Source organism: Rhinatrema bivittatum, chromosome 1, assembly GCF_901001135.1.
Source record: "Rhinatrema bivittatum chromosome 1, aRhiBiv1.1, whole genome shotgun sequence".
In the NCBI taxonomy this organism is placed as follows: domain Eukaryota; kingdom Metazoa; phylum Chordata; class Amphibia; order Gymnophiona; family Rhinatrematidae; genus Rhinatrema; species Rhinatrema bivittatum.
The window spans coordinates 227,276,845-227,520,637 of NC_042615.1; the positions used below are offsets into that span (position 1 = coordinate 227,276,845).

At 45.4% G+C, this 243,793-nt stretch overlaps 2 protein-coding genes across 6 annotated transcripts; one reads left to right on the plus strand and one right to left on the minus strand.

Annotated features, from left to right (window-relative positions):
* Positions 1-33,859: 33,859 nt before the first annotated feature.
* Positions 33,860-97,160, minus strand: C1H4orf48 (chromosome 1 C4orf48 homolog). Of its 3 annotated transcripts, none has more exons than XR_003854980.1 (6): positions 97,023-97,158; positions 96,569-96,643; positions 93,082-93,231; positions 89,629-89,717; positions 51,075-51,272; positions 33,860-34,010 (listed from the first exon to the last, which is right to left on the minus strand). XR_003854980.1 is itself a non-coding variant. In XM_029592457.1 (5 exons), exons 1-5 carry the CDS (start codon positions 97,141-97,143, stop codon positions 51,201-51,203), a joined length of 507 nt encoding a protein of 168 aa, XP_029448317.1. In that variant the 5' UTR covers positions 97,144-97,158; the 3' UTR covers positions 50,440-51,200. The 3 variants fall into 3 exon arrangements, 1 of the variants encoding a protein (XP_029448317.1); XR_003854981.1 differs by lacking the exon at positions 33,860-34,010 and adding an exon at positions 73,501-73,578 and having other exon boundaries at positions 50,440-51,272; positions 97,023-97,160; XM_029592457.1 differs by lacking the exon at positions 33,860-34,010 and having other exon boundaries at positions 50,440-51,272.
* A 24,627-nt stretch (positions 97,161-121,787) lies between these two features.
* Positions 121,788-223,267, plus strand: NELFA (negative elongation factor complex member A). Of its 3 annotated transcripts, XR_003854979.1 has the most exons (12): positions 121,788-122,350; positions 131,690-131,861; positions 145,085-145,246; positions 146,017-146,106; positions 153,676-153,806; positions 161,332-161,401; positions 162,110-162,201; positions 162,439-162,547; positions 175,925-176,190; positions 194,930-195,029; positions 219,727-219,876; positions 221,713-221,850. XR_003854979.1 is itself a non-coding variant. In XM_029592433.1 (11 exons), the coding sequence occupies exons 1-11, from the start codon at positions 122,141-122,143 to the stop codon at positions 221,895-221,897; spliced, it is 1,587 nt and encodes a 528-aa protein (XP_029448293.1). In that variant the 5' UTR covers positions 121,789-122,140; the 3' UTR covers positions 221,898-223,267. The 3 variants fall into 3 exon arrangements, 2 of the variants coding, with proteins under 2 accessions (XP_029448293.1, XP_029448302.1); XM_029592433.1 differs by lacking the exon at positions 219,727-219,876 and having other exon boundaries at positions 121,789-122,350; positions 221,713-223,267; XM_029592442.1 differs by lacking the exon at positions 219,727-219,876 and having other exon boundaries at positions 121,790-122,350; positions 162,113-162,201; positions 221,713-223,267.
* The last annotated feature ends 20,526 nt before the right edge of the window (positions 223,268-243,793 follow it).

Genomic DNA, 243,793 nt, shown 5'->3' on the forward strand with positions numbered 1-243,793 from the left:
ATAATGAAAAGAGGAGATTGAACTGGTAAGTAAGGAATACAGTCTATTCATCTGGACAAAGATGTCATTGCTACAGGAAGTGATCCTGTAGCAAGGGCCTGCTCTCTAGGTGATGCACTGTCTTCTCGCACCAAGGACGAGTCTCCCAGGGCTACTGTCCAGGAGGGAAGGTTTAGGACAGCCATCATAGTTGGTGATTCAATTATTAGGAATGTAGACAGTGTTATGAATTCACTGCCATCCAGGTGTCCTGGTGTCTTGCTTTGATCCTCCGTTTCCTGATGTTCCAGGTTCCTTGATGTTCTGCTCCTGTGTCTTCGTCTTCAGCGCTCTTGAGCCTTCTGGTCCTGTAGGCCGGGGGTCCCTCGGATGATGTTGTGCCTGAGTATGGACTAGCCTTCAGGTGGACTGGTGTCCTGGGCTCCTGAGCCATCATGTCCTGCCAACCGTTGGTGGAGCTTCGGACGACATCGGCTCCGTTGTTGGAGTTCCGCTTCGACTGGATCCTTCCCTGCGCTTGTCCCGCTCCCAGCGTGGTCCGTGACCAGCCTCCTCGGGCTGTGTAGGGCGCGCAATGGGATAGGGTGGTCCGCGACTCAGTCCCGCGGGTGGGCTGAGTAGGGCGCCCTGAGAGAGAGTGCCAATGTCCTTCCGCCCAGCTTCTCGTCTCATCTGGACTTCGTCAGTTCCTCGTCTCGTCCTGGATGCCGTTGCATCACTCTTGGTATCATGTCTTGTTCCTGATGTCGCATCAACCCTGGTCAGGGATGCCGTCGCATTGACCACTGGTCCGTGATGTCTTCACATCAGCCTTGGTGTGAAGTCTTCATCTGTGATTCCGTCTGCATCAGCCTTGGTGTCAAGTCTTCGTCCGCGATGCCGTTGCATCGATCCTGGTGTCTTGTCTACATCCGCAATGCCGTTGCATCGATCCTGGTGTCATGTCTTCGTCCACGATGCCATTGCATCGAGTCTGCTGTTATGTCTTCGTGTCAAGGCCCGTCTGCCCTCGACCTCAGGCCAGGCCTGCTGCTCCATGCTGTTCCATGCAGCAGGTCCGAAAGGGCTCGGAATGGTCAGAGGACCATTCACATTCCAACATCATCTGTTGTTGGCCATGGGAGCTTGCTGGCCTGGCAGAGGGTAAGACCGTCAGTCATGGTGGAACACGCCGTCAACCCTAGGTTCGGTCCTGGATCCGTCTGGGGTCGGGCTGAGGCCCAAGGGCACACTAAAACAACCCTTCGTAACAGATAGCTGGGTGGCTGGTGGATATGAGGATCACCTGGTAATTTGCCTGCCTGGTGTGAAGGGTGGCAGACCTCACATGTCACCTAGATAGGATTTTAGATAGTGCTGGGGAGAAGCTGGCTGTCATGGTACATATGGGCGCCAATGACATAGGAAGGTGTAGGAGGAAGGTTATGGAATCCAAATTTAGGCTTTTAGATAGAAAGCTGAAATCCAGAACATCCAGGATAGCATTCTCTGAAATGTTCCCTGTTCCACACGCAGGTCCCCAGAGGCAGGCAGAACTCCAGTCTCAATGCTGTGGATGAGATGATGGTGCAGGGAAGATGGTTTCAGTTTTGTAAGGAACTGGCCATCCTTTTGAGGAAGGGGGAGTTTTTTCTGAAAGGAGAGGCTCTACCATAACCAGGGTGGAAACAGACTACTGGCACTAACCTTTAAAAAGGAGATAAGAGCAGCTTTTAAACTAGAACAAAGGGGAAGGCCAACAGTCACCCAGTAGTACATGGATCAGAGGGAGGAATCTTCAAAAGATACTAATGAAGCAGGAGAGTTAAGGCATCCCGACAGAGAGGTTCCAATAAAAGCAAAAGTAGTCCATATGCCTATAAATAAAGAACCACCTGAGTTAAAAGATTCCAAATTATCCCTGTCCACTGATAAGCAGGTTGTTAATACCAACAAAAAACATACTTTGAAATGTCTGTATGCCAATGCTAGAAGTCCAAGAGGTAAGATGGGAGAGTTCCTTCCACCTTTCTTAATGCATGGAATACATCTGGACTGCGCTTCTAAGATGGTATTTTAAACAATGTTCATGCCTGTTTTACACTCTTAACCTTTGTAGCTGCACCTTTCAGTTTTTTTCCATCTTCTTCATTTTATCAAAGGGAGCTATTTTAGCTCTAATTTTTAGTGGAACGCAGGATTTGTGAAAGAGGTAACAGTGGTGGAGCCACTTGGCGATAGTGTTCAAAACATAATCAAATTTTTATTAATGACTGGAAGAGGAACAATAAGTAAATCTACAGCTCTAGCACAAAACTTTCAAAAGGGAGACTTTGATAAAATGAAGAAGGAAGGAAGGCCAAACGCTTTCCAGCTTAGTTAATAAAGTGAAAGGCTATTTTAGCCAAAACAAATTCCTTCAAAAATTGGAAGATAGATCAGGCTGAAGAAAATAGGAAAAAGCATAAGCATTGGCAAGTTAAATGTAAGACACTGATAAGACAGGCTAAGAGAGAATTTGAAAGAAGTTGTCCATAGAGGCAAAAACTCATAATAAAAACTTTTTAAAATATATCTGAAGCAGGAAACCTGTGAAGGAGTTAGTTGTACTTTTAGATGATTGAGGGGGTTAAAGTGACATTTAGGGAAGATAAGTCCATCACAGAAAGACTAAATGAATTCTTTGCTTCAGTGTTTACTAATGAAGATGTTGGAGAGATAGAGATACCTGTTCTGCAGATGGTTTTCAAGGGTGATGATTCAGGTGAACTGACCCAAATTATGGTGAACCTGAAAGATGTAGTAGAACAGATTGACAAACTGAAGAGTAGCAAATCGCCCAGAAATCAGAGAGACAGGGAGAGATAGACTTGATAACTGTATGGGAAGTTTGAATATCAAAAGCTTTTGGAATTGAGGGTGACCCTGCCAGCTTCAGTGAGGACCTCAGGCCAGTGGTCACCTAAGAAACTTATAGAATATGCTGTTCCACATTGGTAGAGTCTCAGTCCTGTTTCTCTACTAAAGCTGTTCCTGAATTGTACAAAGAGGTCATGGTAACAGTAAGCAAGGCATTAGAAAACTCAGGAGTACAAAAAAGTGCAAACATGTGAACCAGTGGACAGATCACTGACTATGGGATTTCTTCCCCTCTATGGAAACTCTTAATAGCAGCAGCTTCATCAACTCCACTACCACTAACAGCAAGACAAGCCCAAAGTCTGGGAGAAGCCATCATTGTTGCCATGCAACTCTGTGCATTAAGAGCTTTCAGAGGATAAGCAACAAGGCAACAGATGTGCTTCACAATTTGCAAGGTATTATTGATCAGAGCTTGTACATCTGTGTCAACTCATAATGGTTCCAATGTCATAGCAGTACAGAAACACGGACACAAAGTAAATAGTCCTTGTCTTGTGCATGTAATGAAGCAGTGAAAAACCACTTTCTGTCACAATTGGCTGACATACTGAAACGCTGTCAGTGTCTACAGGCTCACAGGATCTGGTCCCACTTTCAGTGCTCTTCCAGTGTGCGCAATGCTTTGTACGAGCGGCAGGAGTGCAGTGTGAGTATAGCCATATTGTAATGCAAGGAAAGCAAACAGAAGCTGAATGCGTGTTTCATTAAATTCCGGGATCTGGAATCTTGATTTTTGGGTGAACACAGTTGTAATTATTTTTTTTTTCATTCAGATCTCTTTCAAATGCAGGTGCTCGCTCCTAACAGCAGTCTTTCACGCTGAGCCCTGCATTTGTGAGAAACCACTTATACGTACTGAAGTACTTGTGTGAACAATTCAAAGCAATAATGAACATGCTATGATACAGCCCAGGTTTTGCAGGTGGTTTCCTTATTGCCCAGGCAGTGGCATCTAATGAGAGATGCTTGTCAAGCCCCCATCCCCATCCCCAACCCCACAAACACACACACACACACACACACACATACCCATCCTCTCTGGGTTTCTGCAGCTGCTCAAGGGTAGATTCTGTGGCAGGAGGCAGAAAATTCAACAGCAAAATGTTTGAAATTCTGATGCTCATTTGCATACATTAACATTATTTAATATGTAAAACATTTAGAGGTCAATGTTCATTAAACTGCCAAGCGGCAAAGATAACCAGGTATAACTAAGCGCTTAGCCAGATAAGTTCTAACCGGCTAAGCCTAGACCTGCTATTGGACCTCCCAGAGGAGCCCTTACCTTTTATCATAATGCCTCTGTATCGCTCCATGGTGCAACCTCATCTTGAATATTGTGTGCAGTTGTGGTCACCACACATCAAAAAAATATAGCAGAATTAGAAAAGGCACAGAGAAGGGTGAACAAAATGATAAAAGGGTTGGAACAATTCCCTTATAAAGAAAGGCTAAAGAGCTTAGGACTTTTCAGCTTGAAGAAGAGACAGCTGAGGGAAGATATGACAGATATGTATAAAATAATGATGGACTGGAACGAATAAACGTTAATCAGTTGTTTACTCTTTTGAAAAGTACAAAGACCTAGGGACACACAATGAAGTTACTAGGTAATGCATTTAAAACTAAGAAGAGAAAATATTTTTTCACACAACACATAATTAAGCTCTCAAATTCTTTGCCAGAGGATGTGGTGAAAGCTATCAGTGTAGCTGCATTTTAAAAAGGTTTGGACCAGTTCCTGGAGGAAAAATCCATTAAACATTATTAAGATAGAGTTGCAGAAATCCACTGCTTATTCTTGATAAGCAGCTTGGAATTTATTTATCCCTTGGGATCCTGCCAGGTACTTGTTACCTGGATTGGCTACTGTTGGAAATAGGATACTGGGTTTGATCAACCTTTGGTCTGAACCAGTATGGCAAGTATAATGTTCTTATGTTCAGATCTCTAGGATCTTGCAATCCTGACATGGTATTTTTCTGAAATAAACTGTGAAATTGATCCTGCCACTTAGCTCCACATATTCTGTGATGCCACTGGGACAGCCTATAGAGCAGTGGCTTATCCATACTGAACCAATACTGAAGGAACTGTGTCAACCATATTAATTGCCTTCAAATCCCTCGTAGCACTATTACAAAGGGTAATCATGTCTCGCTTGGAGTTATTAGATGCATTAATTAATGCTAAACTCATGAAACATTTGTTAGATGCTTTATAAATGATATCTATGCAAACATGTATGTGAACTAACTTGATAGTGTAACACTGAATTCAAAGTACAGCAAAAAAAACTGAAAACTTTTTCTAATGAACAGGGTCAGGAAATTCAGCCTCTCAATGAACCATCAACATGGCCATATTGCAATGGAAGGTCAAACTAAGTACACCTCCTCATCACAGGACAAGAAATAATCATGCTGAAAGACATTACCAGCTGGCAGCATGGGCCACCCACAACATCTCAAAAAAGAGAATTGTTGAACTAAAAACTAGGGATGTGTATTCTTTGCTAATTTGTTTCATTTGTTTCGGCAGAACACGCATATCTCATGAATGGATAGTAGGTGCGCAAAACGAATGGTGTGCACATATGAAGTCAGCAATTGGCATACATACATACCATCCATTTTGCGCACCTACTAATCATTCGTGAGATATGTGCATACCGCCGAAACAAATGAAATGAATGGAGCAATGAATGCACATACCTATTAAAGACATCCAGTCAACTGAAAGTACGAATCAATTGCAATGAACTGATAGCACAGCCTTTAGAGGAATTAAAGATATACAACAAGCTGACACCTGTACTCCATATTACTGCCTGGATTCAGAGGTCTGTGCACAATATCTGGAGTCCAAAAGGGGTGGAATCTTAATAGTGAGGAGATTGTCAGGGATCAGCAATATTGGATACGCTTTGCCTAAGAATATGAGTTTAACAAGGAATTCAATCAACTTAAAGCAAATACTGATGTAACCAAGATCTCTAAGATTAAGGACTTAAATCCACTTTTGGATAAGCAAGGGCTAATGAGTGGCATGCAAACTTAAATCACAGGAGCAGCATCCCTGGATTCTACATCAAGACACCCTTTTACTGAGTTTCAGGAGCAGTTTTAACATAAGAAGGTAATGCACATGGGTGTACACAGTACCTTGGGTCAACTCCTGAAACATTCTGGTAGCTGGTAAGGAATATTATAGAGAAATGCCTGATCTGCCAGAGATTTATGGTGAAACCTGGAAGGGAGATACCAGGCCCTCTGCCTAAGGATCATATCATAGATAATCCACAGTTTGAAGTTTCTGGTGCTGATTTTGATAGACCATTGTATACAAGAAATAATCGCCTGGGCAATCCCCAGAGCAATTCATTAAGAGCTTGTCTCAGAAAAGACCACTGAAAACGTTTTACTGTGAGATGAGGACTGGACAAGGTACGGTATTCTGATAAAGCATAAACCTTTAAAAGAGCAGGCATGAATCTAAAAGAATTATGCAAAATTCTTAGCACTTAGGAGCTGAGAGATTTCTTCACTGCAAAGGGCATCGCTTGGAAGTTCAGCATAGAGAGAGAGGCTTGGTAAGGAGGATTCTGGGAAAGATTGGTGCATACAGTAAACACCTATTTGAGGAAGATATTGGAGAAGGCATCCTTGTCATTAAAAGAGATTTTCACAAGCCATACAATAGAGGCTGTAAGTACCCAAACATTAAATAGATCCCATGCACTAATGCCAGTAATAGCAGTAGTTATTCCCATGTTATTTTATAACATGGTGCGCATGTTATACAATTGGCGCATCCATGTGTGTGCACTGGCAAACGCGTACACAAGTGCACACACACGAGACACTTTTAAAGTTACCACTTAAGTCAACTTGATTAATAGCAGTTGATGGACTTCTCCTCCAGGAACTTATCCAAACCTTTTTTAAATCCATTTACATTAACTGCCCTAACCACATCCTCCAGCAATGAATTCCAGAGCTTAATTGTACATTGAATGAAAATGAATTTTTTTGTTTTAAATGTCAGCTACTTGCTGACTTCATGGAGTGCCCCCTGGTCCTTCTATTATTGGAAAGAGTAAATAACCGATTCACATTTACCCGTTCTAGTCCTCTCGTGATTTTATAGATCTCTATCTTATTTCCCCTCAGCCATCCCTTCTCCAAGCTGAACAGCCCTAACCTGTTTAGCCTTTCCTCATAGGGGAGCTGTTCCAACCTCTTTATCATTTTGGTTGCCCTTCTCTGTACCTTCTCCAGTTCAACTATATCTTTTTTGAGATGCGGCGACCAGAACTGCACACAGTATTCAAGGTGCGGTCTCACCATGGAGCAATACAGAGGCATTAAGACATTCTCTGTTTTATTCACCATTCCCTTCCTAATAATTCCTAACATTCTGATGGCTTATTTGACCACCGCAGCACACTGAGCCAGTGATTTCAAAGTATTGTTCACTATGACACCTAGATCTGTTTCCTGGGTGGTAGCTCCTAATATGGAACCTAACATCGTTCCTCCAGTCTTTCTCCACCCCCACCCCAGACCTCCAATATCCCCACCTGTGGATTTTCTTTTTTTCTTCTCTCTCTCCCACTGACCTCAAGGTAGCAGCAGCAGCGGCGGCAGCAGCAGTGGCATCAGTAGCAGGAAGAGAGTTTTCATTTCCCATTCCTGATTCCAAAGCCACTGCCCTGATATCCATTGGAGGGAAAAAGGGTCTGGGGGTCAAAGGGGTGGTTTAGATGCTGTATGGTTAATCAAGAGTCCATGGAGGGGAAAGAGGGTACTTAGTCGGCAGTAGGGTTTGCTCAGAATGACCCTCCCCCAAGACAGGATTAATTCAATGGGAGAAGGGGAGAACACCTCCCCTCCTTGACCGCCACAAAATCGTCTCTGAAATGGATGGTGATTTATTTTTTTTTTTTGCTGACACCAGCACATCACGTTTTTTTGTTGATGCTTTGGAAGGTATCACAACCTATACAGACTTCAGTTTCCTCTGGGTGCCTGGCACGGAGCAACTACAACTTCCATCAGCTCTGGAAATAGTTGCAAACCATTATTGAATGAGGGACGGTGAATAAAAGATGAAAGGAAAAAAATGAATTCAAAAGACCGCACTTGGTGCTTGCCAGACAGATGGGTTTAGTGCTCGAGTAATTTGAGATTAGCTTTTGATTAGCCAAGAAAGACTTTGTTGAAAAGATCTCTGGGTAACATATGAACACACACACATATCCTATTTTGTGATAAACAGTTCTGCAAGACATCAACACCCAAGAATGGCAACTTGTTATTCACCCAAACTAATTATGAGCAATTTACAGCACTTCATAACAGGGAGAAATCAATTAGCTGCCAATTCCTTGCCAGAAAAACATGCTATTTTTTAATAACCTTGGAAAATTATCTGAAACCATGGAAATTCATAAGCAGCAATAAAAAGGGTCAAAACTATTTCCAGCAGACATTTAAATATAGTCCAATATAAATTCTAATAACTGCAGTTCCTTTCTCACATTAAGAATGTCTCTATTCCTCCTTTTGTTACAAACTGGGATACTAATGCCACTTAATTCAGGGCTCACATTGCTATTTGTGCACTGAAGCTATTTAAATTCAGGGGCCTGATGTACTGAAGGTTTTCGCCCATTTTGTGTGTATCGGAATTGAGGTAAAAAAAACACGCGGCGATACATTTTTTTATTGAACTAATGCAGTACATCTGTGACTAGCTTTCAAGAACTACGCTTCCGTCATTAGGTCAGCAAACAAGGGTCCACGAAAGGGCCAGGGTCCTTAGCCGACAGTAGGATTTGTTTGGGGACACTTCTGTCTGATAGGATTCATTTGAGGGGCTCATTGACCCCGAAGGAAGTATAACTCTCGAAAGGTACATGTCTACACTTTTGTACTGAGCTAGTCCAGTTAAAAGGTATCACCTAGAACAGGGGTCAGGAACCTTTTTGGCTGAGAGAGCCATATACGCCACATATTTTAAAATGTAATTCCATGAGAGCCATACAATATGTTTAAAACTAAATATAAGTAAATGTGTGCATTTTATGTAAGATCACACTTTTAAAGTACAATAAGTCTCTGAAAATATTACACCAGGCCTTAAGACACCAATACATCTCCTATTAGGAAAACGGACCAAGTCAGGCTGCTATAGAGTCCTACACAGAAACTACACGCCAGCAGAAAACCTCACCTGAATCACGTGCTGTCCCTCACCTAACATAGAATAAAGAGACCAAAACGCATAACAAGAAGCATACAGAAAAAAATGAATTGGAAACTGCAACAAGCCAGAGTCTCTGTATGCAATGTAACAAAGGAAAAAAGAAACATCACCCATCCTTATAAAACAAATCAAGAAATATAAAATCATCAGCAGTAAAACTGTACTAACAAAAAGAACATATTTCGAAACAGCTAATGAGTGGAATATCCAATAATTAAAAACACATATAAAACATTTCCAGATACCAACAAAATATTTCAAAATAGCAGACACAAAGACCCAGTAATGAAAAATAATAAGGATACAAATTTTTTTTTGCTCTGCATACCTGGGAACGTTTGATATCCAGGTGTCCTGAGATTGTTCTGAATTAGCAGGAGGTGGGGTGGTTTGCTCTCTCAGTCACATACCAGCGCTCTCTCTCACACTGGCTCTCAATGACACACCTATACACACATGCTCTCAGTACTCACATATACACATGTTTTTTCTCACTCACTTATATAGGCTCTTAATTACACATTTACACACATGCTGTCTATCTTTTCACGCTTACACACACACACAGGCTTTCAATCACATAAATACATGCTGTCTTTTTCTCTCACACACAGACTCTCATTCACATGCTTACAAACATGTCCTCTCTTTCTCTCATTTACACACAGGCTCTCAATCACATACTCACATGCTCCCTCACCTAAATCAGCTCTCAATCACACACAGACACACATGGTCTCTCTCTCTCATTTAAACACAGGCTCTCAATCACATACTCACATGCTCCATCACCTAAACCAGCTCTCAATCACACACAGACTCACATGATCTCTCTCTTACTTATACACACAGGCTCTTAATCATACATACACATGATTTCTCTCACACACAAAGGATCTCAATCATACACACATACTCTTTCACACAAACAGGTTTTCAATCACAAACTTACACATACAGGTTCCCAATGGTAAACTTACATTCATGCTCTCTCTCTCTCTCACAGGCAGGCTCTCAATCACAGACATACTCTCTTTCACATGTACAGGCTCTTAATCATTCACATACATGCAATCTCTCACTCTCACACACACACACACACACAGGGGGGGGGGGGGGGCGAAGAGAGCACACCGGTGCCGCTGACTCCAGCTGTCCTGCCGCGTTCCGCCCGGGCTGACAGCATTTTAAGCCCGGGCGGAGGAGGACCGGGGAGCAGCTGGGTCAGTGGGAAAGTGTGGCGACTGTCTGCGAGCCAGATGCAGCCCTCAAAAGAGCCATATCTGGCTCGCGAGCGATGGGTTCCCGACCCCTGACCTAGAACTTCTTTGTTGACCCCTTATTTCCACACAGTCAAGTAACATGGCAGCCACAATACTTGTGACTTTGCGAAAACTGTTTAGTAAATAGAGCACTCAGAAATAAGAAGCATGCATTAGTTTGGTTTATCTATAATAAAATGTTAATGCTAGTAGAGTACTACATTACAGGCTTGTTCTCATCATGAGCCATATACACTGTGGACATTTTTTTTTCTGCCCAAAGTTTTAAATGCCTCAGTGAAAATGGAACATTGTAGGTATGCACAATCCATGCCGTTTGGTCTGTTTCAGCAATATCCCAAGTCAATGCTGCACACACTCCCATCAACCAAGATCTCGCATAAAGGTTTAACATTGAAAAAAAAAAAAACAAAAAACCTGCTAATGTAAAGTTGGGAGAAACATACCCAGAATTCTGAATTAAGATACAGGAACACTACCCAAACAAAGCCTTATAAAACCATTACGGAAACATACAAGCATAACAGTGCAAGAAGGCAAGAGCATACATGAAATCTGCAGGCCTTTGAATGTGGATAGTACAGGAAACTGGGGTCCCATATGCTAAACATATTCCCCATAGACACATAGAGGAAATTTTGAGTAGCCCGCCTAGCTGCATGGTGCACGCGGAGTTTTGTATATGCGTACTGGATGGCTAATTTTCAAACTACCCGTGTGGTTGAAAACTCAGTCAACTTAAATTCTGCGTGTATAAAAGACGAACGTACTTTGCACCACTTATGTGTGTGGGGCGAAACAGTGCGCCTACATCATGCATAGTACAATTTTGCACAAATTCCTGAATGTTTTTTTATTTTTTTTCAGTGGCACAATTGTCCGGACACCAGTGGCTGAAGATGAGGTGAGAATCGGACAGTGTGTACCCTTGTGTTTAACAATTCAGGAAATGACATTCAATGACAAAATACTGTAAATCTATGATGACATCAGGCTGTGGGAGGTAGTTCAGCGTGTCGGCAACCCAGAGCAGGAGCAGAGCTTTACTTTATCGGTAATAGGTGCTGGCAGTCAGGAACGGCTCAAGGTGACCTGATACTTGAGGCGAGGGATGGGATGAGATGGCCTCATCCCTACTTAAGTACCCAAAAACACTCTCCAAGAGACAGGCCCTCACCAACTCACCATACAAAAATAAATTCAGATTCTGGTGTCACTTTGGATTCAAACAGCAGCAACTACACCTAGGAAGAGACAGCACTGTACATATTACTCTAGGCCTTAGAACACCAGTACACCCTTTACTGGAAAAACAGAACAAGCTAGACACTACACACCAGTGGAATTCTTCACCTCATTCACATGCACACAAGGGGTGATTCTATAATGAGGCAGGGTGAGGCGGCCGCTTCAGGCAGCAGAATTCAGAGGTGGCAAAAAATGCCCCTCTCAGAACACCGCTGTGGCATCCGCCTCACCCTGCCTGCCCCTGCCGACCCAGGCCAGCGGCGGCAGAAAAGAGGAGAGGGTCGCTGCCGCAGGCCTGGTGGAGGAGGGAGGATGGACGAAGAAGATGCCGCTGGAGGCCAGGCCAGCGGTGTGGAGGACGGACAATGACGACGCCAGAGGCCAGGCCAGCGGTGGCTGAAGGAAGGAGGGACAGGGGCGGGGGCCGAGCAGGGGCAGAGCAAGAGGGGCCGGGAGGGGGGCAGAGAACGAGGGGGGGGGCACCATCTCGTCCCACGCCTCAGGTGGCAGCAGTGTTGCCACCCTCACTTATTTCCAGCAAGTTTGGGCTTTTTTTTATTCATTTCGCAGGTTGCTTATCATTGGGGGGTTTTTTTTCTGTCAATCGCATTTTGGGGGGATTGGTGGGTGGACTTGAGCCTAGTTATCCCTGTGATTGGCTGCTGCTGCCGATGAGGCCTGTCTACCCTCAGAGGAGCACACGGGCAGACAGGCACTGACAGCAACCGACAGCTTCTGGTAACCAAGGAAGATTTTATGCATCACAGCAGGCTTGAACTGAAGGGAATGAAGCACTTAACTAGCAACAATCAAAAAGAGGTACCTGGAGGGGGAGGAATGAGTGTGCTGAGAGGGGGAATGAGTTTGAGGGGGCAGACGTGCTAGGGGAGAGGAGAATGAGTGTGTGGGGGCCAAACGTGCTGGGGGGGGGGGGAGAATGAGTGTGTGGGAGGACATTTTTTATTTTCACTTTGCAAGAGCTACAGAGTTCAGTGGCTGAGATTGGAGTGGTGGTGCACTAGTCAAAAATACAACTGGCCTGCTTGGGAGAACGGCTACAAAGCCATTATTGAATAATGAATTGTGAGTTTAAAATTTTACTTTTCCCGCTTACTGTCTGGAACAATCTGTGTAATGTCATGTAATCCACAAAAATCTGATGGAGAGTTTAGAGGGTTAAATACTATTGTAAACCACTCTATTTCCTCCATTACACTCAGAAAAGTATTTTTTAAGTATTTTTTTTTTAAAGTATTTTCTATGTATAAATACCTTCTAATAAACATAGGGGTAGATTTTTAAAAAGTACGCCCGCACGTACTTTTGTTCGAGCACCAGGTGCAAACAAGAGTATGCCGGATTTTAATAGATACGCGCGTAGCCGTGTGTATCTTTAAAATCTGGGGTCGGTGCGCGCAAGGCTGTGCAAAATCGGCAGCCTGCGCGCGCTGATCCGCGCAGCCTGCCTCCGTTCCCTCCATCCCCCCCCCCCCCGCACCTTCCCCTCCCTAATCCACCCCCCCCAGCCCTATCTAAACCCCCCCACCACCACCTTTGTTGGAAAAGTTACGCCTGCCCAAGGCAGGCGTAACTCGCACACAGCGGCCGCGCGATTCCCCAGCCAGGGTGCAGTTTCGGAGGCCTCGGCCACGCCCCCAGGCCGAAACCACGTCCGCAGCCCCGCCCCCAGATGATGCGCCGCCACGACACGCCCCCGATATGCCCCCCCCCCCCCAGGAAAGCCCCGGGACTTATGTGTGTCCCGGGGCTTGCGGGCCCCGCCAAGCCTATTCAACATGGGCTCGGCGCACGCAGGGGGAACTTGGGGCAGGTTTTCGGGGGGTACGCGCATTTCTTACGCGCGTACCCCTTTGAAAATCTGCCCCATAGTTTTAATCTCATGTGTTTGGGGCTTTTTTTGGAAAATAGCGCTTGTCCTTTCATGAAAACCTGGCAACCCTCGGCTGCAGTTTTCCTTGAGCCGCCCCTGTGTAAAAGGCACAAGGAAAGGTTTCTCGTGACTACTCGGAGAAAAACGCCTCTATTTAACCTGCAAACCAGCGAGTGGCGGCTCATTTACAGCCCTGCCAGCAACTAATTGCAGAAAGCCAGGGCTCCGGGAGTTCAGCAAGTCCCAGCAGTCACCAATGGGAACCGGGCGCGTGCACCCTTTCGCCCGCAGCCTTTCACTAGAAGGCGGGCCTCGATTGCTCCCAAATGAGGGCAGTTCCACCTCCTTCCTTTGCTTTAAAACAAACAAACAAACAAACAAAAAAGAGTGCAACCTCAGCTGCCGAGGAAAGCGGTTCCGCGTTTCAGCAGCAGCTTTAGGTGCTGGGGAGAGGCGGGTGAAAACTTCATATGCTGGATCCATATCCAGATCGTACATTCGTGTAGACAGGTGTATGAATAACGAATAAAACTATACACACTGGCGCACATCTGCACCTTTCCCTCGAGCCATGTGGGTGAGCGCGGGGCAGCCCTCACTTCGATCTTCTCCACACTCTTACAGCGCTCCATGGCCGGAGCTGGTGGCAGCCGCCCGCCCCATTTCTCTCTGCGGGCGAGCGAGGAAACGCGAGCCAAGCCCAGGCGAGGCGGCTTTAATTCTCAGTTTCACATCGCCGCCCTCACCCTCCCTCCTTGGGAGGAAGGAGCTGGGAAACCTAATGCCATCCCCTCCCGGTTTGATGCCCCGAACTGGGCAGTTCTCAAGCTCTGCTTTGTTATGGACAGAAGCAATTTATTTTTTGAGAAAGAGGGTTTGATGAAGTTACAAATTGCGTTCCTCCAGTAACCGGTCACCAGCGCCAGAGATAAACTTCCTTGGGGGTACTTTTCGGTAGCCCAGATTCAGGCCCATACAGTAAAATCCGCGGGAGAGACGGCGCTCCGAGGCTAGCGCCCGCTCTCCCGATGCGCGCCCAGGCACCTCTCCTGGGCATGCGATTCAGTATTTAAATTAGGTCCCGCGCTAATAAGGAGTCGCTAGGGACACTAGCGCGTCCCTAGCACTTCTTGTTGGCGGAAGCGGCGGCAGCCTCCGACTTAATATCGCTATATTAAGTCGGAGGGTGTACAGAAAAACAGTTTTTTTCTGCTTTTCTGTACACTTGCCTGGTGCTGTCTGAAATTAACTCCAGCCTTTGTACTGGGGGTGACTACCTAATCGGCTCATCAACATGCATTTGCATGTGATGAGCGCTATTAGTTTCAGGGGGATTGGCTGCGTGTTTTCCACGGGCTATTACCCCATACTGGATAAGGGGTAAAAATAGCGCGTCGAAAACACGCAGCCAAATGGGGGCTAACGGTGCGCTCGGCGGTTCTGTATTGGTCTAATTGTTTGCCAAGTGCCACAGGCATATTTAGCCGATATGCATGACTGTCACTTTCCAGAGTTACCATGCATTGGGGGGGGGGGGGAGGTGACAATGCCTCTGCACAGGATGTTACAAAGGCTTTTATCGCCAGACTGGTGGCCGCAGGAGATGAGCGGATGGGGCAGCGAAAGCAGATCTGTCAGTGGGAACCCACATCATCTCTTGCTGCCGGGGGGGGGGGGGGACAGTCTCTAAAAGCAGGATGAGGTGGGGGCTGCAGTGTTTTGAAGGGGCACCTTTTGCTGCTTCAAAATTCTGCCGCCTGAAGCAACCGCCTCACCCTGCCTCGTGATAGAATCTTACACCTAATAAAATGTAGAGCGTTAAACTTTTTTCCCGTCGATAGCAGGCTGAATCAGCCATGCTGTTTTGGGCTGTCCGTCAGGCCCGGGAAGGCAGAGCTTGATAAAGCTTTACACAGAGTTCAACTTTGTATGCCTGCACGTCCGTTCCCGCGCAAGAAAAGACAGATTCTCCTCAGTCTGTTTTTTCCATGTGCGGGAACGCACGCAGAGCGCCAGATCTCCTCATCAAGATAAAATTTCTTCACAGCGTTTGGTATAAAAAAAAGAGAGAAAAAACCCAATAATGAAGAAAGGTAAAGTCCCCAGGCCTTCAGGGTTTAAACCTTGTGCCTGTGGGAAGATAATGTCGATTACCGACTAGAGATGTGAATCGTGTGATCGATCGTCTTAACGATCGATTTTGGCTGGGAGGGGGAGGGAATCGGATCGTCGCCGTTTGGGTTTTAAAAATATCGTGAAAATCGAAAACCGGCACACTAAAACATCCCTAAAACCCACCCCGACCCTTTAAAATAAATCCCCCACCCTCCCGAACCCCCCCAAAATGCCTTAAATTACCTGGGGTCCAGAGGAAGGGTCCCGCTGTGATCTTCCACTCTCGGACCTCCGGTGCTTGTAGAAATGGCGCCGGCGCTACCTTTGGTTTTTCCGTACAGAAAAACGATTCGCGGCAGGAGATCGCTCCCGGACCCCCGCTGGACCCCCAGGGACTTTTGGCCAGCTTGGGGGGGCCTCCTGACCCCCACAAGACTTGCCAAAAGTCCAGCGGGGATCCGGAACGACCTCCTGCAGTCAAATCGTGTTGTCTACGGCCGGTGCCATTTTGCGCAAAATGGCGCCGGCCATAGACAACACGATTCGACTGCAGGAGGTCGTTCCGGACCCCCGCTGGACTTTTGGCAAGTCTTGTGGGGGTCAGGAGGCCCCCCCAAGCTGGCCAAAAGTCCCTGGGGGTCCAGCGGGGGTCCGGGAGCGATCTCCTGCCGCGAATCGTTTTTCTGTACGGAAAAACCAAAGGTAGCGCCGGCGCCATTTCTACAAGCACCGGAGGTCCGAGAGTGGAAGATCACAGCGGGACCCTTCCTCTGGACCCCAGGTAATTTAAGGCATTTTGGGGGGGTTTGGGAGGGTGGGGGATTTATTTTAAAGGGTCGGGGTGGGTTTTAGGGTTTTTTTAGTGTGCCGGTTTTCCCGCCCTCCCCCTTCCCCCGATTTACAATTTTTTGATGATAAATCGGGGGAATTGTTGTTGTATCGCGGCTCTAACGATTTTTGACGATTTAAAATATATCGGACGATATTTTAAATCGTCAAAAAACGATTCACATCCCTATTACCGACGACCACTCGGCCTGTTACGTGTGTCTGGGATCAGACCACGATCTAAAAAATTGGAGATACTGCGGCCGAATGTCGCCCAGGGCAAGGCGACAAAGAGCAGAAAAAATAGAGAAACTGAGGCGAGCGAAGAGTTCCTATGCTCCCCCTTCAGAATCACATTCTTCTCCTTGACTGGAGAAAAGACAAACACCGACTCCGAAGAGGGCATCCTCACTAGGCCCTGCCTCCTCAGGCATGGGTGAGGGAGACGGTTGAAGAGAGAAGGGCCCTAAATGAGGGCATACACATAAAAAACAATCCAAACACAGTTCGACGCTACCCCGGGATACCTCCCCTTTGGTGCAGCAATCGAAGCCTGCGATTGCGTCGACACTTACTCATCAGTCGACGCAGGATATAACTTCAACGCATGCATCGACCACGCTGCGCCCTTTGACACAGACACCTTTGTCGACGCCGACGCACTCATCAACACCGACACGCACACTGACGCCGAAGTGCCCTCCAACACTGGCACATACTCCGACCTCGACGCACCCAATGAAGCCGGTGCATTTACCGACGCCGACGCCATCAAAACAGCTGCAGAGTTCAACACCTCATTATTCGACTCATTCCTCAACGCAAGGCGACACAAAATTGACGCACCCAAAACAAAGGCCCCATAAACGCAGCCGGGGGGTATCAGACTTAGCAGAGCTATCAAAAAAGAAAAAAACAAAGAACAGAAATATCTCCTACTCCTCACTCGGAGCACATTCCAAGAAAACATTCACATAGGAGGAAGCATATCTCACACTCGCATTCCTCTGGTCCCTCTCTGCATGCTGACCATTCACATGCTGACTATTCTCTGCATGCTGACCATTCACTCATCAAAGCTCTCCTACCTCAGGGAGAGTATCCACTGATAATTGGGTGAATATATCTTCTCAATCCTCTCAGTCATCATCTCAATCTTTAGAGAGGTCATCAAAGTTGTCCTCAGCTTCACATTCACAGGGCAGAGACTCAGTGTTTAGTAAACTCTCTCATAAAAAATGACCACAAGAAGTAGCTTTAACACCACCGCCTACTCAACCACATCCAAAAGGTGGGGATGACTTGCAAGCACCAACTCCCACACCAATACCATTAAACATACTTCCACCTCAAGTGCAGAGCTGGCACAACAAGCTTTGGCGCAGATTTCCACAGCGCTCACGGGTCTTTTCACATCAATGCAAACGGCATATCAACTTCCTCAACCCTCGCCATATAGCCCTACACAATTCCCTTCGGATTCGAGGGTACACTCTCCCAAAAGACCAAGAAGTACATCTCCAAGGTCACCAACTCCGACGTCTCCCTTGCCAGTACAACCAATACAACCAGGTCCTTCCTCAATTCCGCAACAGCCAATTTCCATACCATCGTCACCTACATCATCTACGGGATACCCATCAGATCCTATGGAAGGCCCACAGGAGCCTTTCTCGCCTCCTGAAGACCTTACCTATCCTAAATTTATTAGTAAGGTGGGTTCGGCTCTACAATTGGAAATTCAAGCGGGCTCTTAAAAATATTTGACCTACCTACGGAACCGACGAGCCTACCATCACATAAAGTTCTCGATACATTACTTGAAAAATCCCAGGAGACTCCTTTCAACATAGCGTCCATTTCTCGAAAGATTGACCTCAAGTATAAGATGAAGTAATCAAATTATTATTCCACCCCGCAACTGCCACATCAATCCATCATGGTGGAATCAGCTATGCAGCGGGCTAAGAGGACTAAAACTCATTCCAATAACACCCCCCCACCCCCCCGGTAAGAACCATAAGTACTTGGATGATTTTGCAAAGAAATCATTCCAATCAGCAATGTTAGGTGCTCGCATTGGACAGCACCAATTTTACATTGTTCAGTACTTATATGATAGTCTACAATAGGTAAAAACTCTGTTACCAACATCAGACACATCTTCAGTGATTCCTCAGCCTATACAAGATATGGAGGAAGGGTTACGCCATCTTCTCAGAACAGTAAATGAGTCCTTTTGTTATGGATCACCCCACCAAGGGGACAGAGTTAGCAATCTGTTAGAGATCTACTCCTCAAGAAGGGAGGAGTTAGCAATCTGTTATCGAACTAGTTCCTACGGAAGGAGGAGTCAGCAATCTGTTATAGATCTGGTCGCCAGGGAAGTGTAGTTAATAATTTGTTAGCGATTATCCCGCCAGGGAGGCAGAGTTGGCAATCTGTTGTGGATCTGCCCCCAGAGGGGAGGAGCTAACAATTTGTATTATTCCGTAGGCGGAGTTAATGATCTGTTGTGGGTTGGCTCCCACAGAGTGGCAGTCTGTTATGATACCGCTCTAGTAGTGTAAGTAATAAACACTTAATGGAAATTGGTGAATCCTTGGGCCGATGGCAGATGACAGCGCCCCCAGGAGGATATCCTGAGAGGGACCACCGGCTAGGCTGGAGTATGGAGTCAAACACAGATAGTTCTTTATTAGACAGGAAGTAGAACCACCAGAGGTGGCAGTAGTGAGCTGATGTGCCCGGCAGGGCTGAGGTCCCGCCGATACTGGAATTGCGATCTCTGAGTTGCTGAGCTGTAGAGAGAGACTATAGATAGTGGGGCGGATTTTAAAAGCCCTGCTCGCGTAAATCCGGGTGGATTTACGCGAGCAGGGCCATGCGCGCCGGCGCGCCTATTTTCCATAGGCCTGCCGGCGTGCGCAGAGCCCCGGGACTCGCGTAAGTCCCGGGGTTTTTTGTCGGGGGCGTGTCGGGGGCGGGGCCGATCGACGCGGCGTTTTGGGGGTGGGACACGGCGTTTCAGGGGCGGGCCCGGGGGCGTGGTTTCGGCCCGGGGCGGTCCGGGTGTGTGGCCGCACCCTCCAGAACCGCCCCCGGGTTGCGTCTCGGCGCACCAGCAGCCCGCTGGCGCGCGTGGATTTACGTCTCCCTCCGGGAGGCGTAAATCCGTGGACAAAGGTGGGGGGGGGGGTTTTAGATAGGGCCGGGGGGGTGGGTTAGGTAGAGGAAGGGAGGGGAAGGTGAGGGGAGGGCGAAAGAGAGTTCCCTCCGAGGCCGCTCCGATTTCGGAGCGGCCTCGGAGGGAACGGAGGCAGGCTGCGCGGCTTGGCGCACGCCGGCTGCCCAAAATCGGCAGCCTTGCGCGCTACGCGCGTATCTACTAAAATCCAGCGTACTTTTGTTTGCGACTGGTGTGCCAACAAAAGTACTCGAACGCGCATTTTTTAAAAATCTACCCCAGTGAGTAGACAGGGTATGCTGGATACATAACCAGTAGTAGATGATACACTCACAATTGTAGATATCTGTAATGGCTTCTATGCAACAGAGAGTCTTCAGTATATTCAGGAACAGGAGCCATGGGCGAGTACTGGTTCCTGTATGCCGTCTGGAATAAGAACTCACAGTATCTGTGTATGAGATGGCTTCTGGAATAGAAGAGAGTCTTTGGAGGGATTTAGGAACATAGGCCCTCGTGGAGCGAGTACCGGTTTCTATCTGTAATCTGTAATAGTAATTCACAAGATATAGGTATGCGATAGCTTCTGAGATAGAAGAGAGTCTGTAAAGGGTTTTAGGAACATGGGCTCTCGTGGAGCGAGTACCGGTACGTCACTACGGGGGGGCACCTCCGAGGTTCACGCCCTTGCCGGTACAAACTCTGGAGCGCACGCGCCCTTACGTCATCAGGAACATGGAGGATCTGCAGCGTCAGGCCAGCCCGGGGATTCCAGGGAGAAGTGGCGAGGAGAAGCCGCGGCAGCATCTGTCCGTCAGACCCGAAGGGAGTTGCCACAAAGGTAGAGAGAGTGGAGCGAGGGCGAGAATAGGCACAAACGCAACACCTTTGAGACATCCTCCCGTACCTCTGCATCAGCGATAGCAGCGCGGAGGATTGCATGGCTCTGTTCTAGTGCCATCAGGGAGGATGTGCACGATAAACTGGCCAATCTTCCTTGCACAGGGGACAACTTGTTTGGTAGCCGTTTACAGGAATCGGTTTTACAATTGAAGGAACAATCGGCAGCAGTACAATCCTGGTCAACCCTCCCACATTATCCATCAGGCGTTTTAATGCACTGCCTCGACGCCCACCATACCAACGGAAACCATTCCGTTCGTATCCACCCTATCGGCCCCCGACCTATCAGCAACCACAAAGGTCACATACTCCGCAACAACAGAACAGACGCGGAAGGGCTCGGAACCAACGTACACAGAGTCAAACAACTGCATCTACGTCTAAGACTCAATCATCTTTTTAAATATGACTGGGCCACCACCAAACATTGTAGCGGGCAGAATCACATCCTTTTTCCATGCATGGACTCAGATAACTTTGGCCCGTTGGGTGCTCAATATAGTGCAGCATGGGTATCGCCTTCATTTTTCGTCCCTTCCATCCCTGCTCTCCCTTTCCTATATGCAGGGACACAAGACAAACCAGATTCAGTTGACAAAGGAAATCAACCAATTACTCCAACAATGTGCAATACAGAGCATACCCCAGGCTTCCTGGGGCAAAGGTTTTTACTCCGCATATTTCCTTATTCCCAAGGAGACGGAAGGTTTGCGCCCTATATTGGACTTGCGCGAACTCAACAAACACCTAGTAAAAGAAAAATTCAAGATGGTCTCACTGAAATCCATCCTTCCTCTTCTCCAACCCAACGAATGGATGTGTTCACTAGACCTGAAAGATGCGTACACTCACATTCCAATGCATCCGACTTCATGGCGCTACCTATGCTTCCAATTCAATGGCAAACACTACCAATACCGAGTACTTCCATTCGGACTAGCAGCGGCACCCAGAGGGTTCACAAAATGCATGGCAGTGGTGGTGGCCCACCTCAGGAAACAAGGAATACAGGTGTTTCCATACCTGGATGACTGGCTCATAGTTGCACCCAACAAAAACACTCTGCAGATGCAAGTTCACCAAACAAGTCAATGTTTACAAACATTGGGACTGGTAGTGAATTTCAAAAAATCAAACCTTACCCCAACACAGTATCTCCAATTTATTGGAGCCCGGTTAGTCACATATCAATGCAGAGCTTTTCTGCCAAAGGACAGAAGAACAACACTCAGAACACTATTAAGGAAGCTCAAGGCCTCGAAACGGCCAACAGCACGACATTCTAACAGTCCTGGGGCATATGTCTGCAGCCACAGTCTGGGACACTCGTCTCCACATTCGCAGACTGCAATGGGGTCTAAAGAGACAATGGTCGCAGCATCGGCAACCACTGTTGCGTTCCATTTCTCTAACAAGCCAGATAACCACAGATATAGACTGGTGGTTAAGGAAACGAACGCTGACCAAGGGAGCGCTTTTCATAGCGCTACCTCACAATGCGGTTCTCACGACGGACGCTTCCCACAAGGGCTGGGGAGCTCACCTCGACCATTTAGAGACGCAAGGTCAATGGTTCATAACGGAAAGCACATACCAAATCAATCTTATGGAACTCAGAGCCATCAGAAATGTGCTCAAAACATTCCTTCCACAATTGCAAGGCAAAAGAGTCATGATTTGCACGGACAATCAAGTCGCCATGTTCTATAAAAACAAGCAAGGAGGGTCAGGTTCATGGATCCTCTGCAGGGAAGTGATCCTAATTCTGGAATGGGCAACTCTTCATTCCATTCACCTCCAGGCAACATATCTTCCAGGAATAGTCAATACCCGAGCAGACAAATTAAGTCGAATTTTCCTTCTTCACGAATGGTCATTGCACCAGCAGATTGCAGACATGATTTTCCGCCACTGGGGTACTCCATTCATAGACCTGTTCGCAACAGAGCACAATGCAAAGGTGAACAGATTTTGCTCCCTACTCCGAAGCCCTCAAAGGATAGCTCCGTATGCCTTTCTCATTCCTTGGACGGGCAACCTCATGTATGCTTTTCCGCCGATTCCTCTTCTCACTCGCATCATTCAGAAGTGCATTCAGGACAAAGCAAACCTTATCTTAATAGCACCGGCTTGGCCCAGACAACCATGGTATGCCTACCTGCTCAAATTATCAATTGACAATCCACTACGATTGGAAGACCGCAGCGATCTATCGCAAGAAGGGGGCTCCCTTCTACATCCGATGCACCAGTCTCTACACCTGACAGCATGGAGATTGAACGGTCATTACTAGAGGAAATGGGTTTCTCATACAGAGTACAAAATGTAATACTATCAGCTAGGAAACCATCCATGAGACGAAATTACCATTTCAAGTGGAAAAGATACACTACATGGTGTACAGACCACTATTTAGAACCCAGACACTGTCCGCCGGAACACCTCTTGGCCTATATGCAACGAGTCTAGCAACAGCCTCAGTAAGAGTTCATCTCAGTGCAATCGCAGCCTTACATGTACTATATAAAAGGCCAATCCATCGCCACTCATCAAATGGTTTCACATTTCATGACTGGACTCGCACATCTTCGTCCACCAGTTTCAAAACCAATTCCATGGGATTTAAATATAATATTGGAACATATTGGAACACATTGGAACATTGGAACATATTGGAACATTTGAACCATTTGAACTTATGGAAACCTCCCATATTAAATACCTTACGTGGAAGGTAGTTTTCCTAGTCGCTGTGACTTCAGCTCAAAGAGTCAGTGAACTTCAGGCCTTAGTACATTACAGTCCGTACATGGAATTCTACCACAATAAAGTGGTACTTCGTACTCACCCATCTTTTTTACCAAAGGTAGTTTCTGCATTTCATCTCAACCAGTCCATAGAACTGCCGACTTTTTCCCCAAAACCACATCGGACAGACATGGAAAGACTATTACACACATTAGACTGTAAACGAGCATTGGCCTACTACAAAAGTAACCACAAAACAGTACGGTAAGCGGTCTAGAAAAGCTACGGATGTGAAAAAAACAAAGCAAGACTGGAGCCTCGGAAAGAAGATTTATTAATTGATTATACACAGCCCGACTCTGGCCAAAGTTTCGTCTTTTATGGCTGCATCAGGGGCTCTTGATTAAAGTAAAATACAGAGTATATGTCCGGGCACCATATATGATTATGGAATGTATTCACTTGTTTAATCACTTGTATGATTTGGTGGCTACTCCTTCAAAGCTCAGTTGTAAGGAACAGCAATATTTCGCTGATCAAAAATATCAAATTGGTAAGAGCCCCTGATGCAGCCATAAAAGGTGAAACTTTGGCCAGAGTCAGGCTGTGTATAATCAATTAATAAATCTTCTTTCTGAGGCTCCGGTCTTGCTTTGTTTTTCACACTACTACAAAAGTAGAACAGTAAGTGGAACCCGCCATTCTCAGCTGTTCCTCACCTTTAACCCTAATTTTCCCGGCTTGCCGGTGTCCAAGAGAACCATTTCTAGCTGGATTGTTCATTGCATACGGTTTTGCTACGAGAAAAAGAGTCTACACCTTTCCTCATCTCCAAAGGCGCATCAAGTGAGAGCAGTTGCCACTTCACTGGCCCATCTGCAAAATGTTCCGCCACTTGATATCTGTAAGGCGGCAACTTGGTCATCTCTACATACCTTCACATCTCACTATTGCCTCAATCAACAAACAACAACAGATGCTAAGTTGGGTCGGGCAATACTCAACACCCTTACAACATAAATACATAGTGGCCAGTCCACAATCTGGGTCACGCTATCTCAAAAGTCAGAGTCATCACATACTATGCATGACCAGTAGGTTGGGACTCCCAAGACAGCATGTCTGATTCAGCCTGCTATCGACGGGAAAAAGCAAGTTTGCTTCCGTAATCAGTGTTTCCGTAGATAGCAGGATGAATCAGCCATGCGGACCCGTCCACCTCCCTGAATGGCCACCTTAACAACAAGTTCAAGTCATACGACTGCTATATATCACAGACTGAGGAGAATCTGTCTTTTCCTGCGTGGGAACGGATGCGCAGGCGCACAGAGTTGAACTCTGTGTAAAGTGTTATCAAGCTCCGCCTTCCTGGGCCTGACGAACAGCCCAAGACAGCATGGCTGATTCATCCTGATATCTACAGAAACACCGATTACAGTAAGCAAACTTGCTTTTTTTCCTTTGCAAAGAAACGAAATACCGCACTTCTGTGCCAAAAGAAAGGAAGGTCAGGTAACAAAATGCCTTGGTTTTCTCTGGGGAGTGCAGGGGGTTCTTATTGAAGGTAGGGTAAGGATGGAATTGGGGTGTTGTGGTCTGCACTGGTGCTTTTTGTTCTATAAAATTTGATGTTTTTGATGTTCGCCTCTCCCCTTTGATCAGTTCATGTAACTGGGGAGGCAGTTTGGAAAGGAAGCCTATGTGATATCTTGTGCAGAGGCATTGTCACTTCCTTCCTCCCTAGAGTTGCCAACTTTTCCACAGACCAGGACTGGACACTTCAGTACTCTGGGATGGGGGGAGGAGGAGGTGTGTTTGTGCCCCTTCATTTGCATTAATTTGCATATATTTCAGATCATCCTCCTTGATCTCATGCATTGTTTGTGGGTTTGGCCCTCAGAAAGCCATGAATAAATTAAATTACTATTGCAAAATGGTAAACCTCCCAGACAAAAACAGGATGAACTGCTAGTACACTTCAGTACTCTGGGGTGGGGGGGGGGGGAGGAGGTGTGTTTGTGCCCCTTCATTTGCATTAATTTGCATATATTTCAGATCATCCTCCTTGATCTCATGCATTGTTTGTGGGTTTGGCCCTCAGAAAGCCATGAATAAATTAAATTACTATTGCAAAATGGTAAACCTCCCAGACAAAAACAGGATGAACTGCTAGTACTCAAACAGTAACAACCTTACTCATAAAAAGGTAACACTGCAAATATTACACCCGACCTTAAAACACCAATACACTTCCTATTATGGAAAAAGAACAAACCAAGTGTAATGGTTTGTGGGTTTGTGGCCCCTTGGCCTGAGATGAGAGTGTGGACCTGTGGGGAGGACCCCCACAGGTCCACACTGTCGGGAGGCGAGGTCAGGCACAGCAGGAGCTCTGGGTGAGAATCTGTGGAGGGGTCCCGAGGAGCGGGATAAGAGACACAGCAAGGAGGAACCCCAATAGTAAACAGGCAGGCTTGAGATCCGTACCTGGGCATAGACCTTCGAAGGGGGTGGTGCTAGGCAGACTTGAGGAGCGGGACGCGTGAGACAGGACGTGCAGGAGGTGTACTGTAGAGGCTACCCCGAGGGGCGGAGCTGCGTATTGAGGGAGGTACTGATGCGATGACATAGGCTAACCCACGGAGTGGGGAAGCCCAAGTCAGGTCTCCAGGTGATGATGTAGTCAAGCCCGAGGAGTGGGAAATGCCGGCAGCACCGGTGGTTGAACAAGGGTACTGCCCCGAGGAGCGGGCAAGCACAACAGTCTCTGGTGTCAAACATAGGTACTGCCCTGAGGAGTGGGGAATCAATGACAGTCCCAAGTGTAGAACGTAGGCACTACCCTGAGGAACGGGGAAGCACGGAGATAGAACTCCCAAGTAGTGAAGGTGTTCCCAGAGGCAACCCCGGAGAGCAGGGAGCCAGCAGAATAGGACTTCTGGAAACCGCAGGGCTAGCCCGAGGAGCAGGGGAAGCCAGGAGACCAGGTCTCCGTAGAGAGCACATACAGGCCCCCGAGAAGCGGGTACTAGCCAGGGTCCAGAGTCCAAGTAGGATCCAGTAAAGTCACCACATGTCCAATGGAGACAAGAGCTTGTAGAGTAGCAATGGAACTCGTTGCCAAGTCGGCTAGCTGGGGGTGAAGGTGGAGCTTAAGAACCCTGATCCAATGACATCATCAATCAGGGACGCCCCCGAGGTTCTCGCCGTTGCAGCTTCAAAAGAGGGCCCGGTGGTGCGCGTGCATGCCTAGGAAGGCGCAGAGTCAGCGGGGAGGCGTCCTGACCGTCACAAGGAACCATGGGGTATGCGGCGCAGAGACTGGCCCCTGCCGCAAGCAGGCCCGGAGAGGGAAGAAAGACAGTGCAGGACCTGAGTAGATGCAGTCGCAGCTGTCTGCGACCAACGGTCATAACAGTACCCCTTCTCTTAAGACCCCCCCCCTCCCTCCGGGGGTTTGGGTTTGTGAGGATGCTTGGCATGGAACTGCCGAATGAGATCCTTGTCCAGGATATTGGCGGCAGGTTCCCAGATGTTCTCCTCAGGCCCAAAGCCCTGCCATGAAAGGAGATATTCCCACTTTCTTCCACGTTTTCTAATGTCCAGGATATTTCGGACTTGATATGTGATGTCTGCTTCCGAGGACAGCAGTTGAGGGTCTGGTGGTTTTTTAGAAAATCCAGAGAGAACCAAAGGCTTTAGTAGAGAAACGTGGAAAGCGTTGTGAATCTTGAGCGAGGAAGGCAGCTGGAGTCGGTAAGTAACTGGGCCCAGACGGCGGAGCACAGGAAAGGGGCCAATATACCTGGGAGCGAAGCGAGTTGAGGGCAGCTTTGTTATGGTTTAGCAGTGTTTGGGTGGATTCTTGGGTACTGTGGCAGATGCCCACGCCCACAGGGAGGAGCCCCGTGGGGAGCCACAGTACTGGGCTAGACTCAGGACGCACAAACACCGAATTAGATCTTTTATTGTACAGCTTGATGTATACCACCAGAGGTGGCAGTAGTGAGGAGATCCAGATGTAACAGTCTCGGGACCCTCGGCAGAGGGAACCCATCTCACCACGTTGGTATAGGGGAATTCCGGTGTGGGTTTCCCAGCAAGGCAATGCTGTAGATGAGACAGACTGAGAGTTAGATTACTCATTAGATGGTAGCTGTAGGTTGGCGATTCCACCAGGCAGAAGTAGATGGAACCGGCACCGAGGCAGGGAGAGCAGACCCTCGAGGAGCGAGTACCTGATCCCAGTAAGGCACCTGAAATAAAGCAGAGGGCCCCTGAGGAGCGGGTACCCAGGTTAGAGATTACCCCGAAGGGCAGAGAGAGAGTTTCCAGCAGCAGCACGGAAGCAGCAGAGTAGCTTAGACCGGACGAGTCCAATCCTTGCTAAATCAGTGAGCTAGCAAACAAGTACAGGCTATATACCTGGATGGCGTGACGTCACTTGAGGGTTCGCGCCATAGCTGAAATAAAGATGTGGGTAGCACGCGCGCACCCTAGTAGGCCCTTGGGAGGAACATGGAGGGAGGCAACGCCATAGCCTTTCTGGGGACGCCGGAGAGGGCGGCAGACGCGGCGGTAGCCATCTTCCCAAGGTAAGTGGGAGGAGCGAAGAAAAAGGTGAGGTACAAGGGGCGAAGCCATCTGACCCCGATGGTACTGAGCCATACTTTATCCCCAGGTTGGAACTGGGGCGCTTCGCGATGATGCGCGTCAAAGGCCTTCTTTGATCTCTGAGCAGCTGTTGAGTATTGAGCCACAATTGGTGCAATTCTTGGGCAGTTGTCTGTGCTGCTGGTGAGGCCACGGACATCGGGAGCAGAAGTGGTGGCAAAGGCTGGCGTCCATAGACCACCTGTAAAGGAGACAAGCCGGTGGAAGCGGACTGATGGGAGTTTAGTGCGAACTCCGCCCATGGAAAGAGGTCGGCGCAGTCATCCTGCCGCAGGCTCACATAGGCTCGCAAGAATTGCTTTAGGGTTCTATTGGTCCTCTCCGTTTGTCCATTGGCTTGAGGATGGTAAACTGAGGTGAAATCTAACAAGATCTTGAATTATTTGCAGAGATTTCCAAAAGCGAGCAGTGAATTGAACTCTATGGTCTGAGAGAATGTGCTCGGGGAGGCCGTGGAGCCGCAACACATGCCTGAAGAACAGTTTAGCAAGCTGAGGTGCAGAAGGAAGGCCGGGTAGAGACACGAAGTAGGCCATTTTAGAAAAATGGTCGACAGTGACACATATGGTGTTGTTAACATTGGAGAAGGCAAATCCACTATAAAGTCCGTTGCGATATGAGTCCAGGACTCGCTCAGAATGGGGAGTGGTTGCAAGAGTCCCCAGGGCCTTCCTTCTGGAGGCTTATGACGGGCACATGTAGGGCAGGACTCTACGTAAGCTTGTGTATCCTTTTGCATAGTAGGCCACCAATAGTACCGCTGAAGGATGGACAGAGTTCTGGACTGGCTCGGATGTCCTGAGGTCAAAGAGTTGTGAACCCATTGAAGAACCCTCCGTCGTAGCTGGCAAGGGACCACAGTCTTCCCCGGTGGTACTGGAAAGGTAGCGGACAGAATGACTTTGGCAGGGTCTATTATGTGCCGCGAGGTATCGGGTACATCCTCTGCGATGAAGGATCTGGAGAGAGCATCGGCGTGATCATTTTTATTGGCTAGGTGATAATGCAGTATGAAAATGAATTGGGTAAAAAAGAGGGACCAACTGGCCTGGCGATGGTTTAAACGCTAAGCATGATGTAAATACTCGAGATTTTTAAGATCCGTGTATACGGTGATCTGGTGTTGGGCTCCCTCAAGCAAGGGTCGCCATTCCTCAAAGGCCAGCTTGATGACCAGCAATTCTTTATCCCCAGTGGCGCAATTATGTTCCGCTGTAGAGAAGCGCCGGGAAAAAAATGAACAAGGGTGTAGTTTCTTTGGAAACTAGCATAGGTGCCGATCACTGACATACATTTGCCATGGTAATCCCAGCAGTTCTCAAAATGGCTGCCATCTGATTGTCATTGCCAGTCTGATGGGATATCGCCATCTATACCTGAATCCTTCCTTGTGAAGCACAAACGTTATCTCTCTAAATTCCATCCGTTTTCAAATGGTGACTGACTACAGGTCAGCAAAAATCGAAATGATATGCGATTCCCATGTCCAAGTAAATTGTTTACTAGCAATCGCAAAGACTTGCTCTTTAATGGTATATCAATGAAAACAAACCACTATATCTCTGGGCTTGCTCTCTACTTTGGGGCTCACAGATTCTTTGAATTATCTCAATACAGTTAATATAGTCTTCTGTTTCAGGGATCCGTCGTTATCTCAAATTACATCGATGTGCTCTATTTTCTATATCTTCAATCTTCTCAGCCAGCTCTGAATTTTCTGTCTCCAGTTTAGTACATTGAGTCTGCATTTTCTTAATCGTGTCCGCTTGGGTCTCCAATCGCACATCACAATCATCCACCCAGCGGCCAATCTCGGACATCTCCTCTCTCAGATCAGATATCAAATTTACAGTCTCTTTTTTATTTTCTTTCATTGCTTTCCAAAGGTCACTGAACCATTGCTGAAATTTGTTCCAAATTGGAGCAGACCTAATCCCCGTAGTTATACTTGCAGTCCCTGGCTCCTTCTCTCTCTCTCTGGAGGAAGCGCACACGTGGGCCTCCTCCATTTCATCTAACACCTCTGACTTGGAAGCAGTTTTCACGTAAAAAAATTGCTTAAAATCCAGGGCCTTTTTCTTAGACGACATCTTTATAGTAATAACTGTCCGATGTTGCCCTCGGATGGCCAAAATATCAGAGGATGTGGTAGATTTTAATAGGATGAAATTGAACAGGAGCAAGAGCTCAGGTCTTATGTTGCCATTTCAGCCAGTGACGTTACATCTCCCCCGTGAATTGGACTTTTAAGTATTTTTGGTTACAGTAAATTTTTGTTGAACACCCAACCAGAGTAACCAGCAAAAGCAAGAACATCCCAAGCATGAGTACTGTGAACCAAGAGAGGTCAAAGGAAATGAGAGACTATGAGCCTAAGACCCTGGAAGCTGATCCTTTTCTCTGCAGGATTGAATCCCCGTGGCCTGCAGAGAACTGTGTTTATGTGAGAAGGGAAAGAGTTAAGAGGTCCAGGAGAAGAAGTGGCCCCAGGGACAATCGTGTGCCCCGAAATTCCATGAGGTCACTGAAGAGTTACATATTTTTTTAAGCCCAGGGAACAGCATTGATCACTTCTGGTACTTCTTCCCGGGATAGGTATGCAGAGCAGACTATGTAGTGCACAGTAGGGATGTGAATTGGGTGCCCAATCGTTCCCACTATCGGGATCGTCTGGCCGCGGGAAAAAATCGTTTTCCCACATTTCCCCGGTTTTTTTTTAGTTAAAAATCATTTTTTGGGTTAGTGCGCACTAACAAAAACATTTTTTTGTTAGTGCGCACTAACATGAATTAGTGCGTACTAACTGGAGGTAGTGCACACTAACTCCCGTTCGTGCGCACTAACCCGAAAAATGATTTTTACGAAAAATTGGGGGTAAAATTGATCGTTTCCTTCTTTTAACCGATTTTTAACGATTCGTTAGAAAAACGATTCACAACCCTAGTGCACAGTCAATGGAAATGCACTGGAAAGGTATGGGGATGAGGGAGGCAGGGACAGTAGAGAAGTGGAGGCAAGCTGCAGGCACAGAAAGGAAGGGGATGAGCCAGGAGAAAGTGCCTGTGCAGTATTGGTGAGTCTTCTGACTGAAGTGGCTGGACTGAAATCTGAAAGAGGCAGCTAGCTGTGGAACTATTGTGCCACCTGGAGAGTGGGGGTGCTGAGAAGGCTTGGGAGGGGCTGCTGTAGGCTGGGGAAGGGCTGGCAGCGAGCAAGAATTTTATTTATGGACATTTGAGTTGCCTCAAGATGAATTACAAAACAAGCTTTAACTTTTAATTTTTACATAATGATGCAGCAGTGGTAAGGTAGGGGCACTCACTATGGATTGAATTTTAAAAGTGTTGCTCACACTTAAAGGCCCATATATGAGAGTATCTGGACCATGCACGAGCAATGCATACTTTAAAAGCCACAAATCATGCATGTATATATGCAGTGCAAGTAAATAAAAAAGCAGCAGAGTTAGGGCATGCCAAGGGCGTTGCAGGGCGGGTCCAAACGTTACACATGTAAATCCGTATTTTAAATCCGACAGCCTCAGTACATGGTGGCTTGTTAGCCATGTACATTTACTACTGCTCCTAATGAAGTGTAAGTCTGCAGAAATCTCTTTTTAGGCCTAATATGACAGGATGCGGGTCAACTGGGGGGCGTGCAGGCTGAAGAACCAGAGGTCTGAATGACCTCAAGATAGACTGGGCAAATTGGTGGACTAATTGGTAAAACTGGGAATGTCCTTCACGCGAGCATGTTTTACAATCCACTTACCTGCGCATGTTAAAGCCGAAAAAGTCCTAAGTAAGACGTGCGAAGTACGTTTGCTCGAGCAACTGCTTAAAATTAGGTAGGTGTATTTTAAATTATACATGTGCAACTGCGTGCATGATTTAAAATTCCAGCATGTCCGCTTGGGCGCCCATACACTTGTTTTAAAGTTACCATCCTTGTGAGCACATGAGGAGCAGCACAACAGCAGAGTGTATGTATGTCTGTATCAGAGAGAAAGAGACACTCTTGGAGACACAAAGATGTGTGTCTGAGTGTATGTGAATCTGAGAGAGAGAGAGAGAGTGCGAGTGTGTGTGTGTGTGTGCCAATAAAGTTTCCTCAATCCAAAAATCTGTATGACCGAGTGCGTGTCTGTACCCAGTGTGTCTAACACTGTGTGTACATGACCCTGGCTGGGAGTGCGGTTGCCTTATTACTTGGCAGCTTATTACTTGGCAGCTTATTACTTGACATCAGACCAGAAATCAGACATCAGAAACCAGACATCAGACCAGAATTCCAGGATATATATATTTATATATTGCTCAGCCCTGGTCTAAGGTGTGCTCTGCTTCAGCCAGGCTCCAGGTCACATGATGTACCTCTAAAGGGTCAGCTGGTGTGTTTTTGGGAAGCTGTTGAAGCACATACTGCAGGGAAAGCACATGACAGAGTCAGAGAGATTCCCTGTGGGATGGTTTTGAAAAATCCCCCAGGCTGATATTTTCCTGCAGTCGGAATAAAAGTATGACATACAGTAACATAATAATGCGTGTAATATGCTAATTCTGTGAGCCACATATCTTAGTCCAGTTAATGGATTATAAACAAAGTGCATGTGACTCTATAACAGGGTAACATCAAGCTAGGGTGAGAGAACATAGTACAAAATTTCATCTTTTGGAGACTTTCCTCACTCCAAATGACGTCAAATCTTCACCAGGGTATACTGTGCTGTTCGTACGTCTCAATGTACATGCAAAACTGGCCTCTAAATCACCATTAACACCTCACCTTGACCTATCAGGTGGCCCTCCTATAGAGATATATAAAAAGGTAAACACAGTGAGGCCCTCCCCAGAGGTGTTCTCTCTCTCTCTCTCTCTCCTCCCCGCCCCCCCCCCCCCCCCAACCCCAGAAATGGCCAAAATGTAATTCCAAAAATTTATCGCAAATTGCATTATGGCCATTTCGGACATATCGCACAGCTTAACGCCAGGGAAAAAGATGTAGTTATTTCCAGCGTTCAAAACCATGCGATCCCACCCCCTCAAAAATTAGCATTCGTGCCCTGCGCTACTATACTTTTTGCATGCGTTAATGCATTATTGCATGCATTATTGCACATGTTAACGCCATAACGCATTTTGATAAATGATCCAATTAGTTCTTTAAAAGTAGCTATAGTGATGATCCAGGAAATTAATTTAAAATGGTGATATGAAGATCTGATGAAATCTAATGATTACTCCCATAGATTCTCTACTGCATGCACCAAAGGTGGGAAATATGCTGGGGTGGGCATACTGTTTGCAAGGGATTTTATCTTTGAACTTCAGATGGTGACCCAAATGGTAGATATATCATAATACAGATAGTGGTGGAAGGGGAAAACTATACACTAGTAAATAGTTATGCTCCAAACAAGGACCAGGGAGCATTCTTTACGTCTTTGGAGGAGATTTTACTCTCTAAAGTAGCAGGCCATTTTATATTAGGCAGTGATTTTAATACCACAAGGGTACCAGCAATGGATAATTCCGCAGGGAGTAGGGCCACTTTACAAGCATATCATAATGACTTAAATTGCTAAAAGATAATAGGAATCTAATTGATATATGGCGGTCACATTTTCCCAAATCACCAAACTTTACTTTATTTTCTAACCCTTACAATTCACATTCTCGAATTGATTTTATTTTAGTGGAAAAAGGGTTAGTTAACCTAGTGGTTCAGACTGAACTATCTATTAAGTGTTCTGATCATGCCCTTTTATGGATAGATGTATTTCTCACAATATAACATAGGGAGACGATACTGGAGAGTAAATGACAATTTATTGGTTGATGAGTTGCAGTTGATGGAAGAAATTCGAGTATCTCCGCTTGAATGATTTAGAAGATATGTCCCCTGTAGTTATATGGGATTGCTTAAAGGTGGTGATTCATGGTAAATTGATATTGAGATCCTCCTACAAAAGGGAAAAAAAAAAGAGAAAATTAAAAACACACTGTGGGAAAGGATTACAACACTTGAAAAGTTACACAAACAAAATGTATCCCTGTTGGTAGTTAGCCAATTAACAAAGGCCAGAGATGAGCTGCATGTGCTTGAACTTGGTATCTTAGCACACCAGGTGGAATTAGCATGCCAAGACTATTTTGAAGGGGACAATAAAGTGGGCAAATTGCTTGTGCGTAAATTGAAAAAGGTGGGTTTTCAAAACCAAGTAGTTAAAATCAAGAATCAGGCAGGAGATATGTTGAAATTTTATGAAACAAGATAGTTATTTAAGCAACATTACCTTACCGGTGTTAACGGATGAACACCAATTGATGCTGGACAGGGAAATTTCAACCCCAGAAGTTCTTCAAGTTATTAAAAATCTAAAGTCTGGAAAGGCCCTGTGGCTTGATGGCTTTATGGCTCAATTATACAAATGCTTTGCTCTTGTTTGGTAGTTCCTTTGACCAAAATGTATAATTACCTTCAAAATGGTGGCTCTGTCCTTCAGGGAGCTAATATAGCTAGAATCTCCATAATAGCTAAGCCAGGCAGGGACCCAACCATCTGTGGATCATATAGGCCGATATTGCTAATCAATTTAGATCTAAAGATACTGCCCAAAGCAGTAGCAGATCACTGCTGTTCTTTGCTATTTTTCTGGAGCCTTTTGAGACTAAGATTAGGGCAAATTCCACGATGAGAGGTGCATCCATTGGAAATAGTTCCTACAAGTTATCTCTCTTTACGGATGACATATTGTTTACCTTCACAGATCCAGGGACCTCTCTAGAGAGGGTGGTGGCTGAGATGGGACAGTTCAGCAAGTTGTCTGGGTTCAAGATACATTTGGAAAAATCCAAAATATTGAATATTTCTGTCCCACAGGAACAGTTAGGGTTTCTCCTTCAAATGGGCCAGACACAGAATAAAATACTTGGGAGTTTATTTGGGTAAACGGATGTTTTCTATAATTTCAGTTATCCCCCATTGATACATAGCATAATGAAGGACTTGGAGAAATGGAAGGAGTATAATATATCCTGGATGGGGAAAGTAACCACCATGAAGATTAACATTTTATCCCGATTATGCCGCTTATTTCAAACTTTGCCTGTTAGAGTACCCAATAACATGTTGACATTATGGCAAAGATGACTATTTGATTTCGTCTGGTGGTGTAGGCTGCCAAGGGTGGCATGCAGAGTAGTGTATCAGCCAAGGGGGAGGATTAGGAATCCCCAAAATATTGTGGTACTATATAGCCTCTCAATTGCGTGCCATAGTGGATTGGAATAGAAAGGGAGAGATGAAATAGTGGGTGAATTTGGAACACGCTCTAGTGGATACTATGCCTTTACAAGCTATGGTGTGGTGTAACGGGTTCAGACTGTGCACACTGGTATTCTGCCCAGGGGCTCTGACCTGGGAGGGCTAATCTCACTGAGATCTACACTGGGGGCTAATCCCCTATAAACACACACAATCACTGGGATTATACCTGGGGGCTTAATCCCAGGAGCTAATTCCCAAAATACAGAGCCACACACAAATTTTGATTCAATACATCATGGTTCCAGGTACTTATGAAAGTAAGTTTATTTGAGCAATAGGAGGATAGAACAACATAAAATCAGATTACACAGAAGTAATAGTAGATAATAACATTTGCTACATAGATATAAAATGCTTATATGTTTCCAAAGGATCAGCCTGTACCATCACATCCAGTGCGCTCTCCCCCCCCCCCCTCGCTGTCTGACCTTATACACTACAAATGCTTGTGGAAAACAGTGGCGTTCTCTCCCTCTGATTTCTTATCAAATTTCAGGCACAGTTGTGTGACCTTCATTCTCTCTCTCAGGCTTTCTCATCACAGACTAGTGGAATAACTAAGTAAACAGGCTCTTGCCTGTTCATAAGCATTTCACAGTGCAAGACAGTAAATAGTTCACTCAGAGGTTGGCCTGTGGCCTTCAAACTAGTCTGTGTCTGGGTGAAAATTCTGAATCCATACGGCCTACCCGCTATATAAATCCTCAACCAAAGTGACAAAAAATATCTGGAAAGTTCTAGGGGGTTTGCTTCCTAGTATGGCCAATACTTTGAGAATTTGGTCTTTTGCCATACCAAGATAGTGGATCAAAGAGATTAGTTTTTTTAATTCCTCGCTCTATCATAATACTGCATTCGCCTCGGGATTATCTCTGAGAGCCTTTCGGAAGTGTAGAGAGTTGGGGGTAACTCAATTGGAGCATCTATGGTGGGGGGAATGAGATGTTGAGCTTTGATTTGCTGGTTGGCAAATATAATTTGCTAGCCAGCGAACAGTTCACATGTGCAAATGCGACACTTCATGGGTGCTGCGAGCATAAAGAAGAATTTTCTATTGGGAAAAACATTTTGAATGCATGTAAAATAATGCTGATAAGATTAAAGGGACTATTTCAAAACTGTATGCTAGCTTGAATCAAAGCTCCAGGAATCTCCAATCCATATGAAAGCCTGGGAGAAAGATCTTGGGCTGGCTCTTTCTGAGGAAGTGAGATCTTTTTTGCACACTGGGAGGAGCTCCATCTGTGCCCCCTTACAGAAAGTAAGCATCCAAATGGCAGATGAAATTTAATGTGGATAAGTGCAAGGTGATGCATATAGGGAAAAATAACCCATGCTATAATTACACGATGTTGGGTTCCATATTAGGTGCTACAACCCAAGAAAGAGATCTAGGTGTCATAGTGGATAACACATTGAAATCGTCGGTTCAGTGTGCTGCGGCAGTCAAAAAAGCAAACAGAATGTTGGGAATTATTAGAAAAGGAATGATGAATAAAACAGAAAATGTCATAATGCCTCTGTATCGCTCCATGGTGAGACCGCACCTTGAATACTGTGTACAATTCTGGTCGCCGCATCTCAAAAAAGATATAATTGCGATGGAGAAGGTACAGAGAAGGGCTACCAAAATGATAAGGGGAATGGAACAACTCCCCTATGAGGGAAGACTAAAGAGGTTAGGACTTTTCAGCTTGGAGAAGAGACAACTGAGGGGGGATATGATAGAGGTGTTTAAAATCATGAGAGGTCTAGAACGGGTAGATGTGAATCGGTTATTTACTCTTTCGGATAGTAGAAAGACTAGGGGACACTCCATGAAGTTAGCATGGGGCACATTTAAAACTAATCGGAGAAAGTTCTTTTTTACTCAACGCACAATTAAACTCTGGAATTTGTTGCCAGAGAATGTGGTTCGTGCAGTTAGTATAGCTGTGTTTAAAAAAGGATTGGATAAGTTCTTGGAGGAGAAGTCCATTACCTGCTATTAAGTTCACTTAGAGAATAGCCACTGCCATTAGCAATGGTTACATGGAATAGACTTAGTTTTTGGGTACTTACCAGGTTCTTATGGCCTGGATTGGCCACTGTTGGAAACAGGATGCTGGGCTTGATGGACCCTTGGTCTGACCCAGTATGGCATTTTCTTATGTTCTTCTTATGTTCTTACTGTGATGGTATTTAACACCAGAGTGGCTGCATAAAACCTTTCCATATATTGACGATAAATTTTGGAGAAAGTGTGTGGACATGGGATCGTTTTTCCATATCTGGCAGGAAACATCTTGGGAGGAGATCTTTTCTCTCATTCATTCAATTGCTGGGGTGGATAATGTTCATTCTTCTAAATATGCCTTGCTGAGTATACCGATATCTCATGCTGATAGATATACCCAGCTACTGGCGCAGCAGATATTCCTAGTGGCTCACTGCGAAATAGCTCTTTTCTGGAAGAAATTGGAAGTTCCTTCAGTTGCATTTTTTTTTTAAACATATAGATAGAATTGTTATGACTGTCGGCTGCGGGTGGCCGCAGCAGACCCAAATCACATCATGTCTGGCCCTGCTCTCCACTCCGGGTAAGCTCGCGGCGGTGGCTTGCCACTACCGCCACATTCCTTCTGGCTTCCCGGACTCCATGTGGAGGCTGGGATACCACCGACATATTCTCTGACTCTGGCTCTTCCTAGGCGCGCGCACCACCTGGCCTCCCTTTAAAGACCCTATAGCGGAAACTCCAGGGGTGTTCCTGGCTGATGACATTACAAGTCTGAGATATTTAAGCACCTCCTTTGGCCTAAGCTAACCGACTTGGCAACGAGTTCCCTGAGCTCCTGTGGTGCTTGTACCTTTCTCCGGACCTGCGGTTCCTGCCTTGGATCCTTACACTGCAACCTTGGACTCTGGCTCTGGGTACCTGCTCCTCGGGGGCCTGTTCTGCGCTTCCTTTCCAGGACTTTGTCCTGCACTGCCCCGCTCCTCTGGATAGCCTCAGCACGCCCTTGCCAGAGATCCTGTCTCTATGTTTCCCCTCTCCTCAGGGTAGCCTCAGCGTTCCTCACTGGAGTTCCTGTCTCTACGCTTCCCTGCTCCTCGGGGTGGTCCCAGCGCTACTACTCCAGAGATCCTGTCTCTACACTTTCCCGTTCCTCGGGGTAATCTCAGCGCTACTACTCCAGAGATCCTGTCTCCACGCTTCCCTGTTCCTCGGGCCTGCTCGGTGCATCTCTGCCTTGGAGATCCTTCCTCTGTTTTATCCCGTCTCCTGACCTGCCTAGCATTGCAATACTTTGGACTGTTCTCTCAGACCCTGCTCCTCGGGGTACCCTGCAGTATTACCTCCGTGCAGGTGTCTGCGATCACGTGGCTGTGATGCAGACAACTTGTCTACGCCTCCTTGCTCTTGGGCCACAGCCATGGTCCAGTTGCCGGTGTTTCCATTTTACCTCACCTCCCGACGGTGGGGCCCTGAGGGGCTCAACCCCACAGGGAGAGTCAACTCCCACCTCGGGCCAAGGGTCCACGAAACCTACAAAACCTAACAAGAATATACTGTATGTGTAAACTTACCGCTTTAAGGAGACACTTTGTTATCAAATTGAATTTAATATGGGCTCCTTACGTATCTTGGAAAGCAAAACAAGGGGAAAAGGCTGTCCTGAACAGGGTTAGTTGATCATGAATATTCCATTCACTTATACAATCCTATATTTCTTGTAAAAAGGTTATAGCTCAAGTTTATACATTCTTGTTATTGGCATTATGGAGTGATTTTTGAGCTATCATATTTTTGTAAAGATCGGTGGGCTATTGTATACTTTGTGCAGGAGTTGGCTTGGGGGAGGAGAGAATTGACAGGGCATGAATATGTGTAAAAATACCAGCTTTGTGTTAGGTTTGTTTTGAAAGATTGGTTATGTATTGTGATTGATTGACACAATAAACATTTAAATTAAAAAAAGAAAGAAAAATGGCTAAAGACACAAGGGTACAATAGTGCTTGTGTATTTTACTACTATGCAGGTTAGTCAAAATTTTCTCCAATGTGTTTTACACTTCTTCCGTTGATAAGCTGGCTGAATTAGCCATTACATGTGGGTGACATCATCTGATGGCACTGAACAGTCTCATCTCTCCTAGTTGGTAGAACTTTGAGCTCTGAGAATACATGGGAGTTCCTGTGTGGGCATTGTCTTGTGAGCCTCCTCAGTCATTTTTTGTCCGAGTACAGCATGGACATGTACTCAGTCTCTCCAGATACATTTTTTTAATCCTTTACAATTTTTGTTTCTTTGTCATTATTCTTTTTCAGTTTTCTTATTTTTAGTTGGCTTGCTGCACTGCGGCACCCAAATGGCACTTTTCAGTGCTACATAAAAAAAGAAAAAAAACACTATTGCCTTTTCAAATGGCTGGCAAAAAGAAACCCACAATGAATGGTTCCTGATCTGTTATACATACTTTGCTCTGGATATGCCTGTGGATCGGTATCCCACGTTTTCAACGCTCCAGGGCATAGAGGAACTACATGAAACTTTCAAAAACTGCAGTAAATCCTCCTTCTGCAGTGCGGTATCGTATGTCTTGTCAGGAAATGAGCTGATTAAGAGCTCCTCAAGAACTCCTCTATCAGCCCAAATGAAAGTCACAGGGTCGAGGAAAAGAATCACTCTGCATGGAGCCTGCATAAATGAAATGGAAGTCAATTTCGATGAGGCTGGATGTGTTGTGGCACCCAGAGTTCGGGATGTGTCAAGGCATCCCACGACACTCAGATGTTGAGATAGGGGATGTTCCACTAGTTCGGAGGACACATCAGTCGTTTGACCATATTGCAGGTCTAGTGAGAAATTTCCTTACCTCGTTATCTACAGAAAGGGAAAGCATAATACAGCTTATCCAGTAATCACTGCGCTGTAGCCCTCAGTTTGGGACTCCCAACATGCAATGGATAATTCAGCCTGCTTATCAATGGAAAAAGTAAGTTTGCTTACTGTAAACAGTATTTTCTGTAGATAGCAGGATGTATTAGCCTTGGAATGCCCACCCATTTCCCTAGAGAGAGTCAACTACCTAGCTAAATGTAACTATGATGTAGACTGAGGAAGTTCCTGAGGCAAAACCTGTGTGGGAACTCCCACACATGCTCAGTAGAGCTTAAAACTCTATTAGCTTGGAAAGACAAGTCCATTCAATGCTACTGGATGTCGTCACCAATATGTAATGGCTAATTCATCCTGCTAGCTATGGGAAAATACCATTTACAGTAGGCAAACTTACCTTCTGTACTCTACTCTTCAGCTATCATCTGTTTTGATTAATATATTGTCACGATCCTGGCTGCTAGACAGAGATCCTCACAGAGCCACAGCCTCTCCTGTGCTAGCCACCTCCTTGATGCTCCCATGACTCAGCAAGGCGAGCCCAATTTAGCCCTGCCTCTTCATTGAGTCACATTGGCTCTTTGCATTGGCCCAACTTGCTTTATCTTGCTACTGTGTGGCTCCATGATCTTCTTGCTACGCCTTGCCTTGTGAGCTCCCTGGCCTTCCTGCCTTGTCCTGTGGCCTGCTCACCCTTTCTGCCTTGCCTTGGGGTCTCCTTGGCCTTCTATCACTGTCCTCTGGCCTCCTTGACCTTCTAACCCTGTGTTCTGGTCTCCTCAGCCTTCTTCCTTTGGCTTGCAGCCTCCATGGTCATCTTGCCTTGCCTTGTAGCCTTCATGCCTTCTAGTATCACTTGGCTCTGATTTGTGGCCTACTTAGATCCCCTAGTCTGTGCTTCCTTGTTTTGTCTTATATATTTCGTGCTGTATTTTAGTTCCTGGTACCTGCATTTGTATGTTCCTTGCCATGTTCCTGTTCCTGGGTCCTATCCTGTCCAGTCCTTGCCCTGTCCTGTCCAGTTCTTGTATTGACCTTCCTGGTCCTCCATGTAGCTCTTGCTCCCTGTGGGCCTTCTGGCCTAGCCCTTGTCTCCCTTTACTGCCTTGCCTTCAAGCCCAGTCCTTCTCTTCAGTTCCAGTCCCTGTCTTCATCCCAGGCCTTGACTCCAGTTCCAGCTGTCATCGCCAGCTTCTGCCTGCTGCCAGGTCTTGCCTGTCTCCAATTCCAGCCTTTTCTCCAGTTCCAGTCCTTCCTAATTGTTATATGTACTATGCCAGGAAAGTCCTCCCAGCCCCAGAACCTGTGGGCTCAACCCAAGGAGGAGGGAGCTGGTCAAGCAGAAGACCTTGTCCTGCTCTGTTCTGAAGTCATGTCCACTCCTGCTGGGGTACTACCTGAATCCAGTCTGCCTGACCATGACATATATAAGGGGTTCTTTTTATAAAACTTAATATATAAGTTGCAAAAAAAAAAAAAAAAAAAAGAATTAAATGAACTTCAAAAATTAATCCTACTTAAAAGGCCATTGTTGAAGTCCACACATTAGAATAATTAAAATAAATGTTCAGCAGTTTAAGAAAGCAACACAAAAATACAAAGTTCTTCAAAGATATGTACATTATTTTTATTGGAATAATTAAAATGAAGTACAAAAAAGGATAAATTATTTTAAACTGATTGCTTTGCTTAGTCCCCCTCTACCACAAGGATCATTCCCTTAAACGTCCCTTGCAACCCTTTTAATGTAAACCTTTTCCTTGATAGTACCCAAGTGCTCAGGTTATTCACTCAATAAAACAGGCAAGGATTTCAATTAGGACCTAGAGTTTTGACCCAGATTTAAATGGAAAAAACTCCCACTCCCTTTAGAAATATTTTGACATTTGTGAGGTCACAGTGACTATTATGAACACAAAAGTAGATCCCAGCCCTTCTTTCTTTGTCTCTTCAGCCAGAAAGTCCACTTTGCTAAAACAAGACATTCTTGCGTGTCCATGAGTTTCAGATCAGTGTTACTCAGTTTAGTGGTAAAAATCACTTTGTATATGTTCAGTATTTACTGCACAATAAATATGAGTTAGGAAATTCAAGATGATTGTTTCAGGAGCTGACATCATTAGACAGCACCATTTGGATATCTGGTGATATTAGGACCCAAAACAATCATCTTGAATATTGTAGTCAATTAGATTGACTTTTATCACAGGAGAAGCCACCTTAAAAAAGACAAGTCAATCGAAATCTAATTAGTCCATGATCTTTAAATAAGAAACAAATAATGCTGACAATTCCTTTGGTAAATCCAAAACAATAAGTGCAACATTTTTTAGACTATAAAATGAGGCCTTTCCATTACCAAAACCTGATCCACAAAAAATACCCCAAAAATGCCAGTGTTCTATACTAGAAGAAAAAGTTTCTCATTATAGATCTTTACTGAGAGACTGCATACTGTACTGACGGCTAGTTTATACAGTAGAATCAAGACTTAAAACAGGCACAAATGGGCATGTCAGAAGAATATAAGGAACTACACGGCCCAGGATTTAAAACTAAATATCCGCATGAGATGAGACAGAAATGAATGAAAGCCACAGAGAACTGGAGGGGAGAAGTGTAGCTGTTGTACATGATGTTCTAACATGGAGTAGGTGTTATATCGCTGATTGCAGAATGAAAGCTTTATTAACCTCCAGAACATATACAGCATTCTGGATGCCACTATTGGAAGCCTGCATATGGACTGCACTTCATCCAGGCAAATTCTCCTTGCTTTCTCCTCTTCAGCAAGGTTTCCCCAACTCCCATTAGATCATATTAAAACAATCTTAAAGGATTTCAGAGGGTGCAGGCAGGCTTTCAGCTAACCTACATTTAGAAGCTTTAGCATTATTTTGATTTCCACAAACCATGAGAATATTTTCACATTTGGGTACATGGATTTTTTTGCCTTCCAGTTGAGCTGAACTCCTGTGTGGGAGAAACACACCAATCTTTAAATCTTCGGTGCAAATGTCATCTAACTATATCTGTTGATGTTGGACATACAATGGATGTAAATAAATAACTCATTGTACTTTCACCCCACTCATGCTATAATACAGGGGCAGAGTTAGCAAAGGTTTGCTTCAGCACACTAAATTGCTCCAGTCAACAAAATTATTTTCAATGGGAAAAGCTGGAGCAATTTTTGCACTGGAGCAAGCCTTAGATAAATCTGCTCTTTGGAGTGTTTCATAGCATGCAAGGGCTTGTAAAAAGTGGGCTCAGGGAGAATTTGTTTACACAGTGGGTCAGATGTACTGGAGAAATTACTTACCTGATAATTTTGTTTTCCTTAGTGTAGTCAGATGGACTCAGGACCACTGGGTTATGCTCCCCTGCCAGCAGATGGAGATGGAGTCAGATTTCAAAGCTGATGTCACCCTAGATATACCACTGCAGTGACCTCAGCCCTTCAGTATTCTCTTCAAAAGCCACTGAGGAGGAGTAGCCTAGTGGGCTATGAAGCAGGAGACCAGGGTTCAAGTCCCACTGTCGCTCCTTGTGACCTTGGGCAAGTCACTTATCCTCCATTGCCTCAGGTACAAACTTAGGGCCAAATATTTGTACCTATGCGCAGGTGTAGATTTGTGCACGCAACCCAGCGTAGACAAATCTACGCCCAATTTTATAACATGCGCGCACAGGCGAATGTTATAATGTAATTCACTTTGAAGTGCTGAAAAAAGTGCAAAAAGCGGAATATAAATCTAAATAAAAAAATAAATAAATATTGAAAAAAAAACTGTCTACACTAAGGAAAACGAAATTATCAAGTAAGCAATTTCTCTATTTCCTAGCATGTCGCCAGATGAACTCAGGACCAATGGGATGTACAAAAACTACTCTCGATCAGGGCAGGAGGCTGCCCATGGTCTGGTTAATGTTATGTGAGACGGCCTCGGAAGGCCTTGCATTCTGGTATGTGACACGGGTTTTAGTGTGCCCTTGGGCCTCAGCCCGACCCCAGACAGATCCAGGACCGAACCGAGGGTTGGCAACGTGTCCCAGCATGGCAGAACACGGTCTTACCCTCTGCCAGGCCTGCAAGCTCCCAGAGCCAACAACAGGATGATGTTGGTAGGGGAACGGTCCTCCGACCGTTCCAAGTCCTTTCGGACCTGCCGCTTGGATCGGCATGGAGCAGCAGGCCGGCCTGAGGATGAGGGCAGATGGAGGCCTTGACACGAAGACATGACACCAAGGTTGAAGCAACAGCATCACAGGCAAGGGTTGATGCGAAGACATGACACCAAGGATGATGCAACGGCATCAGAGACGAGACGAGGAACTTGAAGAAGTATAGACGAGACAAGAAGCTGGGAAGATAGACATTGGCACTGTCTCTCAGGGTGCCTTACTCAGCCCACCTTCACGGGCGGACCCAATGGAGTAGTCGCGGACCACCCTGTCCCACTGCGCGCCCTACACAGCCCGAGGAGGCTGGTCACGGACCACGAGGAGAGCGGGACAAGCGCAGGAGAAGATCCAGTCGAGGCGGGACTTCGACGACTAAGCCGATGTCATCCGAAGCGCCACAAAGGCTGGCAGGACAGGACGGCTCAGGAGCACAGGACATCATTCCACTGCCGGCATCTCCTAAGACGGAGAAGCATCACCTGGAGATCCACGGCCGGTAGAACAGAAGGCTCCAGAGCAAGAACAACACCAAGGAGGGCTGGAACACCAGGAAGCAAGACATTAGGAGATAAGACACCAGGACACCTGGACGGGGACCTCAGGGAACGAAGACTTGGCATGATGCAGACGAGATGAGACGAGGAGCTCCACGAAGAAGACAAGAGACCTGTCAGAGTGCTGGCAGGCAGGAGCCTCCAGGGCTGAAGACACTCCAATGCAAGGCCAAGAGCAAATGCAAACACAGCCCTTTTATAGGGCTAGGACAGGAAACAGTCACAAAGATGGGGCCCAGGGCATATCTGCCGTGGGCCCTTTAAATCCAGAAGAGAGGCGCGGCCGCGCGCCTAGAGGGAGGAAACAGGAACTGTGCAGGAGGGTGGACAGCGGTCCTGCACCGACGTCTGCGTGTAGAAGCAGGGCTGGGCCAGGAAGCAAGCCCCGACGACGACAGCGGCTCCAGCCGCTGCAGGAGGCCCCAAGGGCGGCTCCAGCCGCCAGGTGGACTCGGGGATTGCAGCCTCCAGCCCCGGGACAAGCAGGACGGCGGCGGCGGCTCCGTGCCGCGTGATGGCAAGAAGTCCGCGGCTCCGGCCGCGGTGAAGAGCAGGCAAGACGGGCAGCCTCCGGGCCGCAAAGGGAGGCAGAGTCCGCGGCTCTGGCTGCGTAGGAAGGCCCATCTTCGGCAGCAACCAGCCGCGTCAGGAAGCAGCAAGCAGCCACGGTAAGGAGCCTGCTCATGGGGGGACCCGTGGGCAGGGTTCATAACAGTTAACACCGCTCTTGCAAAGGCTGAATCCTCTCAGGCCTGTACGTCCAGGTGATAGAACCTGGAGAAGGTGTGCAAGGAGGACCACGTCACCACTCGACAGATATCGATGGGAGACAGGAGTCTACCTTCCGCCCACGAGACCTTCTGAGCCCTAGCAGAATGAGCTTTAACCTGAGAAGGTAATGGCTTTCCTGCCTCCACATAGGCTCTCGTGACCACCTCTTTAATCCAGCGAGCTTTGGTAGCCCGCGAGCTTTGGTAGCCCGCGAAGCTGGTTCGCTCCGCTTCTTTCCACCGTGAAGGACAAACAGGCCGGTTTCAGACCGGTTCTGAAACTTCCAGATACTGCACCAAAAATCTACTGACATTCAAATGACGGAGGAGGCTGTATTGTCCCACGTCCTTGTGCTTATCTAGGGATGGCAATGAAATGGACTGATTCAAATGAAACTCTGAGACTACCTTGGGCAAGAAGGATGGAACAGTACGAAACTGTAATGCTCCTGGAGTCATCTGGAGGAACGGTTCCTGACACAACAATGCCTGTAGTTCAGAGATGTGACGTGCCAAGCATATAGCCACCAGAAACACCATTTGCAATTTTAATAAATGCAAGGAAAGACTGTGCAGCGGCTGAAAGGAGGCCCTGCCAAAAATTCTAATATTCCACAAGGGAACCGGCTACCGTAGGGGTGGCCTGAGGTGCTTCATCTCTTTCAGAAAAAGGGCCATGTCCGAATGAGCCGACAGGCGGGTGCCATTCATCTCACCCCCTGAAACAGGAAAGAGCCACTACCTGGACCTTCAAGGAGTTAAGGATGAAATCTTTATTCAAGACGTCTTGTAAAAATTCCAGAATTATTGGGATTTTGAACGCCCTAGGGGGACCACTGCGTTCCTCGCACCAGGCCTCAAATACTCTCCAGACCCACACATACGCTAGGGATGTAGAGAACTTATGCACGCGGAGTAAGGTGGCAATTACTGCCACAGAATATCCTTGCTTCATCACGTGAGCTCTCCAGAGCGTAAGACAGAATCGAGTCAGATCCTAGTGAAGGACCAGTCCCTGCTATAGCAGTCCCTATGCGGTGGGAGGCACAGGGGGTTTCCACCAGGAGTCTCCGCATGTCTGCATACTACGGACGCCTGGGCCAATCTGGAGCTACTAGTGGGACTAATCCCCTGTGGTGCTCAATTCTGTGAATGACTCTGCCCAGGAGGGGCCATGGAGGGAAGGCGTATAGCAACTCTTCTTCCGGCCAGGTCTAAACGAGAGCATTGATCCCCAAGGACCACTGATCTCTTCTGCGACTGAAGAATTGGGAACCTTCGCATTGTAAGATGCAGCCAGCAGGTTGATGGATGGGAGACCCCATCAGATCAGCTGAAAGGCTTTGGCAGACAATGCCCACTCTCCTGGATCCAGACTCTCCCTGACTAGAAAGTCTGCTCTGACGTCTTTTCCTGCGATGTGGGAGGCTGAGATCATCTGTAGATATATTTCTGCCCATTCCATAAGGAGATCTATCTCCTGTGACCCTTGCTGGTTCTTGGTTCCACCTTGGCGATTGAGGTAGGCTACCGTCGTTGTGTTGTCCGACATTACATGGACCGCCTGACCCTGGAGTCTGTGGCTGAATTGTAGACATGTAGACATCAACTGCCTGGGAGCCCGGGCTCCCAGGCAGTTGATGTTTCAAAGGGCTTCTTCCTCGGTCTGACATCCTTGCGCCGTCAGTTCCTGAAAGTGAGCTCCCCAGCCCCGGAGTCTTGCATCTGTTGTGAGGACCAGCCAGTTTGAAGAGGTCAGGGGTAGACCCCTGCTCAGATGAGCTTCCTGCAGCCACCACTGGAACTGAGGGCATACTCCCATCATTAAGTGGAGGCAAATCAAATAGTCTTGAGACTACGGGTTCCAACCTGACAGTAGTGAGAATTGAAGTGGTCGCATGTATGCCCTAGCCCACGGCACAACCTCCAGGATTGCCACCATCAAACTGAGAACTTGGAGATAGCTCCACACCGTCAGGCATATTGTGCTCATCAACTGACTAACTTGGGACATCAACTTATTATCTGCGTGATCGGAAGGAAGACCTTGCCCTGCTTGGTGTCGAACCAGATTCCCAGATATTCCAAGGCCTTGAGACTGCTTTTGTCTAGGTTTACGACCCAACTGAGTTCCTGAAGCAAGGAGGTCACCCTGTTGGTCACCCAGACACTCTCTTTCATGGACTTGGCCCAGATCAACCAGTCATCCAAGTACGGGCGCACCAGGATTCCCTCTTTTCTCAATGCTGCCGCTACAACCACCATAATCTTGGAAAATGTTCTGAAGGTGGTGGCTTGGCCAAAGGCAGTGCCCAAAACCACAAAGCGTAGGAAACGGTGTTCTTGATGGACTGGAATATGTAGGTAGGCCTCAGATAGGTCCATGGAGGTTAAGAATTCTCCCAACTGTATAGCCATTATCACGGAGCATAATGTTTCCATGCGGAAATGATTCACTCGTAGATGTCAGCTGACGTTCTTGAGGTCCAGGATGGGGCGAAAGGAACCTTCCTTCTTGAGTATGATGAAATAGATGGAATAACACCCAGTATTTTCCTGGGGTGCAGATACTGGGATTATAGCCCTCAACCTGAGAAGCCTTAAAAGAGAAGTCTCTACTGCCTGCTTCATGTTCTGGGAGTGGCAAGGAGACATCATGAATATGTCCTGAGGAGTGCTGTGAAAGTCCAGCACATATCCTTCTCATATGCCCTCCAGTACCCATTTCTCTGAAGTGATCCTGACCCTCCTCTGGAAGAAGATAGACAGTCGACCCCCTATCTCTTCATTCCGAGGGAGGGTCAGCAAAATTTCCTTGGGGGGTTCAGGACAAACCTAAATCCGAGCTTGCCCCTCTCTTGGGCTTCAACTACGAATGGACTGAGACCTCCCAAAGGGCCGAGACTTCTGAAATGTCGAGTTTCTTTAGGGGCGAAAGCGTTGAAAGCCCCTAGATCGACCCCTCATAGGTGAGGGGCGCAGTATCTGCTTTCTCTTATCTTCTGGTAGCCAAGGAACTGGAGATTCGCCCCATTTACTGGCCAGCTTTTCCAATTTGCTTCCGAAAAGGAGTGATCCTTTAAAGGGCATTTTTGTAAGATTTGCCTTGGAGATTTAGTCTGCTGACCAGTTCTGCAGCCATAGTTGTCCTCAGGCCGAAGTACAGACTAGATCCGAGCCCACATCAGCTAAAAAGGCGGAGGCAGGTTCCATAACTGCTCTGGAATTCACCACCAAGTTATCCACCTCCTGAAGGAACGAATGAGCTACTAAGGCACAACAAGAAGCAATCTGTAAGGTCATTGATACTGCATCAAAGGCTTGTTGATAGACGGATGGACTCCATGAAGGGAGGAGGCCGCTCCTCCCTCCACTGGGATAGTTGTTCGCTTAGAGATGGCACAGACCAGCACATCCACTTTAGAGAAACGCAAATGCTTTCTCACTGCCGGATCCAGTGGGTATAGAGCTTCTAATGCTCATCTCCCTTTAAAATATGCTTCTGGGGCATCCTATTCCAGGTCAATCAACTCCTGGATGGCTTTCAGTATTGGAAAGTAGCAAGAGGCTTTCTGTAGGGAAATCAGAATGGGATTCTTATTTGGTTCCATCAAAGAGTCTGTCCCAGGAACTCTCAGCATCTTCAGGGTCTGGAAAACAAGAGCCAGCAATTTGCCTTATGGAAAAACCATAAAATGGTCCAATATGGTTCTAAAACAGGGAGAATTTCCCCATCTTCCAAAGAATCTGTATCCTCCTCTTCATCCGTGCCATCCGGGTCCCTGCCAGGGATATCCTTGGTGAGGCAAGGTATGCCTCGAGGTCTGCCGATAGAACTGGGAGCGGGAGGACTTACTGGCTGAGGTTCCATCCGGATAGAGGCAAGTGAGGTAGCAGATTGAGCCTGTACAAAGGCTTGAAGACCCTTAAAAATTCCACCCAAGAGAAGGCAGCTGGGTCCATGCCTAACCCAGGAGGTTCTGGGCTAGGCATGGACTCGGCTGAATTTCCCTCTCCCATGGATGACCCAGTCCCAGGGGTACTCAGATCCGGGGTACTTCCAGTTAAGACTGTGGTTAACCCATTCTCAGAATGGGAGGAGCCAGGCTTAGCAAAGTCCAGGGAGGCCAACTCTCCCTGGGCTTCCTCATGGTGCTGATATAAGTTGGAATCCAGGTCAGACTGTGAAGCCCTAATATGACAAGCAGCACAGAGAAAAAGGTGCTTATGTTTCTTGGCTGCCGGAGCCATTGGTGGTAACTGTGTGTTGTCAGCTCACGCTTAAAATTTTATGCGCACAGATTTAGGCACCTAGGCGGGACGTGGCTAGGTGCACACACAGTCCATGCACCCAGCTTTACCTGTATTCTGTGCTTAGTAGGTTGTGCGTGTATGTAGAGCACAATGTTATGCGCACAGAGCCAACGCACTGCTCGTATCAACGTTCTATAAAGGGCAATACGGCACGCACAAAGACGCGTGTAAGATGGCGCCGCCGTGGCCTACCATGCAGTATACCAAGCCTAAAGTGGGGCCTAGCCCATCAGGGGACTGCTCAACCCGCTCAGAAACCCACTTCCCCTTACCCCGATGGGATCGGGAATGACGTCGGTACGGCGCACTGAGCAAGGAGACCGGAGGAAGTCTTACTCAAACCCCTCCAAATGTCTCTGAATTGGGAGGTAAATCTTCTTCTCTTTTTTTTTTTTTTTTTTACTTACCTGGGCTCAGCACTTACCGGCTGAGTACAGATATGGTCCCCGGCTGCAGGGGTAGAGGGCTTTGGCCGTCACTTGGCTTCCTGCAACTGCTGCCTTTCAGCTGCTTAAGCAGCAAAGTCCACACCAGGAACCAGCTACCGGACCAAGGCACACCTCTGAATGATATCGGAAATCGCCTCAGGAATTCTCAACTGGGGTGGGACCTTTAGGTATCACTGCAGGAGAGCGGGGTTCAATTTTTTTCTCTAATTTAAATGTAGAATTTCTTCTTCCAAAAAGTATAGCAATCTCCATAGGGAGAGGTACGTCCACCATCTGCTGCAGATGGAGAAATACTGAAGGGCTGAGGTCACTACAAAGGGTGTGTCTAGGGTGACGTCAGCTTTAAAATCTGACTCCGTCTCCATCTGCTTGCAGGGTAGCATAATCCATTGGTCCTGAGTCCATCTGGCTACACGCTAGGAAATAAAGTGTTTCTCCTTCTTTATGTCTACAAGAAAAATGTCAAGTGCATCTGGCCCACTGTCTACAAATAAAAACCAAAACATAAGGTCACAGCTAAAGGTATGTACAAGTAAGAGTACCTTTCACCAGCTGTAAGAACCCCCCTTTCAGTACATGTTTTGGTAGGCCTGTAATATCTACTTTGTAACACCATCCGTTTGTCGAAAAGAATGTAAAACGAGTGACATCGTGCTTATTTCCACTGCTTAGCTCAGGGCATTTACTGTTGTGCAGTCACACAGAGTCCTCTTTTCCACCTGCAGGAGAAGTGTTTCTGTCTACAAAACAAAAGCGATGGCACAGAATTAGTGTCAATGTCTTAAAACTAGTTCATTGCAATTCCTTCTGAAAGGATTGTCATATTTGTTGCAGCTTATCTGACAAATTACCAGGCATATTTCTTGGAGCTGTGGTTTTATGAGTCACTGACACAAAATGGACACTACATACAAAGCATTTTCCCCCATAGACATAAAATATGGGGAAAACTCTTTAGTACATAATCAGGGTCATATTCAATAGGGTGGTTTGTGGGCAAGTTATCTGTCTAAAGTTAGCTAGATAACTTATCCCATATATTTAGCGGGATAAACATCCCGCTGAATATATTTAAGTTATTTGGCCTTGTATGGCTGTATAACTAGTTACTTAACTGGATATCTTCAAAGATCTTCCCCCCCCCCCCCCCGGACCTTTCCCCCCATCCCACTCTCTGATAGGAAAAAATCCCTACCGGGAGTGGGGTCTTAACTCACCCACTCCTGCAGGCGTCGGTGCTGCTTCTGACAGACCGCACTGGAAGTATAAACTACACTCAGTTTACGCTTCCAGTGCTAGACCAGGTGAGTTAAGACCCCACTCCCGGCAGATTGTATTTCCTATTGAGGTGTGGGATGGGGATCTGAGGGAGTGGGGGTGCACCAGGCACATGGGGACTGGGCAGAGCTGTAACCTGGCAATTTGGCACCTATGGCCAAGTAAAAAACTGCACCCTCACTCATTACACAACACATGACACCACAAGTTGGGAGACTGTTCAATGTCTGTACAGCAATCATCTATCATCCTAAGAAAACTTTATAGCCTTGCACCCCCCATCCCATCACACCCTCCTCACACACAACTAAAAATTATGCATTTATAATACAGATTTTATATGAAAAAGAACATTCAAAGCACAGTCTTCTGAGGTAAAAATATCACTTGCAATATGTATATTATATTTACATGCATTGCTGAGGTGCCACCCAGAAAACCCTAAAAAAAAAAAAAAGCAAGAGACACTTGGAATCTATATGGTATTAGGCCTACTGTAATGCATCTTAGGCATGGTCTTTACCCCCAGAGAGCCACGAGAAAAAAGAATTTCTATATCAAAACAGCACTAACTGCCAGCACTCAATTAGTAACAGCCCTGTCTGTGAAAGTTAACACTGCAAATATTACACCAGGCCTAAAATAGTAATAAACCCTCTATTAGGAAAACAGAACAATCCAAGCTGCTATAGATCCCTACATAGAAACTACACACTAACAGAATAATTCACTTCAGTCACACATGCAAAACACAGATAGACCCTTAAATATAGAATAAAGAAACCGTACAGTATAAACAGAAATGTACAGACAAAAACTGAACTGGAAAGTGCAACAAGCCATGGGTCTTCCCTCTCACTAACTCAAACAAAATTCTCATCTGGAAACAAAAGGCCTCCAGCCAACATTCCCTCTAATGTTTTGGGGGAAATGTGTGGCTGTGCCCTACTGCTGGGCACATAATGTTTGCAAGTGGGCGGCAGCAGCAGGGCTGTGGCTCCCCTTCCCTCTTGAGCTTTTTCTACTGTAGTACCGCTACTGCTGTTTGCACGAGGGACCTAAACTCTGTCTTTCTTCTTCATTCTCTACATCTTTCTCATCTCAGCTTCCATCTCTTTTCTCTTCCTTACCATCTCTTCCAGGCTTTTCTCACATCTTTCAGTTCTCACCTTCCTCGCCATTTTCCTGTCTCCTAGCCTTCCATTCATTTTGTTTCCCATCCCTCCATCTATCATCCATATAATGCCTCCATTTCCATTCTTAATCCTTGCCACCAACAATCCTCCATTTTTCTTTTCTCCAATATCTGTCCTCCTGCTTCTTTCTCCCTCTCCAGCATCGGCCCTTCTGCCTTGTTCTCCCCCAGCATCAGCCCTCCTTCCTCTTTCCCCCAGAAGCCTATCCCTCGTCTCTTCCCTCCCTTCCCCAGCATGCACTCCCTGCCTCTTCCACCCCCTTCCCTGGCATCCATCTCCTTTCCCCTCACCATCTAGTCCTCTGATTCCTCCTTCTTTCCCTTCAGCATCTGCTCTCCCTGCTTCCTTTTGCCCTCCCTCAGCATCTGCCCCCTTTCTGCCTCACCTCATCCAGCATCTGCCCCCTGGCTCCTTTTCCCCTTCCCCAAGCATCATCTTCCTTGCCTTTCATCCCCAACTCCCCCAAACCCACCCTTTCTCATCTGCCTCCTCCACCACTGCCTCTGAATCTGCTGCCACATCTGCCCATACCTCTGGCTGGGTGTACAGGCTCAATGGTGGAGTCTTGCGGTAGTTGCTGTTGTTGTTGCTGGCCACTCTTCCTCTTCTTTGCCAGTATGGCAAGCATGTTCAAAATTCCTGGGCTGGCACTTCCTGTCTGCTGATTTCGTGTATTGTGAGATCAGCAGACAGGAAGTGCCAGCTCGTGAGTTTTGGATGCACAGGGTGCTGGGACAGATGGGATAGAATAACGGCAGCTGCAAGATGGACTCCTCCTGCTGGGTCCTGCTTGGCTGCTTGAGGAATGCTGCGCGCACACACACACACACACACACACACACACATCTTTTTCCCTTCTTCCTTCTCCTACTGGTAGTTTTCTCCCTTTTCTAGGCCTCGCTGTATAGCCACTATGGGTGGAGTTCAGTCCTTTCCTCTCCCAAAGTTCAACCCAGACTCCCTTTCTCTCTCACAGCCCCTGGTTCTTACTCTGTTCAACATTTTTTATATACACCACCTCCTGCCTTACTTTGTGGCCTGTCTAGGCGTCTCCTCGCCTAGCCCCTACGGGCTTCCTCTAATACTTCTTTTGGGCCTTTATGTTCCATGTTGTCCTTGTCTTGTGTCTGTGTGTGGTTCTTTGCTCCTACTACAGGGGTTGCCTCCTCCATTACAAAAAATACGCACATAATAAAACTATATGCAAAACATAAAACTTTACTGTGGAAGGGGTACCCGCTGCTTTCATCAATATATTTCAGGATCTTGGGGTTTTTTAGACAATTCTACTTTTTCTTTTAAGCCTCACCTATGGGCTGTTATCAATCAGCAATTTTTAAATTCACAATGATTGGCTCTCTAAGGTATCTGTTACCTGTCTCTGACTTTAGATTGATTGGTCTTAACCACATTAGACTATTACAATTCCCTATATACAGGTCTTCCCAAGTACACGTCAAAAGCTCTCAGCTACTACAGAATGCGGCTGCATGTTTACTAGTACCCTGTTATGTCAGAGATCATATCAATGATCAATGAAACTGCTCTGGCAACTTCATCGGCTTCCCATCACCATACCTGGGAACTCTCAGGATTTCATCCTGAGACTCAGGGGAATTTGCATCAATTGCAGGATCTCAGGGGAAACACTACAAATCTCAGGGCCTCTATGTATACAGCCCAGCCATTCCCCTCACTCAGTAAACCTGCAGAGAACAGATGTGGGGGCGAGCCTAGAGTAGACACTGCAAGCAGCAGGTGGGGAGAAACTGGAGAGGGGCTGCAATACACACAAACCTCAGTCTGCGGCCATCCAGTGCTCCTACCATGTGACAGGGGCCGGCCAATGGCACGGATACCCTGTCACATGGTAAGGGCAAAGGGGCATCGGCGCCAATTTTTTTTTAGAACAGCTGATGCCTGGGAACGGGAAATCTCTCCCCGAGGCCCCCCTGGATCTCTCCTCTCCCCGAGGCCCCCCTGGACCACCAGGTAATTTTAAAAGGTTTTGGGGGGGGGGGGGGGTCGATTTAAAGGGTCGGGTGGGGTTTTTTTTTTAGCGGCGCGGGCCTAAAAAAAAAAAAATTAGCGATGTGAATTGGAATCCGAAACGATTCCAAATCACATATCTTAACAATCAGATTTCGCCCCCCCAGCCGAATCTGATCGTTAAGACGATCTGGCACACGATTCACATCTCTAGGCATTTGCATGTGATGAGCGCTATCGCATTCACTCCGCGTCGGACACGCGTTAAATAGTTGCTAATCCCCCTATTGCATTAGGGGGTGGATTAGCGCCTATTTAACCCTCGTCAGACTGCGGGTTATACAGTGCGCTCGGCTGAGTAACTGTATTGCATCGGCTCCTAGGTTTGGTAAGGCAGGGTTACGTAGGGCTGGGGTTTCGGTGTATGTAGGGATGGGGTCTAGGTGAGGTGCAAGCAGGGAGGAGGAGCTTTGGAAGTAAGGTGACCAAGCTCACTGAGGGCTCCTGGAGACTGGGAGGCTATACCTCAGGCATAGTCGGGCCGGTAGCAAGGAGATGGCTCGAAGCAGAGCTCATTAGAGGCCTCTACTGGCAGGGAGGACTCATAGTCAGGACATATCGGGGGCAATTTTCCATCTGTTCACTTTGGACCAATGCCCGCAGGTACTTTTTTTTTTTTTAATAACTTAATATGAACAACAAAATATACAGTCACAAAAAGAAAATTTCTTATATAATTTTAGTTTTTCTCCCCCACCCATCCCCTTCCACCCTTCATACACAACAAGCAGAATAACAACAAATATAAATAGGACATAGCAAAAACTAGCCATCAGGCATGCATATGTCTATGAAGTTTGCACACCACTATACAATTTTCTCATGCTAGGGACTCCAAACAGCCACATAAAAGTGTTTGCTGTTTTTGTTTTCAGATCTGCTGTTCTATCTTTCATAGTCATCAAATCAAACAGCTGAGATTTCCACATTTCCCATCCAGGTAGATTCGAGTCCATCCAGTGTACGAGATTACAGCCTTTTGCCTATAAACAGGCCTTATCAAAGAAATATTTATGAACCTTTCCCATATCTGCTCTCTGAGAAACATGATGTAAAAGGGCAAAACCACCATCTATAGACACCAGTTTTTTAATCATACCTGCCAAAGAATTGGTGATTGTCATCCAGAATGATTGCATCTTTGGGTATTCCCATAAACAATGGATTAAAGTGGCAGTGGGCATAGCACATTTTCTGCATTGATCAGAATTAGTTATGTTCATAGGCTTCGCTCATAAAGGTGAAATTATTACTTTATGCAAAATACGAAATTATAATTCATGTAGCATCACGGTCTCTGTATATTTATACATGATCGTAATATGGACTCCCATAATTCTTCCATCTAGGTCAGTCTTTAAATCTTTCTCCCATACCACCGCTAACATGTCTAATGTAGAGTGGGTATTTTAATTGGGTAAAAAAAGTTTATACAAGGTGGATAAAGAATATCTATGTTTGTAACACATTCGCACATAAGCATTAAAAGCAGGAGAGACGCATTACTGCCCACGCATCACTTTTGACATGTAACTGAATTTGTAAATAAAAAAACCTAATGTCTGCTGAATATTTGTGAAGGTATGTATTTGTAATGTCTTTTTATTTAAAAAAAATCACCTAAGGAAACAGCAGACTCCACAACCCTCTGCTGAGGAAAATGGCCCCTTCATGCCTGAGGGAAAATTAGGATTATCAACCAGAGGCAATAGAAAGGATATTGTAGCAGACAAGCCAAGTTTCCCCCTGAGCTCCTTCCACATGGAACTAAAAAAATCCCGCCCCGCAAGATCCATTGGAACCTCCACCCTCCAGACATAGAACATAAACTGTAAATCAATAGGAGCACAGCTGCCTCTTTCAACCAAAAGATCTACATAATTACTATTTGTTGCACTCGCTTGCGGGACAGGCCCATGAGCGGCTTCGCTCACAATCTCCGATGTTGACCCTGTGCTGTCCCAGTGGCATGGAGTGCCGCCAATGCTTACAGCACTTCGTGGCTCGAGCTGCCATCGCTCTCTCTTGATCTTCGCGGCCCCAAGCCACCATGAAACAGAGTGAGTCAGCACCGCTGAAACAGAGTGAGTCAGCACTCCGGGGAAATTCAGGGCAGTTCATTTTAGCTGGTCGAGACCTCCTCTCACCTCTCTCCCTTCTCTGTAGTCCCTATATTCAGCCTTTATCAGGCTAAATTCTAGCTGGCTAATAAGTTAGAATTTAGCCTGATAAGTCGGGGGCGTAGTCGGGGGCGTATCTGGGAGGAGTTGAGTTAGGTAGCTAAGTTGTCTGGCTAACTCTGATATCCAGACTTAGTCAGTTAACTTAGCTGGATAAGTCTGGCCAGATTAAAGAGCTGCCCTAAAGTTAGCTGGCTATAGTTAGCCGGCTAACTACTTAACAGGCCGATACAGTAAAAGTTGCGGGAGAGCGGGCGAGGGCCCGCTCTCCCGGCGCGTGCACAGGCCACTCTCCTGTGCGCTCGATTTAGTATCCAAATGAGGGCCCGCGGTAAAAAGAGGCGCTAGGGACACTAGCGCTTCCCTAGTGCCTCTTTTTTGACAGGAGCGGCGGCTGTCAGCGAGTTTGACAGCCAATGCTCAATTTTGCCAGCTTCGGTTCTCAAACCCTCTGACAGCCATGGGTTCGGAAACCGGACGCCGGCAAAATAGAGCGTCCGGTTTTCAACCTGCGAGCCGCAGGCTGATTTTAAATTTTTTTATTTTTAGTTATTTTTTTACTTTTGGGACCTCCGACTTAATATTGCCATGATATTAAGTCGGAGGGTGTACAGAAAAGTAGTTTTTACTGCTTTTCTGTACACTTTCCCTGTGCCGGCAGAAATTAACACCTACCTTTGGTTAGGCGCTAATTTCTGAAAGTAAAATGTGCGGCTTTGCTGCACATTTTACTTACTGAATTGCGCGGGAATAACTAATAGCACCCGCAACATGCATTTGCATGTTGCGGGTGCTATTAGTTTGGGGGTGGGGGGTTGGACGCAGGTTTTCGACCCCTTACTGAATAAGGGGTTAAGCTAGCGCGTCGAAAACGCGCATCCAAATGCGGGTTAACACCGGAGCGCACTGTACTGAATCGGCCTGTAAGAAGCTGGATATATTCAATTGTGCGGCTGCATTACTGAATATGCCTCCAAAGTTAGCTGGATAAGTCTGAATATAGACGTTAATATGTATTTATTTATTTAATTTTAAACTTTTATATACCGATCTTCTTGTATAGAATACAAATCAAACCGGATTACAATATGCTTTAGGGAGTTTCATTTTCAGTTTTTGTTTTATTTTTCCTGGGAATTTCAATGTTATAAAAAAAAGTCGGCAGAAAAATTGACTTTCCACTGAATTTTTTTTTTTTTTTTTTGTTATAGCATTGAAATTCCCATGAAAATAAAAGTAAAATTAAAAACGAAGGTCTCTAAAATATGCTCTGTCTGCAAAACACTGTCACAAACACACACAGGCATCTGGCCACACACAGGTTCCCCCAAACACACATACACTTACAGAGGCAGAGGCAGGCACTTGCACATACAGGATGTTATTCATCAGACAACCTGAGCAATGTCAGGTAGTGTTCGCTAATATGCTCTCTCTACGAAATCCTGTTTCTCACGCTTTCACACAGAGGAACAGGCAGGCATAGGTACGCACAAGCACACACAGCGCACAGAAACACACAGAAGCTCACGCAAATGCACAAAGGCTCGCACACACACATATGCACTTACACAGGCAAACACAGAAACAGGCACAGAAACACAAACAAACAGGCCGACACATATAAACACACACATACACAGGCAAAAGCCCTCCCCCCACACACACACACACACACTCACACATAGGCCAAGGCCCACACAAATACTCTCCCACACAGACAAAGACATCCACATAGACAGGTAGGCACACACAAAAGTTTAGTATTAAAAGTATGATGTCCAATTATGTGAATGTACAGGATTGTTCTGGGAAGGGTTGTGGTAGGGACATAATGATCATTGAGTTTAATTATCAAAATTGTAGGGGGATGCTATACGCCAGCTATTTAATTGGTGGAGGGGAGGGGGGCTGGAGGACCTAAGGAAGTGGATCCAAAACTTGGGGGCCGAGAAAAAAAAAGAGAGGGGAATGCAGGGCAAGAAGTGGGGGGAGAGGGGGATGCAGGGCATGGAGTGTAGTTGGAGAAAAAGAAGGAAATGCAAAGCGGATGCACAGGAAGTGGTGGAGGGAAATAAAAAGGGGGATGCTGGATAGGAGGGAAAAGACAAGATGGGGTTTATGCTGCTACCACTAGAAGGACAGCTGTGCCTTTGTCGCCAAAGGAGAAAGTGCAGTGCTCGAGCAGCCACTGGTAAGTTGGGGGGGGGGGGGGGGGGGGGGGAAGGGGGCATATTTCTGAAAAATCTGTCCCGAGCGCAGGAAAAACTGGTCCCAGCCCTGATTTTCAGCATACCTTCTAGCTGAATTCAAGGCAAGATGTCACAACTTTTTAGTCAGTCTGAACTAGTTTAATTTCAGTCCTGTTTTTCATTTTGGGGAATACCCAGGGCATTTTATTTTATTGGCATCCAGGATGAAAATTAAACAGATGTGAAAAACAGGGTTTCCAGTAAGTCAAAAGTATCTTTAAGCGTGAATATAACTAGTTAATTTGTACATATACAAAATAAATGTTGTATCTGTGGAGCCCTTGGGCTGTGGTGAGATTGGCTCTTCTTGAGGGAAGGAGCCCTGCAGGTTCTCACTGCCAGCAGGCGGACCCAGGTGAAACAGAGACCAGTCAGGAGCTTCACCTTTTACCAGCCCACATTCCCCTCGGGGTCAGCCTATGGCTGCCGGGGCCGAAAGGACTTAGGCGAAGGTCTCTGCTGAAGACTTAAGGATGTAGTTCAAGGGCAGGCTATGGTCAGAGGCAGGAGATGGTCAAGCCTAGCGAGAGTCCAGGCAAGGGTCGAGGCAGGCAGCGTTCAGGCCTAGCGAGAGTCCAGGCAAGGGTCGAGGCAGGCGGCGTTCAGGCCTAGCGAGAGTCCAGGCAAGGGTCGAGGCAGGCGGCGTTCAGGCCTAGCGAGAGTCCAGGCAAGGGTCGAGGCAGGCGGCGTTCAGGCCTAGCGAGAGTCCAGGCAAGGGTCGAGGCAGGCGGCGTTCAGGCCTAGCGAGGGTCCAGGCAAGGGTCGAGGCAGGCGGCGTTCAGGCCTAGCGAGGGTCCAGGCAAGGGTCGAGGCAGGCGGCGTTCAGGCCTAGCGAGGGTCCAGGCAAGGGTCGAGGCAGGCGGCGTTCAGGCCTAGCGAGGGTCCAGGCAAGGGTCGAGGCAGGCGGCGTTCAGGCCTAGCGAGGGTCCAGGCAAGGGTCGAGGCAGGCGGCGTTCAGGCCTAGCGAGGGTCCAGGCAAGGGTCGAGGCAGGCGGCGTTCAGGCCTAGCGAGGGTCCAGGCAAGGGTCGAGGCAGGCGGCGTTCAGGCCTAGCGAGGGTCCAGGCAAGGGTCGAGGCAGGCGGCGTTCAGGCCTAGCGAGGGTCCAGGCAAGGGTCGAGGCAGGCGGCGTTCAGGCCTAGCGAGGGTCCAGGCAAGGGTCGAGGCAGGCGGCGTTCAGGCCTAGCGAGGGTCCAGGCAAGGGTGGAGGCAGGCGGCGTTCAGGCCTAGCGAGGGTCCAGGCAAGGGTGGAGGCAGGCGGCGTTCAGGCCTAGCGAGGGTCCAGGCAAGGGTGGAGGCAGGCGGCGTTCAGGCCTAGCGAGGGTCCAGGCAAGGGTGGAGGCAGGCGGCGTTCAGGCCTAGCGAGGGTCCAGGCAAGGGTGGAGGCAGGCGGCGTTCAGGCCTAGCGAGGGTCCAGGCAAGGGTGGAGGCAGGCGGCGTTCAGGCCTAGCGAGGGTCCAGGCAAGGGTCGAGGCAGGCGGCGTTCAGGCCTAGCGAGGGTCCAGGCAAGGGTCGAGGCAGGCGGCGTTCAGGCCTAGCGAGAGTCCAGGCAAGGGTCGAGGCAGGCGGCGTTCAGGCCTAGCGAGGGTCCAGGCAAGGGTCGAGGCAGGCGGCGTTCAGGCCTAGCGAGGGTCCAGGCAAGGGTCGAGGCAGGCGGCGTTCAGGCCTAGCGAGGGTCCAGGCAAGGGTCGAGGCAGGCGGCGTTCAGGCCTAGCGAGGGTCCAGGCAAGGGTCGAGGCAGGCGGCGTTCAGGCCTAGCGAGGGTCCAGGCAAGGGTCGAGGCAGGCGGCGTTCAGGCCTAGCGAGGGTCCAGGCAAGGGTCGAGGCAGGCGGCGTTCAGGCCTAGCGAGGGTCCAGGCAAGGGTCGAGGCAGGCGGCGTTCAGGCCTAGCGAGGGTCCAGGCAAGGGTCGAGGCAGGCGGCGTTCAGGCCTAGCGAGGGTCCAGGCAAGGGTCGAGGCAGGCGGCGTTCAGGCCTAGCGAGGGTCCAGGCAAGGGTCGAGGCAGGCGGCGTTCAGGCCTAGCGAGGGTCCAGGCAAGGGTCGAGGCAGGCGGCGTTCAGGCCTAGCGAGGGTCCAGGCAAGGGTGGAGGCAGGCGGCGTTCAGGCCTAGCGAGGGTCCAGGCAAGGGTGGAGGCAGGCGGCGTTCAGGCCTAGCGAGGGTCCAGGCAAGGGTGGAGGCAGGCGGCGTTCAGGCCTAGCGAGGGTCCAGGCAAGGGTGGAGGCAGGCGGCGTTCAGGCCTAGCGAGGGTCCAGGCAAGGGTGGAGGCAGGCGGCGTTCAGGCCTAGCGAGGGTCCAGGCAAGGGTGGAGGCAGGCGGCGTTCAGGCCTAGCGAGGGTCCAGGCAAGGGTGGAGGCAGGCGGCGTTCAGGCCTAGCGAGGGTCCAGGCAAGGGTGGAGGCAGGCGGCGTTCAGGCCTAGCGAGGGTCCAGGCAAGGGTGGAGGCAGGCGGCGTTCAGGCCTAGCGAGGGTCCAGGCAAGGGTGGAGGCAGGCGGCGTTCAGGCCTAGCGAGGGTCCAGGCAAGGGTGGAGGCAGGCGGCGTTCAGGCCTAGCGAGGGTCCAGGCAAGGGTGGAGGCAGGCGGCGTTCAGGCCTAGCGAGGGTCCAGGCAAGGGTGGAGGCAGGCGGCGTTCAGGCCTAGCGAGGGTCCAGGCAAGGGTGGAGGCAGGCGGCGTTCAGGCCTAGCGAGGGTCCAGGCAAGGGTCGAGGCAGGCGGCGTTCAGGCCTAGCGAGGGTCCAGGCAAGGGTCGAGGCAGGCGGCGTTCAGGCCTAGCGAGGGTCCAGGCAAGGGTCGAGGCAGGCGGCGTTCAGGCCTAGCGAGGGTCCAGGCAAGGGTCGAGGCAGGCGGCGTTCAGGCCTAGCGAGAGTCCAGGCAAGGGTCGAGGCAGGCGGCGTTCAGGCCTAGCGAGGGTCCAGGCAAGGGTCGAGGCAGGCGGCGTTCAGGCCTAGCGAGGGGCCAGGCAAGGGTCGAGGCAGGCGGCGTTCAGGCCTAGCGAGGGTCCAGGCAAGGGTCGAGGCAGGCGGCGTTCAGGCCTAGCGAGAGTCCAGGCAAGGGTCGAGGCAGGCGGCGTTCAGGCCTAGCGAGGGTCCAGGCAAGGGTCGAGGCAGGCGGCGTTCAGGCCTAGCGAGGGTCCAGGCAAGGGTCGAGGCAGGCGGCGTTCAGGCCTAGCGAGGGTCCAGGCAAGGGTCGAGGCAGGCGGAGTTCAGGCCTATCCAGGGTCCAGGCAAGGGTCAAAACCAGGTATCCGTCCGAGGGATGGATAGGGCAGAGGCATGCTGGGCAGACGAAGGCAGGAACAAGCAACATGTACCACTGGACCTGTTGCTGAGGCAGGGTGCATCGTGAGAGCCGCCCTTAAATAGGACAATGCTGCGACATCATCAGTAGGGGCCAGGGGGACTTTCCTGCTGCGGCCCCTCTAAGGAGTCGAACGTTGGGCACATGCGCGCCTATGGGGAGCCAGGAGGAGCAGGAGTCGGCAGCGTCCTGACGCATGGTGGCCACCGCCCTGCTGCACCAAAGACAGCAGCCAGCCAGAATGTGCCAGTTTGAAGGTAAGGATAGGGGCAGCCCGTGAGCCATTCGAATGCAACAATATATAGATTTAGACATCTAGGTGGATATAGATATATAAATATCCTAGTTAGGATAAAAGCTGCTTCTCCGTGACATGGCATGATGGGGGTTGAGGGAAAATATAGCCGAGGAGGTTCAGAGAGGAAGCCACTGCTACATCCGATCTAGTGAAAGCAATGGGATCCCCAGGGTGTATCACAGAGGAAAAGAATCAAGACAAGTGGGAAGGGCTTACATATGGTTTCATCAGACAAGGCTGATGTTATCTTGCATTAACTTAAACAAGTCTGATAACTAATTATATTGATTTGTCAAAGACAACAATGAAGTTTAGCATTTGAGAGGTTTCATTTCATTCGCCCACCCAGGGCTACACCACTGATCCCTCTCTCTTTCCTAAGAGGAGACAGAGGGAGAGGCTGGGCAGAATGTGGAGACTCGAGTAAAAAGAGACAGAGGCTTTGCAGAGTGTAGAGAGACAATGAGCGAGAGAGGCTGAGAAGAGAGTGGGGAGTGGGGGAGAGAATGAGGAGCTGGCCAGAATGTGGAGAGGACGAGAGAGAAAGAGACTAGGCAGAGTGTGTGTGGATGGGGGCAGAAGTGGCACTGGGAGCAGAACATAAGAGAGGCTGGGCAGAGTATGAGGATGGGGGAGAGAGGCTGGGCAGAATGTGAAGAGACAGAGGGAGACTGAGAAGTGTGAGAGGATGGGCAGAGTGAGGGAGTGGGGAGGAGAGAAGCTGGACGGAGTGTGGAGGTAGGGGAGAAACAGAGAAACATGATAGTAGAAAAAGACCATATAGCCCATCTACTTTGCCCATTCGTCCAGAGAGAGGCTGGACAGTGTTGCAACCGTCCCTTTCCGATGGCTTCACTCCACCTATCTCTCTTTGTTTGCTCCTCCTCATGCTGCGGATGGATGCCTGGCTGCCGCGGCGTCTGCCTGCCGTCCTCTCCGGCGTCCCTGGACCGGCTTGGGCGCTGCCTCCCGCCATGCTCCACTTGTACCATAGGGCGCGTGCACCGCGCAGCTCTTCTTTTTATTTCCTACTTGGCGCGAACCTCCGGGGCGTCCCCCCGAGATGACGTCATGATGTCCGGATATTTAAAGCCTGCAATGTTTGCTAGCCTTTGAGTTAGCAAGGGGGTAATCCTACGGGAATCCTATGGATGGGATTCACTCTCCGTACCCAGCTACTCTGCCTCTCCAATCTCTATTGGACTCTCTAACGCTAACGGGGTACCCGCTCCTCGGGGGCCTCACTTGCTTTCCAGGTCGCTATCAGGAAACCGGTACTCGCTCCTCGAGGGCCAATGTTCCCTGACTCGCTGCCTACTCCTACCTTCTCTTCTGCCTGGAAGGATTCGCTAATCTTCAACATCAGTGAGTACTACCATCTTCACCTCAGAGCTGTTCCCTGGAACCAGGCACTTGCTCCTCGAGGGCCTGCCTCCGTTCCAGCCTCAGTGCCATCTCCGTGGAACCGCTGCGTGAGTTCATCATCTGCAAGCCTCCCAGCTCTCAGGGTTCAGATACTCGCTCCTCGAAGGTCTGCTCTCCCTACCCTGGGGATCTCCATACTGCGGTCTTGTATATACTCCACTGTACTCATTCTCTCAGTTCTTTCCACTACAGCACTGCTACCGGAGGAGTCACTGTTCCAGCGCCTGAGGGATACCAGCCCTGCCAGGCTATTCCAGCTGCTCACTACTGCCACCTCTGGTGGTTTCCTTACACAGTCTAATAAAAGATCAAACTCTGTGTTTGTGTGTCCTGAGCTAAGCCTGACCTGTGGCCCCTCACGGGACTTCCCCCCGTGGGCATGGTCAGCTGCCCACAGTGTCCAAAGGTCCAGCCAAACCTCACAGTTTACAACAGACAGCGAGTAGAGAGGCAGAGTGAAAGAGGCTGGGCAGAATGTGGGGGTTGGAGAGATGGAGGATGGAGAAACTGAGAAGAGTTTTCAGAAATGGACGTTGGGCAGAGAATGGGGATGGGGGGGAGAGACAGGTTGGGCAGAGTGTGGAGAGACAAAGAGCAAGAGGGAGTTTGGGCAGAGTGGTAGATGAGGAAGACAGAGGGGCAGAGAGGCTGGACAGAGTGTGGGAAGAAATAGACAAACTGGTGGAGGTATGGTGGCAGAGACACACAGAGTTGGCCCTTTGGTTTGGTCTGGTTTTGTGGCCATTCATGCATAAGACAGGCCACCCCTGATCTAGCCTGTTATTGTATGGAGTTGTATTGTTTCTCAAATGAGAGTGTATTCTCAGCTGGCAGTTCTACTGCTGTGACAATAGACATTAAAGATGTTTCCCTTATGGAATACCTTTTTACTGTTACATTATACTAGTTATAGCGGTATTGCAGGCTCACGTTGTTTACAACTAAAACTCAAAAAGTGTGTGTATGCGGGGGGGGGGAGGGAGGAGGACATAATTCTGAATATCTGCCCCAGGCACAGAAAAAGCTGGCCTCGGCTCTGAGTACAGCATTGCTTATACTACCATGATCTGCATAGGAGGATTGTCAGAAGGAAACCTTTTCTATGACTTCATCCCAAAAGTTATTGCATAAAGTTTGCAAAACAAAAACCTGAGAAACCTGAAGTGTTTTGGAACAAAGTGCTGTAGAATGATGAAGGGAAAATTGAACTGTTCGGCCACAACTACACAAGATACATTTGGAGTAAAAAAAAACACTTGGCCAATCATTAACACAGGTGTGGATCTAGAGGGTGGCCCATGGAAAAGTAGCCCGCCTCCTATTGGAGGCGGGCTACTTTTCCATGGGCCACCCTGTATTATGTTTGGGGGTTCTGTGGAAGCCACTGGCACAGGATATATTGTACAGATGGAAGGAATAATGGATCAACTAGAAGCCTAGAAGCTAATGTATCATAGTCAGTAAAGCAAAAAAAGAGTTTGGCTATTTCAGCAAGACAATGATCCAAAACATCTCTCAAAATCAACCATACAGTACTTGCAGGAAAGAAAGATGATGGTTTTGGACTGGCTTGCACAGTCCCCAGACTTAACTATTACTGAAAATCTGTGGGGAAATCTCAAACCTGCAGTGCATGCAAAGAGACCTAAGAATATTTCTGAGCTTGAAGAGTGGGAAAAAAATTCTAAAAAACAAGAATAGAAAGACTCTTAGGGGATCATTTATCAAAATGCGCTAAGGCGTTTTCGCATGCGAAAAGCCCCGTTAACGCATGCGATAGCACCATATCGTATGGTGTGATGCAAATTTGAAAAAGAAGAGGAGTTAGGGGCGGGCTGGGTTTGCCAGTCTGTGAAGTGCTATTGCACAGACTTAACTACACCTTTTTCAGTAGCGTTAGTGGGTGGTAAGGTTTTATTGTATTTTGTGATGTCTCCTGAAAGGCCTGTTTTAGTAGGTTTGAAGCTCCTGCTTAGAAAGAGAGAGAGAGTGCAGAAAAATACTAAGAAAAAGTATTGTGTAAAAGGGCAATCATAAATGTGGTTAGCAAACTTAGAGTATACAAGTCCATGCAATCTTTCACTGCTATCTTATAATATGGTCCACTTGCTTTTAAGGCACTAAAAAATGATGATAGTTAAATATTGCAAAAAAAGGTTATATCCCAATCAATAAGGCCTTGTGTCAAAAAAATAAAAAAGAGGGGATAACCTTTTTTTAATTTCAGTGATTGACTTGTTTCTATTAGCATTAATTACTATTGCAAATAAACAAAGTAGACAAAAATAATATTAGAGTGAAAAAGACCCAATCATTCCCAAACTTTGTTCCTGCTGTATGTAACAGCTTTTTTTAAAGTAATCATATTGGGTCAAAAAACACTCTGTACAAACTTGACTTAAACTTGCAGTGTGCATCCAAACTCCAAATCTTATTATTGAAATATGTCATAATATTTTAAACAGCATGAATACCCCATTGAGTATCAGATACACAATATTTAATAGTGGGTACAAAGGATAAACCAAAATTTAACAACTGTAGCTCATCTTTCACAAGTACACAAGATGATAAATTGAAAACTATATTTTCTCCTAGCACAGAAAATGCATCTTCTGTCTGTCTCTTAATTTTGTATGTTGATATTTCCTGTCTCGTTGTAGCTCCAGTGACCGAGATTGTTTCCTGGCGTCCCACCCTAAAAAGTAATTTTCCATTGATAAGCAGGCTTATTTAGCCATGCTGTCCTGGGTGACATCATCCAGCGTAATGGGGCAGAGCTGTCTCTCCAAGCTCGCAAAGGCCCTGTGCAGCTGCCCAGCTCTTCCCACGCATCTCGTGCAAGCCTCCTCAGTTCTTTTTCTTCTGCGCTCCACACAGATGCACGAACAAGTTTCTCCGGTTTTTTTCTCTTCAGAGATTCACTAAAAATGTGTTTAAAAGCAGCACTTTTAAGTGCTAAGATGCCGAAGACACCTGGGTTCAAGCACTGCCAGTGCGGGAAAATTATATCTGTGACCGATGGGCACAATTATTGTTATCTGTGCCTCAGTCCAGACCATGATCAGATGGCCTGCCAGGACTGTGGAAGAATGTACCCCAGAGTCCAACAGCAGAGAGCTACTAAAATCCTGAGCCTTCGAGAGATATCCAGATCATACGCACCTTCATATCCACACAAAGGCAAATCCACTCAGTCATCACTGGGGCCTACGTTCCACTGCCCGGACCCAGTAAAACGTTCCTCGTTGGTGGAATTAGTTGATGCTAGAAGTATCCAAAAAGGCAAATACCCCAAAGAGCTATGACCTATAAAAAAGGCAAAGCTGCCTCAAAAAGCCCCAGGAAAGCCCACCCCCAGTGCGTCTCATAATAACTTGCCAGAGCGGTTGACGCACTCAAAGTCATTGGACTAATCGACACAAACCACTGTGTGGAAAGCATCATCGATGCAGGAGAAAGTGTCTGTTCGCTCGACGCACATGGAGGTGTAGAGACCATCGACGCAGATGACAGCATCAAAGAGCCCTAAGCATAAAAAAGCATCTGTCATGCCGATGCAAGTTAAGGCGTCGACTCAGACAAAGCAAGTTGCAGCGCTGGGATCAACTCAGTTGATAACATTGGAAAGGTTGATGCAGTTCGACAAATCACACTGGTCGATGCAAAAGGAGGAGTCAACTTCAATGCACACTATCCGACCGACGCAGGACAAAGCATCGAAGCATTCAACGCAGACTGGGAAGCCTGCTGAGTCACTTCATTCAGTGGGAACTTCACCACAGGAACTGGTTAAAAAGTCATCTCACCGTGACCCTCCAACAAATCTGGAAGCTTTGTCCAAAAATATTCTCAGAGTGGAAAATTGTAGTCACCCTCCCAAACTAGTGCTAGATAGAAGATCACCTGAGTCTTTTCACGACCTATTGGATCTGGAAAGAGAAGAGGAATCTCCAGTCCACATCTCATCGTCTACTTCTCCTAGTTCAGACCACTCGCAGGACCTCTCTTTTTGGGACCTCAAACGTAGACGTTCTCCTTCCCTGCAGGAATCCCCTACACAGAAAGCCAAAACTTCCACTGAGGGAACCGCCGGCTCCCAGACATAGAGAGAAAGATACCAGCATTCCCTTGGCAGCAATATCTCCATCAGGAGGTAGAGTTTCAAGATCCTACTCACCACAGGGTTCACTATTGAGGGCGCAGCCTTACAAAAGAGATGCACAGGCATCTGACCCCGCTACCTCGGTGACTGAGACAATGTCTCAGATCACTTCCATCCTGAAGAATTTTTTTGCAAGCCTGCCTTTGCAGCAATCTTATCCAATCCCTCATTCTCCAGTAATATCAGAAGAAGAACATTCACCACCATCAGTGGAATCGTCTCCTTTGCACAAGGTGGCCAGCCCAGAACTTCTTAGTAATCCGCATTTTCCCCCGAGCCTGACAACCAACCTTTACCGTCAACTCTATCATCGCAGGAGAGTTCTACAGAGAGTCCCTCAGATACCCTGAGGAATCTCCTGAACCTTCTTCACCACTGGAGGATCTTACCTACTCATAGTTTTTAGAGAAGGTGGTCGTATTCCTAAAAGTCAAGATGCATAAAATACATGATCTGAGAGTTGAGACGATGGACTTTTTAAAAATCTAAGAGGTTCCATTGGAGCCAACAGCATATACTTCTTGATTCGATTATGGATAGGGTACGGGAGGCCTCAAACACCATAATCTCCATGTCCAGGAAATTAGACCTGATGTTCAGAATGAGAAAGTCCTCCCACTATAATATGGTACAAATTCCATATGCCTCCATAGAAGTCAAATCAGCTATGAAGAGAGCAAAGAAAATGAGATTACACTCCAACACATCCCCCGGCAGGAACAACTATTTGTTGGACAAGTTTGGGCGCAAAGTATTCCACAGTGCTATGCTAAATGCGTGCATTCAACAGCACCAGTTCTATAATCACACAGTATCTGTATGAATGTGCCAAATTTAAAATCTTTCATCTCAATGGGACATGAAGAGCAATTGCAACTTCTTTTGGACCTGCAAGAAGGCTTGTGACACCTCTTGAGGACCATCTATGAGGTTTTCAACACATCAGTTCTGGCCTCAGCATCTTCCATTGTGGCTAAAGGAATGACTTGGCTGTGGTCCAGCACGATCAGAGATAACATACCAATAAGTTGGCCAAGTTGGCCAATTTGCCTTGTAAAGGGGACAACCTTTTTGGTGAGAAGCTGAGAGAAACAGCTTCTCAGATAAAAGAGCAGAATGTGGCAGTACAATTGCTAACGTCACACACAGATACTCAGTATACAACCAAAAACTACTATCCCCAGGACAAACGGTCCTTCTACCAACAGAAATAATATAAATACCACCCTTACAGACAGCCAACTTACCAACAGACAAGACCTCAAACATAATAGCCTTAAAAGAGGGGCCGACAAAGAGGCCAAAAGACACAAACTCATCAAAAGACGCAACCTCAAAAACAACCACCAAGTTTTTGAGTCAAAGTCGGTCACAACACCCATTGCATGTTGGGGGCAGGATACATTTCTTTTTCCAAGCCTGGTCCAAGATCTCAACCGATCAATGGGTTCTCAACATAGTATCTCAGGGGTACAAACTGGAATTTTGTCAGATTCCATCGACACCTCACTTACCCCCTCATTTATCAAAATGCGTTAAGGCATTTTCGCATGCGTTAAGGGCTTATCGCATGCGAAAAGCCCCGTTAACGCAAGCGATAGCACCATATCGTATGGGTGTGATGCAAATCTGAAAAAGAGGAGGAGCTAGGGGCAGGATTTACTGTTTTGTGAAGTCCTATTGCATGGCTTTAACTACAACTTTTTCAGGAGTGTTAAGCTGTGTGATAGCTTATCACCTGTTGTGATGTGTTTCATAGATGCTGGTTTGAAGCTCCCAGAGCATCCACCGGGGGGGGGGGGGGAAGAGAGAGAGAGAGAGAGGAGAGAGAGAGAGAGAGAGAGAGAAACTAGCCATAATTCCATCACCCTAGATACATATTTATATCTCTATGGGAGGCCCACCTAGTAATTCGAGGTGAGGTTTAAGTATTAGTGTAGGGGGTTAGGGGCCACTTTGACATTCAATGTGAGATGTACGAACAGAACAATGCTCTCTTGTGAACATTTAATGACCCTCGGAGTGAGGAAACTCACCCAAAGATGAGATTTGTGCAATGTTCTTTCAACCTAGCTTGATGTTACCCAGGTAGAGAGTCCATCAAGCTAGGTTGAGAGAACATTGCACAAATCTCATCTTTGGGTGAGTTTCCTCACTCCGAGGGTCATCAAATGTTCAAAAGAGAGCACTGTTCGTACGTCTCACACTGAATGTCAAAGTGGCCCCTAACCCCTACACTCATACCTAAACCTCACCTCGAGTTACTAGGTGGGCCTCCCATAGAGATATAAATACCTATGTAGGGTGCAGGCATTATGGCTTCTCTCTCTCTCTTCCCCCCCCCATTCTGATAGTAAACATAGTCCCCCCCAGTGGTTGTATGTAGGAAATACCACATTCTGGCACTTATCTCAAAGTGTGAAAAAGTTATCACAATTTGCAATAACTTAGCTCTTCACATAGGTATTAGTGCAATAAACTCCCTATTACCATAAAACACACCCCTTTTCCCATTGCATGTGATATTTACCGCATTTTGATAAATCCAGGCCTTAGTGGTTTCAATGAGAGATGTTTCTCAAATTCCCCTATTATATATCAGGAAGCTCTCCTTCATCAATGGCAATCCATTCCCTCCCACTTCCTCACATCAACAAGGGATACTATTCCCAATACTTCCTCATCCCCAAAAAATCTGGAGGTCTCTGACCAATTTTGGATCTACATCCTCTCAACAAATTTATCAAGAGGCAAAAACTCAAGATGACTTCTCTGAAGTCAATTCTACCTTTTCTCCAGCCCAACGATTGGATGTGCTCTCTGGGCCTGAAAGATGCGAAAACTCACATTGCCATTCACAGTTTGTATTGGTGTTACCTCTGCTTCCAAGTAGGGAAACAGCATTACCAATACAAGGTGTTCCCTTTTGGACTCTCTTCTGCCCCAAGGGTCTTCACGAAATGTCTAGCGGTAGTTGTGGCCCATTTACGGAAATAGGGAATCAGAATTTTCCCGTATCGCAACGATTGGTTCACAGTATCTCCAGATCAGCAGGCTCTATGCCGCCACTTGCTCCACACAATTGAAAGCCTGGAACGACAGGGTGGAGTTCATCATAAATTAAGAAAATTCCCACCTCGACCCTTGTCAGGTTCTTTAGTTTATAGGAGCAAACATTCAAACACCTTTGTGTAGAGCATTCCTTCCCAAAGACAGGATACAAACGCTACATGCTCTCTGCAAAATTCTCCATCAACAAACCTTTACGATGGTGCACCGTGTTCCGGTCTTATTGGGGCACATGGCAGCAGCAATTCATGTAGCCCCTCACACACGTCTTCACATGAGACGATTACAATGGGGACTGAAGTTGCAGTGGAATCAGCACAGACAACCCATGTCAAAGAGGATTCAGATCATATGCTCAATGAAAAAAAGACATAGCTTGGTGGCTAACACTCTCAGTACTCACAAGGGGAGCACCTTTCAGATACCCCAATCACCAGTTAATTCTCACAACGGACTCCTCAAAGAAAGGTTGGAGAGCTCATCTTCTCCATCTCAAAATACAAGGAGTTTGGGACTCAAAGAAAGTCAATTTCAAATAAATCTTTTGGCGATAAGAGCACTAAAAAACGCAGTCATCACCTTTGCCACAACCCTCCAGGGGAAGTGTGTAATGATCCACACAGACAACTAAGTAGCCATGTTTTACATAAACAAAGAAGGAGGGTCTGGTTCCAGGACATTGTGCAAAGAAGCAGTACAGATCAGGGAATGGGCAGAGAAAAATGACACATTCCTACAAGCATCCTATTTTCTGGGACTAGTAAACATAGAAGCAGACAGACTCAGCAGGATCTTCCACCTGCACGAGTGGTCCCTAAACCAGGTGATAGTGGAAAACCTTTTCAACCAATGGGGGACTCCATGCTTAGATCTGTTTGCATCAGAACACAATGCAAAACTGATCAATTTTTGCTCAGTTCTCCCCAGCAAATGAAGAATTCTCAAGATGCATTTTTAATCCTCTGGTCAGGGTGACTCATGCGTATCCACCGATTCCATTAATATCTCAGACAATATAAAATTATATTTTGGACAAATATGATTCTTATTGCTCCAGCTTGGCCAAGACAATCATGATATGCCTATCTGGTACAAATGTCCACTCAGCCCCCAATATTCCTCGGGGACCATTCTTGCTTGTTAACACAGGAGAGCGGGACTCTCATCCACCCGTTGCATTTCTCTCTGCAGCTAACAGCATGGAAACTGAATGGGAAGTTCTAGGACATTTCCAACTCCCTTCTCATATCACTGACATTTTGATAGTGGCTAGAAAGCCTTTCCCTAGGAAAAACTATGCTTTCAAATGGAAAAACTATTCTAATTGGTGCAGCCAGTGAGAACTTGATCCCTTTACTTGCTCCTCGAAAGGATTACTGCATTACTTGCCTCACTCTCTATTTCAGGTTTGTCAGTATCATTTATACTTGTACACCTCAGTGCTATAGCAGCTTATCACACTACTAAAGAAAGCGGGTCTATTTCATCACATCCCCTGATTTCACACTTTAAGAGGGGGTCTGTTACGTGTCAAATCTCCAATAAGGAGACCTCCTGTACCGTGGGATGTAAACATTGTCTTGGGAAAGCTAATAGAAGCTCCCTTTGAACCGATGGAATCCGCTTCCTTGAAAAATTTAACATGGCAGGTACTTTTCCGAGTTGCAGTCACTTCAGCTAGGAGAATAAGTGAGCTTCAAGCTCTCGTGAATTATGCCCCATACTTACAATTTCACCATGACAAAGTCTTACTGCGTACTCACCCGACCTTCCTATCAAAAGTGGTGTCAGCGTTCCACTTGAACCAAACAATCTCATTACTCATCTTCTTCCCTAAACCGCTGGGCGAATAGGAGAGAAAAGGTTCTTTATACGTTGGACTGCAAAAGGGCCCTGGCCTATTACATAACAAGGACTAAAGCAGTCAGACAAACTTTCCAGCTCTTCATCTCTTTCAATCCAAATAATCCTGAGAAAGCAGTGGGAAAAAGGACACTATCCAACTGGATAACCCACGCTATGATGCTAACTGATGCAGTCAAGGCGCACTGGGTCAGAGCTACTGCAGCCTCATTAGCACAACCGTATAATGTCCCATTCCAGGATATCTGTAAAGCAGCAACTTAGTCCCTTACTTTCATATCTCATTACTGTCTCGATCAACAATCAGCAGCGGACAGTGCCTTGAGATCAAAAGTGTCACACCACATCCAAAGAACTTGATGGCTGTCCACCAAATACTCGAGTTACGAATATAGACTACTAATACGTGTTAGTTCAAGCAACCCTCAGCTTGGGACTCCCAGAACAACATGGCTAAATAAGCCTGATTATTGACGGAAATAAGCAAGTTTGTTTACCATAAACTGTGTTTTCCTTAGATAGCAGGATGATCTAGCCAAGCAAACCCTCCCATCTCCCTGGACAGCCATTGCTATGTTTGCATAATAATGATCAGCTTTATCAAGAACTGAGGAGGCTCACACGAGACATGCAGGAAGAGCAGCGCAGCTGCACAGGCGAAAACCTCTGCAAGCTTGGAGAGACAGCTCCGCCCCATGACACCGGATGATGTCACTCAGGAAAGCATGGCTAAATCAACCTGCTATCTACGGAAAACACAATTTACAGTAAGCAAACTTGCTTTTATTATCATTAGAAGAATCCCCGATGAATTGGAAAAAGTTATATAGTCTTACGGGTCTTAGCTCTATCTTTCTGTTGAAATTGGTTAGCCTTATCAGAAGCCCCCTCTTATGAAATACCAAATACAGACAATCTCTGATTACGAGTAACGTTTTGTTTTCGCTTTTGCTTGTTCATGCATGAGTACACATAATCCCTGCTAGAGCCAATCTCATCCTTATGGAACTTTTTCAGTTTAATTTGTTTAATATCAGTATGTGTTATGATTGGCAGCTCACGGGAAGGCCCAGCGCATTGCCACACTCACCTTTACCGCCAGTGTCGGCCGGGCCTGCTCTCTGTGGTGGGATGCTGCCAGCATCGCCATCTTTGCTTCCTCCCATAGGTGCGCGCATACCTAACACCAGATGATTTAAAGGGTCTGCGTCAGGAAATTCTTGCAGTGCCCCCGATGATTTCAGCAGCCTTCGCCCTTGCCTCAGCAAGAGGTCCCCAGGTGCTTGTTTCCAGTACATGTTGCTTCCTTGTGCATTTCTTGTTCTTATCTTGTACCTTCTCTTGTTGCTCCTGCCTTGCCCTGCCTTTTCCCTTCTTATTTTCTGTACTTTGCTCTTGCCTTGTCCGTGCCCTGCCTTTGTCTCTTCTGTGCCTTGTCACCTGCTCCTGTTTCTCTGGTCTGTCTTGTCTTCGTAGTATTGAACTTGGAATTTCCTTGACTGTTGCCTGGACCTGACCCTTTGCTTTGGACCCGACCTCGCTCTGCCTGCCTCCTGCCCCGACCTCTGGCTTGCTCTTCGTTCCTGCCATCTGCTGCCTGCCTCAACCCTTGACCTGTCTACCATCTTCATTGTCTGCTACCTGCCTCGACCCTTGGCTTGTCTACCGGTTCCGTTGTCTGCCACCTGCCCTGACCTACACTTTCTCTTGGATTGCCCTAGGAATCCACCTAAGACCTGCTGGTCACCAGAACCTGCTCAACCTGCGAGAGAGGCGACAGGTGTAGGGGAAGCTCCAGCCAGTCCCGCTACATGACCTCTTCGCTAGCTGATGGTGTGGGCCTTGTGGGCTTGCTCACTAGGCAGTACCAACCACATCTCATAAGAACATAAGAAATTGCCATGCTGGGTCAGACCAAGGGTCCATCAAGCCCAGCATCCTGTTTCCAACAGAGGCCAAAACCAGGCCACTAAGGGTCCACTAATCCAACAAAACCAGGCACTAAGGGTCCACTAATCCAACAATCGTTACAGTATGAAACTGATCCATTTGTTTATTAAATTCTGACAACTGAGCCTCAAACGTATCCATTAACAATTGTGTTTTAAACAATTCCGGTTGATTCTGAATCTTTGATTTCATAAAGTCAATGCATTCATGTGTTGTTTCAATATTAGCAGCATGAAATCATTATGAGAATTTATTCAAGGTGGAATTTCATTGAGAAATAAAAGACCCTTTAGCAGAGTACATCATAGGTTTTTATAAACCCTAAGTCTCCTAGGAATCCTCTCTGCTCAGCAATATTCAAGGAATCCTCTCTGCTCAGCAATATTCAGACAATGTAGTTGCATGTAGTTCTGCTTGTATCAATCGTTTCTGGAAGAAAACTAAATTTTCCCAGTCAATACTTTTCTCTAAGTTTGCTTTACTTCAAACAAATGTAAGCAGGCTGAAAAACAGAGATGCAGTCTGCTCTGAATAACTAAACATTGCAATTTCATTCTGCAAAGCCATACTGTCTGAGCTACTTCACCAAAGGCACTAAAAATTGACAGCAGTTAAATCTTTCAAAAACAAGGGTTATATCCCAACCAACAAGACCTCATGTGAAAAAATAAAAGACTTTTGACAACTTGCAATGTGTATCCACCATTAAATATTGTGCATTTGATACTCAATGGGGTATTCATGCCATCTAAAATACTGTCAGACATTTCTATAATAAGATTTGGATTTTAGAACCATAAGACTATATCGTTTAACAATTCCTTGGGGATTCTGATGATGATTATAATGATTTTATAGAGTGGGGAAACAATCTCAGCCACTGGATCCACAAAGAGACAAGAAATATCAACATCAGAATTTAAGAGATAGACAAGATGCTTTTGCCACAATAGGAGAACATTTGATTTTCAATTTATCATTTTATGTACTTCTGAAATATGAGCTACAATGATTACATTTTGGTTTATCCTTTGTCCCCACTATTAAATATTGTGCATCTGATACTGGATGGGGTATTCATGCTGTCTAAAATATTGTGAGACATTTCAATAATAAGATTTGTAATTTGGAATCGCACTGCAAGTTTAAGTCATTTTTGCACATAGCTGCTTTTAACTTGTCTAAAGGGCTTGGTGCAATCAAATTATACTAAAAACTTTTAAACCATGTCTCATCTATAGTGCGCCTGTATCACTTGTGAAGAGCAGTGACAACGTAGAGCAAAATAATTCAAGCTCATTTTTCCAAACTGTTAGGCTTACCAGTCGCGGCCGCGATCCATCCCGGCCGTCTCTGCTGGCTGCCCAACATGCCAGCTCTCTCCCGGCACGACCTGCGCTTCCCAGGCCCCTCCAATGCGGGCGGCAGGCTCTACACGCCGCCAGGGCTGTCCCGGGCCTCCCTGCCTCAGGATGCTCCTCCCTGGCTTCCTCCTAGGCATGAGCGCGCGCCACCTAGGGGGTCTTAAAGGGCCCACGGCGGGAAATTGCAGTCGGCTCCTCCAGATGACTTCAGAGCTCAGCAGGTATTTAAACCTGCCCAAAACCTTCAGCAGGCGACTTGGCTACAGGTCTTCTCACAGCATTCCTGCTTCTGGTCTCCTGTTCCAGCATGCCTTGTTCCTGTTCCTGCGTTCCATTCCCGCTCCAGCCTCCCTGCTCCGGATCCTGCCTGCCTGTTCCTTTTCCCGGTCTTCTCCCTTCTGATGGATCTTCTGGCTTCCTGACCTCGGACCAGCCTTCGTCTTGTCTCCCTCTGGCAGTCCTGACCTCAGATCAGATTCTTCGGCTCTCTCCGTTGCCTCTGTTTGGAACTGGATGGTGGTCTTCGCTGCTCTTCTCCTTCAACTCCAGTCCGGATTCCGTTTTATCTCACCTTCTTGCCTCCCGTCATCCCAGGGGCCCACCTAAGTCCAGCCGGCCCCGGTACCCAAGGGCTCAACCCGCGGGGAACATGGGCTGGTAGTGGTGAAGCTCCAGCTGGCCCCTGCGTCTCTCCGGCCTCGCCTCCCGACGGTGGAGACCTGCGGGAGTTGGCCCTCTCAGGTTGCGCCAACTCCACCTCGGGCTAAGGGTCCACAATCCTATCCAGATTCATAACACAAATTTGATCAAAAATACTTATCTTCATAAGAGCGTCATCCTATCTATATGCAAATAACAAATATGCTCCAAAACTAACACAACTGTGTTTCAGCATCTCCGTATGCCTATTTCCTAGGCTTCTTCTGCAATTTTGGATATAGAAGCTTGAATCTTTTGCTTTGCATCTTCACTGCTCTTCATCATAGATAAGACATGTTTAAAACATTTTAGCATAATTAGATAGCACCAAGTGCTTTATGTGAGTTAAAAGCAACTGAACCATATTTAAACTTTTGAAAAAATGGGGCTATGATTTTAAGATAGCAGCGAAATATTGCACAGAGCTGTAAATGCTACACTTGCTAATCACTTATATGATTGCCCTTTTAAGCAATACTTTTTCTTAGAATTATTCTTAGTATTTTGCTGCACCCAGATTCATATATATATATATTTTTTCAATTCAGGGACAGCTCAAGGCAATCTGCTGCCTGAGGCAAAGGTTAAGATAGCATTCCCTCCACCACCACCCCACTCCCCACCACCACCCCATACACACACACACACTCTCTCTCTACTTCAAGCCACAGTACAGATCAAATCATCAAGAGGGGCAAGGATGGTCTCTTTGTAGTCTGGCCCTTTTAGTGATTTCAAATGCTGCAGAATAGGGAAAGCAGGGGTCAGAGTTCCCAGAGGAGTGGTAGATCGAGTGTGAGTGATAATGTATCTAGAAATCTGGGAAACCTGCCACACTCCCAGGAACCCTAAGACCTGCCTCCCACCTTTTCTCCAGCATTTTCTCCTGGAGAAGTGGGAGATGGGTGACTAGTAGGGTCTTTGTGTGGTACACTCTCTCCAGGCTGGCGGCAAGGGTATTAGACACCCTAGGTGAACTTTACAGCTTTGTGCCTATGCCCCTCCTGCCCACAACACACACAATTAAGAATTCTGCATTTATAACAATCAATTTTACATGAAAAAGGACATTGAAAATATACTTTTCTGAAGTAAAAATATCACAAAATATCACAACCCTGCAAAAATGTGAGCTTGGGCTTCAAAAAGCCCAGAGTAAACTGAATTACAATTACAATATAGTAAAGCTCCCATACTAAAAGAGCATTAACTGCCAGCCCTCAAACAGTAAAAACCCTAATTACAAAAAGGCAACACTACAAATATTACACCAGACTATAAACACCAATACACTTCCTATTTGGATAACAGAACAAGCCAGCCTGCTATAGATCCCTACACAGAAATTACAAGCTAGCCGAATACCTCACCTCAATTAAACATGCAGCACACAGACAGACCCTCACTAAATATAGAATAAAGAGACCATAAAGTATAAACTGAAACATGTAAACCAAAATTGAACTTGAAACCTCAACAAGCCAGACTGTCTGCAAAGCAACAATGGAAAAATAAAAATGACATTCCTCAAAACAATAAAATCAAGGAATATAAAACATCAATCATAATAGTAAAAACATAATAATAAAAAGAATATTTCAAAACAGCTAATGAACAGAATAACAGCCAATAATTAAAAACTCATAAAATTTCCCAAACATCAATAATATTTCAAAATACCAGATATCAAATAACATCCAATAATTAAAACTAATAAGGAAGAAAACATCACCATTTTCCATTCCTGGGAACATTTGATTTCCAATCATCCTGCAATTTCCATGGATTAATGCAGGTGGGGGCAAGGAGTGTGAATTTTCTCCTCTTATACACACACACACACACACTCACTCTCTCTCTCTCTCTGCTTAGTACTGTTATGTTATAAGCAGATAATAAACATTTTAATAAATAAATATGTGCACAGATGTTTTCACACATTTGTTGTGAAGCTGCCCAGGACAAGCCCGCGAGTGGCTTCTCACCTTCTACTAATGCCTGGCACCAGCTCTGCTGTCTCCCCACGGTGCTGCCGATGCGGCCTGCTTCTTTGAGGCCAGAATGCTGCTGTTGCTACTACCGCCGCTGCTGTCTTCGCAGCAGGCCCAACGCCGCTGCAGGCCTGGCACCATCTTCGCGGCTAGGGAGCCACCGAAAATGCTGCCTGTCAGCTGGACAACAGCTCCACTCTCTCCCTGCGGCTGGTGCTACCTTCTGCTGCCTTGCTCATCTTCGTGGCAGGACTGCTGTCACCACTTCGTCCCTCTTCGCTGCAGGAACACAGTTGACACTTCTGCTTCCTGTGCAGCTGGGATGCTGCCTATGCTGCCCTGATCCTGGCTCCTGCTTATGCGCGATCGCCTCTCCTGTTAATTTAAAGGGCCCACATCGGGAAAAGCCCTGTGTCTCTCGCTGATGACGTCTCTGCCTCATCACCCTAGCAGCCCTATAAAAGGGCTCTTTGCTAGTTCCTCGGGGCCTTCTCAAGGGATCTTCATGGTCATACATGGTATGTCTTCCTTCAAAGTCTTCTGTGGTCATCTCTCTGTCTTGATGGTCTTCATGTTCCTTGTTGGATGTTTCTGATCCTCTTGTTCCTGTTCCAAGTTCTGTTTCCATGTTCCTGGTCTCTTTGTTCCTCGTTGGAGCTCCTTCATGGTGCCTATTCCATGTTCCTGGTCTCCTATCAGTTCCTCATCCAAGTCTTCTGAATCTCTGCCTTGTCTGAATCTTCAATCACGTTCCTTATGTCCGGTCTTCTTTCCAAGGATTCTCCCTCGTCTTTCCTCCAGGCGTGCCAGCGTCATGGTCCATGATCAGCCCACGGGGGGCTGGGTAGGGTGCTTCCTGGTACAGGACCTGTTTCCAAGTCTGTCTTTGCTGGATCAAGTCCTCGGAGTCCATCCTTGTTTTTAAGAGTTCCAAGTTCCAAGTCAAGTCTTGAGAGTCTAGTCATATTCCTAGTTCTGGGCTCATGGAGTTTGTCCAGCCAGTGGATCTTCTTGTTCCTCATACCAAGCCATGTTCCTCATTCCAAGCCTTGTTCCTCATTTCAAGTGATGTCCTGACTCCTGTCCTCCTCTGAGTCTCAGTCCTGAGCCTGCCCCGCTCCCCACATGATCCGCGACCAACCTGTGGCAGGTTGTATAGGGCATGCAGCGGGACAGCGTGGTCCACGACCAGCCCACGGGGTGCTGTGTAGGGCACGTTGAGGTGCAGTGCCCTGGGAAACTGAACTCTTTCCTGAACCTGAGCCTTCATCCATGTTCCTCATCTCCAGAGTCTCTGTCCAAGTTCCAAGAGTCTTCGTCCCAAGTTCCAAGAGTCTTTATCCCATGTTCCATGTCTTTCAAGTCTTCATCCCAAGTCTTCCAAGAGTCTTCGTCCAAATTCCAAGTTGTTTCAAGTCTTAGTTCCTCGTCATGCCATGCATGTCCTGTCCTCAGCATTTGTTTGTCCTGATGAACTCACCGTTCCCAAGCAGCAGGTCCGAAAGAGCTATCGAGTGGCCGGAGTCTACCCAAGAGACCAGCATTGCGTTATTGGGTCTCATTCTGTGTACAGGTTTAGCACAGGCCTGAGTGTGCCTTGTTCCAGGTTCCAAACTATGTTCCAAGTTCCAAGCCCAGCCCATGCCTGGATAGTCTCGACTCCCATGGTGTCTACCTTGCAGCCTCCACAGAGCCTCCTCCTCTTCTGTTCTCTTGTCAGCAGGTTGAGCTCTACTGGCAGCCCACAGAGCATCCTCCTCTGTTCTGCTGCTGGGCTGCTGGTGGGTTGGGCTCTGCCGGCAGTGTGCACAAGGCCTCTTCTTATTTAGTCACTGGCGGAGAGTGGTAACTCTGCCAACATGTCCCTAAATAGGTGTCTGTTGACAAGGAGAGGCGATTGCTGGAGGAGCTTTTTGGTGGTGGCATTTTTTACAGCTCCAAAATTTTGCTGCCTGAGGCAGCTGCCTTACCCTGCCTCATTATAGAACCGCCCATGCACGGTGTTATATTTTGCATTTGTGTAGGTGGATTTTTCAGGTTAGTTTCATTTGGAAAATATTATTACATTGTGTTTAAATTTATACCATGTAAAGGTTGTGCCAGCTTCTGTTCACTTATACTGATTGAAACATGCAACTTGATCAGGGATGCTTAAACTTTTCACACAACTGTATACATATTGGTTTCTTCCCTTCTTTGGAAAGGAAATTTGAGATTCTTTATTTCCTCTGCAAAAAGACATACTGAAATGGGTTTTCATATGCCCAACAAGTAATGTTAGAAAGGTCCATGCATAACACATTCCCTATTAACCTGTCTCATTTCTCTTTTATATGATTTTGTCCATTGTTTGGTATAATTGGAGGTGGGTGTGTTTGTGTGGAGGGGCAGGGGATTTCAAGAAAAGTGAATTAATTTAAATATAAAAGGGTTAACATTTAAAGCTAATTTAATATGACCCTCAAAATATCAAGTTTGATTTCAGATTCTAAACCACCATTTTTCTAAAAATCCAATATAAAATTATATCCAATTTGATTGAAACAAATTCTAAAAAGTTGAGGACCTATTTATACTTTTAAACTAAAACTTGTATTGTATTGTTTCTATTGACATTATGACTCATTTTGTCTTCTGCTTTAATTGAAGCTGGTGTGGAGGAAGGGGTAAAACAACTAAGCTAACAATATCAGGATTAAAATGTAAAACTAACTTGCCACTGACCCTAGTTCTGAAGTTCCTTTAGTTTCCAAATTATAAAAAGTTTGATTTCAGAATCTGAATGGTCATCCTTCAAAGCCCTGACATACAATTTTGTCCAGTTTAGTTGAAAAAAAAAATTGAAACTTTTGGGAGCTCTGTATCTCCCCTCCAATAAAAAGATGTTTTTCAGACTTGCCCTGCTCATTTTAATGCTTTAATGCTTGGAATATTGGTTTGCAAAGTTTCATATTCCTATCTGCTGTAAAAGCTGATTAGGAAATATATCCAGTTTAAGAAGCATACATAACAAACATATATACAGATAACATACAAATACACAGAGCACGGTCATTGAACGATAGGGGGTAGAAAGCTCTTGAGTCCTTAGTAGCCCAGCATTTTTAGTGGATATAGCTGTGTTTAAGAAATATATATTACTTTGGATATTATGGGATACTATGGCATTGCTTCATAGCAACAACTACTCCAGACTTATCAGTAAAAAGTCCCAATACATTCAACTGGTGCACTTTTGCACTGCAGGAAAACATAGACCAAGCTTTGATAAATCTGCACCCCTAATATGTGAATTAAAAAAAAAATCACTAGAGAAGACTGTGGAAGAATGTGTTCTTCTTTTACATTTCTGGGAATGTAGAATGCATGCATGGCATCTTTACTATTTAAAAACAGCCAAGTGATTAGAGCAGTGGACTGTGAACCAGGAGACCAGGGTTCAAGTCCTGCTGTCACTCCTTGTGACCTTGGGCAAGTCCCTTTACCCTCCATTGCCTCAGGTACAAAACTTAGATTGTAAGCCCTCTGGGGATAGAGAAATACCTACAGTACCTGAATGTAAACTGGTGTGATATCTTGATTGAGATCAAATGTCGGTATATAAAAATAATAAATAAATAAATCCCATGCCATATTTTGGCTTATAGTACTGCACCATATGAAATTGTTGCAGGAATGAATTAAAACACATTCTGTACATTATTTTAATCACAATGATCTTTGTAAACACCCTGAAAGTAAAACAAGTTTGCATACCTACAAACAGGGTTTGCTGGAGGCAGCAGGATGAATCAGCCATAAGACGTGAAGTGATGTCATCTGATGGTGCTGACATGGAGCCAGCTCTCAGAGTTCAGAAAAGACTACTGAGCTTGCCCAAGAGTTCCTGCGTGTGGACTCTGCCTCAGTCTCTCCCAGAGCTTAAGCTTTAGTGAGGTAGTCAACTCTCCATGGAGAAGTAAATAGGCTGTCTTAATCACGAAGCAGGCATGAATCAGCCAGAACTCATGGAGAGTCCCAAGCAGAGGGTTGAAATATGGAGCAATTACTGAAAATGGAAAACCCGGAACCTACAAGTGGGAAGTGGACTCCTGGGTGAACAGGCTGGGCAAAACTGCTTGTCCAAAATTACTGTCTCTTTGTGACATGTTATCTAGATAGTAGTGGGAAGTGAAGGTGTGAATTGATGGCCAAGTGGCAGATTTGCATATGTCTTTAAAGGAAGTGGCCCTGAGATGAACCACTGAAGTAACCATGGCTTATTTGATGAGCCATGACAGAATCTGTAATCTGTAAGCCAGCCAGTGCATAGCAGAGTGCGATACAGTCCCCTAGGCAATTAGACAGTTTGTTTGGAAATTGCCCTTCCTAATCTATTAGGATCAAAGGACACGAATAGCTGAGACACTTGATGGTAAGGTTGAGTCTTCTTCAAATAATATGCAAAGACTCTTTTGCAGTTCATGGAGTAATCCATGTCTCCTTTGTGTGCATTCTGCCTTAGAAAGAAAGTAGGTAACAAATAGCTTGACTGATGCGAAAAGCAGACGCCACTTCCAGAAGGAATTTAGGGTGAACCACCCTGTTGTGAAAAAAAACACAGGTATAGTGAGTAAGAAACCAGAGCCTGCAGTTCACTTACTCTTCCAACCACAAGAAATAATATTTTCCAGGTGAGAAACTTCAAGTCCACTAATTTAAGAGGTTTCAAGGGAGGTTTCATGAGTTGAGCAAGGACTGCACTGAAGTCCCAAGCCACTACAGATTTCGTGATTGGAGGCTTGGAATCCCGCAATCCTGTCATGAACTTCAGTACTAATGGGTAATAGATAATTGGAGCCCCTTCCTCCTGCTGGTGAGATGCCACAATAGTGCTGAGATGAACTTTAACTGAAGAGGTGCTAAGGCCAGAGGATGAGAAGAAGAACAGGTACCGAAGCAAGTCTCTCAGGCCACAGGAGAAGGAATCCAGCTAGCTGGTTCCACACCATATCAAAAACCCCTTCCACTTGAAAATGTAGGACCTTCTGATTGAAGGCTTCCTAGCTGAAATTAGCACATTTCTACCTCCTTAGGAGGTAGTAAGGAGGAGTCCATTAAGTGTTCAAGATCCATGCCTGGATGGCCAATGACAGCAGGTCGCGATGGCAGAGTCTGCTATCCTCCTGCATGATAAGAGTTGGAGACATCTCCAATGGAATCAGAAACAGAACTGATAGATTGATAAGATATGGATACCACACATGTCATGGCCAGGCTGGTGTTATGAGGATCTTCGCCTTGTCCTGAAGGACCTTCTGAACAGTCCTGGCAATGAGAGGAATTGGCAAGTATGCATAGAGCAGACCTGTGCTCCAGTCTAGCACAAACATATCAGAAGCTGATCTATAGCTTCTTGGATGCATGGAGCAGAACTTCTCAACCTTCCTGTTGTCCTCTGAGGTGAATAGGTCAATCACCAGAGCTCCCCAGCAAGTGATAAATTCATCTGTGACCCCTTGAACCAAGGACCACTCATGCGGTCACAATACTTGCTAAGACCTTCACCAACATATTCTGTATTCCAGGTAGGTAGGTCATCTAAAGGTGGGCATGTGATGACTAGCCCATGACCAAACTTATAGGGCTTCCTCACAGAGGGCATATGAGCCGATGACTCCTTGCTTGTTTACACAGAATATGGCTACCTGGTTGTCCATCTGGATCAAGATTCTCTCTTTCCCAAAAGAGAGATAGCTTTTAGAGCATAATGGATGGTTCATAGCTTCAGAAGGCTGATTTGCAGATGACTCTCCACTATGGACTACTACCGATGGGTCCATGCAGCATCGGTGTGTGCCCCCCAATGCATGGTAAATGCATTGCTAGATAGGGTCACCTGATATACTGAAATGTGTAATGAAAGGCTCACTTTTAGAACCTCTGGATTCATCCACCACTGAATGGATAGAAGAACTGATCCCATGAATTTCAGAGGGTCCACTGAAGACCCCTCATGTGCAGACAAGAGTGATTATACTCGAGAAAAACCAGGACTGACCTTGTTGATGATGCTTGGTCCTGCTGTCGAAAAAATCTTACTAGGCCCATCAGCTCTTTTGATGGGGAGATACACCTTCTCCTGAAGCAAGTCTATTCAGGCGCCTATGAACTGAATATATTGAGACAGGACCAAATTGGACTTGGAGAAGTTGACTAGGAAACCCAGGAATGGAGAAGCTGGATGATTGTTTTAAGGGACTTTAGAATTCCTGCTGGAGATGGACCAGTCATTACCAATTGTCCAGGTATAGAAACTTGCAGACTCCCTGCCAAACAAAGCTGAGTAGCCACTACTGCCAGATATTTTGTGAATACTCTCAGGGCCACCAAAGGCCAAAAAGAAGCATCTTGTACTGGTAATGCACATTCTTCACCACAAACCTGAGGAACTTCCGGTGGGTGGGGTGAATGGAAATGTGTGCATAAGCATCCTTCAGATCCAGAGTGCACATCCAATCCCTCAGTTGAATAAAAGGAAGAAGTTCAATTTTAAACTTGATATAATTCATAACTCTGGTTCATAATTTTGGCTTATTCAGCCATTCCCAGAATCCTCAGAGGGCTGATTCATACTGACAACTGCTGAAATATAGTGACTTTCTGACTATCACAGATTCAAAGGATGTAGAAGATTTGGGAAACTTGTAGCTCTGCAAAGCCTATAATTAAAGGCCAGGAAGGCATCAATGACAATATTTGCACCACAATACAGGGAAGCTTGGTTCGCATGAAGCCAGGATGCAAGCTTTTGTCTTGCAGAGGCCTATCTCAACGGACAGGAGCCAGGTGAATGAAGATGCCCCTGAGGTTACAGTTTTAATTAAGTCCTGGCTCCAGAAAACGGAATTCATGCCGAGCTTCCTATTCAGGCCACAGACTTGCTATCTGTTTACACAACAAAGAATATCAAGAGAAGATCAGAAGAACAAAGGCCATCAAAGCTATGTTGATAAAGGAACTTTTATGGTGGGAGGATGAACAGGGTTAGAAGAATTCTCAGTTGGGGGGAGTGATCCTCACAAGCATTTCCTATACATGATAGATTGTCATGACAACAGCATAATGTATCTTTGTAAATAAGTCTTTGGGCAGTCACGCCATTCTGGAAGTTTCGGCAATACTGTATGTTTTAACTATAAAAGTCAGGGCATGTCCTATCTTCATTGAGATGCTGTTTATTTAGAAAGGGCACTCCACATACAGCATCTCCCAGGAACACTTCTAAAAAAAGCCAAATAAAACTGAATTTATACCTTTTACTGAGTTTGAGTGTTCTTGTGTGCCTGGCCTTGAGTACAGAAATTATGTACAAACTTCTCTCATACCAACAATTTGTTCAGCCTCTGTAAGCCCAGGATAGGCCTCAATCCCCCTGACTACTTGGAGATTGGAAGATATCAAGAATAGAAGCCCTGGCAATATTCCTGTGAAGGCACAAGTTTGATCACCTTCTGCTGAAGGAGAAATACCACTTTCAGCTGCAGCTGAGCAGAACGGGAGGGGTTGGAACTGAAGACTGGCATCTGTTGAGTTGGAGGAGAGCAAGAGAAGCACAAGCAGTAGCCATATTCCACAATTTTAAAGGACCCACCTGTGCCTTGTGAAATAGATCCCAGGCTTAGGCTGCAACTGCTGATGGTCTGTGATTGATGCCTCTCCTTTTGTCAACATCTAGCGGGCAGCTGCAACTGCTGGAGTGGGAGGAGTTTGATGACATTGAAAAGAGCAAAACGGATGTTGCTAGAAAAACAGACGCTTGTAGGAGAAGTACTGTTGAATGCTCCTAGTTGCCTTTTGCACAGAGTGGTGTGGCAGCTGGACTATTCCAAAGCCTGGAGAGGCCTCTACTCTATACTTTCCAGCTTTCAGGCCACTGGAATACATGAAGTCGGAGTGTGCCATATCCTCATTTGCAAGTCCTTGAAGAAGCTATGCACTGGAATGGACACAGAATCTGCTGAAGGTTGGAAAATTTGTAGTCACCCAAAGACATCTGTCCTTGGGTCCTATTCTTTCCTAACAGTGATGGACTGTGCCTTTGCTAACTTATCCAAAAACCAAGAGTAGCTGAGATCTTCTGTAGGAGAGAGATCTGCTGAAGCAGGTCTGGCAGGGAATCTGAAGGGATCCCCGTGGCATCCTCCTCCCCCAAACATAGGGGTGTGCTAAGCTGAAACTAATGAGGGAAACCAAGGAAGCAATCTCTGCTGGTCCAAGGGGGAAATATCTGGTAGGAATTCAGAATGAGCTGATCCCACATTTTCCCCTTCCGATTCATGAATAGACTCCCCTGGAGGGGGTGAATTTATCACTTCAAAATGTGGACTTACTCCCACCGAAGGGAGCCCCTGAGGCAAGATATGAAACTCTGGGGGACTCTGAGTAGTCACACTGTGTGGGAAAAACTCCCCTATATTGGATCGGAGATGTTCCAATTTCCCTCTGCAATTTTCAGGGATTAAGGAGGCAAAGAAATTCATCACCAGCTCTGTCAGCTGGGCTGTCACTGGTTGAGGGACCCTTTTTTGCGCTGAAGTTGGAGAAGAGAAATCCTCTTCAGAAACTCGGACTGGTTCATCCTCACTAAGGGCTGTCGACATTGGTGACACTGTGTAGGAGCTTGGAGCTGCAGTGGATGCAATTATTGAAGCAGTGAGTTCTGATGCGCTCCATACCAGATACATCAATGCCTCCCGCTGGCCCACACCAAGTCTGATCGATGGCACCAGTAAAGCCTCCTTCTGTGTCATAGCTATACTCTCCATGGTGGAGGGACTCTTGCTTATCCATTGAGGTGCTCTGCTCCAATGAAATCAAAGGGGCTTTAGCCTGCTGCACTGAGACTGCTGACTACGCCCTGGGTATGCAGGCTCTGCTCTGATTAGACAAATAGCATCCTGGAAAAAATGAATGACTCAGCTCCGTGGGGATTTTCTGTGCCATGAAGGATGATGGCACCTGTGCCAGGGAGACCTTTCGACTCAGTGTAAATGACGGGTCTGCTCCAGCAGAGCATTTGGCCAGTGGCTCTGCCTTCTTCAGCACCAAGGATGACAGCCCCAGAGGGAATCCCTCACACTGCTTTGGTGCTCTTCTGGGCACCTCATCCAGCACAACAGTCCTCCACACCTCGCTCAACTCCCTGACCTGTGACGGATCCAGGAGCTGGCACCACAGAGGGAAGCCTTCCCTGACTTGCAGGAAAGAGGGGAGGAAACAGAATCCCACCTCGACTTCATGCAGTACTGGGAATCTGACAATCCCTCACTCAGAGACAAGGGACAACTCCACTGCCTGACCTTGCTCTGAGGCTTTGGGCTCTTTCCTGATAGCATCTTCCACAGGGCTTCCATATTCCAGGCACAGTACTGCTACGCCCATGGGGACATCTGACCTCAACTATAACAGCCGGTAGTGTTATGATAGAGGCCCAGGCAGGATAAAAGATGGAGCGGGTATCTGTGATAAACATCAGGTGCTCACAAATGCAGGCCTTAAACCCACTGACAAAAGGCTTCTTGGCTTTGGATTTCTCAATTTGATTTGTGCAATGAGGCAGAAAAAACTAGGCCAAAGAAAAATGATCAGCAAAATCTCAGAGACTGGGAACATGCCCATGTGGTAAATTGGGTGAAAAAAGACTGAGAGGCTCCCGAGGCAGCGTGTGCACACAGGAACTCCCACACATGCTCAGTAAGAATTTTACTGAGTCTAATTAGTGGGCCCATGTCAGCACTGTTGGATAATGTCACCCCATGCATTATGGCTGATTTATCCCTGCTTGTCAACAGAGAATCTTTTCTAATAAGAGTCTGTATCTAAGGACAGAAATGGCCTCCTTTTTTTTTCTTAAGTAGCATAAGTTATTTTCTCAGTGCATTATGCAGCGTGTGCTTAATTTAGGAATCTGGCATAAAGTACTTAGCCATGCTGTGCAAATGTAACCTAAACAAAGAGGTATCCCTGCAAAGGTTGCCCTTACCCGGGAATCTAGGTTATATGCTGTCTTCTTCAAATCTTGCAAAGCCCTCTGCATAAATTCAAACGCATGGCAGTCAACACATGGGCGGCCTGAGAAAGGAGAGGATAAAAGTAGATTTGTCACAAATACTGCAGAAATCTTAATCCAAGAAACAGGAAAGCAGTGCTTTTCACCTGAATCAAGCATGTAATGAAAACAGACATGAGATTACCAACATTCGAAACCACTAGTTTAAAAAAAAAAAAAAAAAAAAAAGAAGCAGCAGAAAAGGAGAGTGCTATGTTGTAAAACAGACATGGAATCAAAGCATGCAAATATTTGCCACACTGTTCCATAGCCAATGCTCTACTACACCATAAATTTGGTAACACAAAATTAAGATGTGCCCTGGGAACCAGGAGTCAAAACGGACTCCAGTAATAAGTATATGCCCAAATCCCATGGCAGAGAGCGAGAAGTCTCTCCAGGTATGCTATCAGCACTATGGTAGATTTTCAGGAATTATGAGCTGATGATTTGTTTGAAGAAACAAAAGCATTGGGTGGAACTTCAGGTCTAAAATCCTGCAAAACATTCAGAAGGCAATTTCTAACATTGCGGGTAACTTGTGCTGCAGCTACACCAAAAAGTTACACAAATTTTCAAAAGGAACTTGTGCACATAAGTTAGCTATGAAAATTATGCGAAATGATAGACACAAGCTCTCCCACACAAAGTTATGCCTGCTGTTTGCAGGGCAGAATTTGAGCATGTGAATTCATGTGCACACTTTTTAAAATCAAAAGTAGGTGGCTAAATCCAAACTCCACCCGACAGAATGCCTCTTTTTGTGCACAAAAAAGTATGTACAAAATCAGGTTACCCATACTTTTATGCACACAAAGCCCGTGCAATTTTATAACAAACTATTTATGTCCATAAACCTATGTTTTATACATATAAATAGCTCGGAAATTTATCCCCACTCCCCCCCCCCCCCCCCCCACCCACCAGTGCAAATGCTGAAAGTGCTGTGTAAGTAGAGGGTAGTGGATGTTTTGCTGGGTGTTTTGTTCAGAATATTTAATTCTCTCTCTTTTTCTTGAACTTGCATTTGTGTGCAACAGATTCTACATGCAGAAAATGATGCAAGTCGAAGAAAGGATTTTCTTGAGTCTCTGGAGGATGCCCTTGCTGCTCGAGAAGAGCTAAAGTGTCTATTACAAACCAAATTCTGGTTTCCAGTCTCCCACTGAAAACAGATGTTTGTTTGATGTCAGATGTTAGTTTGTGGTTTGTCTAGTGGTGGTTTTGTATGCATTGGAGCCCTCTGCATGGATCGCAAAAAATATCCCATAAGGTAGAGGTGGACAACTCCGGTCCTCAAGAGCTACAAGCAGGCCAGATTTTCAGGATATCCACAATGAATATGCATGAGATAGATTTGTATGCATTTCTGTTTTGCTTGTGAATCCTTTTTTTTTTTTTAATAATTTAAAACATTTTAGTAACATTTTTGATCACCACTGCACATGGAGCCAACATTCAAAGTTATTTGGCCAGAAAGTTCACAAGTTATTCAGCTACATGGCAAATTTTGAATACCCCCTCCCCCCCTTGCTTATCCAGCGAAAAGTTAGCCAGATAAATTATAATCCAACTAAGATTTAGCAGAATAAGAAAGGGGCATTTTGTGGCATTCCAGGGTGGGGATGAGTTAGCCAAATAACTTATCTGGCTAATTCTGATATTTAGAGTAAGCTGAATAAGTTATTTGGCTGTCTCAAAGTTAAGGCTAAAGTTATCTGGTCTGTGTGGCCAGATAACTTTAGCCTTAACTGGATATATTCAAAAGAATATAGCCAGATAGGTGCCAAGCTGCAGGTTCAAAAAAAATTGCAGGCCTAGTGGCCCTATCGCTGCCCAGCCACCTGAGCTAGAAATACATGGCCCAGCCAGTCCGAGCCTGCAGCCCTCCCCACCCAACCTCTCACAATCATCTTAAAAATGTAAATATGCCTTCCCAGAAACCCCCCCCCACTTCCCTACCTTCCCCCATCTCACACCCCAACCCTGACCCATCCTTCTGGTATCTAAAAAATGAAAGATCTTCAGCCCGGAAGGCGGTAGCTGGCATTTCTATTGTTGACAGGGGAGCTACTCTGGAAGTTTATGCAATGAAAGAAGCTCTGGGCTCAGTCGCAGTAGGGCTGCTACCACGATCCGGACTGAAGAGGAACAGTTTAAAGGTACTAGGAGGGGTGGCAGGGTTAGGAGGAGGAAGGGGGCCCCCAGGAAGGCAAACTTTGATAGGACCGGGGAGTGGGCAGGAGAAGGCCAGCACTAGGCCCTTAAATTTTACTTTAAAGTTGATTTTGAGGGGCTTGAGAGGGAGTCACAAATATCCAGCAGATCCCAAGGAAGCAGACTTATTTCCTGTCTCTCACTGCGAGGGATAGCAATAGCTTTCTTTAGTCTGTCTGGCTACTAATGTGCTGTGGAGTACTCCTCCAGGAATTTGTCCAAACCTCTTTTAAAACTCGCTATGCTAGTCACCTTGACCATCATGTCCTTTGGCAACAGCTTCCATAGCTGATTGTGCGCTGAGTGAAAAAATACTTCCTATGATTTATCAAAGATCTCTTAGAAGCTAACAGTGATATACATTATGAGCTCAGCAGAATGTTAACCGATTCCAAGCATTCTGATTAGTTGAAACCCAAAGCACGCTAATCTTCTGGAAGCACACTCTGTTTCACAGACTTCGCTGATCAGAATGTTTGGATCCACTGCGTATATTTTTATATCATGAAAAACCACAAACGAATCATATTTTAGTTTAGAAAGGCAATCATCCCCTCTAGACAAGGTATTTACTGTTGGTTATTGTTTGCGCTAGCATTTAATGCCACATTCTGAATGTGGCATTAAATGCTAGTGAACGCCTTATCTACTGGGGCTTATTGCTTAAAGAAAACCAGGTGATGGGAAGCTTCAGCAGTCAACTCTGTGAAATCTCATACTTTCATGCTCTCAAGCAAGCAAAGAGAACAGCGAGAAGCCATTGCATCAGCCATCTCACTGAATTCCCAGTGCTGTCACAAGCACCACATAAAAGGACCCGAGGACACTATTCGACAGTAGCAAGGAGAATGAATGGGAGATAGGGGCTTAAACACAGTGTTGGAATTCAAGAAAGTATGGGACAAGCATAGAGGATCCTTAGCGGCGAGAAAGCAAGAGCGAAGCTGGAGATCAAGTAGGGTCTGCAGCATTGCACCAGGTAAGGAGGATGGGCAGTCTGGATGGGTCTGGAGGTCGTTTTTTCTGTCATCAGTTTCTATGCTTTTATCTATGTCTATATAGCACATCTTTTCTGAACTAAAAAATGAACTTTTAAGATTTTCCTGGGTTCACTGGATTGCTTGAAGCAGCATTTAAACATTTGTAGGGTTAGGGTAGTTCTCCACCTACTTTCTGCTGGAATCGTAGTTCCCGATTCTTGATCAGCTGCAGCAGATTCCATACAGAGCAGCCCAGTAACTAAAACAAGAAGCAGCATGAAATACGTCCTTCTCCAGTGACAAAGTAGAGCCATCCTGTGAAAGAGGTCTCTCTCGTGTACTGAAAAAGTGAAAAAAGGCACAAAAAAAATGTAACAAATGGACAGGAAGCCATAAGAGAGAACTGATATTGTAGCTACAATGAATTTTTCCTGTGTATCCCACCTTACACCTAGAAATAAATGTATATATGGGAAAAATGACATAATTTTGATCAAAAATTCTTTGTCCATGATCTGAGTGAGTGTTACCAGTTGGATGAAATTTCATGATAGTGATATCTGTTTTCACTTTGCAATATAAAATGGACAGGTAGAAGCCCTGGGCTAAATTTGGGTTTTAGAGCAGCACAGCGCTCTCTGGCTGTCAGCTGACATTTTCTGCTATGTATTAGTGTAACATTACAGGCCCCATCCAACATATTTCATTCTTGCATCCAAAAATCTCCTATGCGAGCAGGCAGCTGTGACAAAAAAGCTTTGGAATGCATAGGGCATTTGAAATACCCAAAGTGTTTTTCAGGATTAACTTAGGTGGTTATTTCCAAAGCTAGTTATGCATATAAAACCCGATTTTATTTGTATAAATGGTTGCATTAACATTGCCCGGAGATCAGATTGTGTAAAAATACACGCGGAGTCCTGCTACGTGCATACTTTTACAAAACTGTGCAAAGGCATTCCAGGAGAGCTGGAATTGGAGCCCATGTGCCTACATGTTCATTTTCTAAAGTATGTGCATAAGTTAACCCACGTAAGTTACCCCTCCGAAGAGCAAGTGTAACTTTATGTGCAGCAAAGTGTGCACATACTCAGTCAATTATCTGAGGGTTTTCAAAGCAAACTAATATGCATGAGTTTCCTCTGAAAATACTCAGTAACATAGGATGTATACACAGAATTTACAGGTAATCCTCGGTAGTTAATTTAAAATGAATTATTATTCCAAATTAAAAGTGGGCACTTCTTAAAACAACATTTGGAGCTGACCCAGATGTACTGCCATAAAGGAGATCCAGGTTGAACTCCTCAGCCCTGGCTGGCTCGAGAGCAAATTTGTACCGGGTGCCAGAGGGAACCTTAGTCCATGCCTCTCGTTCAGAGACTTGTGTGTGCAATAACTTGAATAAGATGAGGGAATATAAAAAAGGGAAACAAAACAGGTAGCTGTAAAAGAAGGCTCATGGCCTAGCTGGGACACATTCCAGCTACGCTGAAATCCTGAAGGAGCAGGAGGAAGCTGCCAAGCAAAAAAAAAAAAAAACTGCACCAACATAAACAACCCAAAGGTTTAATAATTCTGCATATCTTGCAACAGCATCTTAGCAAAATTAATATTTTGTTTGGCTAATTTGAAAAGCTGCTGCAAGCTATTAGTTCTTCTATCTGCTTCCTCTATATACTGTAATGACAAAGTAGGCCCAGACCATCGATGAGTCTGCATTTTTTGGTAATGCAGCTTATTATCCATATCTTACTGCTCTATTTCCAGACCAGTTACATGATGATAATGACAATGGGTCAGTTTTCAAAGACTGCTGAGCAGGTTAAGATAACCAATTAATTTTAGCTGGGTATCTTTAGGAACTAACTGGCTATGTTTTTGGCTGAAATTCTAATTGCCTGGCTAGATTTCGGAGAATTATTTATGCAGCTGGGATTACCCAGCTAAATGGTAAATCCATCCCTGCAGCGTCTGTGGATCTGTCTCGTTTTTGCCCACCTTGTGAATTTCAGAGGTTACATTTAGGTAGTCAATAGGAGAAAATTTCCAAAAAAGAGAGATTGAAATCATCTAATTCTACTTCTATTCTATACCTATAGACCACCTTCCTCCCCAAAGAAGAGGACCCAAGGCGGTTTACATCACAGAGCAATAAAAACATTTCAAACAAGGATAGCAATACAATAATCATGAAAATCCCTAACACAATTCCCAAAGTTAACCATTTGAATATCAACTGCAATAGTCTTATGCTTGTCTCTGAATTCAGGGGGGTTTCTGAGTGTTCTGAATGCATCTGGATGCTTTTTATTTACTAAGAAATAACATTTAATAAAAATATTATTGGCATCTATCTCCAAAGTGTGAGGTATAAAAAGCATGTGTATGGCAGGATACCAGTTGTACACTAGTTTTCTTATGGATAGTAGTTAAAAGAGGATATTTTTAACTCCCTATTCAAAAAGTGGTCAGTATCTGAAGATTTAATGCAAGTTAAGCACTGACAATCACTACAGTGAAGGTAAGCCTGTGTTCGCCCTTAAAAGCACCATACAGTGATGGAAGATTATTCCATAATTGTAATTGAGCATACTAAAAAGGAGAGAGTTGTACATTAATAGTCTGGAAGTAAGAATGAAAATGTGGCACTTTATAAGGAGATTAAATGCACTTAATTATGACAGTGGTAGGAAGAGGTCTGAGAGATTGAACTACTGCAAACTGTTTCCTTCAATCATTCTTAAGGCAGAAGCAGGGGGACAGATGAAGAGGAAAAAACAAAGGGCAGATAAAAGAAGTGAGACAATGCCACTGCAGGCCATGGGGTAGCTGAGTTGGTACAGAAACCAACTGAGTCAGTGTCAGCAGGTTAGCCATGGCCATGTATCTCCAGGAAGGATGTTCAGGCAACAGTCTCACTAGTTTTGGTAACGGTTTAGATTATTACAAAGCTTGATGATAAGACATGGGATCAGAGGGGTATGGATTTAAGTATGGGATCTTTTTTTTTTTATTTCACTTGATTGTCCACCATGCTCCTTTATCCTGGATAGCAGAGGCCCAATAAGGAAGAAAATAAAAACTGATTTGAATAATGAGTGATATCAAACAAACAGCCAAGTTTCTATGGCTGGCTTTCATTTTTTTTATAGTACAGTCATTGGTTAATCTGTAATTAGTATATCCAGCTGGCTAGTTATAATCTATGTAACACCTACAGTAACTGATAACCAGTCTTCTAGACAATGTAACACAGTCAGGTTCAAAGGCAGCAACACATTGTCTTGGCTTCCACTATACCATAATTAATTGGGGGAGGGGGGGGGAATCTGAGACATGTAAATCACTGAAAATCAGCAGTACAACATGTCACCTAGTTAAACCCCAAGAACATATGGAAATTACTTCTTGAACAATAATTTCTGTGCTAGGGTTAAACTCAAAGAACTCCTCCCACCCCCCACAAAAAAAAAATGAATGTCTGCAAGAAGCATTACAGCACATAGAATTTCAGAGAAAGGTCCACCCAGGTTTATCACCCACTGTGATTTACTGTAGCAGCAGACAAGTTACCCAACGGCACAGGATATTAGACATCTGTATACAGTAAACTGATTTTTTTCAACAAACACTTCCTGTATCAGAAGAAAGCTTTGGCAGACTGCAGTACTTACAACGTTTAGGCAACCTCTGTGGCTTCTGTCGCAGCAAATCAGTTGTGCTAATAATAAGCTGCTCTTTTCCAGTTACTGCAAAAAAAAAAAAAAAAAGACATTCCTGTTTGTACATCACTCCATGGTAGACTCGCCAGCAGCGCTAGCCTCCAGTCACTTAAAATAATAACATCAAACAGATTCTCTTCTAAAGTGTGCAAGTATATCCCACGCCTCTTCAAACCAACTCATGCACAGCTTCTACATTTTCCGTTAAAAATAAAATAAAATAAAATGTTCTCTAGTGTGCCTCGGGTGTGTGTTACGCTGCACGGTAATTATTACTGTCAAGATTTGGGCAAGGCTGCTTCCTGCCCTGGATTAAGATACGTGAGAAACATCTCAGAGAAATTGGTGAAAATGGAAAATTATTAAAAAAAAAAATAAAAAAAAAATGGAAAATCGCCTCACCCACCGACGGACAAGGCCTTTGCTGGGTACCTGATCTCTCGCTCGCTCGCTCGCTCTCTTGGCTCTGTGCTGATCTCTTTGAAATGGCCGCTGCTGGCTGGCAGCAGAGCTGCGGCTCTGAGCATGTGCCGCTCCCCCCACCCCCACCCCGGCGGTCTCTTTAACCTGCCATGAAAGAGATTATTGCCATGGTGATCTCCCTTGGCAACAGAGCGCTGCACTGCAGGACTCAGATCTAATACAGAAAAGATGGCGGGGGTGGAGGGAATTTCAGTCTCGGAAATATGACTTTAGTCGAGACTAGAGGACATGTAGGCATGTAACAGAGATCTCTCTCCTTTATATTTAAAATTAAAAAAAAAAAAGCACAACAAGATAGAAGAGCGCGAGCATCTTGTCTGTCTATACTGCTCCCAGTGACCCTGTGGGAATGAGTCTGCTGTATCTACGACTTTTCCGGTCCTCTCTGGTTAAAATCACACTGCTCCCCCCCTCTCGATTACATCCTGCTCGGTGAATGTGGATTTGGAAGCTCAGGTTGTTTTCTTGGGAACGGTGACAGATATCAGACACCGTCTATTGCCTAATGATGACCAGGGCGTGGCAAGGGTTGGACAAGAAAGGCAACCATCCTGGATGCCAGTCTAAGGGTGGAAGGGGCCCACATTACCATTTTATGTATTTATTTGAATGCATTTACCTAGGAGTAAGGTAGAAGCTGGATTACATAGCAAGAGAGATACATTGAGCACAGTCTGTGAGGTCATAACTCTGGCACGCCGTAGCTCACGGACGACCGCCCCTCCCACCCTTGACCACGCGACAATAGAGTAGGTAAGCCAAGATAACTTTTATTAAGTGGAAGAAACGGCCACAGCCAGCATTTAACATTATAACCTTATTACTTTATATTGCAGCAGCTTAAACAATTGGCATTAGCTAAATGCCACGCCCTCACCGGTACCTTCCTTGTTCTTCCCACCCCAATGCTTTTTTGGAGACGGCAGCCCTCCATCCTTCCGCTCCGTGAAGGTGGTACACCATTGGCACCCCGCTCCGTGAATGCCAATCCCGCCTTCCGCTCCGTGAAGGGGAACACCCGCCACTGGCATCCCGCTCCGTGAACGCCTCCCTGGCTACTGCCGCTCCGTGCAGTATTCTGCCGCCTCCTCCCACCCCTGGCCTTGCGGGCCGCGATTATTGCTTATGCCAGGCCTTCATTGGGCCACCCCCAGACCGGCCATTATCTCGGTCTCCGCCATGCTTAGTTATATCCATGCCCCCGCTTTCCCCCTATGCAAAGTCCTTGGTGCTGTGCTCCTCCCCTTCCCCCTCCCCCAACACCAAAAACTTCCCCCCTATGCAGCGACACATCCCCTTATGGTCCGGTGAGGGCACCCGCTGTTCCTTTTGTTATGGCTGTGACGACTTATCCCCCCAATCCCAGTATCCCCTTGCGCTGTGGGGTGGTGGGAGGGTTGCTCTCGCTTCCAGGCTGCAAATGTGCTCCCCCCACCCCGCCCTACCTCTAAGTACCTGAGCTCAGAGACGCCGCCTTCCTTGTCTCATTGGCTCATGCCCAGGTTTGAACTGGCCCCTAATCCCATTGTCCGCCCCTCTCCGCACCTAGGCTGTGCCCCCCTCCCCCCTCCCTCTGCCCAGTTATACGGCCCATGCCTCGAGAGGCAGGGCCTCCTTAAGCCCCAAAGGGAAAAGGGTGCCAAGCAGTTCTTGCCTGAGGTGTCATTTTGTCCAGCAGTTGCCAGCTGAAAGAGCTCAACTGGAAGTCACAGAGCTGGGCATGCATACATAGAAACCGAGCCTCTCATTTCCAACATGGCTTTCAGAACTGTACAAATGTTTTAATGAAAAAAATGCCTTCAATGGGAATGTTCAAATCTGACATTAATAATCCATGAATCTAGGACTATTGTATTTATTTTGATTTTTTTTCAATTCTGTTTTACTCAAAGCCCACTCAAAATTTTTTACAGGTGTGAAACATATATAATTTGTGTAACACATCAAAATCATATAAATTACATTTACATAATTACTCCATTACACCAGATATACAATTAAAACATAACATTAACCATAAATCCTTTAATCTCAGTTTTGATCATCCCTACTCTATAGCTTCCATTTAGCATTATATAGATCATTTACTCTCTCCCTCTTTGAATTGAACAATGTCTATCTACTATATTAATCTTCATAATATTAATCTCTAGCCAGATTCTATTTAGAGACGAAGTCTTCAAGGCATGTCTACAACTAAGTGCAATGGCAAAACACAGATGCTTTAGGAGCAAGTTCCATAGTTTAGGTACTGCAGATAAAAAAAAGCACTCATATCTTCAACAGTGACCATCAGATTCCAGTTTACAATGCACTCCCATAATATTTCACTTTTTTGTTGTATTCAACTTCAGTTTATGGTCATCCATTTTGTAATATCCACTAAACAATTTAGTGTCTTTAATACCTCACCCCAATACTATTCTACTAGAATTTAGAACTGAATATCATCAGACAAAAATTGGAAGGAGATTCCATGTTTCCTAATAAAATTTATTAAGGGTTTCAAATGCAAATTAAACAATATAGGGGAAAATAATAACCTTCAGGGTACTCCAGAGATCACTGAACAAAAATCTCTAATGGCTTCCCTGCCCTCTCCCCCCTCAGTCGTTAGTACAAATGAAAGTCAGTAACGTGTGGCCCTGGTTAAAAAGGTTTCCCACCCCTAAGCTTAGGATCGGATTTAAGAGTTTGGCACCATTTAGGCAAAGTTGGAGAGTGGGGGTGGGAGATCCTGAAAATTGTAAAATGGGGGATGCCCCTTATTCCTCCCCACTGCTTAAAATCCCAGAGTCCTACAGCAATCATCCCCTTGAAGTGGACTGCTGAAGCAGACTCCTCCTTGGCAAAGTTGCATCCCTTTTTGGCCTGGGTATTTGGCATCTTCAAAATTTGGCACCCTAGGCAATTGTCTATGTTGCCTGTGCCTAAATCCAGGCCTGCCTGAGCTAGTAGATGAGAGGGGAGGCACAAAGAAGCATGCTTGTCAGAAACAATTGGGAGTGTAGGTGACCAACAAAAGAAAATAAGTGTAAGTACCTGTTTGTGCACAGAGGCATGTAGGGTTGAAGGCCACAAGCGAGAGCGCGGCTGAGTCCAGGCAAGCCCAGCACGACCGAGTGTGCAAGCCGTGCAATTGCATGGAGCGGCACACCTAGGGAGGCGGCAGACGGGGAAGCAGGTGGGAAGGCGGCAGGCAGCAGCAGCAGGAGAGTGCGCCTGCACCGGTGGCCAAAGAAGTTCCCAGTTGTAGTGGTGGGGTCGCTCCGGACAGGGGGGGGCGGTGCAGTAATCTTCTGCACAGTGTGGCGGAATTGATAGCACCAGCCCTGAGCCCAGGCCAGAGTTTAGGTAAAATCCAGGTAAGTCTCCAATCATGTAAAATCCATTCTAGAATCTAGGTAAACTCTAAGTAAGTCTCCAGACAAGTAAAGTCCAGGGAAATCTGTATATTGCTCCTCCTTGACCTTTCCTCCACCTTCGCTACTATGAATTATTCCATCTTGGTGGAAAAGTCAAGGGCCCTAGGTATTGGAGATAAAGTTATTGACTGGATCTCCTCTTTCCTGAATAATTGATATCAAAAGATTAAGACTGGAAATAGGATTTCTGCCCCTAGATGGCTCACCTGTGGAGTTCCCCAGGGCTCCTTATTGTCATTTTTACTATTTAATATTTATATGGCATCATTGGGAAAATTACAGTATTAATAATTTGGCCTTATTCATCACATCTACGCTGGTGACATTCAGCTCCTGCTTCCACTGAAGCCTGATAAGGTGTCCTCTATCAACTTGTTCAATTTCGTTTTAAGAGAGAGATTTCAAATTGGCTTTTGGCCAGTAAGCTATAACATAACTTTGGCAATAACAGAGATTTTGAGAATTGGCCCTCTTCAGTTGTCAGGGTTACATTGTCATGAAAATTTAAGACCCTAGCAAGTGAATTTTCAAAGGAGATACACGTGTAGATGTAACATACTATCGTAGACATTTTCAAAGGCCATTTACACGTATAAAGTGCTCTTATGCAGGTAAATTCTATGGACAATTCAATGGCATACATTGTAGCAAATTTCAAAAGCCCAATTATATAGGTAAAGTGCATTTATACATATAAAACCCAGTTTTACACATGTAAATACTTTTGAAACTCAGGCCCTAAGAGTAGCAATAGATACTATGTTTGAGCTAGAATCATAAGTTGTAGAAGTAGCTAGAAAGGCCCTTATGAAACTCAGAATGGCGAGGCTGTTTCCCTCTTTTTTGGAGTCTGGAGTGTTGAGGAAGATGACTTGCTCCCTCCTGATCTCTTGTCTAGACTATTGGAATACTCTCTATGCTTATTTACCAACTAACTTGATTTAAAAGTTGCAGTTAGTACAAAACTCAGTTTAAATAATTTGAAAACTGAGGTATTTTGGCTGCAGAGCTGTTGTGTCCATCGCTGCTCGATGCCCTCACGCCGCCCTCTTTACCTCTGTGGCGACTCTCTCCAGGTCTGATGGACGGTTGGCTGCCGTGGCATCTCCATGCCGTCTCCCTCCGGCGTCCCCGGACCGGCTCGACGCTGCAGATCCGCCATGTTGCCTGAAGACCTAGGGCGCGCGCTCTGATTGAAATACCAGCAAGGGCGCGATCCTCAGGGGCATCCCCCTGAGATGACGTCACCCGCTTCCAATATTTAAAGGTCTCTAATTTCACTATCAAACTGAGTTAGCAAGGGGTTGGTATGGGACTGTGTCTCGCTACCTTCGGACTACTCCCCCCAAGCTACTCTGCCTCCTTGGACTTACCAGAGGTACCCGTTCCTCAGGGGCCTCGCTCTTTTCTTTACTTTCAGATTACAGATAGGAACCAGTACTCGCTCCTCAAGGGCCCATCTTCCTGGACACTCTGAAGATTCTCTTCTGCCTAGAAGCTATCGCTACTACAAACAATTGTGAGTTACCATCACTCTCTCAGAGTTTACAGATAGGAACCGGTACTCGCTCCTCGAAGGCCCATGTTCCTGGACACTCTGAAGATTCTCTTTTGCCTGGAAGCTATCGCTACTACAAACAATTGTGAGTTACCATCGCTCTCTCAGAGCTTACCCTGGAACCAGGTACTCGCTCCTCGAAAGCCTAATCCTTTCCAACTCCTGAGCTTCCTTGAGACCTTATGTGAGTTTTGTCATCTAGTTCTGTTCATGAACTCTGCCTACTCTACCTACTCACTTTCTATAATTTCTCAACAGCTCAGCCATCCTGGGATCACTGTAGTGATCACTGTAGTGAGCTGATATGCCCTGCCGGGCATATCAGCTCACTACTGCCACCTCTGGTGGTTTCAAAAACCTGTTTAATAAAAGAACTAATGTGTGTCTGTCTCCATACTCAAGCCTAGCCGGTGGTCCCTCTCGGGATATCCTCCTGGGGGCGTGGTCATCTGCCACCGGCCCAGGGATCCACCTTTAACTATATCATATTCATTTCAGATTGCTAACTCTAGAAGCTCACTCACAACAGATTGCTACTCCTTAGCAAGATGATATCTGAGACACTACAGATTGCTAGCTCCTCCCTCCTTCAGGAGCCTGCAACACAGATTCTAATAAGATTGCTGACTCCTCCTTCCTTAGCAGTCAACTCTAACAGAATTCTAACAGTTTGCTCTCTCCGCAGTCAGATCAACAACAGATTGCTAACTACTATCTGATTGCTCCTCCCATCAGATAGCACGTCATCAACAGATTGCTCCTCCCCAGCAGATTGTTCACAACGTTCACTACAGATTGCTAACTCCAGTGGATCCAGCTTTACTATGGGATGCTGTTAACTCCAGTTGATCCAGCTTAAACTATGGGATGCTGCTAACTCCAGTGGATCCGGCTTTACTATGGGATGCTGTTAACTCCAGTGGATCCGGATTACTATGGGATACTGTTAACTCCATGGATCCAGTACATCTCTCTGCCTTGCAGGCTATACCGGGCCTGGCCCAAAGCATCTCAGAGCAGCAAGAAACTTTGGAGAAACTTACTGCAGCATTTCAGAAGGTTCAAGGCACAGCCTCCAACCAAGAAGGTCAGTCACCGGAGGTAACTTTAAAGACTGCTGTACCACTGGCAGCTCCTATTTGCTTTTCCGGAGAAATTCAGAAGACCCGGGGCTTTCTGAACCAGTGCTGCATGCACTTTACCTTACAGCCTTCCTTATTTCCCACGGCTCTCTCTAAGACCACCTACATCCTGTCATACTTGGATGGGAGAGCTCTGTTGTGGGCATCTACCTTGTGGGAACGCAAGGACCCTATTCTGCAGGACATAGAAGGATTTATGGACTTGTTTAAATCCATTTTTGATGACCCTGCTCGTATTTCTGTTGCCGAGTTTGCTTTGGTGGACTTGAAGCAAGGCAACAGATCACTGGCTGAATTCACCATAGAATTCAAGACTCTTGCAGAGGAACTTCGCTGGGACCCTAAATGTCTCAAGACTCTCTTCTGCAGAAGCCTGGATACCCACTTAAAGAACGAGCTGGCCGCTCGCCAGACACCTGACTCGCTGGACGAATTAATAGCCATGGCTACTCGGATTGATCACCGGCTCCGAGACAAGGTGAAGGAGGTCCGGCCTAAGGTGATACCTGGGTTGAAACAGACCAGTACTACTACTGCACCTCGGATGGTTCCAGTAACTTCTGCTGCTGATAAAGACGAATCGATGCAACTTGTTCATGGACACTTGTCCTCCAAGGAGAGAAAAAACGCGGCCTGTGCATGTACTGTGGTCAGTCCGGCCATGATGTCTCTACATGCTCCATTCATCCGGGAAACGGACAGACCTAAATCCTGTGGAGGACTGTTCTTGGGCCATACTGCATTCTCTCCTCCGCGTTCTCTTCCAGTCTCTGTGATCTGCGAACCGGCTACGGTTCAGACCCCTGCCCTGATGGACTCTGGGGTAGGAGACAACCTTATTCTCAGACATCTAGTGGAAGACCTGAGGAGTCCTTTCGTCAAATTAGAAGATCCACTATTGCATCACAACCTGAAGTGGGCTTTGGACGTTCCTTTACATCGCCACTTCTCCCAAAGATCTCAGTGACATCCACGGCAGTTCAACTCATGGCTGCTGATATTTATATTGCCTATACGTTCACTTTGGCTCAAACGCGTTCAACTATAACTGTCTTCATGGATCATATCCGCATTCACGGATTATAAATTTAGAGGTATCTGTCACAGTCCATCCATTTGGACCTTATGTGAGTTTTGTCATCTAGTTCTGTTCATGAACTCTGCCTACTCTACCTACTCACTTTCTATAATTTCTCAACAGCTCAGCCATCCTGGGATCACTGTTCCAGTACCTGAGGGACTACAGCCCTGCCGGGCATATCAGCTCACTACTGCCACCTCTGGAAGATGTGTTGAGGAGCCACAGCATATTGTACCGAAGAAGATATCTCTGGCAACCAGCCAGTCTGTTTCCGCTGGTGATGCCCCATCTCTCATCCAGCAACATCTACATCTCTCATCCAGCAACATCTACTGAAGAGTCATCTTAGAAGTGGGTTTTGAACGTACACCTATATCACCACTTCCACTGAATCGCTCAGTGACGTTCACAGCAGCTCCATCCATTGCTGCTGATATCATCAATAACACTCTGCAAGATTCTTCCAAGTCTCAAGATCTACCTGTCATTAATGCAGAAGACGACTTAGAAATTAAGATCAAAGATATTCTGGATGTTCAAACAGAGGCAAGACTTTTGAATACCTTCTGATTTGGGAAGGTTTCAGCCCCGATTTAATCTCTTGGGAGCCTCAGACCAATATCTTGGACGAAGAGATGCTTCACCAGTTCCACCTCGCGCAACCTTCTAAACGTAAGCCTGGTACCTGAAGAGGAGATCGCCCTTTGAAGGGGGGTACTGTTGCGACCGTCGCTGCTCGACGCCCTCACTCTGCCCTCTTTACCTCTGTGGCGACTCCCTCCGGGTCTTATGGACAGTTGCCTGCCGTGGTGTCTCCATGCCATCTCCCTGCGGTGTCCCCGGACTGGCTCGACACTGCAGATCCGCCATGTTGCCTGAAGACCTAGGGCGTGCGCGCGCGCTCTGATTGAAGTACCAGCAAGGGTGCGAACCTCGGGGGCGTCTCCTGAGATGACGTCATCTGCTTCCAATATTTAAAGGTCTCTATTTTCACTATCAAACTGAGTTAGCAAGGGGTTGGTATGGGAATGTGTCTCGCTACCTTCGGACTACTGCCCACAAGCTACTCTGCTTCCTCGGACTTACCAGAGGTACCCGCTCCTTGGGGGCCTTGCTCTTTTCTTTACTTTCAGATTACAGATAGGAACCAGTACTCGCTCCTCAAAGGCCCATCTTCCTGGACACTCTGAAGATTCTCTTCTACCTGGAAGCTATCACTACTACAAACAATTGTGAGTTACCATCACTCTCTCAGAGTTTACAGATAGGAACCGGTACTCGCTCCTCGAGGGCCCATGTTCCTGGACAATCTGAAGATTCTCTTCTGCCTGGAAGATCGCTACTACAAACAACTGTGAGTTACCATCGCTCTCTCAGAGCTTACCCTGGAACCAGGTACTCGCTCCTCGAGGGCCTAATCCTTTCCAGCTCCTGAGCTTCCTTGAGACCTTATTTGAGTTTTGTCATCTAGTTCTGTTCATGAACTCTGCCTACTCTGCCTACTCACTTTCTATAGTTTCTCAACAGCTCAGTCATCCTGGGATCACTGTTCCAGTACCTGAGGGACTACAGCCCTGCCGGGCATATCAGCTCACTACTGCCACCTCTGGTGGTTTCAAAAACCTGTTTAATAAAAGAACTGTGTGTCTGTCTCCATACTCAAGCCTAGCCGGTGGTCCCTCTCGGGATATCCTCCTGGAAGCATGGTCATCTGCCACCGGCCCACTGATCCACCCACAACTATATCAGATTCATTTCAGATTGCTAACTCTAGCAGCTCACTCACAACAGATTGCTGCTCCTTAGCAAGACGATATCTGAGACACTACAGATTGCTAGCTCCTCCTTCCTTCAGGAGCCTGCAACACAGATTCTAATAAGATTGCTGACTCCTCCTTCCTTAGCAGTCAACTCTAACAGAATTCTAACAGTTTGCTCTCTCCGCAGTCAGATCAACAACAGATTGCTAACTACTATCTGATTGCTCCTCCCATCAGATAGCACGTCATCAACAGATTGATCTTCCCCAGCAGACTGTTCACAACGTTCACTACAGGAGCTCAGCTTTCCCCCACCTCAGGTGCATATTAAAGAGATCAGTGAACTGGTGAAAATGTGAAAATTCTGTGGGTAACTTTAGGCTCTCTCACCTGACGTTGTTGCGTCGGATGGTCGCGGAGCTCACGACCGGCCTTCCTCACCTGCCACGCCGCCGCGGGGGGGGGGGGGGGGCCGCGAGCCCCAGCTCTCCAGTGGAGGGGAGGGGCTGTCTCTGGTGTGATTCGCCTCGTTGCAGCCTAGCATGCCACCAGCATGCCTTGGGACACGGCAGAGATGCCGCCACCGTTTGCTTCCTATCCCGTGGTTCTGTAGGCGCGCGCGTGTCTTCCTCATTTATTTAAAGTCCCTGCGGCAGGCAAAGGTTGCCGGCCCTTCCGTTGTCGTCAGCAGCCTGAGATTATTTAAGGCTGAACTTGCGCCGGGGTCGGCGCGCACAAAGGGGTGCACATTTGTGCAACCTGCGTGCGTTGAGCTCAGCGCAGCCTGCCTGTTCCCTCCGAGGCCGCTCCGATTTCGGAGCGGCCTCGGAGGGAACTCTTCTTCGCCCTCCCCCCACCTTTATAAGATACGCGCGTATCTTATAAAATCCAGCGTACTTTTGTTCGCGCCTGATGGGCGAACAAAAGTACGCGCTCGCGTATTTTTTAAAAAATCTGCCCCTAAGTGAACTTAATAGCAGGTAATGGACTTCTCCTCCAAGAACTTATCCAATCCTTTTTTAAACACAGCTATACTAACTGCACTAACCACGTCCACTTAGTAACTTCATTGTGTGTCCCCTAGTCTTTGTAATCTTTGAAAAAGTAAACAACCGATTAATGTTTACTTGTTCCACTCCACTCATTATTTTATAGACCTTTATCATATCCCCCCTCAGCCATCTCTTCTCCAAGCTGAACAGCCCTAACCTTTTCAGCCTTTCCTCATAGGGGAGCTGTTCCATCCCCTTTATCATTTTGGTTGCCCTTCTCTGTACCTTTTCTAATTCTGCTATATCTTTTTTGAGATGTGGTGACCAAAACTTCACACAGTATTCAAGATGAGGTTGCGCCATGGAGCAATACAGAGGCATTATGATATTCTCTGTTTTATTTTCCATTCCTTTCTTAATAATTCCTAGCATTTTATTTTCTTGACTGCTGCTGCTGCACACTGAGCAGAAGATTTCAACTTATCAATGATGACTGTGGGATGACCAATCAACTTCCTTAGGCTGGAGACACAGTCATTCAGGACTCCAACCTTTCTTCATGCAACTTAAACTTTATTTCTTTCATTCAATCAACAAACACAATAGCACAATAGCAGTGTACTTGTATATAGACATTTAGTAGACTGCCTACCTTCTTCTAGCAGTATACTTCACAATACTTTAATGCAGAGCTGTACACAGGAGCTCCTCTCTTGGAGAATCTGAGGACTCATGAACCTAGCTAGGTTTAGTCTCTTATCCTGCCCCAGCTTGGTCCTGCCCACAGAGCTCTCTCTCTCTCTCTCTCTCTCTCTCTATATATATATATCTACTAGATAAATGAAGCTTGACCGACGTGCCGCAAATGTGCAGTAGACAGCAGCTCTACCGCGCATGCGTGGGCGAACACGTTGGTCAGAGCTTGCCTGTAACAAAAATGGCGCTGGGAGGAGCAGTAGCACTAGCGGCGGCGAGGAGCAGTAGCGGCGGCGCGGGCGAGGGAGGGAGGGACTTCCCCTGGAGATCTTCCGTTTGTGCCATCCAAAGGGGTTGTGAATGAGAGGGGGAGTGACTGAGGGGAGAGGGGAGGGAGTGACTGAGGGGAGGGAGGAGGGGGTGACTGAGGGGGGAGGGGGAGGGAGGAGGGAGTGACTGAGGGGGGAGGGAGGAGGGGGAGGGAGGGGTGACTGAGGGGGAAGGGAGGAGGGAGTGACTGAGGGGAGGGAGGGGAGGGGGAAGGTGAGAGGGAGGGAGGGAGACTAGAGGGGGGAGGTGGGAGGGAGAATAGAGGGGGAGGGGAGAATGAGGGGGAGGGGGAGAATGAGGAGGGAGGAGGAGGGAGGAGGAAGGAAATGGACCGAAAATATTTTTTTAATGTAGCCTGTTGTTACGGGCTTAATGGCTAGTATATATATAAGATTTAAGGTGGACCAGGTATCTAGCCTGGTCCCAAACAGGTTAAGGAGGGGTAGTAAGGCCACTCTTTCACAATGATGCCTAGACCCTTTTCCTGTATGATGACTCCTAATGTGGAACCTTGCATTGTGTAGCTATAATATGGGTTTCTCTTCCCTAGTAAGTGCATCACTTTGCACATGTCCACATTAAATTTCATTTTCCATTTGCATGCTAAGTCTCCCAGTTTTGCAAGGTCCTCTTGCAATTTCTCACAATCCTCTTGTGATTTAACCATTTGAATTATTTGGTGTCATCGGCAAATTGATCACTTCACTTGCTGTCCCCATTTTCAGGTCATTTATAAATATATTAAAAAGCAGTAGTCCCGGAACAGATCCCTGGGGCACTCCACTATTCACCTTTCTCTACTGGGAATATTTACCATTTAGTCCTACTCTCTGTTTTCTAATTTTTAACCAGTTCACAATCCACAGCAGGATACTGTCCCCTATCCCATGACTTTTTCATTTCCTAAGAAGTCTCTCATGAGGCACTTTGTCAAATACTTTTTGGAAATACAGATAAACTATATTAACTAGCTCATTTTTATCCACACATTTATTTACACCCTCAAAATACTGTAGCAGATTGGTGAGGCAAGACTTCCCTTGGCTAAATTCATGTTGACTTTGTCCCATTAAACTATGCCTATGTATATGTTCAGCAAGTTTGTTCTTTATGATAGTTTCTACCATTTTGCTTGGCACAGATGTCAGACTCACTGGTATGTAGTTTCATGGATCATCCCTTGAACCCTTTTTAAAAATTGGCAACCCTCCAGTCTTCAGGTACCATTGACGATTTTAATGAAAGTTTACAAATTACTAATAGCAGGCCCACGTTTTCATTTTTCAGTTAAGAACATAAGAACATAAGAACATGCCATACTGGGTCAGACCAAGGGTCCATCAAGCCCAGCATCCTGTTTCCAACAGTGGCCAATCCAGGCCATAAGAACCTGGCAAGTACCCTAAAACTAAGTCTATTCCATGTTACTGTTGCTAGTAATAGCAGTGGCTATTTTCTAAGTCAACTTAATTAATAGCAGGTAATGGACTTCTCCTCCAAGAACTTATCCAATCCTTTTTTAAACACAGCTATACTAACTGCACTAACCACATCCTCTGGCAACAAATTCCAGAGTTTAATTGTGCGTTGAGTGAAAAAGAACTTTCTCTGATTAGTTTTAAATGTGCCACATGCTAACTTCATGGAGTACCCCCTACTCTTTATATTATCTGAAAGAGTAAATAATCGATTCACATCTACCTGTTCTAGACCTCTCATGATTTTAAACACCTCTATCATATCCCCCATCAGGGGTCTCTTCTCCAAGCTGAAAAGTCCTAACCTCTTTAGTCGTTCCTCATAGGGGAGCTCTTCCATTCCCCTTATCATTTTGGTTGCTCTTCTCTGTACCTATTCCATCGCAATTATATCTTTTTTGAGATGCGGCAACCAGAATTGTACACAGTATTCAAGGTGCAGTCTCATCATGGAGCGATACAGAGGCATTTTGACATTTTACATTTTATTCACCATTCCCTTTCTAATAATTCCCAACATTCTGTTTCTTTTTTGACTGCCGCAGCACACTGAACTGACAATTTCAATGTGTTATCCACTATGACGCCTAGATCTCTTTCTTGGGTGGTAGCACCTAATATGGAACCTAACATTGTGTAATTATAGCATGGGTTATTTTTTTTTTCCCTATATGCATCACCTTGCACTTATCCACATTAAATTTCATCTGCCATTTGGATGCCCAATTTTCCAGTCTCACAAGGTCTTCCTGCAATTTATCACAATCTGCTTGTTATTTAACTACTCTGAACAATTTTGTACCATCTGCAAATCTGATTACCTCACTCGTCGTATTTCTTTCCAGACCATTTATAAATATATTGAAAAATAAGAGTCCCAATACAGATCCCTGAGGCACTCCACTGCCCACTCCCTTCCACTAAGAAAATTGTCCATGTAATCCTACTCTCTGTTTCCTGTCTTTTAGCCAGTTTGTAATCCACCTATCCCATGACTTTTTATTTATTTATTTTTGAAACTTTTATATACCAGTATTGGTGGGGACATCATACCGGTTTACATTTGAACAGTGGTCTCTAGTGAAGATTTGCTGGCCGTCGGAGTAAGGAAACTCACTCCAAGAAGAGATTTGGGCAACATTCTCTCCACCTAGCTTGTTGTTGCCCAGGTAGAGTGTCCATCAAGCTAGGTTGAGAGAACGTTGCTACTCCTATCACTATAGTCTTCCCCGACACATAACGGATTTCTACCCATAAAGATTCAATTGTGCATTTAGTCTCATGCAGGATGTTTATCCTGTTGGACTCTATGCCATCCCGGACATAAAGCACCACACTGCCTCCCAGGTGCTCCTCTTTGTCATTGCGATATAATTTGTACCCCGGTATAGCACTGTCGCATTGGTTGTCCTCCTTCCACCATATCTCTGAGATGCCAATTAAGTCTCTGTCATCAATCATTGCTATACATTCTAATTCTCCCATCTTACTTCTTAGACTTGACATTAACATATAAACATTTCAAATTTTGTTTTTTGTTTGTATTTTCATTCTGCTTTTTAATTGATAGGGATAAGTTAGAATTTTTTTTAGCTCAGGTGAGTTTTTAGTTACAGGCACTTGGACTACTTTTCTTATTATTGGAACCTCACTGTCGGGATGTCCTAATTCTAATGCATCATTAGTATCCTTTGAAGATACCTCTCTCCGAACCATGCACTGCTGAGCGACTGTCAGCTTTCCCCTTTGTCTAGTTTAAAAGCTGCTCTATCTCCTTTTTAAAGGTTAGTGCCAGCAGTCTGGTTCCACCCTGGTTAAGGTGGAGCCCATCCCTTCAGAAGAGATTCCCCCTTCCCCAAAAGGTTCCCCAGTTCCTATGAAAACTGAATCCCTCTTCCTTGCACCATCGTGTCATCCACGCACTGAGACTCCGGAGCTCTGCCTGTTTCTGGTGACAGCCCTAGTGCTTTCTTCAGGGCTTATCATTTGAAAAGCCACAAAGCTTGAAGTGGCGCTATATGAAGGTCACTTGATATTAAGATAAGTCCTTTACATAGCAAGTTTGATTTATATCATAGAAACACGACAGCCTCTCTCTTCTGTTCATTTTTGCAATCCTTACTACTCCCTCAGAGATCCTCTCTGTTTATTCCATGCTTTCTTGAATTTAGATACTGTCCTTGTCTCCATCACCTCCACAGGAAGGCTGTTCCATGCATCACCACCTTTTTAGCTGGATAAATTGTACACTCACCACACTACTGATTGTTCATCTCTATAGGGTCTATTTTCAGCTGCTCTGTGGCTTGGCTAGTTAGCTGGATAAACATATTGTTGTATTTGGTGGTCTGTGGACCACCACACTTACCTCTAGCCCCAAGCCTGGGGGAAGATCTCGCTTAGACGAGCAGCTGGCCATCATGTTCAACTTGGCCCTAATGCAATGCTGCAGTAGATGCCGCTTGATTCCAACATGGATGCCCCTAGGCATGCTCCCAACCTACCACAATTTAAAAGGCTTGCGGTGCCCTCTGATGATGTAGGGAGCCTCGTTTTATTTAAGACCTGCTCTCACTAGGTCCACTACCTTGTATAGAGCAAGTTGCCTCAGCGTTCTTGGTCTTTGCCCCCTGCCTGTGGTCAGTCTTCAGTTCATCTGTGTCTGCCTGCCTGTGCTGCCCCTCCTTCGGATGGATCTCTGGTTTTGACTTCAGCCTGTGACCTAGGACTATGCTTGAAAACTCTGCCTGCCACTGACTGACAAGAGAGAGAGAGAGAGAAAAAGAGAGACTCTTAAAGAGACAATCTGACACTCTATACCTGTTTTTGTAAGAGGGGCACTTTCAACTCAGGGTGGATTGGGGGGGGGGGGGAGTGATACAAGGCTGACAGACCCTTGTGTCCTAGGCAGGCCAATGTAACACCGCCCCCCCCCAAAAAAAACTCACTCTGAGTTGAAAGTGCCCACATTACAGTGGGAGATATATAGAGTGTTATATTCTCTCTCTCTCTCGTGTTCAGGATCCATCTGGCACAAAATCTCCAGACTTGTACCTTATCAGGACCAGTAGTAAAGTTACACAGGTAACAGTGTTGCTCACACACACCCTCATACGCGTATATGGGGCCATTTTTTCGCATGCAACATTTTTTTAAATCTACCTGAAAGGTTTCTGGCCTTCGCCAACTATTATTTGCACAAGGGAGAACGGGCTTGGCCTCTACCTCAACCTCACCATCATGCTTCTCAATTGTTCATGATCTTTGATACCAGTAAATTGACAAGGGTAGTTGCCAACAAACTCTGTCCAACTGGCTAGCAGACTGTACAGCGCACTGTTATGTGCTGGCTGGCTTACAGATTACAGACTCAGTCAAGGCTCATCAAATGAGATCCATCTAAAGGCTCATCAAATGAGATCCATCTCAAGGCTACTCGTATTGTAGATGTAAGTTGCATTGAATTTTATTTATGTATTACATAAGAAATAAAGATATTTACAAATCTGCTATTTGGTCGTCTGTTCACAACTTCACATCCCACTACTATTGTTTGTCCTGAGGAGACAGTAACTTAGGACAAGTAGTTCTGTGCAGCCTGATCACCCAGATGTCCACTCCCTACTGGTGGGGTCGGGTTGTCTATTTGCTCTGTAATGGAACCCTCAGCTTAGGACTTCCCATGTGTTATGGCTAATTTATGTCTGCATGTTGACTGTAGAAAGCAAGTTTGCTTACCTGTAGATAAGGTTCTTCATAGACAATAGGATGAATTATCCATACTTAATACTCCCCCATCTTCCTTGAGAATCAACTACCTTACTAAAAATTAAGCTCTGGAAGACTGAGGGGCTAATGAGGCAGTGTGTATATGTGGGAATTCCTGTGCATGTTCAATAAAGACTTTACTGAGCTCTGAGAGCTAAGTCAGTGTCAGCACCATTGATGACATCACTCACATTCAGGCTGATACAGTACAGTGCGCTCCTACCCAAAGGTAGGCGCTAATTTCTTCGAACACCGGGAAAGTGCACAGAAAAGCAGTAAAAACTGCTTTTCTGTGCACCCTCCGACTTAATATCATGGCGATATTAAGTCGGAGGTCCCGAAACTTTCCAAAAGTAAAAAAAAAATGTTTTTAAATTGAAGTCGGCCGGCGACTGTTGGGTCGAAAACCGGACGCTCAATTTTGCCGGCGTCCGGTTTCCGAGCCCGTGGCTGTCAGCGGGCTCGATAACCGACGCCGGCAAAATTGAGCGTCGGCTGTCAAACCCGCTGACAGCCGCCACTCCGGTCCAAAAGGAGGCGCTAGGGACGCGCTGGTGTCCCTAGCGCCTCCTTTTGCCCGTTTTTACCGCTGGGCCTCATTTAAATACAGAATCGCACGCACAGGAGCTTGGCCTGTGCACGCGCCGGGAGAGCGGGCGAATGCCCGCTCTCCCGCGGACTTTACTGAATCGGCCCTATTATGACTAATGCATCCTCCTGTTTATAGAGAACCCTTTTTAAAGGTAAGCAAACTTCTTTACTTGTAATCTATAATCGAGGGGTTGCCAACTCCGGTCCTCGAGTTCTACAAACAGGCTAAGTTTTCAAGATATCCATAATGAATATGCATGAGTTAGATCTGCGTACAATGGAGGCAGTGCATGCAAATCTATCTCATGCATATTCACTGCGGATATCCTGAAAACCAGACCTGTTTGTGGAACTTGAGGACCAGAGTTGGCCAACCCTGCTTTAATGTATTAATGAAAACAGCCACAGTACTTGAACAGTGAAGGGTGTCCAATGTAACGCCAATTTTTATAAAGAGTTCCAGGGATGATCTGGGAAACTACAGACTGGTGAGCCTGATGTTGGTGCTGGGCAAACAGTAGAAACTAATCTTAAAAATTAAAGTAATGGTCATATGGATAGGCATGGCCTAATGGGGGAAGAGCCAACATGGTTTTAGCAAAGGGAAGTCTTGCCTTAATAATCTGCTGCTTCCCTGCCCTCCACCCCACTGGAATAGTCACCTTCCCTCTCTCCCCATCCCCCCTAATTATCCTGCCCCCACCCTCAGTGCAGCAATCCTTTATCCCTCCTCATTCTCTCTGGTGCAATAATTAATTTTCTTCTCCATAAGCCCCAGCCCCAGCCCAGTCTCTTTCCTTTCCTCCCAACCTGCACAATTACCTGTCCTCTCATTCCCCGTAATCCCCTTGAATCGGCAGTTCACAACCAGAAGTGTTTTTTTACTTATTTTATTTACGGGTTTTTTATATACCGAGGCACGTTTGCAAAACATCACCTCGGTTCACAATGTAACATAACTGAGCAACAAGCTTTACAATAATAACATTTGCTGCAGCCTTCTCCTCTGCCGGCTTCCTTGTGAAGTTGGAACCTCACAGGGAACACCCAACAATGTGACTTCCTTCCCCTTTATTCCTGAACAGCAGGGTTCACTTTTTTTTTTGGGGGGGGGGGGGGGGAGGCACCATAACCACATTTTGCACAGGTTGCCATGTGCCCTAGAGCCAGCACCGCTGACATTGCTGCCTGGATGTCCCAAGGCTACCTTAAACTCAACATGGGTAATACAGAGTTCCTTATTTTTCCCCCCCCCCCAAGCCCACCTTTCCTCTTCCTCCCTTCTCTGTTTCTATGGATAACACAGTCATTCTCCTGGCCCCCTCAGCCCATAACCCAAGAGTCATCTTTGACTCCTTTCTCTCCTTCTCTACACATATCCAAAACTCGGCTAAAACATGCTATTTCTTTCTCTAAAACATCGCCACAATCTGTCTCTTTCTTTCTGAACATACTAAGAAACTACTGGGTCAGACCAAGGGTCCATCAAGCCCAGCATCCTGTTTCCAACAGTGGCCAATCCAGGCCATAAGAACCTGGCAATACCCAAAAACTAAGTCTATTCCATGTTACCACTGCTAATGGCAGTGGCTATTCTCTAAGTGAACTTAATAGCAGGTAATGGACTTCTCCTCCAAGAACTTATCCAATCCTTTTTTAAACACAGCTATACTAACTGCACTGACCACATCCTCTGGTAACAAATTCCAGAGTTTAATTGTGCGTTGAGTAAAAAAGAACTTTCTCCGATTAGTTTTAAATGTGCCTCATGCTAACTTCATGGAGTGCCCCCTAGTCTTTCTATTATCCGAAAGAGTAAATAACCGATTCACATCTACCCGTTCTAGACCTCTCGTGATTTTAAACACCTCTATCATATCCCCCCCTCAGCTGTCTTTTCTCCAAGCTGAAAAGTCCTAACCTCTTTAGCCTTTCCTCATAGGGGAGTTGTTCCATTCCCCTTATCATTTTGGAAGCCCTTCTCTGTACCTTCTCCATCGCAATTATATCTTTTTTGAGATGCGGCGACCAGAACTGTACACAGTATTCAAGGTGCGGACTCACCATGGAGCGATACAAAGGCATTATGACATTTTCCGTTTTATTCACCATTCCCTTTCTAATAATTCCCAACATTCTGTTTGGTTTTTTGACTGCTGCAGCACAACCACAACCACAACCCTCATCCACTCTTTCATCTCCTCCTGCTTAGTCTATTGTAACCTGCTCCTCACAGGTCTCCTAGGGTGACCAACTGCAAGGTTTTGGATCAGACAGCCTGGTTTTGCAGCCACTTATACAAGTGCCATTTTTTTGCTTCACTCGCTGGTGGCTGTGACTCAACTAATTACTTCTAGTAAGTTTCCAAATTGAGCCCCACGCACCGCCCATTGCCGCCTCCCTCTGACTTCCCAGACTGTCCGGACCCACGTAGCCCCACCCATATGTACCCTTCCTCCCTACCTCCCGGCATGTTCCTTGCAGCAGGAGCCACAGCAGGCTCTGCGCCGCCCAACGGCGACTGGATACAGTCATTATGGCCATAAGTGAGGAGGGCTGCAAGCATGAGGAGTGAAGGCATTGGTGGTGCTGCTGCTGCCTGCTGGTTTCTCACAGCGGCGGCTGGAGCAGAGCACAGCGATGTGAACACCACACCCGCTCCACTCCCTCTGTTCCTCAGAGGTTTTTGTCCACAGCCTGCCTCTCTCTGGTGTGCTATCAATTTGCCAAGTACTGAGTTAGAAAGGGTGAAGGGAGGAAACAATGAGGAGGCCACAGTGTCCTGCTCCAGAATGCTGTTGCTGCTGGGAGTGGGAGAAAGACCCAGTGCCTGCAAAAACAATGCATATCTGACTGAGACAGTCCTTCCCACTTGTGTGTCACACTGAGAACATGTGTGAGTATGTGTGTTTTTCACTGAGAGGATGTGTCAGTATATGTGAGTAAAAGCATGTGTGTTTCAGAGCATATGTGTATCACAACACAGAGGGTCTAATTATCAAATTTTCCCTATCCTATCAGTAAATACACACACAGAGAAAAAGTGTAAATTTCAATATTCATTTTACAAAATTTTCTTTAAGCAATACATGCATATCAAAACCTCAACCATACTGCGCGCTCCTATTTTGCATAGGCTGCCGGCGCGCGCAGAGCTCTGGGATGCGCGTAAGTCCTGGGGCTTCGTAAAAGGGGTGGGGAGGGGGCGTGTCGGGGGCGTTCCCAAAACAACACAGTGTTTCGGGGGCATGACGCAGCGTTTTGGGGGAGGGCCCGGGGGCGTGGCGCCAGCCCGGGGGCGTGGTCGAGGCCTCCGGACCAGCCCCCGGGTTGGGTGATGGCGCGCCAGCAGCCCGCTGGCGCGCGCAGATTTACGTCTACTTTCAGCAGGCGTAAATCTGCCAACAAAGGTAAGAGGGGGGTTTAGATAGGGCTGGGGTGGTGGGTTAGGTAGGGGAAGGGAACAGGCAGCGCGCGCTGGGCTCGGCGCACGCAGGTTGCGCAAATGTGCACCTCCTTGCACGCGCCGACCCCGGATTTTATAAGATACGCGTGGCTATGCGCGTATCTTATAAAATCCAGCGTACATTTGTTCGCGCCTAGTGCGCGAACAAAAGTACACGATCGCGCAAATTTTTAAAATCTACCCCAATGTCTAGGAGAAAGAGGATTGGAAGGAGAAAGAGGATCACATTTATTTATTTATTTATTTAGCATTTTTTTTATATACCGAGGTCTAGCAGAGTTGCCTTCACTCCGGTTTACATTTATAACAACCTGTTACATTTAAAATTTAATTTTAACAATAAACTGTGGTAACTGGTATATAATAGTAGTATAAACAAAACAAGATATACAATAGGATAGGTACACTGAAATGTCTGAGTTCAAATTATAAAGGGGACATCTGTAGCTTGAAAGAAGGAGAGTTAGTCATAGGAGGGAGATTGAATGTCAGAAGGCTATGGGATTATTTTTTAAGATCATTGTGCGTGCTGTCATTAAGAGTTTGGCTGAGTAGCCAGGCTTTTAGGTCTTTTTTAAAAGATTTTATGTTTTCTTGAGTGGTTAGGTAATGAGGTAACGAATTCCATAAATTTGGGCCAATGATGGAGATGGCTCTGTTTCTGGTGGAAGACAGTTTGGCATGTGGAAGTGATGGAATCACTAGTTGAAGTTTACTAGTTGTTCTTGTCGTGCGTAGGGAACTATGGATATGTATGATGTCATCAAGGGCAGTGTAGTCTGCTTTATAAATTGCTTTATGAAGAATTGTGAGAACTTTGAATTCGATTCTTTTCTCTATTGGTAGCCACATTATGTTTATATATTTATATATAAGGGTTAATAAATGTTTAATGGTGCTATATGTTTTTAAACGGTATGAATGCAGTATGGTTGAGATAGATTTTAATTGTCTAGATAGGTTTTGATATGCATGTATTGCTTAAATAACATTTTGTAAAATTAATATTGAAATTTATACATTTTCTCTGTGTGTGTATTTACTCAGAACATATGTGAGCATGTGTGACAGTGAAAGCATAAGAGCATGTGTGTGTCAATGAGAGCATATGTAAACATGTGAGACTGTGTAAATGCATATCTGAGCATGTATGTCAGTCAGAATATGTGTGTGAGCATGTGAGCATATGTATCTCAGTGAAAGCAAATGTGAGCACGATTTCAGTGAAAGCATATTGAGCATGCATGTGTCAGCATCTGAGACTGCATGTGTGTGCATATCATTGAAAGCATATTTATGCATATGTATGCAAATAAAGGGGAGGGAACATACACCCATCCCAATCCCTGGTCCTCGTGTCCAGTCCTAGTCTGAGGAAAAGTTGGCAACCCTAAGGTCTCCAGGTGAGCCGTCTCATTCCACTTCAATCCATCCAAAATTCAGCTGTGTGACTTATCTTTCATCAAAGTTGCTACACCCATATAATCCCTCTTCTGAAATCACTGCATTGGCTCCCTATCCACATATAGTTCAAGCTCCTGTTACTCACCTACAAATGTCTTCACTCTGCAGCTCCTCCGTCTTTCCTCTTTTCTCTCTCTCAAAACCCTCCTTGTGCACTACGCTCATCAGACAAGTCACTCCTAAATGTGCCTTTCTCCTCTATCGCCAATTCCCGACTCCATGCTTTCCACCTGGCTGCACCATGTGCTTGGAATGGACTTCCTGAGTTGGTGCGTCATACTCCCTATCTCCCCCCCCCCCACCCCCCCACCTCTCCCTGTCACTGCCATCACTGGTCTGGTACCTACCAGCCCACCTGTACATAGTGTCTATTGTTAATTTTATTTTTGTCAAATGTTCCTATCAAATTTCTCTCTTTCCCTATCCTTCCTACTGCTGTCCTCTCTCATTACTGCTCCCCCCTTCCCTTCCCTGTTTATTATATTTCTCTCTCTTGTTATTTTGTTACAATGTAAACCGGCATGATGTTCCGAAGAATGTTGGTATATAAAAATCAACAAATAAATAAATAAATAAATAAATCCCACCTAGAAATCCACATTTTTGAGACTACTTTTAAATCTTAGGCCTGATAGTCGGCCTTCAGCCTCATTAAATAATTTTAACCATTGTCTCTTTACCTGTATGTTTCTCTTGATTAGATTATAAACTCTATTGAGCAGGGAATATCTCATGTGTTGTTTATATAGCACTGCTTATGTCGCGTAGCACTACAGAAATGTTAAGTAGTAGCTTTGAAAATTGTCCTTCCCATGTCTTTCTTTAAACAATGTCCTTCCAGTACCCCAAAGCAGTGCTATAGAAATTTTAAGTAGTAGTAGTAGCAGTAGTAAGATAGCGAGCTTAATGGTCCTTTGATCTCACTCAGCATGGCATTTCTTAAATTCTTACCCTATCAACCACCACCACTGCTCTTTCTCCTTTCCTCCTAGAGGATTCCTAGTGGCTACAGAATAGAAATGATGAAACAGGGTAACTGTGTAACATTTCTGCATAGGGGTAACCTGCATTGAGCAGCAGTTATTACCTTAAACAACTTGCTGAGCAGACTGGATGGTCCATTTGGGTCTTTATCTGTGGTCATTTACTATACTGCTATGTCTGATAGCCATATTGTGTGTTCCACAGCAGCCACAAGACGAAATAGGAGATGGCAGCAGGAAAGTCTGAGAGCAGGTGAAGGCTATGCCCATGGTTGGGCAATAGTGTTGTGGAGCCTGTAGCAGTGTTGGGACAACAGTCGGGCCGATTCAGTAAAATGCGTGGGAGAGCCGGCGCTCCGAGGCGAGCGCCCGCTCTCCCAACGCGCGCCCAGGCCACTCTCCTGGGCACGCGATTCAGTATGCAAATGAGGGCCCGCGCTAATAAGGAGGCGCTAGGGATACTACTGCATCCTTAGCGCCTCCTTGTTGGCAGAAGCGGCGGCTGTCAGCGGGTTTGACAGCCGACACTTAATTTTACCGGCATCGGTTGTCGAACCCGCTGACAGCCATGGGTTCAGAAAACGGACGTCGGCAAAATAGAGTGTCCATTTTCCAACCTGCAGGCTGATTTTTTTTTTTTTTAAGATTTTGTATTTTTTATTTTTGGGGCCTCTGACTTAATATCGCTATGTACTGCTTTTCTGTACACTTTCCTGGTGCCGGCCGAAATTAACTCCTGCCTTTGGGCAGGCATTAATTTCTGAGAGTAAAATGTGCAGCTTAGCTGTACATTTTACTTTCTGCATCGAGCGGGACTAATAGGCTCATCAACATGCATTTGCAAATTGAGCATGCTATTAGTTTCGGGGGGAATTGGACGTGTGTTTTCCACGCACTATTACCCTTTACTGTATGAGGGGTAATAATAGCATGTCAAAAACGTGCGTCCAAACAGAGGCTAACAGTGCGCTCGGCCTGAGCACACGGTACAGAATCGGCCTGAGTGTTGGGAAATCGCCTCTTCTGCAATTTCCCTCCTGCTGCCATTTCTATCACCTCCATGCCCTCTGCCCTCAATGCTTCAGCCTTCTTTGAGCTCACTGATGCTGTCTCCCTCATATCCTGTCTCCTTCCTCTGCCCTCCAGAACAATACATTTGCTGTCATTTAGAGTGGTCAAAAATCATGTTAGCCTGGTTAGCTAAAAGAAGCAGAGGTGCTTGCTTCAATTTGCTCAATAAAATCATGTTTTTACAGCTGATAATTTTGTTTTTTTACTACTATGGTAGTTATGATCTATGTAATTTTAGTTAAGTAAAATGTAACTTATTTCAGTTCTGGTGCAATGCTATAAACCCCAGCTGATTTCTTATATCTTCCACTCCCAACAACAAAACAATGTATCTATTACAATGCATGCCTATAAAAAGCATCTGTATGCCAGGTCTATAAGTACAATCAATCTGTGAGTCTTTTATTTCAAATAAATAAATAAATAGAACTCATACAGCTGTAACCCAAGTCAAGAGAAATGCTTCAAAATACTGTTACCTATTGAATGAAATCCACTTTGAAGTGCCAGAAAAGTGGAAAATAAATTTAAAAAAAATATCTCGTTCAAACATGATAACGTGACAGAGCATCAGATGTTTAAAGCTGATATTTTAAATGAAACTGGAAAATGAAAGTAGAACGTTGAGGTGACCTGTTTTTTGGTTTTTCAGAACTATCCTCGAGGTTTTATTTTTTAACTTGTTTTAATTCACATTTTCACTATGGTTTGCTGATTTACCGGAGAGCTCATTCATGCCCTTACCGCCTTGCCACGCTGAAAAGCCAGATCGAAATTGCTCAGTGGGATCTTCACTCAGGCGAGACACTTGACAGCTCCGACCGTGACATCACCACGCACGTGCAAAAAACAGACGGCACGTGGGTTAGTTGCGCGAGATATGGGCGGAGTTGCAGTCGTTTCGAGGGCGCCTTTCCGCTAACGGCTATGAGCACTACGAAGTCGCTTGTTCTGAGAAAAGCAGTCCGCCTCGCTGCTTCTCGAGTGCCGTACCGACAGCGGGTCGCGACTGTGCTCGCAGCAGCTCGTGCGCTGTATGGCCCGTGGCGGTCGCCATCTTGTGTTACGGAAAAAAAAAAAAAAAAAAAAAAACCGCCGTCAACTGCAAACATCCAAAAAAAAAAAAAAAACCCAAACAGGAAAAGGCGATCACCCAGGGGTCCTCGCTCTCAACGCTTGGCTGGGTTTTAGGTGTCTTGATAAAATGCCCGCTGACAATCTTTTTCTTTTCGCAAGATGGCGTCGATGAGGGAGAGCGACACCGGCCTGTGGCTGCACAACAAGCTGGGCTCGACGGACGAGCTGTGGGCGCCGCCGAGCATTGCGTCGCTGCTCACGGCCACCGTCATCGATAACATCCGCCTCTGCTTCCACGGTCTGTCGTCGGCGGTGAAGCTGAAGCTGTTGCTGGGCACCCTGCACCTCCCCCGGCGAGCTGTGGACGAGGTGAGAACGGGCGGGAAGCGGAGGCGGTGAGAGCAATCAAGCCGCCCGGGGAGGGGGCGCACACACGGGCAGTCCGACTCTCTGCACTTACGACTGTAAATAACTCGCACGGGTTAATAGATGATGTACGTCTTCCCCCCCGAGCCCTGTATGCTCATACACCCAAACGTGCACACGTGTTGATAGTAGTCATTCGCAGACCCAGGTGGCCCCTTTTTCACTGCCCCGCGGGAGCGTGGGCCTGGGCGGCGAGCACCCCCAACTGCTTTTTCTTTCCTTTTTGGCCAAGACCCTTATTCAGTCACGATGTGTTGTCAGCCCTGAGGCAGAGTATGTGCAACGGTCCTCTTCTGAGTAACGACCGGTGCGCCCTTTGCAAATCTTCCCTCGGAATCGCTGAGCTCTTGATACTTTTGCCATTGATTTGTCGACTTTTGTGATTCTGGATTTAGAGAGGGATTCTTCTACGGGTGATTAAGAGGGGCGATGTGCTCTTTCACTTCTCAGTAGTGTTTCAAATACCTTCATAGCGAGTAGTAATAAAGTACCTTTTTTTTTCCATTAAAAATTTGACTATTAAACGAGTAGTCTTGAAATGCTTTAAGCTGCTGCTGGGAGCAGTGATAGACTTCCTTACAAGGAATGAGATCGTCTGGTGCAGAATTTGTGATTTGAATCTGCTTAAAAGGATATATAAACTGGATTGAGTAGGTCCAGGTGGTGGCTACTACAATGATCTTAGCTGTAAAGCATATGGGGAAGTACTTATCTATACGATAAACCAGGAGGCATTGTGAGAGAGAGGAGATATGATGGAGACATCTAAAATACCAAGAAAGTAGACTCCAGAGTAATCTAAAGAAATATTTCTTTATAGAAAGGATGTTGGATGCATACATCAGCTTCCCAGCTGAGGTTAGTCCTGGGGGAATTCTGTGCTACTGCGGAGCGCAGAATATCGCCGCCCCCCCCCCTGCCCGGGCAGAATTGCCAAATTCGCAGAAAATAGCAGAGGAGACCCCGGCATACCACAAACAGAGCACATCCTGCGTGTGCCGAGGGATGCGCATTGTTTGTGGCAAAGATGGAAGGCCCCCCCCGTGTGCTGCGAATGGGACGCACTCTGGGGCCAATGCAGTTGGACATGGGATAAATAGGCACTAATCCATCCCCTAATGCAGTAGGGGGATTAGCACCTATTTAACGTGTGTCTGACGCGGAGTGAATAAGATAGCGCTCATCGTATGTGAATGAGCCTATTACTCATTCACTCCGAATGCAAAAACGTAAATGTGCATCTCAGACGCACATTTATCGCTCAGATATTAACGCCTGCCTGGAGCAGGCATTAATAGCTGAACACATTGAAAAGAAGTACAGAAAAGCAGAAAAAAATGCTTTTCTGTACTTTTTTAAAGTAAATAAAATAATTCACAGATAGCCGAGTTATGAAAGAGGCCAGTAAACTCGGCGTCTGTTTCATAACTGGCCATCTGCCAGTAATGAAAATGGCCGCCAATAAACTCGATGGCTGTTTTTATTACCGACAGGCAGGTTATGAAAACCGAGGCTGAGTTTACCAGTATCAGTCTTCATAACTGGCAGCCGTGGCGGGTCGCAAGCGACCCTGGCACCTTCTTCCTAGCGCAACCCTAATTTCCATATTGCATGGTGCCCCCCCTTGTGGGTGCCATGTGTGCGTTTAAAAAAAGCGGGCGCTGAAAAGTCAGCACCCGCTTTCAGCGCACATAATTGCATCGGCCCCTTCATTCACGGCATGCCAGTGAGAGAGTGTGTGTATGAGGGAGGGGGTGGGGGGATGCTGGTGAGGGAGGGGAGAGAAACTGGCAGGTGGAGGAGTTTGGGGCCTGAGAGGGCAAAGTGGCCAGGGGAGTAGGGAAAGCGAGTGGAAGGGGACACTCTTACAGTGAATTTCTAGGGAAATTCTGCTCAAAATATTTAAAATTCTGCATCTTTAAATGTAAACTTTTTTCTGTAGTAATTTATAATGTAATTACTTAGACTGTCATGTAAATTTGTTATTTTGACCAATTTAAAGTTTGCAGAATTTTAAGGTGTGTTTTTGTGCAGAATTCCCCCAGGAGTATGAGGTGGTGGAGACAAGGACAGTATCTGAATTCAAAAAAGCATAGCACAAGCACAGGGGATATCTGAAAGACTGGTTGGGATTGCAGAGCTCAGTAGTTGCTGTGGATGGACAGACGAGATAGGCCATATGTGGGTATGTTTCTGTTTTTTTTGGGGGGCTGTTATATTTCTAAATGTGAGGTTTTGTTTAAGACATGTAACTAAAACTGTTTCCAAGAGTGCAGGGGCATCATAGCTGATATAACTTCTATAGGGGCAGTCCTGTTAGTCTGTAGTAGCAAAAATGAGACTGAATCTGGTGCCACTTTGTAGACTGAACATAGAAACCTTACGCACAATAAATAATAGTATAAACACAAATGCAGTGGGGTCCCCCCCAATATGGAATAAAAGGCCTCAGACATGAGCTGGCTGTGGAAGATTCCACCATGGGCTTAAAAGATATTAAATCCCCAGATGAATTTTTCAGTCTTTCATAAGTGACATTCTACCCCAAATTTAATGCAACAATTTCATAGTCATTAAAAAGTGGTGCAAGAGATGGCAGTTCCAGCAAGATATCTAAATGCTTTCTTTCTGTTGTAAAATTCCTGTTATAACAAGGGAAATGAGTATAGTGCTTCCTCAGTTGCCAGGATGTTTAAAAAAAAAAAAAAAAAAAAAAAAAAAAAAAGTGACCTGGCCAATGTTTTGCTTGAAAGTTCCATTGGGGTTTGATATCCTTCAAGAGGAAAAAAACACTTGAGCTGCACAGTGGTAAAAGTTATGAAACTTTAAATGTACATACCAAAAATTATTTGATGGTGGTGATTCTGGGCAATTAAAGTAAATGCCTGTGATAATGGAAGATGTAAAAGATTGAATTGACACTCATGAGTAACACCAGGACTGGGTGATATTCGCCCTGTAATTCTGAAAGAACTCAAGCATAAAATTGGATACCTTTTCACTAGTAATCTGTAACCTATCATTTTAAAACAGCCTCCAGAATGGTGGCTAAAGTAAAACCAATTTTTATAAAGGGTTCCAGTGATGATTGGGGAAACCATAGACTGAGTTTGACATCAGTACTGTGCAAAATGGTAGATATCCTTGTGCACAATATATTGAAATCCTTACTTTGTGGTGGTGGTCAAAACATCAAATAGTTTTAGGAGTGATCCAAAAAGGAATGGAAAATGAAACAGAATAAATTGCTTCTGTATCGCTCTGTGGCGTGACCACATCTTGAGTATTGTGTGAAGTTCTGGTTTCCCCATCTCGAAAAGGCATAGTGGAAATAGAAAAGGTGCAGAGGAGGACAATACAAATGAGAGGTGATGGAACAGCTCCCTACAAAAAAAGGCTACATGGGTTAAGGGTCTTCAGCTTGGAAAAAGTTAACTGAGAAGGAACATGATAGAGATTTATAAAATTTGAGTAGGGGTGGGGGGAATGGCTAAATAAGATGGTTATCTACCTTATGAAATAACTAAACCAAGGAGACAGTCCATGAAACTAGCAGCAGATTTAAAACCCAGAAAGGAGATGGCCCGGAGGGGATATCTGTGCAACTGCAACTCTGAACATCAAGGGATCTGTTGTAAACTGAATTGCTGCCCACTTGACCCCATTGGAGCCAGCATAGGATAAATTCATGGTGTGCTGTGGCTTTTTCAAGAAGAGCCTGGAGGGGATATCTGTAGCACTAGCAGCACTGAACATCCAGGAACCTGTGAACTGAATTACTGACCACCTGATGCCGTTGAAGCCAGCATAGGTTAAATCTGCGGTGTGCCTAAGGGGCAGTCCCCTGCTGCTGGTTTTTTTTTTTCCTTTTTTCCATTATCCTTCCAAAATTTTTATCAGCTGTAAGTCTGAAATGAGGAGGGAAAGGAAACCTTTTTTCCTCTAGATTTCCATTTCTCCCGCAGAAATGATTCTCCATGCCTTTAATTTTTCAAGTTAAGTGTTGGCCTTTGGAAGAGCTCGGAGCAGGCAAGTTCATGAAGGGACATCTGTCTTCCTGAGCCCTTTACCACTGCAGGCTCCAAATTCAGGTCAAGTTGATGAAATCCAAGTTGGTTCTCATCCTTCCTCCTCAGATAGGAGGTCTCAGACAATGGAGAGTTCTATCACACCCATCAGTGGTTAAACCTGCTACTGTGACCATGGATGTCTTATGGACGATGATTAACTAATCTAGGATTGATTGTATTAGGTTCCTTGGGGACCCTGTTGGCCCCAGTCTAAGGTTACTGATAATGCTTCCTTCATTAAGAATAATCAAGTTTTGCATAGAAAAATAGAGAATACATTTCTGTTTAAAATTTCCATGTTATGCAGTAATTTTCTTTTTCTGTTGGAGCTGTTCAAGAAGTTCCTGAAAGTTTCCAAAGAGGTGGTACCCAATGTTACCAGGAAAGCAAAGGCTATCTCTGCTTCAGTGTTAACTGATGATGTTAACATTCAAAATGTTTCTCTTAATAATTTTGGTTTTCTTCAGATCGATTTACTGTTCAGGATAGGGCAACCCTATTATTTTGTTTATGCTCGTGAATATGATAAGCGAGTAATCTTTTCTGTCCTTCCAGATGTAGTTAAGACATGCTGGCTCAGAGGAAATCCTTTGCTTCTTAGTTTAAAAAAAAAAAAAAAAAGAATATTGGCTTTGGGTGCCTCCTTCCAGCTGATGATCCTCTGTAGATGTGTTGCTCGCCTTCAGGAAGTAATTTTATATATTTTATGATCCAATCCATCTGGAAGGTTTCTTGCAAAATCAATTTGCTGAAGCTGGTTTACACGTTGTATAATGTTAAAAGGCTTTGTTTTCCTCTTTGGATTATTTCTTTTTGAATCTCTCCCTATGTGTGGTCTAAAGTTACAGTATGTACTGCATATTTTCTTGCACAGATACCTATTTTTGGTTGCCTGCAGCAATACTGTATATATTGCCTAATCGAGTACACCTTACATGCAATTGTTTGAAAATAAATAGAAAGTAAAAAAAAACAAAACAAAACAAATCCACAAATAGTAAGTACTGTTTGACTTTATGCACAATCATGCTGTGGAATCTGTTCCCAGAAGATGTGGTCAAGGCAGGTAAAAAGTGGGCTTTAAAAGAGGTTTTGATGAGCTCTGGCAGAAAAGTCCATAAAATGTTGTTAGCCAAATAAGGATAACGATGACTCTCCTAGTCTAGGAGTGAATTTAAAAAAGAAAAGAAAAATGTATTTCTTGATCTGTCGGGTACGACTGACCTGGACTGCTCACTGAAGCTTGAAGAGTAGTCCAAGATTTGGCAGCTGGGAGTCAATTCCAAGAAGTGCAGAGTCATGCATCTGGTATGTAGCAAATTCAAAAGAGCTGTTTGTGATAGGAGGTGAAAGACTGATGTGCAGGGACCAAGAAAGGGATCTTGGGGTAACCATGTCTGGTGATCTGAAGATTGTGAAGCAATGTGATAAGGCTATAGCTAAAGCCAGAATAATGTTAGGCTGCATACAAAGAGGAATAACCAGTAAATAAAAAAAGGTGATTATGCCCTTGTACAGGTCCTTTGGGGAGGCCTTATCTGGAGAACTGTGTTCAGTTCTGGAGCCTGTATCTCAAAAAGGCTAGAGACAATATAGAGGTGGTCCAGAGAAGAGCAAACAAAATGGTGAGGGTCTCTATCAGAAGACTTATGAGGAGAGGCTGGAGGATCTAAATATGTATACTTTGGAAGAGAGGAGGTGCAGGGGGAATTGATATAGACCTTCAGATACCTGAAAAGTTTTAATGATGCACGATCCTCATACCTTTTCTGCTGGAAAGGAAACTGAATTAGGGGTCACGAAATGAAACTCCGGGGGGGAGGGGAACGACTCAGAACCGTCTGGAAATGTTTCTTCATGGAGCGGGTGGTGGATGCCTGGAATGCCCTTCTGGAGGAGGTGGTGTTGACAAACAGTCAAAGAACTCAAAGGGGCACAGGATAAACACTGTGGATCCCTAAAGGCTAGAGGATGGAAATAAAGAAAAGGGTGCATGGGTGTAACTTGCTGGTGTGGCGGTTACTACCCTTAACAAAACCTTGATGCTTCTGATGTAACTGCAACATTGCGCTCTACTTCTGTGGCAACGGAAAAGGGGAATTGAACTTAAACAACCGACGGCTCCAACTTTTATGGTCATGAGAACTGATAAGCATGGAGCAGCAGTTACTACCCTTAACAGAAGGCGGCATAGCATTATTATCCTTAACCAATAATCATTCTCCAATTTGATGGCAGTGGAAATTGGATTCAGATGACAACCAACACTGGCCTGGATTCAGATAAGTCAGGGCCCATTTTGGTTGTTATGGTCTGGGGTACTGATACGCAGACATGCAGGAAAAAGCCAGGACTGCTATGGTCAAGTCCATAAGCAAAGCAGCACTGTCTGAATTTTCAAGAAGGCTCATCACCCAGCAAAAATATTGCTAGCAGTAAACTTTTTTTTTTTTTTTTTAATGGATTATCATAAGGCTTGGGGATAACAGCATGGAGCAGCAGTTGCTACCCTTAAGAGAAACATGGGGGTAACCTGCACGGCACAGAAGATACCATGATGAGAAGCTTGCTGGGCAGACTGGATGGACCATTTGGTCCTTTTCTGCTATCAATAGTATGCTACTATACTGGAGACAAGATGCTGAGCTCAATGGGCTTTAGACTGACATAGTATGGTGTATCTAAGCTCCTTTGTCTTCAGTTTTTACTGATTAAATTCTTGTTTTGTTTTTTTTTTCCCAAAATGAAAATCTGTTTAAACTGATTTTCATCCTGATTTCAAAAAACATAGCTGCAGGCCCTTGATGTATTCCAGCATTTCCTCCCCTAAAAGCACAGGAACTGGGCTCGGGTCATATACGGCTCGATCCAGTAAGGCCGCGGTAAAAACAGTGAGGTAGTGTCAGGCGCACCCTTCCTCCCCGCACGCACAGTTCTCTTCACTAACTCCCCGATACTCTCCTCTAATCGCATGCAAATGCATGCCGCGGCTGTGAAGCATTAGGGAAGGGTTATGCCCGCGCAACCCATTTTACTGTATAGGCGCTGTAACAGCGCCTATACAGTAACCTGGGTGCGCTGGTACCTGTCATTTCAAATGACATTTGAAATGACAGGCTCCAGGAAGTGTAAAAAAGTTTAAAAAGTGTAAAAAACAAAAAACCTGTGTGTTATAAAAAAAAACCAATTTTAAATACCTGTCGGAGGGCCTACCTGCCTGCTCGATCGAACATGCTGCCGCTGCTGGCTCCCCGGATCTCGCTGCCACCCCCGGACGCCGCTCCCGGATCCTGCTGCCGCCCCCCCCCCCCCCCCCCCCCCCCCCGCTGCCGACCCGCCCGTGCGATTTTGGCGCTCATCCAGGCAGGGGAGGAAGGGAGAAGGGACTACCGGATGCCGCTGATGGCTGCCCGCCGCCCACCGGCCGCCTGGACCCACGGCCCTCCGACAGGTATTTAAAATTGTTTTATTTTTTTATATAACACACGGGTTTTTTGTTTTTTACACTTACCATAGCAGGCCCGAGCCTTGCTACTTTTTCGTTTGTTTTTTTTTGCCCTGGTCCCGTCCGGTCTCCTGCAGCCCCGTCCGGTCCGGACAGGGCTGCAGGAGACCGGACGGGACCAGGGCGGGTAAGCAATGTTTTTACCCTACACTACACTACACTAACTCCTACTAGGGGGAGGCGGTAAACTAGCAGGTTAAGGCCGCGGCAGAACAGCGGGTTACGGAGGAGATAATATCAGCGCCTGTTACAGTATCGCAGGGGAATAGCTAATTCCTTCATTATACAGCTTTTTCGTTCATTTACATGCCGGGTGCGGAAAGGGTTATGCGTCTGTTTTCAGAAGCGATACGGACGCGTGAAACTGGAGACTGTATCGCCGAATTGCCTTGCGCGCCCGAATTGTGCGCTACGAGCACGTTACAGACGGGCAATCCTCGAGCGGACAATACTGGATCGACCTGATAGATTGCAAAACATGAGAGCAGCATGCACAGCTGCATGCCCACATCACAGGAGGAAAGAAGAATGCTGCTGGTAGAGGAGGGACTCCGGATCCACCATCAAAGCTCAGGTTCCCACTGTCACAGCCACTGGGAAGGGAGACTTAAGTAACTACTGGAGCTGTGCTGGCAGGAACGCTGGCCCTCCTTGCCAATGGCAACTTCCAAAGTTGCCACTAGAGCTGCTGCTGGAGCAGGAAGGCACAGGGAATGGTCTCTTTTTTTTCTGGGAGGAGGGGAAAAGAGTGGCACTGGGAAAATTAGTGAAGAAAGATGCTGGGGAGAGAAAGAAGGAAGAGGTAAGATTGGAGGAGAAAGGGGAAAAGAAGAGTGGAAGGATTAAGAGTTGAAAGAGATGCTGGGAGAAGAACATGAAAATGTTCCATCAATTCCTATCACTGATTTTCAGTTATATGGCCACCTTGATAAAGAGTTTTGGTAATCCCTGCTCTAGGATAGTGGTCCCAAAACCTGTCCTGGAAGATCCCCACCCAGTCAAGTTTTCAGAATAATTGCAGTGCGTGTGCGTGAGGAAGACTTGTGTGTACTACCTTTTGTTGCATGCAAATTTCTCATTACATATTCATTATGGGTGTTCTGAAAACCTGGCTGTGGGTCTTCCAGGGCAGGTTTGGGAACCACTGCTCTAAAAATATTAATCTGCTTAACATATATGTTTACTGTCTTGGCGTCTGTCCAACAAAATAAACTCTGATATTTTACATAGAAAATTCATTTTTTTCTGCTGACACCCCCCCCCCCCCCCCCCGGTTTTTGGTCTTGTAATAAACATTGATAAATTCCTGGGGGGGGGGGGGGAATAAAAACTGAAAATGAAGGTCCCTGCTTATGTTCTTATGCATCAAAATTGGTTCAAGATATCCTGTCAGACACTTTCTTGTACTGTATGAATGCTTCATTCCTTAATGTGTGATCTGAATCTTGTTACTGATCCAGACAGAATAGATAACCATATTGAAGACTACTTTTCTTTCAAAACTAGCTTCAGACTTGGTGTAGTGTTCTGGCACCTGGCTTCTAAGTGTGAAGCTAAAAATACTTCTATAGACAAGTACTCTGTCACTTCCTACATGAAAAGCCCTGTAAATCTTAGATATTTGCAAGCTTACACTGTGTATTATGTTTGTGAATCTTGTAAGAGTATATTAATATGGCTTTTTTTTCCCCCCCCTTTATTTGGTAGATGAAAAGCGCATTGACGGAAATCATTCAGCTTGCTACCTTGGATACAGATCCCTGGGTTTTAATGGTAGCTGATATTTTGAAATCCTTTCCAGATACAGGATCTCTTAACCTTGACCTTGAAGAACAAAATCCAAATGTTCAAGATATTTTAGGAGAATTGCGAGAAAAAGGTAAGTTGTTTGTGTTTTGGGTTTTTTTTCCTCTCTTACCTTACCATGATAACATTCCACTAAGATATAATCGGCATGTGACCAGAGTCCTTTCCTTCAGAAGCAAGTAACTTCCAATAAGCCTGGAAATCCTCTTGCTTACCTAGAGGAACAGAGCATGATATGAAGGTTCTGCTGATTTACAGTGGTCAGCTCTTGAGCAGAGTTTAGGTTTCTTGTAATGCTTCCAAGACTAGCTAAAGGAATGGAGGAAAATGGGATGAGTGTTTGAGAGGGGTATTTCTTTAAAGTTGTGGTTCAATGATAAGTCCACTATAGTGGAGTGTAAAGCTAATTTAGCTAAGTACAGGCTGATATCTTTATCCTCATCTAAAATCATAGAATCATTGGCTTTATAGCAGCTAAATGATGTAATTCAAGATAATTAAATACTTGATCAGTACCAATTTGGATTACAAAAATCCCTCAATGTGGAGACTTAATTGCTTTCGACCTTAGATGTGATCAAAAGGAGTTTTGATGCTGGTCATAGGGTTATTCTTGTTCTCTTTAGACATCTTGGCTGCTTTTTATACTTTAGACCAGTGGTTCTCAATCTTTTTTTGGCTGGGACACACCTGACAGATGGTTCTCACATGCGTGATACACTGAACATGTGACCGTCACGAGGCTATATGTAAACATACACTCTGCATCCACGGGAACCCCCTTGACCCCCAACAATGGATGCAGAGCAGAACTAGGGCATTACCCATAGAACTCACCATGCAAAAAAAGATATTCTGGTTCTGATGACATCCCAGTAAAAGCAAAACAAACTCCCTTTACTACCAGGCACAATAGCCCTTCTTATGAAAAGACAGTAATTTACCACTAATGCATGTCCTATTGAGAAAACACAACAAATAAGATGGATACAAATGTCTACATGCTAGTAAGACTTCACCTCTGTCACACACCCAGAACTGACCTTCACCAAGTACAGAAAAACCACAAATTATAAATATGGAGACAGAAACTGGAATGGAAAACCAAAAAAGCCACTGCATGCAGTGCAAACTTGGAGACATATAGCACCTTACACAGTCCCAGGATCTGCAGTAATGCACAGAAACTAATCTGCACAAAGTTACACCTGCATTATGGAACACATAACAACCCTATCTATGAAAGGGCAACACTACAAATGTTAAATCAGGTCCTAAACACGAATACACCTCCTATTAAGAAAACAGAACGAGCCAAGCTGCTATAGATCCCTACACAGAAATAATTGTAAAACTATACTAATAAATGTTTCAAAACAGCTGATGGACAGAATAACATCAAACAATTAAAACTTATAAAAATTATTAAAAATTGTCCAAATATCAATAAAATTTCAAAACGGCAGACACATCACACAATACTCAATAATTAAAATGGCAGGCAATCAAGAAAAATAACTTAAAGTGCCACCTTTACTTACCCTCTCCAGCAACTCTCCTCCTACTCCTCTCTCTTGAAAGCACGCAGCAGCGGCTGCTGAAGCTCTGTCCTCACAGTCCTCTTCTTTAGGGCCCACAAGTCACACACACACACCCCAATTAAACCCTATCACCAGTCTGTCTCACAACCACCCCCCCTCTTCCCCCCGGTCACCTCCCTGACCAGTCTCTGGGGCTCTCAGCAAAGTGTGTGTGAGAGGCAATCTGTGTTACCCTTTAATTTTGCAGTGCCAGGTTTCCCAGTGCTGCCGTTGCCTTACCAGCTGCACTGAAGCAGCAAACATTTATTTTATAAAAATATGCCACAGCACTCAAAACTTTCTTTTGGCTGTCAGGATATCCCTAGGCTCCTGTGCCCCCTCCCCCCCCCCCCAATCTTCCAGCTTTTATGGCCGCTAGGAGCTCCAATTGCCCCATCTGTAATCAGCATGGCTGAGTACCACTTTTACTTTAATCGTGGCTCTACCTTGCTCACTGTTGCATCGGGGGAGGGGAATTCCCTGGAGCAACCAGTCTTTGTGCTTGCGACTCGCTACCGCTTTGGAAGCGGGAAATTCTGGCGCAGCTGGCCGCTTTTTTTTTTTTTTTCTCCCCCTCCCTTTGTGGCTCACCGCTGTTTAATTTCAGCATTTCCAGTCTGTGGAGGCCACATGGTCAAGCTTCTTCACAGCCATGGGCCTGGACACTACCACCCCCATGCTATGAGATGCCCCCCCCCCCCCCTTCTTCCTTCCCCACCGGCCAATCAGAGGCTTCCAGTTGGCCTGCCGGGGGGGGGGGGGCAGGAAGAAGGGATGAGGCTTCCAGTTGGCCCGCCGGGGGGAGGGGGGGCAGGAAGAAGGGATGAGGCTTCCAGTTGGCCCGCCGGGGGGGGGGCAGGAAGAAGGGATGAGGCTTCCAGTTGGCCTGCCGGGGGGGGGGCAGGAAGAAGGGATGAGGCTTCCAGTTGGCCTGCCGGGGGGGGGCCAGGAAGAAGGGATGAGGCTTCCAGTTGGCCCGGGGGGGGGGGGGGGCAGGAAGAAGGGATGAGGCTTCCAGTTGGCCCGCCGGGGGGAGGGGGGCAGGAAGAAGGGAGGAGGCTTCCAGTTGGCCCGCGGGGGGGGGGGGGGCGGGGCAGGAAGAATGTAAAGGGCAGTATAACTGGGGCTGTGGGACACCGGGAGCTGCGCCACACCAGCTGGTGCTTGGTGACACATTGGTGTGTTGCGACAAACCGGTTGAGAATCGCTGCCTTACACCACCAAATTCTTATACGTTGGCTAAGAGTGTGGAGTTACAGGTTCAGCCTTGCCTATCTTACCTCTCTGATTGCAACAGGTGTTTGGGAGCAATAGGCTATCTATGTGGGTATCTTGCCTACTGGTTTCCTGCAGGGCTTGGCCCTTTTAGCAACGCTATTCAATATTTACATGTTTCCTTTTTACAAGCTTTTGGCTGGGCTTTGTAATGCATACTGATCGCACGGATGATATCCTGTTTTTCATTCCGCTGGATAGTAATTGGGCTGAGACCTCAAATATGCTTGCTATTTGTCTGTGTACCATTAAAAAATGACTTAGTCATAATAAACTGTTTGAATATCTCAGAAACTTGGATAACTGTGCTGCATTATTTAAACTTGAGTAACATACTACTCCCTCTCCAGTTTTTCAGACTGAATATTGAAATTACAATTTTCTCCTGTGTGAAAAGTTTAGAAGTCATTGATTAAATCAGTAGTTTGGGCAGATATTTTTTTTTTTTCAAATTGAAGTTATTTAGGGGAATTCAATAAAGGTTTTAAGTCCCTGACTTTTGCCTTGTAGTTAAGAAATATCATTCTTGGATTATTGCTATTCGATCTATCTAGGTTGACTTGTAAGCGCTTCAGAAAGCTGCAGTATGACTTGTCTCAGGATGCAGAATTAGAGTATATTACACCTGTGCTTTACAACATTCATTCTTTGCTGATCATTGGCATTATTCATTTATAAAACTACTTCATCTGGACTCCCTTCCCTGGGCCAAGGTGGTGCTACGTGTCTATAATCCCACCAAGGTTACTACGTTCATCACAGCTCGGGATGTTAGATCTACCCTTGGTGTGGATAGTTCAATTGGCAGAGACTAGAGAGCCTTCTCAGTTACAGCCCCTGCCATTTGGAATTCTTTACTTAAAACCTTCATCTGAGCATGTACTTAAAAACTTTCAAAGTGATGTTCAAGACTGTCGTTTTTCAAGAAAAATTGGTGTTTTTTTGATGGTTTTTTTTTTTTTTTTCCCGCTGGGGCAGCCTGCTGGTGGAAAGTAGCAGGACTGGTGGAGTTATCCAGGTCCCACTAGCAGGAAGCACCTTTCAAAACCCCCCCCCCCCCCCCACCACCACACACACACACACACACACACATGCCCTCACTGTCACACAATACTTGACACCCTCTTCCTGAAGCAACGGCAAAATACTAATGCATAAATGCACAAAACTGTAACACACAATTGCAGGTCTTGGAGTCATAAATATGCTTTTAAATTGACATGTAACTGTAGACCTCTAGCTTGCGTGGTTTTTTCTTTTGTTTTTTAGTTGTCTCTGAAACATCCTCTATGCTGTACTTTCTACTACCTTTCTGCTAGAATTGATTACATTTAGTGTGTATGCTATTTTTAGGCTATAAATGAAAGTGAAAATGTATCCATTAAGTTGATGTGGTTTCTAATTTGTAATTTTAAGCAAATTTTAATTTCCTAGCATGTAGCCAGATGGACTCAGGACCAATGGGTTATGCTCCCCTGCCAGCAGATGGAGACAGAGCAAAGCTGATGTCACTGCAGGGGGGTATATGTACTGTGACCTCAGCCCACCAGTATTCTCAGTCTCCAGCAGATGGTGGACATGCCTCTCCCTAATGGGATTGCTGTACTTTTTTTGGAAAGAGAAATTGTGTATCCTAAATTGAGCCCCACTCTCCTGTGGTGATACCTAAAGTTCCCGCCCCCAGTTGAGAACTCCTGAGGTGATTTCTGTGATCCCTCAGATTTACCTTGGTCTGATATCTGGTTCCCGGCATGGAATTTGCTACTTATGCAGCTGAAAGGCAGCAGGTGCAGGAAGCCGAGCACAGCAGTGACTACCAAAGCCCTCTCCTCCCCCACAGCCGGAGACTGTCTCTCAGTGGGTAAGTGCTGAGCCCAGGTAAGTCTTAAAGACTTCTTCCTTCCTTTTTTACCGGCTGATTCAGACTAGAGGGGTTTCTGTAAGACTTTCTCTGGTCTCTGTGTTTGGCGTGCTGCATCATCGTCATTTCCTTTGGGATAAGGGGAATTGGGCATCTGGGCAGGTTGAGTGGCCCCTGGTGGGAGAGGCCCTGCTTCAGACTTTGTCGGCACATCATGTGGCGGTGCCATTTTACTGTGGAATATGCTTCGGCTGTGTGCACGCGTCAGACCTTTTTACCTAGGTACTTGAAGCTTGTGCGCATAAACTTTTAAGCACGAGCCGATTGAACACACAGCTACCACCGCTAATGGTGCCTCTAACCAAGAGGCCTAAGCTCCTTTCTCTTTGTGCTGCTTGTCATATTAGAGCTTCACAGCCTGACCTGGTTTCCAACTTGTCAGCACTGTGAGGATGCTCAGGGAGAATTGTCCTCCTTGGACTTTGCTAAGCCTGGCTCCTCCCATTCAGATAATGGGCTGGCCACAACCTTACATAAGAAATTGCCGTAATGGGTCAGACCAAGGGTCCCATCCTGTTTCCAACAGTGGCCAATCCAAGCTACAAGTACCTGGCAAGTACCCAAAACTAAGTATATCCCACATAACTTGATGCTAGTAATAGCAGTGGCTATTTTCTAAGTCAGCTTGATTAGTAGCAGGTATTGGACTTCTCCAAACATTTTTTAAACCTATCTACACTAACTGCACTAACCACATCCCCTGGCAACAAATTCCAGAGTTTAATTGTGCGTTGAGTGAGAATTTCCTCTGATTAGTCTTAAATGTGCTACATGCTAACTTCATGGATTGCCCCTTATTATCCGAAAGAGTAAATAACCAATTTCACATTTACACGTTCCAGACCTCGCATGATTTTAAAGACTTCTATCATATCTCACCTCAGCCGTCTTGTCTTCAAGCTGAACAGCCCTAACTTCTTTAGTCTTTCCTCATAGGTGAGCAGCTCCATCCCCTTTATCGTTTTGGTCACCCTTCTCTGTACCTTCTCCATTGCAACTGTATTGGATGTGGCAACCAGAATTGTATGCAGTATTCAAGGTGCGGTCTCATCGTGGATACAGAGGCATTATGACATCCTGTTTTATTTACCGTTCCCTTCCTAATAATTAGAACATAAGAAAAATGCCATACTGGGTCAGACCAAGGGTCCATCAAGCCCAGCATCCTGTTTCCAACAGTGGCCAATCCAGGCCATAAGAACCTGGCAAGTACCCAAAAACTAAGTCTATTCCATGTAACCATTGCTAATGGCAGTGGCTATTCTCTAAGTGAACTTAATAGCAGGTAATGGACTTCTCCTCCAAGAACTTATCCAATCCTTTTTTAAACACAGCTATATTAACTGCACTAACCACATCCTCTGGCAACAAATTCCAGAGTTTAATTGTGCGTTGAGTAAAACAGAACTCTCTCAGATTAGTTTTAAATGTGCCCCATGCTAACTTCATGGAGTGCCCCCTAGTCTTTCTACTATCCGAAAGAGTAAATAACCGATTCACATCTACCCATTCTAGACCTCTCATGATTTAAACACCTCTATCATATCCCCCCCTCAGTTGTCTCTTCTCCAAGCTGAAAAGTCCTAACCTCTTTAGTCTTTCCTCATAGGGGAGTTGTTCCATTCCCCTTATCATTTTGGTAGCCCTTCTCTGTACCTTCTCCATCGCAATTATATCTTTTTTGAGATGCGGCGACCAGAATTGTACACAGTATTCAAGGTGCGGTCTCACCATGGAGCGATACAGAGGCATTATGACATTTTCCATTTTATTCACCATTCCCTTTCTAATAATTCCCAACATTCTGTTTGCTTTTTTGACTGCCGCAGCACACTGTACCGACTATTTCAATGTGTTATCCACTATGACACCTAGATCTCTTTCTTGGGTTGTAGCACCTAATATGGAACCCAACATTGTGTAATTATAGCATGGGTTATTTTTCCCTATATGCATCACCTTGCACTTATCCACATTAAATTTCATCTGCCATTTGGATGCCCAATTTTCCAGTCTCACAAGGTCTTCCTGCAATTTATCACAATCTGCTTGTGATTTAACTACTCTGAACAATTTTGTGTCATCTGCAAATTTGATTATCTCACTCGTTGTATTTCTTTCCAGATCATTTATAAATATATTGAAATTAAGGGTCCCAATACAGATCCCTGAGGCACTCAACTGTCCACTCCCTTCCACTGAGAAAATTGCCCATTTAATCCTACTCTCTGTTTCCTGTCTTTTAGCCAGTTTGCAGTCCACGGAAGGACATCACCTCCTATCCCATGACTTTTTACTTTTCCTAGAAGCCTCTCATGAGGAACTTTGTCAAACGCCTTCTGAAAATCCAAGTAAACTATATCTACCAGTTCACCTTTATCCACATGTTTATTAACCCCTTCAAAAAAGTGAAGCAGATTTGTGAGGCAAGACTTGCCCTGGGTAAAGCCATGCTGACTTTGTTCCATTAAACCATGTCCTTCTATATGTTCTGTGATTTTGATGTTTAGAACACTTTCCACTATTTTTCCTGGTACTGAAGTCAGGCTAACCGGTCTGTAGTTTCCCGGATCGCCCCTGGAGCCCTTTTTAAATATTGGGGTTACATTTGCTATCCTCCAGTCTTCAGGTACAATGGATGATTTTAATGATAAGTTACAAATTTTTACTAATAGGTCTGAAATTTCATTTTTTAGTTCCTTCAGAACTCTGGGGTGTATACCATCCGGTCCAGGTGATTTACTACTCTTCAGTTTGTCAATCAGGCCTACCACATCTTCTAGGTTCACCGTGATTTGATTCAGTCCATCTGAATCATTACCCATGAAAACCTTCTCCATTACAGGTACCGTCCCAACATCCTCTTCAGTAAACACCGAAGCAAAGAAATCATTTAATCTTTCCGCGATGGCCTTATCTTCTCTAAGTGCCCCTTTAACCCCTCGATCATCTAACCGTCCAACTGACTCCCTCATAGGCTTTCTGCTTCGGATATATTTTAAAAGGTTTCTACTGTGGGTTTTTGCCTCTACGGCCAACTTCTTTTCAAATTCTCTCTTAGCCTGTCTTAACTAGCCAGTTCTTCTGCTATATCCTATATTCTTCTGTTTGGATCCTACTTCCAGTTTTTGAATGAAGATCTTTTGGCTAAAATAGTCTTTCACCTCACCTTTTAATCATGCCTGTAATCGTTTTGCCTTCCTTCCACCTTTTATTAATATGTGGAATACATCTGGACTGAGCTTCAAGGATGGTATTTAAGTGTCCATGCCTCTTGCACACTTTTTATCTTTGTAGCTGCTCCTTTCAGTTTTTTCTAACTATTTTTTTTCTCATTTTATCAGTTTCCCTTTTGAAAATTTTAAACAGGAAGTTTAAATTTTATCAGTTTCCCTTTTGAAAATTTTAAACAGGAAGGGGGACTTACTGTCCCCCTTCCTGTCATTAATTCAAATTTGATCCTATAATCACTATTGCCAAGCAGCCCCCACCACCGTTACATCTCACCAAATCCTGTGCTCCACTAAGAATTAAATCTAAAATTGCTCCCCCTCTTGTCTGTTCCAGAACCAATTACTCCATAAAACTGTCATCATTTATTCCACCCAGGAACTTTATCTCGCTAGCATGTCCTGATGTTTCGTTTACTCAGTCAATATTGGGGACATTGAAAATCTCCCATTATTACTGCACTACCAATTTGGTTAGCTTCCCTAATTTCTCTTAGCATTTCACTGACCGTCTCACCATCTTGGCCAGGTGGACTGTAGTATACTCCTATCACTATACTCTTCCCCCAATACACAAGGGATTTCTACCCATGAAGATTAGATTGTGCATTAGTCTCATGCAGGATCTTTATCCTGTTAGTCTCTATGCCATCCTGCCTCCCAGATGATCTTCTGTCATTGCGATATAATTTGTACCTCGGTGTAGCACTGTCCCATTGGTTATCCTCCATTCACTATGTCTCTGTGATGCCAATTGTCATTCACTGCTATATATTATAATTCTCCCATCATACTTCTTAGACTTCTGGCATTAGCATACAAACATGTGGTGGGTTTTTTTTTTTAGTATTTTCATTCTGCTTTCTAATTGATAAAGATAAATTGGAATCTTTTAGTTCTGGTGAGTTTTTAATTACAGGCACTTGGACTATTTTTCTTACTATTGGGACCTCACTGTTGGGATGCCCTAATTCTATTGCATCATTAGTATCTGTTGAAGATACCTACCTCTGAACCATGTGCTGCTAAGCAACTGTCTGCTTTCCCCTTAGAGCAGCTTTTAAACTAGAACAATCTTCTTTTTAAAAAGCGCCAGTAGCTTGGTTCCACTCTGGTTAAGGTGGAGCCCGTCCCTTTGGGAAAAGGTTCCCCAGTTCCTTACAAAACTGAATCCCTCTTCCTTGCACCCTTGTCTCATCCACGCATTGAGACTCCGGAGCTCTGCCTGCCTCTGGGGACCTATGCGTGGAACAAGGAGCATGTCTGAGAATGCTAACCTGGTTCTGGATTTCAGCCTTCTACCTATAAGCCTAAATTTGGCTTCCAGAACCTCCCTCCCACATTTTCCTATGTCGTTGGTACCTACATGTACCACAACAGCAGTCTCCTTCCCAGCACTATCTAAAACCCTATCTAGGTGACGTATGAGGTCCGCCACCTTCGCACCAGGTAGGCATGTTACCAGGTGATCCTCATGCCCACCAGCCACCCAGCTGTCTACATTCCTTAATCAAATAATTAACTGACTGCCAACCTAACCCGTAACTGGAAATATTCCAGATTTGAGTACTGCCTTGACTGGCTTATCCACGGGAGATGGTAATTCAGTTGGGCCCATGCCAGTGCCTCTTGGACTAGGCATGTGTCAGACTGACTTTTTCTTGGGTGGAGTTTTTCCGGGGTTTACAAGCCTTCGTACAGGCGCAGTCTTCTGCTTCACCTACCCCTGTCTGGATGGATCCTCAACCGGTGATCTTTCCATTTCCCAACCCTATTGCAAGATGCCAAGTCATGCCTTGTATTGCCGCAGGTATTCCTGGTAGGGACTGAAATGGCACGGATGAAGAGGCAGACCCCGATTCCTTGGAAGATGGGGAAACCCCCCCCCCCCCTGGGTTGGAACTGTATCAACCGCAACATGGTCTCTTTCATAGTGATGAATTGCCAGCCCTGATTTCCAAGATCTTGAAATGTTCTTAGTTCCTGGGGCAGATACTGACGGAACCAAAGAAGAAATCCCATTCTGATTTCCCTGCAGAAAGTCTCTTCTTTCCAGTGATGGATGCCATTCAGGAGTCTGGGATGCCCCAGAGGGAAGCTTTAAAGGGGCCCGAACATTGGAGGGTTTGTACCATATTCATCCTGGAAACCTGGCCAGTTTGTGGCCCTCGAGGACCAGAGTTTGCCACCCCTGCTCTAAACACAGTGGTGAGAGCATTTGTGTTTCCCTAAAGTGGATCCTCTGGTCTGCACAGTCTCTAAGCGAACAACTAATCCCTTGGAGGGAGGAGTGGCCTTAGAGGATGTTCATGATAGACTTATTGAATCTACTCTGAAACAAGCCTTTGATACAGTAGCAATGACCTTACAGATTGTTTCTTGTGGCTCGTTCTTGTCTGCTTTTCTCTCAGGAGGTGGATGTCTCTGGGGTTAATTCCAGAGTATTTATGGAACCTGCTGCTGCCTCTGCTTTAAAAAAAAAAAAAAAAAAAAAAAGACACTGACTTGATTTAGTCTGTACTTCGGCCAGTGGCCTCTGTGGTGGCAGCCAGATGACAGCTATGGTTGCAGAATTGGTCAGCTGATGTGGCCTCCAAAGCTAATTATAATGTTATTATATATATATATAATTATCTGATCTTCATTTTCCTCCTTACTCCAAGTTATTGTTTCCCTGTTACATGTAACTGCTTTTCTGCACTATTGTTCAAATTGTAAAGTTTATTTTAATTGCACCCCTGTTTCTTGTGAACCTGCATGATGGGACTATCGTCTTGAATGTTGGTATATAAAAAAACTTAAATAAATAATTTACAAAAATGCCCTTTAAAGGATCACACTTTTTTATTCGGAAACGAGTTGGAAAAGCTGGCCAGTAAATGGGGTGAGTCCCTAGTTCCTGGCTACTGGAGGATAAGAGGGAAGCAGTTACAGCGCCCCTCGTCTGAGGGTTCTTCCCAGAAGTTCCCAGCGTTTTTCAGCTCTACAGAAACTCACTATTTCAGAGGTCTCTGCCCTTTGAGAGGCCTCGGTCTTTTCATCCCCAACAGTCCAAGAGAGGGACAGGTTCGGGACCCAGCTTGTCCCAAACTCCCCAGTGAAGTTTTACCGACCCACATTTGGACAAGGAAATAGGGGGGGCACCTATCTCTTACCAGTGGTAGGTGGTAATCACATCAAACAAATGGGTCCTGCAAGTTATACAGGAAGGATATGCATTGGAATTTCACAGCACTCCTTAGGACATGTTCATGATGACTTGCAGTGGAGTCTATGCTGCCAAGGCTCCTCCGGATGAGAGCTGTGAGCCCTGTACCTGTGCCCCAGGAAAATACAGGGTGGTGGTCCATTTATTTCGTTGGTTGGGTAGTAAATCTGTCCAAGAGCAGTCTCGTGCCTTCCCAGTCCTTGGAGTATCTGGGAGTCCGGATTGACATGAGGTGGGGCAAGGTCTTTCTGCTAGCCACACTGATCCAAATGTTGATGTCCAGGTGCATGAACCTGTTGATGAACATGATATGCCCAACGGTATAGTGCTACCTCTTAAGTTTTTGGTTTGGAGGCAATCCTGGAAGTGGTGCCTTAGGCAAGAGCGCATATGCGTCCGCTTCAGCATTCTCTGCTGTCATGTTGGAACCTGCAGTCTCAAGACTATTTGCTTCGCCTCCACTTGCCAATGAAAACCTGTTCTTGCCTCCAGTAGTGTCTGTAGGAGGCTCATCTGAGCAGGGGTGTACCCTTGTTCTCCCCCTGAACTGGTTGGTTTCATGACAGATGTAGGTCTCTGGGGTTGGGGAGCTCACTGTCAGGAAATGGTGGCCCAGGGATGTTGGATGGACGAAGAAGCCATCTGGAACATCAATCACTTGGAAGCCCAGGCAGTCGGGTTGCTGTGATTGCTGTTCAGCCACAGAGTCCAGGAGTAGGCAGTCCGTGTGATGTCAGACAACGTGACGACTGTGGCCTACATCAGTCGCCAGGGAGGAACAAAGAACCAACAAGTATCGCAGGAGATGGACCTCCTTATGGAATGGGCGGAAGCATATCTACAGATTATCTTGGCTTCCCACATCGCAGGAAAAGACGTCGTCAGAGCAGACTTTCTAAGCAGGGAGAGTCTGGATCCAGGAGAGTGGGTGTTGGTCTGCCAAAGCATTTCAACTGATAGTGGGTCACTGGGGCCTCCTGTCACTCGACCTGCTGACTGCATCTCAATGCGAAGGTTCCTCGATTCTTCAGTCGCAGAAGAGATCCAGGGTTCCTGGGAATCGACACGCTCATCTAGATGTGGCTGGAAGACTAGTTGCTATACGCCTTCCTTCCGTGGCCCCTACTAGGCAGGATCATTCGCAGAATCTAACACCACAGAGGATTAATCCTCCTGATAGCTCCAGATTGGCCCAGACGTCCGTGGTATGTTGATCTACGGAGACTTCTGATGGAGAACCCCCATACGCCTTCCGCTGCACAGGGACCTGTTGCAGCAGCTTCCCGCCCTTGGTTGCCCAACGATTGCACCACATCGTTGGGCACAATCCCTTCGGGGGGGGGGGGGGGGGCCTTCAAATCCAAAGGGATTACTGGTAAATGTTCATCCAATCCCTAGATTGGAGTATCTGTTCTTACTGGAGTTCAGTGTTTATGGCTGGCTGTGTAAGGTTTTGGTTGACCATTTTTAATCAAGTTTTTACTAGAATATCCACAGTGGTTTGTTTTTGAAGAGAATGCTGGGGTCACTGCAGGGTTATAGATACTGTAACATCAGCTTTGTTCCGTCTCCATCTACTGGCGGGGGAGCATAAACTCAGGACCAATGGTTTATCTGTCTACGCTAAGGAAAACAAAGTTATCAGGTAAGTAATTTCTCCAATTTACTACAGTTAAGAAGCAGAGACCATCCTCAGTAATAGATCACTGCTTACACTGCAGTTGGTTCTTTCATAATGAAGAGCTCTTGATCTACAGCCCCAAACTGTTTAAAAAAAAAAAAAAAAAAAATCCAAACCAAGTACAGTGATATCCAAGTTCTCACAAGCAGGCACATTGCCCAGACCCCAGTCAGTATCATCAGTCAAACAAATCTGTATTTACAAGCTTAATGAAATGGTCAGTGCTTTCATGATAAAGTATTTTAAACCATTTTGATTTACTTCGACAATAACAGTAATAAGAGCATGCTTAACCACATGTTGCTTAGCCAGACTAGATGGAGTAATGTACTTTTGGCAAAAGATTATAGTTTCCTTAATGTATTAACTTCCGTCTCTTTCCAAAAAAAAAAACAAAACAGTAAGCGAATGTGAAACGTCTGCCATGTTGCCGTTGGAGTGCCAGTACTTAAATAAAAATGCTTTGACAACTCTTGCTGGGCCCCTCACTCCTCCAGTGAAGCATTTTCAGCTGAAAAGGAAACCTAAAAGTGCCACTCTGCGAGCAGAGCTCTTGCAGAAATGTAAGTGCTTCATTGTTTGGTAGAATCAAAGGTACAGCCTTGATTAGTGCATGTAAATGTCTCTCTTGTATGAGTGTCACATTGATTTAGTCTGTCTTTTGGAACTGGTAGCTTTTAAGAGTTCTGGATGGATATTCTATGTAACAGCTTCTTGAGGATGCCTTTTGTCAGAGTAGCTGTCTTATCATAAATAAAATTCCTAATAGTAATGGTCACCAGTGCACATGCACAGACATTAAGTTGTGCAAGGGGGTTTTCCCTAGAGAGACAGAAATCTACAACAGTTATGCTTTGCAAATCTAGAAAACCTTTTTTTTTTTTTTTTTAATATTGGACCTTTTATTTCTACATAGAAAAACAGTGGAGGTAGAAAAAAAAAGTAGAAATACTGCATCTCTGAAAAGTTTCTGCTGACTTCCCAGGTGACTAGGTGGTATTGCATATGACAGGATGTGTGGGACTGTAAATGAATTGCCAGTGTCAGAGTTCATTAGGGAGGGAAAAATGAAAATATTTTAAGATGACAACTTGCAAGTTTTCTATGTGCATGTATAATTAAGGGATAGTTATTTACTGCCTTAAAGGAACAAACTGTCACATCACTGATGTTCTACAGAAAGATCAAGGAAGAAAACGAATGTTCTATCTCATCCTACCCTGTTACAAATAGAGACTAGGCTTGTAGCATTCATGTTTTTGTTTAATAATTTTTGAATTTTGTAATTTAAAACAAAAAAAAAAACTAAAAACCTGAAACACATTTCTTCTAGCAACAGAGACTGCCCAGCAGCTAAAGAAGACTGCAGGGGTGCCTTTCCACGCCAAAGGAAGAGGCCTGGTCAAAAAGATTGACACTACAAGTAAGAGCTTTTTCTGCATTTGTTAGTTTTGAATGTTCTTTCTTTGATTTGTTGGGCATCGTATGCAGGTCTGATCCTGGTCAGAGAACAGATGCCAGTGGTAGTGATTATAGAAATAAATGCATTACATGATTAGGGGGTGCCTTTGTGTCAGAGTGGGGGTGGGGAGCTTCATGAGTGCTGGAAATTATCTTAAGAGTCGAGCTGAGAGCCTGTAGCTCCAGGATCTACAGGAGACATCCCCCAAAAGTAAGAATCACATCTTCTGTGTGACTCAGACAATAGAGGAAATGTACATAAAGAAAATCCATAGAAGCAACGTTCCTAGCGTGCCCTGAATAGGAAATTGCAACCAAAATGATTTTACTTAATGTTGAAGACCAAACCATAACTATCCTGTGTTTGACTGAATCATGCAAAGTTATAGTAGTTGGACATTGTGCTGTAATGGATTTAAGATGCAAAGAAAGGTTAGCTCAGTTTTCTCATTACCTGCTAATGCTTTGTGTTATAACATAAGGCTACTTCTTGCTGCTCTTAATCATGTTCAAAACAAAATGTGACTATAGTGATGCACAGCAGATATAATAAATGCTATGCTTATGTTAAATCTGCATTTCTATATTCAGATGAATCCAGAACAAGTGGGTTATGCACATCTACCAGCAGATGGAGACAGAGCAAACTGATGACACAGAATATATACACCTGCTGTGACGTTAGCCTGCCAGTATTCTCAGTCTCCAGAGATGGTGTATGTGCATCTCCCTTCAGGGGGATTGCTTCCTTTTTGAAAAAGGAGAATTGAGGATATTTCATTTGCCCTGCTCTCCTGCGGTGATGCCAAAAGGTCCTTCTCCCAGTTGAGAATCCTTGAAGTGATTTTCATGGTCCCTCAGATGAGTGCCTTGGTCCAGTAGCTGTTTTTTTCACCTGGTGTGGACATAGCTGCTTAAGTGGCTGAAAGGCAGCAGGTGCATGAAGCAGAGCTGGAGACACTCTGGTAAAGCTGAGCTCAGGTGTGGTTTTTTTTTTAAAGTATATTTATGTTTACAGAAATGTGTAAGGCCTTTTTAGCTTAGGACCTCCTCCTTCTGGTTTCTGTGCTTGGCTCATCATTCTAACATTCGTCCTGCCTCTGTGGGAGGTCATGGGATTTGGGCAGCCTCTATAGACTAGGCCCTGTTCTAAGGTGTGTGTTTTGTTTTTTGTGTTTTTTTGCTGCATGCCATGTAGAAGGCCACAATGGTGTTTCACGCACTTTCTAAGGCTGCATTCTACAGGCTTCTCAGTTCAGTATGTACGTCTAGCTGTGCATCTGGGTTGTGCGTCCGGTTGGGTTTTGGGTTTTTTTTTTTTTTTGACTCTTAATGGAGCCTTGTATTCAGTGCATCTAAGATAAGTGGCGGCACACTTACCTGTGTGCCAAAGTTTTATTGGGCACTTAACTTATTTTAGGACACCTAGGCATTGGGATGCCTGGGTGTCGGCTGCTTGGGTTGGTTTGTTAAAAATTAAAAATAAAGCTAAACACATGCCTCCGGCCGCTGCTCATGTGCTTTGTTGGCCATAATGGCACCTATGCTTAAAAACACAAAAGAAAACCTAAGTGCCTTTCTGTTTGCACTACCTGTCATATTCGAGCATCTCAGCCAGGAGTGCCCGTTAACTTGTATCAGCACTGTTTGGAGGCTCAGGGAGGATTCTCCTCTTGATTTCTTTAAACCTGGTTCTTCCCAGCCAGAATGCGCCTGGGTCAAGACAACTCAAATGGGGCGCCTGTATTGAACTCCCCTAACTGGTTTCTCGGCAGGGGATGGTTGCTCGGTGAGTACGCCTCATGTGCCTCCAGGATGGATGCCCCTACTTTTCATGGGTAGAGCTTTTGCAGGGATTGCAATCCTTTATCCAGGCGCAATCTTCAGCCCTCTCTAACACTCTTAGAGCAGCTTGCAGGTAGGATCCTGCCCGGGACCTATTGTTTAGCACCGGAGTACTCCTAGAGTGGCAATGGGACTTCTGATGGAGGTCTGAATGGCATGGATGATGCCAAGCCTGACTCTTGCGGATGGTGAAATTCCTTCAGGATTAGAACTATATAGAACCATGCTGTGGTTCTTTCATAGAGATGAGCTGCCAGCTCGGAGGTCCTGTGGAAGCTGGTGTGTGTGTGTGCTGAAGAGATGGAAGCCATTCAAGCATTGGTTGATCTTTGAGTTGGTCGCCACAGAGACTAATTTCAAAGGAGGTTGGGTTTTGGAAGGCCTATACCTTCTGGATCAGTGGCGCAAGAGCGTTCTTGTTTTCTGAGGGTAGCTGCACATGTATGCACAGTTTCCAAGCGGACCACGCCTCCCATGGAATGAGGAGCAGCTTTGAAGGGTGCGCATGATGGAAGGGTTAACTCTCCTTAAGCAAGCAATTGATGTAGTGGCAATGTCCTTGCAGATTGTGTCTTGTGGTTCCCTGGTTGCTCACTCTTGTTTGCTTCTTCCATGAGGTCGTTGCCTCTGGGGTGATCTCCAAGGCAGATATGGAGCCAGCTGCTGTTTTTGTTTTTTTTTTGGCAGAGGTGGGCTGTGATTTGGTCTGCTCTTCAGCTAGAGGAGTGGCTTCCATAGTGAAGGCCAGGTGTCAGATATGGCTGAGAAATTGGTCGGCCGATGCAACCTCAAGGCAAATCTCACCAAATTGCCCTTTACAGACTCACTCTTTTATTTGGGAGTGAGTTAGAGAAACTGGCCAGCAAATGGGATGAATCTAGAGTTCTCTCTTGCCAGAGGAAAAGAAGCAGATGCCATGCTCTTTTAACATGAGTTCATACTAGAGGATCCAGGCATTTTCGTCCTTAGAAGAACAACCCTTCAGAGGACTTGATCTTTTTGGTAGGTCTCTGTCCTTTCCTCCCTAATAGCCAGGAAGGACTGCAGGTTTGGGTAAAGGAACCTGCAGAACCTCCCAGTGAAGGTGTGCTCCCCCCCCCCCCCCCCCCCCCGGGAACAGAAGATAGGGGGGCGCCTCTCTTCTATCATAGGTGGGTCGAGAACACATTGGATCAATGGATCCTAAGATGATACGAGAAGGCTATGCACTGGAGTTTCACGGAGTTCCTCAGGACGTGTTCATGGTATCTCCCTGCCACTCACCACAGGAGAAGCAGGCAGTGGAATCTACATTTGCAAGGCTCCTTAGTCTGAGGGCTGTGGTTTCAGAGCCCCCATCTCAAGCAAATACAGGTCGATAATCCATTTATTTCATTGTGCCCAAGAAGGAGGGCTCCTTTCGTGTCAACAGTCATCTGTGGATGATGCTTTTTTTGCATGGAAATGTTGCACTCTGTAATAATGGCCGTACAGTCGGGAATTTCTGACCTATTGGATTTGTCAGAGGCGTATCTTTACATTCCCATCCGACCTAGAGCATAAACTTTCTGTGGTTTACAGTTCTGGGTCGCCATTATCTGTTTGGGCCTTGCCCCTTGGGCTGGCCACCACCCCAAGGACTTTTTACAGGTGATGGTGGTAGTGGTGGAATTGAAAGAAGATGAGATCCTAGTACACCTGTATTTGGACAACTGGCTGATTCGGGCAAAGTTGTTGAAAGAGAGCTGCAGAGTGACTCACAAGGTGATCTCCCTATTGCAGGAGCTCAGTTGGCTTTTGAACCTGGCCAAGAGCAGTCTTCAGCCTACTCAGTCGTTGGAATACCTCACGCATTCAGAATTTGATGGCACAGCTCCGTCTGTTATTGAACACTCTGTGCCTGACCGTATGGCCTACCTGCGAGGGCACATATGCATCCTCTTCAGTGCTCCCTGCTGTCTCGGTGGAACCTGCAGTCTTAGGATTATTCGGTTTTGGCGGCTCCTGCCAATAGAAGTCTCCCAGCTGCAGTAGTGGCTGCAGGCAGATCTAAGGAAGGGAGTTTCCCTAGCACTACCAGACTAATTTAGTACTGACAAATGCGAGCCTCCTTGGTTGGGAGCTCACGGTCAGGAGCTGATGGCACAAGGATGTTGGAATACAGAAGAGTCTGACTTCCAGTTGATTGTCTGTCTGGAATATCAATCGACTGGCATGATTGCAGTTCAGCGACAGGCTGTAGGGCTGATCAGTCTGGGAGTACCCCAAGGATCATCATTATCACCCACTCTCTTCAATATATACCTCCTCCCACTCTGTCAGCTTCTAACAGACCTTAACCTTATTCATTATCTGTATGCAGATGACGTGCAGATTTTGATTCCGATAACAGAATCCATTGCAAAATCACTCTCGCACTGGAACAACTGCCTAAATCGGATCACCAACCTTCTCAACAGCCTTAATCTGGTCCTTAACGCATCCAAGACCGAACTCCTCCTCATCTCCTCTAACCAAGACAACCCTCTCCCACAGACCAACCTTAACACCCAGCTCATGCATACCCACGTACGAGATCTCGGGGTATTACTAGACAACCGCTTAAACCACAAGAAAATGATCAACACCACAACCAAAGATTGTTTCTACAGGCTTCAAGTCCTAAAAAGACTCAAACCCCTACTTTTTTTCCACGATTTCAGAACAGTTCTGCAAGCCTTGATATTTGCTAAAATCGACTACTGCAGCGCACTCCTCCTGGGACTCCCCAGCTCTACCACTAAGCCGCTACAGCTGATGCAGAATGCTGCGGCAAGAATCCTGACTAACACCAACCGGGGAGAACACATATCCCCCATCCTACGTAATCTACACTGGCTCCCAGTGAAGTACAGAATCCTCCACAAATCACTCACTTTAATCCACAAAGCCATCTACAATCACTTGCATCTGGACCTCGAATTCCCCCTCAATCTCCACCTCACCAACAGACCGACTAGAGAAATATATAAAGGAACCCTACAGACCCCACCTACAAAAGCCACACGTCTCACCTCAACTAAAGACCGATCCTTCTCAACAGCAGGCCCAACTATCTGGAACAACATCCCAGCTGACCTCAGAATGGAACCCTGCCTACTAACATTTAAGAAAAAACTTAAGACCTGGCTTTTCCGCCAAGCCTTCTCAGGTACCCATGACACACAATAGTCGACAGAACTTCCTTCAGGAGCAATGGATCTCCATATTACCCATGTCCAGAAAAAGAGCCCCCTGACTCTGCTTTGTTTATACTAATAATTCCTCCGCTATCTCAAGCCTTTCCTTCCTTCCAGCAGCCTATGCTTCCAAGTTTAATTTCCCTGTTAAATGTAACTTTGTTTTTTCATGCTCAACCTATTGTTTTTGGTTAATGTTCTTGGTTCAGTTCCCCAATTCGATGTAAACCGATCTGATATGGTCTCTACCATGAAGGTCGGTATAGAAAAGTGTTAAATAAATAAATAAATAATGGCGGACAATGCAACGACTGTGGCTTACATCAGACTGCAGGGAGGAACAAAGAGCCAGCAAGTGTCTCAGGAAATAGATCAGCTTATGGAATGGACAGAAGTGCATCTCCAGATGATCTCAGCCTCGCACACAGCAGGAAAAGACAATGTAAGAGCAGATTTTCTCCACAAGGAGAATTTGGACCCAGGAGAATGGACTTTGGAAGATGAGGTGTTTCAGCTGATTCTGGATCACTGGGGTCCCCTGTTCCTAGACCTACTGGTGACTTTTCACAATGTGAAAGTTCCACGATTCTTAAGTTGCAGGAGAGATCCAAAGTCATTAGGGATAGATGCCCTAGTGCAGGAGTTTCCGGAAGACATGGCTGTGTGCCTTTCCGCCATGGCCCTTGTTGGGCAGATTGTGGTGCTAGATTCTTTGGATCAGAGGGTTGGTGCTTTTGGTGGCTCTGGATTGGCCCAGGAGGCCACAGTATGCTGATCTTCAGCAGCTCCTGAAGGATTCTCCCCTTTGACTTCCTGCTCACAGGAACCTGCTACATCAGCGTCCGGTTCTTCACGAAGATCCAACTTTGTTTTGTATTACGGTATGGCCCTTGAGAGGATTCAATTGCTAAAATGTGGATACTTTGCTTAGAGGTAGAAAGTTCTCCACTTCCTTGATCTGTGCGAGAGTTTGAGGCCTGGTGTGAGGATTGAGGTACTCTTCTTAATTTGGCCAAGATCCTGCTCATTTTGGAATTTTTGCAGGATGGCTTCAGTAAAGGTTTGGACTTTTAATTCCTTAAAGGTACACGTAGCAACTCTAGCCTGTTTCAGGGGCCAGGTGAATGGTAGTTCCTTGTCTGCTCATTTTGATATGGCCCGTTTTCCTGAAAGCTGTGAAACATCTCCATCCTCCCTTGCAGTCCAGTACCTTTAAGGAGTCTAAATTTAGTCTTAGATTTCTTAGCGGGTCCTATGTTTAGACATTCATAACCTGTCCTTGAGGTTGCTGAACTTAAATGGTGTTTCTTGTGGCAATTTGTTCTGTGTGCAGGCTTTACGAGCTGCAGGCCTTGTCTTGCTGGGAGCCCTTTCTCTAGGTGATTCTAGGGGTGAATCAGCTATGTACTATCCTTTCCTTTTTTACTGAAGGTGATCACTGAATTTCACTTGACTCAGTCCAACTCCCTGCCATCTCTGGACAGTGAGAGACGTAGGGGGGAGTATCATTTGTTCTGACCCTTGGATGTCAAGAGACATGTCATCTGGTATCTGAAGGTTACTGAACCTTTACAGAAAACGGGTTGCTGGTTTGTCCTTCATGGCAGTACTAAACAAGGAGAGCTGGCCTTGCGGACTACAATAGCCTGCTGGATTAAGGAGGTAGTCACAACAGCATACGTTGATGCTGGCAATCCATTAACTAGTCAGGTTGGGGCTCTTTCTATTAGAGCTCAAGCAGTGTCATGGGAGGAAGTTAGATTGTCATCTCCCATCAACATTTGCCGAGCTGCAACGTGGTCCTCCTTACACACCTTTTCCGGGTAGTACCGTCTCTATGTGCAGGCCCGGGAGGACGCAGCCTTTGCAAATGCAGTTTTGACAGGACTGCGGGCAGCCTCCCTCCCTGTTTGGGAGTAGGTTGGGTATATCCCACTTGTTCTGGATTCATCTGACTGGATGCTAAGAAATGAGAAATTACTATTTACCTGATTTCCTTTTCTTTAGGACAGTCAGATGAATCTAGATTCCCTCCCTCAGCTGCCGAATGATTATATTATGGTCCCCTTGTGTGACTGTTACAGGGATTACTGGTAAGTGTTAATCCTGTCCCTAGACTTATGTTTATACATGCTTGTCTGAGTTCAGTGTTGCTGAGTGTTGAAATAGTATTCTGTTTAATCAAGTTTTGCTAATCTGTCCACAGTTGCTTTTGAAGAGCATACTGGCTGGCTGATGTCACTGCAGGAGTATTTATACTGTGACATCACTTTGCTCAGTCTCCATCTGCTGGGAAAGGTGCATAACCCACTTGTTTCGGATTCATCTGACTGAAGTAAAGAAAAGGAAATTATCAGGTAAATAGTAATTTCTCATTTCTATTGGTAACATGCATATGACTTTTCCATTAGAGCTATTGTACATTCTAATGCAACAAAAGCCTTAATCATGTGTAGTGACTTATACACTAATTTTCTTTTTGTGTGTAGCTCCTCTAAAAGGTATACCAAAACAAGCTCCATTCAGGAGTCCCGCAACCCCCAGTGTGTTTAGCCCCGCGGCAAATAGAACGCCTATTCCACCCTCTAGGGCACCGTTGCGCAAGGAAAGAGGAGCAAAGGTAGGAAATATGATGCCATACTGTGTCAGACCAAGGTTCATTGAGCCCAGCATCCTTTCTCCAGTAGCAGTTAGTACAGGTAGCAAGTACCCAGCAAATCACATAAAATAGATAACTACTTCCTGTTACCCTGTTCTATCTAGGGATGGTGGCAAGATTCCTCTATTTTTATTTCTCAGGGGCCAGGTAGATCTCCTACCTCCTTTTTTTTTTTTTTTTTTTTTTTTTTGGGGGGGGGGGAGCAGATCTCTTGACACCCCTCCTCTTGGAGTGGGTGTGCAGGTCTCTTGCCCCCATTCTACACCACTGCCACCTTTTCTGTGGGGCAGCAGGTCTACTCTCCTATAAAATCCCCAATGTTTTCCCTAGAGTGGGTGACTGGTTTTCTGCAAGGGCATATTGTAACTCTGCTCATATTTTTGTCATGAGTCCCCCCCCTAGAAGTGGGTGCATAATAGAGCTGCTGAAACTGCTTATATCTAGGAGCCAGTTTAGCATGAGCTTGGTCCCCAAATGGGTTGCTGGATGTGATCAGTCCGGTGTATCCACTGCACGGTGGTCTAGAGGAGTTTATAAGAACAACCAGAAATCTTGTTCTGTAAAATATATTTTAAAAAATTAGTCTCAACATCAAATTTCAAATGGCTTTATCTTTTTTTGTATTTTCTCATTCCCTCTACGTACCCGGATCAGTCCAGACTCCTGTGTTTTGCGCCCCCCCCCCCCCCCCAGCAGATGGAGACAGAACAGTTCTCAAAACACTCTGCCTATATATAGGATGTTGCCACCTACAGTCCAGCAGTATTACTCTGTCTCCAGCAGATGGTGGAGGTGCAAAACCTACAGTCTGGTTTTAGTAAGATAGTTCTTTATAAGAAAAAAAAGAGACTGGAATTTAATTTATTTTTGTTGCCTGAATAAGTTTTTCCTTAAAAAAAAAAAAAAAAAAAAAAAAAAAGACAAAGCCAGAAAGGAAAGAAGAGGGAGTTCTCTTCTCTGCAGCCTTTGGAGCCTCCCAGGGGGTTGGCAGGTTCCGAGGGGGCCATCCCCCTGGCAGTGTGAGCCAGGGTTGAGGACCTCTGTGTCTGCTCTGAACCCTCCCTAGCTTTCGGGTGATACCGGGGAGCCCAGCTCACTCACTCGAGGAGGCAGAAGACCCAGGAAGACAAACAGGTTTAAAAAAAAAAAAAAGTTTCCTGTTCTTAGCAGCAGAGTGCCCGGGTCTCCCTCCGTTGTTGGGCTGCGCTAGGGGCAGGTTTGTTTTCCCTTCACAGTGTCGTCTTTTTTTTTTCTCTTCACTTTGGTTTGCCTCCCTGATGGGGAGGGGACGTTCTTTACTGCCGGCAGCGCCATTTTTCATGCCACACCGCGAGTTAGCAGGGCTCGGGCATCCTCAGCTGCAACCAGGGCTTCCATTCCCACTCAGCACGGGAACGGTGGCCAATTTCTAAAATTTTTCACGCGATGGAGCTTGCCGAGATGGGGAATTTTCCCACACGCTTGTCGCCCCATTTTCTGGCTCCTATGGGGAGCAAGTGGGCAGAAAAGGTGGCCAGTGAGGAGAAACAAGATACTGAGATTTTATAATTTGTACAAAGCATTTAAAGCCCACAAAGCTGCCAAGAGGGGGACAGGAGCTGCCTCACTATCCTCTACAGCATGTGTTCCCAAGCGGCCTCTGCTTCCAGCATAGAGCTCACTTCGGTCCCTATGTTCCTCCACAGTTCTTTCCAACCCGTCTGGATAGCGAGGCCTCCTCAACGGTTTCTGACCCGGCTGATATAAATTGGGGGGCCAAGCCCCTGTTGGGGGTGGTTCCTGACGACGACTCGGAACATGTTAACCCTCATGGAATGCTTGGAGGTGACCTCTTTCCCACTGATTTTGGAGAAATTAGGTTTTGAGGTACCTAAGGAGGATTCCTGTTTGGGAAACGTTGAGCCGGTCAGGCTGGTAAGCCTGGGTTTGATGCAGTCTTTTCATTTTCTTTTGTCTGTCACTGATTTGCTGTCCCGGGTATGGGACACCCCTGATTTAAGGTTGAAGGTCAGTAAGGCCATGGTTGGACGGTATCGCCCTGCCCACAAGAACATTGGACCTCTTAAAAGTGCCTAAGGTGTACGCGACGATGTCTGTGGTTTCCAAAAAAAAAGGGAAGAAACAACAATCAAGTAACGGGATCTGCAGGACTGTAAGCTTAAAGTGCAGCTTAAGCACACAGGGCTTCGCTGGGCCTAATATCTTCAGAATCTTATTTCTCTTTCTCAGGAACAAGCCGCTCAGGCAGGACATCGGGGGTTGTCAGGTCCTGAGAGGACCATCCCTCGCTAGTGTTGAGGCAGCTGCAAGACAGGGTCGAGGGCCCTATTATATCTTTTTGTCAGCTCTGGGTGTGACACCAGGGAGACCGGTTCACTCCACCCTGCAGGATCAGCACCTTGGAGGGAACCACAGTGGCGTGCAGTGCGGGTGCCTTGTTTAAACTTAGGTAATACTCACTGAGGGTAAATCATTCAATAGGTTCTCTATACCTTTACAGTAACACCCACATTAGAGAACACACAATTCTTGTAACACATTACACATCCATTTGTGCAAACATTTTTTATTAATGAGACCACATAATAAAAATCCTAACTAGACAATAAATACTGACTAGCTCATACACTCATTCACAACCATACCATTCAACCACAACCACTAAAACATATATTATATAATGCCCCCAAACATTTAGTTACATATTCATCCATTAAACAAGAATGTATATGGAATTACAATTCAAAATTGCAATAAGACACTAAATTGTAAACAATATCCTAAATGAATCAGCACTGTCCAATGGACTAATCCGACAAGGGATCCTGGTTTCACCCGAAAACTGCGGGCTTCTTCAGGGAAATTCTTGCCAAAACTGTACTCGCCAACAATTCCACTTAAAACAACAAACAATACAATTAAAATATCTGCTCAAGAACCACACCAACATTCTATATCCCATTCAAACCTTAAGCCTTACCTTCCACAATGTCCATACATTCACACTGCTGAAACCCTTAAATTCTCAGGTCTCCCAATAAATTTCATCTCTTCAAAGAATATTTAAACATATTGAAAGAATGTTTCATAGGTAGTATTTCAAACCATTACTTCCAGTCGCAGAAACTGCAACCAAAAAGAATATTATCTATTTAAAATGACCAAAGAGAATCAACACTCATACCTGAGCAAACGCCGAACAGATCACGTACTCGCGTCAAGAAACACGAACGGACGAGATCAACCCACAGGTAGTGACAAAACACCAACTATCCCCACACTTTAGCTATAGGGTGATCTCATTAAACCATTAGCATCAATCTACCCATTCCATCAAATTAACACCAACAAGGGAAAACAGACTCAAATGTGCAACCCAAATCGCTATCCACTGACTTAATCAAAGGAAGGCTGTCCATTCAATCGGGCCATTAAGTCCATGGGGGGGAACTCGTGTTCCATTCATAAATAAATCTTTGTTCAACACGTCTTAAAATTAAAGATAGATCACCCCCCAGCTCTAAACCCACTTTTTTGACCACAAAAAACTTCAATTGCTCCACCCCATGTTTTTCATCCATCCAATGTATGACTAAAGGAGCATTCTTCTTGCACATTCTGATCCTGCTTTTGTGTTTAATGATACGTGTCCTTACAGACCTTATAGTTTGTCCAATATATATTAATGAACATGGACATAAAATTGCATACATTACTCCTGCAGTATCACAAGTAAACAAATCTGGAAGTGTGTAAGGACGTTTCAAGTTAGAATGTTGAAACCTCTGTATAATCAATGCATGACGGCAAATTGAACAAGAACCGCACATTTGTTGACCATAAGTTACCCCCTCAACAACTTTTGTACCCCGTTGGTTCAAATTGTCCCACAAACTCCTACGTTTCTTGACCGGCCCATACGAGTTCTGAAGTGAGTCAATAGATGCCTTCAGGTTCCATGATTTCGCATGGAGACTCTGCAATTGGTCATTGCATACGTTCACGAGGACAAGTTCCTTCTGTCATTAGATCTAATCAAGGCATACTTGCACATTGACGCCCGTCCGGACTACCACAAGTTCTTACGGTTCTCTGTTCTGGACCCTCATTTTTCAATTTTAAGCCTTTCCCTTCGGCCTGGCTATGGTTCGTTCCCAGGACCTTTACTATGATCATGGTGGCGACGCACCTGACTAAGGAAGGTTTGTTTGTGCATACCTATCTGGACAATTGCCCTGTTTCGGATGAATTCTGTAGAATACTGTCTTTTGGCGGTGCACAGATTGCCTCATCTACTACAGTTTCTCGGTTGGGGGTTGTCATCCCTGTTAAATGCCACCTGAATCCTTCAGTTTTTGGAATTCCTGAGAGCTTTGTTCAGCACCCAGCGTTCCAGTCTTCCTCACAGAGGACTTCATTGTAAAGCTGCAAGGCCAGATTCTGGATTTGTTGTCCAAGAATCCTTCAATAGTAGGGGATGACTAGTGGATCCCTGTTTCCTTGACTTCCACTTTAGGGTTAGTGCCAGGGGTCGTTCTTCTGATTCCACTACAATCAGCATTGCTTTCCCATGGGAACCTAGTTTCTGAACGGTTCCACCTTCGCGTTACCCTACCGGACTTTGCTCGGTCCAGTCTCGACTGATGGCTACTCTCAGATCATTTGCATCATGGACTGCTCCTGGCAATACCTGTCTGGAGGGTAGTGTCCACGGTTGCCAGTCTCTCCACTTGGAGAACGTTCTGTCAAGACAAATCAGTACAGGGGCTATGGTCACTGAAGTTTCCAGTTGGTTGGTCAACCGTTGGGAAACTGTCTGGAATCCAGATGAGCTAGATTGGTGTTCCAAGCTCTCTGCCGCTTCTGCAGAGGAAATCTGTCAAAGGCCTATCGGACAATGCTACAACGGTGGTGTATGTCAATCACCAAGTAGAAACCAGGGGTCAGCCTGTGGTGGAAGCTCGTCCGTTACTTCACTGGGCCGACCAGCACTTAGTCAGCATCGCAGCGTCTCACATAGTCAGTGAGGACAATGTGCAGACAGACCTTCTCAGCCAGCATCGTATCGATCCCAGGGAATGGGAACGGATGGACGCAGACTTTCAACTCATATGTGACACATGGGGCAGGTCCAGCATGGTTCTCATGGCAACGTTTCGTAATGCCAAAGCCCCGTGTTTTTTATGGTAGTCGCAGAGAGACAGGAGCAGAAGGGGCAGATGCCCTGATTCTGCCCTGTCCATCCGACCGTTCTGCTGTATGTCTTCCCACCTTGGCTGCTGATCGGCAAAGTGCTCAGGCAATTAGAGATCCATCCAGTGGAGGTAATCTTGGTAGCTCTGGAAAGGCCAAGATGGCCATGGTTTGCTGACTTTCTAAATCTAGCGGTGGCGGGGCCATTGCAGTTTTCCAGTTTCTCATAGACCTGCTGCATCACGGACCCATTTGTTTGGAAGAAGTCTCTCGCTTCTGTCTAGCGGCATGGCTTTTGAAAGACAACGGTTAATTTGCAAAGGCTATTCTCCTTTGGAGTTGGGTTTCATTACGGACAGTGCTGCCTTTTCTGCCAAAAGTCTAGAGACTGGCGGAAGCTGGACGTTCGCTGAGCATTGCTCCGTTATCTGGAGGTTATGAATGAGTTTTGGGTGACTGATCATCTTTTTGTGCTGTGGAGTTGCCCCAAGCATGGTCATATGGCCGCCAAGACTACCATAACTCGCTGGCTTAACGAGGCTATTAGCGCAGCCTATCTACTTCATGGTAGATCTCTTCCTGTTGGTCTAAAGGCTCACTCTACTCGTTCGCAAGCGGCATCTTGGGCTGAATGTCAGATGGTTTCTCCGCAGGAGATTTGCAGAGTGGCTAAGTGGAAATCCTTGCATACATTTGCGAAGCATTACAGATTGGATGTCAAAGCGTTCAGTTTCAGGAGACTTTGGAGAAGGAGTGCTCCGAGCGGAGCTCTCTGGATCCCATCCCAGGTAAGGTAGCTCTGGTACATCCCAGGAGTCTGGACTGATCCAAGTACGTACAGGGAAAGGAAAATTTAGTTTCTTACCTGATAATTTTCATTCCTGTAGTACCACTGATCAGTCTAGAGTTCCGCCTGTCAGACATGGAAATCAGGGAGAGTCTGCTCGGTATTACTTGAATTCCTTTTCGGCTCTGCACAGAACTGGACTGCACTGTCCTCAAGTGGTTCTACAGGTTCAGTTCCCAGGAGGGTGTAGTGAACCAGTTGGTTCTGTTTTACATAAACATAAGAAATTGCCATGCTGGGTCAGACCAAGGGTCCAAGCCCAGCATCCTGTTTCCAACAGAGGCCAAAACCAGGCCACAAGAACCTGGCAATTACCCAAACACTGTATTATCTCTAATTTGTATATTGTAAACCGCTGTGAAGGCTAATGCCAATACGGCGGTATAAAAAATCTAATAAACTATAAGAAGAACCCATGCTACTGATGCAATTAATAGCAGTGGCTATTCCCTATGTACATTTGATTAATAGCCATTAATGGACTTCTCCTCCAAGAACTTATCCAAACCTTTTTTGAACCCAGCTACACTAAGTGCACTAACCACATCCTCTGGCAACAAATTCCAGAGCTTTATTGTGCATTGAGTGTGAGAATTTTCTCCTATTAGTCTTTTCCTTGTTAAAGTGTTATTGTACATAGTTAAGATGGTTTTGGGGATCCATTCTGCTTTGACATTAAGTAATACTGCCGGACTGTAGGAGGCACCATCCTATATATAGGCAGAGTTTGTTTTGAGAGCTGCTCTGTCTCCATCTGCTAGAGGGGGAGCAAAACCCAGGAGTTTGGACTGATCAGTGGTACTACAGGAACGAAAATTATCAGGTAAACTAATTTTCCTTTTTTCGACAACAATGGATTACTGTAATGGATTGATTGGACTACCAAATTACCAAATTCATGTCTTATAAGTTTTAGAAAATTCTGCAGGCAAGCTGGTGTTGGGTGGGAGACTGCATGATCATTTCTCGAGCAGCGAATATAGTTCTTCAAAATATTAAAAGCTATAGATAACATTTTAATGTGTGCACCTTATTACCAACTATGCTTATTAACATTCATGGTCCCACCAGCTGTTTATACTCTGGACTGCCTTTTGTTAGCTGTTTCTTCATTAAAAGATGCTCATTTAAAGGAAACTCATGAATAAGCCTTCTCCACCATTGGTCCATAGATGTGGAATAAGATCTGTAGTGAATTATGAAATAATATATCTGACTATACATTTTTGCAAGTAGTTGAAAACCTGGTTGTTCTATGAAGCATTTGACAGCATATAAGATGTTCTATGTTAATGTTGCAGCCTTGGCTATATTTGCTGTATCTTATTTGTTTTGTGTATTTGTCAATGATTTTTGTATTGTATTGTAATTTACCTAGAATACTTAGCTTAGAATATAAATGTTTTTAATTGAACACTATTTTTCCCCATCTGTGTTTCTTTATAGCTGCTGGATATAAAGGAGGTAGAAATGGTTGGGGCTGGTCGGGAGGCGAAGAGGAGGAGAAAGACTGTCGGTCAGTGCACAATTGGATATTTAAAAAGTTTCATCATTTGTAAAAATTCTCAAATCTTTTTGTTATTTTAAGGTGGAGTGTCTGCTTGAATCTGTGGAAGTAGTTACCTCTTCATCATAAATTGTATTAATTTGCATATTTGGGCTAGCATGGAATCTGTTTTCATTACCTCCGAAAACTGTTGTAGGAAGTTCAGAATGTCATTGATCTAACAGAAATGCACTTAGCTGTTTAGGTGCCTTATGCATATTGATTCTCTTATTTAATCTTATTAAAAGTATTTTTCAACTCCAATATCTCCATCACTGCCATAATTAGGTATTGCTCTTCCCACACTCCTGATAGGTATTTTTCATTTATGAGTATCTTTTATTTTATCCTACTGTGTTTTTGACTATCTATCAGATTTCCTATAAGCTGTCGTTCTGGTTTTCTACCTGTGTTCCTCTATACTCTTTGCATGGTTTCTTTTGTATTAAAAGGTGTACAAGGTGCATCTATATGCAGAACCTCAAAGAACATACTGAAATTTCTGAAAATGTACCTTTATCTTATACAAAGGTTGCCCTAAGTGCATATAGTACTTCTGAATGCATGAAGAGCCAGATTTTGAGGTTGTAGACCTGCCAAAAGGCAGACTGTCTTTTTTTCTAGATCCCTGTTGAATATAAGATCTACTCAGCGACTTCCTTTTACATTTCTTTTCAGCAGATACAGAAGTTGTAGAAAAGCAAGTCAAGGAAGAAACAGTAATAGAAAATGCTACTCCAGATTATGCTGCTGGTCTTGTTTCTACACAGGTGAGGATTTTATGGTGTGATTTACATCTGCATCTGCCTATATGTAATCTTTTTGACTTGGATTAGTCTTGGTCTTAGACTCTCACCCATGGACAAACTAGCTCCTGTGTGTATGCAGGAAGGGTAAGGGAATGTATTGCAAGGCAAATTGGAGGGCTTGAGATCACTCTTATGCATAGTCTCATTATGGAATATATCTTCTATGGATCTGACATCTCTTGGTTTGTTCATTTGCAGAAACTTGGTTCTTTGAATGAGACAGCACTTCCCTCTACTAGTTATTTACCTGCAACACCAAGCGTGGTGCCATCATCCTCCTATATTCCAAGCTCTGAGACGCAACAAGGTAAATAGCCAAATCATGCTGGTATTTAATCCTCATTGACGAGCATGTGTATGAGGTCTATATATAATAGCTGTCCATTAGATAAAGGTTGTTCCTTTTTCAGCCAGCCAGACCAGTCCAGACACATGGATTATGTTTCCTAGCCAGCAGATGGCAACAGAACAAAGGCTTGTTGACATCACCCCTTCTAAGGTCGCATGTGTCAGTCTGCCAGAATTCTGTTTCCAGCAGATAGCCGGCAAGCATTTCATGCTGTGACAGTCCTGGTTTAGGCCGAGTGAAGTGGAAGTTTCTGGATTGGACTTGCTCTTGATGTGATTAGTCGTGGGATTCCCTCCCTCAGAGGATCTGCTCCTGGGGTGACAGTTTCACTCCCTCCCCCAGTTGACTTTAGCCTTATGACTAGGTAGCTTCCTTTGGGACCTGGGTCTTTGCCTTTTTGGGCTTTGAGTAAGCCACCCTCCCCAAGTTCTTTGTCTTCTGTGGTCTCTCCGAGCGTTTGTGGTTTTCAGCTATTTTTCTCTTGCTGTTAGCTGTTTTTTGTTTGAAGAAAAATGGAAGGTTAGGAAATGTGAAGACAGAAAACCAAATATTTTGGGGTTACCTCCAGGTTTGGGCAGAAAACTTCTTTAGTTATGTCAGTGTTGCAAAAGCAAGGAAAGAGGCTCCCATTATGTGCTGCATGTGGCAGTCTGTCAGGAGGGGGAAATGATACAGAAGCTGCAAGGAGGAAACAGAGAGAACATGACTGGATGCCATGTTTTCCAGGGAAGGGGGGGGGGGGGTACATCAACAAAATTGCCAGGCCAACTTGTTCCTGCTGGTGGATTTGCTACTGCAGTGGCTATATTGTTTCTGCCTGAAAAACACAGATTTTGGACTGGAGGCTGCTGCCTTTGCTTCCTGTAGTAGTGGGCACAGCTGAATGGACTGCTTAGGGTAAAGCAGCTGGATGCTTCTCTGCTAGGCAGGATTTGATGCTGGCTGCTTTCTGATCGGCATTGTCAGCAGCATGAAATTTGCCCCATGCATGAGGCTTTTTTGCATGGACCTCAGCCCCAGGAACTCTGTAGGTATCTCTCATACGTTTTCCACCTGGCTCTGGGCATAAGATGTCCAGAATAGAGGTGGATGAGGATCAAGAGGAATGCTTGCACTTAAGAGAGCAAAGGACACTGTTAGTGAGAGAGAATTAGGGAAAGTATTTCCCAGAGGAGAGCAATTCGCCTGTTTCACAAAGAGGAATATGTTTCTCTCATTTTGCGGTAGCTATGGATTTTGAAAATAGCTGAAAAGGGGGAAGGTAACTCTTCTCCAGCGGATCAGATTATGGTCTGTTTGCAAAAGTCAGCTAAGGATTTTCCCCTCCATAAGCCCATCGGGTAACAAGACTCTCCAGCTTTCAGGGGACAAAACTCTTCCTCTGAGTGAGCATAAAAGGCAAAAATTATGAACACCAAGGTTGATGCAGTGGTTTATGGTGTCACTTGGAGGACCACTATTCCAGTGGAGAGTGGCACTTCCCTTAAAGATGTGCAGGACAGAAGAATTGAATGCCCTCAAGCTTGCTTTTTAAAGCATCTGACCTGGCTTTGCAGGTGGCAGTATGCTGGTCTACATTTATCTTGATGCATTTAGGAAAGCTGCTTGAAAGAAGTGGCTCAGATAGAGCTGCAGGAGGCCTTCTTGGCAGATGCTTACTATGATTTGGTTCTAACCATAGCTACGTCTGTGGCAACAAGGAATTTGTGGCTGTGCAAGTGGTCAGCAGATTCAGTCTCCAAAACTCAGCTGGTGAAAGTTTCCCTTTTTTAAAGGAGGTTTTCTTTTTGGTGAAGACCTGGAGAAGTTTGAAGTCCTTAGGGGAGTCGAAGATGCCTAGGTTACGGAAGATAAGCCTAAATGGTCTTCATGTTTTGACCCAATTAGGGTTATTTTTAGGATCCCAAGCAGAGGAGAGAAGGGAGGTCATCTTTCAACTAGCATTCCAGGCCTTATGGTGGGTTTCAGCACAATAAAAGGGGGACTAAAGACTCAGCTGGTGTTCAGTCCTCCCAATGAGGGTTTTGGAACCCAGTTTTTTATATAGCAAATAGGTCAGTTGTCTGCATTTTACTAAAGATGGGTACAGATTACTTCAGATCAATGGGTGCTAGTCATGATTAGCGAAGGTTACATTTTGGAGTTTTCTCACTCTATTTCATATATTTATGGTTTCCCCTTGTTCCATGTAAGAGGAGTGCAAGTCGCGTTCAGTCGCTGCCACCTCTTAGGAGCGGTGATTCTGGGTCTCTGCTCAGAGGTCAAGGAAAATGTTCTAAAGAAGGAGGGCATGTTTTGTCTCATATTGGATCTCAAGCATGTCAAGGCTCCGAGAGACCTAAAGATGGTAGTGGTAAGGCATGGGGAATTGCTAATGTCTCTGGACCTGTCAGAGGCCTATCTTCATATCCTGATAAAGATGGTAAAGTCCTCAGAAACCAAAATGGATCCTGGCTCTGCCCTTTGTTTTGGCCATGGCCTTGATGACCTTTACCAAAGTAATGGTGGTTGCAGTGGCTCTTTATCAAAGGTATTTTGGTTCATCCTTATCTGGATGATTGATTGGAGGCAAAGTCAGCTTGGGGGAAAGCAAGACTGTCATGGCCAGAATGGTTCAGCTTCTTCAGGAGCTGGCCTCAATGGTCAGTTTCCAAAAGAGCAAGTAATTCCATTTGACTTTGGCACATCTGGGAGCTGTCTTTTTTTTTTTTTTTTTCTTGTTTCAGCCGAAACTCTTATCTGGGGGGAGTGGTCTCTATCGGAGACGTGTTCTTGTTAGTGGAGAGCTAGTGATGAATTTGGCCTCTTGCAGCAAAGCCAAGGTAGCCAGGTTTTTCATTTGGAGAGCAAGAATCGTGGTTAGATGCTGTGATTCAGAAATGGCTGGAAAAGTCTTTTTGTATGTGTGTTCTCTGTGGCGCCTGGTGGGCAGAATATTGGAGAGGGTTTTGGAACATCAGGACCTGGTGATTCTTATGGCTTCGGATTGGCCAAGATACTCTTGGTACACAGATCTGGTGAGGATGTTGGAGGGTAATCCTCTGGTGTTTTTCTGTCTGTCTCAAGGTCTGCTAGTGCAGAGGATCCCTCTCCATTTTGTCTTATAGCAAGGCCCTTTAGTGGGCTCGTTTAACTAAAATGTGTAACTCCCAAGGAAAGTGTCTTTGTTCTTACCATATGAGAATCTGGAATTTGAGGTCTAGTGTTCAGAGTAGTCTTGCCCAGGAGGGCTTTAGTTCCATTAATTTTGGATTTTTTACAGGAGGGTTTGAATAAGGACTTGACCCTTAATTCTCTGAAGGTTCAAGAGGCAGCTATTGCCTTTTTTTCAGGGACCTTTTAGGGGACAGTTTTAGCTGCCCATCTAGACATTTCTTAATTCTTTAAGGCAGTTAGGCATCTCCATTTTCTGGTTTGGAGATAGTTCCCTCCTAAGATTCTTCAATAGTCAGCAGTTGGAGTCTGGAAATGTCTGTCGAGCACCTCACTCTTAAGTTGGTATTTCTGATGGCAATTTGGTTCATAAACTGTTTGAGCTGCAAGTCTAGTCCCTCATAGCAGCAATGAGAGGAAGAAGGCACTTCAAATCTTGAGGCTGGTGTGACCAAAGGGGACAGTAGCATGGCCTGCAGAGTAATCCATACTTAAAAAGAGTGCTTAAAAGGGAGAATATCTGCACTCGACCTACAATCTTGTTAATTCTCTCGTGAGTCAAGTAAATGTGACCTATGTTGATATTGAAATCTAACACCCAGGTATTCAAGAGATAGATTTTACTCTTTGAAAAAGATCACCTAGCCCAAACTTTCTAACAGCTGGACAGTTCTATTGGAGGCTCTTGATACTTTCTTGAAAAGATTTGGACCTTATGAGCCAATTATCCACATAAGGGTGAACCATAATTCCTTCTTTCCTCAGACAAACAGCTACTACCACCATTAACCTGCTAAACATTTGGTTCTGTAGCTAACCCAAAGAGAAGGGATTTGAATTGAAAGTGTTAGGTCAGGATACAAAAATGCAGAAATCTGATGGTCCTCCTTTATCGGGATGTGTAAGTATCTCCAACAGATTCAGACAAGTGAGAAATTTGCCTTCCCAAACCTGACCAAGAACGGACTGGAAAGTCTTCATTCTTAAATGGGAGACATGAAGGTTGTTTACACCTTCAGATTGTGACTTGGTCTGTAAGCTTTCCTCTGGAACTACAAAATAGATGTAATAGCATTATAGAAGAACTGGAACCATTGCCTTAACATCTGTAGCCTCTGGAGCATAATCTGCACTGCCACTCTTGACAGCTGAGGTGCAAGAAGAAACCTTATATGCATTAGGGACAAGAGCAGTTAACTCTAGAGCAGAGCCATGCCGAATAAGCTCTAAGACTCACTGGTCTAAAGTTATCTGGGTCCACTTCTGGTAGAGCTGCTGCAGGTGGACACCTATAGGCAACACGAGAGCGTGAACCCTCCTGACTTCATTGGGAAGCTCTACTGGCCACAGAGGAGGCTGAGAAGTTATGAATTCCTTTTGTAGTTGGATAGGCTATTTGTGTTTGAAGGTCCTCACAAGGGTGAGACAGCTTCCAAAGCTACGTTAGCCAGATGGATTAGGGACACTGTCTTCTCAGCCTACATAAGCAAGAGTCGACTGGTTCCATCTTTTCTTCAACCCTCAACTCCTGAAGCATCTTAAAATGATGTCCCTCAAGCAACTGACCTAAAAATCAAGGCAGTTTCTTGCCAGCTGAATGATGTATCCAGAGAAAAAGATCCTGTTGAATTATATAGAGGATTAGAAAAACTCAATACCAAATATGCTGTAGGGTTAGATTGTTTACCTGTCCTCTTAAACTTGGATGTCATTCTCAAGATATGAGCAGTGAGCACAGATGGCTGTGACATGTTGGTTTATAAATTTTTAAGCTTGTAGGGTATTATAAGGCTAAAGTCCAACCCTCCCCTCCTCACTACTTCCAAAAAGAGCCACAGCTGTAACTCATCACTCTCAACACACCAGCCTAGTGGCCCAGAAATATAACTGAAAATCTGGCAGTTTGATCCCTCCATCTTCAGCAATTTAGAGAAGTTAGAATGCTTAACTCATGGAACCCTGCCATCCTAAAGGAAATTAATAAAAACAGAAGTAGGAATATTATGCATATGAAACAGGTGAAATAACCTAGGGAGAATTGCCATTTTTAATTAATCTGCTCCATCCAAGAAAGGGATAGTTTCTCTAGCTCATTAGTTCTAAATAGCAGAATTATATTCAGACTAGAAAAATCCCTAGGTATTTAAACCCAAAATGTACTTTCTTAAATCTGTTTAAACATTGTGGGGGGCGAAAGTTAGGGCCAAAATGTAATATCTCCGAATTGGTAAAATTAATCTGCTATTCTAAGAGTAAGCTATATGTAAGGTATCCAATAATAGAGGAACGGAGCTTTGTAGATATAGTCTGCATATAAGGAAATCTTGTATGTGGTATCTTTAAGTGAACCGTGAAATTCCTGGTGCTTTCTTGATTGCCCAAGATAAAGGTTAGATCGAACAGCAAGGGAGAGAATGGACAGCCATGTCTAGAGCCCCTACATATGGGAAATTGCATGGACACCTCCCCATGAATCAACACCCAGGTTTTGGGAGAAATATACAGGGCTGTATTCCAAGAAATAAAGCTGCCTGGTAGTCCCCACCTGTCAGTTGTTATAGAAGGAAAATCCCAGCCACTTTTGTCAAAAGGCCTTCTCCGCGTCTACAGAAATCACTGCTCCCGGTATCTTTACTTTTGGGCAAGCAGAGAAATTGTCCAACTTTGTCCAAAGTCAGATTGTTTTCTTTAGAGATAACCTCTACTTATACTAGGAAAGTATTTTATATTCTCCATCGTGAATTGTAGGATTTTAGCCAGTATTTTCATGTTGGCATTAATGAGCAAAATGGCCCAGGAGGCACAATTTAGTGGATCCTTAGCCTTTTTGTAAATCAAAATGATCTATGCCTGTTTCTTGCGTTAAGAACAGCTGGTTCCTTCATGGCTCCGGGGATCCCCTTGCCTCGTTCGTCCAGGTGCTGCGCTTGTGGAGAGCTTGGGTCGAGGCTCTCCCTTGAGGGGATTTGTACAGCTTGCCTCCCTGGTGGGGGAGGGACCCTCTCAACCGCCGGGCCGCTCTGGTTCTCGTCTTCTGGCACGCCTCGACGCTTAGGGGCCGGCCCCGATCCCACTGACGGGGATGGCGGCCATTTTGTCTTCAGACTCTGCTGCTCCAACGCTAACAGGAGAAGAGCAGGATGCTCCTTTTTCATCTCAGCTGCTGGTTTTGACACCCTTTCCACTTCTGGAGCCTTTTCCTCTGTCAGGGGAGCTTCCTACTCTTCCTCCATAGGGGCTACCTCCATTTTCCACAGATTTTGTTCTCCTGCTTCACAATGCTTACCTGGCCAGAATGGGCCAGCACCAGGAATTTCTGGCAGGACCTCCTCCTCCTAAGGTACCCAGAATGGCCGATTCCACTGAGGTCTTGGGAAGTGCCCAGACCATGGGGAGTGCCCAAGGGTCAGCAGTCCCAGGACCAGGGGGTACCTCTGACCACCTCAAGCTCTCCGAGGGTCCGTTTGGTACACCCCTCTGCGGGGGGTCTGTTCCTCAGCAGGACCCGGATCCGGATGAACATTCAACTACGGCTCAGTTGGAAGGGGATGATCCTAGAGTCCTGCGGGTCTTCCAGAGGGATGAGCTGGACCCCCCTCATTCCACATATCCTACAGGAATTGGATATTGAGGCCCCTCAGGACCCGTCTGAGCCTAATCCACCAGCGAAGAAAGGGGACCCCCTTCTGGCTGGTCTACGTCCGCCGTGTAGGTCCTTTCCTTCCCATCCCACGTTCCTTATCCAGGGAATGGGATTCTCTGGAGACCTCCCTCAAGGTCAGCAGAGCCAAGGATAAGCTATATGATTTCCTGGAGCTTCTTAAGGTTCCAAAAGTAGATTCTGCAGTCTCAGCGGTGACGAAAAGAACTACCATTCCAGTAACGGGTGGTGCAGCCTTGCAAGATCTTCATGATCGAAAGCTGGAAGCTTATCTTAAGAGTTTTCGAGGTGTCCGCCCTGGGGGTCCGGGCGGCCATTTGTAGTTCCTTCGTTCAGCGTGCAGGCCTTCGCGGGCTTCAACAGCTGCTCAGCTCCCAGGAGTTGCCTCCTGAGGAAGCACTTCAGGCAGACCACTTGGAGGTCGTCATAACATATGGAGAAGATGCTCTATATGACATTCTGAGAGTATTGGCCAGAACTATGGTTTCTGCAGTCTCGGCTAGGCGCCTCCTCTGGCTTCGCAACTGGTTGGCGGATTCTTCCAAGTCGCAGCTGGGATCCCTACCTTTCAAGGGCAAGCTACTATTTGGGGAGGATCTGGACCAGATTATCAAGTCCCTCAGAGAGAATAAGGTACACAAACTGCCAGAGGATCGCCCTCGTTCTTCTAGGTCGTTTAATTCCACTAGAAGCCGATTCAGGAATCAATGTTGTTTCCGCCAGGCAAGGCCTGCAGCTCCTCCTCGGCTGTCCTCTCGATCTCAATCCTGGACTCAGTCCTTTCGTGCCCGAAGACAGCCCCGCTCTGGTCTGGCCCAGGGGACTTCCTCCAAGTCTTCACAATGAAGCTATGCCAGCCCACTCCCCGATCCCCAGGATAGGGGACGTCTCAACCTTTTTTTTTTTTTTTTACGAGGAGTGGGTCAACATCACGTCAGATCAGTGGGTCCTGGATATTCTAAGACACGGCTACGCGTTAGAATTTGCTCGGCCGCTAAGAGACAGGTTCCTCTTCTCTCCATGTGGCCCAGTCCAGAAACAACTCATAGTCCGGCAGACACTCGACAGGCTTCTGGCTCCCAGAGCGATTCGTCTGGTGTCCCCCCCCCCCCCCCCCCCCCCCCCCCCCGGAAGTAGGCCGGGGACATTATTCGGTATACTTCGTAGTCCCCAAGAAGGAAGGTTCCTTCCGCCCAATCTTGGATCTCAAGATGGTCAACCAGGGCCCTCAAGATTCCCCACTTTCGGATGGAAACCTTGAGCTCCTTGATAGCGGCGATACACTCTGGAGAACTTTTGGCCTCCCTGGATCTGATGGAAGCTTTTCTACACATTCCCATCCTCAAAGCACATTAGCGTTTTCTGCGATTCAAGATTCTGGGACAGCATTTCCAGTTCCAGGCTCTACCCTTTGGTCTTGTGACCGCTCCTCAAACCTTCAGGAAGGTAATGATAGTAGCTGCTGCTCTCCGGAGGGAGAGAGTTTTGGTGCACCCATACCTGAACGACTGGCTTATTCGGGCAAAGTCCTCAGCCCAGTGCCACCAGGCGGTCGACAAGGTGTTGATACTTCTTCACTCCCTCGGTTGGGTGGTCAACTTTGCCAAGAGCAGCCTTTCTCCATCCCAGTCTCTGGACTTCCTGGGGGCGCATTTCGACACGGCGCTGGGCAAGGTGTCTCTACCCCCGGACAGGGCTTATACACTCATAGCTCAGATACAGTGATTCATCAGTCTCTTGCTTCCAACAGCGTGGGATTACCTCCAGGTCCTGGGATCCATGGTTTCCACCATCGATCTGGTCCCCTGGGTGTTTGCACATATGCGTCCCTTACAGCACGCCTTGCTCTCCTGCTGGAAGCCGGCTTCTCGGGACTTCCAAGCCATCCTTCCTCTCCCGCAGGGAGCCAAGGACAGTCTCTCGTGGTGGTTCAACCTGTCTCATCTTCTCCAGGGTATTCCTTTGGACATCCCGAATTGGGTAATCGTCACGACAGACGCCAGTCTCTCTGGCTGGGGAGCGGTGTGTTAGATGAGTTCTGCGCAAGGGAAGTGGATGCCGTCCCAAGCAACTTGGCCGATCAATCGCTTGGAGACCAGAGCAGTGCGTCTGGCATTGAAACGCTTCCTACCTCTCGTCCATAGTCGCGCAGTCCGAATACTCTCAGACAATGCGACCACTGTGGCCTACATCAATCGCCAAGGGGGCACGAGGAGCCGGCTTGTCTCTCAGGAGACAGGTTGATGACGTGGGCGGAGCCTCATCTCTCCTGCCTAGCGGCTTCCCACATCGCAGGCGTAGACAACATTCAAGCAGACTTTCTCAGTCGTCAACATCTAGATCCCGGAGAGTGGGAACTCACAGGAGGCTGTGAATCTCCTGTTCTACAGATGGGGGACCCCCTATCTGGACCTAATGGCAACTTCCTGGAATGCCAAGGCAGCTTGGTTCTTCAGTCGCAGAAGAGTACGGCGCAGAGGGAGTGGATGCCTTAGACCTCCCCTGGCCCCGTCACGTTCTCCTCTACATGTTTGCCCCTTGGTCTCTGGTGGGCAAGGTGCTCTGGAAAATAGTCCCACTAGGACCCGGTAATTCTAGTGGCGCCGGAATGGCCCCGTCGTCCGTGGTTTGCAGACTTGATCAACCTCTCAGTGGAAGGAACTTTTCGTCTGGGTCACCTTCCATGCTTGCTTGCATCAGGGTCCGGTATCTTTCGCCCAGGCCGATCGCTTCTGTCTTGCGGCCTGGCTTTTGAGAGGCGCCGGCTGAGACAGCATGGATACCCAGAGGCTGTTATCGCGACCCTCCTCAAGGCAGGAAAGACGTCTACCTCCATCTCCTATATCAGGGTATGGAAAGTTTTTGAGAACTAGTGTGCCTCCATACCTGTTTTGCCACAGACCGCCTCTGTGGCTCAGATCCTATCTTTTCTTCAACAGGGACTGGACATGGGTCTGGCCTACAACTCGCTGAGTGCGCAAGTCTTTGCCTTAGGCGCTCTACTTCATCAACGAGAGGGAACTTCCTTTCCTCTCACCCGGATATCATCAGATTCCTCAGGGGGGTGAAGCACGTGAAACCCCCGGTCCACTCTCTTTATCCTTCATGGTGTCTCAATCTCGTTCTCCGAGTCTTGGTCGGACCACCCTTTGAACCCATGCGTTCCGCGACCCTCAAGCATATCATTCTCAAGACGGTTTTCCTGGTAGCTATCTGTTCTGCCCGCAGAATCTCGGAGCTTCAAGCGCACTCGTGTAGAGAGCCCTACCTTCGCTTTACGGATTCGGGAGTTTCCTTGCGCACTGTGCCTGCTTTTCTGCCCAAGGTGGTTTCAGAGTTACACTTGAATCAGATGGTAGAGCTTCCGTCCTCAGCGGACGCATCGGCGGATCTATGCAAGCTAGATGTCGAGCATATCCTCATTCGCTATCTGGAAGTCACTAATGATTTTCGCTTGTCGGACCATCTTTTTGTTCTCTGGCATGGTCCAAAGAAGGGGGCCAAGGCGTCAAACTACCATTGCTCTCTGGTTGAAGGAGGTGATCTCGGTGGCCCACATTAGAGTGGGTCGACAACCTCTGGCGGGTGTCAAGGCCCATTCTCTTAGAGCTCAGGCTGCTTCCTGGGCAGAGATGCAATCTGTCTAGTTCCAGGAGATTTGTCAAGCGGCAACTTGGAAATCGTTACATACCTTTGCTCGTCATTATCGTCTACACATACAGTCGCCTACTTTTGGCTCCTTTGGCTCTAGGGTCATTCGAGCAGGGCTTTCCGGGGCCCACCCTACATAGGGAAGCTTTGGTACATCCCACTGTCTGGACTGATCCTGGTACGTAGAGGGAAAAGAAAATTATTCCTTACTTGCTAATTTTCGTTCCTGTAGTACCAAGGATCAGTCCAGACACCCTCCCTGACTGTTTATTGGGTTTGGGATTGCCTCTCTGCTCAAACTGTTCTTCAGTGCCTTTTTTCCTTTGGCTGGTTAATGGTTCATTCTGCAAGTTTGTTGTTTGACACTGTTTTGTGCCCATTGCACACTGTTATTTGTTACTTAATTCTATTGTTCTTGATCCATCCTGGTTTTCCTCTTTTGCTTTGATATACTCCATAGTGAGGTTTAGTAGAGGGTGCACTACCTTATAAGGAAGCATCCTTCAAAGTTCTATCTGACTCCATCTGCTGGAAAGGGGAGATAACCCACTGTCTGGACTGATCCTTGGTACTACAGGAATGAAAATTAGCTGTAAACTAGCCCATTTGATAGGTGTAGAAGTCACCATACATTTTAACAAGATAACATGCACATCTGACATTTTAAAATTCTGTATATCATCATTTGTCCTGAATAAGAGTGTAATAATCAACCATACCCTTGCATGTTTTTTTTTTTGTTTTGGTTTTTTTTGTGAAAGATGCTTTTGTTCCTCTACGTTAAGTACTTTGTAATGGTCACTTTTTGAAAAGGTCAACCAAAGTAACAAACCCCATGACCAACTTCCTCCTTTCCTGCCCACCTAAACAATCCCAAAACAACTTCCTAAACCAACATACTCCCACCCATACCCAAACATTCCCCACAATCCTTTGTACCAACACATAACCATTTAAATACCATTAGGGGGCCTTCCCACGTAGTCCAGGTATTCCCTTCCCAACAGCAGTATGTTGTGAAAAGCACATAAGTCTGTGTTTTATACAGTTCTTATGTATAATTAGATCAACCACCCAAGCCCTCCATTCCCAATATTGAACACTCTATGATCCAACAATAAAATTGGAAAATGACCACTAAATATCAAATTCTTCAGACCACATTTGATAGGGGTATCCAGTTTGAGTTAATAATGGACTAAATATAATGCAGAACATAAAGGTCCCATTCACTGAATCAACATCTCACGACCCCATAGGATCATTTCTGCCCTAGTGAAAAACACCTGGAGTTGTAATGTGTATGTTTGCAGAAAGTAGATCCTGCCCCCCCCCCCCCCCCCCCCCCCGCAATGCCACCAATACCATCCTCCCACCCACTCAGAGAAAAATACAATAAAAACACAAACTCTTCCTTTTGAATGCGAACCAGGCCAAACTTTAGGAATAACTGGAAAGCTTGGTTAACTCAAGCTCCTCCGATAGCATGGCACATTGTCTGCTGAGCCCTTGTAATCCACACACTGTGAGCCAAATAGTCAAACGAGTTACTGCCATAGAAGTTCCAAGCATTGCCCCTGTGGCTCTCAGCCCCATGTTTCAGCCTGCCTTTTCACTGAGCTGATCCAAGTTCCGTAACCGGATCAAATACCCAGAGATTTTCAGTGGCTTTGAGTCTAGCTGGGTAAAACATGGCATATGTGAGACCACAATGTCGCAGCTTTTTTTTTTTTTTTTATTACTGCCATGAAGTTTGTGTACTTTTTAAAACACTTCAACTTTTGATCTAACTTTGTCCAAAACACGTGCTTTATCAGCATGATTTTGAAGCCGCATAACAGTATGTGGTTAACCATTGGGTTTTAGTGGCAGAGGGAGAGCTCAATATGGTAATTTGTTTTTTGTTTTTTTGTTTTAACCCTATTACCTTTTGGCATCTAGGCCCAGGACATCTGGAATCCATTTTTCAAAAAACCATAGGGTTGGTGTCTCTTCCATCTCAGGAGAAAACCCACCAGACACACATCTAGTCTCTGACCTCTGTTTTCAATATTGGCTATCTTCTTCGTTGCTTCTGAGAACATCTGCTCCAGATAGCCCACATTCCGACGGGCCTCCGTTAGCGAGAGCGCCAGCTCCTCAACATGGGTGATTGCAGCCTCAATCCCGGAGGAGTTCTGTATCGCCACTAGCTATGCCACTTCTCCACAGCTCCAAATTTAGAATGTTTACTCCTTGTAAGTTTCTCCAAAAAGGAACAATGCAGTCTCCTCTGCAGCTGCAGACTTCCCTCTTCTCACTTTTTTTTTTTTAAAACTCTGTCTGCATTTTAGTGGATTGATCAGCCAGGATTTCTTAGACATCTCAGTCTGATGAAATTAGAACATCCAGCATAAAGGTTAAATAGTATTTAAAGAATATTTAGCTGGCTACTGGAGGAGCTCTTTGCCCACATGTCTACTCTAGTTCAGCTCATCACATGATCCCACTCCCTCCCCTTTGTTTAATTTTCAGCCATTTGTTTTTTTTTTTTTATTGGATAAAGTAAGTCATTTACTAGAATTCTTATGAGAGCTGTTTAGTTGACTAAGATTTCATTTGATACATTGATAGGTATATTGCTCATTTGTCTCTGATGATAAAGGGTTGTTGCTGCTAAGTGTCATGGAGCAGGTTAAACATTTGTAAAAAGGTATTTCACTTTTGAAAAATCATGATGAATTCTTTCTTAAAAGGAAGTTTTTTTGAGCATATCTGTTAAAACACAGTATGTTAAACAGTGTACGTTCTGCCATATACTATAGTGGGATTTTATGCATGTGTAAACTTAGCTTCTGGGTTTTAATTATCTTCTAACATTGCTCGTGCAGCTGGATCCATGCGGGAAGCCTTGCAAGCTAACAGGCAACCAGAAGAACCCACAACACCAAACACTACTCTTCCCACTCAGTTTAAGCAAAGGACACCTATGTACAACAGCAGCTCCAATCCGGCTCCCCCGGCTGCAGCAGCTGCTGCACCTACCTCGCCATTAACGCCTACCACCCCAACTACCATTCCCCCTGCAGCACAAGCACCGCAGATAATCCCACAAACACAGACTCAGCAGCAACCTAAGAAAAGTCTCTCACTCACAGTAAGTGACAGTCTGTTCCTTTGTAACCATATTAACACAAATTGGTGTTTGTAATGTAAAGCTGAAAGCAATTATCTTCTGAAGTCTTTTCCTAGTTAATAGAAACTGATTTGGTTACTATTGTGAGTGTAATAGTTACATTAAACATGACTAGGCAGGTAATTGCTACTATTTAGTATTTTTATAGCACTACATGACAAACGTAGTGCTGTAATTAGACATGGTTTTTTTCCACATTGTACTGTGTACAGATCTTAGCAGTTTTCTCTGTAGTATCCCAGAAGACCAGAGTAAAGTACATATTTTAAACATAAATATAGAATGACAGTAACTAATATCCATCTTGTCGACCCAGTTTATTTTTGTTACCACTTGATCTCTGGCTTTTTCTTCCCTTCTTCCCAACTAGAAGGTCTTCTGTACTTTATCCCAGGGTTTCCTGGATTCTGTTTATTCCTTTGTCACATCCCCTTGGAGACCGTTTCAACCACCATCCTTTCTGTGAAGAAATACTTTCTACAGTTAATCTAAGTCCTCATCCTCTGAGCCTCATATTGTCATGACCTCTTGTTCTAGAATTTCTATTCCAATGAAGAATGCTTGTTGCTTCTGTATTAATTATGCCTTTCAGATATTTGAGTGTCTATCATTTATCCCCTCCGCTTTCCCCCCTTTTCTGTTGGGTGTGCATGTTTTTGCCATCAAGACTTGCTTCATAAATTTTTGGAAGCAGGCCCTGCACCATTTTGGTTGCCCTTCCCTGGGCTGCTTTGTCTATAATCTTTTGGGGGTATAGTCTCCAGAATTGGATACAGTACTCATTGTCTCACTAATCACTTTTTTTTTTTTAAGAAGTATTGCTTCCTTCCTCTGCACTCAGGCAGGCCAATCCACACCGGGGGTTATGCCTTCCTACCAGCAGTTGGAGACAGAGTAAAACTGACTTGCTGAGTGGTTTAAGTCTCAAAACCTGAACAAGCATAGATTTATAGAGGATGAGGGAGAGCTCAGTGGCGAAGGCTTGTGCCCTTCTCTCTTCCCCCCCCCCCCCCCCCCCCCCCCCCCAACAAGATCACCAGTGACCTGATTGCTCTCAGCCAGAGAAGGGCTGAATTCAGGTTAAAAAAAAAAAAAAAAAAAGTTAGGAGGGAAGTGGTAGATCTCCTTCCTCTTTCTGTTCTCTCCCTCAGCATTTACCACCTTCCCCCTCCCCACCCCTCACTTCTCTGGGGGAGTGGAGGTGGCACGGATCTGTGGGTTGAGGAGCTTTTGCTAGGCTCAGTCAGTCAGCTGTGTGGTAGGTCACAGCGGGTAGGTTTTTTTTTTTCCATGCATTCAGGCACGTGCATGCGTCCTCACAGTGTTGCAGTGTCTTACCATAGGTGCATATGGGCACATGTGCACTAAGCCACAGCCTGTATTATGTGGGAACACCAGACGCTGTTGATGTGCACACAGGAGGCCACATAGAAAGGCACAATAAGGCCTCTAGGGACAAAAAAAAGTCTTGCTCTTTGTGCAGCTTGCCATATAAGGGCAATCCAGCCATCGCTCTCTCTTCGCATGCGTCAGAGCTGTCTGGATGTGCAAGGCTATCTCCTCTGCCTATGATGGATTTGGAGGGAAGAGGCACATGAGGTGATACAACACTGTTCCCCCATCCTCCCTCTTCATTCCTGATAGAAGCATCCCAGGGGGAGAGATTGGAGAGTGCCATGTTTAGGCCTATGGGCCCTAATATGGATCCATCCATCTCCTGGGTGGAATTTTTTCCAAGGCCTACAGGTCTTTCTGAAAGGGCATCTGGCAGAGGCAAAGCAGCCCAATAAGGTGTCATGTCGTCACGTGTCCCACAAGCTGTCCACTTTGGGCAAGTGCTGAAGGGAAGACTGCCCCTGGAAAGTTTGAGGAGCAATGCGGATAATGACTTATCAGATGGTTCCAGTGGAGCCTTGGTTGAGTGGAATGCTCTGGAAGCAAGTTTTTAAAGGGGCTGCTTTTTGGCAGGTTTATACACCTTGGATCAGAAGGCCTAGGTGCAGTTGTGATTCCTGAAAGTTGATTCCTTGGTATGCACTATTACTAAGCAGACCATCCCGGCTGAAGGAGGGGCAGCTCTAAAGGATGCTTAGGATAGGAGAACCCTTAACTTCACATGCTATTTTTTTTTTTTTTTTTATGTTGATGGATTTACAGATCGCTCCTTGGCTGCTGCCTAGTGACTCGGGCAGGTTTGCATCTCTCAGCAGACTCAAGGAGAGGGGTTTGAGAGACTTATGGAACCAGGAGCCGCATTTTTAGCTGATGCGAGCTTGTGACCTGGTGCGGACAGCAGCTAGAGGTGTTGCTTCCGTGACTTGCGGCTAGGAGCCAGTTGTGGCTGGGAAACTAGCAGAGTCTTTCCAAGTCCAGTTTGACAAAGTTACCCTTTAAGGTTCTCTCCTTTTCGGTAGTGAGTTGGAGAAGATGGCAAATAGATGCGACAAATCCAAAATTCTGAGATTGCTAGAGGCTAAGAAAGCGGATTCCCGTCTGTCCTCGCAGAGCAGCAGTTCCTCAAGTCTCATTCCTTCAGAAGATGTTGATCCTTTCAGCCTAAGAAGCCTTATAAGAATGCAGACTCCAGGACTGGAGCTTTTCTATCTTTGCAATGAAGGTTTGGGGGCTCATCTACCGGATCAGGGCATAGGCGGATGTCTGTCTTTAGATTTTATCAAAGGGGGGGCTCAGATTACAAAGGACCGGTGGGTCATGGAGATAGTAAGGGATGGCTGTGCTCTGAAATTTCTTCAGATTCCTCCAGATGCCTTTATGGTCTCTCCATGCAACTCTCTAGTGAAGAGCAGCATTTGAGACTACATTTAAGGCTGGTAGATCTGAAGGCTGTAATTCCAGTTCCCAGATAGCAAGAAAACACAGGGTGCTATTCCATTTATTTTGTCATTTCTAAGAAGGAAGAGTTCCTTTCAACCCAACCTGGATCTGAAGGGAGTCAAATTGGAATTTGCTTGTGACCCACTTCAGGATGGAAAATCTGTTCCATAATTATGGCAGTACAGAAAGGGAATTTCTCATGTCTCTCGATCTGACAAGAAGTGTATTTTGCATATCCCCCCCATTCGACAGGGACATCATTTTCCTATGTTTTGCCATTTTTGGGCATCAGTTTCAGGCCCTGCCCGTTAAAATACCTACTGCGCCTAGAACCTACTCCAAGATCATTGTAGTGGTAGCAGCATTTTTGTGAAGAAGACATTCTGGTACATCCATATCTGGACAATTGGATGATTTGGGCCAAGCGTGCAGAAGTCTATTGTGATCTTTGCTTCAGGAGCTAGGTGAGGCGGTGAACTTGGCCAAGAGCAGCTTAAAGCAGTCTCGGACCCTTGAGTAACTTGGCAATCAGGGCAGAATGCTCCTGACAGAGAATCTCATGCAGAAGTTGATGACTTAAGTTCGGTCCTTGAGGAGGACTATTTAATGCCCAACGGTGTGGGCTTATCTGCAAGTTCTGGGGTCTGTGGTGACAACGTTGGAGGTGGTACCCTGGGAAAGGGCGCATGTGGTCTCTTCAGCGTGCGTTGCTCTTCCGGTGTAATCCGCAGTCACAGGAGAGTACACAGTGAGACTCCACGTGCCATTGGAAAGTGAATAACCAGCTGACGTAGTGGTTACTGGCGGATCATATCAGGAAGGGAATACCCTTAGAGCTACTGGACTGGTTAGTGCTCATGACAGATTCGAGCCTTTTGGGTTGGGGGGGGGGGGCACACTGTCAAGAGTTGGTGGCACAACATTGGTGGAATGCTGAGGAACGGCAGTGGATTATCAGTCGTTTGGCAGTGCCTGGTGTGCTTAAGATTTGCCAATTGGCTGACAGCTCAAGCGGTTAGAATGTCTGACAATGCCACTACAGTATCTTATATAAATCAGGGCAGAACCAGAAGCCAGCATTTGTCTGTGGAAATAGATGTGCTCATTGTGTGGGCAGAACAAGATCATCAAGATATATCTGCCTTCCATGTTGCCAGGAAGGAAAATGTGTGGGCTGACTTCCTCACAAACAGGTCTTAGACCAGGGCTTCCCAAACCTGTCCTGGGAACCCCACAGCCAGTCAGGTATGCAAATGTATCTCATGTATATTCATTGTGGATATCCTGAAAACCCAACTGGCTGTGGGGTCCCTAGGACAGGTTTGGAAAGCCCTGTCTTAGATCCAGGAGAGTGGGAGCTGGTGGAAGAGGCTTTTTGACTTACAGCTGACCCCAACATGCCACTATATCTGGATTTAATGGTAAACACAAAGGTAACGGTTCTACAGTAGCAGTAGGGATCCAAGAGTGCTGGGAATTGATGCTGTCATCCAGATATGGCCGCAGAGCAGTGTGTGATGCATTCCCACCCTAGCCAATGATTGGCAGGGTGATTCGGAAGATTGCAAGTCAGACTGAGACCATACTTCTGGTGGCTGTGGATTGGCCCCAGAGACCATGGCATGTCTATCTTCAGTGGCTCCTGGTGGACACTCCACTAAGATTGCCACTCAGGAAGGATCTGTTGCATCAGGGACTGATTCTGCATGATCCGGCTCTGTTTTGTCTTACAGTTTGACCCTTGAGAGGGCTCTTCTGCAGAAGCGTAGTTATTCTTCTGCAGTGATTTCCACATTGCTTCATGCCAAGATGTTTTCTACTTCTCTAGCTTATTAGAGTTTTGAGTGTTTTGAGAGCTGGTGTGGGGTGCAAAGTTCTCACCCTCTTAAAGTTGAAATTCCACGGATACTGGAAATTTTTGCATATAGGTTTGGTTAAAAATCTTGGCCTTAAACAATCTGAAGGTACAAGTAGCAGTTCTTGCTTGTTATAGGGAGGTGGGTCAAGTGTAGACCCTTGTCTTCCCATCCTGATGTATCCAGATTCTTGAGGGAGTCAGGCATCTATGTCCTTCCTTGCATCTACTGGTGTTTCTTTGGGACCTTAATCTCGTATTGTATCTTTTTGGTGGGTACTACATTTTGGGTCACTATGATCCCTCCTTGGCACCTGCTCACCTTGAAAATTGTTTTTCTAATGCCAATTTGTTTGGCACAGCAGATTTCGGAGCTAAAGGCTCTTTCATGCCATGAGCTGTTTCTGCAAAGGACTCTGTGGGCGGTACAGCTTAGGCGGTACCTTTTTTTTAAATTTTTTTTTAAACTGCAAGTGATTTCAGTTTCATTTGAATTGGTGTGTCCATGCCCATAGTGGACAGGAACAGAGATGAGCAGGATTATCGTCTGTTGCATGCCTTGGCTGTCAAGTGGCATCTGGTGCAGTACCTGAAAGGTCCTCTGAGGAGGACTGATCGACTGTACTCCATGGTGAAAGTAAACAAGGGGAACCAGCAACATGGGCAACAATAGCTTGTTGGTGAAAAGTAATCACTGCTGCCTATGTGAATGCAGATGTACTATTACCTAGACAGGTCAGGGCACATTCCACTAGAGCGCAGGTGGTCTCTTGGGCAGAGATTTGGTGGTTGTCTCCTGTCTATTTGCCAGGCATCTATGTTGTCCTTACATTCTTTCTCCAAGCATTACCACTTGAACGTTAAGGCTCAGATGGACATAGCTTTCACACATGCGGTGTTGACGGGGCCTATAGGCAGCCTCCCACTCATTTTGGGAGTAGTTTTGGTACATCCCACCAGTGTGGATTGGCCTGCCCTACTGTAAAAGAGAAATTACTGCTCGCCTGATAACTTCCTTTCTTCTAAGGAAGGCAGGTTAATCCACAACCCACCCTGGGCTGCCTACTTGCTTTAGTTCATCCTTGATATACAAACAAAGAAGAATGGTAGTTTTTTTGTTTCATTTGAAGGACTGGTAAGTGCTATATCCAGCCCCTAAGATTAATTTATACCTTTTTTGCTGAGCTCATTGTTTCTTGGTTGGAAGCGTGTGAGTGGTAGAGGGTTAATACTAATGTTAAAGTATAACCATTTTGTCCAGTTTGGCTTTTCTAGAGATGCTGGCAGGGTGGGCCTATATGTGTAGAGTCAGAGAGTCAGATTTACTGAGTCTGCTTCTGCTGGCAGGAGTGCATAACCCACCAGTATGGATTGACTTGCTTTCCTTGGAGGAAAGGAAATTATCAAGTGAGTAGTAATTTCTCTTTTTATGTGGTAGCTATACATCTCCCCATGCACCCTGATATTCCCTTAGTTCTGGCCACAGCCATATCTTGTCATTTTGCAGCATTGAGCTCCTTGGATATGATCACCCCCTTCAAAAATAAGGTTGCCAACTGGCTCTAGATTTTCAGGACAGGTTGATCCAGTCGTGGTTTTAATTCATTGCGTGCGGGGACTTAATTCTGCTTTCTCTATTGTATTCCTTAAGAAAAGCAAAAACTGCATGCTGTGGAGTAAAACCAGGACTGGATCAACCTGTCCTGAAAATCTGGAGCCAGGTGGCAGCCCTACCTCCAAGGCCTTTCTTCTGTTTAATGCACATCGGTATCTCACCACCTCTAACTCCCATCCCATCTTCATTAGATTTCTGCACTCCAAATGCATGACTGTACTTTCTTGCATTGCTGCCAAACACTTGACCATGCCTCATGCATTTTGAATCATTCTTCATTTTGTCTACGCCATCAGGCATGTCCATTCTGTCATAGGTCTGTGTATTATATGCAAGAAGACAAGCCCTTTCTACTAACTCTTCTGCAATGTTACTTACATGAATAGAGCTGGGCACATGATCCTGAAGCATTCCACTAATCGCCATTCTTTCTTTGGAATAAACTCCATTTCCTAGCGTGTAGCAGATGGACTCATTACAAATGGGTATAACGTGCTCGTGCTAGCAGTTGGAGACTGATCTGACGTCAGCACGGGTACATATACCCCCAGCAGGAAGTGCAGCAACTCAGTAATTTCCGTCTCCAAAGCAGTTTGGAGCTACCTTACGCTCGCTGAGCGTTTTTCCAAATTATAACGACTAAATTCTTAGAAGAAATCCTACCTGAAGACGAGCCCCGCACTCCTGCGGTGATACCCTTGGGTCCCTCCCCCAGTTGAGTTTCCCGATGTGATTTCCGTGGTCCCTCAGAGGTGAGTGCCTCGGTCCGGTGGCCGGATCGCGGCAGGGACCTAGCCCCCGAGTGAGAAGGTCTCGGGCACGGCATAGAGGCAGCCTCGGTCCCGATGAGGACTTGGCCCCCGAGCGAGACAACGTTCGGGTGCGGCTTAGAGGCAGCAGGTGCACTTCCTCGAGCGCGGCGGTAACGGTAATCACCCTCTTCCCCCGCAGCCAGAGACCGCCCGGGTCGCAGCCGGGAAGCGCCGAAGATCAGGTAAGGTGCACATCTTTACTTTACTTCAGACCTCAACTCTGAATAGTGAGGATTAGCAGGGTCTGCTTACGTGGCAGCCTGCCAAGGAGGTCGCCATTTTGCCTGCTCGCCAGCCCTGGTTCGCCGCCTCTATCTAAGCGGGACGACGGGCGCGTATCTTAGGCGCCCGAAACGATTTGGGCGCCCATTGCTGGTGATACGCGCACGCTCATAGGCGCACATTAATACGTGTAGGCGCACATTGATAAGCACACGCTTATAGGCGCTCATTGAAAGGAGCTCAGACGCGATGGAGCGTAAGAGAGCCCATGCGGCCGCAGAGCCGGCACCTCCAGACTTGGGCATAAGAGCTCTAGGCCTCTGCTCAGCATGCCACCTCAGAGCCACACAGAGCGAGGAAACAGACTCCCTATGTGCCCAATGTGAAGAGGCCCTGGGAGTTCCAGGCCAGGGCCGGTCTCAGCCCAGTTTGATGGCCAGTTCCTTAGGGAACACCCCGAACCTAGCAGGCCGTGGTGAGCAGCCAGGAAACCCTACAGACCTGGTGCCCCTACGGCTAGAACCTACTTCCCTCTCCTGGGTGGAATTATTAAAGGGGATTCATGCCTTCGTTAAGATGCAGTCTGATCCCCGACCGGACCCATACATACCGGATGACCCTGCCCCGGGACCCTCAAGACCTACACATGGCCACCCGGAAGCCCCACTTATGGGGACTCGGATTATTCTGAGGAAGATGGAGAGCCCCCCGAGGAGGGAGAACTCCCCTCGGGGATAGAACCGTATCGAACCATGAGACGCTTCTTTCCTAAGGAGGATCTTCCAGACCTGGTCTCTCAATGCCTGTCTGAGTTGGCTATCCCGGGCAAGGGCACCCCAGGGGAACCCAGAATGTGAATCCCCTCCTAGAGGGCCTGTGTCCAACAGCTCACCATTTTCCCCTCCTACAAGCAGCACAGCAGTTAATCGATCTGGAGTGGAATGCGCCAGGCGCTTCCTTCAAAGGGGGTCGGGCTTTGTCTAGCATGTACCCCCTAGACCCGGCAACCAAGGAGCTGCTCGCGTGCCCGATGGTAGACGCAATAGTTAGCGCAATTGGGAAGCGCACCACTGTGGAGGATATACCAGCATAGCCTCCGCCACCGCGTACAACTGCTCTGTCCACCAGTTGTAACGCCGGAATTGTCTGATTTTATCAGTCAAGTGGTTCTTCAGGCACTTAAGAAACAACAGTTAACTCCAGCACCTTCGATGCCAGTGCCTTCAGCACAGATGCCGGTAACCCTGCCGGTGCCTGCATCGAAGCCGATCCCTGCATAGACACCGATTTTCGCACAGATACAGACTGTTCCGTCGATGCCGATCTCGACACAGATACCATCGACATTTTCGAAACCTCTGCTGGGGCACCCACTGACGCCCGGGGACCCGGGCCAACGGAAATGGCACTCTTCCAACTTCTCATGAAGAAATTTGAGAAAGTAGTCTATGCCCTTCCACCAAAACCGTCAGAGGATACTTCTGCAGAGATACTCTCTGATCCGCAACCAGGACCTTCAGGGCTCCATCATCCACCAAGATCCTCCCCGCTATCTCCATATAGGGATGATCCAAATGACACTTGGGATGATAACCACACAGATACATCTGAAGATTTTATGTCGGAGCCTTCACCTCCAGATCAAAGGAAAAAGTCTCCACCAGAGGATTTATCCTTTAACAACTTCATTCAGGATATGGCAAACACCATACCCTTCACATTGGTTGTGGAAGAGGATCCCAGACAGCAGACATTGGAGGTACTCCAATTTGACCTTCCAAAGCAGGTATTGGCCATACCTATTCATGAGGTTCTCCTAGATCTACAACATTGATTCTGGGAGCACCCATGCTCTGTACCTGCTGTCAATAAACGAATGGACACTACGTATCTGGTACAGTCTGTTCCTGGATATCAAAAATCGCAGCTTCCTCATCAGTCAGTAGTGGTGGAATCTGCTCAAAAGAAATCAAAGAGAATACGTCCACATTCTTTCTTTCCCCCAGGGAAAGATCATAGATTTTTAGACTTCCTGGATAGGAAGGTATACCAAGGAGCTATCCTGAATACCAGAGTTTCCTCCTACCAACTCTACATGACTCAGTATCTGAGGAATCTGTGGAAACAGATGCAGGAGTTCACTACATCTTTACCACAGCAGTATCAGGAAGCAGCCCAGGCGATCATCCATAAGGGACTTGAAGCTGGGAAGCATGAAGTCAGGGCTGCTTATGAAAGCTTCGAAACAGCTTCCAGGACAGCGGCTTCTGGGATTTGTGCTAGGCGTTGGGCATGGCTTAAGACATCTGACCTTAGACCTGAGGTCCAAGATAAACTGGTCGATTTGTCATGTCTTGGAGACAACCTATTCGGTTCAAAGGTCCAAGACGCTGTGGCACAACTGAAAGAGCATTCAGAAACCCTGCGCCAACTATCGCTAGTTCCACAGGAATCTGCCACATAGCCAATCTCGCCGTCCTCCACAACGTGAACCCAGACGTCCATTCTACTGGCAGACATTACTACCCTCCAGCATCGAGGGGCAGGTCCACTAGGCCGCAACAACGTTCTCAGTCCAGACAAACAAGGACTGCTTGGCCTCAGCCCCCGCCACAGACTGGACCAGCTGCGGGGTTTTGAGGCCACAACCAGAGAACAAATCCATCTCCTCAACCCTCGAGCAGATCTACCAGTAGGAGGCTGAATATCCTACTTTTACAACCATTGGATAAACATAACAGACCAATGGGTACTTTCCATAGTCTCTCGAGGTTACAAACTCAATTTCCTCTCAGTTCCAACAGATTCTTCTCTGAGACCATATCCGCAGGGCGAATCTCATATAATTCATCTACAAGCAGAATTATCCACCCTTCTGAGAGCCAGAGCTATACAACTGGTGCCCCAGACTCAACAGGGCAGAGGATTCTACTCCCGTTATTTCCTCATTCCAAAGAAAACTGGAGGCCTACATCCCATCTTGTATCTCAGAAATCTCAACAGATTTCTGAAGAAAGAAAAGTTCAGGATGGTCTCTTTAGACACCATGCTTCCACTTCTTCAAACAGGAGATTGGCTTTGTTCTCTGGATCTTCAAGATGCTTATGCTCACATCCCAATATTCCCTCCTCATTGCAAGTATCTGCGCTTCATGGTGGGTCATCAACATTTCCAATACAGAGTACTGCCATTCGGACTTGCCTCTGCTCCCAGAGTATTCACCAAATGTTTGGCAGTAATAGCAGCACACTTGCACAAGGTAAGTGTCCATCTCTTCCCATATCTAGATGACTGGCTCATCAGAAGTCAATCTCAAGAAGGAGCTCTGGCTTCTCTGTCTAACAATTACTCTACTTCATTCCATTGGCTTTCTCATCAATTATCAGAAGTCCCATCTCACTCTGTCTCACCTGCTTCAATTTATAGGAGTAGAATTGAACACCATCCTCTCAAAGGCCTTTCTACCCGAGGATCGGGCAGAGACACTTTCCCTTTTGGCAAACTCCATTTACTCAACAAAACAAGCAACAGCTCAGCAGTTTCTAACCTTACTAGGCCACATGACCTCCACAGTTCATGTCACTCCTATGGCAAGGTTAGCCATGAGAGTCACTCAATGGACTCTAAGGTCACAATGGATCCAAGCCATTCAACCACTGTCCCCTCCAATTCAAGTAACCAACCAGCTCCATTCATTGCTACTTTGGGCGAACGAGGACAATTTGCGAAAGGGTTTACCCTTCCAACAACCTGTCCCACAAGTAACTTTAACTACAGATGCATCCACCTTGGGTTGGAGAGCACACATACACAACCTCCAAACCCAAGGTACTTGGACAAAACTCGAAGCAACATTTCAAATCAATTTTCTGGAACTTCGAGCTATACGTTATGCGCTGCATGCGCTCAAGGCCTGCCTTTCACACAAGACTGTTTTGATCCAAACGGACAACACAGTAGCCATGTGGTACATCAACAAACAGGGAGGTACGGGCTCGTATCTCATTTTCAAGAAGCTGCACAGATTTGGGACTGGGCCCTGACACACTCAATCTTTCTCAAGGCCACTTATCTGGCAGGCATTCACAATGTACTGGCGGATCGACTCAGTCGTCAGTTCCAACCACACGAATGGTCCCTGGATCCTGCAATAGCGACCAGGATATTTCAGCGTTGGGGGCAACCAACAATAGATCTCTTTGCGTCACATCTGAATCACAAAGTGGACAAATTTTCTTCTCTACACAAACAGAAGAACCAGCCAGCCAAGGACGCCTTTGCTCGCCCTTGGAACTCAGGCCTTCTATACGCGTATCCTCCAATACCGCTCATAACCAAAACTCTAGTGAAGCTACAACAGGACAGGGGGACCATGATTCTCATAGCTCCGAATTGGCCTCGACAAGTATGGTTTCCCACATTTCTGGACCTCTCCATCAGGGATCCCATTCGCCTGGGAATAGCTCCCACTCTCATAACTCAGGATCAGGGTCTGTTGCGACATCCCAATCTTCAATCCTTATCCCTGACAGCATGGATGTTGAAAGCTTGATCTTACATTAGTTGAAAGATTGAGGGGTTGTATCTCAAGTGCTTATAGCTTCACGTAAACCTTCAACACGAAAGAATTATTCTTCGAAATGGAAAAGCTTTACTTTGTGGTGCAGGCAAAAGAGTATTGATCCTTTCACCTGCCCCACAACTTCTCTACTAGACTACTTATACCATCTTTCAGACTCTGGTCTCCAGACTTTATCTGTAAGAGTCCATTTAAGTGCAATCTCAGCTTACCATAACAAGATGGGAGATGCACAAATATCCATACAACTTCTTGTCAGCAGGTTTATGAGAGGTTTAACTCAACTTAAGCCACCAATTCGGCCGCCAGTCACAGAATGGGACCTGAATTTGGTCTTAAGACTCATGTGTTCTCCTTTCGAACCCATGAATTCTTGTGATGTTAAATTTCTCACATGGAAGACTATCTTCTTCATAGCCATTACATCGGCTAGAAGGGTTAGTGAGTTACAAGCACTTGTCACGTACTCACCCTATACAGAATTCCTACGCGACAAAGTGGTTCTCCGTACACATCCAAAATTCCTTCCCAAGGTAGTCAAGGAATTCCACTTGAACCAGTCCATAGTTTTACCCACATTCTTTCCAAGGCCTCATTCTCACTAAGAGGAACGGGCCTTACATATTTTGGATTGTAAGCTTGCGCTAGCATTTTACTTAGACCGCACTGCAGTCAATAGGAAATCCACTCAGCTCTTTGTATCTTATGATCCAAACAAACCGGGTAAAGCAGTGGGTAAACATACTCTATCCAACTGGCTAGCAGATTGCATACAGTTTTGTTTGAAAGAGCAGGCCTTCCTCTCCAAGGGTGAATAAAGGAACATTCCGTAAGAGCAATGTCAACCTCAGTAGCACACTATCGTTCAGTGCCAATCCTTGACATATGTAAAGCAGCAACATGGAGTTCTCTTCACACCTTTGCAGCTCATTACTGTTTGGACAAAGAAGGATGACAAGATTCAGCCTATAGACAATCTGTCTTAAAGAACTTGTTTCCAGTCTAATCCCAACTCCTCCTACATCCAACCTGCTGTGATCTTCGGCGGACTCATTTTCACCAACAATACTTCACTATTGCTTCACTACAAAATGACTCGGCCTCTAGCTTGCTAATCACCCATATGTGAGCACTAGCATCCTGCTTGTTCTGGGATAAAGCAAAATTGCTTACCTTGTAGTAGGTGTTATCCCAGGACAGCAGGATGTAGTCCTCACAAAACCCACCCCGCCACCCAGTGGAGTTTGGTATGTTACCTTTTATTTTATTTTTGCTAAAGCGTATTGCTACATACGAGACTAGAGAGAGACCCCTGTGGCAGAGAATATCATGGCATGCTGGGCATGCTCAGTGGCCTCACAGTGCCAGTCAAAAGTTTCTAGAAACTTTGACAAAGTTTTCCTGCAGTAGGGCTCTGTCAGTGACGTCACCCATATGTGAGGACTACATCCTGCTGTCCTGGGATAACACCTATTACAAGGTAAGCAATTTTTGCTTTCTCCCCCATGCCAAGCAAGAAGGGCAACGGCATCAGACCGGGCACGTCGGCACCATCACGGCCTATCATCTCCTCAGGATGACTCCCTGGTGTCACACCGAAGGATCCTCCAGCTATGCCAGCAGTCAAGGAGAGTGGTCCTGTAAAACTCTAGCCTGAGCCTTACTCAACCCAGGTTTCGGCTAGATGAATCATCACACAGTTGTCACCAGGGACATTGGGGGGGGGGGGGGAGTCTGCCTGGGTTGCCCTCAGTTCAGTAAAGAGGTGTCTGTGAACTGGCACTTATCCACTGCTTCATCTTACCTTGAATCTCACTGCGACAGGGCAGCACTATGAACGAGTCCTCTCTCTTCCTGGGGTTATCTTGGCTCTCCGTCTTACTAGGGCAATAACTGTGCCAACAGTCTCCTGGAGCTGCTTAAGGCAGACGCAGAAGGCGACTTCACATGTTGGATCCCAAATCTGCTCAACCTACTGTGACCGCTGCATACATTCAGTCTAGCACTCCCAACTGGGGCATCCTTCAAGATGAAGTGCCTGGGCCTCCGGGTCCTACTGCATCCTGTCTTGTTCCAGCAAAAACAAAGCATTCTGATGCCGCGCCAAGGCCACCAAGACAGAGCAATTGCGGCATCCATCACACTATGAGGGATGCGCTTATGAACATTCGTGAGCTGCCATGCGACTGTTGTGTGCCTTACACATTACACCACTGCTGATCGGCAGGTGGCTGCAGAGGGTAGAGAAGATCGACACATCCTTTGTCAAGGACAAGTGAGACACCGTCCATGACAAAGGGTCAGGTTGATCGTGTCATTGGAAACTGGAAGAGGCGGTTCACTGCCCCCAGGGAGTGCCGACGCTCCAACCTTCCAGCTTGGGACTCCCCAAAGGCATGGCTAATTCAGCCTGCTTATCTGCAGAAAAGAGCAAGTTTGCTTACCGTAAACGGTGTTTTCTGTGGATAACAGGATGAATTAGCCATGTAATTCCTGCCCGCCTTTCCAGACAGTCTCCTATTGGGCTCTGTCCAGAGCTTGGATAACAGACTGAGGCAGTCTGGGAATCACATGGGGGATAGTCCCACATGGGCACACAGAGCACAGCTCTGTATGCTTTGAGAAAGCTCCGCCACCTAGAGGACCAGAGGACATTCCCCAAAGTCATCACTAATTTATCCTGCTATCCATGGAAAACACGGTAAACAAACTTGTCCCACCTAGAGATTTGAATCCAGTCCTCCATATTTTAAATACTAGTGCAGACCTGGCTGCCTTGGTTTGAGTGCCCTTGCTCAATCTTTCTTTGCAGCCAGGGCCCAAGAAAACCCAGCATGTTGAAGTGAACAGATAAAACATCTCTCCCCCCCCCTCCCCCACTCCAAAAATAAACTGCCTGTTCGACACTAAATTGTTTAACAAGTCATTTTGCCAGTTAAAACGGGCGAGGTTTTCCTGTCCCAGGAGCTCTGCCCGACGTGCTCTCTCGTCCGCGCATGCGTGGCATGGCGGTCAGAGCCAGTCTCTACTGCGCATTGAGCTGTGACCGAAGTGCTTTGACCGTGCTCTCTCGCCCGCGCATTTGCAGCACGAAGCATATCTTCTTGGCCTGTTGTAATTAAATTTTAAACTGCCCCTGCAATGATGCCTGGGACTTTTTTCTCCCTTCCTCCCCCCCCCCCCCCCTTTCAATGTGCTGCTTTGCTCTGCTTAGAGCAAAATCACCTTCTCAAACAAAATTTTTCCATTTCAAAACAGTTTCAACAAACTTTTCTCTCTAGTCATCTGGAGGCTTGGGCTTCTGCCTGTGCAGCTGCTTAGTACAGAAAATCCCACTTCTTCCAGAGCACGAGCTCTGTAGCTGGTTGGAAGACAGATTCCAGTCTGGACTTCAGCTGTCTCTTCCCCCTTCCCGCCATTTATACTTTATTAGACCAAGGATACAAATACAAAAACACAGTGTAAACAAATATCATTTCCTGTATGATCAAGTTTCTTGACTAACATCCAAGGACGCTTTACAAATTACCTATCCCCCTCCCATTCCTCTGAACACAAATACAGAGAGGATTAGCTGGAATGTTTTGATACATTAAAAAAAAAAAAAAAGTTCCAGTACCGCTACTTGCAAGAACACCATATCTCTCTGAATTGGTGTTAAATAGCTCATATAATGTATCATCTATATACTATGAAGAAACGTCCTTTGAGAAGTTAGATTCACTTTTATTCCAGAAAACCAGTTTGCTACGTGCCGCACTCAGAAGATGTTAGCAGTCTTTGTATTAGGTGATCATATATTCGAATAGACTAAAGAAAAATCTTAGAATCCCATGGAACAGATATGGACAGCATATCTCTATTCATTGGATATCCTCTTCCAGAAGTCTACAATTCTTATACAAGTCCACCAAATATGGTAAAAAGTCCCCACATCTCCACAATTCCTTTAACAGTATTTATTTATTTTTAACTTTATATTCCGATGTTCCTGAATAGTATACATATTGCACCGGTTTACAAAGAACTTAACTGTCGCCGAAGGCGGATACAAAGAACATGTGGTACAGTAAAAACTGATAAAACAATGAATAAAAGGTACAATGAACATGAGCAAACATTGAACGTGTGGTACAATAGAGATCTACTGAAGATAAGAGTCAAAGGGCTATACGTGATGACATTTCAAAATAAAATAAAAACTTTGGAAGCAGGGGCGTCATAACGGGGAGAACTGGAGTAACTTATAGATAACAGGTAGGGTTAAACTTAGCTAGCGAGCAAGTTCAAAGGGAAGAGACCAAACAGAAATGCATTAGGAGCGAAATAGTTTACAGGTTCATGGAGGGACTGAGAGAAGACTACTAGCAGCGTATTGATCAGCAGCCAGGTTGAGGAACAAATGTAGTCTCTGGCTCCTGGTGTATTTGAAGAGCTGGGGGATGTATGGAGAGCAGGTAAAGTTAAGAGGGATTATAGTTGGACATGACCAGTAGGGTCTCGGTGAAAGGATTATCTATCCGCAAAAGCCTGGCTGAAAAGCCATGTTTTCAGCTTTTTTTTGAAAACCCGGTGGCAGGGTTCTTGGCGGAGGTCCGGAGGGAGTGAGTTCTAAAGGGGAGGACCAGCTGTGGACAGGGCACGCTTCCTTAATGCGGTTTCAGCCGGGGGGGGGGGGGGGGGTAGGGGTATACCACCTATACAGTATTTAATAGTTTCTACTATTAATGAAAATGACAAACTCTCGGCCATTGCCATGAAACAGCAATCCTACATAGATTCATTGAACACTTCCTTAACATCACTCTCCCAGTCCCCAATGGGGCGGATTTTAAAAGGGTTACATGCGTAACCGCGAAATCCCGCTCCTGCACGCACGTGCCAAGCCTATTTTGCATAGGCCTGGTGACGCGCGCAAGCCCCGGGGCTTGAAAAAAAGGGGTGGGGGCGGGACAGAGGCCTCCGGCGCAGCGGCGGTGCTGGGGGATCGCGCGCCGGCAGTCAGCCAGCGCATACAACCTATGCCTGCCCGGAGGCAGGCGCAACTTATTTAAGAAAGGTCGGGGGGGGGGGTTAGATGGGGCAGGTTAAGTAGGGGAAGGGAGGGGAAGGTGGTGGGGGGGGGGGGGGCGGGAGGGAACGGGGAAAGCCATCAGGGATCCCCTAGGGTTTGGCGCACGCAAGATGCACAAGTGTGCACCCCCTTGCGCACGCCAACCCTGGATTTTATAACTCGTGCAGCTGCGCGCAGATGTTATAAAATCGGGCGTAGATTTGTGGGTGCCGGTGTGTACCTCTTAAAATCCAGCCCAATATGCTTAACCTTATTTTGAATAGGAAATAATATATCCATTTTAGAAAGCACATAGCTTCAAAAGGAGAAAAGTTACCAGATCTCAGGGAAAGACTGTGCCTAATCTGTACGTTCTAGCTGTCTTTTATACAAACTTCATTTGCTGCTTAATTCACCACTACTGCCTATAAACATCAGTAGGTCAGTTATCTTTGTAGGAGCTGCCTTCTCTTCTAGTAGGGCCTCATGTCAGCTCTCCACTGAGTCTAAGCTATATTCTTGAGGGGAGTTGCTCTGTACCCAGAATGCCTTGCTTAAGGTGGACCAGGACTAGACAGCTGGGACCAGTTTTCAAAGTGCTCTGAGGATTTCTCTGGTTCACAGTGTCACTAGATGGTTTTGTGAACCCTTGCTGGCCTGAAGGATGCTGCCTGACAAATCCCAAAAATGCACTTTGCATTGACCTGAAAGGGGTTGCCATAGTGGCGGTTTTCTCTTCCTTACTCCCTGCAGCTAAGCACATTACCTGCAGTGTGCCGATGCACGTTCAGCCCCAATGGAAGTAGAATTAGTGGTGTGCATTCGTTTGCAACGAAAGAGGAAATATCATCTTTATTTCCTCTTTCGTTGCATTTCAGGAAGCAAACAAAACAAAAGGGAAACCCACGAAATTTCGTGTGGTTTTTCCTATCTGTTTTTTTTTGGGGGGGGGGGGGGAAGAGGGCACATTATTTAAAAAAAAAAACAAAAAAAAAAAAAACCCCTATACCCACCCCAACCCTTCAAGTTTAATTAACTACAACCCCCCCAACCCTTCCCCCCCAAAGACTTGCCAAAAGTCCCTGGTGGTCCAGCGGGGGTCCCGGAAGCAATCTGCTCTCAGGCCATCGGCTGCCAGTAATCAAAATGGCGCCAGTAGCCCTTACCATGTGACAGGGGCTATCGGTGCCATTGGCCGGCCTCTGTCACATGGTAGGAGCAATGGACAGCCGGTGCCATTTTGATTACTGGCAGCCGATGGCCTGAGAGTGGGAGATCACTCCCGGGACCCCCGCTGGACCACCAGGGACTTTTGGCAAGTCTTTTGGGGGGGGTTGGGGGGTTGTAGTTAATTAAACTTGAAGAGTTGGGGTGAGGGGACTTTTTTTTTTTTTTGTGTTCCAGAAATTGGACGAAAAGTTTTCTGATCCAGGGAGTGGACTAAAAAGGCCTGCCCCGGACTCGAAAACAAAACCCTAACCAAAAAAAAAAAAAAAAAGTATACACACCCCTATGTAGAATCCAAATGTGGAATACTAATTAGCTTTACAAGTTGATACTCATCACCAGAATGCAATGAAAATAAATGTAGAATTCTTGAAAAAGAAGGTGCTTACAAATTAAGCTGGTGCTTTTTATCTGTTCTCGTGAAATGTTTTGGAGAGCACAAAGATTCTAAAATGTTGCCCCTCTCCCCAACTAACATCTGCATTTTCTGTTCTGCTTGCAGAGAGAGCAAATGTATGCAGCACAAGAAATGTTCAAGACTGCAAACAAAGTTACCAGACCAGAGAAAGCTCTTATACTTGGGTTCATGGCAGGATCCAGAGGTATGCATAAAACACTAAGACTTTATAATTTCATGAGTTATAAAATTATGTAAAACTTACAGGACACTAGTATGATTCAACTAAGCTTTTTGTCTAAGAGGGGTGCAATATTTTTTTAGGTCTATCTTGTAGGTGAAAGTGATTTGCCTCATAATGTACTGTCAGATTTTACCCCATCATACTCCTGGGAACAGAATATTTACCTGAATGTAATCAGCTTTGAAGTATTGAAGCAGAATAAAAAAAAAATATAGGTGAAGTTTAAAAAATGGAAAATATGAATGGAAATGGTTAAAGGATTTTTGAAAACTTTTTCTTTTATAAGAAAAAGGAGTCCCTGTAGTGAGTACAATCATTTTGTATTGTATGCATAATTTACAGCCAGTGTAGAAAGCAAGTCTTGTAGGAGCAGTTCACTAAGACATGTTCATTATAGAATCATTAACTTTTTTATGATTCAGACCCCAAAAGTGTGTGTGTGGGGGGGGTGTGTTTGTTTTTTTGGGAGAAGGAGGGATTTGGAACTTTAAGAATATTATTTACAAGAATACCTGGTAATTTTAGAAGTATGTGATCTAAAATCAGTAATACACTTTTGGATTACTCTACAAATATCTAAGTGTATTCTGTGGATTCGCATAGATAGGTCTTGTGCTGTAGCATGTGGCCTTATGAATATTCCCAAGATCAGTTCTGGAATGCTGCACTCTAGTTGTAAGACTGGTGAATGGGCAACAGTTCTTTTTCCCACTGCTGCTTGCATTTGTGTATTATCTCACTTGCAGTGTCTCTTCTGTCTCATGTAAGAGTCCTGGGATTTACAGCCCTCAGGTACATTACTCCGCTATTTTCTGCCTGAACATGTTTGGTTCCTGAGCGGGCTGCTATATGCAGTTTCTTTGCTTGGCTGCCCCCTTTCACACAGCATTTGGGCTCACTAGACCAAGAGGTCACGACAAAGGATATAGTTGGAGAAGGAACTTGTATCACTTTTTTCTTTTGTGATCCTTAGGTGCTGGTAACATAAGATTTTTGTTCAACGCTCCATGAATCTTAAACTCATCACTTTAATGAGTTTAAGTGGGTTGCATTCTTGTGAGCGCATTGGTATCTTAAGATTAATAAAGCCTCCATACCAAGGTAGACTCTCAAACAGCTAACTGGTATTGTCCAGAAAGTTGTTAAAAAGGTGAAATATAACATGGCAGATAAGACCAAAATGGCCCACCCAGTCTGCTCAGTAGCGATTTGTATATGTATCAACCCTAATTAGTGCCAAAAACCCTAAAAAGGAAAACTATATGGTATAAATACAAAAAATTTTAAAACATTTTTAACTATATAAAATTTTTCTAAAAATTACAAATTGTTTAAAGTTATCTATACGAAATGTTAGCTAAAAACATTCATATCTCTGATTTCTTACACAGATCAATACAAATGACACCACAAGATAAATATACTTCATTCATACCTCATACAACCCATTCACACACACAGCCACCTCAAATAAACTGAGGAGTCACCCGCCCAGGAATAATAAACAGTGAAACTTTCTCAGACTATGTAGGACAGATTTTTAAGAAAATAAGAAGAAAAAATCAAAGGTCCATCTTTTTAATTCTTGACATGAAACATCTTGTAATCAGCTCAGCTCAAGAATAACCAGTCTTCAAATGGATAGAGAACCAGCATCCAAAGAATTTCTTGGATTGTAACTGGCTCTGAGCAGCTTCAAGATGGATGCCAAAAACTGAACACTCCAATGAATGGTTTCAGCATCAATTCTACAGTGGACAAACTGTCCACACGGTGATTAGTTATTTTATTAGCCAGGTTTCAATATAGATCCCGTTGCAGGTGGAACATCTACACAATGACCAAATTATTAGCCCCATAAGGCAAACTACCTGTATATCCTCCAAAAACTCAAATTATTTATTTTATTTAAAATCTTTTCTATACCGTCGTTCAGTAGCTTACTCTCTCAACGGTTTACATAGAGGCACATATAGTAAATTGTACATGTATCTGTTCCTATTATTGGTAATGGAGGTGCCTTTAGGTTCGGTAACATAGTTTCATAATAATGGCTAATTGATCAATGTTGTCTAATCTGACCTTTGACTACAATAATACTGTTGGATTATACATTCAATTTAAGAGGTGCAATAAACAAACTATAACATACATACATATAATGTGCTTAGTGCTGTATAAAGATTTTGTGTATACAGCTTTCAGCGTTTCTCTATTTCTCGCTCTTTGTGGAATGCTTCTTTATAGAGCCATGTCTTTAAGCTCTTTTTGAAGGTCTTGAAATCTCTCTGTAGTCTTACTATGGAACACCATGCCCATAGATGTATCGGCATGGCCAAAGATAGTGCTCTTTCTCTGACTTGTGTGTGTTTTGCAGTTTTGACTGAGGGGATGGTTAGGAGGGCTTTGTTGGCAGATGTCAGGTTTCTGTGTGGGACATGGACGCGGAGTACTGTGTTTTAGCCATTCGGCTTTTTCGTCATGGATTAGTTTATGTATTGTACAGAGGGTTTTATATTTTACCCTGTATTCAATTGGCAGCCAGTGTAGGTCAGCTAGCGTTTCAGTGATATCTCTTTTTCTTTTGCCAGTCAGAATTCTTGCGGCTGAGTTTTGGAGTGTTTGGAGTGGTCTTATTGTCGTGTAAGGTAATCCTAATAGCAGGGCATTACAGTAGTCGGTGCTGGCAAATATTAGAGCTTGTAGAACAGTTCTGAAATTTGATTTAGTAATGGTTTAAGTTTCCTGAGGACTATTAGTTTGGCATATCCTTCTTTGACTTTTAATATGTGGTGTTTGAGGCTAAGTTCTGTGTCAATTATTACAACGAGATTCCGCACTTGCTTGGCTATTTCAATTTTCTGATTGTTTTATTAGCAGTATTGGAGATTGGATGACGGTCATGTTTTTTCGTTCTAGATGGAGGAATTCAGTTTTTTCTATGTTAATGACTAGCTCCATTTGGTTTAGAAGCTGTTTGATGTCAAGGTACATGATTGCTAGGTTTAGTGTTTTTTCCAGTGAGTCTTCGATTGGTAGTAATATTTGAATATCATCGGCATTATATGTAGTGTATGATACCCAGGCCAGCTAGGAGATGGCACAGTGGAAGAAGGTAGATATTAAAGAGTGTGGCGGAGAGTGCTGATCCTTGTGGTACTCCAGTTACTAGATTCATTTTTTCTGGCAGCATGTTTTTATTTGAACTTGATAAAATCTGTTACTTAGGTATGAACTGAACCAGGCTTTAGTTTTTTCCTTTAATCCAATTTAGTCAAGTCTTTTTAGCAGTATGTCATGATTTACTGTGTCGAAGGCAAAAGATAGGTCAAGCATTAGTAGGATGTAGTGCTTACCATTATCAAAACCTCTCATTATGCTAGCAGTCAATGAGAGTAGTAGTTTCTGTGCTGTAATGTTTGCGAAATCCATGCTGTGAGGGGTACAGTATATTATTGTTGTCGGTGTTCAGCTAGTTGTGTTTGAACAATTTTTTTCTGTTAATTTTGCTATTAGAGGAAGATTTGAGACTGGTCTGTAGTTACTCAGTATAAGTGGGTCACTGTTTTTCTCTTTTATTGGTTTAATAATTGCTCCTTTCAGGTTATCTGGTAGGGATCCTTCCTCTAAGGATAGGTTTATGATTTTTGTTAATGTGGGGGAGACTATGGGCCTCATTTTCTAAAGTATCGCAGGCCTGCGATACTTTAGAAGATGAGGGGCGGGGGGAGGGCCTGTGCTAGCCGGCGATTGCACAGTCGTGGTGCGATCACTGCCGGTTTAGCACCCAATAGCGCCACCATAGGAGGTGTAGCTATTGGGAGCGAAAGCTGCCGCGAAAAGGCACTTACCTTTTCGCTGTCCATGGCGTCAGCGCAGAGTCGGCCCCGGTGACGCCCAGACTCCTCCTCTTCCGGGGCCATCTCCACCCCTATCCTGGTATCGCACGCAATAAAGGGACTTTTCGCATGCGAGCGGCATGGAAAATGAGGCCCAATGTTTGCTAATGTTTTTATGTCGTTTGGTATGGTGTCAATTCTATGTGGGGCTGGGTTTATCTTTTTTAGCATAGCTTCTACTTCAGGTTCTGTTGCTTCCTCAAATATGGACCACTGTGCACTGTCTTATGTGCATTTTGATTTCTTGTTTTGTTGTGTTTGGAATTTTAGTTTTGAGGTTTCTAATTTTGTCATCGAAGTACTGAGCTATTTCGTTATATTTGTTTTGTTTTCAGGTAACTGTAGGAGCTTCTGTTGTATCGTTGTTAAGCTTTTTGACTCTGGTGAATAACGTTCTGGGATTATTTGAAAATTTTTCATCTATAGTATTGTTTGTTTGCATCGAGGATTGTTTGTAGTAGGCTAGGTGTTTTCTATATCTAGTTAGGTTCTCATTTGTTCCAGATTTTTTCTTTTTTTCTCTTTTTCTCAGATTTTGCTTAGTTTTTTATCTTTTGGTTGTACCATGGGTTGGTTTGTGTTTGGTTCTCTGAGAATGTTTCATTGGGTTAATTTCGTCTGCTATTTTGTTAGTAGTTTCTATCCATGTTTTTGTTGCTGTATGGCAATCCTTGAAATCCAATTTTTCTACTTTTTCGTCTGATTCGTTTCCTAATGTTTCAATGTTAAATGGCAGTCGATACTTAAATTCTATTGGTTCAAGTTTATTTTACCTGGGGCGTAGTATATTTAATGGTGGATTGTATTAGAAAATGGTCAGACTATGGAATTTGTGAGTAACTTGTTTTAATGTTCTCTAGGAAGCTACAATTTATGATAAATTCTATGCCATAACTTGTACTTTATTGATTAGTTATTCACAACGTTTATAATTATGATGGACCCATCTTATCTTGTGAATATCCAAAATTAAAATGAACACACTCTCACTCTGGGGAAACCTCATAGGGCCGCTAGGGGCTACAAGCTTATACATACAGCTCTAGAAGGTGCTAGGGCTTTTTAATCATTGGAATCCCAGAGCTGATGATTCTTTGAAGAGCTATCATATGCATAAGAGTAAAAAGTCCACTTAGGACCTTTTACATTTTATATTACCAGTCAATTACCAGTCCTGTAGTATTCAAGTCAGATCATGCCGGTGTATTTTGCATAGAATATCTTATGCGGTCTACGTGAAGTCACTGCACATCATGTTTAAAGGCTGTCTTACACCAACTCATTGACCACACTGCATAAAATCAAGTTGTTTACCAGTTGCATCTGCCAGCATCCAGCAAATCCTGTTTCCCTGAAGAAGGATCTTCCGAAATATTGCAATGTTGGACTTCACGTAGACTGCATAAGATATTCTATGCAAAATACACCGGCATGATCAGACTTGAATACTACAGGACTGGTAATTGACTGGTAATATAAAATGTAAAAGGTCCTAAGTGGACTTTTTACTCCTATGCATATGATAGCTCTTCAAAGAATCATCAACTCTGGGATTCCAATGATTAAAAAGCCCTAGCACCTTCTAGAGCTGTATGTATAAGCTTGTAGCCCTTAGCGGCCCTATGAGGTTTCCCCAGAGTTTCAACAAACATTCACTCTTTTGAACTGGATCTCGTGCAATTTAAGTATATATTTTTATAGTTGTGATGGACTGTTTGCAGTTACTCCTTCAGATCGAGGTGTTGTTAAAACTTTATTGAACTACAAACAATGTTGGATATTTCAATTGTCATGGCGCCCAAAAGATATGTGACCATATTGAATGGATGTTCCTCCTCTGAACTTGGTATTTCAATGATTGATCAATTTACAATATACATAGTCTCTGACTGCCTTTCATTCAAATAAGAGATATAAGTAGCTTTTAAAGATGGCGGATCCGAGAGGAGGGATGCCGGTAGTATCGTACCTTTGAGCTCCCATTTGGTATTGCTTTTACCTTTTGGACATGTCAAGTTACTTGATGTTTTTCCCGGTTGCTTTGTGTTGAATATATTTATCTGCTCAGCATTCAATGGTGTTTATCATAGAGACACATTTCAACCATTATTGTTTCACTTTAGCACAAGAGATTAGCCTATGACATGCTCCTGAGGAAGAATATCCTCTTTGAAACACAAGCCGTGTCTGGCTATAGGCCAAATATGGAGAGCATACACTTAGCGGTATAAGCAACGATTCAGGACTTGTGCTATAACTGAGATGTCCATTTGTTTATTTAGATTAAATGTGAAATGATTGCAAGAAAAATGAAAGCATTGTCAACCAAGATTTTTTGGAGAGAGCTTGATTCTTTCAAGAGAAGACAAAAAAAAATCTCTGAAAAAATATATTGAATAAAGGGAGACAGCAAATTTATTGTATTATCTAAAGCCTATGATTACAAACTACTTTGGGTATGTTATTCACTTGTAGGGATACCAGGCAAGTTCAAAAGAGAATCGCAAGTGATTTTTAAATACTCAAGAAGTTTGAGGTCTTTCAAGTGGTAAATAAGGTTTTTACAGATATATGGCTATTTAATCAATTAAAGAAATATTGCCATATCTTTTCTCAGTTATTTTTCTTGTATATAAACTACCCAAAAGCAAATTTCATTGTCATCCTGCTAGACCAATTCAGACATGTAACCTTGACATCCTGCCAGCAGAGAAGACAATCCTTTTCAGTAACATCACTGCTATTAAGAATTTGCAGCACAGGCATTTGCCAGTATTTTCTGTCTCCAGCAGATAAATGCTAGGCTAGGGCAGCAGAATACCTTGCTCCCAGGTTTTGGGCTCCGGGCCTTTCATGGTAGAGCTAATTTTTGTTTTTGTTCCCAAGGCATCAGTCTTCAAATTGATTTCCCTGGTAAAGCTGGTCCTTCTGTTCCTAGGGCAAACTGACTGTTCCTCTGGTAGAATAGGTCCGTTGTCCCCAAGCCTGTCCTGGGGTCCACCAGCCAGTCGGGTTTTCAGGTTATCTACAATGAATATGCATGAGAGAATTTGCATGTTATGGAGGCAGTGCATGCAAATTTTCTCTCATGCATATTCATTGTGGATATCCTGAAAACCCGACTGGCTGGTGGGGACCACTGGAATAGGTCATAGCTCCCAGGGGCTGGCTGTGTGGTTGAGCAGATTTTGTAGGTGGCTTCCATGTTCCATCTGGACCTGGTTTAACCATGGGGGTAGTGGAGAGGAGTCTGGAGTTGTCAGAGCAAGGACCGTCTGTATTGGTGGTTTTGCTGCTTCCTTATCTACTAACCCACTCCCTGTCTTGTTCTCCTTATCACAGTTTGTAAAATTTAAAAAAAGCAAAATAGAACTTGCTGGCTGCACTGCTGAGGCTGTATAGCATGTGGGTGTTTGGAGAGGCGGGTAGTACAAACTTCAGCTAATTGGGATATTGAGCAACTTTAGCCACCCTTAGAGTGGCAGGGTGCCATTTTTCTTTGCTTGCCATGATGATTCAGAGTAAAAGCAGTCCTTATGGCTTCATGGCAGAAAGGGGTATGGGAGCTGGCACAAGGACAGTTCCCTTTGTCCTATATGTGACAGTGACTAGTTTTTTGGGGGGAATGAGCAATGCAGAAACACAGATCTTTCAAACGCAGGAAAGCCACGGGCAGTGTAAGCTCATCTCTCCCTCTACTACAGCAGCAGGATGATGGAAACGCTTTTATATTCTGCAGGTGAATCCATCCTTTCTTACCTCTGTTTCCAATCTTTCCTGGCCTGAAACACACAGCCCTCTGGTGGTTGGCCAGAAGGGGGAGGGATTTTGGGAACCTCATCAGGGTTATATCTCCCTCTCCTGAATTTGTATCTGTGATGCACCAGGCCTTCTGTGCTGTGCAGAAGCCTGGTAGAGAGGGGGCCTCAGGGTCTGCATGGCCAAGTTCTTTTTGTTAGGATTCTAGTGCCCAAACACCTTAAACAGGTGGAAAGTTTTGAACCTATCTGAAAGTCATCCTCTCCTCAGTTTGGGACCTGGGAGGAAAAGAAGACTGAGGCGGATAGCCTCTGGATGAGTTTGGAGGATGTGGAGCTTTCCTCTCAGGGTGAGGATTCTTCATCATTAGGCTGTTTAAGGAAGAGGGCCTTGCTCTCAGAATGGTAGATTCCAGAGTTGTCTCCTGAGAGTTGTAGAAAATCTCAAGGGAAAGACCTTCAGTGGCTTTCCCACAGGGCTCTAAATTGGCTTTGTATACCTCAGTTGAAGTTCATATTACACATTTTTTTTGTTTTTAATTGCCATGCAGTCAGCTGAGGCCAGTTAAGGTTCCTCTTTTATTGATCTTATCAATTTGCGTGCAAAGTAATAATCAGGTTACAGTCATGGACCAAATCCAGAGAGCTCTGAGTGTTGCAGATGAAATTAACTCTAAATATGAGCCAGAAACAATGACAAGCTTTCAACTAATCAACCAAATATCTCTATATTAGATTCCTAGAATTTATACTTAATTCTTGTAACTAATACCTATGCATAAGCTTACATTTTGTCTACATGTTTTAAAGGACAATTTAACCAGTAAATAACTTCTATATAAGGTGAAACTTTAGCCTCTAAAATATATATTTAGTTAAACTCTATCATGCAATAGTTATACATCTTTGGTTCTCTGGCCTTTTAGCCTGTTTCTGCAATCTTAAGCTACCGTGCAGTCTCAGATCTTTGACAGATGTCAGTATAACTAACAAGGGAATCCAAGTCTAGAGTCCAGAAATTTGACAGGCTGACCCCATCCCACGTGTAAGGCATTTCCTCTCCACAAGGCAATAAAACGCATGGTCATATTGGAATGGAAGTCCCCCGAAGGGTGTCTCAAAGAGATCAAGATTTTGAACAAACTGTATCCTCTTCTGACAGAGGACAAGGAAGGCTGTTTTGAGAGTTCCTGGCCTGAAACCAGAGAATCGGTTATGATCTGCTAAGACTATATTTTGGTTAAGGAGGGCAAGGCTCTTAAAGATCCTCAAAGATTGAATCCCTTTTAAAGCAGTCTCTCTGATGCAGCCTTAGCTGTCCAGTCCTCCATTTGTGGAGGCTGTGTGCCTTGATGTGCAGGGTGCAGCAGATCCCAGAGAGTTTGGAGGTGGTCCAATTAGAGTCCAGGGCTGCCTTTTTTGGCAGATGCAATGAATTGCTTTATTAGTCCTCTTATTTCTTTTATTTTTTATTTTTTTTAGTCTTTTTCTGCATGGAGGCTTTTATGACTGTAATTGGGCAGCAGATGCAGCATGTAAGGCCCATCTCAGCAAATTTTTATTTTAAAGGACAGTTATTTGAGGAGGATTTGGTGAAGTTAAGAATCTGGGAAAGTCTCCTAGAAAGCATCGCTTGTTTGATCTTCTACATGGGTAGAAGTCATGACTGCTTCAAGAATTCCAGAGAAATGGTGGTCTACTGAGGTGATCAGGTTTTGAAGTAATCTGTCCTTTTATGGTGCTAGAAAGAAAGCTTCGGAATGAAATGCCAGTCTTCTGGGACCTTCAACTTGGCCCACTATGTCTGTGACGCAGTCTGGGATACAGCCCCAGTAGGTGGCTGTATCCAGAAGTTGTTATGGAGTGGACCCATATTTTGGACTAATAGGATCTAGATATTATGCAGAATGGATCTTCCCTAGAGTTCACCAATCCCATTTCTGATGCCTTTATAGTGTCGTCCTCCCCTCATGGGTCAGATTCCAAAAGAGTAGCGGTAAAAGCTGATTTTGAAGACGCTTTAATTCAAAATTGTCGTTTCAGTTATACTCTAGGCTCAGGGTCTAGGTTGGCACTCCATATACTTAGTGATTCTGGAGAAGGATGAGTCCTTCCACACACCGTTTAGATCAAGAATGGACTGGGATTCCTGTTTCCATATGAAATCTCTTTGCTTTGTCATTGTGGCAGTGAGGCAAGGGGAATACTTCATATCCCTGGATCTTTGAGACTTACTTTCACAATTTCATCTGGAAAGATCAGTAGAAATCTGTCTGTCGTCCCCCCCCAATTTTTTATGTTGTAGGGAAATATTTCCAGTTCAGAGCCCCTTTCCATTGGGCTTGCCACAGGACCAAGGTGTAGGTGGTAATCATAGCTGCCTTGCATAGAGAAAGTATGGTTTTGTTCATTCCTGGGCAATTGGTTTATAAGGGCCAAGTTATTTCAGGAGTGCCAGTAGCTAGGCTGATTCAAGTCTAAGAGGGTTGGGTGGTAAATTTCATAAGTAATTTAATTCTTTCTTAAATCTTGAATATCTAGAATCAGACTTCAATTCCAGGGCTGGCTTAATCTTCTTGATGGAGGAGTGATTAGTTGAGCTTCAAACTCAGGTGCAATCGTCTCTTGGAAGGCTCCCAGTGTTTGGTATTATCTCTAGCTCCTGGGTTCCATGGCAGATGCCCTGGACTTGATTCCTTTGGCTCGAGCTCACATGTTGGCTTTCCAGGTCTCTCCTTTTGGCTTACTGGTCCCCACAATCGCAGGATTACTATGTACATCTTTTCTGGTGTGAGGGAGAATCTGTCTTGGTGGGTGGCCATAAAGCCAAGGGATGAATCATCTGGTTCCACTGAGTCCAGCTGTTCCCACAATGAAGGTTTGTAGTTCCCCTCCATGGGGGTACTTGTAGATGTTTGTCTTCAACAATTTTACCTGGCATGGTCCCAGATATCTTCACAGTTGCACCCTAGATCTTACCACTTCAGTTTCCAATGCCTATATTGTCTCTCCATATATTTCACCCACCGGAAGGGTAGCTGTTTTTTTTTTTTAATTTATATTTTATTTGAATTTCAAAATAATATATAAAGAATAAGTCAAAAATTGAAACATGAATATCAATAAACATATTTCCAAAGAAATAAAGAATCCTACTTAGGTTATCTTCAACATTCATTATGCTAAGAAATAGAGAGACACAACAAATTAGTGGAGCAACTCTATAAGAAATTATAATTGAAATAAGATAACTATCTAGCCTTCATCTTTTCACTTTAACCTCCTTTACATATGGGGGCAATTAGGAGTGTGAATCCAAGTATTGCCTTAATTGCTCAGGGTAATTAAAAATATAACTAGAGTCTTGGTATATAATTAAACAACGGCACGGATATCTTAATATGAACCTAGCCCCTCTCTGCAATACTTCTGCTCTCATTGCTATAAACCTTTCCCGGTGTAATTGAGTGGGGCGGGCAATATCTGGAAATATTCTTATACTTTGTCCATAGAACAATTTATCCTGATTTCTGAAAAATAATCTCAAAATTGAATCTCTCTCTGTAAGGAAAACAAACTGGACTATTAATGTAGCCCTCGACGTAACATTCATCTCATAAGATTTTTCTAATATATCAGATTTATTTCAGTTTCTTCTTTTGAACTATTTAACATCTCACCACTCTGAGTTGGTAAGTAATATATCCTTGATAAAGCGGGAATAGAAGAATCTGCTTATTTTAACACATTTTTTAAATAACTACGAAACAAATCAGTTGGAGAGATAAGATTTCTTTGGAAAGTTAAGAAATCTTAAATTTGAACTTCTAGTCTGATTTTCAATACTCTCTATTCTATCCATACAGAATTTCTCTGATCTTAAGTTGGTTTGAATCTCACTATTATCTAACTTCTCTTTGACCATTTTAAAGTTCGCTTCCAATTTTTCCACCTTTTGTTCTACAACATGATTCAATTATAAAGCTTCCTGTATTCTGAGACAATGTATTAATTGACTTGTGCATTTGAATAATCATTTCCCCAATTTCTCTCAAAGAAAATTCTTTTGAAGTTATTACTTGAATTACATCCTCTCCTCCCCCCCCATAGTGTCCTCCGCTTCAGATACGGAATTATTCTTCCCCTCTAGTACCCTGGAACCCTCTTCCACGGGGTTCACCGGAGCCTCAGAAATACTTTCTGAGCTCCTCTGGGGACCAGAGTTAGATATTATTAAAGACTGTCCCAATGTTAAGTCAATATTTCTGACTTGCGGTGGTTCAGGTCTCACAGGAGCCCCGGGGCTTAAAGATGTTTCAAAGGGGAGGCTGATGACGTCAGCGGAGCGAGTGGTAGCTTAACCCACGGCTCCCGACTGAACCGGTGGGAATCGCCCTAATCTGCGGCCATCCAGGGCTCATTTTTTGCGAAAAACCCGGCGAAATTCAAGGCAGCACTCAGCCCATGTCGTGCCACAAAAAAGATATTGATTTCCACAAATTTTCCTATCAAAAAGTGGATCGTGAAAATCGGGCCGAAAAATCCAAGATGGCGGCCGCGACTGCCCCGGAGCTTTCTGAGGGGGAGGAAGATCGGAACGCAGCGGCCGACTCGGACATCCCTAATCGGGGTGAGTTTAAAATGTGGTTTCGAGAGTTGAGACACGACTTGCAGGCGTTTAAGAAAGAAATTCGGGAGGTGGTGGGAGAGCTCCGGGAAGAGGTCAGTGATATGGGCCGGAGGATTTTTGAGTATGAGACTCTCACTGAAGCCCAGGCAGAAGCAGTGAAAACCCTAGCTGCTGACAATAAAAATACCTCCCAGGAACTCCAGCAACTTGCCCTGAAAGTGGAGGACTTGGAAAATAGGAGCCGCAGGATGAATTTGCGATTCCGCGGCATTCCGGACACTCCAGAATACGCTGACTGCGTCCAGGTTATCTCCAAACTTTGCATTACTATTCTGCAAAAGCAGGAATCTTCGGGAGGCGATGGGTCAATTATACATCATACAGTGAAAATTGAGAGGGCTCATCGGGCCCTGGGACCTCGGCTTGCTAACAGAGTGAAGGACATTATTGTCTGCTTCCATGAATATGCTGTGAAAGAAAGGGTGCTGCTGGCGGCAAGAAAACAGGGGCCCATTATGCTGGATGGCCATGAGGTTCAGCTCTTTGCGGACCTTTCCCCTATTACGCTAAAACGGCGCGCTGAATTGCGACCTGTCACAGAGATATTGGTGAAAGAGAACCTCCGGTACCGCTGGCTGTTTCCTTTTGGGATCAGCTTTGCCTGTCAAGGTCGGACCTATAAAGCCCAGTCTCTCCGGGAAGCGGCTGGCTGTCTGAAGGAAGCGGGGCTCAGTGTTCCGGATTTCCCTTCTCCGCCCTCCCCCGCGAACCAACAGAGGGAGGAACCGCGATGGCAGAGGACGGGAAAGGGTGGAAAAAGATTGCGCCGTACTCCAACGCCGGAACCAATACAGCCGACAGCTGATACTACTTGAAGGGATCGGCGGATTCAGAAGTTTCTTCAGTTCCTGTTCACTGCAACCTGGATGGCTGCGTTGTTGAAAGCTGTTTATTTTTCTTTGATTCCCACCGGACGGGGCAGCGGGAGTTCTGCTGTGCCATGCCTCTAATCGTTGGGCTGTGTGCCCATCGACTGCGGTCGAGTGGGGGAGGAGGGGGGGGGGAATGGGGTTTTCTAATCTTGCAGGCCTTTGTGGGTTACGCTTTCTGGTATCCAATCTCTCTGGCGGGCCTGGTTCCTCTTATGAGGCCCTGGATTCTGCACCTATCCCCGGTTGGGCTGTGTAGCCAGTGTCTTTCTTATCATACCCTGCCATGACGAAGTTTCGGCTATTTTCTCTGAATGTGAAGGGATTAAACTCTCCACGTAAGCGTAAACTTTTGTTTAAAGACTTACAGAGGGGGCAGGTGGCCGTGGCCATGGTGCAAGAAACTCATCTTAAGCGACGGCATGAACACCTGATGCGTTCTCCGTACTACCCTCATCAGTTCTGGGCGGCGAGCTCCAAGTCTTCTCGCTATGCAGGGGTGGGAATTATGTTCCAGAAAGACTTTGCTTTTGAACTACTCAAATGTGTTGCTGATCCTGAGGGGCGATTCCTCTTGCTTAATATCTTGGTGGCGGGGGAAAAATACACGTTGGTTAACGTGTATGCTCCTAACATGGGTCAAGCAGTTTTTTTTACTAAGTTGCTTGGGACTGTACAGAACCATCTAGAGGGCCATCTTTTAATGGTGGGGGATTGTAACATTTTGCTTAACCCTAAGCTAGATTCTTCGGCGGGACGGGGATCTATCCCTAAGAAGGATAGGCGTAGCCTTATAACTTTCCTTCACCATTTTATGTTGGAGGATGTATGGCGATTTTTTCACCCCCAGCAAAGGGAATATACATTTTACTCCCACCCCCATAATCTCTATACGAGACTTGATTATATTTTTGTGGATAGGGGTTTTCTCCACAGGGTGGTCAGACCCGCAGTAGATGCCATTACGTGGTCCGACCACGCACCTCAGTGGGTGGATCTAATGTTTCCTCTATATGATAAGGGTCAGAGGTTTTGGAAGATGAATGATGGCCTTCTGGAGGATAAAGTGTTTGTGTCACAATGTAAGAGACGTATCCAAGAGTACTTACATCTTAATGAGACCCCGGATATTTCTCCTATAACTATATGGGACTGTTTGAAGGCGGTAGTGAGGGGAGAGCTTATCGCACGTGCCTCATTTGTTAGGAAGACTGAGACACAAGAACGAGTGGCCCTTATGCGTAACTTAGTGGCTTTGGAGCAACGGCATAAATTACAGCCCATGGAGTCCGTGAAGGAGCGGATTGACTGCTGTCGCTCACAAGTGGCAGCCTTGGATGCTGCTCAGATAGCGCTTGCTTTGGAGCGGGTGGAGCAAACGTATTTTGAGGGGGGTAACAAGGCTGGTAAGCTCTTGGCCAATAAATTAAAGGTGAAGCGCATGCAGAACCTTATTACTAAAATTAAAGATGAACAGGGTACCCCCCTTACGTCCAACGAGGATATACGTTCTCGCTTTCTTAGATTCTATGCCACTCTATACCAACGGAATCCTCATATTGTAGGGGAGGACATAGAGGCCTTTTTGCGGGATATTTCCTTGCCCCATTTAGTGGCCGACCAAAGCGCGGCTTTGGATGCTGTTATTACTCCTTTGGAGGTCTCCCTCACCATTAAGCAGCTGAAGGTGAACAAAGCTCCTGGTTTAGATGGCTATACAGCTCGGTTTTATCAATGTTTCTCGGCTGAGCTTTCCGGTCCCCTGGCACGGATGTTTAATGCCCTGCGAGGAGAGGGTCATTTAGCCGCTAATTCCAACGTAGCCGGGATCACCATATTGGCAAAGCCGGGCCGAGATGCCACTCAGTGTGGCTCCTACCGGCCTATATCTTTGTTGAATATAGACCTTAAGTTACTGGCTAAAATATTGGCCAACCGGCTTAATCATTATATAGCGCAGCTGATACATCCTGATCAAGCGGGTTTTATCCCGGGGCGTATGGCCTCCGACAATGTTCGGAAAGTCATGGATTCCTTATGGTGGGCTCAGCATAACAAGCTTCCATTTTTGTTAATGGCCATGGACGCGGAAAAAGCTTTCGATCTGGTCCATTGGCCCTTTCTTTTTCGGACTTTAGCCGCTATGGGTTTTGGCCCCTTTTTCACCCAATGGATACAAAGATTGTATGAGGAGCCCAAGGCATGCATAAAAGTAAATGGCGGGTACTCCACCTACTTTTCTGTGGAGCGGGGTACTCGGCAGGGGTGTCCGCTGTCCCCTCTTTTATTTGCCATCTTTATTGAACCCCTAGCTCAGAAGATTCGGGAGAATACGACCATCACTGGCATTGAGGTGGGGACCTTTTCGTCCAAATTGGCAATGTTTGCGGACGATGTGATTTTAACACTCACGCACCCTCTGCGCTCACTCCCAGTGGTCGTGGACCTCATAAAAGCCTTTAGTAAGGTCTCCGGATATTCCATAAATTGGGATAAAACTGAGATCCTCAATATTTCCCTTTCGGGTTCACAGGTGTCTGAACTTAAGGCAGCTTTCCCCTTTCGGTGGGCTAAGGATAAACTGAAGTATTTGGGGGTGTATATTGGAAATAAGGGAGATGCTTTTACTCTTAATTACCCCCCTTTGCTGGCCAAAATATACAAAGAACTGGAAGAGTGGAGCAGATACCACATTTCTTGGCTAGGGCGTATAGCAGCCTTTAAAATGAATATCTTGCCAAGATTATGTTACCTATTCCAAACTTTACCTGTCAGGGTGCCGGAGGTGCTGTTGGTGAAATGGCAAAGACGTTTTATGAAGTATATTTGGCAGGGCAAATGTCCCAGGGTGGCACGTAAGGTACTTTATCGCCCCAAAATACATGGGGGGCTGGCTGTTCCCAATTTGGTGTGGTACCATGCGGCAGCGCATCTACGTATAGTCGCGGAGTGGCACAGGTCGGAGAGGGGGAAGCCTTGGATAGCTCTAGAGCAAGCAATTGTGGGGATCCGTCCGTTATCCTCTTTGGTGTGGCGGCCTCGCTCGGATTGGCCTAATATGCGGGAGTTATCCCTGCCTATGCAGCATACAGTTCAAATGTGGTACGCGTGGAGGCGAGTTTTCTTAGGTAAGCGGATTGGGTCTATTAACTCCTCCCCCTTCTATCATGCGGATTTCCTAAACGGGAAAGCGCATAAGGTTTTTAAAGGCTGGCTCGATAGGGGTATCACTAATTGTGGCCAGTTATGGGATAATGGGAGATGGTTGCCCTTTGAGACTATCCAGACTAAATTTGGCCTAGATCCTTGGGATCGCTATCGTTATAGTCAGCTACAAAACTACAGTGCGCATTCCGGATTGAGGAGCGACCTTCAGTCTCCGGTATCTCTATTCGAATCGTATTGCAGGGCAGTAGAGAAAATCCCCAGTTTATTATCCAAAATATATAAATTGCTCAATCGGGATTTGCATTCCCCCCCGGCGTATGTTGCTGCGTGGGAAACTGATTTGGGGGTGACCCTGGCGACTGACGACTGGGTTGATATTTACTCAAAGATGGGGAAGGGTATCATATCCGCCACTCTCATTGAAAATGATTTTAAAATACTCTACAGATGGTACTACACCCCTGAACGTCTTCACCGTATTACCCCTCAGGTGTCGGACAAATGCTGGAAGGGTTGCGGGGCGACGGGTACCTTTTTTCATTTATGGTGGGAATGTCCCATGATATCCCGGTTATGGGAGGACGTCTCTGCCTGGCTTTCAACAGTATTGGGGGAGTCTGTGCTACTTACACCAATGCAGGCCTTTCTCAATGGGGACCTGGGGTCCGGGGATATGTATCTTTCAAGGTTTGTCAAGTTTGTTGTATCGGCTACCAGGTGTGTAATTGCACACCATTGGAAGGGCACAGTATTTCCCACATTGGCGGCTATTAAGGCGAGAGTGGATAAGGTTTATCATATGTGTAAGATAACAGCTCATAAACAACACAGTTTGCCCTCTTTCCAGAAGGTTTGGCAGCCATATCAGCGCTGGCGAGCGGAGCTTCTCGCTCAGTGAGTGTCACAGTTTAAAGATTGCGCACTAGTGGTTGCCTCTTTATTATTCTGTCCAGGGTACGGGGTTGATCTTGGGCTTTTTGTTATGCTATGTATACAGGCTATTGAGATTGGATGTGATGATATGATGGTTTCTGCAAGATGGGGGGAGGGGGGGGGAATAACACAATAACACAATAATTACATAGAAACTCATTTTTGTGTTTTGAAGTTTATTGCATTTTGGCATTTCACATTTGCTGCATATTTTGTCATGTATTTCTGTTCATGATGTTTCTAATAAAAATTTTAAATCGAAAAAAAAAAAAAAAAAGATGTTTCAAAGGGCTTGGGGCTCAATTCTTGCTCCAAGTTGATACCCCCTGCAGCCATCCCTGAGGAAATTGATGAAAACCTTCTGAAGGGGTAGCTGTTTTTACTATTGAGTAGCTTCCGCATTTGCAAGTGGCGGTTCGTTTCATGTGAAGTGCAAGGGCAAGTTCAGTATTCCATTTTGTGCTTCTAAAGGACAGTTCCTAAAGACCCATTTTTTTTATTTGAAAGGGGTAAAGGGCAGTCTCCATATTTCCCTTTTCAGTGTGGAAATCTTCTAATCTGTATTAATGATTGCAGCAGGGCAAGTCTTTTCTCAAAATTTTTGAGGCTTATTTCCATATGCCAATCTGGGAAGATAATCATAAGTTCCGAAAAACTTTTCAATTCAGGGCCTTCCCATTTGGCAATCTAAAACTTAAGTAGGAACTGAACAAATCTGAGATGAAGGCAGCAGTCCAGCAGCAAGAGGGGGGCTTTCCAGCCTTTTGCATTGTCACATGTATGATCTTTTACCCGCCAGTGAGAAATTGTACATGTGCATGCGATGCAAAGAGCTCCAGGCTCTCAGAGAACGAGTCTGATCTCTGGAGGCTAGAGTGGCAGACCTGGAGGAGCTGAGGCAGACAGAGAGGTATATAGATGAGAGCTTCAGGGACATAGTAGCCAAGTCCCAACTTCAGACTGGCAGCCCTGGTGCTGCCTTGGAGGAAGAAGGTCTCGTGATTGGAGAGCATCAACCAGGTGCAGCATGAAAGGATCCTGTAGCAAGGACCTGCTCTCCAGGTGATGCATTGTCCTTTCGCACTGAGGATATCTCCCCAAGGCCTACTGCCGAGGAGAGAAAGGGGTAGGTTGGCTGTCATAGTTGGTGATTCGATTATTAGGAATGTAGACAGCTGGGTGGATTGTGGGTGTGAGGATCGCCTGGTAACATGCCTACCTGGTTCGAAGGTGGCAGACCTCACGCATCACCTATATAGGATTTTAGACAGTGCTGGGGAGGAGCCGGCTGTCATGGTACATGTGGGCACAAAGGACATAGGAAAATGTAGGAGGGAGATTCTGGAAGCCAAATTTAGGCTCTTAGGTAGAAAGCTTAAACCCAGAACCTCCAGGGTAGCATTCTCTGAAATGCTCCCTGTTCAACACTCAGGTCACCAGAGACAGGTAGAGCTCCGGAGTCTCAATGTGTGGAAGAGACGATGGTGCAAGGAAGAGGGATTCAGTTTTGTTAGGAACTGGGGAACTTTTGGGGAAGGAGGAGTCTCTTCCAAAGGGATGTGTTCCACCTTAACCAGAGTGGAACCAGACTGCTGGCGCTAACCTTTCAAAAGGGGAGAGAGCAGCTTTTAAACTAGAACAAAGGGGGAAGCAGACAGTCACTCAGCAGCACATGGTTCGTAGGGAGGTATCTTCAAATGATACTAATGATGCATTAGAATTAGGGCATCCTGACAGTGAGGTTCCAATAATAAGAAAAGTAGTCCAAGTGCCTGTAACTATAAAAACTCACCTGAGCTAAAAAATTCTAACTTATCCCTATCAATTAAAAAGCAGAATGAAAATACAAACAAAAAACAAACTTTGAAATGTTTGTATGCTAATGCCAGAAGTCTAAGAAGTAAGATGGGAGAATTAGAATGTATAGCAGTGAATGATGACATAGACTTAATTGGCATCTCAGAGACATGGTGGAAAGAGGATAACCAATGGGACAGTGCTATACCTGGGTACAAATTATATCGCAATGACAGAGGAGCACCCGGGAGGCGGTGTGGCGCTTTATGTCCGGGTTGGCATAGAGTCCAACAGGATAAGCATCCTGCATGAGACTAAATGCACAATTGAATCTTTATGGGTACAAATCCCTTGTGTGTCGGGGAAGACTATAGTGATAGGAGTATACTACCATCCACCTGGTCAAGATGGTGAGACTGACAGTGAAATGCTAAGAGAAATTAGGGAAGCTAACCAAATTGGTAGTGGGGTAATAATGAGAGACTTCATTTACTCCAATATTGACTGGGTAAATGTATCATCAGTACATGCTAGAGATAAAAAGTTCCTGGATGGAATAAATGACAGTTTTATGAAGTAATTAGTTCAGGAACTGACAAGAGGGAGCAATTTTAGATCTAATTCTCAGTGGAGCACAGGGTTTGGTGTGAGAAGTAATGATGGTGGGGCCACTTGGCAATAGTGATCATAATATGATCAAATTTGAATTAATGACTGGAAGGGGGACAGTAAGCAAATTCACAGCTCTCATGCTAAACTTTCAAAAGCGAAACTTTGATAAAATGAGAAAAATTGTTAGAAAAAAAATGAAAGGAGCAGCTACAAAGGTAAAAAGTGTGCAAGAGGTGTGGTCATTGTTAAAAAAAAAAAAAAAAAATCCTAGAAGCACAGTCCAGATGTATCCCACACATTAAAAAAGGTGGAAAGAAAGCAAAACAGTTACCGCCATGGTTAAAAGGGGAGGTAAAAGAAGCTATTTTAGCCAAAAGAAAATAGGATAATGCATAAGTGTTGGCAAGTTAAATGTAAGACATTAAGACATGCTAAGAGAGAATTTGAAAAGAAGTTGGCTGTAGAGGTGAAAACTCACAGTAAAAACTTTTTAATATATATCTGAAGCAGAAAGCCTGTGAAGGGAGTCAGTTGGACCGTTAGATGATCGAGGGGTTAAGGGGGCACTTAGAGAAGCTAAGGCCATCGCGGAAAGATTAAATGATTTCTTTGCTTCGGTGTTTACTGAAGAGGATGTTGGGGAGGTACCCGTATTGGAGAAGGTTTTCATGGGTAATGATTCAGATGGCCTGAACCAAATCACGGTGAATCTAGAAGATGTGGTAGGCCTGATTGACAAACTGAAGAGTAGTAAATCACCTGGACTGGATGGTATACATCCCAGAGTTCTGAAGGAACTCAAAAATGAAATTTCAGACCTATTAGTAAAAATTTGTAACCTATCATTAAAATCATCCATTGTACCTGAAGACTGGAGGATATCTAATGTAACCCCAATATTTAAAAAGGGCTCCAGGGGCGATCCGGGAAACTACAGACCGGTTAGCCTGACTTCAGTGCCAGGAAAAATAGTGGAAAGTGTTCTAAACATCAAAATCACAGAACATACAGAAAGACATGGATTAATGGAACAAAGTCAGCATGGCTTTGCCCAGGGCAAGTCTTGCCTCACAAATCTGCTTCACTTTTTTGAAGGAGTTAATAAACATGTGGATAAAGATGAACCGGTAGATGTAGCCTGTACTTGGATTTTCAGAAGGCGTTTGAGAGAGTTCCTCATGAGAGGCTTCTAGGAAAAGTAAAAAGTCATGGGATAGGTGGTGCTGTCCTTTCGTGGATTACAAAGTGGCTAAAAGACAGGAAACAGAGAGTAGGATTAAATGGGCAATTTTCTCAGTGGAAGGGAGTGGGCAGTGGAGTGCCTCAAGGATCTGTATTGGGACCCTTACTTTTCAATATATTTATAAATGATCTGGAAAGAAATATGACGAGTGAGGTAATCAAATTTGCAGATACAAAATTGTTCAGAGTAGTTAAATCACAAGCAGATTGTGATAAATTGCAGGAAGACCTTGTGAGACTGGAAAATTGGGCATCAAAATGGCAGTTGAAATTTAATGTGGATAAGTGCAAGGTGATGCATATAGAGAAAAATAACCCATGCTATAGTTACACAATCGGGCCGATACAGTACAGTGCGCTCTGATGGAGCTCACTGTTAGCCACCATTTGGACGCGCTAGCTTTACTCCTTATTCAGTAAGGGGTAATAGCACGTTTAAAATGCACGTCTAACCTCCCTGAACTTAATAGTGCCCGTAACATGCAAATGCATGTTGATAGTCCTATTAGGTATTCCCGCGCGATTCAGTAAGCAAAATGTGCAGCCAAGCCGCACATTTTGCTTTCAGAAATTAGCGCCTACCCAAAGGTCCCGAATGTTTAAAAAAAATTAAAAAAAATTTTAAATGGGCCCGCAGCTGTTAGGTTGAAAACCGGACACTCAATTTTGCCGGTGTCCGGTTTCCGAGCCCGTGGTTGTCAGCAGGCTCGAGAACAGAACCTGGCAAAATTGAGCGTCTGCTGTCAAACCCGCTGACAGCCGCCGGTTCCGTCAAAAAAGAGGCGCTAGGGACGTACTAGTGTCCCTAGCGCCTCTTTTTACCGCCGGGCCTAATTTAAATAAATTAAGATACTGAATCATGCGCATAGGAGAGTGGCCTGTGCGCGTGCCGGGAGAGCGGGCAAATGCCCGCTCTCCCGCATTTTTACTGTATCGGCCCGAATGTTAGGTTCCATGATAGGTGCTACCACCCAAGAAAGAGATCTAGGCGTCATAGTGGATAACACATTGAAATCATCAGTTCAGTGTGCTGCGGCAGTAAAAAAAAAAAAAAAAAAAAAAAAAGCAAACAATGTTGGGGAATTATTAGAAAGGGAATGGTGAATAAAATGGTAAATGCCATAATGCCTCTGTATCACTCCATGGTGAGACCTCACCTTGAATACTGTGTACAGTTCTGGTCGCCGCATCTCAAAAAAGATATAATTGCGATGGAGAAGTTAGAGAAGGGCGACCAAAATAAGGAGAATGGAACAGCTCCCCTATGAGGAAAGACTAAAGAGGTTAGGACTTTTCAGCTTGGAGAAGAGACGACTGAGGGGGGATATGATAGAGGTGTTTAAAATCATGAGGTCTAGAGCAGGTAGATGTGAATCAGTTATTTACTCTTTCAGATAATAGACTAGGAGGCACTCCATGAAGTTAGCATGTGGCTCATTTAAAACTAATCAGAGAAAGTTCTTTTTCACTCAATGCACAATTAAACTCTGGAATTTGTAGCCAGGGGATGAGGTTAGTGTAGCTGTGTTTAAAAAAGGATTGGATAAGTTCTTGGAGGAGAAGCCCATTACCTGCTATTAAGTTGACTTAGAAAATAGCCACTGCTATTACTAGCAACAGTAACATGGAATCGACTTAATTTTTGGGTACTTGCCAGGTTTTTATGGCCTGGATTGGCCACTGTTGGAAACAGGATGCTGGGCTTGACGGACCCTTGGTCTGACAGTATGGCATGTTCTTATGGCTCCAAGAATCTTTCAAGGTAATAGAGGTGGTAGCTTTCTTAAGAAAGGAATGGATTCTGGTCCATTCATACTTCTGTGATTGCTTAATAGGACCAAGTTCCACCAGGAAGGCCTTTACAGTATCCAACAGTTGTGCAGTTTTAGGAGGTTTGAGCTGGATAATCAGCTTTGCCAAGAGCAAGCGGTTTCTTCCCAGTTTCTGGCATCAGAGAGATCCCAGGTATAAAAGGGTGGTTCCAATTGTGTCTCAGAGAAATTTCTTGCTTAAAGGGCTCCCAGAATCTATAATTATCTAAAGCTACTGTATTTCATGGCAGCCTCCCTAGATTTGGTTCAGTGGGCCAGAGCCCATGTGTGTCCTTTGCATGCTGGTCCCCTTGATCCCAGGACTATCAACAGGCTGTAAACCAGGACTTTCAGATATGTTTTGCTGCATTTCCTCCTCCTGTTCTTGGAGAAGAAAATGGCTTTTTGGATTCTTTGACAATGCCACGGCAGTAGCTTATGTGAACAGATGCTCAGTCGAGGGGGTCTCCAGGAAATAAACCTTCTATTTTTCAATGGGCACAGCAAAATCTTCTGCCATTTTCCTGACACATTGCAGGACTAGGAAACATGTAGTCTGTTTGCAGAGATGTTGGTGCCCAGATAGTGGGAGCTCAGCTGGGAGACTTTTTAGAAGATAGTGGATCAATTGGAACCTCCTTGCATCGTTCTAATATCAACTCGCAAGAATGCCAAGGGCCTTTGGCTCTTCACTTATCACTAGAAGTATGATAGGCATTCTGGTCCAGCAGTGGACTGAGGGACAGTTGTTTCCTCCCTGGCTTCTGAGAGTGAAGACCTTGAGAGATAGTAAAACAGTTTTTGTGTGCCATTCTAATGATGCTGGATTCGCTAAGCTATCCTTGGCCTGCAGGTTGATTCTCTGGTATGATTCCTAAGGATCAAGATCAGATTCTCATGGAGAGTCACCTCTATTTATTTTATGGTCTGGTTCTTGAAAGGTCATAGTTGCATAATAAAAGATGTTTTCTCAGAGTAAAATTTACCATTTGAAGGCCTGTAAGAATGCCATTTTGAGTGCTTATGTGTTAGTGTCTGCATGCTCAAGGGAGTAGTCTGTATCACTGTGGTGGTTGTATACATTCAAAATTTCTCTGATTTAAATCTGCATGGAGGCCAGAATGTTGGAAGTTTCAAATGGGAGACAGTTCTGGGAGGTTTGTTTTTCACCCAGATGTTTCTTATTTTTCCTAGAGTAATACTTTTGATCCCTTTAGGTCCTTGGTTCCACATTGGGACCTTAATTTGGTTCATAGAGCTAAAGTTGGCTTGCCTTATATAAGCCTCTTGACACTGTGGGGTTTTGCTTTTTTTTTTTTGTTTAATAAAAAAGTAATTCAACCTATTAAGTTTGGTAGCCTCCAGAGGTCAACTCGGCGAAAGCTCAAATTTCTTTCTGGGTGTATCTTCTGCTCTTGCTTTATAAGGTGGTCACTCTGTCTTCCTTAATTCTTTCACCAATCATTTGTCTGGATGCTTATGCCAAAAATAATGCAGCCTTTGGAGCTGGTGTTTTCAAGGCAGCCCTAACTTCTTCCCTTCCCAGATTAAGTGGGCTTGGTTATTTCTCACATGTTTGGACTGGTATAGCAGGATGAAAAGGAAGGAAGAATGTAGTCTTGCCTGTTAATGTCCTTGTCCTTGAATCCTGCTACACCAGTCCAGCACCCTTCCAGGAAGTTGTGCCAGCACAGACTTTAAAGCAGTGTGTCTCTGTTCACAGAGAATGAGGCAATTGGTGGTTTACTTTGCTTCCTCTCGTCCCTTTTCCTCTTTATTCAAGAAAAGTTTGAAAGGTTCATCTCTTTGGAGGATCCTTTAAGTGTTTTCAAATTATGTACATGTTTAAGAGTGTTTTTTTATTTTTTTTCTTCTGTAGCTTTGACATAATACTGACTTGTTGGAACGCACCATGATAACTACCAGCGCTGTCATGGGAATGTGTATCCTCTGTCTCCATCTACTGGTAGAGGGAGATAACCCATACATCTGGATGGTGTAGCAGAATTCAAGAAAAGGAAATTACCTGGTAACACTAAGTTTCTCCATATGCATTTTGCTTTTTGGTTTTTTTTTCTTTTGGGTAAAGGGTTTGTATTTGGGTTTTTTAATATATTTTTAAATACAGAACATTTTCGTTTTAAAATGTTTCCATGTGCTTTGACTTCTATAGCCTCAGTGTTCTTCTCGTAGCAGAATTCAATGTTTTTTCCATTCAGTGAGCTATCAGTAATGGAGCAAGATCTTTTGGTAAACTTGGTGTAACCCCAATTCCAGCTGGGGTCACTCTCCTGAGGTGGGAGGAAAAATCTCTGGGGCTGTGAGCTGGGGGCAGGATAACTTACAAGGCCGAACTTGGGCCATGGACACTCCGAAGAAATAATCCAATGTCCAAGCAAAATCTGTGCGCCCACAAAATGTACTGCATTAGTTTCAGAGAAAAACATGGTGAAACAGCTTAACAAAAAAAAGTTCTCAAATTACCAATTCCAGTAAAATCTTCTCTCCTCATAGCAAGAAATTATCCTTTTCTTCTTAACTGTACTACTTTATCAGTGCTTTTTATTAATACTGCTTTTCTTTTTTCCTTTACACAGTGTGGTCTTAGGCCTATCCTGCCCCTTTTTTTCCTTTCTATTCCCAGTTTAGTTTATGCACAATGTCCTGTTCTGATCAGCTCAAGGAAACATCCCTCTGTTCTATAGATGGGATTCTCCGAGCCCCAATGGCAGGTTCTTGCTGGGACAGATTGCCTCCTAGTCCAGACATGGTCCCATCCCAGTTAAAGTACTGGTTGCTTTTAAACTTCAAAACAGCATCACAAAATCTTGGCCTTATATATAATCAGTTCTCTACCAGAATGTCCCACTTAGATTTTAAGTGCCTAACAAAAAAAGAAAATATCAAATACTGATTTTTTTTTTTCAAAACAGATAATAGTCCAAGATGATTTTACAGGGTGCTCCTTTTGCACAGAATGCCAATTTTTTTTAGCTCAAAACTCCTGTTTCAAACAAGTTCTTCAGGGTGCTATACTCAAATATTGGTTTGCATAGTGGCTCTAAATCGGAAATGTCATTTTCAATAAAGAACTTTTGTTCAAAACAGTGTTTATCCATACAAGATAAGTCATTGGACTATTATTTGTTTTGCAAAATCAGTGTGTTTGATACATTTTAAAATGCATAACAAAAAAAAAAAAAAAGGGACATTGTGGTAGACCAATGATTATATATAAGACCAAAGTTAGTCCAAAATGTTTTATTATATTCATCTGATGGTCTAACTTATAGTATTTTGATTAGTTGATGAGGTGGATTATTGGGGTATAGTGTTTATTGTCCACTCACACCTTTTTGTTTGGGGACAGCGTTTCTGGTATAAATGATACATAATTTCCATTTCCAGTCTCTGAAGGTTAGAGCTGCTAAATTTATATTATAAGTCAGTGGTCCCCAACCCTGTCCTGGGGGCCCACCAGCCAGTTGGGTTTTCAGGATATCCGCCATGAATATGCATGAGAGAAAAATTGCATGCACTGCCTCCTAAACATGCAAATTTTCTCTCATGCATATTCATAGTGGATATCCTGAAAACCCGACTGGCTGGTGGGCCCCCAGGACAGGGTTGGGGACCACTGTTATAAGTACTTCTAATCAGTCTCTCTCATAGCCGTGATGTTTCTGGGATATTTACCTTTGTTTAGTGTCTCCCCAACATAAATGAAAGATGTACAGCAAGCCGTGATCCACGTACAAATGTGCAGTGTGTTTGTTAGCTGGTTAAATTACTTAAGTTGCTTATACATTTTATTTTGTAATCTTTCAAACAACTTCTAATTATAAATCTTATTTTTGCTCCACAGAGAATCCTTGCCCAGAGCAGGGTGATATTATTCAGATTAAACTGAGTGAACACACAGAAGTTTTGCCAAAAGCAGATGGCACTGGCAGCACAACCATGTTGGTAGACACAGTATTTGAAATGAACTATTCTACTGGCAAATGGACCAGACTCAAGAAGTACAAGCCTATAACAAATGTTTCCTAAGGGACTGAAGGACAATGTTTGGACCAAATCAAGCATTGGATTGATCAACCAGCAAACAGCAGAAAGAATCACTGTACAAAATGACATCCCAGATACAATCAGTTGCTTTCTGTTGTTTATATGCAAGACATAGCTGACCAGGTTAACTGGGATCAGGTGGAAGCAGCATTAAACAAATAGATGGAGTTGGGGGGTTTTTAAATGAAGGTGCAAACTATGTTAAATGTGTGTACTATCTGCAAAGTTACCTTTCAGATTGGAAGCAGGACCAATCCTAGAACAGGGGGAGTGGGGAAATATAATTTAATGATATTAGAATAAGACCCTTACTGGTAAATATTTTAGCTGTTACTATCACTGTCTGATAGAACTGGGTTTGCTATAGTAAAAGGAAGCTGTGCCCTCTGACTGCTGTGCAATATAAAATTAATTTAAGACTTCCCCCTACAATATCCCAGAGCTCTGGCAGTAGCCATGTGTAGAATAGTGACAAATAAACTGATTTGACATGGGATCTCAGATCTTGCATGATTTATGATGTCAGTTGTGAGACACATTAGCCAATAATGACTACCTTTATTATGGTGTACAATTCTCTTAACCTCTGTTCCCAGAGGTTAAGAGAATTGTAAAGAGGTGCATAAAGGGATTCAAAAAAACTCATTGTAAAAGTTGTAATAGCTAAATGCTGCAGAACACAGAATTTCCTTTTCAAAGCTGGCTTAACTTCCATTAATGCATCCATCTGAATAAGTTTCCCTGTGAAATCGGTGTTAAATTTGACTGATTTAAAGACATAGGGCTAAAGTTACCAAGATATCCTGTGCCTTGCAACAGTGGCATGTCTTGCATTCCCATTTTATTGGTCTCTGCTGTGGGAAAACATCGCTTCCTCCTATAAATTTTATACAAAGTTAAGTACAAACAGGGTAAAGATCATTTCCATATACAGACACAATATCTTGTAGCATCGTAGCTTAGGGAAGGAGTTTTGTTTGCTTTGTCAAATATTCCATTTCCTGGCAGTAAAATGTACCTCAACTGTTGGCACAAAAAATATGCATTCTTAGCTTTAAGTTATGTCACTATGCTGCCCCTTGCCACCAAATAAGATTGTAAAGTTAACTTTTTAAAGTAAACTGCACCATCCAATCCCAATTTACAATAAAGATACCAACTATACAGGAGCTATGACTAAAATTGCTTTTCTACATTGATTTTTCAACTTTCTTATGCTTCTTTTGGGATTGAATTGGTGACAGATTTGTTAATTTTAAAGTCACTGTTTTCAAGCTACACTAGGAGTAGACATGTTTAATCTTAAAAAAAAAAAAAAAATACCCCCCCCCCCCCCCCCAAAAAAAAAAAAACCCTAGTAGTGAGTAAAATGTGTTTATAGTAATCTTATAAAAGAAAAAAACATTTTCTTTCCTAAAATCATCTTAGGCCCACCTAACTGTTTGAAGTACACAGAAGCACCTTGGTATTTGTGTTGGTTTTTCTGTTTATCAACATGAGGGATGACTTGAGAGGCTGAAGAAATATTTTGTTTACCTACAAAAACCTCCCAAAACACATTGATCAAAGGAATCTTAAAATGTTTCCTTGACCAATAGATTAAGAAGTTAAAGGATTGCATTTTCAGACAATCTGTGCACTTGTGTTAAGTAAACCGTCAGGTTTATTCCCCAGTATTTCATTATTTCCCCTTCCCTCTGTTTAGTGTTAATATGCAGTATCTTAAAACCTGTAACAAGATCAGGGCATTTCTTCCACCCGAAACGTTTTTCCTGGAACAGTAGAAAATAGCAACATTAATTACAAAAATATTTCTTTAGGAAGAGCAATCTTGGATTAGGCTCTGTTGTATCTTGTATTTTTTTTCTTTGATTTGCTTTATAGCATCAATGAAAAGCATAGCCATTTAATTCTTTTAGAAAAATTGCAAGGACTGGGGGACAATAGAAAACTGTATAGGTCCAGGTGTGTTATACTGAATTTTTGTCAGTATTTTCTTGAAAATTGGGATAACCAATTCAGGAAAGAGAAAAAAAAAATGAATTCTTGGATGCCTGCATATCTAGCATTCAGATTCTTGCTGGGACAACCTACATTTCGATGAATCTGATCTTACTAATTTGTCAAGTTCTTTTGTCTCGTTGGCTGTAGCTGGTGCACTGCATTTGGACATTTTTTAAATACCAGAAATATGGTGGATGAAGCTGACAGTAATGGAAAAATTGGCAACTTCTTGGGTAGAGAAATGCAAAATATCCATTGCAAAGCAGCAGGACAATGCTTGGCTGAAGGAAGAAGCTGCTTTATTTCTGACTTTATAGTTTGAGCATTTGTCCTAACTAAGCGTGACTGGAAGAAAAACGGAACTGAAAACTTAGCCAGAGCCGTCTTGGAATCTGGTGCCTTCAAGAAATGTTTTGTAAAATTACAGTATCTCTAGCTTAGCCCATAATTTTCTATTCATTGTTTTTGTACAGCTATAAAAATGTGGTCATCTGTCTTCTGGTACGTATTTTCAGTGTAATACAGGATGTATAATAAAAGTTTAGATTTTCTAAAACTGTACATGATTCACAATTCTATAGCCACAGACGCTTACATTTTACTTGTAGATGGGACGTAAACAATACATAGTACATAGTGATCTCTTATCACATCATGACACAGCTTTGAAATACTGTGATGTTGGATTCTGTTCAATGACAAAATCTTGCTGTCAGTGAGTGCCAACATTTACCTTGTAATACTTTAGAACAGATTCCCTCAGCTAAAAAAAGCTTAATTTCTAATCCTAAAAAAGAAAAATACATTTTCAAGCAATGGGATTTTGGAACTTTTTGTTTTGCTTACTTTTTTTTGGCTTAGTAGATTCAGGAAATGAAGACTGTCAGATCAAACAGTACTTTTAAACTGGAATCCTCCACTACATCCCCTTAAATGCAGCCTTGATCATAACGGATAACCTTAGCAGTAAGGGAATATAACTACCAGGCTTAGTAAATCAGTTGCTAATCCTGTGCTGTGGATATGCTGGACTATAGGGACTAGAACTATACTGTTGGCCTCTGAATAGTACTTAAATGATCATTTTTAGGATTTAGTTGATGCTATTCTTGGAACTAGAGTATGGTGCATAGAATTAAAGATGGCAGCCCTCATCTATAGTTTCTTCCCATGTGGTTTATTTTTCCCCTATTATGGTATCTTCATAAGTTTCAAGATATATTTATCCTAAAGGATACATACAAAAGATTTTAAAAATGAAATTTATACTTCTAATATTACAGAATCTGAATGCTTAAGGTGGGGTGTGAACTGTGTACCAATATAAAATGAGTAATACTACCACTGAAGGTAAAAATGCAAGGAGAATACAAACTGTTCCAGAAATAATTTGAACACTTCCATTTCCTTACTCGGGGGGTGGGGTGGGTGTGGACGCAGCTCCAGTCCTGAAGAGCAACAGATGAGCCTCGTTTTCAGGATATTCACAATGAATATACATGATAGTTGTATGCAATGCCCTTATATGCAGATACAGTGGCTTGCAAAAGTATTTGACCACCTAAAAAATCTGCAGACGTAGGTGGATTATAAATGCTGCTTACACAGATTGTTCCAGACCGTATGTTTATTTCAAACCACTATGCTCTTAAAGCAAGTTTTCAAAGTTAAAATTCATTATTTCTCTGCATTTTTATAAAATAAAAAAATTGAAAAATGCTGCTTGCATAAGCATCAACCACTTCAGACTAGTACTTGGTAGAACCACCTTTTGCTGCAATAACAGCCTTAAGTCTGTTGTAGTACATTTCTATCACCTTTGCACAGTGGGAGTGATTTTTGCCCATTCTTTCTAGCAGGTTTGCTGTTTGTTCAGGTTGGTTGGATGTTGCTTATGGACTGCAGCTTTCAAATAGTGCCACAGTTTCTCAATTGGATTGTGATCTGGACTTTGACTTGACCATTGTACAACACTCACCTTGTTCAACCACTCCTGTATTTGACCTTGTGCTTGAGATCATTGTCCTGCTAAAAGGTAAACTTTCTCCCAAGTTCTAGTTCTTTTTTAGCAGACTGAAGTAAGTTATATTACAGTATCTCCCTGTTTCTCCCAGGACAAGCAGGATGGTAGTCCTCACAGATGGGTGACATCAAATAGAGCCCTGTCACGGAACCCTTTTGTCAAAGTTTCTAGAACTTTGACTGGCGCACTGAGCATGCCAGTAACCCTGTGGCCACACGGGGTCCCCCTTCAGTCTCCTTTTTTTCCACAGAGCTGTTGCCTCATTTGTGGAGCTCTGTGAGAACTTTAATCCTAACCATTTCCTCACGGAACAATTCATTTTTTTCGCCAGTTTTCCCTGCCATCGGGGTCCCCCATTGCAAATTGTTTCGCCAGCTTCCAGTAAGTGTCTTTCACGTTCTTGGGGTCTGTTCCTGAATGTCTACCTCCCGGTGGCCAATGGTGGCCAGTTTTAGGAAGTGCCCTGAGTGTCCGCAGACTGTCCATCACAGACCCACACGATGTCTGCGCCGTGTCTTGGGCATTCCCTCGACATCCATCTGGTGTCCCAGTTGTGCTCAGATGACCCCCCCAAAGGCCGGCATGCCCGCCTGGACAAGATGGAGCACTTGTTTGGTTCCAAACAATCGGCTCCATCGACCCCGGTGCCGGGTACATTGAGTCGGGATCAATCTGACTCGGGACCTTTGCCTTCGGTGCCCCGCCGTGATTATCAGGGGGCAGGAGATCACCCCTCACCAGCATCGGGGCATTCGAAGACTTCTGCATTGTCCTTCTCTGCGCCGGAGAAGGACCGGGCTGAGCACAGTTGGATGCATTGACACCTGCACCGACAGTTGACACTGACCAGTGCCTGCACAGACCATGGAGTACCATCGGCCTTGGCCAAACCACCTCCGACGAGGCCCCATCTTCCTCTGGACCCAGGAGCCCAGGGCGTTCCCCCACCGATATCCGTGCCGGGCACCGATCCTCCGCAGACCCCCATGGATGTTCCGGTGACACCCAGCCTGCCTCCTTGCCAGGGTCTGTCTTGTCCGCACCTGCATTCAGAGAGGAATTGGACCACGTGGTTCAGCAGGCAGTGCTAAATGCCCTTCGGGGTCTCCAGCAGCCACAGACGCCAGCCCCCATACTGCATCGGAACCGGCACCCTCCATGTTGGCGCCTCTACTGGAAAGGCTGGATGTGCTGCTCGGTGCCTTACCAATGCTGCCTGTGCAGGCAGCTGCCCTAGTACCTTGTCCACCACCGGTGCTGCTTTGAATCCCGATTCTGGGCTATGCGGCCCCTCGCCCATCTCCATGGGTGGTACCGCCGATGCCGCATACCATCTACAGGCCATCGGGACTCCCAGTGCCCTGGCATCCATCGCAGGTCCAGGTGCCCTCTATGCTGGCGCCACTGCTGTCTGTTCTACTTCACCGACCATCTGAGCCTGCGTCCCATACTCTGGGTCTTGGCCTCCCTCCTTGGCCCAGGCAGTTTCCGGGTGAGGAGGAAGCCCCCTACGACCCATGGGAAGACACCTCCTCTGAGCATTCATCGGAGGACATGCAGTTGGAGCCTTTCCCCGCCAGGCGAGAGATGGTGCTCACCTCCGGAGGACTTATCCTTTGTGAGCTTTGTCCAGGCGATGGCAGAGATCATTCCTTTCCAACTTCTGACTGAAGAGGATGCCCACCACAAGATGTTGAAGGTCCTCCATTTTGTGGATGCTCCTAAGGAAGTGATGGTAGTCCCGGTTCATGAGGTACTCCTGGACCTCCCTTCACTGGCTCTGGGACCACCAAGCTCTGGTTATTAGAAAAACGGATGCCACCTACTTAGTACAACAGGCCCTAGGTTTTCAAAAGAGCCAGCTGCCACACCAGTCTAGTGGTCGAACAAGCCCAGAAAAAAGCCAAAAGAAGCCACCTTCACTTCTCCACCCCTCCAGGAAAGGAACATAGAAGCTTAGACGCTCTGGGTCGAAGAGTTTTTTTTTTCAGGGTTCCATGCTCATCGCTCGCATAGCAGCATACTAGTTGTACATGACACAGTACAACCGGAACCTCTGGAAGCAGGTCCAGTAATACACTGAGATCCTCCCACAATTTCAGGATGGCTTAGAATCCATCCTCCAAAAAGGACTGGAAGCTGGGAAACATGAGGTGAGAGCGGTCTATGATGTCTTTGAGACTTTGTCAAGGGTATCAGCAGCAGGCATTAGTGCAAGACGCTGGGCCTGGCTAAAAGCCTTCAACTGGAGGTCCAAGACAAACTGGCTGACCTCCCCTGTACAGGGGAAACCTGTTTGGGAGGCAAAATCTGGGGCATAGTGGCCCAACTCAAGGACCACCATGAAACCCTGAGTCAGTTGTCTACCACCACCTCTGACCCCTCTTCGGCCCATAGAGGTCCACGTAGGGATTCTAGAAAGTGGTTTTACAGGCAACGGTGATACTATCCTCTGGCCTCCTGTGCTTGTCGAGGTCACCCGCCAACAAAGGGCACCTAGGGCTCAACTGGATTTTGACTGGCACACAGAGCAGACACCTACTTCTTTGCCTGTACTATCTGACCTGCCCATGAGAGGTAGTCTCTGCCTTTTTGTGAACCACTGGTCCCCAATTACCACCGACCGATGTGTACTGTCCATCGTACAATGGGTTTACCGCCTCAATCTTCTCGGTGTTCCTCCAGACTCCCCACACTCTCCGACATGGAGCCTTGTGGAACATGCACCAACCCTAGAGTTAGAACTCTCAGCCCTGCTATGATCCAGAGCTGTGGAAGTGATTTCCCCGGGCTCAGCAAGGCCGGGGATTCTACTCCTGATATTTTCTTATTCCAAAGAAAACAGGTGGCCTCCGTCCCATCCTCACCCTCTGGGCCTTAACTAGGTTCCTCTGAAGAGAGCAGTTCAAAATGGTATCCCTGGGTACCCTACTCCTGCTTCTACGGACTGGCTCTGCTCTCTGAATCTGCAAGACACCTATGTGCACATTACCATTTTTCCACTTCATCGCAAATATCTGCGATTCAGGGTAGGCCTGAGGGACAGTGCCAATGTCCTTCCGACCAGCTTCTTGTCTGGACTTCGTCAGTTCCTCGTCTCGTCCTGGATGCCGTTACATCACTCTTGGTATCATGTCTTGTTCCTGATGTCGTCGCATCGACCCTGGTCCGGGATGCCATCACATCGACCACTGGTCCGTGATGTCTTCGCATCAGCTTTGGTGTCAAGTCTTCGTCCGCAATGCCGTTGCATCGATCCTGCTGTCATGTCTTCGTGTCAAGGCCCATCTGCCTTCGACCTCAGGCCAGGCCTGCTGCTCCATGCAGTTCCATGCAGCAGGTCCGAAAGGGCTCAAAATGGTTGGAGGACCATTCACATTCCAACATCATCTTGTTGTGGCCTTGGGAGCTAGCTGGCCTGGCAGAGGGTAAGACTGTCAGCCATGGTGGAACACGCCGTCAACCCTCTGTCCAGTCCTGGATCCATCTGGGGTCGGGCTGAGGCCCATGGGCACACTAAACCACCCATTTCTGACAAAAACATGGCTGTTTTACAAAGTCTACATTGACAATCAAACATCACAACATCCAAACTACCAATCAGCACCAAACAAAACCCTTCTCACTCAAAAATGATTTTTTTCTGGACTATAAAAAAGATTAACTTTTTGTTTATAATATGTATCCTGTTATACCTTTAATTCACAATTGTTAAGAAAATACCTTTTGAATCTTTTAAACAGTTGTGATGGCTTCACCGAATGACAGTATATAAAACTCAACAAATAAATAAATACTTTCTGCTAGTAATGTACTTCCTGCACTACAAATCTGAGGAACTTCCTTTAGGACAGATGAATGTGGATGTGATCATAAGTGTTATTGAGGTCCAGCGAGCACATCTAATTCCCAGGCTAAATGAAAGGAAAGATTGTGTGGAGGGAGTTCATCTTTAATTTCTGCCAAAGAAGTTGATTCAGTTTTCATAAATCCAGAATAAGCTGCAATCCTCTCCTCCATGTTTTCTTGGGAATGATGAAATATAGTGAGTAGAATCACTGACTATGTTCCGGAGAAGGTACCCGTTTTATCACTTTCTGCTGAAGGAGCAACACTATCTCCAGGTAAAATCAGGCAGACAAGTCTGAATCGAAGGCTGAAAAGCGCTCTGTCATAGGGAACCAAAAGATTAAGAAAGGTGGAAAGAAGGCAAAACGATTACCGGCATGGTTAAAAGGGGAGGTGAAAGAAGCTATTTTAGCCAAAAGATCTTCATTCAAAAATTGGAAGAAGGATCCAACAGAAGAAAATAGGATAAAGCATAAACATTGGCAAGTTAAATGTAAGACATTGATAAGACAGGCTAAGAGAGAATTTGAAAAGAAGTTGGCTGTAGAGGCAAAAACTCACAGTAAAAACTTTTTTAATTATATACGAAGCAGAAAGCCTGTGAGGGAGTCAGTTGGACCGTTAGATGATCGAGGGGTTAAAGGGGCACTTAGAGAAGATAAGGCCATCGCGGAAAGATTAAATGATTTCTTTGCTTCGGTGTTTACTGAAGAGGATGTTGGGGAGGTACCCGTAATGGAGAAGGTTTTCATGGGTAATGATTCAGATGGCCTGAATCAAATCACGGTGAACCTAGAAGATGTGGTAGGCCTGATTGACAAACTGAAGAGTAGTAAATCACCTGGACCGGATGGTATACACCCCAGAGTTCTGAAGGAACTAAAAAATGAAATTTCAGACCTATTAGTAAAAATTTGTAACTTATCATTAAAATCATCCATTGTACCTGAAGACTGGAGGATAGCAAATGTAACCCCAATATTTAAAAAGGGCTCCAGGGGCGATCCGGGAAACTACAGACCGGTTAGCCTGACTTCAGTGCCAGGAAAAATAGTGGAAAGTGTTCTAAACATCAAAATCACAGAACATATAGAAAGACATGGTTTAATGGAACAAAGTCAGCATGGCTTTACCCAGGGCAAGTCTTGCCTCACAAATCTGCTTCACTTTTTTGAAGGAGTTAATAAACATGTGGATAAAGGTGAACCGGTAGATATAGTATACTTGGATTTTCAGAAGGCGTTTGACAAAGTTCCTCATGAGAGGCTTCTAGGAAAAGTAAAAAGTCATGGGATAGGTGGCGATGTCCTTTCGTGGATTGCAAACTGGCTAAAAGACAGGAAACAGAGTAGGATTAAATGGGCAATTTTCTCAGTGGAAGGGAGTGGACAGTGGAGTGCCTCAGGGATCTGTATTGGGACCCTTACTGTTCAATATATTTATAAATGATCTGGAAAGAAATACGACGAGTGAGATAATCAAATTTGCAGATGACACAAAATTGTGCAGAGTAGTGAAATCACAAGCAGATTGTGATAAATTGCAGAAAGACCTTGTGAGACTGGAAAATTGGGCATCCAAATGGCAGATGAAATTTAATGTGGATAAGTGCAAGGTGATGCATATAGGGAAAAATAACCCATGCTATAATTACACGATGTTGGGTTCCATATTAGGTGCTACAACCCAAGAAAGAGATCTAGGTGTCATAGTGGATAACACATTGAAATCGTCGGTTCAGTGTGCTGCGGCAGTCAAAAAAGCAAACAGAATGTTGGGAATTATTAGAAAAGGAATGATGAATAAAACGGAAAATGTCATAATGCCTCTGTATCGCTCCATGGTGAGACTGCACCTTGAATACTGTGTCCAATTCTGGTCGCCGCATCTCAAAAAAGATATAATTGCGATGGAGAAGGTACAGAGAAGGGCTACCAAAATGATAAGGGGAATGGAACAACTCCCCTATGAGGAAAGACTAAAGAGGTTAGGACTTTTCAGCTTGGAGAAGAGACGACTGAGGGGGGATATGATAGAGGTGTTTAAAATCATGAGAGGTCTAGAACGGGTAGATGTGAATCGGTTATTTACTCTTTCGGATAGTAGAAGGACTAGGGGACACTCCATGAAGTTAGCATGGGGCACATTTAAAACTAATCGGAGAAAGTTCTTTTTTACTCAACGCACAATTAAACTCTGGAATTTGTTGCCAGAGAATGTGGTTCGTGCAGTTAGTATAGCTGTGTTTAAAAAAGGATTGGATAAGTTCTTGGAGGAGAAGTCCATTACCTGCTATTAAGTTCACTTAGAGAATAGCCACTGCCATTAGCAATGGTTACATGGAATAGACTTAGTTTTTGGGTACTTGCCAGGTTCTTATGGCCTGGATTGGCCACTGTTGGAAACAGGATGCTGGGCTTGATGGACCCTTGGTCTGACCCAGTATGGCATTTTCTTATGTTCTTAAACAAGCAGTAGCCACACTGCACAATTTTTAGAAACCATTCAGTCTTGGTGATTTTTAGCCACTCTAAAAGAAAAGACTAGAACCCTCCCTTCCCCTCAGGGCTGGCAGAGAATCGGGCTTGAAATCCATCAAAAACTGTTCATGTTTTACCTGTGACTGTTGTAGAGCTTTCCTTTGTCTTTCGCTCTGGTTCCCCTGTCAGGAAGCTAATGTTGCTGCAGCAAAGGAGTGGCTCAATGAAGCTAGCAGCAGAAGGGGTGTCTTTGAAAGAGTGGTTGTGTGTAAGAGAAGTATTGAGCTATGGCCAGCCTTTGGAGCCACAGAAAACAAAGCTAGTATGGTCCGAATGGAGCTGATATTCTTCCTTGGTCTCTTCATTTATTTATTTTATTTATTTGTTTGTTTTTATATACTGACATTCGATCGAGATATCACATCAGTTTACATGTAACTGAACATAAATAAGGCAGAGGCTGCTTATTTTACATTGTAACTTAAATGATAAAAATTAGGAAGATAAATATACATAATAACTTTGAAAGGTTAATTTACATAGTAATTTAGAGATATAACATTTAACATGTGAATTGGAGAAGATAGAGGGAGGGGTGGCATAGAGGATTAAATATGTACAGTTATATTTTACAAGAGGAACCACCGGGTGGTTGTCGGTAGCTGGGGAAGATACATTTCTGAGTAGGCGAGGGGGCCTGTGGAAGGGGCAAGGTTTCTCACAGGACAAGCAGGATGTTAGTCCTCACAAATGGGTGACATCGAGGATGGAGCCCCAACCACGGAAAACTTCTGTCAAAGTTTCAGGAACTTTGACTGGCCCCTACTGGGCATGCCCAGCACGGCACCAACCCTGCAGCCAGCAGGGGTCTCCCTTCAGTCTTCTTTTTTCCGCGCAGCAGTAGCCACGTGGTAGAAGAGCTCTTAACCACGATCCTGACAGGAATTTTGAATAATTAATTCTGAAGAAAAATTTGCCCCTCAGGGGTCTCACTTCGACAAATTTTTCGGTCCGCGGAACTTTGGTAAGTTTTTGCCGTAGTTTGGTCGACTTCCGACGAGTTTGGCCCTTGAGGCCCGTCGGTATTCGACAGTCCCGCGGCTAAATTTTTGGCCTTTCGCCATGGCGTCGGGGTTCCGTCGGTGTCCGGACTGTAACCGAACTATGTCAATCACAGACCCTCATGGAGTCTGTGTTTTGTGTTTAGGGAGTGAGCATGATGTTCTAACTTGTGTTCTAATGACACCAAAGGGTCGCAAAGCCAGAATGGAGAAGATGGGGCTCCTCTTCCAAGCTCGTACCCCAACGCCATCGATTGCATCGACGTCATCGGAACCGGCACCGTCGAGGTCTCATCATCGACAACCCTTCGGTGACCGTCCGCCATCGATGACTTCGCGTTCCTTCCCCTGATGATCGAGGGGATCGGAAAGAAAAACATCGCCATTGACGTCATAAGTCTCGGCCTGTCGAGGAATCGACGTCATCGACCTCAGCACCGACCGAGCCACCGCCAAAAAAGTCTCGATCAGAAGTGGCACCGTCCACTACTGTTTCGCAGGCACCGAGGCAACCCTCACCCCCTCGGGGTTTGGGAGCCGCGATCCCACCGGTGACTGTGGTCCCTCCGGCTCAGCCTCCCTCTCCCGTCGAGCCGGGTCTTGTTACCCCTGGTCTCCGGGCAGAACTGGACCGGCTGGTCCAGGAGGCCATCGACAAGGCGATGCTACGGTTCCAGACTCCTCCGGCACCGACTCCGGCACCGAGAGTGGAACCGGTCACCGAGCCGATTGCAGCAGCACTGGCACCGCTGCTACACCGGATGGAGGCGCTCATCACAGCCCTTCCACCGGTGATACCTGAGTCACCGACACCGGTAAGACCGCTGTCACCGACAGGTTTATCATCAGGTGGAGAAACACCGTATCAAATTCCCCCTTCGTGAATTGTTCAATCGATGCCAGGTCGTCCCTCGCCACCGATTTCTTCTTCGGGGGCGATACGCACCTCTGCTCCAACGAGGTTTCCAATGCCGACACCGGTTCCCTCGATGCCTACACCGGCACCGATTCCATCGAGGATTTTCTCGATGCCCCCGGTGATTCCAACTGATATTTCGGAACCTCAACCTGGGCCTTCAGGTGTTCAGCCCCCTCGAGGTCCTGCAGGTCATCATCCAGATCCCTATGATACTTGGGGTGATGATACCTCTACTGACACCGATGATTTGCCTTCACCGCCCTCTCCTGCGGAGAGTAGAAAGCGTTCTCCCCCTGAGGACCTCTCTTTCATAAATTTTGTGAAGGAAATGTCAGAGTTGGTCCCATTCCAACTTCAATCTGAACAAGATGACAGGCACCAGATGATGGAATTGCTCCAATTTTTGGATGCCCCGAAAATCATCACTTCTATTCCCATTCATCAGGTTTTTCTAGACCTTCTTAAAAAGAATTGGGAATCTCCCGGATCTGTTTCCCCGGTCAACAAAAAAGCTGACTCTACATATCTTGTACAGTCAGCACCTGGTTTTCAAAAACCTCAGTTAGACCATCATTCTGTAGTCGTAGAATCAGCTCAAAAGAAAGCTAAGCGACTAAAGCCACACTCTTCCATACCTCCTACTAAGGAAAACAAATTCCTAGATAGTATAGGTAGGAAGGTATATCATGGAGCTATGCTGATTTCCAGAATAGCTTCTTATCAACTTTATATGACTCAATATAATAGGGTCATCCTGAAACAGATGCAGGAATACACTGATGCCTTGCCTGAACAGTTCCAGCCACAGCTTCAATCCCTTCTAAATAAAGGGTTTGAAGCTGGGAAGCATGAAATACGAACAGCCTATGACATCTTTGATGCTTCCACTAGAATTTCTGCCACGGCCATCTCTGCCAGACATTGGGCTTGGCTTAAATCATCTGACCTTCGTCCAGAAGTTCAGGACAGGCTCTCTGATTTACCCTGCCTAGGGGATAATTTGTTTGGTGAGCAAATTCAACAAATTGTTGCTGAATTGAAGGATCATCATGAGATACTTAAACAGCTCTCATCCATTCCTCCTGACTTGCTTTCTAAACAGCCCTTTAGAAAGGACTCCAAGAAGTCTTTCTTTAGGCCACGAAAGTATTATCCCCCATCAACCAAGCCTAGGCCTGCACGGTCTTACCATAAGACTCAGCCTCGCCAGTCTCGTAAACAAAAGCCTGCAGCAGCTCCACAACCGGGCCCTGCGGCGGGTTTTTGACTTTCACTTAGAGAGCAGTTGCCAAACCCCTCTTCCAGCTATACCGGTAGGCGGACGGCTGTGCCACTTCCTAGAAAAGTGGCATCAAATCACCACAGATCAATGGGTGATAGCAATCATTGCACAGGGTTACCACATCAACTTCCTATCCCTTCCTGCCGACTCCCCACCTTTGCAGGCGTGGAGACTCACCGATCACTCTGTTCTTTTAGAGCAGGAAGTTTCTCTTCTCCTACAGTCAAACGCTATAGAACCCGTTCCTCCCTTACAACAAGGACTCTGGTTCTATTCCAGGTACTTCCTGATACCAAAAAAGTCAGGAGGACTTCGTCCAGTCCTAGACCTACGGGCCCTCAACAAGTACCTTTCCAAGGAGAAGTTCAAGATGGTAACCCTGGGCTCGCTGCTCCCTCTACTGCAAAGAGGGGATTGGCTATGCTCTCTAGACCTGAAAGACGCATATACCCACATTGCGATCACAGAATCTCATCGCAAATACCTGCGTTTTCTAGTAGGCCGAAACCACTACCAATACCGAGTACTACCTTTCGGCCTGGCGTCCACACCACGAGTCTTTACCAAATGCCTCGTGGTGGTAGCAGCATTCCTCAGGAAGGAAGGTGTCCACGTCTACCCCTACCTGGACGATTGGTTAATCAGGGCCCCAACCCAGCAAATAGCTCGGTCCTCCCTGACCCTAACAATTCATACTTTGCTCTCTCTAGGATTTCTTGTCAATTACGAGAAATCCTATTTGGTCCCATCTCAGACCTTATCTTTCATTGGGGCAGACTTGGACACCTTACAAACAAAAGCCTTCCTCCCTCATCAACGGGCCAAGACTCTGGTGTCCCTAGCTCGCCAGCTGCGGTCTCAACACACAGCCACGGCTCGCCAATTCCTCATTCTACTAGGACATATGGCCTCCTCAGTTCAAGTAACTCCCATGGCCCGTCTGGCCATGAGTCACACAATGGACTCTACGACTACAATGGGCTCAAGCTCTTCAGCCTCTGTCCTCCATTGTTACAATCACCGACGCACTCCGTCTGTCTCTTGCCTGGTGGACAAATCAATGCAACCTCCTACAGGGCTTGTCCTTTCTTCCACCAGATCCCCAGATAATCCTCACCACCGATGCTTCCAACATCGGGTGGGGAGCCCATCTACATAATCTGCAAACTCAAGGATACTGGTCACTAGAGGAAGCCAAACACCAGATACATTTCCTGGAGCTGCGAGCAATCTGCTATGCTCTCAGGACCTTTCAAGATTGCCTATCGAACCACGCAATCTTAATTCAAACAGACAACCAGGTGGCCATGTGGTACATAAACAAGCAGGGAGGCACAGGCTCCTTCCTTCTGTGTCAGGAAGCTGCGCAGATTTGGGCGGAAGCCCTCTCCCGCTCCATGTACCTCAGAGCCACCTACCTCCCGGGAGTGGACAATGTATTGGCAGACCAGCTGAGCCGTGTCTTCCAACCACACGAGTGGTCCCTCAATCCCTTGGTAGCAACCTCTCTATTTCACAAGTGGGGTTATCCCCACATAGACCTCTTTGCGTCCCCTCAGAACCACAAAGTGGACAATTTCTGCTCTCTCATTCGGAGCCAGCACTCTCGGCCGAGGGATGCGTTCTCCCTCACGTGGACAACCGGTCTGCTTTATGCATTCCCTCCACTTCCTCTTCTGTCGAAGACTCTCGTGAAGCTGCGTCAGGACAGAGGAACTATGATCCTGATAGCACCGCACTGGCCACGCCAAGTGTGGTTTCCCATACTACAGGATCTCTCCATCCGCAGACACATTCCTTTGGGAACGGACGCACATCTGCTCACTCAAAATGACGGATGCCTCCTCCATCCCAACCTCCGAGCCTTGTCACAGACGGCATGGATGTTGAAAGGTTAGTCCTTCAGCCATTTAACCTTTCGGATTCAGTTTCTCGTGTCCTGATCGCTTCACGAAAGCCTTCCACAAGAAAATCTTACTCATACAAATGGAAACGGTACACATCATGGTGCACTTCTCAGTCCCTTGATCCCCTTTCCTGTCCAATCTCAAAATTCTTGGACTATTTATGGCATCTATCAGAATCAGGTTTAAAAACTTCTTCCATTAGAATGCATGTTAGTGCGGTAGCCGCCTTCCATAAAGGTATCGGGGGTGTCCCTATCTCAGTACAACCCCTGGTAACCCGTTTTCTTAAAGGCTTGCTCCATTTGAAGCCACCTTTACGCCCTCCGGCCCCATCTTGGGACCTTAATCTGGTTCTTGGTCGCCTTATGAAACCACCTTTCGAACCTCTGCACTCCTGTGACCTAAAATATCTCACATGGAAAGTGTTATTCCTTTTGGCTATCACTTCAGCTCGCAGGGTTAGTGAATTACAGGCCCTAGTTACCTATCCGCCTTACACTAAACTCCTGCAGGACCGGGCGGTACTCCGCACTCACCCTAAATTTTTACCTAAGGTAGTTTCGGAGTTTCATATCAATCAATCCATCATACTACCTATCTTCTTTCCCAGGCCCCACTCCAACTCAGGGGAACAGACTCTGCATACCCTAGACTGTAAACGAGCTCTAGCTTTTTATCTAGACCATACAGTTTCTCACAGGAAGAGCACTCAATTATTCGTCTCTTTCCATCCTAACAAGTTAGGACAACCTGTGGGTAAGCAGGCTCTTTCCTCCTGGTTGGCGGACTGCATTTCCTTTTGCTATCAGCAAGCTGGCATTCCTTTCCAAGACCGTGTTAAAGCACACTCTGTGAGGGCCATGGCGACTTCAGTAGCACACCTTCGATCGGTGCCACTTCCTGACATCTGTAAAGCTGCAACCTGGAGTTCCCTCCATACCTTTGCAGCCCACTATTGTTTGGATAAAGCTGGAAGACAAGATTCCATCTTCGGCCAATCTGTCTTGCGTAACCTTTTTCCTATAGTGGTCTGATGGTAGCTTTGGGGAGGCCAAGGAGTAGAGTATTGCAGTAGTCTAGTTTGGAAAAGAGTATTGTTTGGAGAACTGTTCGGTAGTCTTGGGCATGAAGGAGGGGTTTGAGTTTTTTCAGGGTTTGCAGTTTAAAGAATCCATCTTTGATCATTGCGGAGATGTGATGTTTGAAGTTTAGCTCGTTATCGATGGTTACTCCTAGGTTTTTTGTAGCATGAGTAAGTTGTGACCCATTGGGGTTAGGTGTGGAGCTGTTGTGGAGGGGTGAGGAGTGGTTGTTGGATAGGTGTAGGATCTCGGTCTTGTTTAGGTTGAGGCAGAGTGACAGTTTTATTTATTTATTTTATTTATTTAATTTCTTTTCCTATACCGATGCTCAAGACTAGGTCTTATCGTACCGGTTTACAATGTAACTGAGGGGAAACCAATTAACATCAAGGTAGAAAGTAAAGTTACATTAAACAGGGAGCATAAAACCTGGGCAATGGAAGACAGTACAGAGTTTAAACTAAGAAACAATTAGAGAGAGAAAAATATATAAATCAACAAAAACTGTAAGATACAAAAACATAGGTTTATCCTAGGCAGTTATTAGCCTGGTATGTCCAGAGGGAGAAGGAAAGGGTGAGGTTGGGTGGGGGGAAGGGATTGGGGAGGGGTGGGGGAGTGAGAGTCAGTGATGGTTGAGGAGATCCTTCAGCGGTAGGCTTCTGCGAAAAGCCAGGTTTTCAATTTCTTTCTGAAAGTTGAATGGCATTGTTCTTGGCGTAAGTCTTGTGGAAGTGAATTCCAATGTAGTGGACCTGCTGTTGAAAGAGCTCGCTTGTGAATAGTGTTGTGGACCGATGATTTGTTGGGGGGGGCCTTGAGCGAACCTTTGTAGGCGGTTCTGATCGGTCTTGCGGAAGTATGTAATTCAAGTGGGAAGGTGAGTTGGAGAGTGGATTGCTGGTAGACTGATTTGTGGATGATGGTGAGAGCCTTGAAAAGTATTCTATATTGGATGGGCAGCCAGTGTAGAATTTTTAGTATTGGTGTGATATGGTCCTTGCGACGAGTGTTTGTAAGGATCCTGGCCGCTGCGTTTTGCAGCATCTGAAGAGGTTTGGTGGACGAAGCGGGCAGACCAAGTAATAGAGCATTACAATAGTCGATCTTTGAAAACAGTATGGTTTGAAGCACCGAACGGAAATCCTTGAAGTGTAAGAGCGGTCTAAGTTGCTTCAGGACCTGTAGCTTGAAGAAGCATTCTTTGGTTGTGGCGTTAATGAATTTTTTGAAATTCATTCTAGAGTCAAGGGTGGCCCCAAGATCTCTGACCTGGTTTGCTAATGGGATGCTAGCATTATTTGCAAGGGGGTTGTTGTCGCAAGGGGAGATAACCAGTAGTTCCGTTTTGGAAGTATTTAGGACCAAATTGAGACTCGAGAGCAGAAGGTTGATGGCGTGTAAGCAGTTGTTCCAGAAATTTAGAGTAGAGATGGGGTCTGAGATGGGGATTATGATTTGTACATCGTCCGCGTATATAAAGTGGGTGAGATTGAGACTATTGAGTAGCTGGCATAAAGGGAGTAGATATATATTGAACAGGGTAGGGGAAAGAGACGAACCCTGAGGTACACCTTGGTTTGATGGAATGGAGTGAGATTCTTTGTCATTTATTTTGACTTTGTAGTGTCTGTTGTTCAGAAAGGATGTGAACCAGAGCAGTGCAGAGCCGGATATGCCTATTTCCATTAAGCGGTTAAGGAGGATATTGTGGTTTACCGTGTCGAACGCGGCAGAGATGTCGAGAAGGGCTAGCAGGTAAGATTGTCCCTTGTCAAGGCCCATCAGGATGTTGTCCGTTAGAGAAAGAAGGAGGGATTCTGTGTTTAGGCGTTTCCTGAATCCGAATTGAGAGGGGTAGAGAATATTGTGGGAGTCCAGGTAGTCTGTGAGTCGGATGTTGACAAGCTTTTCCATTAGCTTGGCTATAAAAGGTAGGTTTGCAATGGGGCGGAAGTTTGCAGGGTCGGCTGGGTCCAGGTTGGGTTTTTTAAGTAAGGGTTTAAGTGAAGCAATTTTTAAGGAGTCCGGAACCGATCCTTGATTGAGGGAGCAATTTATGATGTCTGCGAGCGGTTTAGCAATGGTGTTAGGGATGGTGAGAAGTAGTTTGGTCGGTATTTGGTCCAGAGGATGAGTGGAAGGTTTCATTTTCTTGATTGATTCAATTTCCAGGGAGGATGTCTGTTCAAGAATTTCTAGTGACGGTCTGTGGATATTTGGTGAAGGGTTATTAGTTGCGAGGCTTAATGGTTGCGAAGGGTTTGGAGCCATGTTAGTTGAAGCCAGGGGGGCAAGAAGGTTTTTGATTTTGTTATCAAAAAAGATAGCCAACTCTGTAGATTTGTTCTGGGCTTCTTCTTCTGGGATGGTGAGGGGCATAGGTGTGGTAAGGGCAGCTACATATGAGAACAGAGTTTTAGGGTCATATAAGAAGCCGTGTATTTTTTTGGCGTAGAAATCTCGTTTGGTGCGGGTAATGGATGTCCTATAGTAGCTCATTGCAGTTTTGTACGAAGCAAGTGAGGAAGCGGAGGAATCTTTCCGCCAGCGTTGTTCTTTGTGTTGTAGATCCTGTTTGAGTTTCCTTAGTTCGGTTGAGAACCAGGGTTTCTTGTTCGTGCGGGCTGGGTTGATAACTTTTGTTGTTACAGGGCAAATTCTGTTAGCTACTGAGTGTGTAATAGTTTGCCAGGAGTTCATAGCGGTATCCGCATCTGAGAAGTCCAGTTTAATTAGTTCTTCGGCCAGGCTGTTGTTGAGAGTGTCCATGGAACAGGGTTTCCTGAACTGGATCGAGGATTTAGTAACAATAGGAGTCAATTTTTGTTTTATATATAATTTTGTAGTTATCATCGAGTGATCTGACCAGGGGATGGGAGAGCAGGAAGGAGGGGTGATGGGCGAGATGGTTTCGTTAGTGAATATCAGGTCAAGCGTGTGGCCTGCCTTGTGTGTGGGGTTGTTTATAATTTGTTTGAATCCCATAGCCTGGAGAGAAAGGAGAAGAGCTTCGCAATTAGATGATAGGGTAGGGGAGTCAACATGGATGTTGAAATCTCCTAAGATAATAGCCGGTGAGTTAGTGTTGATGTGTTTGGCTATGGTTTCGATGAGTGGAGAAGGGTCGGATTCTAGGAGCCCCGGGGGGGCGTAAATAAGGCAGACTTGAAGCTGGGAGGATTTGAATAGTCCGATTTCTAATTTGGTCGTCGATTTGAAGGCTTGTTGGGACAGTCTCAGTTCTTTTTTTGCTATTAACATTATTCCACCCCCTCTTTTTTTAGGTCTGGGGATAGAGAAGATGTCATATTGTTGTGTTGGCAACTGGTTAATAATGGCGGTGTCTGTGTTTTTTAGCCATGTTTCTGTAATGGCACAGATGTCCGGTTGGGTGTCCAGGAGGAGGTCGTTGAGCAAATGGGATTTTTTTGAGAGTGACTGGGAGTTGAAAAGGGTTAAGGTGATTAGAGATAATCCTAGGAATTGTGTTAGAGGGGAGATCATGATTGGAATCAGGGATCTCTTTGATCGTGGATTGAGCACTGGTGTATTCGCTCTGTGGGTGAGTAGGTGAGGGATGATCTGAATGGGGAAAGTTTGTAGCATGCTGTCTTTTTACGAAGAAATTGCAGGTGGATAAGATTGTTGGATGACTACTGGGTGTTGGAGTGGCTTGATGAGTGCTGGATGCTGGATTGACTGGAAGAATGCTGGATGCAGGGGTGACTAGAAGATTGCTAGAGGGGTGGTGGAGTGACTGGACGAATGCTGGTTGCTGGAGTGACTGGAAGAGTGCTGCTGGAGACTGAATGCTGGGGTGACTAGAAGATTGCTAGAGGGATGGTGGAGTGACTGGACGAATGTTGGTTGCTGGAGTGACTGGACGAATGTTGGTTGCTGGAGTGACTGGACGAATGTTGGTTGCTGGAGACTGGATGAGTGCTGCTGGAGACTGGATGAGTGCTGCTGGAGACTGGATGAGTGCTGCTGGAGGCTGGATGAGTGCTGCTGGAGGCTGGATGAGTGCTGCTGGAGACTGGATGAGTGCTGCTGGAGACTGGATGAGTGCTGCTGGAGGCTGAATGTGCTGCTGGAGACTGGATGAGTGCTGCTGGAGACTGGATGAGTGCTGCTGGAGGCTGAATGTGCTGCTGGAGACTGGATGAGTGCTGCTGGAGACTGGATGAGTGCTGCTGGAGGCTGAGTGTGCTGCTGGAGACTGGATGAGTGCTGCTGGAGGCTGAATGTGCTGCTGGAGACTGGATGAGTGCTGCTGGAGTGGCTAATTAGTTTTAGTTTCGTTTTAGGTATCTTTGTTCTTTGCCCCCCGTCTCTCCTGCACGTCTCACCTCGAGTTGTGACAGAAGAAGAGTTATTTTTATGAGGAGATGATTCCAGTTATTTAGAGTATCTTTGATGGTTTTGTCTATGGGGAGCAGGGTTTGTATGTCGTCCGCATATACATAGTATGGGCCGGATTTTAAAAGGGTTACGCGCCGAGCCTATTTTGCATAGGCTCGGCGGTGCGCACAAGCCCCGGGACACGCAAAAAGGGGTGGTCAGGGGCATGGTGTCATTCGGAGGCGTGTGAGCGGTCTGGGGGCGTGGCCGAGTGCCCCGACACAGCAGCCTGTGTCGGGGCCTGCCGTGCCAGAAGACAGCTGGCGCGCATAAGTTACTGCTGCCCGGAGGCAGTAGTAACTTTTGGAATAAAGGTAGGGGGGGGGTTAGGTAGAGGAAGGTACGGAGGGGGTGGAAGGAAAGTTCCCTCAGAGGCCGCTCCGATTTCGGAGCGGCCTCTGAGAGAACGGCCTCGGAGGGAACGGGCAGTGCGCTCGGGGCTCGGCGCACACTCTTTTTTAAAAATGTGCACCCCCTTGCGCGCGCTCTTTTTTAAAATGTACCTCTAAGTGAGGTTTGAGTCCGAGAGGAAATGGCAAAGCGGGAGGAGGTATATGTTAAATAGGGTGGAGGAGAGGGAAGATCCCTGTGGGATGCCATGTGGAAGGGGTATCTGGGAAGATTCTGAATTATTTATTTTTATATTGAATGTTCCTTTTGAGATATGACTCAAACCATTTGATTGTAGTGTCTCATAGACCAATTTCTTGGAGTCTGGTTAGTAGAGTTTTCTGACTGATGGTGTCGAAGGCGGTGGATATGTCGAGGAGAATCAAGAGGAAGGAGTGGCCACGGTCGAGTCCTCTAAGGATGGTGTCGGTGAGGGTGAGAAGAAGAGTTTCGGTGCTGAACAGTTTCTTGAAACCA

Excerpts from the sequence above, each read along its gene's own strand:
- C1H4orf48 (XM_029592457.1), bottom strand. The coding sequence starts at position 97,143 with ATGCTCAGAGCCGCAGCTCTGCTGCCAGCCAGCAGCGGCCATTTCAAA. Across the intron at positions 96,644-97,022 it reads AGCAAAGGCCTTGTCCGTCG|TAACTGGAAAAGAGCAGCTT; the intron begins GTGGGTGAGGCG and ends TTTTTTTTGCAG. Across the intron at positions 89,718-93,081 it reads AACTACGATTCCAGCAGAAA|GCCGCCCATGTGTTGACTGC; the intron begins GTAGGTGGAGAA and ends CTCCTTTCTCAG.
- NELFA (XM_029592433.1), top strand. The coding sequence starts at position 122,141 with ATGGCGTCGATGAGGGAGAGCGACACCGGCCTGTGGCTGCACAACAAG. Across the intron at positions 122,351-131,689 it reads CCCGGCGAGCTGTGGACGAG|ATGAAAAGCGCATTGACGGA; the intron begins GTGAGAACGGGC and ends TTTATTTGGTAG. Across the intron at positions 146,107-153,675 it reads CAAAAAGATTGACACTACAA|CTCCTCTAAAAGGTATACCA; the intron begins GTAAGAGCTTTT and ends TTTTGTGTGTAG.